The 288,358-nt window shown below is 38.2% G+C and overlaps 2 protein-coding genes across 18 annotated transcripts; both read left to right on the top strand.

Annotated features, from left to right (window-relative positions):
- Positions 1-60,237: 60,237 nt before the first annotated feature.
- NRG1 (neuregulin 1) lies at positions 60,238-284,886 on the top strand (the record flags this gene model as incomplete). Of its 17 annotated transcripts, none has more annotated exons than XM_082444624.1 (13): positions 60,239-60,863; positions 110,788-110,965; positions 119,298-119,419; positions 130,275-130,325; positions 132,647-132,697; positions 239,035-239,164; positions 251,577-251,635; positions 262,995-263,097; positions 264,587-264,713; positions 267,081-267,211; positions 268,011-268,217; positions 270,423-270,564; positions 270,965-271,090. In XM_082444624.1, the coding sequence occupies exons 1-12, from the start codon at positions 60,767-60,769 to the stop codon at positions 270,541-270,543; spliced, it is 1,377 nt and encodes a 458-aa protein (XP_082300750.1). In that variant the 5' UTR covers positions 60,239-60,766. The 17 variants fall into 17 exon arrangements, with proteins under 17 accessions (XP_082300755.1, XP_082300750.1, XP_082300749.1 ...); XM_082444623.1 differs by lacking the exon at positions 251,577-251,635 and adding an exon at positions 250,924-250,991; XM_082444632.1 differs by lacking the exon at positions 270,423-270,564 and adding an exon at positions 258,281-258,304 and having other exon boundaries at positions 60,240-60,863; positions 270,965-284,886.
- LOC309651736 (uncharacterized protein) lies at positions 132,717-162,318 on the top strand. Its single transcript, XM_082444722.1, has one exon. It carries the CDS (start codon positions 162,121-162,123, stop codon positions 162,307-162,309), a length of 189 nt encoding a protein of 62 aa, XP_082300848.1. The 5' UTR covers positions 132,717-162,120; the 3' UTR covers positions 162,310-162,318.
- Positions 284,887-288,358: the final 3,472 nt, after the last annotated feature.

The raw sequence follows: 288,358 nt of genomic DNA, 5'->3' as shown, positions 1-288,358 counted from the left end.
ACTCAAGTAATTACTCAAGTAATTAGGTAGATGGCAATTACTCAAGTCAGATCTCTGGGAGTTATTCCTCTTTCCCTCACCATCTGCCTGCCCTTACATCTAATCCATCCACATATCCCATAATTTCTAATTCCAAAAATCCCCAGAATCCTTCCAGTTTTTTCTATCTTTACTTCTTCTCCTTAGCCCAAACCATGATAACCTCTTGCCTAGTTTCACAATGGTTTTCAAACTCATCTTTTTGATGTTACATTTGCCCCTTCCAATGACTCCTCCATAGAACAGCCAGAATGATTTCTTTAAAACATGAATGAAATTCCTCTACTCTCTTACTTAAAGTCTCCAATGGCTTTTCCCTCCTTTTATAATAAAATCTAAACTCCTTATCCTGCCCGTATTTGGTCTTGTTCCCCATCACCCACCCTCTTGTCTGCTGTATTCCAACATCACTGGCCTTTGTTGCTGTTCCTCTGTTACACCTTAGGGTCTTTGCACTTGTTATTTTCTATAGCTAGAACGCTTTCCCCTCAGATCTGCAGAAGGGGACGTCTGTCATCAGATCTCAGATTACATATCACACCCTTAGGGAGGGCTTCTCTGACCTCAGTCTCCGCTTGCTATCAGTCCTTGACCTTCAGAGCACCTCAGTTAATTTTATGCAGAGTGTTTGTCACTGCTCTTACTGATTTGTCTTCTGTCTGTCTCCTGCCCCTTCTCTTAATGGTGCTAAAAAACCCCTTGAAATAGAAGGTAAACTCCGTGAAAGAAGGACTTCACCTGCTTGTTCATGGCAGTAATTCCAGCCCTGGCAAGAGTGCTTGACACATAGATGGGACCCAATAAACATATAGAGTGAACAAATGAAAAGCCTCAGAAAACATGATCTCAAATGAATCAGACCATGTATTTCACTTCTTGCACATGGTGATTAGTAACAGTTTGGAGACTGTTTATCTGTATACAGCTGTCTCACTCCTTACGGAGCTGATGAACAAACAGGCTATGTCTTCACAGATGAAAGTAACTAAACATTTAACTTGAAGTGAGCTGTGGGTCATCAGCTGGTCTAGGCTGTGAGCATGACGAACTAACTGCAGATGATCTGTTGAAACACTTTCTGGGATGGAGTTTTAAGTACCTGTCGAAGTTTACAATTTGAGAGCAAACGTTAAGTGAACCTGAATGCCTTTCAACCTGGAACATTTGATGCTTGAAAAAGTCACCTCGATTTCACTTTTTGCTGGCTGGATCGACTCATCTTTTAGTTTTAGGGTCTGATTCATCAGTTTCTCTAAATCCATTTATAAACTCAATCAGCATTTTGCTCTGCCAGCCTGTGAATAAAAGGGGGGTAACTGCAGGCTTGGGGAAAAAAAACCCTGTTTTTCACTGATTCTGCTTTTAAATAATTTTCAAGAGCATACTACAATAAAAAGTAAGAGGTATTCTCAGTTCTTCATCTGAATACAGAATATAGTATACTGTCCTCCTATTTTCTTTTTGTGTCTTTTGTCTCCACTTTAAGAATTCTCCAAGATATAAAGAAAAGCCAATGATTCTATTCACATAGGCAAAACACACCCCAGCATGAAACCTCTGTTTAGATGTTAGCAGATGATATATCTTATCAGACTGTAAATTTTCATCGAGCTAAAAAGGAAAAAAGAATATATATGTGTGTGTGTGTGTGTGTGTGTGTGTGTGTGTGTGTGTATACACGAGTGATGCAAGAATTGCTGAATTTTGAATACAGGGCTTTGTGATTAATCCTTATGAGCTCAATGATGCTTTTCTTATTTTTCCTTTCTCATTAAAATAGAACTTTCTCAAAATGCGGGCTCTGATGGGTAGATAATGGAAAAATATCACGGATGACACCCTATGAAGCTCTTATCCTTCAAGTTGACTCGGCTTGTCTCCTGTTTTAATAGTGCTAAAAACCCTTTTTCTAAAAAATTCCTTTTAAAAGAAAGTTTAGGTATAAACAAGAAACTTCCATATTATGGAAAACGGATCTGCAAAAAAAAAAACATGTCTTTTGATCTAATTTCAACCACAGTCCACAGAGGGAACAAAACAAGTGCTTTCTAAAACAGCCTAATATGCTAGGATAGCCACTTGTCTATAAGCAAAGAGCTTCGTGTGTGTTGTATTCGACAGAAGAGCTTAGAGATGCTATCCTCCAACTATTTACCTTTCTCTGTATCTAACTTCAAGTAGCAATCACCCAGAATGCCTCCTGTGCCCTTTTAACGTTGTCATTTAACCAGTTATTTTTGAATTGCCTAATCTCCCCAACTACCAGAGAAGTTGAATAAAATAGCCACAGACCTCCAATAACTAAGTAAAATCACACTTCACCTGTCTGGGCTTCTATTTCTTCTTTATAAAATAAGAGGCTTGTACTTGAAAATGTTTAAATGCTAAATTCCCCAAAATCTAGTAAAGGAAGTGAAGCTGTGTGTATCTTGCACCCTGTTTCCTTGATGTGGGTATTTTAAACATTTTCTTTCACTTGCTTATTTTGGAGAATGCAATTTTCAGTTGTGTTCCATCATTAAATTCTGAAGTCAGGATTCTGGAGCCCTGACATATATTCATGAAAATTAAATTTCACTACCACCTCTAAAAAGGAAGCCCCAACCTGAAGTTCTTTTAACTTGAAATTGACCGGCCTTGATGGTACATTATGAATAGGGAAAATGGTATCAATACTTAGAATTCCTTACATTCAAGTAAAGTTTGGTGTTTTCAAATTACTTGCACATACATTCCCTAATTTAAACTTGTTTTGGCCTAATGATGTAGCCAGAGCAGGACTATTTTATAGATTAGGGAATTGAAGTATCTGGCTCATAGACTGGGGCTTCATTCGGTTAAGAATCCCAGTTCATTGCTTTTTTATGCAGCCCTGGAATGACCCCCAATCTAAACATCATCTAAAGTGATGATAAAAAAGAAAAACTGTGTTCTTGTCAGAAAACACAGTTTCTGAACACAGAAATGTTAATGCTGCTGTGACCTGTGCTTCCAATAGAATCTGGGACACAGTTTCAGTTTTCATTTAGACAATGTTTGAGATGTCCTTTTTGAAGAGGTTCTGTCACTAACTGGTTGCATTACTTATACAAGCCATTAAATCCGTCCAAGCCTTAGTTTTTATTAAATATTGTCCATGAACCAGAACTTGCTGACATCTAGGGCATTTCCAGCTGTAAAATTTTAGAATCCTGAGGTTCTTCCATGTTTAGTTCTTGTTTTCTTTTTATCAAACCATCTCATCCCAGGTAAAGTGGTCCCCTAAACAAGGAAAAGCCTGCCGTCACTGGCAAAGTCCTGCATCATTGCAAAGGATGTTCACCTGGACTACCAGCAGCCTCTCTGCAATTGGTTACATGGTCTTACAGGCCAGTTCTTGCTGTCGTATCTGCCGTCATTATCTTAAACCTACTGCTTCCTTTTTTTTTTTTTTTTTTTGAGAGAGGCCTCAGGCCCATGTGGTAGCTGCAGGATTCAGGCTGATGGGCACGACTTGAATGCTCCTTTGACCAAATTTACCTCTTTAAGGAAGAAAGTTGTTGGGCGCATACCTGGCCTGTTGCTGACAGTCAACTTTCCCAAACTGGTGAGCAGGCCAGTTAAGGCAGGATTTGTTTTTGTTTAATGTAATTTGTTTCTGAGAGAATATGGCTACAACAAAGACAATAATTTAAAACTATATATAACAGTGAGCTTTTTTGCCATATGTATTATGATTTTTCAAAATGTTTATACCCCCTAATCTAGCAATTATTACTCTGGAAAGCTACTCTAAGAATATTATCTTTTCGTACAAAGCATTTTCTGAATAGGGGTCTTTGGGGCACTATTATTTACGGACATAAAAAGATGGAGGCAATGCCCAACATTATGGAAATGGTTATATAAAATATAGCCTATACTCTCCTTTGATATTATGCAGTCATGGAATCACGGTGGGGGAATACTTCTGATAAAGTATTAAGATAACGAGGCACAATATAAAAAGAATAAAGAAAAAAGAAAAAAATATAAAAGTGTGTCAGCAAAACAAATAAATACGAGGAACTGATAACAATAGTAATTAGGGTGATGGGCCTTCAGGTAATTTTTTTTAACTTTTTATTTTATATTGGAGTATAGTTGATTAACAATGTTGTGTTAGTTTCAAGTGTACAGCAAAGTGATTCAGTTATACGTATACATGTATCTATTCCTTTGCAGATTTCATTCCCATTTAGGTTATTACAGAATATTGAGCAGAGTTCCCTGTGCTACACAGTAGGTCTATTTTAAACATAGCAGTGTGTACATGTCAATCCCAAACTACTACTTTTCTCTATACTTCTATATATTCCAAATTTTCTCTGATGATACTGTCGCTTCAATTAAAAAAAGAAAAAAATCCAATGGCTGGATGATCCCTTGGTAGCATCGAAAACTACATCTGAATATATACCTGAGTTCTGATTCCAACATAGACACTGGTCATGTTACACAAAGAAATAATCTAAATACTCGGCTTCCATTTCTTCAAAAGTAAAGTGAAACAGTTAAACTGGATTGTTCCTCGGATCTCTTCCAACTCTAAATTGGTTTTTTTTAAAAATATATTTATTTATTCATTTTTGGGTGTGTTGGGTCTTCGTTTCTGTGCGAGGGCTTTCTCTAGTTGCGGCGAGCGGGGGCCACTCTTCATCGCGGTGCGCGGGCCTCTCACTATCGCGGCCTCTCTTGTTGCGGAGCACAGGCTCCAGACGTGCAGGCTCAGTAGTTGTGGCTCACGGGCCTAGTTGCTCCGCGGCATGTGGGATCTTCCCAGACCAGGGCTCGAACCCGTGTCCCCTGCATTGGCAGGCAGATTCTCAACCACTGCGCCACCAGCGAAGCCCCTCTAAATTGTGATGTTATAATTCTTCGCAAGAGCATTGGACAATGAGGTCTAAAGACCTACAGAAAGGCATCCTTACGTCACCAGTGTGTTTTCCCTTCCATTTCCTTGTGGAATCTAGTTTGCTGTGGGATGGTTGAGGATATGGATAGTTTTACCTGGTCAGTGTGTTTAAGGGCCTTGCAACTCTTTCTTCCCAGAAACGTTTTCTTCCCAACACGTTTCTCTCTTTAAATCAAAAGTGTTTGATCTGAAGCAATAACTAATAATAGATAGGAAAACTAAATAATGAATAACAAAAGCACACACGCAACCCCTCAGGATTTCATCTCCAGGCCCTTCAACTCCCATCCTCTTCATTGTTTTTTAACTTAGCACAATTTTAACCTTGCCTCACATAAAGACACAAATCTTTCAGATATAAAATTTACAAGGACATGCTGTATCTTTTTAGAATGAATTCAATATAAAGACAAAAGAATGGAGAAGTGAAGCTTGAGCATTTAACATATCCAGAGGAAGTGAATATGCCCATGTGGTTCTGTATTTTATTTTTTATTTTATTTTATTTTGTTTTATCTTAATTTTATTTTACTGTATTTTATTTTTTGGTGTTTGCTTGGAATTTCAACAGCTATTTGGCAAAAGGATTAGGAAGAAAACGTGTCCTCTTTTACAGCCTCCTTCTTAGTCCTAGAGCCCAAATCACGTGTGCTGTAGACCAGAGCTGTTGCCCTGAATCTGCTAGTGTGCGTCTCTTATCATTTGTCCTTGACTGAACCCTACAATAAGTGCTAAGCAAAATCCAGTGCATACTCAAGTCCAACACACAGCCGCTGCAGAAGACTCTTTCTTCCCTTGAGTGGGAAGTTTTTTCAAAGAGCTCAATTCATAGAAATCATTTATTCATTGAAAAAGCATTCATGGAGTTCCCAATAGGGGCCATGTATTGTGCTAAGGTGGATATGAAGATAAGCCAAATCTAGATCCTTCCATTAAAGAGTACACAGTGTAGGGGAGAACTACACACTCCGTACGAATAATGATAAAGTCACAAGTGAGTAAAGGCCACAGGAAAGATACAGTTAGAGGGTTATGGAAGCCAGAAACAGTGTGGTGTGAAAGGTCAATGGCATTGGAAAGGGGCCCCAAGATTTTATGGTCTGGCTTCCCCCACCCCAGCTCTTCATAGAGGGCAGCCTTTCAGGACTGCTAACCATCTCCCTTCTCTGCTTGAAACAGTCTAATGCACAGTACCTCTTAGGTACTTTGACAATCCCAGTGATAAACATCTGGACCCAGCACAGAAGCCTCCTCCAGGAAGTTGTGTCGTCGGCGTCCACCTACAAGCAAGCAATAAACACAACCCGTTAAATAGTATGTCATGCTCTGGGGAGTGCCTCCTAATCCCTTGGTCCTTTTTCTCTTTATTGTCTCGTGGGTTGCATCACACTTAGCCAACCATTAGAGCACAAGAAATGACCTGCCTGCAAAGGGGCCGGTGGGGGGACGCTCACTCTTAGAGACAGAAAGTTACAGGGACACAAGATAATTAGAGAGTCCAGCTTTGCCTCCATTTAAGGGATAAATCTTGTTCTTCTTCCTCGCTTTTGTCTGTTTGTAACCTGAGGTCAGCTGTCGTTAATTCTTTTAGTTGGTTCTTGAGAAAACCCTTTCAGTCTATACTTCCAGGCCCCAAATCTTGACTCCGACTTAAAAAAAATCCCTGCAAACAGTTACTTGAACCCCCTTAACTTATAGCTGCATTCTCAATGTTTCATCACCCAGAAATTAACCTTCCTACAATTTTGCCCTGAGTATCCAGGTTAGCTTAACTTTTCACAGCTGCTGTTAGCATTTTTCTGAATAACTTAAATCTCTCTTACTTCCTTAAAAAATATGTATATATATATATGTGTGTGTGTGTGTGTGTATACACACACACACACACACACACACACACATATATACTCATTCATTCATTCTAGGGAAAGTTCTTTTTATGTACTTTTCCAACCACTTGCAGTCACATCAGAAAAATAATTTTTCTGTTCTCCATCTATTATTCTATTCATGCTGCTGTCCCTGAGCTGTCACTAGTTACCATCTCCATATATACAGATTTGAGCTTTAGTTTTCAGCAGTGAAATTCTTTCAGAAACTTACTCTTGGCTCCAACATGTACACCACAAAACAGAATTGCCTCCTTTGCCTCGTGACCTTTAGTCCATTTACATTCTGTTTTCTTCTTTATAGCCATGTCAGAGTCTAGCTGTTTGCTCTGTCTACCTATCTAAAAATAGTTCTCACCACCCTTTGGAAAGATCTACTAGCTGTGGTAACTGGGAATGGGTCTGTTGATTTTTAATAAGCAGGATCTTAAAGAGACAAAGTATAGTTTTAATTATTTTAGAATTCTTGCTTTGTTTATTGATGCACTATGTAACTTTTCACCATGTTGCTGCTAATCTTTTTTTTTTTTTAATTGCGTTAATCTTTTAGGACCCTTTTGCAACTCAAGTATCTCCCTGCTCTCACTGGGTCTTCTTTACAGAATTCACCAAAACTGGGAGCTATTTATGCCTATATACATACAAGCAGCTAGTTCCCTTCAGGACTTGTCAATTTCCATGCAAGCACTAATTCTGGTTCATTTGACTCAGATCGATGGACTTATCTTTGTTTCTATCCAGTTATCTTTTTCAGCATCAATTGGATTCTTTATCTCTGTGGCTTAGTAGATGGAAGGACACACTGACCTGACCGGCTGCTTTCTTTTATTTCAGAAAATCCATTTTCTAATCACTTTTCCTCGGATCCAAGTGGGTCTGTGTTTTTCCCTACATTTTGTAATTTATCACATTTACATTTTTGGTGGATTGTTTTGTAATCGACTTTTCTGATAAGAGGGTTGTGGTTATAGATCAGTCACCATCAATCATGATACCAAGCCAGTGAGAAGTACCCTTCTTTCTAGATTTCGTTTAGATGTGGTTATTTTACATACAACGGATGATCCACGTAGAACCTACTTGGATTTAGTAAGAAACAAACAAAAACATTTGGAAACAAAGGCTTATACGTATTTTTCTTAATGAAAAAAATCATAAGACAAGATTCTCTACTTAGAAACTACCCCTGTTAAATATTTAATGTTTATAATAATATTTTAAAATCAAAGAACAAAAAAGATTTTGTTGCTTAAAGTCTTTTCTTGAGTCAACTTACCTTCTTAGCTCCAAAAACCCCAAATAAGGTAAAAAAAGGTTATTGAAGTTGTAATTCTAACTTCTAGACAGTTATTTGACTCTTCTCTAGCCCACTTTAGGGCTGATGCTCAAAACAGTTGGAGACTAGATATGGAAGGAAAGATAGCAATGAGAACGGGGGTAAATTGGTAGTAAGTGTCCACGAACACCTGTGGACGGTCACCACTCCCTGTATTTCAACAGGGGAAAGAGGGAGCGGAGTACTCAGTCTCTCCCCTTATGGGCGCATGGCTGAACTTGCCTGGGCAGTTTGCCTTCAGATACCTCCACTGCTTTAAAAAGCCCCTGGTAATTTCCACATGACTTATCAAGGGATAAATTGCGGTGCGGAGAGCGAGGAGTAGGAGGTTACTTGCAAATTTCCTGACCCTGAGGAAGGTCCTTTAGTTCCCCTCATACCAATCCTTAATGAAATATATTTAGTACACATTCATCTTTTTTAAATGCACAGTTTTCTGTTGCTGAAATAGTATAAAGGACATCAGAATGGTTGGAAGATACTGTTCTTTGAAGTCCTATTTCTGTGACCTTGAGTAAGTCTTGACTTTTCTGATCCTAGGTCTCTTCACCTTTAGGATGGGGTAATAATACCTACTCTGTAGGCTCAAATGGAATATCTGTAGGTACGTTTTGTACTTTGCAATATGCATCTTAGTAGTATTTTTGTTGTTTGTTTCGTTTCGGTCCTCCCCTTCCTGGCCCCCCCCCCCCCCAATAACACTGTAAAGAAATGCTGAGCTGAATGGGAGGGGGCGGGAGCCATCTGGTGAGGATCGAAGGCTATGTCCTTATTTATTTAATGAACCTCCCCTGACAATTCTGTTACGGCTCAATTTCTCCTTGGATTTCTGATAATGTCCCCTCTCTTCATTTTGACTTTCTGCTATTTGAAAGATCCAAGTTTATTAATAACAAATGGATGAAGGCGTTTAGGCTACAGGGTGAAGTAGAAAGAATGAAGTCTTTAAAGATGAGTTTGAATCCACTTTGACCTTAAGTTATAAAATACCTGAGCCTCTTCTTTCAAATCGAGTGGCTAAATGGATTAGAGATAACATCTGTACATATGAATACTAGTACAGAGAAGAGGCTGGATGAATGGGTGCTACTACCCAGCTGCCTGAATAATACTATCATTATTTGAAAAAAAGAGTATTTTCTGCATACAGGATACTCACTGAATTTGATTTACCTTAATGCACAGTGAGGGGATTTAGAACTGGAATGGTCTTCAGAGATAGTCTATTTACTAAGTGACATCTAATCTAGCCCCTTCATTTTATTTAATTTAATTTATTTTTTTATTGAAGTATAGTTGATTTACAATGTTTCAGGTGTACAGCAAAGTGATTCAGTTGTGTGTGTGTGTGTAAATATATCTATCTATCTATATATATCTATATATTCTTTTTCAGATTCTTTTCCATTACAGTTTATTACAAGATATTGAATATAGTTCCCCGTGCTATAATAAATCCTTGTTTATCTATTTTATATATGGTAGTGTGCATCTGTTAATCCCGTACTCCCAATTTATCCCTCCCCCCACTTCCCCTTTGGTAACCTTGAGCTTGTTTTCTATGTTTGTTAGCCCTTCCTTTTATAGATGAGGACGCTAAAACCCTGGAAGCAAAAGGTCATCCTTTTCCTTTAAAAGAGATAAGTAATCCCACATCTTAGACTAGAACTCCAAAGTCGTAATCAGGGCTCTTTCCACTGTAACATACTATTTAATGTAATGCTCCATCTTTCCTTTTCTAGTTCGGTCCCAGATTCTAGACCAACCCGATTTGCTCAACCCCTCAACCTCCACGTAGCTGACCACTGAGAAACCTGGTCCATTTCTGTATGGTTGCCTCAGGCTTACAGCATCCTGACCTCCCCTCCTTACATGTTCTCTCTTGGCATCCTGACCCCTGCACACAATCCTATTGAGATGCCTTTTCATTTAATATTTTTCTTACTTACTTACCAAATGTATTTATGGTAAAATATTCCTGCACATTTGTGACAGAAGACAGCACCCAAATGTTTTAATGAACACAGACATATTCTCCCATCCTTGTAAATAAAAGAATAAAGTGAAATTAAAATTTCATGTAGCCTAGTTATCTTGAGTATCATACAGTTATTCTAACAATGTTGCCCATGTCTCAAAGCATTCTGGGAACTCCTTGGAATCTCTGGATTGAGGAATGACTATGGTAAGAAGAATTTTTCTGGAAGTTGAGAAGACTGATTATATTTGAAGACATATTCCAGGAATCTCAGCTTCACACTCTCTCCTGTGAGGTTTCTATTCTATAGGCGCAAAGATTCCCCCAAAAGTATCCCCCTCCCTATAGGATGCTGATGATCCCACTTCCGGTTCTGCCCAGGAACTGCTCTCAGTGTTATTCCTGTTTCTATGGCTGCAGTTATATGTTATGGAACAGGTGTGATGGGACAGGCATGATACCTGGTGCTCTACTGATGTGGTCTCAGTTGATTTTTGTGACGATTATTGGTTTCTTCACGCAAAGCACACAGAATCACTCTCTACTATTATAGAGTATTAGTGACAAGAAGACTTATAGATAATAATGTTTCTTCCCCTAGAAATCCATCATCTTTAAGATTTTGGAACTAATTTTCCCTGCCTGCTTCCTAGACCTTACTCACCACCTTGTCAAAAAGCCCCAAGAGTCAGCAGCTTCTGCCCTGCCTCCTTCCATCATTCCAAAGGCCCCTGGGTACCACTGCTTGAGCCTTCCTTAGAAAGTCCCTTCTGATACCCTCCTTCCATCTTTTCACTTTGAGATCAGTCCTGTCTTAAGAATAGATACACTTCTAACTTAAGAAGTGGGGTAGAGGGGCAAAAATATGAAGCTTAGATGTTAAATAAATCTACATTCAAATTTTGGCTCTGTCACTCGCAAGTGACGTGACCTTAGGCAAATTAAATTATTTGAAAATAATAGTCATTAATATCACAGAACACTTATTGACCCTTATAGATCAGGCATTGAGTTAGGTACTTTAAGTGGTTTGTCTCAGTTAATTCAGCACACTGAGTTTTTATTTCTATTCTAAAAAATGAGGCCAAATATGTCTATCTCATTGAGGAGTAGTAAAAATTAAACAGGTAGCATCAAAATCCTGCAGGGTGGAAAGAGTATTAAGTGTCTGAGTGAGTGGATGTGAGGGAAATGGAAACTGACCTAAAAACATATGTGACAGGGAATTCCCTGGTAGTCCAGTGGTTAGGACTTGGCGCTTTCACCATCGGGGCCTGGGTTCAATCCCTGGTTGGGGAACTAAGATCCCACAAGCCGCGTGGCATGGCCAAAAAATTAAAAAAACTTTTTTAATTAAAAAAAATTTTAAAAAAAAGTATGTGACAGAAATTGTGAAAAAGGGAAAGTCTGTTAGAGAAGATATCTATATCTGTATGATCGAGGACAAATGGAGGAAAAGAAGGACCAATTACCTGAAGAATAAGGGCAAGGTATGTATAGAATCCTAGGGTTAGATCTAATAGGTAGAGCAGAAGGTCATATGTGAAAGAGACAATTCACTCTGCAGGGGTCCTACCCTGCTGATACTATCTCCTTTCACAAGCTAGCAGTTAATTAATTTATTTTTCTCCTTTATGTGCTCACAGGCATTAAGGATACAATTGATCCTATAGGATTATAGAAAAGTTTCATTCAGGAAGGTTAAACAGGAAGTTTCTTTCTGACTTAAATGAAATCAACCATGATGACAGTGGAGAAAGACAAGCATAAACTTTTATGGGTGGGCACCAAGCAATTTCATTTTCAGAAGGTTGATAAGACATTTCCTTGTTCACTTTGATTCAAGAAACTGTATGTTCTGTAGGACTGACTCCTTTTGGTAACACATGAGAATCACCAATGCTTAGAGCATTTTCTGCTCTTGATAGTAACTCCCCTCATTTCCTTCATTCCTTATCTAAGACCTGCTGTAAATATTGACAATTATGTTGCTGGAAAGAATAACACAGGACAGCTTTTCTTAAGCTCCAAACTGAATTTCGTGGTTAATTGATTGGCCAGCTGGCCCTGCCGTCACTTGACTTCTACGAGAGCCGGCAAGATTGATGGTTTCAACAGCCTTTCATGGTGCACTGAAGCATTCAGATCTATCTTTTGTTATTGGGGAAACACTAAGTTCTTATGTAGCACATTATTTAGATGGACTCAGTGGCTGATGAGTTGGGAGGCCAGCAAATGCCCAACTGCAAGACAATGTCTGTAGATCAAAGGAGCCGAAGAGACAGAGAGTTCATAAAATGTGAATACGATTCCAGGGGGAGGATTGATGATTATGGAAGCAGAAAGCCAATCAAGTTAAATATTCATTCTAGCAACAAGTCCCATCGGCTCACTGGGACCCATCCCTCTAGGAAGTTTCCTCAGCTTTTCAAGGTCTACACAAGGAAAGAACAAAGCCCTCAAGGATGCTCTCATTCCGGAAAGCCGGCTGCAAGATGGCGTGAATCAGAGGTCAGCACCCACCACTGAGAGTTCATCCCATCCGACCCCGTAAAGAATGCAGCTCAAACTGTGGTTCAGCAGGAGTGGTTTAGCGTCATCAACACCAATGAGCCCCAGTGAATGAGACAATTTGGAAATTATTGTGTCACTTCCTCAGAAACTTTTTCTTGCCTGAGAAATAAAACAAAACGGAAACTCATGCCTTCAGTGTTCTGTTTCAGTCTTCATCTATTAATGTCACGACTCAGGTGATAGAAGGGTATGGTAACAAGTAAGACATTGTGATAGGGTGTCTTGTTTCAAGAGTATACCCATCATGCCATTAAAAAACATGAAATATATTTTAAAATAAACTGCCCAGTTTTTGCCACCTACCTCTCTCAACTGCCATTTCAAAATATCAACTTTTAATGACTTTTAAGAATAGGTAAGGTGGGATGGTGGTAGAGGAAGAAAGGATGTTAAAAAAAAAAAAAAAACTAAATCCAAAAATTAGGGCTAAGTGATAAGAAATATTAATTTAGTGTCTCCTCCCCATAATAATTACATGTGTTCTTTGGTCTCTCACAAAATATAGTTTAACTGCCTGTATAGTTTAGTGAATCAAATGTCTCAGTTTGGCTATTGGTTTGAATCTTGGAAAAGATGCTACTAGAGGTAACTTAATTCCACTGTCTTGCTTTTTGCTTAGCTTGCTGAGTTATCTTTACTAAGGACACAGTCCATATACAAGAGACACATTGGAGATTTGGGAAAACACAACCGATAATAAATCTGTATATACTGCTCTTTCTCTGCAGCAATCAAGAAGTTGAAATTGCCTGATCTTTTCAAGTGAATGTTGCCACTTTGACCCAGGCAAAGGAGAAATAAAACAACAATACCAACCAGCCGCTTCAAGCATCCTTCTGCCACATAATATCTCAGCAGTAGGCTTTACTAATGGTGTTTATGAGCTGCCTGGCTGGGATTAGCCCTGAGGCAAGGAGGTATTTGCCCAGTGGGCATCTTCTATGTGGAAGCCTTTTTGCAGCCTGGGGGCCCTTTTAGGTGGCTCTCAGCAGGAGCATTCTCTGCAGGCCAAGGCCTTTTGCACCGAGTTAACTGTGTTCAGTTATTGCTTTAAGATCCATGCTGCATTCAGAATGTTTTAGGACACCAATATAATGCCATAAAAATTACTACTAGGACAGGCCTATGCTAAGAGGTCATGTTGGCTATTTTTTAGGTTTTATTTACTTATTTATTTGATGTCATTAATGGAGAGCAAACAACCCAAATACACTTTTCAAAGTGTCATCGAGATCATTGTATCCTAAAATCAAACGGCACTGTAAGTGCAGTAAAGCACAGAGTAACAATCATCAACCATCAGCGATGAGATGAGAATGGAAGTAGATTATGTACAGGTATAGAAGACAGGTGTATAAACCACATTAGTGGTTGATGGCTGAATACAGGCAAAGCAGAAGGTAATTGAAAGCCAAGGGTTGGACCATCCAAGTTGTCCTTTGGCCTTAAAATAATCCAAATTCTTTCTGAATTCAAGTTAAAGGAAATCAGTAACGCTCAATATACTTTAGGTTTCATCTGATGCCCACAACTGAAACTACCTCTTTTGGGGTGTGTGTATTTACCTCAGCAAAGACTATAATTGAATCTGGAAATTATTTCCAGTGCTATCTGTTCAGACCTGTTATTTCAACTCCCTGAAAACTGTTGTACTGAGTTCTACCGGGGAGACTTCTCATGATGGCATCTGTTTACTAAGAAGGAGCTGTGCCCACCTGCTCTAGGGTACTGAAATGAAGTGTAAATCTACACCTAATTCATATAAAACGTAATTTCAAAGAAAATAAAATTAAGGGATAGATCCTCTCAGGGTCCCAGGGAATTTCGGTCAGATTCCCCGTCCCTGTAACTCATGGGGGAAATGAATTCATTAAACTCAATAGACTGAACCCAATTTATTTATCAAATTCAAAGGAAAGGAGAGAGTAGCGCAAAGGGGCTTGATGCAGATGAGTAGCACACTTGAAGGTCTAGAGGGTCATTGACCTTTCAGTTCTTTATATAATTTTTTTCCTAATTATTATTTGTTTTCTGGTAAAGAAAATCTGACTTTATATATATCTTCTTTGAGGTCAGGCAAGGACACATAAGGATCTGTCTAACGTAAGGTCTTTCTGCTGAGCTTAGGGAGGAGATGCAAAAGGCTAAGAAGGAATTTAAGGAGCTCACTATCTGAATCATTGAACAGATGCTCATTAGGTACCCAATATATGGAGGATATATATGGAGGAAGCAGAACACACAGTCCCAGCCTTTGAGGTGACCAAGTGAGATGGCAGAAACAATTAGTAAGAACACAAGGCAATATAGCTGGAGCTGCCATTAGGTAGCACGTATCAAACGAGTGATCAAGAAAACAAGTGTGATGTCAAAAAAGTGAACCATTATCGTGGTCTCTAGATGGTACACTGAGCCCTGGTTCTTGTTGAGATTGCACAGTGGTCAAATGTCTGGAGCCTGGAGTCACGCTGCATGGACTCAAAGCTCAGCTCTACCGCAAGGAGCTACATGACCTCAAGCAAGTTACTTAACCTTTCCCTGCTTTAACTTTTCATCTCTAACAGAGCTGATAGTAGTCTGGCATAGTTGCTGTAAGGATTAAATAAGTTAAGAAAGTGCTTAGAACCATGTCTGGTGAAGGAGCTGGAACTTCCGGTTGCCTTGAAGTATGGGTTCTTAGGATAGGGAGGGGGAGGCACCACACTTTATCAAGTGACAGGTGTTGGTCTAGGTGGGAACACAGGGATGGAGAAATGCCTGGCTGGTCTGGGGGGTGCAGTAAAAAGACCTCTTAACGGGGCCTGGACGTTCCTGCGAGAGTGAGATTCATGGGGATCAGACTATTAGCCCTGAACACTAAGACAACAAGTTTCTTTTTTCTTCTATAAGACAATTGTCTACCCCTGTCTTCCTTTTAAGACAAACAAATAATGGTGCTTTATGAGTGACAGAAGACAATTGTGTATAACTGTGAGCAGAATTAAGCACCTGTAATCCGATAAAACTCAACAAAATTAACTTACCATATAATGATTTGCCTAATCAGTGGTGTGCTGGTAACCAGCTCTCCAGAAAAAAAAAAAAACTTTATTTATATAAATACGCTTATCATGGTCAGTTGAAACTACCAAAGTGATGTCACTGAGCAGGGAGTTGGAAAGAGACTCACACAGTTGGCTCTTGTGGGCAGGTGAGAGCAGGTGTGAGCAGGTGTGAGCACTGCATTACACTTGGTCTCTACAAGCACAGAATGAGCTCCCTGAAAGCAGCAATTTATTCTGTCTCCTCTTCTATATCCCCACACATAGATACATATAGGTATGTAGGTATACATAAATGGATCTGAAAAATGATGGTAATTGGCATTGCCTTTCTAGAGCCAACTAAACACTGCATTTGCTTTCTTTCTCTTTATTCTCTAGTATCTATAAATAGTATCAACGTTTGAGTTTACTCTTCACACATCATTGATATGTGCTAAAAATCAAAACCTTGCGTGTCCTCCAAAGCAGATCTCTGCTGAGACCTCTGTGCCCTGAGGGCCCTGCTTCCCTGAATCAGCTGGACCTGATCTCCTCCATTGTTCTGGTGTGTTTAGGAAGGGATGGCTCCAGTGCTGGGGGTTGCTCTGAATAAGCCCAGTCCCTTCGACTTCCGTACTTGAGGAGCTGGTCCACGGGAGGAAATGTGTGGAGCAGGGAAAAGGAATAAGCCCAGTGGGCTCAAGGTCCCACTCAACACTCCAGCCTTCTCTGGAGTGTTGAGTCAGGAGGGGGGAACGGTGTGGGAAGAGGGAGGGAAGAGCTGGGCAGAATAACCTGCAGACAGATGGGCTGAGCTAAAGCCCCAGAGACATTCCCCTTCTCAATCAGGAGTTCTCTAAGCCAAGTTGGTGTTAGGGAACAACCCTGGCTTTAAAACTCATTTACACCAAAGTGCAAAATGGCTAATTTGAGAGAAGTCTTTGATCCATGGGGAGAGGGTGTTAGGCTGTCCAAGTGTCTTCCCACAGTTTCCTACGTCGCATATGATACACACGCAATTCGTGTTTGGATGACACTGAGTTAGCATGATCTAAGGGAGCCTGTAACTGTATAAGAATGCATGTGTGTGTGTGCGCATGTGTGTGCGTGTGTGTGCGTGTGTGCGTGTGTGTGTTGACTGGTGAAAGGCTAAAGAGAGCATTTTCTCCCAGATCTTCCAGTTCTTGTAGTTCACTGTCTCGTTACTCATCCACACATCTCTGACTAAATCCTACATTTCTCAAGGTACAGCCTGGCTGGAAGTGCCTTTTACTCATGGGAATACCAGTCTATTATCTGAAATATGGAAGATGTTTCAGGAAGAGCCCCCCAGGAATTCACTACTCCCCTTGCCTTCCAAGAGACACTCACATAATAAACCGGAAGAATCATAGTGCTTGGAAGGATTTCAAGTAACCTGACCCCTGCCACCATCTTCAACCTCTTCTCTCACCATGGATGTCGTGTTCCCAGTCTCCTCTTGGTCATGACTCTGGCCTCAGAACAAGTGACTCTTCCTAGTTCCCATGCTCAGTTCATGCCACAGGTGCTTATGTCTTAGACTCCCATCCTCCACCTTATAACCCTTTCCTAGAATGTCCTTCTCTCCATCGCCCACCTTATAACGATCTTATGTTGAGCTCTTTGAAGGCAGGAGCAGGGACTCTGTTTAGTCTTTTTTGTGTCCCCACTTACGTGCGGGCAGGAAGGACTGAAGGTTAGGCCTCTCTTTCTCAGGTAGGGCTACTGCTGTCCCATCAATTTCCTTTCACTGCTGAGAAGGGGAGAAACAGGTAGGAAGGGACCTCCAGAAACAACTTCATCCCTTTCACTATCTTTGTCACTGCCTCAAATGTCCACTGACCATAAGAAAGCTTGGGCAGAACCACAGAGCTTCAAGAGAAGCCATTTGAGGATTTGATTCAGGTGGTAAATAGAACACAAACGGTGTCCCAAGGGGACTACCTGGCTTCTATGAAATACACAGTGGGAATGAGAAAAAATGGAGTGAAGAAACTATGTTGGGCTACTACCGTGCCCAGGTGGGAAGTATTAACCATCCGCAATGTGTTGCTGTCATTGGGCAGGAGAAGAAATAGACAGTGGCAAAATACATTTGGAATTAGCACAATTTAGGGACAGACTTACGTGGAGAAAACAAGAGAGAAGAGAGTCAATATTGACAGAGGTTTCAAGAGCAGATCACTGATAACATTAATGAAAATAGGGAAGTTAAGATGGGTTTGGTGACAACATGATGAGTTCAGTTTTAAGGTCAAGGTGACTATTTGAAATCCAAGTTTCTTACCCAGCAGGCAGGGAGTGTGAGATAGAATCTATGCTCTCTCTCTCTCTCTCTCTCTCTCTATATATATATATATATTTATATTTATATATGCCTCATCATAGCATACCTGTGCCTTATATTGTTTTGTCTTTGCCCTGCTAGAGACTTAGGAACTGCCATTTGTCTTTATTTTTGGATATAGAATATTTTTAATTGAAGTATAGTTGATTTACAATGTTTCAGGTGTACAGCAAAGTGATTCAGTTATATATATATATATATATATATATATATATATATATATATACACACACATACATACAGTAGGTCCTTGTTGTTTATCTATTTTATACATAGTATTGTGTATCTGTTAATCCCAAGCTCCTAATTTATGTCCCCCCTTCCCCTTTGGTACCCGTAAGTTTGTTTACTATGTCTGTGAGTCTGTTTCTGTTTTGTAAATAAGTTCATTTGTGTCACTTTTTTAGATTCCACACAGAAGTGATATCATATGATATTTGTCTTTCTCTGTCTGACTTACTTCACTTAGTATGATCATCTCTAGGTCCATCCATATTGCTTATTTGCCTTTTTCTGGTGTGCTAAAACATAATAGGAAATATTCTAATTTTTCTCATTTTCAGAAATCTTTCATTTTTACCCTTTGCCACCTTTGCCTTTAGCCTCAAACTGTAAAAGCAGTTTTTTTTAAGGCACCATAATTTCCTCAAGAGGCTACCAAATTGCCAAAATTTAACAACGCTAGACCGCCTTTCCTTTCTAGATCTAGTAGATAGCAGGTGCCTGATATGCATTCATGAAGAAATGACTAAAAAATTTGGAGTGAATGAAAAAGTCATTTTTTATTAAAAACATTTAGAGTACGTTTTTGTCAAATGAACATAACAGGCAAAGCAAAATCTCATCTTTTAAATTTTGGAGTTTCTACTCTTGCCAGTAATAACATGTAGGACATTATGTGTATGTCCCCAGCCAGCTATTGGATTATACTTTTTTTTTAACTTGGAAAAAAAAAGGAGTAAAAATCAGCTTTGACTGAAAGTTGTGATACTGCCTCAGATCTGCCACTGAAGGCATGGACAAGGTGAGACTGAAGGGGCAACCTTAACCCAGCCTATAGCTCAGTTTCCACTCTACCAGGGTGCCAGGGACACAGAATGTAACTTTTACTCCTTTGACTTCTGATGTTTAGCTGAGAGAGAAGCTGATCTGAAAAGACAGATTTTTGGAGACTGGTATTGTTTTGTACTTGCTGTAAGGCAGGGCTTGATTTCTTCTGGTCCCATCCAATCACCTAATTTCCCTTCCCAAGTTAAGTATTTGATTCTAGGAGTCTTAGTGGATGTCTTTGTGGTCTGCCATTCCAGAGATAAGAGCCAAATGAGGGCTTAGAAATCCCCGAACAAATGAAATGTGTACCATTTCATCCTTGGAATCCTCCCCCCCCACCCCCGCCTCTAGTCCTGTCCCCTGGAGTCCAGACTCTCCTGTGGAGCATTTGGTGCCACTGAACCCTGAAAAGCCAGGCATGCAGCATCTGTCGAGGAGCACAGTCTCGTTTCTGTGGATCAGAAGCATTTCTCTAAACACTAGAGTCTAAAGGATTTTTAAAGGGCTGGGGGAGGTCTACTCAGGAAGCTCGTTACGGATCCCTTTCAACTGGAGTCAGAACTAAGAATACTCAGCAGATGGTTGTAGAGGGAGGTCAATTGCATGCCGCCTTCAGTCATTCCTGACAGATCTATTTTAAAGGCATGAGGTTGTGTAACAGGCTACAAAGGCGGCTCATGATTCTAATTGTTGGGCCCCATTAGAGGGGATCTTTCTAGAGACCCATGGTTTCTTACAGCACCACAGTCTACCCCCAAATGAAAAGTATCCTGCTGGCTAATTAACTTGCAGCACTTTCCTCTCTATTGTGTCCTGATTTTTTTGTTTTAATCCCAGACCCCGTTTCTAGTAGGGCTGATGGAGTCTTCTATTATTTCCCCCAAATATTTTAGGATGAACGGTTTCAATCAGCCACTCTGATTTCATTGCTTTCATCTTACTTTTCACTCTTATAATTGAAGGAAGGTGGAAACGAGATAACAGAGGGACGATTTTTAAAATTCAAGCTCTCTCGTTTCATGTTTCAGTATCGCGAAACTCTGTGATCCTTGGAAGATATATTTTGCCCTATTTTTTAAAGTCCTGTGTCAGAACATACAGTGTGATTAATTTGGATTTCATTTATTTCAACACCCCCTAAGAACATTACTGAAGAATAAAGAATTCAATTTCACGACAAAATCTGTAGCAGTGTCTATTGCCTAGAAGTCCTGCTTGAGCAAGTACATTGCCAAAGCAAAATCAGGGGAATTCATGGAAGACTGGGAATGTGAAAGTAATCTTTCTCTTGGAACTGTAATCATAACATAGGAAACGAAATGCAGGAGCAAATGAGAGGCCATTGAAGAGACAGATCACAATACCTCTGACCCTTTGGGGAGCATCCCAGGGAAATGGCCGAAAGGTCCCATGAGTTTTTCGGTAACGCTCTCTTAACTATGATCTATGGAAGGAGGCAGATATGGAAAGAAAATGGGTGGAGGGGCGGAGCCTCAGATGGCACAGAAATCTGTAGCACCTGGGTGACAATGACACTTCAACGTTGAAAGTAATGGCAGGCACCAGCCCAGGGCCGGGATCACAGGTAGACTTTTTTTAAGGGGCGTTCCAGCCTTCCTCCTGGGGAGGGACCAAGACTGTGTTGACCCTAAGGCTGCAGATAATCAAAGATAGTAACTAATGGAAGGTAAATATTTAAATTAATAGCTCATAAGAGTTCTCCAAATGTCAGTAAAAACCTTTCATTTAACAATAGTTGGCAAATATTATGTCAGTGGAAACTACAGCCAACCTTTGGCTCATCCAAAATGTTGTCATCGCCACCACTTTAATATTTAAATGATTAATGTTTCAAGACTCTTCCAAAAAAACTGTATTTGGAGCCCGATTGAAAGACTTCTCTGCCTCCCTTGATTCTCCTTTGTTAATTTGTGACTTTGGATGTTCTAAATACATTTAAATTGTATGTGCCTCTGGGGAGCGTTCTCAACGTGTAGACCCAGGGCCAGCAGTTTTCAGTATCACCTGGGGAACTTGTTAAAAATGCAAATTCTTGAGGCCCCGCCACAGGCCTACTGAATCAGAAGCTGGGGGGTGTGGGCCAGCTTGTTTTTTTTTAACAAGCCTTCCGGGTGATTCTGCTGTGCACTCAAGTTTGAGAATTGCTGCTCCAAGGGAAGAGCAGGTACTAGGGCGTGATGACTTGAAGGACCCTTCTAGAGGCGGCCTTTGTGGTTCGTGAAGTAGGCAGTCGTTGATCAAGGTTATCTCAGTCCCTGCTAGGTGTGAAGCATCCTGTTGGGATCATTTGTATTAAATTCAGAGCAGAAACATCACTCCTTACACTCATGGCCACACAGAGAAAGATTAGGATGTCGTATCCCAAGGACACCTACGAGCCCCTGAAGAACCGCCAGAGACCGAAACCCTTTGCCTTGAGATATTTTAACACCCCTTTGGCTTACAAGGTTTGTTTAATTATATCATTTATTTACCAAAATTGGCCACTCATCTCCTTGTTTTATTCCCTACGTCCAAAAAGAGAAGCCAAGTATGGAAAGGAAGGAACATCAACCTCAGGCATTCTGTCCTGAGGGAGGAGTGCTTGCCCATCTCGTGCTGATCTCCACCTGCCCGTCACCATTCAACACCGCTGTTGTGACTTCACCCTACTGTCCCCAGTCTTCCATTTTATATCCTTGGCACTTCTTGTTATGCCTGTGCGGATGGCATCAGAAGAATACAAATCAAGGATGAATGTTTACAAATTTTCTGCAGGGACTAAGTTTGTTTCTTCTTCATGCTCAGGGAGGCATTGTTTAATCTTAGTTACTATAGTTCCTAAGTGATTTCTACAGTAGGGGTAACAACAGAGATCTTGGGAAGATAAGGAGGAAAAAAAATCCCTAAAATACTTAGCATAGAGTCTGACCCATACAGGCCACCAGTTATGATCAGTTATTTGATGCCAACACAATAATTTTGGTTACTTTGAAATTTCTCTTTGTTTCTTTCAGATTAGTACCTTTGGAACTAATCATAAGGAACCAATCTGCAAGAAAATCAGTCTTATTTTATTATTGCACAAAGAGGATATAATATACTCAAGGAGATAGTGTTTGAATCTATTATCCTGGTATGCTAGTAAAAAAATCACCATATAAATAAATTTCCTAATCACTCCTATCATGTAGAAGAAGATGTTTTACTCCTTAATTATCATAATAGGAGACTAAGGAACAAGCAGATGAATTTGCTTTTGAGGCCAAGAAGATAGGAGCAGAATATTCTTCTGTGCAAACAAAATAGAAGCTTTTCTTCCCTTCAGTTCAATCAACCCCGTATTATTGGATACATACCATGTGCTAGAGATGGGCTCCCCAGGCAGTCTGGTTTAGACTGGATTCCCCAGGCCCTGGCCATCTGCACAGCTGCTGGAGGGAAAGGCTGTCTCGACTGACTCCAAGAATGTCTCAGGGAATAATATGATGCTCATGGAAATCAGTCCAGAATGCCCGCTTGCACAATGCAAGATCCACCATAACATACCTGGTCTATGGATAATACCTTCCTGGACTTGAGCCATGTCCTCTGGGGTTTATGAGGTCACACGGATACACACAGGGACTGTTTTTGCTTCTGATTATCTGGGATAAGGATGAAGTGGCATTCTCTCTCCTATGCTATAAAACTTTCACCACAGCTTATTTTCTTGAAAAGCTGGAAAACTGGACTCAGTTCTAGATTAGAAGTGTCAAGTCAAATGTGCTTTATAACCAAGAAGAATCAAGATATAATATTATTTTTTAGGTATACATCTACATTTTTGTTTGTCATCCCCGTACTTATTTTACCCACCAGAGAAATTTATCCAGCTGAGACATAAAAACCTGAGTCAGGACATAAAAAAGCAATTTTCTCCCCAAACAGTCTGGGGGACCAGATTGTCTCTATGATTCATCAGGGCCTAGCCCAGTGTTGAGCACATGCTAGAATGTCCAACAGATCCCTGTGGAATTGAGTTATATGGAAGTCAATTACTCGGCCAAGCATTGGATTAAGACGGTGAGTTCCTGATAGACTTACTTCCAGTTGACCTGTATGACATTCGATTTTGCAGCCTTGCATTCACTTTCTTCCCATCCACCAATACTCTTAGAATTTTGCTTCTACTCTTTTTTTTTTTTTTAATTTTTATTGGAGTGTAGTTGACTTACAATGCTGTGTTAGTTTCAGGTGTACAGCAAAGTGAATCAGTTATATATATATTATATATAATATATATATATTATAATATATATATAATATATATATATGACCATTCTTTTTCAGATTCTTTGCCCATATAGGTTATTACAGAATATTGAGTAGAGTTCCCTATGCTATACAGTAGGTCCTTTGCTACTACTTTTCGTTTTATACTTTTTCTTTCTTTCTTTCTTTTTTTTTTTTTTTTATGAGAAAGCACACATCCACGTACAAAATCTCCACCAACACACCCCAGAGCTGAGTTGTAGCGCTTAGCTTGGCCCATGAAACACACCAAAGGCTTGATTGATCTTTCACTATGGACAAACATCCTCAAAGATCTCAGGGCAAATCTTTTATTTTCGAAGAAAATAAACTCTAAAATATGAGGACTTCCATGGTGAAAAGAAAGGGCATGAAACCAAGAAATACTTTAAATGGATCTTACTTTCTGTCCCCATGTTCTCACGTGTGGATTCACCCCTGTATTTTCATTTATTTGCAGCCTTTAGGATGCTTTGTACTCTCACGGTCCTAGTTTCTTACAGCTGTTTGTCCCGGTCTAGGCAGTTGTTACGTGAAACAAGTTTTCATTAAACAAGTTTTTGAGCGTGTGAGGTCAGGAGACAGGAGGGGCGTTAGAGGGTTTAAGTTCACTGGATTTTTAGCCAACAGTGTTAACAAGAAGGGTTGGAAGTGTTTCTCAAAACATATGGTAGCATTAACAACAAAAAAGAGTAGTAATAGTAAGGTGGAGACAGAGTTCTCATTAAAACGGAGCTTTTCCATCCAAGGTAGATCCCAGAGACCTCTGCTTGCTGTTTCATTTAAAAACAAACTCTGCCACAAGTGATTTCCAGTGGCAACATTACCTCTACCCAAATGGAGGTAATTAAGAGTCCTTCTGTGTGTTAAATTAGGTATCTGCAGGGGTGGGGAAGCTTCAGATTTTTATTGTGAGCCAGAGCCTCTTTTCTTGTTAATCATGCTCTAAAACTCTCGTAAGACATCAGACTAGTGACTCTCAACCCATTAGAATAGCTGAACTAAGAAGCTCCATGAAAGGTCCTGAGACCCACAGAGAAGTGAAAACAGGATCTGGATTAGCTCTGCTTAACAGACCACTCACTGGGCAATGCTCCCTCTGACTCCCATTTCCCATCTCAGAAAATAATGAACTCTGAAGGACCGGCCAAGAGCAGCTACCTTTTATACTTATAGCTGAGTTATTTCGTCTTTGCTGAAGTTTAATAAGAGAAGTGATTTTGTGACTTTGGAATGGGGGATTACATCTTCTGAGACACTGGTTGAAAAAGCAAGTGGAATAGAAGGGTCATGCATTTCAAAGAGACACAATTACATCCTTGTAAATGCTTCATTCAAAATTGCAATCTTCCATGTGGTACTTGGCATTCCTCAGCTAGTTTGGTATAGTGGAGCAAATTGTTACTAAAAAACAATCCGTTTCAGACATCCTTATTCTCTGTGGGGAAAATAATTGTTTAATAAATACAAGTAGATCAGCCAGTTTTGCTGTTAACCTTGCTGAAGGTGGAAGGATGAACTCACTGGAAAGAGAATGAAATCCCCACTGTTGGAGGAGTTCCATTTTCAGTTGGATAATTCCAGGTGATGTTGGAATAGATGATCTTGAAGGTCCCTTCTCATCCTGAGATTCTATGGTTGTAAAATCCATCATTGTATTAAAAGAACTTTTAAAGGTGTTTGCAAGGAAATGATAGAATAATGAAAGGGGAAATGCAGAGACGATTATTTTTTTTGGTTGTTGATAAGCAGTCACCTCACTTTGTAATAATTTTTTTAATTGCTTGTTTGTGGCAGATGCCGTGTTGTAATCAAGTGGCTTTTACAATAATAAAACACTTTTCAATTAAATGCACTGTGAAGAATTCAAAGAAGAATAAAAGGGGTTCCTACCCTTTAAAAAAGCTTATTTATAAGCTTCCCTTGTAAAATTAATCTCTTTTTCTGATGATAAAAGTCATATATGTTATTACAGATCATTTTGAAGGTACCAGGGACTATCATGAACCCGTAATTGCTCCCCCTAAAGAAGATCATTCTTAATATTTTTACTATTTTGGTGTATTTCTTCCATATGTATTCAAATTCACATTCACCATAATTTTTCATATTATGCATTCTATTTTAACCTTCTCTTTAAACTTCATAATATAATTGTACCTCAAAACAGAATTGTGTCTCAAAACAGAGCCAAAGTGATACATTTGTTAATATTTTTAAAATCCTGTCTAGATGAACTGGACAAAAAGAAGTACATCTCTGTGCGGGAGGAGATCAGGAGTTACTCTGTTCCCTTGATCGATTATATAGCAATCAGCCATGATATAAAGCCCAAATCACTCAATTGACAAAAAAGAATTTGTTTTAGTGGCCATGTATCAAAGCTAAAATGGAGACAAACAACAAAAAATAAAATAAAAATAAAACTAGAAAAATACAGAATTTATTGAAAATAAGAGCTTAGAAAAGCCAGTATCCCGGTTTACTCAGACTGTTTTTTTTACCCTGGGCAATTTTTGTATAATTCTTTAGCTCTTCTATGTGCCTGTACCTCAAGTCTCATCGTCCTTCGTGGTAAATTTTGTATACTTCCTGTTTCCAAACCTTCAAATATAATATGTGTAAAATTACAAAGTATGTACTTCCGGTCCTGCATATACATAGTTCTTAGCCAGGGGACTGGTTTGCAGATATGTAAAATACTCCTTAGGAGTTGCAAACCTAGACAAAGTCAAAGATAAGAAACAGTACAGAAGAAAATGCAAAATTTCCCATTGCTTCTGTGGTTCTGATTTGTTTCCCTTTGGTTCTTCGCTTCAACACTGAAACCGAGTCAGTGGGTAATACTGATAATTATGGCTGATAGTGACAAGGGGTTCTGTATTTTCACAGCAGCACAGGGAAAAGGCACCTTCACGGGCCAGGGCCAGTCTATCCTTTTCTCAGATTACTTTCTTTGACCTGTCAAATAAGACTTTTTGGTGATCGGCATCTGGCCAGTTATTTCTGAACAGAATCACCTCTCTGCAGTGGTCTGGCTGAATGCAGTAGCTTTATAACAATTTTAAAAGATCCCTCCAGGAGTTTTAGAAAAATATATGATATTAAGCTGGACAAATAGTCCTAGGTAATAGGGGAATGAAATCCTCCACTACAGTTGTTTAGCTTTGTCACAAAAGCCCTGAAGATTTTAGCAAAAATTCCCAGACACAATGTCAAATTTCTTAACAGGTTCCTATTGTTCCAGCTCTTCCCTTAGCGAAGTACAAGATGTTAGAAAAGCAACTGCTTTGTTATTCTGTCTGGGCTGACTTTTATATGATTAGCCCACCATAGATAGCCCACCTTGAACACTTTAGAAATTGCTGAGGAGATTTTCATCTAAGATTAGAAAGGATGTGTATGTGGCGAGGTGGTTGACCAAAGTACATGGGCTCAACTAGGGTTTGTCCCTCATTTGAATTCTTCTCAGTCTATTTTTATGTTTGATCATGCATATTAGGACCCACTTGCATTATTATTATTATTATTTTAATTCTCAAGTTAAATTCAATAAGCTTGGGAAAGAATCAGCAAGCCTAGAATCTTTCCTCTCCATGCTAAAAACTAAGTACTATGTAGTACTTGACTAGTAATACATGCTGACATCTCATTTGATTCTCACTGTAATTTTGTAACATAGGTAAAGCAGATACAAATTCTTATTCCCCGTTTATGCAAAAGAAATAAGTTCAGAGACTTTTAGGAAGTTTCCCAGAATCACACAGCTATTGAGTCAGAATTAAGAATGGAATCTTGGTTCCATGTCTTGTGCTTCAAATGCCATGTTTTCACAACCAGAAACCCAGATATGATTTTTAATATTTCGAATTGATTTGTGAGTCTTATCATAAGGAATTTAACAGAAATATCTAAAATCTAAAATAACATTAAAATATTGGAGAATCAAAATTGAATGTAATTATGGTTTCTTAACTATAGGTTACCATATTGCTACTAGTGTTTTGCAGGTTTGGAGACCATAAAGATCCAAGTCCAGGCAGCTTCTAGTAAAAAACAGTTGACCTTGATTCACATCAAGCTCTGGTTCACATCACAAGCTATACACATAGCTGACCAGCGAACTAATAGATGTACATTATTAATCCGGGGATGGAGGGTCATGCAAAGGGCAGTTGGAGAGGAGAAAAATTTTCCTCTACCCTCTTAGGTTCAGTTTATGGGGGCCTGCATATTAAAATAACAAAAGAGATTAACAGGAGAAAAGGCACACAGTTTTTATTAATATTTATGTGCATAGGAGCTCACAGAAAAGAAAAACTCAAAAAAGTGGTTAGACTTGGGGCTTATAGACCCTTCTTAACAAAGGAGAGAGCATTTGGACCGCAAAGGATGATAAATCATGGGGAAGTGGCTGGGTAACATATGGGGGAAACTAACAGAAGATAAGGGCTATTTTGGGTAATATCCATTTATGCAAGCTCATCTTGGTATTGGCTCTCCATCTTTGATGATAAGAGTCACTTTTTCTTTCTGGTATAAGGGCAGTGGGGTTTGGTGATAGGAAGCACCTTCTTCAAAGGGAAACTTACACCCTACTTTCAGGTAGATAAGGGGAGGGCAGAGGATTCTTCCCACATCTGTTGATTCCCAATTATGCTCAGCTCAAAAGAATCCTTATGTCAAATCGGCATATTTTGGGGTGGCATATGGGCATACCTTGGAGATATTGTGGGTTCAGTTCCAGACCTATCACCATAAAGCTAGTCACACAAAGTTTTTGGTTTCCAAGTGCACGTAAAAGTTAAGTTTACACTATACTGCAGTCTATTAAGTGTGCAGTAGCATTACGCCAAAAAAAAAAAATACCTACCTTCATTTAAAAATATGTTATTGCTAAAAAATGCCAAAACAATCACAACAGTAACATCTAAGATCACTGATCACAGATCACCATAGCAAATACAATTAACAATGAAAGTTGGAAGCACTGAGAATTACCAAAATGTGACAGAGAGACACAAAGTGAGCAAATGCTGTTGGGAAAATGGCACCAATAGACTTGCTTCGTGCACAGTTGCCACAAACCTTCAATTTGTTAAAAAAAAAAAAAAAATTCAGTATCTGCGAAGTGCAATAAAGCAAAGCACAATAAAACAAGGTATCTCTATTCTGATCCTCTTCAGGGTGAACTTGGCTCCTTTAGTGCAACTCATCTCAGTTATACTAGACCGATAGTTTCTCTTCTAATATGAAGCTCAGCATGGTCCTTCTGCTTCATTATTTTCTGTAGGATGCCAAATCAGAAGCATCAAGAAAGGCAGGGTGCACTTCCAGACTTACAGACTAAAATGGTAGATGGAGGCCAGTCTGCGAACACCATTGGAATGTTAGTTGCATTTTGTTGACTACAGAGATCTGACAGAGGCATTTAAGTTGGGAAATGTTCTGATCTACTTTGTTCTTGGTGGCTGTGAAAATGATAAACCAGAATGGGGAGCATTTGTTGGCAAAGAAAACAGTTAAGTTTATGTTGCAATAGTCTAGTCAAAGAGTAATACACTTGCAGTGGGAATACACAACATTTTTGGAAGGTAATTTGCTAGTATTTAATAATCCTTTGGAAATCTTTGCCCAAGGGTTCGAAGATATACGTAGAATCACGTTCAATGCGGTAGCAACAAGTATGTCCATGCAGAGATCGATTAAACTATGATATAGCTGAACAAAATAATACTTTTCAACCTTTAAAAATAATATTAGAGATATATAACCTACTCTGAAAAAATGTCCACAGTATAAGGGTTTTTTTAAAGTTAAAAAACAATGTATATAATATGAACTTATATTTGTGAAAACAAACTTTTCTATTCGGCTATGTAAATATGGAAAATTTATACACCAGAATAGGAGCAGTTGTCATTCTGATATGTAGAATTATTGAGAGACTTTCACCATCTATTTTTTATGCTTGTTGATAGTTTGAATTCTTTCTATTATTCATATATTACTTTTTAATCTAAAAAATACTAAAGACTTTAAAACAGAGATGCCTGGATTAAGGCAGTGGCAGCAGAATAGAGTGAGAGGACTTTGGAAGCCACCACCAAATTAAATTGGAGTTGATTTGGTGTTTGAGGGATATAAGAGATTAAGGGAGAGGAGAGAGAGTTGAAGGTGACCCCAGCATTTTTAGCTTGGTAGATTGATTGTGTGATGATTCTATTAATGGAAGTAGAGAAAAGAGAAGACAGGAAAGTTTCATTGAGCAGATGAGCTTTTGAGCCTCATTTTGGATATGTTTGAGGGTCCTGGAAATGCATCTATACACTTGCCTTGAACCATTCTACTGCCCATCTTCTTAGCAAGTCATTACTATTTAGGAAGTCTTGGCAGGTTGATATGTGTCTATGGGTAGGGAGAGTTAATATCTTTAGAGATTAACATTTTTATCTGCGTTGATCCTTTTACTTTCCTTTCATTCAGACCCTGAACTTATTGCTGGAGGGAAGGAATGCAGCATGGCCTTCGAGATTCTATTTTTGGTTTAACTTCCCACTCAAGCTTGGTCCCAGAAGCGAGAGAAGATTCCTAATTGCTGGGAAAAACTGTCCTGGCCAAAACAGGTGAAAGAACATGACTATCATAGACCTTTAAAAAAAGAGATTCTAATAAGATGAAGGGAAAGAGAAAAAAAGAGAAATGTTTACAGGTACCTGGGGAGAGGAAATGAAAAATCTATCCTCCACTTCTTGGGTGACTCTGCTAAGAAAACAGCAAGGCACCCAAGTTTCTAAGGTCCTAATTAATAGGGACCTTCACCTTGGCAGGAAGGGGGGAGGGGGAGGGGTGTGGAGGCACACAGGTGCAGGAAGAGCGACCCCAGAAAAAAATGGCTGTGTTTCTGTTGAGGCAGATGGCTTCATCCGTAAACACAACAAAGCTTCAAGTTTTTACCCAAAAGCATCAAGGGCCACCATACCCTAAGGGCCACGCAAGCCGAGACATGGTCTCTTCTCGGCACTCAAGGAGGATGGATGACCCCAGGACCAAGGGCTCTCCTCCGCTCTGCTCCTGTTCCATCCACCCAGTACCCTGGAAAAAAATATCCCTGGGTAGAGGATCCTGAGAGGACTGAGGTTACTTTTCTCACCAGTCCCAGAGATGATGGATTTAAAATCAACTTTGAGAAAATGAGAGTATATTTGTTTTTAATTTTTGAGTTATGGACTGAGATTTCTACCCTCTAGACCAGATAAGGTGGAAACTGTTCCAATTCACAGAGCAATGAGACATATGTGTTCAAACAATTATGAAAAGACATACAACAGACTTGTGTCGACAAATACATCAGTAGGCAAACTTATATGACCCTACCTCAGCATTCTTGTCTCTCATCAAGACACACACGTGCGCATGCACACGCGCACACACACACACACACACACACACACACACACACACATAATTCTGTGGGACATAGAGACTCCTGAGAAACATGTATATTATGAGGGGGTAGGAGCTGCTTATAGCTCTCAAATACCACAGAAGGCCTCTTCTTTCTTTAACACTACAGAAGTATTACACTTTTTCTTATTATTTTCTCAGATCATCCCAGACACTTCTGATCTGTTTCACAGCCCTGATTATGCACAGGTATTTCATACTTAGTGTGAAAGGAGCAACCATAGTTAGATTATTTTAATCCTCTTAGATTAATTGGCTCTAAGAACCTTTCCCAAGTGTGTCCAAACTAGTGTTTGTCAGTGGAGTTGCATGGCTTATGTCTGAGTCAGTCCAATGTACTCATTAATCAGAACAGTAAGGACCCTTAAATGAGGCAAGATTCTACAAACATGAAACAGGCTCTGTACAGGCAAAGGTGTGCTTTAAAGAAATTTCAGAGCGGATGAGAAGTAATTGGGGAGCCTTAGGTTAGGAGCAGGGAGCTGTGACCTTGGATGGAGAGCACAGCCTGAGGATGCTGTGATGTTATGGCCTCTGGGAAGCCAGATTTAACGGATGAAGCCAGGACCAGTAGGGTGGGAGTAGGGTAGAAGCTCCTGTCTTGTGCTGGACATTGTGATGCTTTCTTCACTGCCCAGCACACGCCAAGTGGGTGGCAGCGACATGAGTAGCAGTCATTCCACGCCACAGGTTCTTAGCTCCTCAGCTGGCCTTCCTCATAATTCTGGAATAAGGAGAAGTAAGAAGTGGGAGAGAAAGCACTGCGTTATGAGGGAGGATGGAGAGTGGAGATACTTCTAGAGGAATTGAAATTTAGATGGAAAGATATTTCTATTTGATACTAATACAAATACATATTTAGTCAATATATTTTGAATTACCTTCAAAATTCATTGAATAAATTTTATTTGAATGACTTCAGAAATTATATCTACTTATCAAAAGGTTTTGATGTAGGACTTAAATTTAGCCAGTTTGCCATACTAGTAATCACTTACTAAACTAAACTTGACATTGAGGTAACAGAATGATGTAATGTAGACTTATATCATAGCTTTATGATTCCATGAATTTCTTTCAATAGCTGTTATTTTTTTTTTATAGCTTTTTGTTGCTACTGGTGGTGGTAGTAGGTTTTTTCCCCCAGTTTTATTGAGGTAGAATTGACAGATAAACTTTTTCTTGTGTTTTATAGTTTTCGATTACTTCTTACCTTATACTTTTGTTTGCATTTCAAAAGGACCTGGTAATAATAGCTGACATTTATCGAGCATCCACTTAATGCCAGATATTCTTCTGAGTACATTTATCTTATTTATCCCCTACAGCAACCTTATGTGGGAAGTGCTTTTGTTAGTGCCTTTTATTGATGATGTGAATGAAGCACAGAGAAGCTAGTTAACTTGTTCAAGACCACACAGCTAGTAAGTGGCAGAATGAGATTTGAAGCCGGGCAGGTTGACTTCAGCACTTACAGTCTTCAACACAATACTGTATTGCCTCCCGTGTACCATGGATGCTTTTGGAAGAGAGATTATTAGGATGCTTTAGAGGGAGGATTTTCCATTTTTCTTTTTTTTATAGTCATATGCTGTTTGCATTTGTTTATAATAAGCATGCATTTATTTTGTAACTTGAAAAGAACAAAAAGAAATAGAAAAACTGGTTTAAAAAGATAGTGTTGGGGTATCTATTTTGGTCTAGATTCTTTTCCTTTTATTTCTTTTAGTTTTAAAATAATTCAAATGAAGATAGATATATGTGAAAACTTGGGACGGTAAAATTGTGACCTTTCTGTAAAAAACAGAGAGGTATGTATAAGGCCATTTTAATGACATGAGGTTAATGTCAGGTCATGGTCAACTATTTTGTATAATAGTTTATTTTAGCTAATTCTTTGTATTGGCTGGTTTACTGAACCTGCTTTATGTATTTACATATAAGATATACATTTAAATCTTTTTAGTGGTTTCCTTTTATTTGTGCTTCTCGACATGTTTAAGCAAGTGGTATCTTTCCATATAAGGGGCAAAAGGATTGGAGGCTGTGAGGCAGGCTGACAAAGAGGAAATATATCCTGTCTGAGCAAGCAAGAAAAAGAGAAAGGAGAGTGAAAAATTCTTGAAACATTTAGCTCTTCAGAAAGAAACAAAAATGCGGCCATCATTTCTCCACAGCAGTTGATTTGTCACTTTAAATAAAAGTTCTAGAAACATAGCTAGACTAGAAATACCTCCCTGGGGCTCAGTCTTTATGTGTCTAATGGGGTAGCAGGTCAATGGAATCAATTACATGATTGATCAATTACATGATTGATCAGTTCCCTTCCGGTTACACCACCCTTTAAATCTCTAAGGTTTGGTCTATGGATATGCATGTCCAGCCAGAAGCAACATCGGGTACAGAAAAGTTTGTATCTTTTCTGAGGATAAAATTAGCAGCTTTTTAATGCATGTCAGTGAAAATTGGGGTCAGGAAACAAAACTTTGTGATTGGGGAAATAGTCCAGTTAATCTCTGACAGTACAAAGTTGTGGTATTCCAAATCAGATGATATATTTAGATGGACTAGGGAACTCTTGGTTATGCTATTTTCCTATTTCAACTCAAATAACAGTTCTGCATAGCAATGGGACTGGGAAGAACCAGCTAGGGTGTCAAATGCTCTAGAAGTATTTTCATATTCCTCAGGACCCGTTGATTACCCGAAGATGTTGTTGTACTGATTAGCAATACTAATTGAAAAATTTTCGAACAAGTCCATAACCTACATACATTTTCCAGCTGCGTACTGTAGATCCCAGGGATTGGCAAAGCTGAATCAGAATATCTCTTTGCCAAGACTTGTCTGCAAATTCTTAACCTTTTTTTGTTTGCCAGGAACAAAGAAAAATTGTTGTAAACTTAGCTGCTGTTGTAACATATGAACAGTCTTTTCTGAAAATGCAAATTAGACAAATAAGAATCATTACATCATCTACTGCACGCAGTTACATTTGGTTTCTGCTATTGTGTGCATATATTACTTTCATACCTTACTTGATATATTTTATAGTGCTTTACCATTTTCAAAGCACTTGCATATGTGAATATCATTTGATCTTTTCTGAGATCCAATGTTTCTAATAGACTTCATGTTCAAAAACATTGGATACTTAAATTTATATGGTGCATATATCATACAACAAATGTTTTCATCATTGTTGTATGGAAAATTTTATTATATCCCCAAATATGGGTTACACAAATTTGGCAAAGTAAGCCATTGTCAGTTTTTATTGGCACATGAGCTGGATTTTCAAATACTACCAAATAGATGCATGTGGGTATTTTTTTAATGTAAAAGCATCATTCAATGGTTGCTTACCCCAATATGTAGGAAAAAGCCAAGTATTTGGGGTCAGGTGGTGGATGACTGCTGAAGATTTGATTAGGCTTAAAAATTTGATACACTGAAAATTTTATTGTTAACGTGTAAGTGACTAATAAGCCCATTGCTTTAAATAAAACTGTATTTTTGGTTGTTCAGTTTTTATGATTGTTCAGGAGAGAGTTATCAGTTATCATTAGTTGTGACTAGAGAATCAGTCGAGAACAGCAATTCGTGGTTTTGTTTGGTGAGCAACTACTATACCCCGGTGATACGTGACATATTGTCCACTGGATTGGAAGGAGACTCTACTGATGTTCTGTGGCAATAGGAATATATTTGAACAATTTTCTGTAAGTAAAAATGGGTAATGTTTGGTCAGACTAAGATCAGGAAATCTGGCTGAAACCTGTGTTGTTCCCCCATCTGCCTGCTCCCCCCTATTTGAGGCGAGTCGAGGTCTGCCTGTGTGGTTACCCTTAGCAGCTGGAGTCTGCGGTGACGTCATTGTTCTTCCGCCATATTGCCGTCTTGTCTTTTGCTTGAATGCACCAACCCCCCTTGCTGTTTTCTGTCTGGCGTCCTTTTCCCCCTACTCTTCACTTAGGAAGGTGCTGCTTATCTTTTAGGTCTCCATTTAAGCTCACTTCGTTGAAAAACCCTTCCTTTGTAATAAAGACTAAGTTTACCCGTCCTGTTAAACACTCTTACCTCATCCAGAATATAACTTCCAAGTTGTGCATGTGGGGTAAGGCTAGAAGAGGGAGATTTTGTATTCAAGGTCACATTTGAGAGGGAAGGGGACTAAGTGTAAGAAGCTTCAGCAGAAGAAAACAAAGAATGTGTTTAGATAGATTTCTCAAAGGCATTTATTATTTATTTATGGCAAAAATTGCATTAACAAGCATTGTGTTCCTAATGTGTGGATATTAACATATCAAACTGTGTGAAATATATGAGATTAAGGATATAGCTTTTTTAAAGCTCGAGATTTATTTGGGGAGATAACTACAGAGAGATGTTCTATATAGACTCATATTGGCTATAATATAATGATGTGCTAGGCCATGTGACATGTATAGGGCTGGCTTATATGGGGCCATTGGAGAGCTGAGACAAGATTTCTTTAACTTGTAGTACTTTCCCACAATATTCAGTTGGGTTGATGCAGTATACTTACTAAATTGTCTATAAGATAGCTAAACTAGAAATGTATTAAAATATTACCTTATAAACACAAATTGTTTTACATGTTCTCTAGCAAAGAACAAATCCAAGACAGAGAAACAGGGGAAGAAAACAAAAAATATCTGGAAATGGGACTCAGGACAGGGGAACACTGTGTTGTAAAAAAGGCCTGGATGTCAAAATATAAGGAAAAGATGAAAAGGGAATAGAAGGAAGAGTCTTTTACCATGAAGATTCAGAGAGGAAAAAATTCACAGGCAGAAGTTTCATAGGAAGGCAAGAAGGTGTGAAAAAGTGCTTCCATTTGTTAAAAGAAGAATGTCTGATTTAGCGTAAGGAAATTTTTAAAAAAGAAGAAAAGTCAGCTCTAAAGACATGAATAGGATTCGATGGCCGTAGTAACTTTGCACATAATTAAAAATCTGGTTGACGTCACTGAGAATTTAGTTATTTTCAGGAGCATTAACTACTACTCCTGAATACAATGTACATTACTAAGTCATAAATAAGTTTCGTATGAGCCATTTTAAAATTTGGCATTTTAACTAATGAATAATATTATAAAATTAAGCTGTAATTACAATAGCAATTGTTGTTTTCTCCCTAGATGAGATTTTTTGAGACTTGGAAATTTTTTTCCGGATATGAGATAGACCTACACTAAAAGACCCTTGAATATTGCCATATAATCTGGCTATTATTGCAAAGCTAAAGTTAATTTAGTTTTGAGAATTACTTAGCTCCTGGAGATAACTGGATTGTTTCAAAATCTTGTAAAGGAAAGCAGGAGCTGTCTGTTTTTAAAACCTGGTGTAGCTTTGTAATTAGAACCAGTTTGTGTGATGGATACTTTTACCTTAAACATTAAAACTCACTAACTCATAAAATGTATACCGTCATCCCTTGGTATCTGAGGGGATCGATTCCAGGACCCACTCCACCACCCCCTACCCAAATTCACGGATGCTCAAGTCTCTTATATAAAAGGGTGAAGTATTTGCATATAACCTATGCACATGCCCCTGTGTACTTTAAATCATCTCTAGATTACTTATAATACCTAAAGCAATGTAAATGCTATGTAAATAGTTGCAGCGCATGGCAAATTTAAGTTTTGCTTTTTGGAACTTTCTGGAATTTTTTTTCCCCCGTATATTCTCAATTCATGGTTGGTTGAATCCCCAGATGCAGAACCCTTCTGGATAGGGAGGGCCGACTGTATGTCTGCTGGATGACTCTTGCCACCAATTAAAGGTTGAGATTTCATTAAGCTAAATGTATCGTTTATAAATTTTTTTTTGAGGAGGGAGGCATTACCTTGTAGAAGCAAATGGTTTCAGGTAATATTTATGAAAATATTATAATAATGGAACTTCATGTGGGATTTGAAACGTTTCAGATTTGGATAGAGATTTCCACTGAGGAAGCCTAAGAAAAACTAAAAATACTGTGGCTCACGCACTGTGTTATTGCATTTACTACATTCTAAATTATCTGATGATGTAAAGGACACCTAGAGCATTCTTTCAGATAACACAGGAGTCTTCCAAGATCAAATCAAAACCAAGCCAAGCAGAACAGTTTTACTCAAAGAGATTTGAAATCTGTGATAGATAAGCTTGAATTTTTTTGTGACCTTGTTTCATCAAAGTGACTTTGTCAGTTCCCCCAAACCTATATTTCCTTGTTTGTGGAACCGGGATTTCTTGTGTGTTGGAGACACAGAAGCAAAGTACAAATGGGGTAGACTTTTACCTACATTTCTCGCATTTTCACAAGTGTTCTTCTTATTCAGTGTTTGCCGTGCACATGTGTATAGCCCACAGGTACACACAATTCTTCAGTCTTCAGGAGTTATAGTCTAAAGAATAAAAATGGAAGCAATGTAATAGAGTGTATAATAGAAGGGGCTAGAACTCAGCCACTCCGCATAGGTGTGAACTTGGCTAACTTACTTAGGTCAAGATCTTCACTTGTAAACTGGAGATAACGGTAGTTATATTATAGGGTTGTTGTGAAATTAAAATGGGATAATGTATATAAACCTCTCACTACAGTGCCAGCAATACAGTAAGGACCAATAAATAGTATTTATTCTTTTTACTCTTTTATATAATATTAAGTCCTATGGATATTTATTGAAAATGTAATTATAGGCTATATCTGTATGGCAGTAAAGGCAAATGGACATAGACTACCCTTTGGGTTTGTTGTTAATTTGTCTTTATAACCCTAAAATTAAAAAAATTAGGAAAATCTAAATGATTGGTTGATTTTGGCATCAGATAGATTTATTATATTCTGCTTTTTCGGTGCTTAGTTTCCCAATATTTAATTTTGTAAATGCAGAAGTTAAGGCACTGAGATTGGAAATCCTTATTCCTCATTATGGAACAAGCCCATGATAGAACAATAACAGTGCAAATCAAACCAAGTTGACTATTTCTTCATTGCCCCCATGGAAAGCAATCAATACAGAGGGAACTTTAATGTGTTTACCTAACAAAATAAATTGGGAAAATAAAAATCAAAGACAGAGAAGACATATTAATATTCACTTTCATGAGAAAAATAATCAAAGAGTAAGTTTAAAACTTGTTTAACATTAGGAGTCAATGACCTCAAACAAAGTCAGGTAGTGAAGAGAAAGATGATAGCTTCAAAGATGTAAATTGAGTGAAAACGTTTTAGGAGGATGAGAGCTTTGGCTATTCCTAAAGCAAAAGAAGTGGATTCACTCTATAGCTTTCTCAAGAAGGTGTGGAATGAAATGGCTCCTTTCACCCTCTCAGTTGAAAGTGATGCTGGGTGTGCCCAATTCGTTTTAGTTAGAAAAATTCCTTTAGTTTACCTCCAGCTTCCTCCTTCTCTAGGTAAATACAAGACATATTAATAAATATATGACATTGATATTTTTTAATCAATTTTCATATCAATTGTCATTGATATGACTGCTATTTTTTAAATGGATAACCAACAAGGACCTACTGTGTAGCACAGGGAACTCTGCTCAATACTACGTAACAACCTAAATGGGAAAAGAATTTGAAAAAGAATAGATACGTGTACATGTATCACTGAATCACTTTGCTGTACACCTGAAACTAACAGAACATTGTTAATCAACTATACTCCGATATAAAATAAAAATTAAAAAAAATAGATAAATACATGACAGACAGTTGGAAAGAGGTTTCCTGAAGTAAGTGACAGGTGAGTATAGTGCTTGCTCGAATTATGTTCAGAAGAAGAAGATGAGAACACACACTACAGGATCATGTTTTATCGACAAACCCAGAGGTCCCTGTCTCTTGTGAATATTTCCCATGTGACTTGGGCTTACTCCACGTCAGCGAGAGTCTGTGAAGTCACCCCAAGGAAGCAGAAGTGTGTCCAGCTGTGCTGGACCTCAGCCACTAACAAGATCACCAGAGGGTCATGCTACCTTGCCTGGTGTCCTGCACTGAGAACCACTCTTCAGTGCCCTTTCGTTTATTTAAAGAGAACATTTCATGGGCACTCCTTATGGACGGAGCACTTGCTGTGTATCTCCACATATGCTGCTCATCTAATCACGATTTTAATTTCTCTCTTTATAACCCCACTCCCACCCCAGCCATGGTTCCTCAAGCCTCCAGTATCGTTCCTACGTTACTCACTTTCCACAAATGACTGTATCTCATTCTTGGCTGGAAAGACTGAAGGTGCCTCACCTTTCCTCATCTTCAGCAGTGACCATGTTCTCACTGCCATGGATTTTCTCTACGGAACCACTTATCCTTGCTCATGTTTTTGTGTCAGGAGGAAAAGTTAGCACCTCCTCTTTATAAGGCTAAAGTTGCCACCCTGCACCCCATCCCTTCACTTCTGTCCTCCGTTGGGACCTTGGGATCCATTGAGATGTACCATTTCTCTTCTGCATCTTCTATTTTTCCCTTTCTTGTCTCCTTCCCTTCCATTGGACTTACAAACATCCTTAGGTTTTCCTTATTCTTAAAAACAAATGAACTCAGAAGCCTTCCTTCAAACCTGATACTCCCTTGAGTTGCCACCCAATTTGTCTATTTTCATTGTTAAATTTCTCAAAGAAGTTCCCTGCATCAGAATTCTCAACACATGGTTTGAGGACCTCTAGGAGTCCTGACACTCTTCAAGAAGTCCCCTCTGTAACCTATCCATTTGATGCTAGATTTTCTACATATACTTCAACCAAAAACAAATATTGCAACAGACTGAATGCAGAAGCAGATAGGAGAATCCGGCTGTCTTCTATTAAGCCAGACATTAAAGGGATTTACAAAACTGTAAACGAAAGCTCTCTTCTCACTAAAATTATTTTTATTTGGGAAAATGTGGTTATATTTTCATAAAATGATGTTATTTATGTTAACATATAATGGAGCCAGCATTGTTACTTCTAAATGAATTAATAAATTTGAAAATGTCTTCCTTCGTTTTAAATTTCTAGTAGGCTGGTACTATCTATCTAGTAGGCTGATACTATCTATCTTTCTAGTAGGCTGGTCATAGCTACTGGTAGATATGACCCACAAAATCAAAAGCTCTCTGGGGGTCCTGAATACTTTTAAGAGTGAAAGGAGTTTTGAGATAAAAAAGGCTTGAGAACAGGAGATCTATATTCATGTTTCCTTTTCTTCATCATTCTCCCCTCTTTCTTTTATCTCGGCCCCATGGTACCCTACATCAGACTTTTCAAAGTTTTTTCTGTATTAAAGAATTTTCCCCGGTTTTTTATTCTTCCTTGTTTCTCAGCAATGATTAACATTGCTTACCTCCCTTTTCTTAAAATTCTTTCTTCTATGACAGCAAACTCCTCTGATTGTCTCCTTACCTTCCTGATTACCCCTCTTTCTCTCTCTTGGGTCCTATTCCCTGGGATTTTTTTCGTCTAAGTTGTCTCTACATGCTTGTTCTTAAAGATACTTTTCCTCTCATTTTTCTAGATCTGAAGTCTTTCTCATGGTATGATACAAAAGGCATTCCAGTTGCCAGCTGAAGTCCTGTATCTCAGTGTCCAAGGGTCTAAAACCAAATTCAGCAGCTTCTATTATGGAAGCTCAGTTCTCTTAGTTACCCAATCTTTAAACTCCAGAGTAATTTTTTACTCCTTCTCCCATCATGTCACACGCATGTGTTCCATTTATTCTGTGTTTCTCCCATCGATTCCCAGACAATGCATGTTTGGAAGCTTATGATTACAAACCTGGGCTAGTAACTGTCTTCCGCTTCTACCCATATAGAATTTCACTTGCACATTCCATCAGAATTACCATTAAAATCATGGGTTTTCAACTTCTATTTTTAACCAGGAAACGTTTTTTCCACCAAAAAATTTAATCCTAATATTTAGCTGTAGTTGGGCTGTACAGGTGGATTTATCACAGAAAACTTGAGTGAAGAACTGTTTGAAGTTTCTTCTAGGCTATGGAGTTGTCTGCTACTCAAGGTATTGGAGTAGACCTGTGTATCTAAATGCTTCTTACTCATACTTTCATTCATTCAGCCCTTCTGTTTTCAGTACCACACTGCCCCCCTTTCGCCCTAACTTCCTGTGTACCTGATGCTTCCTGTTCCAGAGCCTTTCTATAGTTCTTTAGCATGGACCCATTTTCCTTTCATTGGTTTTCTCCTTTATAGGAACAGCTTTTGTGGCTTTACTAAGTTAGTTATTACAAATCCATCAGCTTCCCATCTTACAAAATTTGGATATATCTTATCTACTTACTTTTATCTCTTCTAGCTTTTCTTTCCTTTCCTTGTGGGTTAATACCCATTTTATTCTTTTCCTTACCCTCACCTTAGTGGCATTTCAAAAAGTGTATTAGTTATCTATTGCTTTGTAACAAATTACTACATATTTAGCAGATTAAAATAACACACATTAATTATCTCAGAATTTCTGTAGGTCAGGATTGCTCTGGCATGGCTTCGCTGGGTCTACTTCAGAGTCAAGGCTACAATCAAGGTGCTTGCCAGGGCTGGGGTCTCATGGAAAGGCTCAAAGGCATCCTCTTCTATGCTTGGCTAATCATTGGAAGTTTCAGTTTCTTATGAGCTGTTGAACTGAGAGCCTCCGCTCCTTAGTGACTGTTGGCCAGAAGTCACCCTCAGTCCCTTGCCACATGGTCCTCTCCATATGGCAGCATGCTTCATCAAAGCCAGCAATGGAGAGAGTTGGCTAGCAAGATGGAAATCACTAATTTATGTAACCTAATCACAGAAGTGACATCTTATCATTTTTGCCACATTCTATTGGATAAAAGCACTCACTCAAGGTAAGTGTATTACAGGAGGGTGTAAATACCAGGAGGTAGATTGAGGGCTGTCTTAGAGTTTGCCTGGCATGGCATGCATAGGTGATGAACACGTGGGTCCAAGTCCCCATTACTAACTGGAAGTCCAACAAAACTGTTCCTGTCAAGGTCAACCGTGACCTCCACCTTGCAAAATCCAGTGAACTGTCCTGAGAGTCCATCATCCCCAAATAACCAGCAGCAATTGACCTAGTCTCTTCTTAAAGTAATTTATTCCCTTGAATTTGGGGATACCTCACCTCTCTGGTTTTTCCCCTCGATTCCTTGTCTTTATATCTCAGATTCCTCTTCTTGCTTTCTCTTTTCTTCCTGATCTCTGAATGTCGGAAAGCTACAGGACTTCATTTGCAATCCTCTACTCCTGTAATTACACACTCTACCAAAGAAATCCTGTCTTGTGACTTTATTTTTGTTTTTTAATTTTTATTTATTTATTTAGACTGCTCTGGGTCTTCGTTGCAGTGTGTGGGCTTGTCTAGTTGTGGCGCACATGGACTTAGTTACAGCATGTGGGATCTTAGTTTTCCGACCAGGGATCGAACCCTGGCCCCCTGCATTGGGAGCCCAGAGTCTTAACCACTGGACCACCAGGGCAGTCCCTGTCTCATGACTTTAAATTCCATCTATGTATTGATAACTCTCAAATTTATATATTTAGCTCCAACCTTTCCTGTGAGCTCCAGGAAGTACCCAATTGGGACCTGCACTTGGACTTACAGACATCTGAAATTTAACAACTTAATGCAGAATTCTTGATTTTTTTTTTTGTTTTTGTCTCCCCTCCCCACCAAATCCCACTCTGTCCCAACTGGTCCCCATTTCAACACGTCACACCCTTTTACCCAGTTGTTCAGGTGAAAGTCTAATAGTCTTTCTTTGTTTCTCTTCTTTTCTTTACACTCACATACAATTCTCACTCAGCAGACCTCGCCAGCTCCGCCTTCAGGAGATATGCATAATCCATTCACTTCCCACCAGTTCTGCTGTCACTCGGTCTTGGTCACCATTGTCTCTCAAGTGGATAGTTATAATTAACTTCTAACTAGTCTTTCTGCTTCCACTCTTTTCCTCCTACAGTCTGTTCTCCATGTAGTAGTCGGAGTGGTCTTTAAAAAGTATAAATCAGATCATGTCATTCTCCTTCACAAAACCCTCTGATGACTTCACACGCACTTAGAGTTCAATTCGAATTTCTTCCCGTGGTCTCCCAGGCCCGTAAGATGGGTCAGCTTCTACCACCCTCCCCTTGTTCATGCTGCTCTAGCCCCACTGGCACATTTGCTCTTCCTCTATCGCATCAAAGCTTATTCCTGCCTTAGGACCCTTATTACTGCTGTGCTTTTCCCTTGGGATGCTTATCCCTCGGATCCCAACATGACTCCCTCCTGAGCACCACTGAAGTCTCTCCTTAACTTTTACCTCTTGAGGGAACCCTTCCCTGACCACTCTGTGTAAAATCGCCAACCCTCTGCTCTGCTCTACCCCCTTTCACTGTTGTGATTTTCACTTGTGACCACTTGAAAGTATTGCCTGTGGTTATACATTTAGTTTAGTTGTTTATTGCCTGAGTATAATGTTTATTGCTTTATGAGTATAGTGCTTCGTTTGACTCACCCCTGTGTCCCTGTAATCCAGAACAAAGCATGGCACGTAGTAGGTATGCAGTTAAGTGTTGACTATGTGAACAAATTGTTAGATAGGATTGCACCTGGGAGATTGCTTTCTCAAGCAAGCAACCTGGAAGTATCCAGTTATTTGTATCCAGTCATTGGCATCCAGTTAATCATATAGTATAACTATATATATGTATATATGTGTGTGTATACATATATTTACATTATATATGACAACATATATACATGTTAAATATATGTTATATATATATAATATATATAATAGAAGTTGGTTTTTTAAAAACTGAATTAGTGATAGCAATGCTACTCGTAGGTTGTCATGTGGTTCCTTTTATCTTTGCTCTTTTTTTTTTTTTAAGACAAATTAAGCCCACTGGATTAACTTTATTTACTATTTATTTATTTATTTTTGGCTGCGTTGGGTCTTCGTTGTGGGCTTTCTCTAGTTGCAGCAAGAAGGGGCTGCTCTTCGTTGTGGTGCCCAGGCTTCTCACTGTGGTGGCTTCTCTTTGTTGCGGAGCACGGGCTCTAGGCGCACGGGCTTCAGTAGTTGTGGTTCGCGGGCTCTAGAGCGCAGGCTCAGTAGTTGTGGTGCACAAGCTTAGTTGCCCCGCCGGCATGTGGGATCTTCCTGGAGCAGGGATAGAACCTGTGTCCCCTGCATTGGCAGGCAGATTCTTAACCAACGCGCCACCAGGGAAGCCCTTTGCTCTTTTTTAGAGTAGTTCTCGCTCCCCCACCAATTGAATAGACAATAGAGAGCTGGAATACACCATGGCTTTAATTCGCCACGTGACTGGTCCCTGTATAACTTTCACTGAAATCTTTCTGGTGGAGAATTGTATGGCTTACTCCAATCCCGGCCTCAGTTTGCAATTTGAATAGAAACATGGGCGACAGACTAGTCCATTAAATAATTGACTGACACTTAAGTGTGACAACTATAACTTTATAGAATAGTCCAGAGCCTATACTTCCAAACACCATTTTCAACAATAAATTAAGATGTTTAATTTCTAGGCTGAAAATGACTTTGATTATCATGTAGTCTTCCAGTCTCTCAATTAGAATTGATGTATATCTCCATTCGTGTCTCCTTCCCCTCAGTTCCATCCCCATTCGACATACGAAGTTTTTTGGTAACCAGATTCACAAATGAGACTGTGCAAAGTTGTCTTAGTAAAAGTTAGGCATTTACTTCTAGTGAGTATTTTTATATCCCCAAACCAAACTACGTATCAATAGCAATTGGGTATTTGGGGCTTAAAAGTTGTATTTGGGAAATGCTATCTGTGATTTAGTGGAAATGAGAAAACCAGGAAAGTACTAACCATGACATTTCAGTGAAAATTCTGAAAAACAAATCTAGAAAAAGGGAGAGAATGAGAGAAAGAAGGAAATTGAGAACACCCTTTCATCTGCTGGAAGTTTTCCTAATTAAGGAGAGTAAAACCCCAGTCACTTATAAGTACTTCCAAGAAAATCACTGTATTCTGTCCATTTTTATGTTCCTTTCTACTTTCTTTTTTCTTTTTTTTTCCTAAAAAGCAATTAAACATTAATTACATTCAGAGGAGAGATTGCTCTGATAATATAGATAAGAAAAGTGAAGCTTCTTACTGTTTCTTTGCCAAAGATTTTCAGCCAATGTTATAAAAGAAGAATCTAAAAAAGGGAAATTATGCAAGTTGAATAAAAAAATCCATTTTCAAATGTTATTGGGGCAGTGTAAAAGGATATTGCATGCTCAAATACCTAAAACTCTTTTAAACTTTTGAAATGGTTTTAGTATTACTAAGGGTATTGCATAGACACAGTCTTAGGTAACTTTTTAAAGTATAGAATTTTGAAATTCTCAACTTTAATTTATGCATCTAAAAGTGATAAAGTGAAAAATAAGACCTACCTCATAGAATTTTTCTGAATGTTAAATGACATAGTGACATATGGAACACTTAGCACAATACCTGGGATACAAGTCAATGCTACATTAGTGATGACCAAAAATAAACAAAGAAAATTCCTTAAACAAAAATACTTTACAACTAGAGTGACTATAATTTATGGACCAATACAAGGATTGTTTGAGAGTGAACAAAGGTGCTATTAGTAATTATACCTGAACCACAGGTATAAATCAAGATGGTCCCAGCCTACTAGAATGTGTGGTTGCTCTATCAGTAATCAATTATCATAGCAAGCAATAAACGTTTTCTTTTTCAGAGATTATATATATATATATATATATATATATATATATATATATATATATACAAAACAAGCAGAGCCTTGATTCAATTGTGTATCAGCAACTCAGCTAAACTTTCAAGAAATAATATTTATTAGGAATATGGTTTAATCAGAGCTTGTGTTTACCAAAGATCATCAAACATTCTTCAAATATGTCCACAAGCTAACTTGGCTTATATCCACTTTTCTTATAAACCAGAAATTTTCCCAAGGTTCTACTATCTGCCTGATTGAAGCTAATACGTGTTTCAAATGTTTTCAAAATGTTCGCTTTTTTCTTTAACTGTCCTTGCAGTTAAGGTGCTGTTATTTGAAAGTGCCTGTGATTTCCTATCAGAAATTAAAATGATGCTTAATGAGAACAAAACACGTTTTCACTTGAAATGCAATTAAACCAACTTGGAGAAAAAGGGTTTTTTCTAAGTAGGATGAAAACAGCTGTATTTATCAAGCTGCTCATAATAGTATTAGAATTTCTCTTTTAGAAACATGTGCTTTAAGATATATCATTTTAAAAAATTATCATCGACATTGTAGATAATGCTATTTTCATTCCAATTTCTCTTCGGTTACAAAGGGAATCTTTATTTTTGTGATTCATGGCGGGCTCACTTGATCATATATTAATAGAAATTTTATGAAGAATTGTCTTTAAAGGCTTGTATGTGGAAGGTCTCCCAACAAAATTTTCATTTCATGACTAGATATGATTTCTTCATGATTATGCTAAAATTTTAATATTTATAATGCCTTAAGAAGTAAATCACTTCTGCATAAATTAAAAAAAAATTTCCCCCAAAAGCAAAAATTGTCGATAATTTCCATAGTCTAGGAAAAACATTTCTCTAAGTTGCTAATTCTTATTTTCATTTTCATTTGTATGTTTTGGTGTTCTGTAGATACAACCTATGTCTTAATTTACTACATGTTGGCATGGCTTGCTGATGTTTTTCTAAAACCTGAAAAAAAAAAAAAAACCTGTTTCTCTTTCCACATAGTAACACTTTTTCTTGATCTTTCATAGTTTAGATCCACAGCGTTGGGAGAAATAACAAATGTTGTCTTGTGTATATATAAATACATGTTTACAAACAACAGAAGAAATACGCAATTTCCTATGATAATTATGCTTGAAGACGTCATTACCCACAATGACAACAAAAAACCATTACTGCTGTTAAGAGCTTGACCTTGAAAGTATACGATTAAACTCTGTTTGGAAATAGCATGTAATCAGGATATGAAACTCTAGAAATTTAAGTAAGATTAACGTGATTTGGATTCGTCATGTAGCTATAAAATACCTCTATATTCTAATTTTAGGCTAGGTCTTCATTGGACAAGTTAAATGTTTTGACGAGATTAATTTAGTCAATTTAGCTTGAATGATTAACTGGTGTTATCTTCCTCCTTTGAAAGAACCAGGGAATCATGTAGAGCTGGCACGATCTCTTTTGAATTAATACTGTTTTATTACCATTGGCATTCTTCACTTAACTCTATCCCAAAATAATTGTCTTAAATATAATACATTTAGCAATTTTAAAGAGAAAAATATTAGGGTTAGGATCTATCAAAATTGAACAGTTAATTAACTGAACACTTTAGAAAATAGGCTCATTCATCACCCATCAAATATTTTCAACATAACAGGTACAAATCACTCAATTCCTTTTGTCAGCCATGTGCCCCTTACCCTGAAACTCTGGAATGAGCTTTACAAACCCATGTGCTCAAAGCGTGGCAAACAGAGCTGCTCTCTGAAGTGAGAACAGGAGGATGATTTCAGTCATTCAGGGTTGAGCATGCAAAAACCATGACTTGAAAAGTTAAAAGGAAAAAAACCCAACTCTTTAGTCCAATGTCAATATGGTAAACCCTAACTGTTAAACTTGTCTGACTTTTTACTATATTCCTCAAAATGTATTTATAGTCTCCTTTAAAGAGGAGTTAGTTTTGGAGGTCCTTTTAAAAAAATTGGGACTTCCCTAGCGGTCCAGTGGTTAAGACTCTGTGCTCCCAGTACAGGGGGCTGGATCTCTGGTCAGGGAACTAAGATCCCGCATGCCACACGGTGCAGCCTAAAAAAAAAAAAAAAGAAAGAAAATTATTAACACAAAATTAGTTACAGCCCTTGGAAGGGACACCTGCAAGTGTGGAGCCATGAAGCTTAAGTTTTACTGGTTTCACATTTTCCACCTTAGTTTGCAGATATTTTCAAGACACAGGGAAGTGTGATTAGAGGCATATAAGTCCAGTTAAATATCAGCTCCATCATCCCATTAAAACACCTAGGGATATTTCATGAATGGCCTTTATTGATGATTTGATACTCTGTCTACAAAAACATTGATGTTTGATTGCATAGACAATTTCATAAATGTCTACAGACCAAACTGGATAGCCCAGATCTCACTTCCAACATTTCCTTCAGCATTGGGGTTCAGTCTGTCAAAATCAGGCTCACTATGGTCTTTCAGAATCCATTCTATGTTGCCTATATAGATAATCTGTGAGCTGAGTTAAAGCATGTTCTATTATTGAGCGTTTTGAGATTGTTCCAGGATTTGAAAGTTTTAGATTACTTTGGTTTCTTGGAATTAGTCAACGCATACCACAACTTTCCTTGAAAAACACATTTGAGCCAAAGTGGCTTTAGGGAAGTGTTTTATGCTTTAATAAGTTTGGGAAAAGGAGATAAATTCATCTAGTCATAGTAACATAGTAAATCTTGTTGAAAGGAACCGCTTTCTAAACGACACAGCTATAATTTCATTCCAGCTGATATTGTGGACTTGAAACATTTCACTCTACTTTTCTGTCTCATAAGGAAGTTTCCATTTGGGTTATTTGTACAGATCAACAGATAAAAACTTATGTACTAGAGCAGAAACAGCTCTGTTAAACGTCTCTCTTATCCATGCCAAAAATTTTGCTTCTTCAGGACCATGGACCTTCCTTAGGAACACATATACATTTCCCTAAAGAATCCTTAGGCTGTGATATATTTTTGAGTTAAATTGTTATTATTTATAGAAAAGTTTTTTATGTCCACCATGGATGCATATCAAAGTTTATATAGCATTCATCTCCATGGCAGGTGCTTTATCTTACTGATTATTTTGGCAGAAAACATATACCAAAAATCTCCCTGTGAGAAATAAAAACAAACCCCTACCCTCCAAACACAGAAAAAAGCCACAATTCTTCAGATCCCCTTTGGACCTGTGGGTGAAGCTTATAAACCTTCTTGGAGTCCATTTAATGCCGTGAGTCTGGCTGAAGCTCAGAGAATGGGTTGGAGACAGGATGGTCTACAAATAGAGGAGCTAGGATTTCTGAGTTGGGTTTGAGCTGCCATCTGTGAAAGTTTCTACATTACTTCCCCATGTGCCTTGTTTTATCCTCTCAAAAAATAAGAGTTTTATCATCTAAGGATGTAAAATATAAAAGCACCTTGGAGGCATCCTGTCCATCATTCAGCCCTTCATTTTACAGACAAGGAAAATTAAGGCTGGGGAAGTTAAGTGACTCCCCAAATCCATGGAGCTAGAAAGTGGCAGAGCGGGGAGAGTCACTGCAGATTCCAGACTTTCTTCCCATTTGTCATTTTCCAGCCCCTTCAATATCTGCTTTCTAAAGCACTGTATAAACTAAGATGTTTTTATAACTGCATTATCTTACTATTGCTCTGTAACAGATCACCCCAATCTTAGCACCCAAAAGCAACACTCATTTATCAGCTCCCAGTTCTGTCGGCCGGAATTCTGGGCAGGGCGTAACTAGGTCCTCTGCTTAGGGTCTTACAAGGCTGAAATCAAGCCATCGACTGGGCTGTGTTCTGAGCTGGAGCTCAGGTCCTTTTCCTGGCTCATCAACACTGTTGGCAGGATTCGGTTCCTTGTGGTTGTAGGACTGAGGTCCCTGTTCTCCTGCTGGCTGTCAGCCAAGGTTGCTTTAAGCTCCTAGAGGCCACCCTCCACTCTTAGGCGTGTGACCCTCTCATTACATGGCAGCTACTTCTTCAAAGTCAGTAGGATGATCTTTCTCTTCAGGAAAGGCTCAGCCCTCCTTTTAAGGACTCGCCTGATTAGGTCAGACCCACCTTCTGGATTAACTCAGAGTCAACAGATTGATAACCTAAGCACAGGAGCCATAACCCGTAATATCCATAGGTCTCCCCCTCCCCATACTCAAGAAGAGGGGATCATACAGGGTGTGTGAACGAGGGGACAGGAATCCTGTGATTAGAATTAGAATTCTACTTATAAAATCTTCTACTAAATATTCTACTCATTCAAATACTAGTTTTCCTTTTTTACCTCCTTTTTCCCTCTGCTGCCTTCCACTGAGCCAGTGAAGAGTCATCCGTCCTACAGAAAACCCAGAAAGGGATGATGAGAGGAGGTGAATTAGGAGCAGTGTGGTGAAAACTTCAAATCCATAAAAATATCTGATTTTCCTTAGTTTTACTTATTCTTTGTAGCTTTAAGTGCCAATGGCCTGGGGTAATTCAGAATTACCTATTCAGTCATTACTGAATGGTAAAAAAATAAAAAAATAAAAAAATAAATCACCTATCCTTTTGACAAAATGCTTCTTTTAGTAAAGTTGGCCTGGACTCAGAGATGTTCGATAGGCGCAACAGCAGCTAGAAGTCAGCGGACAGTTGACGACCAATTGAGGTGCCATTTCTCTAGCGCCTCCTGTAGGCTGGACACGACTCCCGTGAGCTCATCTAATCCTCACCCCAGTGATCTGTTACAATTGGTAGTATAGTCCCCCTCTTACAGATGACGAGCCAGCTGTGAAGCAGCAGAGTCGGAATTCAAAGCTCTGTCCGGTTCATTGGTGCTTTCTTGAAGACAGGCTTCCATCTAAGGTCCAAGGTGGAGACTGTGACCCTCAGAGGCTCTCAGACACTGAAGCAGAGAGTGGGGGATGGTAGATGGGGCTGCAGGGTTACCAGCAGTCTCTGAGATGGAGGCTATTTCAAGCAATCAAAAAATATCAACTACATAAAGGGACACTCCTTCTCCCTTCCAGAGTTATCATTAAAGTTTTCAGAAATCAAGATGAAGGTTCTACATCATAAACTTATTTTTCTTTATAGAGGAATTTACAGATAAGGGATGAGTTGAACTTTATAATACCTCATCATGATGGTTAATGTGTAACAAGTATTGATATTATTATACAAGTTTTTTTTTTTTTTTTAATATGGGCAAGTAAGACATAGAGTAGGTCAACAAGGGGGCTTAAATGGATTTCAGTACACAAAAATGTAGTGGTAGAAACCAGCAAGCCTTGTTCTTGAATCCTGCTAACTGTTAACTCTGGTTGAACAAGTCAGTTAAGATTGGGCTCATACAGCTGCAGAGCTTGGAAAAGTTGTAATTACTTAGCGAAAGTCCCCTTTGCGTTGGAGTAAAAAGTTAAATTTGGAAAGATTTCAAAGCCCTTCAACTGCTACTCAATCACTGTGAAGTTGAATTAAATGTAAATTGGGGATTCTTTGAACACATTTATAGTCTATGCATTTTAATATACATATGTCAGATGTGTACTTTATGGAACTAGAGATGATTCCTGAGGCATCTTCCCTGCAGAGCAGGGAAACAGGCTTGAAAACAAATAATGATAGTAATAAAGGTGCTGAGCTCAAGAGACATATAAGGAAGACATATGTGCAGCAGAAATTGTGAGGGGAGCATCAGGGAAAAATAGAAAAGGGGAGTTTTGAGTTGGGCCCACCTGCTAGGCAGAAAAGGGAAAGAAATTCTAGGGAGAAGGAAAAACAGAGTTAAAGGCATAGAAGTAAGAAAAGATATAGTTCAGTGTGAGCAGAGTACACCAACTACCGGGGGAAGATAGAAGAGAGGTTGAATATTTATGCAGCACTTGAATTGGGAAGGACCTGACTACCCTCTAAGGAGAAGTTGCAACTTTATAGCAACAGGACTCCATAGAAATGTTACATAAAGGATGACAAGATAATAGCTGTACTTTAGAAGATTAACTCCAATAGCCGGAAGGAGGATGGCTGGGTGTGAGAATGGAAGCTGAAGCAGTAAGAGGGGTATTTGAAAAAAGGTCAGTCAAAGAATGACTGAGGACCCGGCTCAGGGGAGAAGCAAAGGAGACAAGTGATGAGGATAAAAGCTGCTTCAGATAAGAGCGCTGGGACTGGGGCATCAAATGGCTGGAATCAGGGGAGGAAAGGAGGATGTGAGGAGAAGAATGAAGGATGACACCTAGTTTCTGATCTTGAACCATGTCTGGTTCTGGGGGTGGGGGGCGGGAGCGGGGAGAAGGATGGGAATGAACAAACTGGTCAGTTTGAGGTAGTGGAAATTGAGACTTGGAGTTTAGAAAAAATTATACACACACACATTTGTGAATTATCCAAATTTGATACAGTGGTAGTGAATGGTATTTTTCTAGGATTATCATGTAGTTAAGAAAAAGAGTTTTAAATATTGGGCCATGAGCCAGCATGATATGATATAGGTAGACAAAAAAAAAAAAAAAAGATTTGGGAAAAAGAGACAGAAAGTTCTGCCACCGAGATATTACTATGAGTTCCAGGAGAAGGCTTCAAGATGATGTGTGTATCAGTGTCCCCAAGCATAAGGACTAAGAAGATGATACTTCATATGACAATAAGGAAGGCACAGGTGAATTCTGAGCAGTTCCATGAGATTGGTGGTGAGTTGGGGGAACAGGTGGATTCCGTGAGCTGATAAAAAAGAACTGAAAGTGTTTGGTCATAAAAGGAAAGGAAGGGTTAAGAGAGGTTTTTTTTTGTTCTGGCTTCTTTGTTAGAACAGGGAAAGATAATGTTCATGGAGAAAATTGGGTAATTGGAGTGACCTGGCATCAGAGATTGTCAGGGCGGATTCAGCAGTAGGACAAGGGAGGGAAAGAATTGGTAATAGTTTAATGAAAGTTTCTCAGGGAAGAGGGAAAAAGTAAATTTTAAAAGAAAACAATGAGTTGAGAAAATATGTATTAAGTTCTTTACCTTGCACTTCTGAGCTAGAAATACTGTATAGTTTTAGTACCCATAATAAACACACACTGATGTAAACCCTAGCACATTGTGGGCTCTCAGGGGTCTACTTATTATTATGAAAATAAAAGTGATAGTGGATTTCCACCTCATTCTGTTAGACGATCTTTTGGAAACCACAACAACTACAACAGGAAAAAAAAAAAAAAAAGATGATGTAATTCCAAAGCAAGATAATTGCCACTTAAGTAAAAGTGACTTTCTCTTCCTACCTACAATACCAGGGCTGGTTTTGGTCGGTCTTGAAGACAGAAGTCCCAGATGGACTGACAGAATTTTTTGTGCCTGAATGTATCTGCTTAACAGGATCTTAAAGAGTTCAGTCTGCTCTAGGACTGAACAAAGACCACTCACAAATACTAATCCAAACATATTTCTTAGACATTCAGTTGAATATCTAGTTTCCAGGATCACCCCCAGAATTTCTCGGGACTCTAAAGAACCCTACATGCTGAGTAAGACCCTAGGCAAGACCAGAGTTTCCTGGACCATTTGAACTAGGTGGTCTCCATCTTGTATTTATGGGAAAGAGCTGGAACAAACACAGTCTTTATGATTAAGCAGAAAAGACAGCATTTTCCATAAGAATGTAATCTTCTGCATGGTTGGTCACCAGTTATTTTTTGGATGGTCATTTAGTTTCTGTCAAGCTATCTAATTATTCTGCTAAATCATCTTTACAAGATGAATTGCTTTCTTGAGTTGTTAATACTTGTGAAATTCTTTTCCCAAATGAATGAGAAGTGAAAGATATAAATTTTTTAACACACACATACACAAAATTTCCCAAACATCTAGTACGTTGAAAGTTGGTCCGTTGCAAAGGAACTAGAATTCTAGGCTGGGGTCCAGGGGTGGAGATGACTGTAACATTCCACTGAGAACTTCACTTTTGGCTCTGAGCTCAAAACTAAAAATCCCTAGTCAAGTCAGATATATGAAGTATTGGGCTCTAACTTGAACAGGAGCTGAAAAAAAAAAAAAAAGGCGGGGAGGGTAGTATTCATAAAGATTTAGTTAGGAAGTTAGAAGGAATTACGTGAGAAAGAAGGAAAAAGAATAATTGTGGTGTTATTACATGCCTAGGCCAGGTACATAACATTGTGGGTCAGGGTTTCATTCCATACAGACCAGTTATCCTGATGACATTGTGAAGTAATTTCCTATACACTATAATCTGTTTTGGAAATGCTTTCTACCAGGTGTCTCTTCTGGGACATACCAAAGCAGAGTTGATCTGTTAAATTATTCGCACTGTTCAAATATTTGAAGTACTAATTCATCACTCCCGACCTTACATTTGTGTTTTAACATCATTATACATTTAGCAGGGGTGAATCTTTTCACAATAATGAATAAAGTGACTCTTGAAAGGAAAGATGTTAACCTTGGAGGATCTTGTGGGATGACTCTTAAAAGACACCGAAGCATCTGCATCTCTCTCTGGGCTGTATATTAGATGTTCACAGAATCTGAACCCGATGCATGTATGGACAAATCCCTTTGTTATATGGGTATGCATGATGGGAAGTGAGGAAAATACTAAGGGAGTTAAATCTAAACTCAAAGATAACTGTAAGGTGGTTACTGGGTGCAACTTGCTAAAATGACTATATATGGACTTACCACTAGTGTGTTAAGTGAAAAATAATCCTATGGGAATAGGAACCTTGTATGATGCCAAGGCTAGAAAGGGGTTTTTAACTCTCTGTTAACAATGCTGTGTTTAAAGGTTTTCATCCATTATCACTTTGTTAGAACAGCCTTGCTAAAACCCAGCTCTCTTATGGGTCTCTCTGACACCTCATACAAATGCAAGGAAGGAAATGGAGCCAATAAATGTAATCTACAGGTGAAATTTGCAGAGGCAATTTTTAAAAAAAAGGTAAGTATTTTCTTGGGATTTTACCATTTCACAGAAGTTATCACCTCACCTCTTAAAGTTTTGAGAAATTATACCTGTTAGTCAAGATTCTTATTCTATATGTCCCTTCTTAGAAAGGCTTATTCAACAGAAATTATCCCCAAATGTCATGCCTGGTACCATAAGCATCATTATCATTTAAAAATTTGACCAAATAAACATAAGCATACACACATATATGTATGTATAGTCTTATATACATATGAAAGCAATTCTAGGTATCCTCCTTTATTCACCAATTAACTAAATGTATGTAATTGGCTATGATGAAACAGGCACAGTGCTAGAGATATAACATAGAACATGAAATAGTCAGTCTTTGCCCTCAAAAAATTTAACGTCCAGTGGGAACCGATCATTGTATAAGAAAAACACTGTAAAAAATCATTTAAAAAATCCTTGTAAAAATAAAAATCACACACACAAAATCATTACAAACTGGAAGAAATGTTCTGAAGGAGGTGTAAAAATGGGATGGGAGATTAAAAAGGTAATGGAAAGCCCTTCTAAGCAACTGAAATTGAGTTGGAGCCTGAGCAGGAAGTGGAATTAGGCCAAGTGTGGTAAATTCATGCAGAGGAAACAGTAAGTGCAAAGGCACTGAGGCTGGAAAGAATGACAAGCATTAGAGGCATGTTGCAAAGAAGCCTTCACGCATGAGGCATAGAGAGGGAGGGTTGAAGCGTGGTGAGATCAGGCTGGAGTTAGGCACAGGCTAGCCCTTCAAGGACACTGGGTATGGTTCTGGGAAGCAAAGGATGGCTGGGTTAAGTCTGCGTTTCAAAAAGACTCCTCTGACTGCTGCAAGTAGCAAAATAATTGGAGGGAGCAAAAGTCCAGGTGCAAAGCTTTACTATGATCAAAGCAAAGATAAGACGAAGGCTTAAATTTGGGTGGTACTTAGTGATGAGAAATAAAAGGAGGCAAGTCAAAATGACAGGATTTGGGGAGGGGTTGGCTGCAGAAAGGAGGTGGCAAAGATGATTGTCAGGGTAGATGATTGGTAATTGATTGATAGAAACGGTAATATCAGAACCAGTCTTTTTATATTCATCCTATTCTATTTAAATTCATTCTACGCAAAACCATTTAGTGCTTACTGCGTGCAAAGTACGGTGCTGAGAATTCTCATGGATAGAGATATGAAAAAAGTGGATAAAAGGATATATGATCTCCACCTTTTATAGATTCGCATTCAAATACAGTGTTTCTCATTTCCAGTAGAGGAAAGAGAAGCAATAACTATACACCCACACACATATGGTGAGTTCATACACTCACAAATACAGATGTATGCACACATGTATATCTACATATGTATATGTGTACACATATATGCATGTATATATACATTTGAGGTATTGGTATCACATATGCATCTTAAGTATGTGTTGCAAGGGGATGAGGAAGATAAAGATAAATAATTAGTGTGGAGGTCAGAAAGAGAAATCAAAAAGCTGCATGAGATTGTATTCTTCTTAAAAGAAATTAAAACGTTTCAAAGACTATTAAGTCTTACATCTCCACCCTACTAGAGAAGAGGTTTATGACACTAGGCCTGTTTTTCAGATAGTGTCCACAAAAAGAAAGTAGGCACTAGTATTCAGCTGTATAATCCATTTTTAATCTATGATGTATCCCTACAATCATGAGAGTAATCTTATCATTAATAATAATGATAAACAATAATAATAATAACAACAATCATTGGTGTGGGATAATGTTTAAAAATCACACAAACAAAGCAGAAAAGCATAAACACAGATTTCATTTCAGTGTCCTTTGAATGTTACCTTTTTAGTATTTTTCTTAGGATTCTAAACTCACCATTTGTTGTCAAACTGACTCTTCACAGCAGACAGAATATGATTAGCTAAGAATTTTGTTAAATATTTTCCAAATGTACCGGAGGACACCATTTCCAGTTTTGCAAGGGTATCTTGTTGGTCAGAAGCCTTTTGTTTAACAAACTCAGCTTGCGTGTTTATTCTAAGAGTCTAACTAAACATACAGGACAATTGCTGATTACTGAATTCTTAAAGCTGCTTTCATCTTATTTTCCTTACACTATAGTCTTTGCTTGTTTCAGTTCATTGCAGCTCTATTTACAATAGCCAGGGCACGGAAGCAACCTAAGTGCCCATCGACAGATAAATGGATAAAGAAGATGTGGCATATATATACAATGGAATATTACTCAGCCATAAAAAGAAACGAAATTGAGTTATTGGTAGTGAGGTGGATGGACCTAGAGTCTGTCATACGGAGTGAAGTAAGTCAGAAAAAGAAAAACAAATACCGTATGCTAACACATATATATGGAATCTAAAAAAAAAAAAAAATAAAGTGTATATTCCTTTTGACTGCCCGTTAATGTCTTCTCTTTATAGTGATAGTATGTGAAAGTAGTATCTAATCTCTGAATTAGTATATAATTGTGCAGATAGTGGAATATGCTTGGAATCACTAGAAGTGAATTTGCCATGAAGCTAAGGAAGCTTCAGGGCCTCTCACTTCCAAGGCTCCCTTTAACAGTCTTGGATCTAAATTTGTATTTTTAAGTTTGTGTTCGTTCCCTTTAAAAAGATCTCCCAAATCTTATGAGCTTCAGGCCCTGGAAAACTTATCTGGCTCTGCTTTTCATTTGTATTGTAATAATTAATTTGTTTTCACGCCTTTCTCATATTATTTTGGCTTCATGAGAATGGGGCAATTTTTTCTCTTTTTTTGTTTCTCTGCTGTCGAGCATTTAGTTCAGTAAATGCTTTGTGAATTAGTGAATAAGTCACGCGCCTTTAGTGATCGTGCTGGAGCTGGCTCTGGTGAGGGAGATTTTCTTTTGTATTCATGCATCTTTATTAACAATGAATTTGTTGCAAAGTTTAAAAAAATAATCTATATAAATTATCTTGTTATTTCATTTTTTAAAAGTTAAAGATATCTATTTGCAGAATTTAAAATGAAATTCCCATTACTGTCAGTATGCATAATATTTTGCAAAAATATAAAAATGTTCATATATTAATGTTCTTTCACTTTTCATTTGTTTTTCTTTTTAAGATTTTCTTGGAGTATTTTCCAAATGGGAATTAATGAGAGAAAGGGTATATTTGGCCAGCTTTGTGGATTCTAAGAGTGTTTCTAAAAGTTAAGCCTAGCCAAAGAAAAGTGTTATGGCACAGGATTGCCTTTATTATACGCTGTCATTTAATATAAGAGCTCCATTTTGTCTTTCTTTATTTCTCAAGTTGCTTATTTATAAATATCCACTCTAGTTTTTAGGAGTTGACATACATAACCTGAGGGCTGATATACCCTGTATGATACAGACTCTAAGAGCTGAACAATACATAACAAATTAATAAAACGATACCATGAAAACATGTCATTGTTTCTAAATTGAGGTTAATATTTTGATTTTCAAGAAAGCAAAGGAAGGTTCCCTCCTTTCTCCATCCCTGTTCTGATAATTTCCGAGGATTTATAAAAATGCAAAACAACAACAACAACAACAACAAATTCATCTGCTACTTCCTGACCATAGAGATGAATAATTTAAGGGCAATTTCAAATTGGGTTTTCCAGCTGGCTTTCTGTTTTATTTGGAAAGATCTGAAACTTTATTTTTTAATTCCAAAATACATTTCTGCTTTCTATCCTTCAGTTCGAAAATAATGATGTATCTGGTAACATGTAGCAATTGTATACTAAGCCCTTACAGGGTCTCATATCCTGGAGAAAAAGTACCCTTTTTGAAAGGGCTCCCCTTTTCTGAGTTTTGCTGTTCTCCTGTTTGTTAAGTAGTGGCCCCACCTGGGAAAGCAGAGTTATTTCAGCCATCATTCAGTTCCAGTTTACATTAGACTCTGTGGAATATTATAGTGCTATTCAGTATTCATAATCTCCCTGATTTTGCTGTTTTTATGGCCCAGTATAATTGATGTGTGGTGTTCGTTGGAAGGTTATCAGAAGATATTTGGACATCAAATTTTTCAAAATAAATGATGGCACTACTGCTAAGATATTTTTTAACGACTTAACCCACCCAATAGAGTTAGGTTCTTATTACAGTACAAATTAAAGGAGAATAAAATCATTCTTAATTTAGGACAGTTTTTAAATAACTGTTTTTGTCCCCTCTCCCTTTCCACATACATAGCAGGAAGGCACCCCAGATTTCACCTTTATTTAAATGGTGGCATTTGGAAAATATACCAAGAAGGCTGTCTGTAGGTAATGGTTCAGTTAGCATTAATCCCAGAGGATGGAAAATCAGGAGCAAATGACTTTTAAAGAGGACTAAGTAAATTTCACATATGGGTGGCTGGTACTCACCTCTTCCAGAACACAACACGTGGGCCTGTCACTGTAAATGAACATTCTGACTTAGCCACAGCTGCCATACCACTATGAGAACGTTTGCTTTACATGATTCTGGATCATTACGCGGTGCTGATTACCCTGGCCTTTCACTGTTGTCCTTCGCAGCAGGGTGCTAACGTTTTCTGGATTTCACTGCTCTTTAGAATTCTCCACCAGAGGGAGGACAAGGGAAGGCGAAGTAGGTTTCACCCGCAGTTCTGAGGGAAGTTTGAATCGGAGAAAGCTAGCACTGACGAATTCAGGACCTCCGGTTCTGTCTCTCCACTTCACCTCCCCGTACTTGCTTTCTCAGCAGAACTGAGTGACTCTAGCTAGTGCAGTAATTTTATTGTCGATCGCTTTCCAACCCGGGTTTTATCAGTTTAGTTACAACTTGAAAAATTAAGTTGTAGTGAGAGATACAGTTTAGGAGACCCCCCTCCCCCTTAGCAGAGGCCAGGTTATTATTATTTCTTTTAGGAAAAGCTGAAGATGAGAAGTCTGACACGTTGGCACGTTGTTAAACACACGAAGGCAGGACACAGACACATCCCAGGAGCAGACCGACGAAGATGGATTTATCTAACCATCTTTACGGTCCTCCGAGCCCTTCCTGTGTATCCACAGCCGCCTTACTCAATCCCCCTTCCACCCAGAGTTTTATCTTTGCCCTACGTGCGTGTGGGGTTTTTCACTAAAGAAAGGACGGAATCCCAAACTCTAATGAGAAAATAGCAGCCGTTCCTCTCCTTCCCACGGGTTCCAGAGCCTTAATTTGGCCGGGCAGGTGTCGGAGCTGCAAAATTTGTCTCCACCATTTTCTCCGCGCTGGAGGGAAGGGACCAGCCCTCCCGGGCGCTGCCTGGCGGGGAAGCGGAGCGAGGAGCGAGGGCCCTGGGTCCGGATCCCTTCCTGGGTCTCGGAATCTCCCCGGGACGCGCGGTCCGGCTCCCGCGGGCGCGGCGGCGGCGGCGGCTGCGCGCGGCTTCCAGCGACCCCTGTCGGGGGTGCCCGGCAGCCGCCCCGCGCACCGCCCCCCGCCCAAGCCGGCTCGGGGAGGGAAAGGGGCTGCGCCCGCGAGCGCCGAGCCCAGGCTCCTCCCGGTGGCGTGTCCGCGCCTCGGGGTGGGGGTGTGGCGGGGACGAGGGAGGGGGCGAGGCCAGGGGAGGGCGAGAAGGAGGCGCCAGCGTCCAACCTGCGGGCGGGAGGTGGTTGGCGGTGGGGCAATTGAAAAAGAGCCGGCGAGGAGTTCCCCCCAACTTGTCGGAACTCCGGACTTGCGCGGAGGGCAGGAGCGGGGTGACGGCGGCTGCTGGGCGACGCGAGCGCTGGCCGGACGGTGACCGCCTCTCCCTCCTCGGGCTGCGAGCGCGCCGGACCGAGGCCGCGACAGGAGCCGACAGCGGCGGGAACCGAGCACTTCCCTGCGCGACAGGAGCCGCCCCGAGAGCGAGCGCGACCGCCAGTCCCAGGTGGCCCGGACCGCACGCCGCGTCCCCGCGCTCCCCGCCGGCGACAGGAGACGCGCCCCGCGCAGCGCGCGCGCCGCAGCCCGGCCGGTGGTTCTACCCGCCCTCGAGGGACAAACTTTTCCCAAAGCCGATCCCAGCCCTTGGACCAAACTTGTCGCGCGTCGCCTCCGCCGGGCGCCGTCCGCGCAGAGCGTGCACTTCTCGGGCGAGATGTCGGAGCGCAAAGAAGGCAGAGGCAAGGGGAAGGGCAAGAAGGACCGAGGCGCCGGGAAGAAGCCCGCGCCCGCGGCGGGCGGCCAGAGCCCAGGTGAGTGCGCCGCGCGGCCGGGGCTCCGCGATCCTCCTCCTCCTTCTCTTTCTCCTCCTCCGATGCCGCCGCCTCGCCCCCGCCTGCCCGCGCCCTGCGCTCCGGGCGCCTGGCCCTGCTCCCGGCCGTCCGCGGGGCCGGGCGGTGCTCGCCCTCCGTGGGGCCGCCCCTCACCTGGTCGTCGAGCCCCACCCGGGTGCCAGCACCCCGCGCTCAGGGTGAGGGCGGAAGCCGGGACCGCGCCTCCGGAGGACCCGGACGCGCCGCGCTCCCTGGCACGGCCTTTGCCCAGCGCCCGAGAGCCGAGCCCAGCCCGGGAGCGGGACCCGGCGTGCAGGAGCGGAGGCCGGGTGCGCGCGTGTCCAGCGCCAGCAGCGCTTTGCACGGGCCCCGCCTGCCCTCTAGCGAGAAAAGCGGGAACGGGTCTCCCCTCGGAGCGCCTGGCTCGGAAGAACGGGGCGCTCTAGAGAGAACGCGAGCGGTCGCGCATCGGTGTTTTGGGCCCCGGGGAGGGAGTGCAGGGTCGCGGTGTGCGCGGACGCTCACCCGGATTCAGCCCTGCGGTATCGGCGCTCAGATCAGCTGAGAGGGATTCCTAGAGGTCAGCGAAGCAGATAAAATCCAGCCCAGTGCCAGGAATCAGGTCTGCCCCAAAAGGGTTCTCAAACTTTCGGTTTTGCAATTCTATTTCTCAGGACCTCTTTGATAAATGTGGTTAATTTATGTTCCCAAGAGATGCCCCAAAGCAAAAGTTCATTTGAACTTTTGAACCCAGTTGCTCACTGGTTATATAATAGAATGAAATGGCAGCTGAGGCTTTCTAGAGACAAGTCTAGTGCTTGATCATCGGAACACGGACGTGAATGACAGTTTCACCTTCTGTTTCCCTAAGAAGGGCTGATGCTTTCGACAGTCTTGGACAGAGGAGGCGCCCCAAATAAATACTTGTTTATGAGTGATTAAGTGAAGAAGATGCTTTAAAAAAAAAATGGAGGGGAGGGGGAAGAATATAAGGGCTTTTTTTCTGCCTCTGCACTTCCCAATTATTAATCGATCCAGATACCTCAAGGCAGTTAGAACATCCCCCAGCACATTTCATAAAGCATTTCTGAAGAATTAATTCAATGGCACTCTGTTATCTTACAGAAGTCTTTGCCCGTTCCTTGCAGGAAGAAAACAAGATTTGCCTAGTTCTCTTACTGGCATCGCTGAGAGCATTTCAGAGCCTGGCTTATTGGCAGAGACCTTAAACAGGTTTTGAGCAAAACAAATTGAACAGAGAGTAATTGTTTGGCCACTGACCATTCCTGTGCGTGCTTCTTCATTACCCCACCTTCATTACCCTTCATTAGCCCTCATGAGGGTGTATTGAAATTTTCCTTACTTTCTCCCTGTTTTGGAGATACCCTATCGCATTTTATTCAACAAGGGCTGAAGTGGGGAGCTGGATTAGCAATCTCCCTAAGTGACATTCTCTACTGTCCTCTCGAAGGTTATCTTGGTAAATGAAAGAGCTCTTAGACCTGACCACAGTGGTAAAGTTGTAAAGAGTTATTTGCGGGGCTCTTTAAGTGTTGTTCTGTCCTGCCCGGGAGTACTCTGCCTTCAGACGTTTCTATGGTCCTCTGGAGGACGTCTGATGAATTAAGGAGGGGACGGTGGCTTGAAGTAGCATCCCTTTCAGGTAACAGGTCTGCACTTTGTCAAGGCTTCAGGGCAGCAACGCCTTACTTAACATAAGACATTTCAGATAAGCACCCGTGGTGGGTGGGAGAGATTTTAAGAGCCAACAGGCATTTCTGTGCCCTACAGATCTCATCTATTAGGTAGGCAGCTGTGTTGGGACTACCTAATATTCTCTCCTGACACAGCGTCCCAGAGCTTCCTTGGTGACTCTCATTATGCTTTCCAGTCCCACCGCTGTGATTCCCTCTGAACCAGATAGATTGGCATCTTTAAGTGACATTCTCTTGACTCTCTTCCCAGAGAATCTGGAGTGAACTTGGCTCTAGGCTGGTTTTAAAGTGTATCTCTCTTTTCCATCAGGTAGTTGTCTTCCTTGGGGAGGAACTTTTTACCCCCCCTCCAGGGCACCTTGTGCTTGTTAAACCCTATAAAGCAGATAAGAACATTTATTCTTCATTTGATTCAAAAACAACGATCAACTTGAAACCTGCTTTAGATAAAAGCACCTGGCGTTAAATAGTATTGCTTTGAAATCACTGTTTCTTTCCTTCTTGTCATTTCCCTTGTAATGCTGTCAGTGTACTTTTCCTTATCTTAGGAGAGAAATAACTGAGAGCCATAATGGTTTGTGAGGGAAACCCACACCTCTTTTTCAAGCTTTTTTGCACTCTGTAGTCCTCAGGCATCCTCAAAGGAATGACCTCTAGATGCCATAACTATAACATCGCCACTTGGCATACCAGCTCAAATTAGGGCTTACAGGACACCCATCTCTTACACAGCTCCTCCATCAGTGCCCTTCAATCCCAGGTTTCACCCCTCTCTTAAAACAGCCACTGAAACTTTCTGTCCTACATGATGCCCGTGCAACAGCCAAGCCTCTTTTTGGAGGTTATAACATTACTTCACGACAGTCAAGGGAGAGATAAGGCTGAGAGAACTCAGCCCCTCAGCCCCGCTGTGTGCTGTATCATATGCGGAGGCATAAACACATCTGTTGGAGGGATAGCTTTAGGGGAAAAAGATTTCTTTAACTTTCATGCGACACGTGTGACTGGTATGTGATACATACGTAGCTATGTTTCGTAGCGTCGCATTTTTATACTGAATATTGAATTGCACACTGTTATGGCTGCAGATGTTCAACGGAATTATCTGTGTCGCAGTAATGACTCTAATAGTTCCCAGGCCCTTGGGGTCATTGATTTTTCTTCTTTGCTCAAAAAAAAAAAAGCAACCTCAGCATAATCCTGGGCTTTGTAACGAGGACCCTTGTACCAAGGGTGCTGTAACTTCCTGCACCTCCTAGATGCTGGATCTCCCATATCCAGACTTTTCACATTGATTCAGCTCAACAAACTTTGTCTATTGAAGCCTGAATTACAAAACCAGAGCTCCCCCCCCCCCCCACCGCGCCCATTTGGTATTTGGCTCTAAGCTTCTTCTCTGAATCTCTGTTTGCTGATGTTTTTCTTTCATTAAAACACTGCAAAGGATTCTCTGCAAAGGATTCTTTTTATTTTATTTTTTCCTTTTAAATGACCTGGAACCCATTCATTATCAAGCCTAGCTCAGTTCTAGAACTACTGGGTCTCCCTTCATCCCTGGCAGAAGGGGCGTTTGTAAGTACAAGTGGTGGAAACATCAAAACACTTAGTATCCCAAACGGGTAGAAGCCGGCCATGTGCTTCCCGGGTGACATCACCCACCTGTTTGTTAACTCAGTGGCTTCCCAGGCTGAAGTGCTTGTCAACATTCTTGGATATGAAGTGCCCCGTCACTACCAGGGCAGCGCCTGTTTACAGAACAGGAGGAATGTCCAGTGATCTGTTTCAAGCTGGTGACTTGTGACCACTTAGATGATGTAATTATTAAAGACATTAAATACTAATTTTAGAATGAAGCGGGTTTATTTTGGAGAATGATTTTGAAGCAGAAAGAGTGGGAGAAACTTGGGATACTGTTCTCATATCTGCAAAATGAGAAAATGATATGATGGAAAAATGGGAAGAAAAGACCATAAAATATGTAAGTCATCAGAAAATATTGAACCAGTATGAGAGCAATGAACACATCACAGGCCAGGCACTAGCATTTGATACTTATTAATAAGGGAGCTACTATTTACTAAATATCCTACCATGTTCCAGGCAGTGTAACAGATGCTTTGTGTGTTTTATCGCCTGTCCTTTAGTACGAAAACGCCTCACTACTACAGGATACCTGGTACTTAGTGCTACAGCCCGATTGCCTGGATTTAAATCCTAGGTCTGCTCCCTACCTGTATAGTCATGGGAAAGTTACTTAATCTCTCCATGCCTGTTTCCTTACTTGTAAAATTGGGATAATAAAATTATTATCATAAAGTTATGCTGAGGCTTAAATGAGATAACAGCAGTAGTAAGTGCCCCAGCAATGTTAGCTCTCTTCAGAAAATGATTTAAGACACAGATCTTCAGTGCCTTTGCTAAGATATTTGACACAGTTTTCCAAATTTACCTTGTACGGTAAAAAATAATCCAGAGCTGGCCTTAGATTAGAGTGAGTATAAATATTAATATCTACTACCTGTAAATAGAGAGAAAAGTGGATAAGTATGTCAAATACCATAACTGCATATAGGTTTTATGAAAACAGTCCTGAATTCAGTCTAAATATTGAAAGTAGAGTGAGGTGCAATATCATTTTATCTCTGGCAGAAAAAGATTGAGGTCTCAAACTTGAGAAGGTTTTGAAACATGAGTCCCTTTCTGGCCACACTGAAGAGTTGATGCTTATGTAGAATGCATGCATAGTCTTCTCTTCTGGGACTAGTACAAATTGAAAAGGAAAATGTGGATCCACATGCCCTTTGTTATCTTTTTATCAAATGTAAGAGTATATTGCCAACAAGGTTCGTAGAATCCAGTGCAGGTGTTTCTAAATATAAACAAAATAATGAATATTAAAAAAAAAATCTACATCTCTCATTATCCCCCACCTCCGCACACACTAGAATGGCTATAGGTAGTGCTTAAAGCTCTGGAAGTGTGATTCTTAGCAAATCAGTGTTTTATTAGCGTTCTCAAAGTGACAAGTTACATTTGACACTAACGGTATTCATCTTATCCTGTTCTGTTAGGATAGACGAAAACAAACCAAGTGTCAGTATTTTGGGTGAGTGATTTCATTTGCTCAGAGAAGCAGAAAAGTGGACTTCTAATATTTTGATCAACCCTCGAGTTCTCCTCTTGACAAACAGAAAATACAGAAACTTAAATCATATAGTATTAGCCTAAAAACTGATTTATCTTCATCAGAGGAAAATAACATCTATTAAAATATGCTGTCAGGTACATAAAATGAAATTTCTTCAAAGCACCAAGTGGTGTTGTGGGTTCATCCTAATCCTACGCATGTTTGCACGCGTGTCCTTTTGTGAGTTTTAACAGATTCTTTAAAAGCGAGCTACCAAAATGCCAATAGATGTCAGTGTTTGTTGCTTTAGAAAAAGTGAGGTGTTAGAAGCAAAAAAAAAAAAAAAAAGCTTAATTTATTCTCAGTTTTGATAAGCATAAAGCTGACTACTTTGAAAAGTTTGACAGTTAGTAAATACCCTATATAACCTTGCTTACTTACATTTTGTGAATGAAAATGTCACATTTTCACATCCCTCTCTTCTAACTATGAAAAAATGCCTCTGCAACTAATTCCCCAAGGAATTCAGAATGCAGGCTGAAATACATTAATCAGTGCATTCCTTTTTTTTTTTTTAATGAAGGAACAATTATTTGAGAATGTTGTTACATACACCTTGGATTTATTTGCATCTGTAAACTATAAATTAAGTACGCCTGTTTCTTAGGTCGCCTTGATTACAATTGCATAAGTGCATTTTTGAGTCCAACTTAAGTAAGATCTGTGGAGTTCTGCCTTTGGAAGGTCAGAATTCTCTTCTTTCTCCGTTTCACTGGTGTCACCTTTTTCTGGCCTCCAGAGGGTGCTGCAGGAGCATCACACTGCTATTCCCCAAAGAACGACTCCTTTTTTCTTTCTAAGTGACTTTGATATTCTGGGCAATCTATGGGGAAGAATAGGATCCCGATTTCATCAGTTACTACCTCAACTGGAGTTTGTTTCCCAGCTAGACCAAAATAGACCAGATCCCCCAAGAACATTCCGAAACGTCATTCTGATGACGACGATGTAGTTGTAAACCTGCAAGGGCACATCTGTGAGATTTACTTTTATTTTATTTTATTTTTAAAATTTTTATTGGAGTATAGTTGATTTACAATGTTGTGTTAGTTTCAGGTGTACAGCAAAGTGAATCAGTTACACATATACATATATCCACTCTTTTGTAGATTCTTTTCCCATATAGATCATTACGGAGTACTGAGTAGAGTTCCCTGTGCTATACAGTAGGTCTTTATTAGTTATCTATTTTATATACAGTAGCGTGTATATGTCAGCCAATAACTTTTCCCCAGAGAACTTAGCATCTTATAAGCATCTTTCAGTCGCCCCTTAGAGCAGTTCCTTTTGCATAAGTTCGGGCAATACCTGCAAAGACATTTAGTCATATTTAAAAGTTCCACTATGGCATTGGAAAATAATACACGAGCACATCAAAATTACACAGAGGATCTTTAGGAACACATGTTTTCATGTCTTCACACCTTATCCTCAACCCCTAGCTAAAATGTTTAAGAACTCTACTTTGATTGAGCTACATGTTTTTGAAAATGAGTTGGAGTGACTAATTCTTTTGGATCACGGGCTAACGTTACAACACCGTCGCAGAGTCACTGTTATTTGCTCACGATTTATTCCACTCTGCACTGGTCATGTTCATTGTGAGTTACTCCCAGTTTGTTACTCCCCTTCTCTTTTTAAAGGGCAATATTGTTCACATTGTTTTGGTCCAAGAAAGGTATTATTGATGGGCAGTAGCCTTTGGTCTGCGACAGTGTCCCAAACCTTCTGTTTCATAGCTTCAGTTGGCAGGCAGCTGGCTCCTCTGGGCAGCTGCTGAATTTTAGTTTCAGTGATGTGAGAGTCAGGGAATGTTTTATAGGTTGAACCATCAGAAATTGTCAATTCTGTAGATGATACACGACTGAATATTGTCAATGTCATATAGTTTAATATTTGGACTCTGTTTAGTAGTTTGACTTTATGCTTTACATGGTATTTTTAAAAATATCGTAGTGACAACTTGGAAAAAAGTCGTAGAAGTTAATTAAGTGAGGTTAAAGTAATGTATAAAAGGAAGCTGGGCTAGGAAGTCATTAAACCAGTGGCATTTTCTCCAATAAATAGGTAATATGATAGCCATATAAAATGAATTCAGCATAAAGGTAGAGTGTCAGGGCAATGGGCATTTTCCCTTGGAGAGAAAAGTAGTACATTTCCATCACAACATATAACTTGGATTTTTATTGAACCTGTTAGCAAACTGTTACGATGCTTTACCTTACCCACCATATTTCTACAGAGATTACAAAGATGTGAGTGAGAAATATTAGTGACTAGTGAACAATCTTGGCTTTGTTTTATGGAATAATATTTTTTTTTAACTTTACTCAGTTTTACAGTACTACAATTCAATTTTTCCAGTAGTTTTTTTTTTTTTTTTAATTTATTAATTTATTTATTTTTGGCTGTGCTGGGTCTTCGTTTCTGTGCGAGGGCTTTCTCTAGTTGCGGCGAGCGGGGGCCACTCTTCATCGCGGTGCGCGGGCCCGTCACTGTCGCGGCCTCTCTTGTTGCGGAGCACAGGCTCCAGACGCGCAGGCTCAGTAGTTGTGGCTCATGGGCCTAGTTGCTCCGCGGCATGTGGGACCTTCCCAGACCAGGGCTCGAACCCGTGTCCCCTGCATTGGCAGGCAGATTCTCAACCACTGTGCCACCAGGGAAGCCCCAGTAGTTTTAATAAGTGTGAATTTTACTGCCATGTGAAAATGTGCTCATTATCAATGGCCTATATTACTTTATAAATAAGGTTAGAACTTAGATAAAGCCAGCTTTTTAAAGTGCATATGTTTCTGTTTGTAACTCATCTGTTTGTTACATATGATCTCACAGTTGTAAAGACAAACTGCATTTTTAAAGGATGTGACAGTCTTCTTAGCTATTCCATAGTAAATATAAAACCAGTATTTAAATGGAAATGTCTAAATTCTAATTTGGAATTTTTTTCAGAACAAATAAATTTTATGCATATACTGAAATGTTCTGAATACTGAATGTCTTATATTTAAGGATTCCAGAATTAAAAGTTAAAATTCCTACACATTTTATAACTTTTTCAAAAAATATATTTCAACCCTAGGTAAAGCAAAGTTTGGATATTCATTATGCATAGAAAAATTTCTCTATTAAAGCCCTAAAGAGAGTTTTTGATCTTAACTGTTTAGTACATCATTTATTGAAAAGTTTTCATTTGTATATATCATAATAGGAAATCGTATTTATGAGTGAACTGATAAGATATGTATCCAAAAGTCAAAGAAAAAAAATGAAGGGGATAGTCAACAGGTATTTAAAGGAAAACTAATGCTCATGATAAGAGAGTTTTCTTTTATAAAGATAAATACATATGTTGCTATTTAGTATTTAGAGATATGTATTTTGTGAATCAAGTGTTCTCTCTATTCTTAAGTTTATCAGGACTTAGAGAAGTCTCTGGTTTTCCCTAAATGTGTCTTTTCTCCCCTTTCCTCATCATATGCCGTGGACTTTCTGTTGTACTGGGAGATAAGAAGGGGAGCAGAAGAGGGTTGGTAACTTGCTCTAGTAGCAGTCGATGTGAAGTAGGCTGCAGGATTCATTTGAGACACAGCACACTATGGTTTTGTGTCTACAGTGTGAACATTTGTATTCTGTTTAACATGATTTAGTATATGAAAAAAAATTTTTGTGGAACTTCCTTTTGCCTCTCTTCCCTTCCAAACTTGGAAAGTTGACTTTTAGTTATGAGCTTATACTATATTAATGGTTACAGATATTTAAATGAAAGGGTTGTTTTGTGTTTGTTTTATATATTCATGTAATATATGAGTATACAGTAGGAAGACTTCTTTGGATGGGGTCCAATGTCATATCCTTTTGTAACCTCAGTTGGGGTTGAGCTGAGACTAAAACGTGCACCTATGCAGTTCAGCGAAACCCAGATGAACGTTCTAAATCCTCATGTTGATGATTCTCTTATCTTCTCTCCAAACCCACTGGAGTGAAGGAAGTATGAAGTATGGATGACATTTTTTTTTTTTTTTTTATTTGTTTGGCTGCGTCGGGTCTTAGTTGTGGTGCACGGGCTTAGTTGCCCTGGGGCATGTGGGATCTTAGTTCCCCGACAAGGAAAGTGGTCCCCTGCATTGGAAGGCGGATTCTTAACCACTGGACCACCAGGGAAGTCCCTGGATGATATTTTGAATCCAAATCTATATATTCCGCAGGAGATAGGATGAAACATAATCCCCCTAAAAAGCACAAACCTGGATTCAAGCCCCCCTGGGTGTGGTCCCACCTCTGACCCCTTTGATCCAGCCATCTCCAAACCAGCAGTATTCTGACTTTCGGCAGCACTCGAGAACTGAGCAGTATTTTGCCTTTTCCCTAAATTATCTGGCCTGTTCGCCTTAAAAATAAAAACCCGTTTTCTGAATGTGACCACTAGAAAGAAAAATTAGCTCTGTTCTTTCCTAACCAGCAGGCCGAATGAGAATTCTTGTATTTGAATATAGTGTGATTCAGAATACATCAGCATGAAAATTTGACCTTGAGCAGCACTGAGTAGAGGTTTCTGGGACACTTGCACGGTGGCCCTGGCTTAATGACGGCTGTGTTCCTCCAGGGTTGAGAGGTGCTGGTTTTAGTTAGACCAGAGCAGGGGTTGAAAGGCAAGGCTCTGGTTCTGTCCTCTGACTGCGTGGTGTGAACTCTTGACAGTGATGACAGCTATGTAAGCCTCAGTTTCTATGTGTGTACACTGTGGGAAATAATATTATGTAATTCATGTGGTTGTTCTAAGGAGTAGTGTCGAGTATTGTGCTGGGTACAGAGTAAGGACTAAATGATCAGTTTTATTGAGTTTAAATATTAACAAAATCTAAGCACTTTTCCAATGTGTGTTCATCTAATGCTATCATCTTCTTGCTATGTATGTATCAATGTCTGAACTTTAAGCCCTCCACAAATAACTATAAATACTGTACATTTTTTCACAGGGTCTTATACACAGAGGTTCTTTGTAAATTATCATGTTGTTGATAATACATATCAAATATTTATCAGGTATACATTCTACGGCTTTGGACTCTTGGTGAGAGTTGGATGTCATATATGTAACACATTCATAAAAAGATCAGCCAGATATTCTTGACCTTGAACTTTGGTCTATAGATAAACTCATTTTTGGAGAATGGAGGAACACGGACAGTGATGTTTTAACAGATTGGTGCAAAAATAGGTTATGTGCACTTGTATTTTTAATGATACACACGCACACACTTCTTTTAAAACATATGCCAGTTAGTTCTTTAGATGTAACTTTCCCATTCCTAATCCCCCATGTCTTGATGGTCAAGGATAATTTTGTTTTACACATAGTGCCTAGTGGAGTACTTTACGTACAAATATTTATAGAACAAATAAGTGAGAATCATTTTTCTATTTATATTTATTGACTATTTTGTTCCCTGAGCTACAAGGATAGATAATTGTAATGATGAATTGATTTAACTGGAGCATATTGTGTTGTGTGTGTGTGTAACTTTATTGTCTGACAAAATTTTCCATTTCTATATTAAGTTGACATTATTTTGTGTATATATATACAAGCCTGCTTTTATATTCTTTTGGTATTTTCTCTTTTCTCTGCCAACAGAGTGACAGTTTCTGTTTTAAGCACAATATTTCATTGTTTGAAATTATGGACTTTTCTACATTTTCCACTTTAAATGGTTTTTAAATAAATAAAAAAGGGGAGCCTGTCTTGAAGCTTGTGAAATGGTAGATTTTTATTAACAGTTATGATCGCAGTAATATTGAAAATTATTGTCATCTATTTCTGAGAGATACACTGAAGACTGGTACATTACCCCCAGGAAGATTAGTTCGAACACAGAAAATAGATAGCGATTATAAGTTGCTTTAGTGAGGTCACCTTGCTGTATACTTGGAATCGTCCCTGGGGGGGTGGGGAGAGGAAACGGCTCATGCGTTATCCATTTTGGGAAAGAGTTATACATATACAGGAATTATGGAAATGAGCTGGTGGATTTGTCAAGAGAAAACCAGTTATTGGAATACTGAGTTGAATAGAAAATGAAATACATAATTTTCCATATATTAAATTGAATAGAAATGGGAGACTTAGGTCTTGAGGGTTGTTTTTTGGTTTTTGTTTTAACATGTTGATTATATTGTATGTTCTCCTTTGCCCTTAACCTGACAGGAAGGAGAAATGTCGATAGAAATAGTTATTTTAAATATTTTGCTATTTGGAAAGCAACATTAGAGTTTTAAACGTTGTGTTCATTATTTATGCCCCATCAAAAAGGACTGGGGTCCCCTTCAGGAAGGCAGGTAAGACAAAGGCCATTATCTTTCCCTGGGATTTAGCAGAAGGTAAGGGACGGTGTAGGGCATATAGTCCCTGAGACCTACAGATTCACTGCCCTCTCAGATTGAATGTAAAAGAGATCCCCTTCGCCAAGAGAGCATCTAAGTTGGACTGTGCAGGGGGAAGAAATGTCACCACTTACAATATGCTACTGATGACAGAATAAATATTCACAAAACATAAAAAGCTCAGTGAAAGCCCTGTATCTGAATTTGGTGACTAAAGTCACACTCTGTAAGGTAAAGACAAGTTTCAGTGCTTCCTTGCGCCTTCCACTGAAGGTAGGCTTACTTCATTCCACCTCTTGAAATCATGATGAAAAGGCAGGATGCAGCCATCTTGCCTTGAGCCCAGCAATCTGGGAATAAAACTCCCTGTAGACAGAAAGGTAGTAGCAACTGTCTTACAGGAATCTGCATCTAGACAGGCATGTCTGGGGAGACTTCAAGGCGCCTACACCTTCTGACAACAGGGATACTAAGAGAGGCAGCCATGGGGCTGAATGCTCTTTTTGTCATTTTAGACATGGGACTTTGTAAAGTTACTGCTGACCTTAACGCAGATACCCTTTTGTGATTTGTTTCTGTGAAACTCATGGGCAGCTGGATGGCACAGCTTTTGAAGAATGCTGTTGCTCTTGAGCAGGATAAGTTGCAACTGTACCAAGAGAACAATGTATTCATCCCCCAGTGGTCTTACCATTCTCACATTCACTCAAAGAGAGGAGTCACCCTTTGGAAGATTCAGTGTTTGGCTAGTATTAGTATGTCAACTCCTTATAAAATATAAAAAAAAAAAAATTCCCTACTTAGAACTTAAAAGAATCTATTTTTTTTATTATGAGTACGGTGGTTCTTTGTTGAAAACTCCCTTGACAAATTAAGGAAATAATAGCCATCCTTTGAATTGTCATGTTTCACAGTACATTCATAACTAAAAGCCTCTTATATAAGTAAGAACTGATGGTTCCATGGACAGAGTCACTCTTATTTCTGGTCACGTGATAAAATAAGAAAGGGGAACTGATTATATATTGATATACATACACAAGGGTCTAAGTACTAAATTTGCACATTGCCTTAATATGTGGTTGTATGCTTTCTATGGGAACAGAGTTTCTTTTCAGTTACTTTCAAAAAGTATTAATAAATAATTATACTTAAAATAGACTACAGCTACCTTTTAAATGGTTGATAGGTTTACTTATAGGATTACTTTTGTGATTACTAATCCTTATAAAATTTCAGGATTTGGTATAAATGTGAAGTCATTAACCTGTAAAGACATCTATAAATGTATGTAAACAAATAGGTAACTTTCTATGTTCTATCACCTTATTTTCTATAAAACAGAAAGTATACTTGGACTATTTTTATCTGACTATTTTTTTAACTTTATTTTATTTATTTATTTTAAATTTATCCTCTTCATTTTTGGTTTGCAGGATAGAGAGCAAAGCAATCTCAGTTTTATTTCGAACATTTTATTTTGTCACTTACATAATTTTAATTCTTAGAGAATAAACCATTGTCCTCACCTAGAGGAAATTTTTTTTTTTAATTTTATTTATTTATTTTTGGCTGTGTAGGGTCTTCGTTTCTGTGCGAGGGCTTTCTCCAGTTGCGGCGAGCGGGGACCACTCTTCATCGCGGTGCGCGGGCCTCTCACTGTCGCGGCCTCTCTCGTTGCAGAGCACAGGCTCCAGACGCGCAGGCTCAGTAATTGTGGCTCACGGGCCCAGTTGCTCCGCGGCATGTGGGATCTTCCCAGATCAGGGCTCGAACCCGTGTCCCCTGCATTGGCAGGCGGATTCCCAACCACTGCGCCACCAGGGAAGCCCCCAGAGGGATTTTTAATTGGCTGATCATATGTGCACATTTTAGCCGTTAATATCTCCAGACTGTGAACCTCTCAAGGTCATGTCTGTCTTATGCATTTTCATATCACCAGGGGCTAGCACAGTGGTGGGAACATAGTTGTTGCTCTTAAGAATTTATTCAGTGATTGAATAAATGAGGGAATATTGCAATTTGCTTAAAACAACGCATTGTGGGAGCTTATGGGGAGCAATTTAATTATTATGTTTCTATCAGTTAATAAGCAAGTATGAGTGCAAACCACCAGTACTAGCAATTCATGGATTTGTTCCTAAACTGATCATATGTGGTTTTCCTGCTTGAAATTTGCACACTTTTTCTTAAAGCTCTCAGGAAGTAATAATCGGTGCTTAATTATTCAGACTAATGAATAGGAATTCGAGGTTTGTTCAATCTATAATTCTTGCTAACCCTAAATTGTTTGTGTTACATTTCTTCTTAAGAACATAGCGGCAGTTAAGAAACTAATCTGATGCAGTTTAAGGAGTTTATATTTGTAAATACTTAGACCATTGCCTGGAACATCGTGTTTGCTATGTTAAGAGTTCGTCATATAAATAAAAAACAACCGTTCCTGGTAAGTAATGAAAATAATCTTAAACGATATTAATATTGCCTAAAAAGTAAGCTCTTAAATACAACTACAGTAGCCCTGGGGGAAAATCATAGAATGTTAGAACTGAAAAGGTTATCTTAGAGGCCATGTCCTTGAATCATATCTTTTCAAATGAGGAAAACACAAGGTCCAGCAAGAATATCCGTCCTAGTACTAGAACCCAGGCATCCAGATTTCAGGGTAGGGATTTGAATTACCATGACGCTACACTTACAGATCTAAGATGGACACTGTATGTGAATTCAACGTTTATAGTACTTTAGGTGTTATTATGCTTCCAAGTAAGAGAGGTGTATTTCTGTGTCATCAAATAGCAGTTTGGGGTCCATCACTGATATGACTTTAATTATTTTGAGGGTTGCAGGAAATTTAAATCAGCTAAACTACTACATCTAATTGTTCCTCGTTATAATATCGTGTGCCCAAGTGGGTTCAATAAATATTAACTAACAAGATGACCAGTAAAGTAAGTAGTCCTAATGTCATAACCTGGAAGACGGGGGTAGTGTGTTTGTGTGTGTGTGTTGTGTGTGTGTGTGTGTGTGAATTCATGTATGGTGTGGGTGTGAGCTGCCTCCGTGCCCTAAAACTTTGTAAGCACCGATACCTTCATGCAAGAGGCTCTAGCAAGAAAGATGTCTGTGGGCTCTCTGGATCCTCTGTAGAAATGATGTATAAGCAAAAAAGAGCTGTGAACACTTGTGCCTTGACAGCTGCTCTGAGGCCACCAAGTCATTTCCCCTTGGATCTGTGAGCCACTGACCAGTCACTGTTCAGAGTGACATTTTATCACTAACAACCTGAATTATCTTTGACCCAGAGACCTAGGGGGTCAAAGGCCTCCTACTCCATTATTAAATTTCCAAAGTGGTAGTGCAATTTGCATTAGGAGATTTATTTATATTTATTTTTTTAGCTTTTGGTGGGGGAGGAGGAGGGAAATAGGAGGAATGACAGATGCAGTTGTTATTTTTTCCTCCCCTAAAGGATTATTATTTAGTCCAGACCTTTATCTGGAGGATTTTGCTAGCATCCTAAAAGAAAGGAGGGTCCCAAGACTCAACACACTGTGGTTTTCGTCTGGGCCTTACACGGTGTCCTAAAGCTTACTGGGAACCATGTCAAACTGGGGCTTCACAGACTGTCATACTGAGTGAAATAAGTCAGACAGAGAAAGAGAAGTATCGTATGATATTGTTTATGTGCGGAATCTAAAAAGAAACGATACAAATGAACTTATTTACAAAACAGAAACAGACTTACTGATTTAGAGAATGAACTTATGGTTACAGGGGTGGGGATGGAGGAAGGGTGAGGAGAGGGATAGTTAGAGTTTGGGATTGACATGTACACACTGCTGTATTCAAGATGGATAACCAACAAGGACCTACTGTGTAACACGGGGAACTCTGCTCAATGCTATGTAACAATCTGGATGGGAAAAGAATTTGAAAAAGAATAGATACATGTATATGTATAACTGAGTCACTTTGCTGGACACCTGAAACTAACACAACATTGTTAATCAACTCTATTCCAATATAAAATAAAAAGTTTTAAAAAAACTGGGCCTTCACAGAAGAATGACCCTCCCCAGGTTGGAGCAGGGGGGGGCTTTGCCTTGAGGACAACACAGATCCTTTGAGGGTGGTAGGAACTTGTAAAGTTGGCTGATTCATATTCAACTGGCCCCATTAATGAGGGCCTTAATTAGTGGCTAGAAAGAGACTGAAAAGTTCATTTGGAGCCCATCCAGGGGGCTGGGAGGGCAGACAGTGCTGATTCCCAGTCAGTCACAGACTGAAAGGCTCTTCCCGGTCATAACTAGGGAAGCACTACAAGCTGGGAGGGCTGGAGAGTGAAAGCCTGGCTTCAGTGTGTGTGTGTGTGTGTGTGTGTGTGTGTTTGTTGTTGTTTGTTTTTTTAATTTTTATTGGAGTATAGTTGATTTACAATGTGTTGTGTATGTGTGTGTGAACCTATAAAACTGTATAATAAGCAGTCATCTCTTGGGATAAAGAGGGAAGCAGGAGCTGCAGTGAAGGAGCCCTGATGTGATGGGGTGGAAAGGGCACTGCTCAGGCGGGCAGAACAGAAAGAAACAGACAGAGAGAGAGAGAGAGAGAGAGAGAGAGAACACACTATGTTCTTATGGTTTTGGCCGTCGTTTAAAATATCTGGGCTTTATATTCTTATCTAATGATTAAGGAGATTTATTTAGATGAAGTGTAAACATTTTAGATGTAAAAGAAAACTATGATTCAAAATCTGCATTGTATTCGTCAGTGGTCTCTGCAAGACCATTCTGTGAAATTTTGTGTAATGCTTTCTTGGTACGTTTCACTCAGAGGCTTTAGTAGTGAGTACCTTTTCAGAAATCTTAGGGTATTCGAGAAATAATAGTCACGTAAGGTCTAGGCAAATAACAAATTGATTGTATGTAGGACATAGTCTGTCTTCTATAGAATAATTTTTGATGGGTGAGCTAGTAATGTGGTTAATTTATCTTGGGAAACACCTAGAAGATCTGTCTCGGTATGTGAATTATTTAGTGAAAATATAGAACATGGTAATAAATGTATTTAAAAATTACTAGTACAGAAGCCTTTTATGTGAAATTCCCAATAGAAACTGGGTGCTGGCTGTGAATTATGATCTCTGATACCCTTAATGTAGCTGTTCCTAAAAAGCATATGATACAGGAGTTATGGGATTTAACCTCTACCAAGGACCAGCAAGTGTGAAGCAGCAAAGAATGCAAACTAGATAGAGTCTTTGAGAAATTCTTAATATATCTGCTTTAAAAATGATACAATTGTTTAATTTTTCTCAGTGTTGTATGTTCTTTAAATTTAATTTTTGTTCTTCTCCATCCTCAACTTTCTATGTAAGACATTTCCTTTTATTTTTTAATATAGGCTCTGTTGATTTTCCAGAAATGATCTCCTGCACGAAATTCCTCAAGAAGTTGTTTTAACTTTGTCGATCATCTTAACAGAAGGATCATAATATTAAGTTAATTTAATATACCATATTTTTTTCTCTGTAGTAACTGAATTGTCATCAAGGATACTTATAAAATTTCCATTATGAAGATTCCCAAATTTATTCTCCTCTTGATAAAGCAAATATTTTATTGGAAAAGCCAGAGACTGCTTTTTAAGTGAAGTGGATTAAGCTGCTGTGATTGTTGCTGTGAATGTGTCCGAGTCATTTTGATTGCCTTTTTAACATGAAAACCACTGGGTTCCACATATAGAAACACAAAATGTTTTTTTTCATTTTATGCATTTCACAATCATAATTAAAGATTTACTGATAAGATATAAAGTGCAAATCAGAGGTCTGAGGAGAAGTATATGAAAGAAAACTTATTTCTCAAAAACTTAATCTAAGAGAAAAAAGAATTGGGTAAGCATCAGGTGGTTCATCTGTGGCCTAGAGATATATTTAAGTGTATCATCCAGAGGTCCATTTATTACCAGGAGAGAATCAATTCCACTTATTCTTCTCTTTCTCTGTGGTACAGCTCCAGGAAGAAATTTTAATTGATTGGTGGGAAGGTTTTAACACAGGCAAAACTTACAAGCCAAGCACCATTATTTCTAGTACAGTGACTTTACCACATTATTGGGTAATAAAGCTAAAAGCTGCCAAATGTTTCAGAATTATTTTCAGAAATTTACTTCCTCCTTATTCCCATTACTTTGAGAAAGAGCTAAGAGAAGGGGCTTAGTCAGCATGCAATTATGGTCATAGATAAAATATACAGTTTGGTCTAAAACTAAGATGCAGTGAGCTCTCATTGTACTTTAATCAATCAAGAACTGTTGAGAAGTTAGTTGTCATTCTAACTGCCACTCCTTTGAAAGTAATCTGCCTTTCTTCTCTGGATGCTTTTAAGATTTTGTCTTTTTTTTTTTCTTTTCTGGTTTCACTATGATGTATTTAGGTGTGGATTCTTTTTTATTTATCCTGCTCAGGATTCACTGGGCTTCTGTACATTTAGTTTATTCTGGGAAATTCACACCCATATCTCTTCAAAGGTTTCCTCTCTCCCATTCTCTTCTCTCCTTCTGAAACTTTAATTAAAAGTATGTTGGACCTTCTCACCCTAATCAGTTCTCTTTACATCTCTTTCGGAGTTCCCATCATTTGTCTAACTCCATTGCTGTATTTCTTCTGATCTGTCTTCCGATTCACTCATGGTTTCTTCTGCTCTGTACAATCGGCTGCTAAGATCATTAAGTTTTTCATTTCAATTCTTTTTTTTCCCTAGCAGCTTTATTTGGCTGACCCCTTTTCACATCTTCTGTGTAGCATTTTATATTCTCCTGGTCCCTGGAGATATTTTCAAGTTTGTTATTTATTTTAGCAGAGCTAGCACACTTGTTTCCTCATTTGTGTATGATGATTCCAGTATATGGTAGTTCTCAATCAAGGCCTGTTTCTTTCCGTGCTTGGTTGTCTCTGATTCTGTGTTAATTCTTGCTCAGGAAAATGATCTGTGGCATTTCTCAAGATGTAAGATGAAAGTGCATGTATGCCTGCCTAGGTCTGTGTTTGTTCCTGCTGGATACCTGGGACCCTACCAAGTTCATGGCCTGAGGTTCCAAGGCCTCTCATTCTGCTTATCTGGGCTTCAAGAGCCTGACTTTAACCTCAGCTTTCCCTTCCTGCTTCCCTCAGAATCAAGACAATGTCCTTAGTTCTCTGGGGTTGGAGGAGAAGTAGGTTTTGTTTTGGTTACATGTGGGGGTAGCTTTTGGGGGGTTCTTTTTTTATCTTTATTAGAGTATAATTGCTTTACAATGGTGTGTTAGTTGCTGCTGTATAGCAAAGTGAATCAGCTAGACGTATATGTATATCCCCATATACTCTCCCTCTAGCGTCTCCCTCCCACCCTCCCTATCCCTCCCCTCTAGGTGGTCACAAAGCATCAGCTGATTTCCCTGTGCTATGCGGCTGCTTCCCACTAGCTATCTTTTTTACATTTCGTAGTGTATATATGTCCATGCCACTCTCTCACTTCATCTCAGATTACCCTTCCCCCTCCCCGTGTCCTCAAATCCATCCTGTACGTCTGCATCTTTATTCCTGTCCTGCTCCTAGGTTCATCAGAACCATTTTTTTCTTTAGATTCCATATATATGTGTTAGCATACGGTATTTGTTTGTCTCTTTCTCACTTACTGCACTCGGTATAACAGACTCTAGGTCCATCCACCTCACTACAAATAACTCAATTTCGTTTCTTTTTATGGATGAGTAATATTCCATTGTATATATGTGACACATCTTCTTTATCCATTCATCTGTCGATGGACACTTAGGTTGCTTCCATGTCCTGGCTATTGTAAATAGTGCTGCAATGAACATTGTGGTACATGACTCTTTTTGAATTATGGTTTTCTCAGGGTATATGCCCAGTAGTGGGATTGCTGGGTCGTATGGTAGTTCTATTTTTAGTTTTTTAAGGAACCTCCATACTGTTCTCCATAGTGGCTGTATCGATTTACATTCCCACCAACAGTGCAAGAGGGTTCCCTTTTCTCCACACCCTCTCCAGCATTTATTGTTTCTAGATTTTTTGTTGATGGCCATTCTGACCCGTGTGAGGTGATACCTCATTGTAGTTTGGATTTGCATTTCTCTAATGATTAGTGATGTTGAGACTCCTTTCATGTGTCTGTTGGCCATCTGTATGTCTTCTTTGGAGAAATGTCTATTTTAGGTCTTCTGCCCATTTTTGGATTGGGTTGTTTGTTTTTTTGATATTGAGCTGCATGAGCTGCTTGTATATTTTGGAGATGAATCCTTTGTCAGTTGCTTTGTTTGCAAATATTTTCTCCCATTCTGAGGGTTGTCTTTTCATCTTGTTTATGGTTTCCTTTGCTGTACAAAAGCTTTTAAGTTTCATTAGGTCCCATTTGTTTATTTTTGTTTTTATTTCCATTTCTCTAGGCGGTGGGTCAGAAAGGATCTTGCTGTCATTTATGTCATAGAGTGTTCTGCCTATGTTTTCCTCTAAGAGTTTTAGAGTGTCTGGCCTTACATTTAGGTCTTTAATCCATTTTGAGTTTACTTTTGTGTATGGTGTTAGGGAGTATTCTAATTTCATTCTTTTGCATATAGCTGTCCAGTTTTCCCAGCACCACTTACTGCAGAGGCTGTCTTCTCTCCATTGTATATTCTTGCCTCCTTTATCAAAGATAAGGTGACCAGATGCATGTGGGTTTATCTCTGGGCTTTCTATTCTGTTCCATTGATCTATATTTCTGTTTTTGTGCCAGTACCATACTGTCTTGATTACTGTAGATTTGTAGTATAGTCTGAAGTCAGGGAGCCTGATTCCTCCAGCTCCGCTTTTCTTTCTCAGGTTTGCTTTGGCTATTGAGGGTCTTTTGTATTTCCATACAAAATGTGAAATTTTTTGTTCTAGTTCTGTGAAAAAGGCCATTGGTAGTTTGATAGGGATTGCATTGAATCTGTAGATTGCTTTGGGTAGTATAGTCATTTTCACAATGCTGATTCTTCCAACCCAAGAACATGGTATATCTCTCCATCTGTTTATATCATCTGTAATTTCGTTCATCAGTGTCATAGTTTTCTACATACAGGTCTTTTGTCTCCTTAGGTAGGTTTATTCCTAGGTATTTAATTCTTTTTGTTGCAGTGGTAAATGGGAGTGTTTCCTTAATTTCTCTTTCAGATTTTTATCATTAATGTATAGGAATGCAAGAGATTTCTGTGCATTAATTTAGTATCCTGCTACTTTACCAAATTCATTGATTAGCTCTAGTAGTTTTCTGGTAGCATCTTTAGGTTTCTCTATGTGTAGTATCATGTCATCTGCAAACAGTGACAGTTTTACTTCTTCTTTTCCCATTTGGATTCCTTTTATTTCTTTTTCTTCTCTGATTGCTGTGGCTAAAACTTCCAAAACTATGTTAACTAATAGTGGTGAGAGTGGGCAACTTTGTCATGTTCCTGATCTTAGTGGAAATGGTTTCATTCAGTTCTTCACCATTGAGAACGATGTTGTCTGTGGGTTTGTCATATATGGCCTTTATTATGTGGAGATAAGTTCCCTCTATGATTTCTTTCCTTCTGCTAACTTTGGGGGTTTTTTTGTTCTTCTTTCTCTAATTGCTTTAGTTGTAAGGATAGGTTGTTTATTTGAGATTTTTCTTGTTTCTTGAGGTAGGATTGTATTGCTATAAAATTCCCTCTTAGAACTGCTTTTGCTACTTCCAATAGGTTTTGGGCCGTCGTGTTTTCATTGCCATTTGTTTCTAGGTATTTTGTGATTTCTTCAGTGATCTCTTGGTTATTTAGTGGCATATTGTTTAGCATCCATGTGTTTGTATTTTTTACAGTTTTTTCCCTGTAATTGATATCTAGTCTCATAGCGTTGTGGTCGGAAAAGATGCTTGATGTGATTTCAATTTTCCTAAATTTACCAAGGCTTGATTTATGACCCAAGATATGATCTATCCTGGAGAATGTTCCATGAGCACTTGAGAAGAACGTGTTTTTGGATGGAATGTCCTATAAATATCACTTAAGTCCATCTTGTTTAATGTATCTTGTTTAAAGCTTGTGTTTCCGTATTTATTTTCATTTTGGTTGATCTGTCCATTGGTGAAAGTGGGGTGTTAAAGTCCCCTTCTATTATTGGGTTACTGTCGATTTCCCCTTTTATGGCTGTTAGCATTTGCCTTATGTATTGAGGTGCTCCTATGTTGGGTGCATAAATATTTACAATTGTTATATCTTCTTCTTGGGTTGATCCCTTAATCATTATATAGTGTCCTTCTTTGTCTCTTGTAATAGTCTGTATTTTAAAGTCTGTTTTGTGTGTTATGAGAATTGCTACTCCAGCTTTCTTTTGATTTCCATTTGCATGGAATATCTTTTTCCATCCCCTCACTTTCAGTCTGTATGTGTCCCTAGGTCTGAAGTGGGTCTCTTGTAGACAGCATATATACGGGTCTTGTTTTTGTATCCATTCAGGCAGTTTATATCTTTTGGTTGGAGCATTTAATCATTTACATTTAAGGTAGTTATCGATATATATGTTCCTATTACCATTTTCTTAATTGTTTTGGGTTTGTTATTGTAGGTCTTTTCCTCCTCTTGTGTTTCCTGCCTAGAGAAGTTCCTTTAACATTTGTTGTAAAGCTGGTTTGGTGGTGCTGAATTCTCTTAGCTTTTGCTTGTCTGTAAAGTTTTAAATTTCTCCGTTGAATCTGAATGAGATCCTTGCTGGGTAGAGCAATCTTGGTTGTAGGTTTTTCCCTTTCATCACTTTAAATATGTCCTGCCACTCCTTCCTGGCTTGCAGAGTTTCTGCTGAAAGATCAGCTGTTAACCTCATGGGGATTCCTGTGTATGTTATTTGTTGCTATTCCCTTGCTGCTTTTAATATTTTTCCTTTGTATTTAATTTTTGATAGTTTGATTAATACGTGTCTTGGCATGTTTCTCCTTGAATTTATCCTGTATGGGACTCTTTGCACTTCCTGGACTTGATTGACTATTTCCTTTCCCATATTAGGGAAGTTTTCAACTCTAATCTCTTTAAATATTTTCTCAGTCCTTTTCTTTTTCTCTTCTTCTTCTGGGACCCCTATAATTCAAATGCTGGTGCATTTAATGTTGTCCCAGAGGTCTCTGAGACTGTCCTCAATTCTTTTCATTCTTTTTTCTTTATTCTGCTCTGTGGTAGTTATTTCCACTATTTTATCTTCCAGGTCACTTATCTGCTCTTCTGCCTCAGTTATTCTGCTATTGATTCCTTCTAGAGAATTTTTAATTTCATCTGTTGTGTTGTTCATCATTGTTTGTTTGCTCTTTAGTTCTTCCAGGTCCTTGTTAAACGTTTCTTGTATTTTCTCCATTCTATTTCCAAGATTTTGGATCATCTTTACTATCATTACTCTGAATTCTTTTGCAGGTAGACTGCCTATTTCCTCTTCATTTGTTTGGTCTGGTGAGCTTTTACCTTGCTCCTTCATCTGCTGTGTATTTCTCTGTCTTCTCATTTTGCTTAACTTACTGTGTTTGGGGTGTCTTTTTTGCAGCCTGCAGATTCATAGTTCCCGTTGTTTTTGGTGTCTGCCCCCAGTGGGTAAGGTTGGTTCAGTAGGTTGTGTAGGCTTCGTGGTGGAGGGGACTGGTGCCTGTGTTCTGGTGCATGAGGCTGGATCTTGTCTTTCTGGTGGGCAGTACTGCGTCCAGTGGTGTGTTTTGGGGTGTTTGTGACCTTATTATGATTTTAGGCAGCCTCTCTGCTAATGGGTGGGGTCGTGTTCCTGTCTTGCTAGTTGTTTGGCATGGGGTGTCCAGCACTGGAGCTTGCTGGCCGTTGGATGGAGCTGGGTCTTAGTGTTGAGACGGAGATCTCTGGGAGAGCTCTCGCCCATTGATATTACATGGGGCCAGGAGGTCTCTGGTGGTCCAGTGTCCTGAACTCGGCTCTGCCATCTTGGAGGCTCAGGCCTGACACCCAGCCGGAGCACCAAGACCCTGTCAGCCACACGGCTTCTGTGGGTTGTCAGCTATCCGGGAGACCCCAGTCATCTGAGTACATCCAAACCAGAAACCAGACTTTTTTCATCCTCTGTGCTTAGTTCAGTTTCACTTGCTCGTAGGGTACCACATATGGACGTGCTGCACCGGGCACTTCAGATGAGAGTTCCTCTGGGGGCTTCTATATGGGAATAGCCCTTTGGAGTCTGGCTTAATATGGAGAGGGTCTACTATAAGATTCCTGACTTTGGGCAGGCCCTGTGCCTTGACTTTTGGTCCCTTCCTTAGGGTAGGCGAATGCCCTTAAAGAAAATGTGGTTGTATTGCCCAGGTATTTCATTTATATTTCTGGGCTCAAGATTTTCCTCACACTTTGTCCTAAAATTTCCCTATTTTGTCACATCCTTTTAAGGTGATGTTCATTGTATTTAACTGAGCATTTTTAGTTGTTTGCAGCAGAGGGTTACTGTGGAAAACTTACCCTCTATTACTAAGTCATTAATCAGTAAGAAGTCGTTAATTAGTAAGAAGCTAAAAATTTTAGGGCAGTATGAATGCCTCACAAGAGATTTGTTGGCCTGAAGAGCCCTCAAGTTAGGAATTTTCAGAAGGTAACATTTAGAGGATGAATTGTCTAGTTTTGTTGACCTTTAGGATCTAAGAAAGGTTATAGCTCGTCAATTTCCAGTTAAGGAGATCTCTAGGAAATGCCTCAAGTGGAGGTAAGGATGACCTTTATGAACCAAAAGGTCAATTGTGAAAACCTCAATGAAGTAAGGAGAAAATGTGGCTCAAGATACAATCAGACAAAGTGTAAATCTCACTGAACGTAATTGCTGTGGTTACTACCGAGTTTACAAGAGAAGGGGCAAGACTTTGCCAATGCATCACGAATCCAGATTAAAAAACATCGTCCAATCGTCTTCAAGAGAAAAACAATGAACAGTTAGCTGACTTGACCAAGGTCTCACAGCCCATCGTATGGTGCCCCTGGATGTCTGTCTACATAGGTGGGCCTGATGCTTCACTTTCTGCCTTGCCTGGGACTTAAAACCTTCATGTGCCCCTCACTTCTTTTTAAATAAACTGTTGTGTTCTGTTACTTTAGGGCTCTGAGGTTGCTGCTGTTTCACTCCAGCAGTGACTGCTTCAGGCCATCACCAGTGAGAGTGCCCTGTAATGTTCTAGAGGCGTGTGTGCAGAGGTAAACCCAGGCATCTCTGCTTTGGAGTGTCCATTGCAGAAATTGTTATTCCACTTGAATTGGCGACATGTGTTCTTGCTGCCGTTGGAGTTCTAGGCAGAGAGGTAGATGTGATGTTTATGGGGGGGGGGGGGAGGGCGGGGGAGAACAGCTGCAGGATGTAGGGAAGTGGCTGGATTCTGGTAATCATATTTGGCAGGTCAAGGGTGAGATTTAGCCTGACGAGATTTGGACTCTACCCTGGGCTAGCAAAGTCCTGTTAAAATCAACTCCAGGTGTTTCCGTTATTCTTACTGCCTAAGTATTATTAGAGCAAAAAAATAATGTGTTCTAGGATATGAAGAGGAGGGAATTGGGCACTAACTGCTTGGGAATCACTGATTTGTAATAGAGCCTGTTCTCTCTTGACAATTGCTCCTGCATGTTTGAAATATACCATAAAGCTCAAGTGCTCGTTTCAATAGTAAACTTTTCTGCAAGTGAGCTGTTATCACTTTTGTCTTCAAGAGGATGCTATCTCAGTGAATCTCTTTGAGAGTTTCATGCTTTGTCCTGCAGGATTTGGACTCTGTGTGGGCACAGCCACAAGTTCCCAGGTTAAATCCGGGATGAAGAAATTTTAAATCATTATGTTTTTTTCAAAAATCTCAGGTATTACCAAATGATGGGTGATAGAAATCTGCTTTAGAAATATGTCCAAGTACTAAATGATAGATATTAGAGCACCATGAGACATTTTCTAAGAGATGCTTCTGACGGTTGAAATGTCGGTTTTGGAACTTCCTAAGTCAGGGTCAAAAAAGATGAGGGGTAACCGGTAGTGCCATTTAAGACAGGTTTTTCTCTACAACTTCTGCTTGTTTTATCTTAGCATAGTGCTGTAGAATTTTCTAGGGTTACTTACCTTCTCTTTTTAACCTCTAATGCCTGGTAAAGTTGGTCGAAGCTCAATCTAGGTATGAACTTCGTATGGGTTAAGAGAAAGCCATTCTTTTTTTTTTTATAAATTTATTTATTTATTTTTAGCTGTGTTGAGTCTTCATTTCTGTGCGAGGGCTTTCTCTAGTTGCGGCGAGCGGGGGCCACTCTTCATCGCGGTGCGCGGGCCTCCCACTGTCGTGGCCTCTCTTGTTGCGGAGCACAGGCTCCAGACGCGCAGGCTCAGTAGTTGTGGCTCACGGGCCCAGTTGCTCTGCGGCATGTGGGATCTTCCCAGACCAGGGCGCAAACCCGTGTCCCCTGCATTGGCAGGCAGATTCTCAACCACTGCGCCACCAGGGAAGCCCGAGAAAGCCATTCTTAATCCATATAGTGGTTAAGAGACATTCTTCACCTTATTCCTGAAGGATAAGTTATATCTTTCTCGGACCCGTAACTTTGGCATGGCGGGGAGTGGCTATAGACGTCTCATGACTGTGTCATCTGTTTCTTTCCTATCCTTGTCCTCCTTCAGTTTCTCCTCATCCCAAACACAGAATTAAGGGCGTACGTACTTCGTTAAGCTTTGTGAGCGTCTCTGGAGAATTTCCTGTTGCGGCAGCCTGCAGTCTTGCAGAGAATTTTTCCTGAGATAAGTTTCTCTCTGGGCAAGACCATGGCTCCAAGTTAAAGTGAAATTGGGCAGTAAGCATCTTGATGGCAGAGAGCTTGTCTTACGCAGCTGTAGTTATTTACAACTGTGCCTTATATATAATTAGAGCTCAGTAAATATCACACATAACCATGGATCAGCAAGTTGAACAGGCCAAATGAATCAGTGAGAGTTGTTCAAAGTGAGCTCCAACTCTTCTTTCTGTGGCGTTCCCTGTGCTTGCCTGTTGACCAAGTCCTACCCGTGATACCTCCGAAATGCCTCTCAAGGAAGACCTCTGCTCTCCACCTTAGTCCTTGCTTGGCTTATCAGTCTGATTTCCTCCTGTGTTTCCTCCGCCTCATCCCCACTTCTCCTTCATTCTCTGTGCTGCTGAGAGACTTACTAGGAGTTGAATTGGACCATGACAGCCCTTTGCTTTAAAGGCCTTCTTAACTTCCTTTATCTACAGATTGAGTTTTCTGTTCCTAAGGTTGGCACTGCCTGCAAGGCCGCTCACATCATGATCTGCCCCCAGGCATTTTCGGACTTCTTTTCTGCCATTCTTTCTCTCCAACCACACCCACTTGTGCTTCAGCCACATGGAGCTCTCTGTTCCCCTGACAGCAGTGTGGGCTCATAGCACTGTGCCTGTGTGATCACGTGCTTGTCTCTGCCTGGCATGTCTTTCTCCCATTCTCCACCTGTCTAGTTCTTCCTTTTCCTTAAAATTCACCATAAATCCCTCCTCTCCAGAGCCTCTCCAGACTCTTTCACACAACTGGCTACATCTTCACCCATGCTTCCATGGTACCATCTCCTGTACGTCTGTTGGGATGCTCTTTGCTTATTATAAGTTTAAAAAAATCTATTCCCCCATTTCTCTCCCGATAAGGAGATCTTTTGATATCCTAGCACAGTGTCAGCGTGCAGAAGGTACCCCATACATGTTGAAAGAATGGAAGTATCTAAGTAATGGTTACTTTGTGGAACCCATGGCTTTTGCCCTAGAAAGTTAACCTTGACCGTTATTTGTGCCATCCATTCATATTCCAGTAATATTCTCAAGTTAAGACCCACATAAAGGTCAGCTGAAAAGCCCCTCTCATTCTGCACAATGCAAGCGTTCTCCTGGTAAGGAAATCTAGGTCAAATAGAATTTTTGGTTTGGCTGTTTGTGTCCAAGTTTTGGTCAAAGGAAAAGCCTTCAAATCTCTTAGGCATCATCCGCCATCCTCTGCTCTGTAGTTTTAGGAAAGTTAGATTAGCTGCCGTTATTTTCTTAGTAACCTTATATATTTTTAATAGCAGGTCTTTCTCATGGGTTGCCGTCAGTTCTGTGTCATCTGTTTCCTTCTTATTCCTCAGGATGTATCAAACCCAGCATGGTCTCTGGACCGACAGCATCAGCAAATTGTCTGGCCTCAACCCAGACCTCCTGAGTCAGAAACCCTGGGAGGAGGCCTGGCAGTCTGTGTGTTAACAAGCCCTTCAGGAGATTTGATTCCGATGCCTACCAAAGTTTGAGAATCGTGCTTATGGAGGACCCTGTGCACTGTAGAAGTTTGCATATCTGAATAAGTCAGAAGAGTTGTCTTAAAATAATATCCATATCTGAGAGACTGCTATGATTATATAGTTTCAAGCAAACTGTCATGTGCAGGTGATGTCTAGTTAGTACAGGGAGTTTTTTTAAAAACCCAAAAGATGATAAACACGCACGTGAGTAATCCATCCAAGAGCCACTTGACACAGAAGCGGAGGTGAAAGTCTTTGACGTAGAAAAAGGAGCCAAGCCTTTCACAGTACCTTACGGAAGTAATAAAATTATGTGTAAAGACCTTGTGTGTAAAGATGTGCTTTAAGTGCGTGTGTGTGTGTGCATATGTGTGGGTGTGTGTGTGCATGTGTGTTTTTCATGGCTCACTTTAGCAATACTGTGGTTAAAGAAAGAGTGAGTATATCTAGGTCAGTATTGCTTCAGTAGAAAACTATAATCTTATTGTTTTACTTTCTGTTTTCCCCTTTAAAAAAGAAAACCTTTTTTGGAAGACCCGTCATATTTGATAGCTGCCAGAAAAATTATATGAAAACAGTTATTACTGCAAGCGAAGCACTTGCCCTTCCTTTTCTCATGTACTCTTTTCTCTACTTTGATATTATAGTTCTCAGGTACAGTTTCTTAAGCATTTCATAGTTCATCAGGAAGGCAAGCTGGTGTCGAATTACTGATTTATTACAGGAAGTTTTTGCATTCATTTATTCAACAGATAAGTATTAATTATATATACCGAATAGTTCCTTGCATTGTGCTAGGTGCTGGGAATAAACAATGAATAGAATAGAAATGATCCTTACCCCAAAGGAGTAAGTACTTTATATTCTAATGATACTATAGAGAACTTTTTAACAAAACTCTTATACACATAAATTCCAAGAAGAGTTAAGTCTTGCTTTAAAAATTTTTGTGTTACCCACTACTTGAACTTCATGAGCTTATCAAAAACAAAACAAAACAAAACAAAACAAAAACTTAAATGGGAATTTCTAAATAAGTATTTTGCTCCACTCTATTATTAAGGTTTTTAAGATGAATAAATCTCAACCAGAATATTTTCAAATATAATATCATTGCGAATTAAATTTTCCAGTTAATTTAAGAATTAATCAGAAATCCCTGGATATCAACCCTTGGTTTGAAAGAAACCTTTCTTTAAGATAAAGTATCACATACGTAACTGAATTATTGATGATTTTGGATCTTTCAGTAATCAGTAAGAAGGTGATTATGCTAATATGAATTATGATTATAAGGTTATCGGTAAAGGACAGGAGTGTAGGTGATTGATAGCAACGTCCATTGAGCTTGCCATACCCAGAAAGTTAATCTTTGAACCAAATCTCTAAGAAGCGCACATCCTTATTACATATGAGAGAAGCGTATAGTTTATCAGTGAACATATGGGTAGTGCATATATAGATGTACACGTGATCTATGCGTGGTTAAGTACTGGAAAAATCTATGGTGGGAAAGTTGGGTCAACTGGATTGAAGGTAGGATGAACTTGCAGTAGCCTTTATGAATATTTTTACAGGCAATAAAATAAAACAAAACAATAAAAATAGTGGTCCTCATTAAAGACACAACAGTGACATGTACATTTGAAACTAGGAATAATGGATGCTGGACTCTATTATTAATTTCTATTTAGCATCCTTTACTCACTAGAACTATTTAGGATGTTGGTTCCTTTGCAGTTTGAGATGTCTATAAATTCATTTTGCTCTGTTGTGAATGACGTGCACACAGGAGATGTTTAGCACCACCCCTCACTGAGGGTCTGGCCCTGTATCCAAGTAATCAGTGCCATCGTGATTTTACAGCACAGGTGCGGAGGTTTTGCTTTTGAGATTCTGTCTTCAGGGTTTGGACTTGCGTCTTCTTCCTGCTTGGGTTCTGCCTCAGTGTTTCCCCACCTTCTCAGTTCAGCCTTCACATACAAGTCTTGGATTCCTTTGCCTTCAACAGGCCAACAGAGTTATTCAAAAGGAATAGGTAGGAATAAATTCCATGGTAATACAACTCACAGTTAGTAAATAATCGCGTATGCGTGATATGTCCATGTTTTAAATTACAAATATATAAATGCCCATAAAAATAAATACTGAGAAAATTCAGTCTCTGAACTATGTCTGATTCCAAAACCCATGTAATTTTTATATGTAGTTCAGTACCAACCCTTTTTCTTTTGTGTTCATCTTTATCTTCTATCTTTCCTATATATTTTTAAAATTAATTTTTATTGGAGTATAGTTGCTTTACAATGTTGTGTAGTTTCTACAGTACAACAAAATGAATCAGCTATACATATACGTATATCCCCTCTTTTTTGGATTTTCTTACCATCTAGGTCACCACGGTGCATTAGAGTTCCCTGTCCTATATTCTTACGTTGCCTGCATTTTTTTTTCTTGTCACTTACACTTGTATAAACTCAAATTTAGAAGCATAGCAAGACATTCAAATGGTTGCCTGCATTTTTAAAATGTGTCTTTCGTCTGACTTCTTACCCAAAGTATTTCATCCCAATCCACTTCTATAATTCTCATTTCCTCCTTTCAAAGAGACAATTGCAACACATGTTAGAAATAATTACAAGGTGTGACACACTTCCCGAGTCTTTCTAAAATCTGTTTTCCTCTATTTCTCAATCTTTGATTTTAAAGTCACTTACCTTTTTCCTGCTAATCCTCGTTACAAAAAGTTAGCATAATTTTGTAAACAATGTAAATGATCTCAGAGCTCTCCCAGGAAGAAACTGGACAGAATGTCATCCAGACAGCATAAGCGAGGTACAGAGTCAAGTCTCTGAGATAAAGTTTAGAGAGCCTCGTACTATTGTTACTGTCCAAATTTGATTCATTAAGCCAAAAGTCCATTCTTTCTAAAATAATAATCCATTGTCACAATCCTGGAATAGTTCCTGCTTAACTACAATGTATTGTTCCAACTTACATTTACATCTTTCCCAGCCATCTTGATTATAGTTGAAAATCATTGACAGCCATTAGGGACATAATGGCATAACCTCTCAAATTGAAACAGAATTGAAGATTTTATAAATTACTAACAAAGTAATATCAGAATTTTCCTCTTTTGGGTAGATGCAGTTTTTCAGATTCTAAGTGGGTGAGATATTTCATGATTATGTCTCTAGTTTTCTATTCTACAGACGTCATTTCCTGTCTCTGATAACTATCCTCATCCAGGGGGCGCTTCTGTGCGTCAGGGTCTGGGTGAATCTGTCTTCCTCTTTTTCTAAGTAGGAAATCATCATCAAATAGAATCATATACACTAAATAACTATATACCAAATAAAGCATTAATTCACAAATTTATAACAGATTTATTTTCTTACTTTGAAGTTGATTTCTCCACCATCCTTTTCTAATCTATATATCCCATCCATAAATTGCAAGCATTTTTTTTTTCCTGAACTAGGTAATGCCAGCACTTACTATAAGCATATCATAGCCTCCTCTGCTTGTCTGGATGGGGAGCTTGTTTCTTTTGTATTCACAGATAGTATTTTGGAAATGCCACTCTGTATACTGAGTTCATTCTTGGACCTCAAAATGTAGATCCCACATGAATTATTCCCATTCTGTAATCTGTCTTTATGGAACCAGCCAATTCTAATTGCTAGATGAAATTCTATAGATACCCTAGGATGACTTACTGTTGCTCTGTAACAGGAGTCCGCAAACATTTCTGTAAAGAGCCAACTTTGCAGTTTAGCATGAAAGCAGACATAGATGATTTACGAACAAATGAGTGTCTGTGTCCCAGTAAAACTTTATTTACAAAAACAGGTGGTGGGCAGGATTTGGCCTGAGGGCTGTATTTTGCCTACCTCTGCTCTATAATATCCCTTGAAAAGTTGTTGTCGTCTCAATATTCTGCCATAAAAACATATATCCTTGCTATTTGTTCTGGCAGTCTTTATTCTGACTTTGTCTTTTTTTTTTAAATTATTTATTTATTTATTTTTGGCTGTGTTGGGTCTTCGTTTCTGTGCGAGGGCTTTCTCTAGTTGTGGCAAGTGGGGGCCACTCTTCATCGCGGTGCGCGGGCCTCTCACTATCGCGGCCTCTCTTGTTGCGGAGCACAGGCTCCGGACGCGCAGGCTCAGTAGTTGTGGCTCACGGGCCCAGCTGCTCTGCGGCACGTGGGATCCTCCCAGACCAGGGCTCGAACCTGTGTCCCCTGCACTGGCAGGCAGATTCTCAACCACTGCGCCACCAGGGAAGCCCCTGACTTTTTCTTAACTGACATTGCTTATGTTCTCCAGCCTGTTCTATCTTTTTACTAGGAACCTGCGTTCTCTCATCAGGCCTTCAAAAGGCCGTTGATCAATTTATTCCAATATAGTTCTAAAAAAAAATCTCAAATTCAGTCGTTGATCTGAGTATCCTTTATTTGAGACAGTTTATGCAACAAGTCCACCATCCACCTCTCCCGCATTTGTTCTCATGATTACTGAACCTTGAATTCTGTTCAGGATGCCAAGCTGTTGTGAGAGAACCAGTTATGCTTCAACCTTAAAGGCATGGAGTTCTGTCCTATTAGGGAAAACCAGATGGCTCAGAAACAGAAGTGAACCAACAAATCTAAGGCCGGATGTAGAATAAAGCTAAATAGCAGATTATAAATCCTTCTCTTTGCTCCCCACCCAGGAATACTCCTTCCAACTACACCTCCTATTCCTTCCCCAGGTTTCACAGCTGACCTTTGTCTCAGTGTCCATACCGGTTGGGTCTACCTCTCTAATGTGGAATTCATAACAGACGCTGCTATCCTTCATGAAGACAGTTCTTTTCTGGTGACATCCCCCTTTCCTAGGATGCAGGTTTTAGTTCAGTTGGTATTTAATTGCCCTTGTGGTTGGCCTACTTCTTCTTTCCCCTCTTTTCTTCTTTTGCGATTGCTTTATAGTTGGCTCATTTCTAGTTCATTGTCTCTGCTTATTGCCTAATTTCTAGTTCAGAATTTCCCTTCCAGGAAGGGCCTGGGATGGGCATGGGAGAAGGAGGAGAGGTGGTAGTAAAGTTGACTGAATTTTTTAGTGGACTGGATATGGGTGTGAATTGAAGAGAAAATGAAATTTTATATTTGTTCAACTGAGTGAATGTTTGTGCCATTTTTTGGGTTTTTTTTGAGATAAGCAACACTAACAAAGGTCTAGATCTCAACCAAGAGATCTAGGCTAGAGATACTAATATCCGCACAGGTATTAATGCTCATGGTCGCCTAGGAGAGACGGATGAGTAAGAAGATTTGGAGGTAGTATCTTGTAAAGATTGAATGGTGACACTAAGGTAGGGCTTGAATTTTCGAATGAAGTTTAAACTAGGTCTGGGAATGCAAAGTTCTTATACCATATTTTATAGTTTTTAACTACCTTTTCTAGATCTAGCCATTCCAATCTGAGGACAGACATATATACTCATCTTAAAGAAAGCACAGGTTTAAAGTTGTTTGTTTCTTTCTCTTACACAGCTTTAAAGACTAGGGAAAAATATTTTTAAGCAACGTCCATATGAACTCTCCAAAATAAATGTGTGCCTGATTAATGCAATATATTTTAAATAAGTTGTTTAAATGTTATGAAATGACTCTGCCCTTACATAGAGAATAGTCTACCTTTCCTAACATATAAAGATGCATGCAGGTGTCTAGTTCAGGAGAAATTTTTTGGAATATCTGATTCTCCCTTTCTCGTTTTCTCTCCTTTTTCGTTTTTTTCAAAAAAAAATTTTTTTTTTACATCCAGCACCTAGCTTACTATTATTTTGGATATGAAGGGTTAGAACTTGAGCCTTGTAAGTAACTAAGCAGATGCCATCCATTAGAGCACTTCCTATAAGAATGTAAAACTTCTCATAATTCACTTTTGTCTCTTTCTGTAAGATTCTGAATTTCTCCAGAAGGGAAATTAAGCCTTATTTCTTTTTAATTTACCTAGGAAAATAAATGTTAAGCATTCCAGAAAAAGATGTCCTTACTGGAAAGACTTAGTGGAGTGGGCATTAACTCTGTAAATGCTGAGCAACTTTTGGAGAGAACTGCTTCCTCAGAGCATTGTCATATTTCTGAAAATACTGTGCCCAGATCACCCATACCAGAATCATCTGAGATGCTTTTCGAAAGAACACGTTCCTGGGCTTTTCTCTGACTCTAGTGTATCAGAGTCTTCTGATGGGGGTCTATGAATATTTCTTATTTGTTTTGATAAACTTGCCCAGGTGACTTGTATGTACACAAGGTTTGAGAACGTCTGGCTGGGTGGAGGACGGTCTGCCAGACCATTGACAGCTCCCTGTCCTACTTACAGATATTTCTGCTGAAACTCCATGTTTGCATTCCTGAAAAAAGTCCTCATTTTACAAAATCGTAAGCTAAAAATAACGGGGCTTCTGGGAAAAGTAGGTCTGGGTGAAGAGAAGTGAAAACGTATGGAACTATAATTGGAGCACTAACAAGAAAGTACAGTTACAACTCCAATGATACTCGTTCTTAACGACTTAGTCGAATCTTTATATCCTTAAACCTTGAGACTGGTACCTATTTTGCAGGCGTTGGTCCTTGAGGGCATTCTCTTCTAGCAAAGATCAGTATTAGCTTCTTTATCAATTTTTTTTAAAGACTGGTACCTGCCATCATTATAGCACTTCTTACAAAAATGGGGAAATACCTTTGTACCTTTTTCATCTGTACCGTCAGCTCTTCCATTTAACTTTACATAATGGAAAATGTAGTGATTCTTGAAGCCACTGAACTAGCTACAACTTGCAATGCACATCTGTAGGATATTAGCTTTTTTTCGTAAGATCTTCATGTCTTACCATGGCTATCTCTTTAATCAGAAGAAAGCTTGTCCCTTAGTGCTTTAAATCAATAATGTGCTGATATCATGCCCCTACTTAGGACCTACTTATTAATACATTAAAACATGCTATAGCAGAACCACTATAGAAATTTTGCTTCCTCTTTATTTTTTGTCACCATTATTATGGTAAAATTCCTAAAGTTTGATTTCTCACAGTTACTTTCTAATGGTTAAATCAAAGAAGTCAACTGCATTGCTGGTGGATTTTTGTCAGAAAGTGTTGATACTAAAGATGATTTAGGAATGGCTTTCATGACCTGTCTAGAAGCTTGATTTAGGCTATGCTCTTATCTGTCAAATTTCTATAGCTGTTAACTTATGTCAGGATGATTTTCCCCCTTTTACAGATAGATCATTGTTCAACAGATTCACTGCACACTTTTGGTCCCATTACACAATATTCCCTTGTGTTATGTAAGATATTTGAGGTATACCAAAGTCATGCAAGAAATAACTTTCTTTAGAAACAGAAATTATGACCTAAAGCTAAGATATATGATTCCCAAGTGGTGGGCTTCTTCAGATATCAACCCAGAAGTGAGTGTAATGTTTAATCTGTAAAGTCTTTGTCTGAAGATTTGTTTTAAATTTTTGTTTATTAAAATCCCTAAATGATGTTTTCCAGAAATCAAGAAAAAAATTACTGCTACTTAAATAGTAAAGTTACTCAAAAAATGATTTATTTTATTTTGTCACCTTAACTGTCAATTTCAAGCACATTTCTACCAATATGTAGGTTTGGGTTCTTGAGAACCTTGGAAAATTTCATAGAAGTCCTTTCTTCTCTTTTTTAGTAGTATGACAGTACTGTTGTCATTGGGATGTTAGTGTTCATAAATCATGTTTAAATATAAAAATTAGGTTGGTGACTCTCTGTTCATAAATTCCTGAAACACAGTGTACAAAAAGGAGGAAAAAAAAAGATCTCCCTGACTCACTTTGGAGTTTACTAGCATTGAAAGATGATCCAACCTCTTGTTTTTATGAACAGGAAGCTGAGTCCCGAGAGAGAGAATGATGGTCTTGGCCACGATTGGCTGGGGTCAGTCTCTGGGGCTGAACTTGGTTCCTGAACTCCTAATGGTTTCCAAGCTCTGTTCCCTGGGGTGTGTGAGTCCTTCAGTGTGGCTCCTCTCTCGGCCCCTGAGCAGGAGGCTATGAAAGGTGAAGTGATGCATAGCTAGTAGTTGTACTCACCCTGATTTATCTATTTTTATACACGAACATCCTATATACCATTTCATGAGATAGAGTTGCACCGTTCTTAATATGGGAAAATCAACAGAATCGATTTCTCTCTGGGGATTGTATTAGTTTCCTGTGGCTGCTATACCTAATTACCGCAAACTTAGAGGCATAAAACAACACACGTTTATTATCTTGAAGTTCTATAGGTTAGAATTCCGAGACAGGTCTCACTGGGCTAAAATCACAGTGTTGGCAGGGCTGCGCTCCCTTCTGGAAGCTCTGGGAGGAAATCTGTTTTCTTGGCATTTCCAGCTTCTAGAGGCTGCCTGCACTCCTTGGCTCAGGGCCCCTTCCCCTGACTTCGAGAGCCAGCAACATTACGTCTCTGACCATTCTTCTACTGACTACGCCAGGGAGAGATTATTTGCTCTTAAGGATTCACGTGACTAGATTGGGTGAACCAGCTGCTACAGCGTCATCTCCCCACATCAAGGCCCTCACCCTGATCCCATCTGCAGAGTCCCTCTTGCCATACAAGGCAACATATTCACAGGTTCTAGGAATTAGGATTGAGACATCTTTGGGAATCATTATTCCATCTGCCAGAGGAATGAATGTGCTTTCACTGGTCTTAGCTCTAAGTGAGCAGTCACTTTTAAAACTTTATGTTAATTTAGAAAGCTTTATAGACTGCTGAAATATATTGAAGGCTTAAGTAAAAATATAATAAGAATTGCTACCAACATTTATTGAGTGCTTGCACTGGGACACATACTGCTCAGTGCTTAAATTGCATGATCTTTTTTAATCCTTTTAACAGCCCTATGAGGTAGGTTCTATTGTAATCTCATTTTAAATTTTAGGAAACTGGGGTCTAGAGAATTTAAAGAATTTTCCCAAGGTTGCACAACTAGTATATGGCAGAGTGGGATTTGAATTTAGGTCTGTCTGACTCAGCCTTTTAACCAGGAAGCTTCACAACTTATATTGAGTTGTATAATGGTAAAAGTGTAACATAGTATAATGAAATATTGAGAATATAATTTATGCAGAGGAAGCCTCCTTAATAGAGTTGTTTTTAATACGAAAAATAATTTGCTGCCATGAATAAAAGCTTTCAAAATGCCATTTTACCAATTGAGCAGTGTTTAACTGATAATATTAGTTGGTTATAAATAAGACTTAGTGATCAATTCTCAGTCTCAATTTAAATAGAAAAGAAAGCTATATTGCATGACTAAGTGGAAAGTATACAGCTACCTCAACAATTTTTTAGTGCTCTTAAGAGTTAAAGATAAAGAATTTATTTTACAAGTCATATAACAGTCTAATTGATTAATAGGCTCTCCCTCTACGCCTGTCCCTACCCCAAGATGTAAGCTCCAAGGAGAGCAGGGATCTTGTTTTTCTTGTTCAAGTCTGTATCTTGAGTACTTAAAACAGTAGTATCCATTCAATAGACACTCAATAATATTTGTTGAAAGAATGGAAATAGAGAAATATCTAAGAGAATAAAGCTGGTTATCTCTATGAAAGAGCCATTATCTCGACACTAGTTGGATTTCAGAAGATCTTTTCAATATGGAATATTCTAAATGTTTGGCTAAGAAAAGACCATGTAATACATTCATATCATACGAGTAGGAAAGGTACATGATAACCCTGCTAAAAGCCAGTGTGTTTTTGCATAAATCTTGTGCATTAGAGAGAAACAAGTGGCTCATTTGATATGGAGTATTTGACTCCCAGACTGACTTTCTTTCTTTATTCATTCTCCTATTCAGCAAGTATTACTGGGCACTGTGCTAGTTACTAGGATAAAAGCTGAATTAAAAGAAAAAAGCCCCTGACTTAAAGGAGCCTTCTGTCTCCTGGGTGAAACAAATGCCTATAAAGATAAAATGCATTGTACTAAATGGAATAATAATGGCTTTATGGGAACACAGAAGAGGGACACTTAACTTACTATCCAAAAAATACATAAATTGGGCTAGTCATCTTGAGTATGTTTTGGGGAAGGGGTAATTTAGATTTACTGGGGAATTGCAAAGATAGGACAGAGTTCCCATATACCCTTCCTCCAGCTCCCTGTTCCCTTGATATATTGATCAAAACTGAAAATTAACATTGGTATAATGCTATTAGCTAAACTATAGACCTTATTCAGATTTTGCCATCTTGAGTATAACCTTTCGTGCTGAAATAAAATCAAGTATGAAGGTGCTTCTTTTCCTTTTTTTTTCTAATGCTACCTGCTTCATGCTTGCAGGGCTTTCCATGCATTGTAGTATTCTATGAATCTAAAATTTCTATGACTTTAGAGACGCATTGTTTTCCTTTCTTGGCCTTCCTTGTATCAGTCGTGAGGCGTGTAGAATGTTTAGTCTATTCCTTTACACTGGCAGAACTTCCCTTTGAACATTTTGGTGACCCTTCTTGATAGTTTCCAGCTGCTTTTTTTTTTTTTTTTTTGTCTTGAGGAGTGACCACAGCTATATGCAGTTTTTTAGCTGTTAATTACGTGATTTGGTGTCATTTGGATTTATATGAGCTAACATTTTTTGACTTTTCAGATGATCTATAGATCATGACAGTCCAGTCGGCACTAAAAATGAAAACAAAAATTTTTTAAAGATGCAAAATGCTTGCACCACCATTTTTAATTAGATCTTTACAGCTTTGTGAAATAGGTAAGGCAGATCTAGTCCCCTCACCCCTTTTTTAAAAAATTTTATTTATTTATTTATTTATTTTTGGCTGTGTTGGGTCTTCGTTTCTGTGCGAGGGCTTTCTCTAGTTGCGGCAAGCGGGGGCCACTCTTCATCGCGGTGCGCGGGCCTTTCATTATTGTGGCCTCTCTTGTTGCGGAGCACAGGCTCCAGACGCGCAGGCTCAGTAGTTGTGGCTCACGGGCCTAGTTTCTCCGCGGCACGTGGGATTTCCCAGACCAGGGCTCGAACCCGTGTCCCCTGCATTGGCAGGCAGATTCTCAGCCACTGCGCCGCCAGGGAAGCCCCCCTCACCCCTTGTTATGGATAAGATTATTGAGGTTCAGAGTGCCTCTTTGGTCCCACAGACCAAACAAGCATTAGATCCTGGGTCTGCAAACTCCTGATTTTTCCTGTTCATAGAGACTATGAAAAGCTATAGGCAGAAGCACAGAATGTTATGTGTGGAGTTTAGCCAGTTAAATTCATGGACTAGAAACCATTAGCAAAGAAGCCAATGAAACTTCTTTCTACATAAAAACAAACAACAGGAGTTATTTCTAGTGGCGTGCCAGTGTCCCTGTGGAGGAAATGAAAGGCAAATGTTGACATGCTAAGTAAGCTTCATTTAGGTTTCTTTTGTGCAGTGTTTGTGAATCTTTGTGCTGAGAAAATTTGATTGCAATTTGAGAACCAGTGGGTTATCTCAGAGTGTACAGGAAACAGCTCACTTGTACTTTCAAGGGATGCTTTAGTGAACTAATTTTTTGTGTCAAATAAGGGAAACTGTGAATTCGAAGTCTTCCTTATTGTGATTGTGTGTGTGTGTGTGTGTTGTCTGAAACCAGACTCCTTTGGCTCTGATCTTATAGTTTGGCTTCCAACGACTGTGCAGGAAAGCGTCACAGCCTTGTAGCTCTGTTAGATAGGTCACAGAATTATATTGCTTTAGATGATCAATGATGTAGCACGGATTTTCTTACTGTAAACAATCTGTTTATTTGACTCTGGTCATTTTCTGCCTCTTCAACAAATTTGTGACGCTGGGAACGCTAAGATAAGAAACTTGCCTTTCTTAGTCTTTCCTGTGGGGTAGCAGTAAAATGATAAGGATTGTTAGTTGTTAGGTTGTCGGCGGACCGGCTTAAAAATGCAAAGAGCTACACAAGCTTTAACGATCCTCCGAAAGTCAAACTTGGGCCCTACTTAAGGAGGGATTGCAAAGCTGGTTATTTAACTATAGTAAGCAAAGCAGAGACAGATTTAACTTTGATCTGGTTGGTGTCAGTGAATTGAGAAGCCTCCCTTCAATCCTGGCATGCACTTTTTGAGTGTCATTCAGTTTAATAAGTTATCTGTGAATAAAATAGAAAAATAAGGAACATGGTTGCCAGAAAAGTTGACCTGCCTAAATAACAAAGAAAGACACTTTTGAGGTCCTGAAAGGAAACACGTTTATTTCATGATTAGCTCTGCTAGAGTGTTTTCTTCTTCACAGGAGAAGTAGGTTTTAAGTGGCTATGTGAAAAGTAGATGATGGGGTACTAATATTGGTATAAATTAGGGCTTTGTTCAACAGCAGTGCTTTACGTTTTATGCAATGCTTAAAAGTTTTCCCACAGCTGTTATTGTTTAAAACTAGTTATAATCAAGTGTTAACTAACTCATCTTAGCTGGGAATTTCATCCAGTACAGAACATCAAAATAAGGTCCTTCTCTCAAAGGAAGAAAGAGAATTTTAGTGACATCAGTTAATTAAATGATTCTAATTCCATTTGAACAAAGAAATAATGGTCATAGACACATATTATTAACACATCAAGGTCACGCTAGTGTCCTAAATTTACTTAAGTCATGAGCACATCAGAAGAGAAGACCCCCATTACCAGAGGAAAATAAATAAATAGAATATCAAACTTTCAGTAACTGGGTATTTCTCCAGGTCTCTCTTTAAGTGACATATTGGAAGTGAATATGGAAGGTATGGATAGCAAATGAAGGGGAAAAATAAACCCTGCTTTCTGACAACAGAAAAGATCGAATTTATAAACTTTTGTCAAATGAAATTTGCCACACGTCAATTAGGTCAAACTGTAATGGATCCGTTTTAACCCTGTGTATTGACGGCCTTAAGTGAAGCTTGCAGAACAGCTTCTTTATGTCCGTAAGTGAGATGTCCTTATAATTGGGAACAGCTGTGCTGACAGCATTAATTAGGCAGGCCTGTTGAACACTTACCTTAAAGCTGCCAGCAACGGTGCCGTGATTGACTCCAGCTTGTCGGCGATCTGCCTTTACACCTGGAAAGAACATCAGTAATCTCTTAAGGCCCTCTTGTTGCCATGTCCTCACGTGGGAGCTATTGCATTTCAGTGAACACTGGAGTGATATACAGTCCACCCCTGTGGCATTTGGTGGATAGCAAGCAATCACACAGTTCAAAAAACAATTTTTTTGTATAATATCAGTTTCAAGTATTCTGTTTTGTTGGTTTTTTTTTTAACATCTTTATTGGAGTATAATTGTTCACAATGGTGTGCTAGCTTCTGATCTATAACAAAGTGAATCAGCTGTACATAGACATATATTTCCCCGTAAGTCATCAAAGTAGCTTAGAAGAGTCAGCCAGTTTCATATCAACTTTCTCTCCCAGACTATTTTTTGCACTTGGAATAGGCAGAAATGATCTGTCCTGCGGTGTATGCCAGGTTTTATCAGGGAAATATGGACGCTATTAACATATCGATAAATTAAATCTTACGTTTGACATATAAACGTATCCAACAGAGCAAATTATTCAGTTGATTGCCTAGGAGGTAAGAGCAGGAGCTCTGGAGTCAGACTTCCAGGGTCCAGATACTGGCGCCGCAATATGCAAGCTGTGTGACTGTGGGAGGTTGCTTTACCTCTCTGTCTCTGTCTTGCTGTCTGTAAATTGGGAATAATGGTAATAATACATATCTCCTGGAATTGTTACAGAACTTAAAAGAGTTAATGAACATGACTTTCTTAGAGCAGTGTCTGGTTCATAGTAAGTACTCAACCAGTGGTAGCTATTATTGGGAGTTTATTGCTGAAAGTACTAAGAGAACCTTATTTTAACTTCATCTCGTAGGTCTTGGGACCACTCTTATAGTAGTTTTATAATTTTATCTTTGACCCTCAACCTATGAAATAACTGGGTCAAGCACTACAGAACTGTATAGAAGAAGAAGATTGCTAACTTCAACAAACATAATATCAATTTTTCAGGCTGAAAAATTCTCTTACCTAGTAAATCTGCGCTCATTTCCCTTGTGGAATTGTACAGTGTTGTAAATCTCTCGCAGACACATGTGGAGAGGTGATCTAGTTGATATAGCTTATTATAAGACACATAAAATTACCATAGTGACTATGAAATGGAGTAATCATTCTAGATCTTTAGTCTGCTATCCTCCTCCCCTTTTGCTTATCTCCACCTCAAACTGTGCAGAATTATCCTCCTGGAGGGAAAAGTCCTGGGTTTAAATCCTGGTCTGCAGCTTGACAGCCTTGTGACCTTGAACAAGCGCCTGGATAACCCCCATATCCTCACCTGTAAAACAGAAAGAATAATTATCCATCTTACAAGAAATACATACAAGGACAAGGGAAGAGGGAATGTGACACAAATGGTAAATCTGGGATATACGTTGATGGTAAATAACTTAATAGTTAAGGGAACAAATTTAGACCTTATAGACTGGGGTCAATCAATGAAGACAATCGATCAACTTTGATTTGAAGGCAAAAGAGATAATATTAATGTGTCTGCTTCTCCTGCTGAAATGGAAGAACAGCCTGGCTTCTGTGGGAGACTCTGAGATAAGGTACATTAAAGGAGATGGGGAGGAATGCAGTTCAAGGACCAGCATCTTAACTGAGGCAGGAATCAAGTAGAGAACACTAACAGTGACGACCAGATAAGAGAGCTAGAGGAGAATATAACAATTGCAAAGTAAAGGCAGTACTGCTTATTGGGCAATTTTCCAGTTAAATTTACATTTCCTCCCTATTAACATCACGTGGCAGAGAGCGTAAGAGTCCTAATTCAGTGGAATGCATAAAAACAAAAAATAACATCACTGGGGCCCTTTGATCTCACATTTAAGAAGTCTTTTGAGAAGGTGGGTGTGGACTTTGGAATAATGTTTGGACTGGGTCTCTTCTTTGTCAGTATCTTCTAGATCCTTCCTTCTACTTATTTTTTCAGCAAACACTTAAGGTCTTACTTTGTGCTAGGTCCCTGAGATACTATATATCTTCCATCTGATACCTTTAGACATTTGGATGTTTGGATATAGTGCCAGTCAAAATGGACACACCACTACCACCACCATCAAAAGCCTAAGCCTCCAAACAGGGACTGTTACCGCCTACTAATAACTGCTCTTACCTCACTTCCTTTGATTGGGGAGGGATAAATTCCTTAAATGGTTCTCTGTTGTACATGTGCCTCTTCAGTGCAGCCTGTTGGGTGTGGTGTTTAGCTGTAGAATGTGATAAGTCATTTTCTATGACCTTAGAATAAGCATAGTTTTTGACTAGCCTGTTTGTGGCTCATACCCTAGAAATGAGCATTTAAAAGAATCCTACTATTCAGCCAACTTGTAGCAGTGAACTGTGGGAAGGGAAACTCTGAGCTTGTCCATGTGTGAAAATCCCCACCAGCGGAGACTGAAATGTTTGGGAAATCAAGGTTAACACTAGTAAGATGCCAACTTTGGCTGTAGAGGTACTACCGTTGTGAATAATAGAAGTAAAATGCTAAATATCACCCCTGGTTTTATTGTTTTCTGTTGTATAATGACACCTTCCATGCAGATGTTAAGAGGATTGTTCAAAATGCTCGTAAAGGTGTTAATTCAGTAATTCACACACATCCTTGTATAAGGAGTTGGACATGGAACTGCTAAAATGGTATTTCTGGGTCCAACTATCTTCACTATACCTTGAAGCCTATTCTCAATGTGTTGACTGGTTTAGTTTGCTGCCAATATTAGGGAGTCAGCTTGAGAATACTTTATAATAAATCCCTGAACTTTATAGTGACTTTCTCACAAGTGGAGGCACCCACATGCTTTATCTCATTCTCCAAATATCCTTGCTGAATACACAGGGACACGTGGTAGTTTCCCATTTAAGCTCACAGGGAACTCTAGTTAACCGGAGTTAGGAACAGTCTATCTGAAGGATGATTCGGCTAGATATAGGGCAGCGTGAGCAGCCCGTCACCACATGTGGCAACAAACAGTGACCTGTGGGATGGTCCTTAACATAACTTAAGATCACACACTGCCCCAGTAGCAATAGTTTTAATCCTAGGTGTATTGGGAAATACCGTTGCCACTAGAACTTGCTGCCTTTTACATGGCTATATTTACAAAATTGAAACCTGATAAGATAAATTTTCCCTTTTATAGTCAAATTTGTGAGTGCAGCCCAGAAGAGACGACCAGATGGCAAAGCCTAAACTTTATCTACTCTCTTCATTGTGACCAAAATCTTCTTGAGAAAGGAGTTTTAGAGACTTTCGTCACTTATTTACCTTTAGCATGACTATAAAAAAGAAAGGACATCCTTCTGCGTTGTTGAGGACTGATTAATGATATTTGTGTGACTTTTATCAACTAACGCAGTTGCCAGTCACCAGTTTTCACTGTGAGATCTGCACGTGTGCGGTATCAGGCTTTTAAATGGATTTATGCAGGAAAGACTTCACTGGTGTCGTAGCTGAAAGCTCACGGTTATTTGATAATATTTTGCAGGTTTCCTGCTTAGTTTGTTCAGAGTGTTGAGGCTCTTCAGATTAACTGCACAGACGCGGAGAGTTATAACATGAGCTAGCTTTGCATTGTCAGCACCTTCAAAGAACAGAAATAATTTATCTAGTGTCCCATGCTATCGGCACGTCTCGGCAGCATACACATGCTAAAATTTGTTTCCTGTTCTTAACAATACAGTACAATATTTGATATAGCAGTACTGAACATATTAAAAAAAAATAAGTGCCCAGGAGACAAGTAAAACAAGAGGATTGCTTAGATGAATGGTTCTTCTTACAAATTTATTTCACCTTTATTACAGATACTTATTCACACATGAAAGTATTGGAATAAATGAGCCTAGTGCCTTCAATTTTTGTGTGGTGAGCATGTAAAATAATTTTTTTGGATTACTGCCACAAGTTTTTCTACATTGTGCAACGTATCAAATAAAAAACGTAGACGTGCAAAAACAGACTTTTTAAGTATACAGGTATACCTACTTGCATTGACTTAGAGTTGGAGGAGTATATATGTGATCTTTTAAAGCCCTTTGAATCACTTAAAGCCTGTAAAAAGGAGTGCCTGTAAAACATGTGGCATTGCTCTGAGCATTTTTGAGTTTCTATTTTTATAGGCTGCTCCTTGTTGCACTTGATTGTCTGTCTCTGTTGATACATTTCTAAGGGTGTGGATATATTCATATTAATGTCAAGCAGGTTTGAAATCGATTTAGGCAAAGACTGCTTAAAACTTGCTCTATCATTAAATTGTTTCAGGGTGTGGAAACGCTACTTCTCCAGAATCACAATGAAAGCAGAATTATGAACTGTGGTGGACCAAATACAATTAAACCATTCCAGAGATGCTCAGACCACTTACTGCATTGGAAGCATTAACTTAGCATTGTGTTTGCCTTCAACCAATTTTTAATTAACAGACTACTTACTCTTAAACAAGAATTGAAAGGCACGTAATTTTTTTTTTACAGTTTTAAAATCCAAGTGAAAAATTTTTGCAGTTTTAAAATCCAAGTACTCACTTTAAAAAATTGCCCCAAGGTTTAGAAACTACCCCTGGTCTTATAAAGTTATACCTGAGTGTTAGAAAGTACTTGGCGGCGTACTTTTTCAGTGGAATAAATGAGATTATTTCATGCGAGTAAACTGTATACGTGAGAAACATACATGCTTCTAAAATGTATTCTAGTAACATATAGTTATTATTTTGTAATCTAATGGAAGAAAATTTATTGAAAATTGTCTCACTATGAATAGAGGAGAGAAAACACACAGACCATACGTGCTCAATATTAGTTTGTGTTTTTATCAAGTCTGTGAAATATCCAGGGCTATTCTGTTAGGATGGTTATATGAGAGGACAAAGAAAAATTTTTGTTGTTGCCCAGTCTATAGGATGCTTGCATTTGGGCTTCACCTGGAGTGAGTGAGGAATTTTTATGGTACTTTTCTAGAAGGTACCACTGACCGCAGAACACCCATGAGCCAACAGTGCAGTCATGTGGCTGGGTTGGTGGGTCACAGATTTGTTTCTCCATTTACGGAGAATTTTGAGTTAACACCTTAAAACAGCTGTTCTCTGAAAAGCTGGGTATCCTCATGTCATAGGTGATTTCCCCTGAAGACATGCAGGGACATTATGACAAGTGGACTTCTAAGGAGGCAAAGTCAGAGTAGCCGGGAGCTCCTGCTCTTGAGACAGTCTTGAGACTGCATGCGCGAGAGAAACTCAGGCTAGTCAATAGAGGTATATCCGAATCCCAAACATCAAGAAATGTTTATACAATAGGGTCACCTTAAAGAGTGGATATTTTAGCTAAGAAAGACCTGGTATCTGAAGGTCTGTGCCTCGTTAAGTCATAGATCATCTCTTAAGGGCAAAAGATGTACTGGTCTTTGCACATGAACCCCCAAAGGAAAGGATGGATGTGTTGATCTGCCAGATGAGTGATTATTTTCCTTCCACCAAAGGACCTAGTGGGGTTGGAGCCCCAAAGTCATGGTTATCAGGTTGAACATATGAGGATTTCAGTGCCATACCACTCACAGAATTTGAATGGAGGATATCATCTTAAGAGCTACATTTGTGAATTATAACACAAATATTCCCAAGAATCTCCATGACTGCAAACTTAGCCAAGACTTTAAAAGTATTTAATGAAATCCTGAGGCTTTTTTTCCATGGCAGAAAGACCAGATGGAAAAGGCAGAAAAACTAAGAGAAACCACGACTCCTTTTTTCCTTCCTTCCTTCCTTCCTTCCTTTCTTTATGCATGTATTTCCTTGTTTGCTGAATCATGTGAAATTTAGTTGTAGACATGATGACATTCCACCCCTAAATACTTCAGCAGATACTGCCTGAGAACAAGGACATTCTTCTGCATGACCACAATGCAATTATCACACTTGAGAAATTCAATTTTGTTACAGTACCTTTATTCAGATTTCCCTGATAGTCCCAATAATGTTCTTTATAACTATTTTCCCCCTAAACCAAGGTCCAATCAATCGCTACACATTGCATTTTTTTGTCAAAGTTTCCTTTAATCTAGGTCAGTTTCACAGTCTTTTATCATTCGTGACATTGGCATTCCTGAAGCCTAGACCAGTTGTTTTTGTAGAATATCCCTCAATTTGAATTTGTCTGATTGTTTCCTCAGATTTGAAATCAAGACTCTTAATAAAGAAATAAGAAATAAATAAATGAAAACAAGAGGGTAAAGGGAAGGAGAGGTGAGAGAAAGGGAGGGGGGAACAGAATAAGAGAAAAGAAAGTAAAAAGAGATGCAAACAAATTGCATGAAGATTTCAAACAGGAAAACAATATCCAGTAGATTTGTATTCAGGCTGTATTGATAAGCAAATGAATGGAGCGGTGAGTGAGGGGACATGGTACTTATTGAGAGTTAAGGACATCTGAAATATTGTGTTTAGAACATTTTACATAGAGACAAGGGAAGAAACCTTGAGAGTTTGGGTTGTGTGCCAAGTTAAACACAAAATTAAGTGAAAACAACAAAAAAATGCAAACTAGTTCTTTTAATCTGTACATTAAAAAAAATGAGGTGGTTTATTTTTCTTAATATATGTAAACCAGTTTTTGGTGCCCTTTAATGCCAGCAGATTTGTTTCTTTAAAACCCTTCACCAGGTTTACAAAATTGAAAATGATCTTAAGGCATTAATAGGAATATACAAATACTATTCCAGATACATGAGAATTTAGTGTTTTTTAAAACCTCCGAAGCAGAGATTCACAGACCATATCTTAAAAGGAAGACTCCTAGAAAAGCTCTTCAGGAAGTAAATCTTATTTTCAAGCTGTCAGAAAAAAAAAAAAAAATAGAGAAAATCATCAGGCATCAAAGGCTAAGAACAGATGAAATACGTTTCCTAACTCGCTGCTGTGTCTCCATATTTGATGCCTGCTTCTCTGCCTCCTCTGCAAATAAGTAAAAAGAGGGACACGTAATTGTAGGAATACTGCAGAGAAGCCACACGTTCAAATAGTTTTTGCTGTACTTTACTGGAAATTATATGCTCATTCCTGACATTTTGGGAGGATTTTCTTGGTAAGGGCAGAGTTGTAGAAAGACAAACCTACCCGGGGTAGGGAAGGTACTCCATTTCCTGTTGGTGTCTAACGTGGCTCTGACTGCTGTCCTTGGAGTCTTGAGGCTATACGCAGTGAATAATTGCTCACTGGATCCAGGAGGTGCAGTCTCCTTTGGTGGGTTTGAGGAATTAACTTCCCATTAAGGCTTGAACTGGGGCAGAAGTAGACTTTGTAGTTGGCTTTTCTAAGACTCAGTGGAAACAGAGATGTTGAGATCTCAGGTTCTGCTGTGTTGATTAGTAAGTGAAATTTTGTGTGCAGAGGAGAATCCATTTGTTACGCTTTTATTTTTTAAACTGTTTTATTACGAAAAAAAATCGGACATACCGTGTAGAAATGTACAAGAAATCCCTGTTTCTACCTATTGCCTAACTTCTACAATGATCAGCTTCTTGGGAAAGATTTTTCATTTTTATGCCTACCCATTCCCCGCTACCATTTCATGTTGAAGTAAATCTCAGATATGATAACATTTTATCCATAAATATTTCAGTAGAGAATAGATATTCTTTGAAGCAGTCTTGCTTAAAGTAGGAATGGTATATGTGTTTAATGTAAAGTGTCCTACAAATTAATGTACAATTTAAGTGCTCCCAGTCTCTGTTGAGAAGGTTTAGAAGGGTGAAGTCCAATCAAACTGATAATTTGACAGGAGGGTGGTGGCCTTCTGGAATGGTCATTCTATGTTTGTGGAACAGTAACTGTAGGTCGTAAAAGAGTGATGTCACCAAAGAATTTCTGTCTTGAAGAAATGAGCATTGTTAAGATTTATGAGTGGTCTTTGTTCTTTGGGCTACTTCTGGTGATTGGATAGTCTGACTCTCCAGAATGTCATAACCATGGACAAGAGATACTTACCTGTCTTTGAAAATAAACTTCCCATTTAAAAAATGGGTATGAGGGCTTCCCTGGTGGCGCAGTGGTTGAGAGTCTGCCTGCCAATGCAGGGGACACGGGTTCGAGCCCCGGTCCGGGAAGATCCCACATGCCACGGAGCAACTGGGCCCGTGAGCCACAACTACTGAGCCTGCGCGTCTGGAGCCTGTGCTCCGCAACAAGAGAGGCCGCGATAGTGAGAGGCCCGTGCACCGCGATGAAGAGTGGTCCCCGCTTGCCACAACTAGAGAAGACCCTCGCACAGAAACGAAGACCCAACACAGACAAAAATAAAATAAATAAATAAATAAAAAAGAACGTGAATAAAAAAAAAAAAAAATTCATTAGGTACGCTACTGCACCTCACTTGTTAAAAAAAAAAAAAAAAAAAAAATGGGTATGATACCTGCTGTACCTATTCACAGAACTGTGATGAAGATAAATTGTGATCTGGGATATGAATGTGCTTTAAAAATAATGGCCCAGTTACATATTCTTTTTTAGCATAAGATTTTGATTCTTTGAAATGACCAGTGTTCAGAATTTTTAATGGTATCAGAATGTAAAGATTGAGGAAATTAGTATCTTGAAAAAAGATATATAGATATATATATATATATATATATATATAAAATATATGTATATATAAATTTTGGGAATTTTTTAAAGAATGATTTTTTATTGAAGTAGAGTTGATGTACAATATTATATGTTACAGGTGTACAATATAGTGATTCACAATTTTGAAGGTTATACTCCATTTATAGTTAATATAAAATATTGGCTATATCCCCTGTGTTGTACAATATATTCTTGTAGCTTATCTTCTACATAATAGTTTGTACCTCTTAATCCCCTACCCTTATATTGTCCCTTTCTGCTTCCCTGTCCCCACTGGTAACCACTGGTTTGTTTTCTATATCTGTGAGTGTGTTTTAAAGAATAATTTCATTATCTAAGTTCTCTTTTCTTTTTCCCCCTGAATATATTTTATATGAGCATTTTATTCTTCTCTAAGTTGAGATACATTTTGGTTGACACCCCCCCCTCCCCTTTTTCTTTTCTCTCTCAGTTAGTAAAGCCTTTGGGAATGGTTTCTTGATCAAGCTTACCAAAATTAGTATGTTTCTCTTGGAAAGATTACCAGGTGATTGGAACTTTTTTTCCTTCTCTTTCCTTTTTTAGCCTTGCCTCCCCGATTGAAAGAGATGAAAAGTCAGGAGTCTGCGGCAGGTTCAAAACTAGTGCTTCGGTGCGAGACCAGTTCTGAATACTCCTCTCTCAAATTCAAATGGTTCAAGAATGGGAATGAATTAAACCGAAAGAACAAACCACAAAACATCAAGATACAAAAAAGGCCAGGGTAAGTATCATGCATATCACAGCAGGGGCAATGCCTAGCAATAGAATGATGTAAAATATAAAAGTTACAAACAGCCTAGCAAATAAGTACACCATCAAAAAACACGATATATAATAAGTGAAAAAATTTTTCATTATATGGTGGCCAGAAATTGTGTCATTATATAGGAAAGAATTTAAAGTTTCTGATTCTTACAACTTCTGGACGAAGAAAGGAAAGGATGGATGTGGAAAGAACTGTAGGGTGTGGGTGGAAATAGAAGGGATGAGGGAAGGTATTATTAATAGCAGCTGTTGTAATACTAAGTAATAGGTGAGATCCTAAAATCCCATTTATAGAGTACCAGTGCCTTGCACAATCAAAATCCTGACTTTGTTATAAAGATCAATAAATACCTAGATTTACGGAAAGAGTTAGAATGTAATCAGTCGCTTTTGAACTATTTTCAAGTAAAAGTTTAGTACATAAAATACCTAATAAGAATGTTTAACTGACAATGCTATTAAACTATATCACCATTAGAGCAGATTAAAACATCCAGTAATCCTGGGTAGCAAGAATCTTAAATTTTCCTGCCCTCCTTGAGGAGATCCATATTTGGGAAGGCTTCATGTGATTCCCTATAACATCTTGGTAGGTATGTTCTATACCTACTCTAAAATGATGCTCTTTTCTTATTCCTACACTCTTCATTTTTATTTTTCTCCTTATTTAAGAAATTTTTCTTCTAATATCAAACTACATTTTGAAATTATAGAAGAGCTAAATATCTTGGATTTTTGCTTGTGAACAGTCCTTTAATCAATGTGACACGTATCATAGTGGCTCCAAGCTCCAAGATTACATTTTCTCTACTTCAGAGGATTCCAGTGAAATCCCAGCTATGATAACAGAAGCAGCAATGAAAGAATCTCTGCCTGGACTTTGATTTTATACGACATCTACCAAAAAGTCACACACTCTTGCATGAGCAAGAGTAAATGAAATGATTACAGTGGAAATTTAATTTAATCTTAAAGTGTTTAATGACTGTAATAACCATAATTAGGGATGTTTTTCTAGTTTCCATGGTTTTAGTAACTACACTGCTTATTCATGTTATTGATTGTGTCAGTACAATCTCTCGATTTGGAAGAAGAATACAGCGTGAAAGCAATATCACTTTCTGTAGCAGGTGACACTTCAAAGATGCAAAAAAATAATGCTGTAAAGTGACAGGGTATTTTTATACATAATCTTATTTGTTTGTTTTTTACAACATTCCCCTAGGTAGTAAGGACAGTTTACTGCACGTGTAACTCTCTAATTTTGCAGATTAAGTAATCAAGGGTCAAAAAAGTGTTGTCTTGCCTTGAGTCACCCAACTAGCTGTGACTAAGCTGGAGCACAAATCTATTTCTTGGATTCCTTAATGCCTCATTCCTTCTTTAAAAATGGAAAGCAGACACGTCAGACACGTTTAATAACATGTGTCCATGTGGGGAGGGGAGGAGATAGAGTGAACGAATTGAAAAAATAAGCATGATTCTTCTAGAGAAGTTTCACAACAGCAAAAAATACTTTTAGATAGCTTTTAGTGTCTGTTTTGTTTTTCATCAATTAGCCAAGTTAGTAAGAAACTCAGTTATCTGCACACACAAGGTGATGTCTCATTCATTTCTATGTGGCTGTCATATAATAGCAAAAATATGTAAGTGCCCATGAATGCTAGGAATGTGGAGAAACGGAAGAATCCTAGGTGTTATCTTTACACTCAGGGGGTCATAAGATTGTAGAGAGATTATCCAGTTCAGCCTTATATAAAACATATGAGTTCCAGCGATCAAGTGCTGAAACCCTGCTAGGGCTGGGGATTGTCAAGATTTTTAAGCAGCCCATCGATTTACAAATAGTGATCTAAAAAATGGATTAGTTATATTGAGGTAAATTCTGCTTTATGGTAAGTCCAGATTGAATTAGGGAGATGAAATATCTGGCACTTCACATCAGACAATAAAACTAAACACTGAATTGTAGGTTACTGATGGCTAAGTGCCATGGGAGTTGGGAAGTGCGGGAGACCCGGAGAGATTCAGGAGTCACTGTGAGGTGGTGGGTTTGACTCTGCTGAAGACAGAGAATCCCTCTGGCTGGGTGGGTGCGGTAGGGTGGGCGGTTATAGAGAAGAGCAGAAACCACAGTCAGTAGCAGGTTCTGTTCATAGGGCAATAAAGAGGCCAGTTGGGTTGGGCCAGTGGGGGAGTGGATGGGAAATTTTGTCCTTTATTGGACAGATGCTGCGTGTCGGCCCTGGGCTAGATGCTGGGTCCACAGAGATGAAGAAGAAGTGCTCTCTGCTCTCAGAGGCTTGGTCTCAAGAGGGGAGGGAAATGTAAGCAGTTGTAATGCTCAGTTGTAAATTCAACGATAGTGATGATCACGGAATGCTGTAGAAAGAAGCTCACACGGGCCGGGGAGAGGACCCAGTCCAGGACTGTGGAGGCTGCCTAGAAAGAGGGGAGGAAGAAGAGAGGGAGGAGAGGATTATCTAGACTGAAGGAACAGAACAAAGCAGCTGCAGACTGCAGGTATTCCAGGGGAGGATGCCTGGAGAGAAGCTAATGAGGTTGGGTAAATAAGAGGACAAAAAGGAACAACCGAAAAAGTGAGTTGCCCGGAATGAATATGGTTGTGAAAGAGAACATGTATAGGTAAAGAGCTAATTCGTTGCATGGCTTGGATGACATATAGAAGTGTCATTGCTATTCAGAAAAGCATTTTCGTATTGGCTTCATAGGCCCAGACATCTAAGAGCACGGTCTACATATTAATAAAATCCCATTATCCCGGAAAGGCCGATATTCAGAAATTACTTCTTTTAAACAATAGCCGTGCTGGAAAGAATTAAGTGGGAACAAGAAAGACTTTTATTCAAGTAATGTGACTGTAAATTACTCTTGGCAAAGCATTGAGCATATTTGATCCTCTGAAAAATTAGATACTTTGTGTAAAGTGGGCAGCTACTGATAAGTGACCAGCTTATTGGGTTTCAGAATTGGGCATTCGGTCATTTCTGAAGTTGTATCTTTAAAAAAAAAATTAGTGCTGTCACCTTTTTTTGAAGGACCAAACTGAATCTAAATTTAATTAACATTTGCAAGATCCTCTATTATTTCAACTTAGAAATATAAGAGAATGAATACTACTGTTATTATACCCATTAAAAAGTTCATATCCCGAGAATGAAGGCCATTAGGTTGCTTCCTGTAGGTATAATGTTAATGAATGGTAACACTTGGACTTGAAATTGATCTGAATCTATGTCTTTTGTCTTTTCGACTCCATGTGTCATGTCTTTTCACAACTACTTGTGATTTTGCTGTAGCATCCAGTAAAATCACGACTTCAGGCAAGGGGAATGTTCAGGCTTAGGGTAAAGTCTTCAATAAAAAACATTCTTGTTTGTCAGCTTCATCTACATTACTCATAATTCTTCATTACGAAGATATTCAAAATGTCAGTGGTTTGCAGTGGTTTCTTGCTTACTTGACTTAACTTTATCTTACTACATTTGCCCTTAGCCAGCAGGCCAAGAAGGGATAAACTTTATCTTAGACTGTGATCACAAGCAGAGGTGAATTTTAGTGTGAGGTTTAGGATTTCCCTGGGATTCTCTTTATTTAAAGTAAAACATTGACCCTCTTCCAGTCCTTCGCCTACGTTTCTTTTTCACATTTTATAATCTCGATTGTTCGTAGCAGCCAGAATTTCCTTTTAATCCCTTAGTGTTATGAAAAGATTTTATACCAATAGGGAATTGCTATTATTTTGTAAAGTCTTATCCCCCTTCGGCCCCTGCTCCTACTAATAAAGGACATTCCTACATGTTCTTCCTATGATGTTGCATTCACGTGCGAGCCTTTGTTTATTTTATTTGGCTAAGCGATGTGTGGGACCAATGAGAAGAAATGGAAACTGCCCTGGTCTTAAGTGTCTGCTTATCCCCTTGTTCTCGTTTCCTTTGCCTGGTGGACCATTTTGATCAAGAAAACTGGTTAAAGAGCTTGGCGTGTGACAGATCATATGTGGGGGTCATCCAGTTGGCCTAATTTGCATACCTGTCCTACATCAGCCTTATTAAAGTCCGACTTCCTGTCGTTTGTGTCTGGCGCACACTTTTGGATGCCCTTAATTTTGTATCAGCTCTTCGTTTCTGTTCTCACATTTTTTTTTTTGGCTGCGCCATACGTCTTGTGGGATCTTAGTTCCCTGACCAGGGGTCGAACCCGGGCCCTCGGCAGTGAAAGCACGAAGTCCTAACCACTGGACCACCAGAGAATTCCCTGTTCTTACACATCTTAATTTGTTTAAAATTGATTCTAATTGATTTGGTCAAGTTAACAAAATTTTTTTAAGAAATTATTTCTCCTGTTTTCAATTGTTTCAGGTTTTTTTGACTCTATAATAGAAAAGGTTTCTACACATCCCCTTCTTTTATTAGTTGAGCCGCTCTGACAGGTCATTTTAACTTTATACGTAGGAAAGTCTCAAATTCTTTGGGTATAAAATGGGAATACGCAGTGCCTGTTTCATAGCGTTTATGTGAGGCATTTTATGCAGTGCCTGGTTCTGTAGAGTTTCACAGTTGCTGCAGCGGCAAGTGACTTCATTCTGGTAGAACCAGATGGCAAGTGACATTCTCTAGTTTGCACTATGAAATCCCTCTCTTTCTTCTTTACCCTTCTCATCATAGGCAATTCAACAGTATCTGAAAGCTGTGTTGAACACACACACACGCAAGTTCATGTGATTCCTTAGAGATCAGAGGAGTGGAATTTTATAAACTGAGGTGATCAGTTCTATATGCATTTAAGTTGCCTTAGCCTGTAAAACATGGTGGAAGAATCAAGTTAAGTAAGAAAAACGAGATAGTAGCTATGGGAGCCTTGACTCTATCTTGTCAGTGAGCATTCATTAGAAGAACACAGTTTGCATTTTGATATAAAAAAAGAAAAAGAAATTAATATTGATAACTGTTTGTATTAATTTATTGCTACATTGTTTTATTTTTTTCTTATTCCAAACCAATGCATGCTTATCATAAAAATCTAAAAATTGCAGGAATGTAGAATGTAATTATAATAATAGCCAACACTTATTTGGAGCTTACCCTATTTCAAGTATTTCTATTACTCTATTTCAAGCTTACTCTATTTTTAAACATGTTACATGAATTAACTGTTTTAAAACTTTTAGAAATGAAAATCCACCAAAACATTCACCCCTCCCAGATCCCCAGGTAACTCATCAAAGAGCAAAAAGTTAATTTTGTGATTGGAAGGGAGTTCATTAATTCTTCCAAGTTAACTTTCTTCTTTTAGGCAAGATATGGTAGCTTACTGAAGATGGTAAAATAAGACTATTATAACCATACTTATTAAAGCCCCAGATTGTTGCAGTGTATAATTTTTAAGAAGGTTTGTCTATTTCTACTCTCTCACTATTTCCCATTCCTGCTCTACGACCCAAGGATTGAAGAATCTCATAGTTAAATGTATCATTAGAGTTCAAAGGGGCCCTTCATGTCCCTGGAGAATTTTGAGTTTCCATTGAACTGCAAAAAAGGTTGCCAACCTTTTTGACATAAACACTTTCTCCCTTCATAATATTTTTAAATATGCATCTCTCATTTAAGCTTTCATTTTAAAACAGGGTTTGTTTTTTCGAAACTAATTGAAACCACTGATCTAATTTAATCTTTCTCTGCCTAGAGATATTCTCGTTAGGAATTGCTTGACAGGTGGCTATCCAGACTTGAATCTTTCCAAAGAGAAAACCTAACGCTTTCACAGGACACCCTATCCATTTTTGGGCGCTCAAAAGGTTCTTCCTTATATATCATCCAAAATGTGCCTTCTTTTTCCTGTAAGACACAATTCTACCTTTAAGAGCTTCACCATTTAAGATCAATTTCTAAAATTAAAAAAAAAAAAAGAAAAAAGAGCTTCACCAAATAATTTCCTTTTCCAGATAACAACGATGAAATGTATTTAAATATATCTTGTTCATAGCTACCTGCCAGTGGAACCTCTGTTTCTTTAATAGAATCTTCTCTAGTGATAAGATTTCTAGGCCCTATTCAATTCTGATCACCCTCTTCTAAACTCCTCTAGCTATTGATATTTTTTTAATCAAATACCACTCTGAAACATAATGCAATACTCTAGATGTGATTCAGCCTGTGAGCGGTGTATTGAGACTTTTATCCAATTTGATTTGTGCTCTTTTAATATTAATTTGGCCAAACAGTGCATACATTTCTTTTTTCTTCTTTTTTAAATAGTTGTTTAAAATGGGGTAATGTTAAACGTGTAGCTAATTGAAATCCTTTTTTCTGTATATATTGTTGTCAAGGCTCATCCCTCCCAGCCTGTATTTCTGCTACTGATTTTTGAACCTGAATGTATTTGTTATGTTTATCTTGATTAAATTGATTCTTGGTCTTGGCCCATTGATGCTCAGTCCTAGAATTCCCAAGGGTGTCTCTACAGAAAGGCTTCCTTAGTCACTTGTCATGCCTGCCTTAGAAGTTCACTGTAACTATTTGCATAAAATGACTAAGAGGTAGGTTGTAAAGAACTCTAAGTTTGTTTAATGCAACACTTATTTCAGCATAGAAAATTACATTTTTTTTCCTTGTTCTCTTTCTCTTTCTGTTTTTAAGCATAACATTTATTTACATTCCTTGGAATAGTATTCCAGTAAACACTGCCCAGGTCTTTTAGGAGAATTTTGATTTTAAGAACTATCCTTCTAAGATTAACTGTAAATTAATGTTAACTGTAAGTTTGATTACCGTGTTTCTTTAAGAAGATTCTCATGAGAGAGGTACTCAAGGCTGGCAGAATTTAGAAAAAAGAAAAAGAGAGCAGCTCCAGGTACATGATCATGAAAGGCTTGATGAAGGAACTGGCTCATGAGGTGGTCCTTAAAGATCAGCTAATATCTGGATGGGTAGAAATATGGGGCCCCCATTCTAGGAAAAAGAAATAATAAGCAAAAGTACCAACATGGAAGGCAGGTAGAGGTGGTTCAATTCAGTAGACTGGAGGAGAAGAGTAGAAATTAAATTTTGAACAATTGGTCCAACTTGATTAATAATGTTATCTGACAAGAAGACCAGAAAATTCACTTAAAAATTAGGAAGGTGTAGCTTACGGGAGGTTTGCATATAATTCTGGGTTGCTGTCTTTGCTTCCTGCGTTTTCTCCCTGATGTCCTCCTCTCAAGAGCCCAGGCAGTCAGTACCAGGCTCCTGTATACAAGGACACTGTATTTTTTTTTTTTTTTAATGTTTTACTGGAGTACAATTGCTTTACAATGTTGTGTTAGTTTCTGCTGTACAACGAGGTGAATCAGCTGTATGTATACATATATCCCTTCCCTGTTGGACGTCCCTCCCGCCTCATCCCACGCATCTAGGTCATCACAGAGCACAGAGCTGAGCTCCCTGTGCTATACAGCAGGTTCCCACTAGCTATCAAAAGGCTTTAATAAATGCTGTGCCAATCCCAATAGGCCCGAGTTTTTAAATCATAGAGACTGCTTAAATTATAGGCTATGTGCAATAGTAAAGCATATAGACAGATGCAAATCACAGTGCGGCCCACGTGCAAAGAGTGCCAAATATTGATTTAATATGTAGTTTTATAAAAGTGTGTGCTGTTGTTGCATGAATATTTATTTCAATATTAAGAACCATTTGTGTGGTACTGTGCTCCCAGCAATGAGACTCTTTTTAAAGAATGACAAATTCCCTTTCTTTTGGAAGTGATAAATCCTCTCCATTCAAAATTAACATAATTCCTGATGTCACTCTGCTGGGAAAAGAAGTGCAGAGCATTTTAATCTAGTCTAGCCTTCATTAAGTATCTGTCCTTACCAGATTTATAAGAAATGGCTTTACACTTTTTTATCTTCCTTAACCCTAGTGGCTGGTGACATTGAGATACAGAGAGGAAAGAAAATTTATCGTTTGGGTGAAAAAAAATTCTGAGGCATAAGGTAGTTAGTGGCGGTGCTAGAGAAATAAAAAGAAAAATTAGAAAAGAATTGGTTTAAATTGCTGAGCTGGGTGATAAAATTAAGACTATGTCCAGGGTATAATTTAAATGAGATGTATCTCACTTTTGGTAAAATCACACATCTGTGTACTAGTCAGTTGTGTTTTAACATGGTGTGTGTAGGGTGGGAAGGGGGAGTTTGAGAACTCTGAAACTACAGAGGCTTTCTTTTGATGGTCATTGTATTTCTGTGCAATATACTTACAACCGCTTTGGTCCTGGTCTTACAGGAAGTCAGAACTTCGCATTAACAAAGCATCACTGGCTGATTCTGGAGAATATATGTGCAAAGTGATCAGCAAATTAGGAAACGACAGTGCTTCTGCCAATATCACCATTGTGGATGCAAATGGTAAGAGACACCTACTATGTGCTATTTCTCAGTCTCTGAGAGGAGCCATCAAGGTATGTGGTAAGACTTGTAATACATCGGTGTGTTAAATCTCATTGTGAACAAACAAAAATCGTGGAGGGAAAACCATGCATTTCAAGTATCTTACGGGTCCTCCATAACGCTCTTCACTCATGACATGAAATAGACCTGAAATATACATAGATTTGTTTAAAAAGGATTTGAATAGCCTCATGAATAGCAGAGACAGGATGGTTTGCTAAAAGAAAGAGATTATACCTCCACTTTAAGTTAGTCAGGGAGAGCAGGTAAGTTTTTTGCTCTATCAAACCAGAATATGTGTATACATATAATTTATGTACAGAATACGTATGTATATACAGAATATATGTATATTGTATATATTTACATACATATGTGTATTATGTATGTATATATGTTCAGTGTGTGTGTGTGTGTGTGTGCATGTGTGTATAAACAGAATACAATCCTGACGTAGTCCTGGCAGTTTTTATGTTCTTATATACATCTGGCTCTAGGTAGTAGAAAGTTAGGCCTATCAGGTTGTTTTAGGCCTGTTAATTCGGAAATTAAGGGAGTCTTAGAGGCAAAGCCTTTTTTACTATGTATAGGCTTCAGCTTCTGTTTCTCTGAGGGCAGTGTCAGGGGATGTTTGTTAAACAAATGAATGACTTGGAGGCACAAGGTGCCCCTATCTTCCGACCACCTCTCTGAGTTATCTGAGGAAGGGCAAAGCCCCACAGCTGGTGGCTCTCTGTTCCTGATCCCCTAGCGCTGCACAACTTGATGGAGTCGTCTGTAGAAGCTGATGATGAGCTAGCAGTGAGCATCTAAATCTCTTGAAACAATAAAACGCTGCTTCAGAACCCTTGGTGCTGTTTTGAATTACGGCACTGAACAGCTGCCTTCACAAGCCCTGTCATCTGTTATAAAAGGAAGCCTAACTGCACTGCTTCTAGGCAGGTGCTGAGAAAGAATGTCCACTGCAAAGGCCTGATCTCTTAAAGCGATAAGATAAAATTGCGAAACCAGCAAGGGAAGAGTAAAAGTAACCTTAGGGGTTAACTCCTTAGGAGACTGATGTTGTTTATATCAGTTGACGTAACAGGATAAGGAGAAGGGAGTGAGATACTAATATGGAACAGGGTTGGGAAAATCCAGGTTAATTCCTAAGTCTTCTGTGGACTTCCCAATGAACTGCTCTATTGCAGTATAATCAAACTTCATTACTTTCATTTTAAATACCTCCCTCCACAGAGAATAAAGGACAACAGTGAAAAGTGGATTCCCTTACTACTGTTAGGCGTCGTGTTTATCATTTACCATTTAAAATTTATAAGAGTAAACATAACATCGCTTTACTTTTTTTTTTTTAAACATCTTTATTGGAGTATAATTGCTTAACAATGGTGTGTTAGTTTCTGCTTTATAACAAAGTGAATCAGCTATACATATACATATGTTCCCATATCTCTTCCCTCTTGCATCTCCCTCCCTCCCACCCTCCCTATCCCACCCCTCTAGGTGGTCACAAAGCACCAAGCTGATCTCCCTGTGCTATGCGGCTGCTTCCCACTAGCTATCTATTTTACATTTGGTAGTGTATATATGTCCATGCCACTCTCTCACCCTGTCACATCTCACCCCTCCCCCTCCCCATATCCTCAAGTCCATTCTCTAGTAGGTCTGTGTCTTTATTCCCATCTTGGCACTAGGTTCTTCATGACCTTTTTTTTTCTTCCTTAGGTTCCATATATATGTGTTAGCATACTGTATTTGTTTTTCTCTTTCTGACTTACTTCACTCTGTATGACAGACTCTAACGCTTTACTTTTTAATTAGCACAGGTTAAGCAATAGAGTTTTGCTCGTGTTATTTTTCCCCACTTGGAATTTTATGGGATGCAACTTGAAACACAAATTTAAAATTTCAGTGGTTTATTCTTTTCTTTCTATTATACCATGTTTAATAGCTTGTTCTCAGTTTGTCAGTTGCTTGTTTGGTTCAATCTGTGTCCTCGTGGTAAAGGCTATCGAATTATGATTTGGACAAAATTAGATTTGTGTAGTTATGCATACTGTAAAGTCCCAGGAAAATAGAATTAAATAATTAATGAATAGAATTAATAGAATTTTAAAATTAATTTCAGGGTGCTGAAGTTTTGATAATATGGCTTTTCACATTTCTTTCATAGGAGAGACATCCAACTTATTTTTCCATATTAATTCATTCAAGAATTGGTCTTGAATTTGAATGTAGTATTGACCAATTATAAAGTGTAGAGAAATGAAGGTAGGGGTGTTTTGGATAATGAATCTTTTTTACCTGACAAGAATAAAGAGAAGTTCACGGAGTATTGTAAGGAAGTCATTCTTAAACAACCAACTAAAATTCCTTAAGGACCGGGTTCCTATTGGCTTATTGAAAGCATCTGAAGGAGGAGAACAAAGAATGTCAATTACAGTATAAGGTGGTTGTTTTTATTTTCTTCTTAGAATGTTAGGACTAGTTCATCCTTATCCAACCCTCTCATTGTACTTAAAAAGAAATGGAGACTTAGGATGTGTCTTAAATTATTTAATTCCCGGTCCAGTATAGTTTACTCTATACCAGACTCTGTGTTTGTGAACGTTTAAGGTAGATTCCTTGGTTTGTGAAGAACGAAAACTGAAAAACCGGTGTGAGGCATCAAGAGAGGGGGATTCCATTGGGAAGAACTAGAACTCCATTATAACTGCGACTCAAGGAGAAAATGGTACCCAGGGTGTATCTATGAGTTTAAACACCAGGAATTTATGGCTTTTCTCTCAAGTCTCTCCTTCATGTGCCTCAGATATGTTCTTGAATCTTCTGTTTCTTAGATTTTCTAACCTCTCCTGCTTTCAAATATGCTTCTTTATAATTCCAAACTTTGACCTGCTTATGATTCCATTTGGCCATATTCTTCTTCATGGCTCCTTTGAAGGCATCCTTTCAGTTTTGACTCCTACTGTGTGATTGTTTCCTCAGTTCCTAAATCAAATTCCCCATAGGAAGAATCTGACTGGCAGAGCTGACTATGCCGGACCACATCAAAAGATCCAGAGAGCTTACAAATCATCGATGTATTCTAATCAGGTCCCCACCGTGGGCTCACCCAGGATAGTGAAGCCAGAAACGTGGCTGCCTAGAAACGCCCTCTCTTTTCAGAGGAAGCGGGTCAGATGTGCAGGTCGGCAGAGCCTGTACTCATCAGGCACCAGGATAGACAAGGCCAGTGCATTCTGTATACTGGGAGACTCTCTTTTCTTCCTACACCTCAAGGGCTTAGTTGTAGTGCCACCAGAGGAAAATATGGAATCATTCTGATGTTCACCTTCTTCTACTGTCATCTATGAATTTGCTATATTCAGATCAAGACTGGTTATCCCAGAAGTCTCAGCTCAGGTCCTGAGCTCTTGGGGACTCAAATTCACCACCTTCGTATTGTCACATCCCTGTCCCTCAAGATTCTGGGAAGAGGTTGCACAGAAATATGCTCTCAGAGAGAAAGAACGCTCTACTCTGGTTATAAACTGCCACACGGCCAAACTGTCTCTTCTTTTCTTTTTTTCCAAACATCTTTATTGGGGTATAATTGCTTTACAATGTTGTGTTAGTTTCTGCTATATAACAAAGTGAGTCAGCTATACGTATACATATATCCCCTCCCTCTAGCGTCTCCCTCCCACCCTCCCTATCCCACCCCTCTAGGTGGTCACAAAGCACGAGCTGATCTCCCTGTGCCATGCGGCTGCTTCCCACTAGCTATCTACTTTACATTTGGTAGTGTATATATGTCCATGCCACTCTCTCACTTCATCCCAGCTTACCCTTCCCCCTCCCCGTGTCCTCAAATCCATTCTCTACATCTGCATCTTTATTCCTGTCCTGCCCCTAGGTTCTTCAGAACCACTTTTTTTTTTTTAGATTCCATATATATGTGTTAGCATACGGTATTTGTTTTTCTCTTTCTGACTTACTTCACTCTGTGTGACAGACTTTAGGTCCATCCACCTCACTACAAATAACTCAATTTCATTTCTTTTTATGGCTGAGTAATATTCCATTGTATATATGTACCACATCTGCTTTATCCATTCATCTGTTGATGGACACTTAGGTTGCTTCCATGTCCTGGCTATTGTAAATAGTGCTGCAATGAACATTGTGGTACATGACTCTTTTTGAATTATGGTTTTCTCAGTGTACATGCCCAGTAGTGGGATTGCTGGGTCGTATGGTAGTTCTATTTTTAGTTTTTTAAGGAACCTCCATACTGTTCTCCATAGTGGCTGTATCAATTTACATTCCCACCAACAGTGCAAGAGGGTTCCCTTTCCCTCCACACCCTCTGCAGCATTTATTGTTTGTAGATTTTTTGATGATGGCCATTCTGACCGGTGTGAGGTGATACCTCATTGTAGTTTTGATTTGCATTTCTCTAATGATTAGTGATGTTGAGCATCCTTTCATGTGTTTGTTGGCAATTTGTATATCTTCTTTGGAGAAATGTCTATTAAGGTCTTCTGCCCATTTTTGGATTGGGTTGTTTGTTTTTGTGATATTGAGCTGCATGAGCTGCTTGTATATTTTGGAGATTAATCCTTTGTCAGTTGCTTCGTTTGCAAATACTTTCTCCCATTCTGAGGGTTGTCTTTTTGACTTGTTTATGGTTTCCTTTGCTGTGCAAAAGCTTTTAAGTTTTTTTTTGTTTCTATTTCCATTTCTCTAGGAGGTGGGTCAAAAAGGATCTTGCTGTGATTTATGTCATAGAGTGTTCTCCCTATATTTTCCTTTAAGATTTTTATAGTGTCTGGCCTTATATTTAGGTCTTTAATCCATTTTGAGTTTACTTTTGTGTATGGTGTTAGGGAGTGTTCTAATTTCATTCTTTTGCATGTAGCTGTCCAGTTTTCCCAGCACCACTTATTGAAGAGGCTGTCTTTTCTCCATTGTATATTCTTGCCTCCTTTATCAAAGATAAGGTGACCATATGTGCATGGGTTTATCTCTGGGCTTTCTATCCTGTTCCATTGATCTATATTTCTGCTATATAACAAAGTGAGTCAGCTATACTTATATAGCTGACTGTCTTGATTACTGTAACTTTGTATTATAGTTTGAAGTCAGGGAGCCTGATTCCTCCAGCTCTCTGTTTTTCTTTCTCAAGATTGCTTTGGCTATTTGGGGTCTTTTGTGTTTCCAGACAAATTGTGAAATTTTTTGTTCTAGTTCTGTGAAAAATGCCATTGGTAATTTGATAGGGATTGCATTGAATCTGTAGATTGCTTTGGGTAGTATAGTCATTTTCACAATATCGATTCTTCCAGTCCAAGAACATGATATATCTCTCCATCTGTTTATATCATCTTTAATTTCTTTCATCAGTATCTTATAGTTTTCTGCATACAGGTTTTTTGTCTCCTTAGGTAGGTTTATCCCTAGGTATTTTATTCTTTTTGTTGCAATGGTAAATGGGAGTGTTTCCTTAATTTCTCTTTCAGATATTTCATTATTAGTGTATAGGAATGCAAGAGATTTCTGTGCACTAATTTAGTATCCTGCTACTTTACCAAATTCATTGATTAGCTCTAACAGTTTTCTGGTAGCATCTTTAGGATTCTCTATGTATATTATCATGTCATCTGCAAACAGTGACAGTTTTACTTCTTCTTTTCCAATTTGGATTCCTCTTATTTCTTTTTCTTCTCTGATTGCTGTGGCTAAAACTTCCAAAACTATGTTCAATAATAGTGTTGAGAGTGGGCAAGCTTGTCTTGTTCCTGATCTTAGTGGAAATGGTTTCAGTTTTTCACCATTGAGAATGATGTTGGCTGTGGGTTTGTCATATATGGCTTTTATTATGTTGAGGTAAGTTCCCTCTGGAGGGTTTTTATCATAAATTGGTGTTGAATTTCGTCAGAAGCTTTTTCTGCCTCTATTGAGATGATCATATGGTTTTTCTCCTTCAATTTGTTAATATGGTGTATCACATTGATTGATTTGCGTATGTTGAAGAATCCTTGCATTCCTGGGATAAACCCCACTTGATCATGCTTGTAATGTGCTGATCCTTGTAATGTGCTGTTGGATTCTGTTTGCTAGTATTTTGTTGATGATTTTTGCATCTATGTTCATTAGTGATATTGGCCTGTAGTTTTCTTTTTTTGTGACATCTTTGTCTGGTTTTGGTATCAGGGTGATAAACCGTCTCTTCTTAAATGTGTATTTACCGTTGACTTGGGCTGAGAGAGTAGACTTCTCAAGAATCCCCCCACCCCCACTATGGGGGAGGAGTGTCCTAGAAAAAAAAAGACTTAAAAATAAGAACACGTTGCCAAAATATTATATTATGTAGAACTCCCCTTGAGATTTTAATTATATTATCTATGAAATATTAGTCATTTTGTTTATTTTGTGTTGGGCCTAACTCATTTCTCCGATAAGTATGTAACTATAGTTTGATAATTTCTATATAGGTTGCCTGGATGAAAGATCCTGGTATGTGGCTGTGAGCTAATTATCCTAATTTCATTCTATGCAAAGGATTTCTTGTGATTTACTTAAATTCTCACACAGGTGCCTTCTTGGCACTTAGACGTTTATACTTTAGGACAAGATTTTAGGAGGGATGGCAAGAGTTAGAAGGAAAAATGCATGGGAGACTGTGTTTTCTTTTCTCCTTAGGAAAAAAAGAAAAATTTAGCAAGGTGAGCTTGCTGTTTGACACTACTTTTAATCCCATTATGACAGCCAGAGAACTATTAGAATAAAATTAACACAGATCATAAAAATCTTCCATGTAATCTTATAAACTTCCTGCAATGAAATCCATTGTTTAGATCTGCTTAGATTAACAACTAGATATAAATGAAATAATATGAAAAAACTGTGAATTTCCCCTTGAATCATTATATGCTTGTGTGAAACAATGACCATATTTCCAATATCTTCAAGCATTTAGGAAAGAATGTACATATAGCTAATTGTTTTGTTAAGCATTTTAGAAATTTATATGTTTTCAGTCATTTCCAATGCCTTTTAATCCCTACCTTATATGGAAAAAAGAACCTGTCATACAGTAGACAGATATAAACCTATGCAGTCTGCTAATGACTTCTGGGACTATGTAAGTCTACCAAAGTCCAATTGAGTTTTCGTGCAAAACAGGATCTCACAGGCAATCATCATTACGTGATGGATTACAGGTGGATTCCTTTCATGAATTCAAATATAGTAGTTTAAAAGGCCACATACACCATGTTCACACAGATCATACACTGTATGTTGATTTTAATTTGTATCTTATTTGGCTTGGTCTTTATAGAGGAAACCTTAATTTAGTCATTAATTCTTAGCTAAGAAGCTCTATAAAAACTCCTGGGCAGCAGATTAGGGAAGAGAATAATAGACGTAACTGGTTTTCAAATTAATTAAGTACTGCTGTCTTTTAAAAGATTAATACAGCAGAATATACAACTAATCAATCATATCTTCTACTAGGTTTTCTTGTTTTAATCAGGAGAAAAATCATTTGAGTGAGATCCAAGATCCCATAGGAGCAATTGGGCTGCTAGCAATAAAATATCTGTTTCATTTTAGGTGAGCAGAAAAAAATATTTCCACAAAATTTGATTAATATATCAATTGGCCCTTTAAAAAATTAGCTCATGTGGGTAACCCACATTGACAGTGTTGTTAGAAATGCCATGATATTGGTGATCAACCTATAGTTATACTAAGAAGCACATAAAATATGTTTTATAGTTTGTATAGCGGTCTCCATGTATGTTGCATTATGTAGGATTGCCATGAAGTGTAATAAGGAAGAGTAATATGAGTGGAAAAGAGCTGTCTTTTCAGTGCATGGTATCCATCCTGCCTCTACACCATTTGTTAATTTCAAAATTTCTCAGTTGCTTAAGACTAAGCTCTGATTATGAGCAAGATCTTATTCAGATGCTCAAAGTCATTTTTACCAGTGCTAATAAGTATGCCCATCTTAAATCTTAAAAAAAATGACTTGATCACAATTTTTGAAGACACAATAATGACCTGTGATTTTAGAATAATAAAGAGTCACATAATTGGATATTTAAATTCACACAGACATATGTATGCTTGTACTTGTTTATGTGTATTTTGCTAAATAGTTATGTTTAGTATATTGTGCTCATGATGAAATCTCAAACAAGCCATGCATACATAATAATTAGAAAAATTCCTTTCCAGAAGGTGTTATTTTTCAGGCGCTGCCACTTTTTCTTGAGAACAGATCCAGTTTATTAAAAAAGCACTCGAACATTACAAATAAACTAATGTTCCATATGTTTCCTTGCCTACTCAGCATAAATTGCTCAGCTGTATTCAATTCTTGATGATTCTAAATCCCTATTAATTTGCAGTAATGGAGGGGGTGTCCTTTATAAATTTAACAAATTTAATATACCAAATTACTAAGGGGAAAGATGTGTTGCTTAAATAAACATCAAGGAGATTTCAGGACTTGATAATTTTTTTAAAATCTGTAATTGTAACAAAATTAATTTCAATCACCCTTTTAACAAAAGGTTGTTTTCTCAATCTATGAATTCTATCCAAAACACATAAAAATGTTTGCTGAGTGGTTTTAATCAAAAAGATTAACTTTTCTTATTAGCAAGATTCTTTTCGTATAGAAGTATACAAGTTCTGAGCTTGTATTACCCCCAAGATAATTCAAAAGTTTTTTATTTGAACCATAATCATTAAAGATATTTTTAAGGTCTCCAGGATAAACTCGAATTTTAGAAAGGGAGGTTATTTTAAGTTGTCTACATGTAGATACATTTTTGTACTAACCTCCTGTTCTGGTATTTTTATGTATCATTCAATGAAACAAGGAAATGTTATGGTTAACCTTTCTTCCCATTGAGATCTTTTATGCTGGAGATAGAATAGCTCTGATTCTGGGGTTTTAGTTTTGTTTATTTTTTGGAAGGTCACAGGGGGCTACTTAGTTTGTCAAAAATAAATGTGAAAAGAGTCTTGATACTCATACCAGGATGGGGATTTTTGCCCAGTTCTTATGACCCTGAGCTTCTTACTTCAGTCTGGCTGTTGTGTCATTGATGAGTGCCGTGAACAGAATGAGAAAGCATCTCTCCCAATGTGGGTACTTGCTTGGAAACTTGGATCTTCTTCTAGCTACTCATAGAGAAAGACAAATGCTGTGAATCTTTGATAGAAATGTTTCTATCTGTTTAAATTTTCCCCGAAGAAAAACCGTATCATTTTCTACAGCCCATAAGAAGAAAGCTAGTTGTAGCCACTTCAGACACAGGTACGCCATAGCACCAACTCAGAATATCCTCTTTAATGCCTGCTGCTTGTGAAAGTCCCAAGGACATCATACACCCTCACGTGCTGATTCTTTTCACTGTATCCCATTTTTAGTGGGTGTAAGAGCCGATGTAGGCGACTGGTGGCTTGATAATAATCTTGCACCTTGAATCGTTTGTCTTCCTAATGCTTCATTAGAGAGGACCGTCCATATTTAAATTGCATGAGAAAAAACACAAACTGGTCTTACTAAAGATATATTTCTGATGTTTATATATACTCATATTTAACTTGATGCTTATTCTTAAATATCCTGCTGAATCTCACATGCCATTTTTTTTCCAATTCCACTAAACCATTTACCCCTAGAGCCTCTCAGCTTGAAGAAATATTGCCACTTAAATTAATTCATCTTACCTACTAGACTAGTTCTATCATGGAAGCCCTAAGTGGTCATAACTATATTTAAAGATGATTATACTGATCATGAACATTTCCAACTCCATGATTAACAGGCTATTAATTCCAACATAAAATGATAATATATGACATACTTAGGATTTTAGTAGGATCTAGTAACTTTCGTAATATATATATCACAACAGATTCAACTTCTGTTTTTGTCCTGGTTAATAAATAGTAAATCATTTGACAATAATTATACACACAGTGAAAGCTGAATAATATCCACCATTGCATCTCTACGTCCAATAAACCTATGCCTCACAGAAAACATTAGATTCTAACGAACTGAAGCCCGTTTTGGAAGGACTGGATGAATACAGAATTAGACAATGTATTCATCCTTTATTCCCTCATAAAGGCAGTAAGAAGACAAGTCAAAGTTTGAACAGTACCGTCACAATTCCCATGATAATGGTGCATCCAGAAGTGTACAGGTTAATTCTGCATTTCCTTGAGTTGGGAGCTGCCTACTTGCTCTGTGCCCTGCTCTGAGTAGCTGAAATGATAAGACACCCATCTTGATTACCACTGGCAATTTTATGTAGCGTTTGATACCAGAACTTGATGTTTTTCATCAATCCCAACTAGAAACATGACTTGCTTTTGGTTTGGACAGAAATGTAATTCTCCAAAGATCTAATATTTAAAAATTTTGACCACAGTTTTGATCTTCCAGCTTTGATTTTTCTTGGTTTTGCCGTTTCTGTCTTCCTTTCTGAAGAGGAGCCCCCAGACTCTTTGCTATATATTCTTCTTCACTGACCCCAGTGGGGGCAGGGAATTCTTCCTAATTATTCTGTCACAGCCCATCTCACGCTGTTTGCCCAAGAAAGAAGAACTACTTATCTGGATAGTCTTTTTTTTTTGCGTTTCTCACTCTCTGTATGGATGAGGCCTGGGCTTTCATCATCCCCTTGCAGTACTTTCTTCCTTTACACACATTTTTTATTTGAAGGAAGGCTGTGGAACTGGCTCCCAGCCTCCTGACTGTACATCATAATGTCCTATCACCTTTTCTTTTTTGCAGAGATCATCACTGGCATGCCAGCCTCAACTGAGACAGCGTATGTGTCTTCAGGTAAGGAAAATGAGCTCGTCAAGTTTTACTAACCAGAACGACAGGCATCACAGCTGGCTGTTCCTTCTACTAATCAGAACCCCTTCTGCATCCACATTTCAGCTGCTCTTGTTTTCTGCTCCAGTATTTTTCTCCGGCTCAGTCTGCCTTTTTGGATGTTACTTAAAGGAGTCCAGTTCTTGCTGTGTGTCTGAACTTGGACCCAAGAGGCATGCATGAGGAAAAGAAACCTAGATACAACTTAAGGACGTTAGACCAGGAAAAGAGGCATCTGGGTTGTAACTTCAGTTTTTGTATCTTTCTAGGTGCTTCTCTTAGCTGTCTCTGCCTTCATTCATCCATCAGAGTTTATTCCTGGATAATGTATCAGTGTCTGACCTCTGACCTTTGGGCTCTTAATGATCAGTTGTGGGTCACTAAACTTGAACAAAAACACTGTTATAGGCCTGACTTTTTAAAATGCTGTTGCTTTTTTTGTTTGTTTTTTGGGTTCTTTTTGGTTTGTTTTCGTTTGTTTGTCACTTGCCTACAATATTTGCTGATAGCAGTTGTGGTCTGAGCATATATTCGCTACTTAAAACCCAACTCTACTAAACACATGTATAACCCTAATTCGTTGATTTCTCCACTAGCTGTGAATGTAATTCATCTACTGTGAATTTAAGTTTTTTTCTTACTTTTTCTTAACCTCTGCAGTTCTATAGTTAACAGAACCTTAGAATATTTAAAAATAAACATTTAATTGAGAACAAGTTTTTGGAGACCTAGATTCAGAACTCACTTCAGAGGTTTGATGATAACTTGTTTTTCGCATGATACTTCACAGTTTACAAAGATTTTTACGTCTCATTTGATAATCACAACAGATTTGTGAAACAAGGCAGTATTTTTCTTCATTTTACAAATCAGAAAACTGAAGCAGTAGAAATGTTGAGTCATGTATCTCAGCAAGTGGGAGAGCAGATACTTCAAGCTCAGTATTCTTTTCATTACCCCATAGTTAATGCTTTGGCTTCATTGATTTTTTTTTTTTCATTATGGCCTCTACCTTGTTGAAGCTCTTGGAAGCCATGTGATCTAACACAGCCATTTTCTAGCTTACCTTCCCCAGTTTAGCCTCTTCCCTTCAAAGCCATTGTACAAAATCATAAAAGCTAACTTTCTCTATGTCCTAGACCTCTTTGGCCGTATTGAGGGCATATTTATTTGTCATTACTAAGATGTAAGTATGTGTGTTGTAAGGTGGAATGATCCTGGAGTTTAAGAGAATCTTACTTTTCTGAGTAATAGAAAGAGAAAAAAAGAGAGAGAAGGGAGAGAGGGAGAGAAAAAGAAAAAAAAAAAATTTGTAGAGTTTCTGAATTTCCTCACCTTTCACTCTGGCATTTCTTTAATGTAAGGACTTCATTATCCGAACCCAGTAGATGCTGTTACAAACCTGAGCTTTTAAATTCATGGAATGCTTGCCTTGGGAATTTGGAGTGACTGTAACTATTACTTTCTGATATGACTTGAATCTTTATAACTTTCTGGTTGCTGAATTTCTGGTTGCAAAGAATCCTTTTTTGATACTGAGTTGTTCTTATTTCTTATTCATAAAAACCCTTAGGTCCCATGCTTTTTTTCTGCATGAGGTATGTTTTATGCTCTGCTTTACTTAAGTACTGGTTTTCCTTCCTTTATCCTTGCTACCTAAGAGAGTCATGCTACTGTACATCCCCAATGACTGTATTATGAATTTATTTAGCACGTTTTATTCAATCCTGAAGTAATTGCTCTAGTGGACCTTGCATGGACTTTAGTCAGCACCATGTTTGGCCAAGATGTTTATGCAGAGCAGTTCGCCTGAAAATATTGTCATTCTTCTTCTTCTTCTTTTTTTTTTTCCCCCTCTAAGCATGAAAGTTGCCTTTCATTCTCTCTTTGAAAATGGGGATTGTTTTCTTTGGTTTCATGTTTCTTAAAATCAAGACCAACCTAAGAGAAGGAATTATCTGTCTCACCTGGAGTGTGGATCTGTTCAGAGTAGTGGTTTTAGGAAATTGGAACAACAGTTGGTGTGTTGGGGGTATCTTTGCAGATGGACCAGCCCCTTTTGCATCTCTTTCTAAAGTCTTTGGGTCTGGCCTACAGAAACATTCCTTTGTGGTCTTTGAATATTGCATATATCTTCCTTTGACTTTGAGATGCTTTCAGCTTTTCTGTTGCACCATTTTCTAGGCCTCTTTTTCTAGATGATACCCAAGCCTGGCAAAATTTCTAATTTAAGAATCCAAGTGGCATGACTCAATAAAGCTTCATTCCACTTTTATGTTTTATAGAGTCTCCCATTAGAATATCAGTATCAACAGAAGGAGCAAATACTTCTTCATGTAAGTATATTTATATATTCTGTTCACTAGTTTTTAACCCAAGACAGTTATCTGCTTCCAGAGATTATGTTCATGTCTCTCCCCTGCCCTTATTGAGGGATGGGGTATCAAGTTTGGGAACAGAATGGTATTTGCTGTTTGGAATAGAAATGACCTCCTGCTACGGATGGGGTCGGCCAGATATCCCCTCCCCCTGGAATACATATGGATATTAAAAGATACCACATATATAGTAGTTTTAGGATAATGTAATGTCTTCAAATATTGGAAAATAGCCACGTAGCCTCTGAGGCCTAGTTCTGGGTGAGCAATAGAGAACATTGTGGGTTGTTTTTTGTTTCTTTTCTTTTCTTTTTTTTTTTTTAAGTGTGTCTTGATGCCTTCAGCAACTGCCTAAGGCATGATACCCAGCTGTTTGGGGCCTCTGTTCCAAAGCACCTCAGTTCTCATATAAAGTCTGCTGTGATGGAGTAAGGAAACTATACATAGATGCCCTCAATTCAAATTCTATAGCAAGTGACTAATTATGAAAATGTTTGAAAGCAAGTCCCTAGGCAAGATCTCAGATTAGTTTTCCTGTGTTTAATGTGAAATGTGCTTTGCGTTTATGGAGGTATACAACTGTTAGCTTGATTGGTGCTTTGTGCCGTGTCAGGGGAACTTAAGAAGTTAGCAAGGACTAGTAAAAATAGTTTTGATACTGATAAATTGTGAAGAGCGTAGAATTAAATTTTGATATGCAACAGAGGAATTTATCAGACCTTGAAAATAAAACTTATAACTCCAGTCTTTCTCTCCCTGATTTTAGCTCTTTATTTAAAGCTCATTCTCAGTTTGATAAGCTCTTCAGTACATAGATATTCCCAATTATTCTGTTCCAGCCTGGAGAGTGTGTTTAATGAACAATATCCTTTGGCTATCAGCATGGTAGAAAATACTTGAAAAGAAAGTATTTACTTTTGGCAACTTCAGTAGTTTTCCCAGTCTGTTTAAATATCCAGTTTGGTTCTAAGACCATTCCCTTTGGGTTGGTGGTACCCAGGCTGTAACGAAACAAAGTACACGTATTTTTTATTGCATGAAGGTTGATGTTTTGGCTATACTTTAGCCAGATAAAGCATCGTTTAACTGCCCTGATGGCAACAATCTAGTAAGATCAACAGGAAATGAAATGCTAGGACTAGATTGGCTTCCCCTAAGGACACTCATTACATACTCCAAAATGATAATCCCTTCTGGGGAGTTTGGATATTTGTTATTTAATTCTACTTACAAAAAGATTAGTATAATTATGTAGATTTTAGCTAACCAGCACTGAGGAATCATGATGAGCTTTGTGTTCTATTTTTGAGTGTTTATTATATAAAAGCAAATACTAGGGTTTTCTTTCTGGCCTTTTGTCTGGGAATAATTTCTCCCCTGCATGATTCATTGAAGAAAGTTATTGAAACTCTTGTAATTGGAACCCTTCATGCTATCATTAATGGGGCAATGGAGGCGATCCTTAAGCATATCCGAGTAGTTTGGGAATGGAAGAAATACTTAGGGAACTGAAATGAATCTCTCAGTTTACATTTCTATTCACTGCAATACTACTGTTGAGAGAGAAATAATTTTGAAATCTGCCTCTGATCTCTAACTCTCAGCAGAATTAGTTCCTTATATTTGGTAAAGATTTAAAAGTAAGAACGAAGACTTTGTGTACCTTTATGTTAAAATATTTCAGTGTACCATACGTCACTCCCCACTCATGGTGAGCTCTCAGTAAATACTGCTGAATTGATTAATGAATACTTTTTATTTTTTCTCTACGGTTGAATTCTATTTGTGATAACTTAAGAGCACAGCTTTGTTTTGTCCCAGAAGTAAGTAAACACGTAATAAAAGAGACACAACTTCTATAATTCCTGTGCCAAATCATAACTGGAGGAGGAAGAAAAATTCAGGAAATAAGCGATCATCCCCTTGTACACCACTGAAAGATTCATGCCCTCCCTTTCCCAGTGATCCAGGAGATGAAATTTAATCATGTCCCTGAAAGAGTGATATACTTCATGCATGGAGTGTGCGTGTCATTAATTTTGATAAGTTCACTCACAAATGACTACAAGAGACTTGAAAAACGTTTTTCTCCACCAACTCATAGTATAGGGTACAGTACAATATTTGCTTCCATTTATAAAGCTTTGGTTTATTTATTTACCCTGTTTTCCATGGAAATAAGATATTTAAATAGACTCTATGATTTGGCCAGGTTTTTTTTTTTAATTAATTTTATTGGAGTATAGTTGCTCTACAATGTTGTGTTAGTATGAATACATTTTTTAATCTCATGAAAATATACTCTGTACTTTGGAAATATAAACCAATAGTGGCAGGATCCTAAGGCTAGTCTTGGTGAGAACAGTGAGAGCAGCATGAGGTACTCAGCTCATCCAAAGGCTGCATTCAGGGGAATTCTGCACTGGAGCAGAGTTGTGACGGAAACACAGCTTAGTAAAGGCTGAAGCTGAAACTTGAGGAACCGGCAATCGCAATAAACTGGACTTAAAAATTCAAAATATATAAAAGAGTCAGAGGCCTTGAATAAGTTCACACGGGTCAGAAATAATCAGCCCTGAAGAGGTTTCTTTTCACTGTGTTTCAGCCAGAAAGGAGACGTGTAAATCCCCGTATGTGAAAAGCAACCTGTGCTATTACAATGTAATCATGTCTGTGTGGCCTCCATTCTTTGAACTGTTGACATTGGTGTTTTTTGTAAAGTAAATTTTGAAAACCCTTTCTGAAGTAGTATGGATTCAGCAAACCTGTTGTGTATTAGAATGATTTGGTGTGCTTTGGGGGTCGGTGTTAAAAAAGGGTGAGAGAGCCTTATTACTTTTCAGTTCTTTCGGTACAAATGTGCACACCTTTATAGGGAAACGTCCCCTTAATTGCCAGTGCTGGTTGTGAGAACATCTCACCTCTGGGTAAATCTTGGGAGGGTTTATCAGTGGTAGTTCATGTTCATGGCCCTGCTCAGAACCTTGTCTGTTATGCCAGCTGTCTTCTGCGGTATCCTTCCCTGATCACTGCAGCCCTTCAAGTTCTCCTTTTCTCCTCTGTAACTCATATTGGAGTAGAAAAAAAACGAAAAGAAGAAAATTAAAATTGCCTACCTACCTATCCAAAATACTATTGCTAGTATTTTAGTATATTTTCTTCAAATCAGTATTCTTCCTTCTGGCTTTTTACTTCTCCACCTTCTATCTATTTAATGTACCATAAGTGTTTTTCCCATGTCATGAAATGCTAGTCAGAAATTTTGAAAAATATTTTTCTAATCTAAAATTTTTTTAATAAATCACTGTAACGATTCAGAAATCATTCTTGACTGGAGAGTTTAAGAGATTTATGTTTCATCTACAAACGCTGTATCATTTTTGCCCTCTTTCTATTTATTTTTCCTAGCATTTTATAAATATTGGTGAAATAGCAAAGTTACTAATCCTTCCCTTTGTAAGGCAAATTTTAACTACTTCCTTTTTGAATTTGGGAATTTGCATTACACTTTCACTCTTTTTAGAGTTGTTAATTTATAAATTTTTTTAAAGTTTCTTATAATAATCTCCTGGTAAAGATTAGCATTATTTTCCTTTATTTTATTTTACTCTTTTGTAAATGAGGCATCTGTGACTTAAAACACATAAATAATTTGCTAAATGAGTGTCCTATTACACGTAAGTGACAGGTTGTAGAAAAGAACTTGAAATTTATAAAACAGTCAGTAGGACTGTCTTGTTCCTCCTTTACACAGCATCAGCAAAAAAGTAAATGGATTGTTTAGAACAAACAAACCTTAATGATTTCTGTCTGAATTGCCAGCTGCTGGTGACCCCATTTTGCAGACAATTTTGTCAAATGCTATAAAAAATACAATTGTTTTACCAACCACTTTACTGAATTAAGCCCCATCCATTCCAATTTAATATAAAAATGAGAGAAACAAAAATGGGAAGTCTAATGAATAGTAATAGGAAAGAAAATGAAGAGAAGTTTCTGGAAAACAGTCTTAAATAATTGAAATATATGTTTCAAATAATAATAGTAGTAACAGCAAATCTTTATTGAAGGCTCACTTTGTGCCAGGCACTGCGCAAGGTGATTTACATGAATGCTGATTCATGGTTCCCATAAAACCGTCTTCCATTTTTCAGATGATGAAACTGATGTATTTTGTCTAAAGTCCCACAAGCAGGATTCAAACCCAGGCAGTACGCTAGCCTGCCGTAATGCATGAGGTTTTGTTGCCTCAAAACAAAAAAAGCCTTTAATATGAAAAGGAATGAGATGCTGTGAATGGGCGGAAAAGTAGTCTCTGATACAAAGTGGATTGGGTGTATGTGTGGCAGATTAAGGTCAATGCATTGCTTTGAACCAGCTGAGCCCATATAATCTTTATGTTACCCATCAAAGCGTGACAGGTGGTGAGGGGGAATGAAAAGAACACAGACGTCAGATGGACTCATGTCCTTAAGTCTAAATACTAGTGCTGTTAATTACTGTGTATTCTTAGGCAATTTATTTAATGTCCTTAAGACTCAGTTTCTGTCTGTATAACCTTGTTTATCTCAAACTATATTGAGAAGCCTAATATGAGAAAATGAATGTGAATCATTTAGCACAGGCTTGCTTTAGATGGTCTCCTCTATAGACGGAAGAGAGCCAGTACCTGAAAAATGCGTGTGTCTTTGAAGAAAATGGAAATCAAGGGAGTCCTACCATTTTATTTGAACAACATAAGAAAATATCCTTATTGTTGGAGGAGGAAAGGAGTTGATGATTTTCAGTCTAAATGGTGGTGCTGAAAGTTGTATGCCAAGAAATCACTGTCTTTTCCAAAATATTATATATTCTCAGCTAAGACTGCATTTGAAAGGAACTTATCAAGAAGTCCTTTTTGAAATTTCTGAATGAAATGAACAATTCAGTCTTTAATTTGACACCTAAAAGAGCTAGCTGAAGGAAAAAAATGTCTTTTGTCTGCAGAGACATTTGTTATAATCAGATACAACATGTTGCCTTGGGAATAGCGCTGTGCTATGTATTGATTAGATTGGACCAGATCTGCTGGTCCACTGGTGAAGTTCAGAGTTACGGTTCTTACTTCCATCCTCAGCTGTAACTGACTGACCTAGTCTAAATGTAGACAGAACTGCCCAGACCTTTCCTAAATGACTTTCAACTAGAAAAATGGCATTCCTATTTCAGATCTTTATTGGTGGCAAAATATGAACTCTATCCTGTCACCGTTAGACAGCTACTTCTAACTGAATGCAAATTGTGTTTCCAGATTTCTATAAACATGGTCTTTTCAAGGGTGTGGTGGCTCTGTCTCTTGTGGAGAATGACAAACAAATTGCCATGCATCCTATAGCAATAAAAGAAAAATTTTAAGTGGAGATTGCCCAACTGGTATTATTTCCATTTTCCTGATTGCCTAGAGAGTTAGTTACAGATTTTTAGGACAATACACTGACTTGGAGCAAGAGTAGGGGCTTGTGTGTCACAGTCATTCGTATTCTCACCTTCATGCTTAGTTCACTCATTTTGTATGTGAATGTGTCTTACATTTTCCCTTACAGTACTCCCTGCAACTGTAATATAATTCTTCAGTTCTGCCTTTCTAAAGGCATTCAGTGTCTGTCATTGCATTCCACTACTTGATAAGAGAAAACTTTTGATCAAGCTTATAACTAAATCATCCTTAACCTTTTGTATTCAGTTGAAATTAACCTTTTCCAAAAGTATTCTCTTGACCCAAACAAATATGTGTGTGTGCTATGTATATATAAATAACTGATATTTGTATCCTACTGTATATTTTACAAGGTATATTTTCATATATTGAGTCATTTATTCACACAATAATTCTGTGACCTAGATTTCATCCCATTTGTCAGTTGAGGGATGTGAGACTCAGAAATTTCTGACATGTCCAAATTCAAAAACTACATACATAGATGGTAGAACAGAAATTTAAGCCTGAATCTTCTGATTTCAATCATATTTTTTTTTAATTACAAAGTCTTACAGGATCCATGCAACTAGCTTGAGCTTCCTTTTTTTTTTTTTTTTTTTTTTTAGTGGTTTAAATTTTTTAAAATTTTTATTGGGGTATAGTTGATTTACAATGTCATGTTAGTTTCAGGTGTACAGCAAAGTGAATCTGTTATACATATACATATATCCACTCTTTTTTAGACTTTTTTCCCATACAGGCCATTACAGAGTATTGAGTAGTATTGACTGCTATACAGTAGGTCCTTATTAGCTATCTATTTTATATATAGTAGTGTGTATATGTCAATCCCAATCTTCCAATTTATCCCTCCCCCCCCTTACCCCTTGGTAACCATAAGTTTATTTTCTACATCTGTAACTCTATTTCCATTTTGTAGATGAGTTCATTTGTACCGTTTTTTTAGATTCCACATATAAGCAATATCATATGATGTTTGTCTTTCTCTTCCTGACTTACTTCACTCAGTATGACAATCTCTAGGTCCATCCATGCAGCTTGAGCTTCTTAAAAAAAAAAGAAAGAAAGAAGAGGGCTTCTTTAAAAAAAAAAAAAAGGCATCAAAGTGGAGTCCAGGTATATAATCACGTTTATACCAGTTATCTCAAAGTCAGCTTTTAAGTGAAATAATATACTCTCCACAGTCTACAAGGTGTAATGAAATGGACAGGAGAACTCTTAGTTAATAGCAACACAATTCAAAGGTTTAATACTATAAAAGGAGCAGAAAACGGTCTAGAATCATTTCAGTGACTTGCTCTTTGGCTTTGTTAGTTTGAGAATTTATCTATTTAAAAACATGCTATTTACAGAGGTGGGAATAATCTTAGAGTCATTGTGTTAATAGGCATCAGATCTTCAACAAACAGGGAAATCTTCCTCAGTGATAGTTGATGTTTGGGGTAGAGGCATGACCTTATTCCAAGCTGATTACTATTTAACCTATTACATAATAGTGTAAATCCTAGATATTATTTGTATGATAGCTAAACTCAGTAGTAGAAAATTATCAGCCCTAGAGCAGTTATTTCTCTGTATTTTATTCTTTTGGGGGCTTTTTACTGGAATATTCCCTTTAACATTAAAAATCATCTTCCATCTTTTTGTATATCAGCTGCGAGAGGGAAGGACTTCTTTATTTTTCTTGTTTTTAGAGAAGTATTAAAACTACAGTAAGTGTTTTTAATCATTAGGAATAGAGCAGTGAGGTGGATTATATATACAAAATATAAAAATTTTTTAAATTTTTGAAGAGATTAGAGACAGAGAGACATGTACAAAGAAAGCATCTAGGAAAACAGAGCCAGCAGGATTTTGGTAAATTTACTTACCAAAATAAATGATGAACTTGGTGGATTTCTTCATTCTTCATTTTTTTTTCAAGTTATCTAGGGATCTGAGAAATAGGAAGATGGGAATAGAGGCCCATCTATTATGAAAAGACCCTGGATACTATAGGAACCAGGCCCCCCTCGCCCCTCAAAAGGAAGGAATAAGGTAGAGGAACAACATGGTAAAGCAATAAAATAAGAACTATGGATGGTGATTCAATTAGGAGTTTCTCAACTGCAGGTGATAGAAATTCAACTCCAAAGAGCTTAAATATGAAGGGAGTATATTGGCTCATAAAACTGGCCCAGTTTGATCCAGAAGCTCACATGATATAATACGATGATTTCTTAGTCTTTATGGTTTGCTTCTCTACAAATGCTAGCTTTGTTCTTAGTGGGTTTCCTCTGTCTGATAGGGGGATAGCTGCTGGTATTTTGAAGCCTGTATCCCCTTGGCTCATAATCTAAAAAGAAGAGAAAGTCCACTCCTTATCCAAACAGCAAATTTTTAGGAAGAATCTGATTGGCTCTGCTTGCATCATGTGCTTACCCCTAAAATAATTTTGTATCCAGGGAGAGTAATGACTCCAGCTGGGCAGGGGCTGGGACAGATCTCCACCGCTGTGTGTGCTTGGGTCAGTGAGGCAGCTGGGCTCAGCCCCATGGGAAGTGCATGGTGCGGGTTCATTACAGAGAGGAGGGTTCTGCACCTAAACAGGGGGAAAGGGCTAGACAGGCAAAACCAACACAGTCCTCTAGAGCTGATGAGCAGACAGCTTTAAAAGAATCAGGAAGTAGGGCTCACAGAGAATTTTAAAGGAAAGTTACAAATAGATGTCATTGAAAAGTGTTTAATTGGACAGACAAAATTCAAGCAAATTTACCATTGTAAAGAAAATAATGAGTTAGAAAACTGAAGACAATCGAAATATCATTTTTAAAAGACTCTTTGTTAGTACCTGAGCTCACTATCATCATTCTTAGGAATGCCCTCTTTTAATCCAGGAACTTTTTAGGCTCTTCTGAAGAAAGTAGAAAAGAGTAGAAAAATGGGTTACAGTTTTACAATTAGAATGCATGGGAAGCATTTTCAAATTGGTAAAATGTTCTGACTTTGGAGTTAAAAGTCAAAAAGTAGTTGATTCAGGGCTTCCCTGGTGGCACAGTGGTTAAGAATCCACCTGCCAAGGCAGGGGACACGGGTTCGAGCCCTGGTCCGGGAAGATCCCACATGCCGCGGAGCAACTAAGCCCGTGTGCCTAGAGCCTGTGCTCCGCAACAAGAGAAGCCACCTCAGTGAGAAGCCCGCGCACCGCAATGAAGAGTAGCCCCCACTCGCCACAACTAGAGAAAGCCTGCGCGCAGCAACAAAGACCCAATGCAGCCAAAAATAAATAAATAAAATAAATTTATTTAAAAAAAAAAGTACTTGATCCAGACTTTTTTTTAAATCCATGATTAAGTAGATTTTGAAAAATTGCTAGTTTCTTTCATCAAAGCAGTTGCATGTTGATTAGGGTTTTTGGATTTTTTTTTTCCAGTAAGAAAAGGAAAAGAAGCATGCTTAGTCCATTCCATTTAATATTGCATAGAAAACTCAGCAGGTCTTGTGAAAAGTGTGAGCTTACACTGATTGAGGCTGTATCAACCTCATAGATGTCACCACTAAAACCTAGAGGAAATAATGTCTCCAGTAGTTCATCTGTGAGCATCTGCCACTATTCTCTGTCCTGTTCTTATTATCAACTCCTCTAGCACACAAGGTGCTTGTATACTTAATTCATTTCTTTAATAAAGGTGCTGTGTATACATAGGTCAACTAATCATCAAAGAAATGCTGGAATGGCACTTTCCATTTTATCTCTCGATCTATCAGAGGTCAACAAAATCTTAAAAACCAATGATATGGGCCAGTGTGGGTCATAGCCTAAAGCTGTGCTCATCTTCATTCAAGGTCCTAACTATCTCTTATTTCGGAGACTGGGTGTTTACGTCGGGTTAGTTAATCAAATGTGAGCTATCATGGTGTTTTTTGCTCAGGTATTCCAGAGCCTCTTCTTCAGTGAGTATCAAGACGTGACAAGACGTGACAAGAAAAGAGGGAGAAAGAGAGAAAGAAAGAAAGAGGGAGAGACAGACTGGCTTTGTTAAAGATTGCAGGAACTTTTATTTGTAATGATAAAATATGTTATCAGTCTTTCTTTTAATTTTTAAAAGGAATTTTGGGCTATTAATCTCTCCGTTTCAATTGTAAGAATAGTCAAATACATATAGGGATAAGCCAAGTGTCAACTAACATCAAACAGCAAGTGAGTGATAAATTTAGGATGAAAATTTGGTGGCCCTGTTTCTGCTATTTGATTCTTAGGTCACTGAGGACTTACCCTCTCTTTAATTAGAACAAACAAATAGTTAATAACCCAGGTCGTACTGTGTTCCAGCATAATGCTAGGAATTGTGATGTGTATTTCTTGGAGGGGGAGGTGGTTGGGGGAGGTGAATAGAGAATAGTCCTTGGGCTGAAGGAGTTTGCAGTAAAGTTGAAAAGGTTAATTGTGGTTAATTATGCTCTTTGTGTGTGACGACACATAATCATAACATAAAGTAGAATTTGGGGGTCAGACTTTTAAATCAAGTTATTTTAAAAATAATATTGCTTAAGATAGAGTATGTTTATCCATTCTGTGGTATGTGATTTAAAATAAAATATTATTTGGGTAATGATTGGTTTTACTGTTGTCTTTTTTTTAAAGTAGCCAATTGTTGTTTCTGCATTATATTTAAAGCTTGGTCGTTTTACCAAGAAATCAGAATCCTGACATTTATCCCATTTTTAAAAATGATGAGAATCTATAATTTACCATTAAAAGTAGAAGACTAAGGTTAAGAGGCATCAGAAATTACATGATACTATGTAGGGTTTTGAAAATAGTTTGGGGAATTTTTAAAGAATTTAGAAATTTAACTGGATATTTTAGAGGAGTGTTACCACAGTGTGATAAATTGAATTACTGTTGATTATCAGAAACTTTTCCATGTTACATGGATGGACTTACAAGATACGTTTATATATTCGAGGAGATATTTTTTATTAGGTAACCTGGAAATTTATATGGAAAGGTTGCAACTTCTTGAAGAATTTTATTTTCGTTAGGTAAAATCTGTTTTTTTATTTTTATTTTCTAAAGGTCGTTTAATTGGCCCAAAGGTGGGAGAAGTGGTAAACTTGAAAATGTATGTCTAGTTATATATATATATATATATATTTTTTTTTTAACTTTTGGGTTTATTTAATTATTTTATTTATTTATTTATGGCTGTGTTGGATCTTCGTTTCTGTGCGAGGGCTTTCTCTAGTTGTGGCAAGTGGGGGCCACTCTTCATCGCGGTGTGCGGGCCTCTCATTATCGTGGCCTCTCTTGTTGCGGAGCACAGGCTCCAGACGCGCAGGCTCAGTAGTTGTGGCTCATGGGCCTAGTTGCTCCGCGGCATGTGGGATCTTCCCAGACCAGGGCTCGAACCCGTGTCCCCTGCATGGGCAGGCAGATTCTCAACCACTGCGCCACCAGGGAAGCCCCTGTCTAGTTATATTATAATTGAGTGATAAATATAGTAAATGAAAATAGTAAAGTAAATTAATCAATTAAAATTATTAAATTTTGGAAAGCAAAATTATCCTTTACAATGATTCCTCTCTCAATTTTCTTAAAATTCATTGCTTGAGAACAGTGACTAATTGACAAGAAGCTTCTGCGTCATTTGATCAAGTTTTTAACTACAAATTCCCCATATAGGAATGAAGATATGTTAAGAGAAAAATCTGCAGGAGATAAGATATTAAATGTTATTTTATAATGTTCTATACAATTGTTGTCCTGCATTTGAACTCAGAGATCTGTTTCGTCAACCTATAGAAATACGTGCCATTCATAATAAGATAACTATGAGAACAGATCATGATTATTTATAATTCTCAGTCTACAGAACTATAAGAAGGAAGTTGCTGTAATTTTTTTTTTTAAATGCTGTAAAATCTAACATGTCCCCCCTCTAATAAAATGTGCTAGGAGCAGCCCACCTTATCAGACAGGGTATCTTTATGATAAAATGTGATATGAAGGGAATATGTCTGAGAAAAAATTAAGTGGCCATAACAGATATTTTACAAAGTTTGTACATTTCCCTTTAGTTGACCCAGATGGATTTTTTCCTCTTCCTTCCTCGTAGAAGCTTCTTAATTTCATGTCTCTAATGCTCCAGAGCAGAAATACATCTTTGTTTAGACTTTCGTCAAGTTATCTGTGAAAAAATAAACCATACAAAGAGTCCCTGGGTGTGTTTTAGAATGAACAGATCATGGGGGCAGGAGAATTACCTTGTATGTGCAAATGAGGCTGTGTGAAAGCAAGATAAGCTTTAGGAAGGAAATAGGTGACTCAAGCACATATAGGCGGTTTATTCGAACCTTTAAAAATGTTTTTACATTGCAGGTAAAGGGAACTGAGATTTAAAACTGTTAAGCTTAGTGCAAAAATAGAAATGAAACATCACATCCACTACATATATACACACAGAAACTAGTATTATGGTAAAATTTTCTGCTTGTTTTTTTTTTTTTTCAAGTTTCTAGAATGTTGGCTGTGACCTTTTGGGTAAAAAGTGCATTCAGAAGTAAGTCTAATAGAGGCTTCTGGTGGAGAGAGTCTTCACGAAGAATAGGGTCAGCTATAGTCTCAATAATTTTAAGAATGTCATACTCTCCCACCTTTTTAGAAGAAGTGAAGACTTGGGTATATTTTAGTAAAAGGATGCTCTGAAATTGTAAAAAAAAAAAAAAAGTCTTTGTCTAATCAAAGAATAAAAGCAAACTCTATGATTTGTTATACCCAGATGTTAGATTATCTTCCAAGGCCCAGCCGTACTCTCTTGGTGATTTCCTAGCTCTTCAAATAACAAACTTGCCACTTAACAATTGTCACAGGTATGTACATCACTTCCCAAACCAGAATATAAGGTCTTGAAGGAAGGAATTTTGGTTTGTGTTTCCATTCCCATAACACACCAATATGCTGGTTCCCAGGAAGTCTTTATTAAACGGATATGAACATTAATAGTGAGATGATTTTTTTTTAGTTAGATTATCGTGATTTCTAAAAGTTGTGCATATGTGTAATTATAGGAAACCCACCTAAACCTTCAATCATGAAAAATGTATTTAAATATTTAAAAATCAAAGTTGAAAAAATTCACATTGGCTTAAATCATATTTATTAGAGCTTTTAACATTTTGAGAAGCATTTCACACTCCATACACTTCTACTTTAAATTTATTTCTGGATTTTATATCTTGAAGGTTTCTTCATTTTATGATAAATACTTGTTTACATGTTGATGTGTAAGACTGTGTTTCACCTTAGATGGGATTATTGCGAATTATATGAAAATCTACATAGTAACAGGTTGGTCGCTGTTCTCCCTGTGGTGCTGAAGTCACCTGTTTGGGAGTAAGGGAATGCCGTGGCACTAATAAGGTTGATTTTTCTTTTATTATCATTAAAAAAAGTAATAATGAAGTGTAACAATGTCTTTTAACGGGTACCTACCATGTGTCAGGTACTTTCACCTGAGAATAGATATTATTTGTCCCATTAGATAGATGAGGTAACTGAGAGGCTCAGACAATTCAGTATTTGTCAAGGCTATATAACAAGTTCCACGCCAGCTTCTCTGACCCCATGTCCTGTGTTCTTTATACACACTGATAGTAGAGGGAGAGGGGGAAAGAAAAACCTTCAGAGAGTTCCTCTTGTGACCTCTGTCATACGTCTCTAAGGCCATGTGATCATTGCAACTACTTTTACCACTTGGCTACTTTTATCGCTTGGACCAAATCAGTTCTATGAATCAAGGTTCCTGAGCAAGGTACAGAAATATGTATGCCCATTTACCACGATAAAAGGCGTTAAAACTAGAGAGTTTTTGGTAACAAATTATATTTGTTAGGTACTTGGATAATTTAGAAGGAATACCATGAGCCTCCCCTCCTGCACGTAAACAGGTATATGTGTTAAATATTAAATATCTGAAACTCAGTTTATTCAAGAAAAGAATAAGCATAAATATGTGATACGTAGCCTCAACTACTTCATCCTTGATTTTGATGGTAAGTTTCAGATCAATTTTGAGATGCAGAATAAAAACCATAGCTTTTTGTTTAAACGGCAGATTGACATGGAAGGTTATTTGCTTTTAAAGTTCCTGCAGTAAGTTTAGTGTGTGTGTGTGTTTAGATTGACTTATTTTGTCAGTTTTTAGGGTTCCCCCCCCCACCCAGGCAAGATGGCATTCTCAACCCCTGCTGCTGTTAACATTTAAAAGCCTTTTGTTGCACTGTGGTATAAATTCTAAGTTGCTGACCACGATTAAAGAGAAAATGAAACTTGAATGGCACTATCTCAAAATCTACTTAAAGTCATGACAGGTATCTCTGAAGCAATATATCAGTTTTGAACACATGAAGAATAAGAAATTATGGCTTTTTTTGTGGCAGGTTTCTTTTTCTTTGAAATCAAAGGGGAAAAAAATACTGATTTGTCCAGAATCACTGAAACAGTGATTATGGATTGATAAACAGGGCGGACAGTACAAATACAGAATTAATTCTACCTGAACTTGAAATCTGATACTGTGCACCATACCTATTTTATAGCAATTGTAATTTTCTCATTTGTATACAGATACTATAGTAACATTAATAAAAAACAATGTATAACTAATTAAAAAGCAAGCACTCAAGAAAGATAAAATTCGTTGTGTCTTACGAAAGACACAAAGAATTAATTAGGATTATTCTTTCTGCATTGACTGCAAAAGCTTGGTGATCTGAATTGTGCTTCAGCGGTGAGCTCAGGACTCCCTCCAACCCCCAAGGCTCTTCTTTAACATTTGTTATTACTTAGCTATTTTATTTGGCAGGGATCCCTTCAATCCCATTTTCTAATGCACTGGCAAGCTTCCTGTTGCCAATAGCTTAGAGCCTACTACTGCTAGGGTAAGCGGCATAGCCGAACTTTCTAGGCTGTGCATCCTTATAAATAATGCATTTGGTTTCCTGTAACTACATGAACCCTTAGACTTTGGTAAGCATGTCTCTGTTAGTCAGGGTAAAAGAGTTGGGAGATGAACAATTGTGGAAATATTTGCAGGCAGTTACTCACTAATTAGAACCTGACTCCATCATAGATGCATTAATCACTGGGTTAAATGCTAAAGGAATGCTTATGATATTTATAGTAGACATAAACAAGATATATAAAAAATATCTTTGCTGACTAAACTGCATGCTTAATTTACCATGAAAAGTGCTTGTAATGTTAATCTAGGACCTTTCGAAACTCCATCACCCGTAATTAGGTCTAATTTGCTCCTCATTTTAAGAACCTTGCACAGAATTCACTGACTTTCTGGGTGTGTGCACACTTGTCCTTAAGAGCAATAAGGAGATGAGATGTTGGTTAAAGATAATACCTGATGCTCCAGGTATCTTGACGGTGTAACACTTTGTTGGATTAGAAATGAAGAAGGGGAAATGCTATGTTAATATGTTAAAAGCAAAGTAAGAAAATATACATCATACTTTTAACTTTCACGTGTTACTTATAGAATTAAAAATTAATGTTTTATTTGTGAGCATAAGGGATATTAGCACTTAAACAAGGGACACCATTTTTAAAAAGTGAAAACTGTTTCAGCAATGTTCTTTCAAATGCACCTTCAATGTGAATATAAAGTAAGAAAGTTCCACCCCAATATATATCCTTTTCTTCATTGGATATACAGTACCATTATTGGAAATTCACCGAATGACAGTGTTCAGCATTAAAATTATGTTGTAAGGCTAAAAAATTCAAATTGATTTAGATGTTGAATAAGTGGATTGCTCTGTATATTTTCATCAGAATTAATTGAAAAAAGGAAAAATCATGTTTCTAATTTGATAAAGGATATTAATTCTGATCATTTTATTGTTGGTTTCTTTAATTACCATCAATTCACATTTGAACAGCTCATATATTTATGAGGATGATAACATAACTTAAATAGTAAAGCTTATTTGGTCATCTTTAGTCTTGCCACGTCAGTGATTTTGCAGAGCCCAGGTAGTTACCAGAACTAATGTTAGTCAAAATGTTTAATACTTCTTTCTTTCAATCACGTTGACCTTGTTTATTGATTAAACTAGCTTCTACAAGCAACCAAATATTGAATCAAATCTTCAGATCTGTATCTGTATGTATGTAATATAATTTTTTCTTTTTGATGTTTATATTTTGAAATGTCAGAATTTCTATGCATTTAAAATGTTTCCTTAATAATTCAGGAAATTTGGGTAACTAAATTTAAAACTGTGCATTGGCATCACCAGTAAATAAGAAGTCTTCATCAAAAAGATAATAAAATGTATTAATATTTTATTTTTTTAATTTTAGTCCACCCGCCAAAAACAGTCAAGCAAAAAACTTTTTAAAGAACTGTAAAAAAAAATCAACCCACCATCAGATTTCTACTATAGCCCAGTCTGTTTTGATGGGTGTTTTGTTTTGATGGTTTCTGAGAATGGAAATAGATGGATTAGGTTTTTCTGCCTCCAATTGTCCGGTACTTCTAAAGGCCTCTTGCCTGGACATGGTCCCTTCTGGAAATGAATTTCTGCGTTCTTCTTCCATCACTCGTCAAAACAAAACGCTCTCAGAAGTAAATGTTTTCATAACTGGATCCTAAGTGAAGGACAATCTGAGAAAGTTAGACATGCATATACAACAAACAGTATTTCTTGCTGGGCTCTCTCTCTTTTTTTTAAATCACTCCACAATGTGTCTACCACACAAATAGAATCTATTCTAAGACTATGGACTCTCACTTCTGCAGTATTTGCATTCGTGCCAGAGTGGGATTAGGAAAATGAAATCCCTTATGTAACACCTTGGAAGCAGGAGCCACTGCAGCCTCCTTCCTTCTTTCTTTCTCAGCCTTATGCAGGGCCTGGCGCATATTAGGCACTTAGGAAACAATTAGTGAATGAATGAATGAAGTTCTCAAAGGCAGCAGGGATAAGATCAACCTAGCACGGATCTGGAAGAACTGAGAAAAGGCACACATTTTTAAAAATATGTGGGAAATCTATGGCAGAAGAGTCATTAAAGACCAAACTTTCCCTTTTCACTTTAATATGGATAATTTTGAACTTGCTGTAAACACACAATGCTTCCCAATACTGATTTAATTTCTTCCAAGTAATACTTGAAAGAGAGAAATGAAACTTTCCTGCTGATCTCTGGGTTTATGGCATGTCTTCTTCCCTCATCTTGTTCATATTAGAAGCGGTATACAATAGAGGGGCATTACAGTGTGTAGTAGGTTAAAGTTCTTTGATTCATGGACTTACCGGCAACATTATTTGAATGGGTTGGTTTCATCATGGCCAGAGTTAAGCCACACAGCATAACTAAGCACCTGATATTGCAAATTAAATTCTGGCATCAGAAAAAGGTACACTGATTTGAGAAGTAAATCTGTCCAAAGTGGAGATTGTGATATGTGTGTGAACTTAACCTTCTCATTATCATATTTATTCGTGTTCTTTTCTCTTCCTCCTCTCGCCCCACTTCAGTCTTGTTTGGGTCCAGGTCCTGTAGAGCTCAACAGAAAAATCATTTCTTATGTTATCAGTGACACTTTTTTAAATTCATTTTTTATTGAAGTATAGTTGAAGTATAATATTATATAAGTTACAGGTGTACGATATAGTGATTCACAATTTTTAAAGGTTATACTCCATTTATCGTTATTATAAAATATTGGCTATATCCCCTGTGTTGTACAATATATCCTTGTAGCTTTTTTTTGTTTTTTTTGGCTGCACCACGAGGCTTGTGGGATCTTAGTTCCCTGACCAGGGATTGAAGCCCCGGCAGTGAAAGTGTGATGTCTTAACCACTGGACCACCAGGGAATTCCCCTTGTAGCTTATTTTATATCTAATAGTTTGTACCTCTTAGTCCCCTACCCCTGTATTGCCCCTCCCCCCTTCCCTCTCCCCACTGGTAACCACTAGTTTGTTCTCTATATCTGTGAGTCTGCTTCATTTTTGTTATAGTCACTAGTTTGTTGTATTTTTTAGATTCCATGTATAAGTCATATCATACGGTATCTGTCTTTATCTGTCTGACTTATTTCACTTAGCATAATACCCTCCAATGACTTTTTTTAAGTCTTCTTCCATTGGTTGCACTTTCAAAATATAAGTCTCAAGAGGAGGAGTAAGGATCCTGATAGTGAGAATTATAAATAAGGAAGAACTGATGTGTATCTAATACTTGCCGCGATGTCTGACCTGCTTCTGTTTTTTACAGTCAACCTTCTCATCTGTTTTCCAAGGTGACTAAGACCTTACCGCGCTCAAAATTTGAATCATGCCTTCTCTCTCGGCAGATAACCTCACTTGCTACTTCAGAGGAAAGAGAGATTATGGGGTGGAACTTCTTTTACCTTCTTGCAAATCTATAAGCCTCAGCACAAGGCCAGGGACATAAGCGGCCACTTAGTAAACGTTATTTTGGATGGATGGGTGGATGGATATGTAGATAAATTAACATATACTGTGGGGCTTTAGAAATGTAAGTTACTTTCGTTACGTAAAATACCACGACTTTAAAATCTGCAGTCTGCTTTTGAGAAGCAGGTTATCCTGAGGTTTTCCATTTTTTACTTGCCAGAGTGTGAAAAGAAGTTAGTTTAAATGCTGAGCAGCAAATGTCCTAATCACTTGCTGTATGTTGGCTGAATTACAGTAATATCATTTCATTTTGAGTTGGACAACTCAAGCATTTAGCCCTGATTTTTTGACAGCATACATATCACTAAAATAATTATTTTTGTACCCATTCAACACATTTTTTTCCCAGCCAGAGGTTATTTTGAACCCTTCTGTCTCCATGAGTACAGTTAGCTCTGAGCCTAAGATGCCTAAGATGTTTTGCCTTCTCTTGCACTTTTTTTTTTTTTTTTCATTTCAGAGCTCTCTCTCTGCTGTTCTTTTGTATCACCAAATGCTTAGGTACCTTAAAAAACGCTTAAGTAGTAGTACTTGTCTCAACAGATTCTTTGGTATTAAGGTATATGAGTGGTTAACAATAATTTAACTTTTGATATGCCCATACGCAACTTGGAGTCTTTTTGTGGGTAAAGGGAAGACTGAGAGGGATGCAGTTGGACATGGGTACTTTTTGGATGCCTTTGACATCAGTCAGTGATAGACTATGGCAAACATTTGGAAGGACGTGGTGATAGAAGAAAAGATGGGGCTAAATCCAGGTATTTAACCTGGGGTTAAGGAGACAACCTGAGGATGGATTATTTGTCTGACCTCTAGTGACAGAGTCCTGGCAAAGCCTCAGGAAAGAATTTTTGAGAAACACTTCAAAAGATTTATGTTTCATTTGAGAAGCCTGTCTAAAAGCCCTTTGAACCACTTAAGTTAAGCTTTCCCTTCTTACGGACGGTATGTGGGGACAGAAATAAGCGTATGGTTGAAACTCTCTGCATTGCAGTGAGATGTAAAAGAAGTACTTTTCCTGCTAGGTTAAATTGCTGTGCATGCCTCTTGCTGTCAGTGACATGATTTAGTTAAATACATATGCTTTTAGAGGGGCTTTGTACTGCATCATAAATATTTAATAGTTTTATAAAATATGTGTATGCATAACTGGGTGGGAAATACAGCAGTGGAGAAACTCAACTTCCACATCAGAGCCTTTGGCCTTACAGTGTCCACTGACCAGTTGATCTTTGAAAAAGATATGTTCAGGATGGGAGTGTCGTTAACAATAAAAGGATTCTTTTTTTTTTTTTTTTTTCTCAACAAACTGAAGCTTACTGTCCAACCTTTCTGATTTTGTCAGTAGAATGAACTGTACAATTTCCCTATTCATGTTATTCATAGATGTTCCAGTCCCTAGTGAGTGACGTATCACATTAAAAAAAAGAAAAATCCCTTCTCAATAAATGAATGGTCTGGGAGGTGGGGTCAGGAAAACCTCTTAGATTTTCTGCAGCAGCTAATGGTTTGTCGCATAAAGATACTCCATTGTCATTAGATAATGATTCAAATTATGGTGAATCTTATATTCTTGATATAATTTTGGAATTCATCTTAAAGTAAGTGTGGCGGGGGAAGGTGGGTGGGGAGGCGTCGTGCAGTGGAGGAAGGAGGATAATTGAGTGCAGGTTACCGAATGTGGAATTGGTAGATTATTTGGTTTGGCATCGGCTTAGGAGTTTTTATAATAAAACATACTACATATATGGTAGTCAGAAACAGCCATGAAAAAGTCTTTTTAAACTTTTTCTAGCATTTCATTATGAAATTTTGAAACATCCAGAAAAGTTGAATGACTTGTAAACAATGTATGCCCAATCTCTAGATCTTACAGTGTTAACAGTCGCCATATTTGCTTTATCAAATATGTATCCATTTATCTATCAATCAGCTTTTTATTTTTGATGCAATTTCAGGTAAGTTGCATATGTGAATGCATCTTGTCTCCACATATTCCAGCATGTGTGATGTATATGTCTTAAAATAATATATAGGTGACGGATTATGTCAACAAATAGAATATAGGTTTCTCTGGAATAAGTCTTCATATTTGGACCTGGGATTTTCTAGTCATCGTATTTCAGAGTATAACTCAGTCATCAGAAGCCTTCCTTTTCCTGTTCCTGACAATCACTCCTTCCCGTGTCCCAGACTTCTAATTCTCCAGATGAAAAGAGGATGTGAGCCTGGCTCACCAATTCTCAGATATTGACAACATTGGATATTGTATGTGTTTGAATCATTCATCGCAGTAATACTGGACTGATCCCTATTTTGGAGTGACAGTCTTCTTTCCTGGATAAGCTCCCTTCCATTCACTAAAGTTTCTTTATTCTATACCTTCTTTTTTTAAATTTAATTTTTCTTTTATGTTGGAGTATAGTTGATTTATAGTGCTGTGTTAGTTTCAGGTGTACAGCAAAGTGGTTCAGTTATACACATACATATATCCATTCTTTTTCAGATTCTTTTCCCCTATAGGTTATTATGGAATATTGACTAGAGTTCCCTGTGCTATACAGTAGGTCCTTGTTGATTATCCGTTTTATATATAGTAGCTTGTGTATGTTAATCCCAAACTCCCTCCCCCCCTTTCCTCTTTGGTAACCATAAGTTGGTTTTCCACATCTGTAAGTCTATCTCTGTTTTGTAAATAAGTTCATTTGTATCATCTTTTTAGACTCCATGTATAAGTGATGTCGTATATTTGTCTTTCTCTGTCTGACTTACTTCACTTAGTATGATAATCTCTAGGTTCTTTATTCTGTACCTTCTCATGTAAGCGATTAGAGCCCACATTCTGTGTGTCCCCTTAATGATGAAATGCTGTTGAAGGTGTCTAAATATGAATATTCGTTTCTTAATAACCTCCAGAAAAAGGGTCTGAATATTCAGTAGAGTTGTGACCAAAAGTGGTCATGGGAGCATTATATAGATTAAACTTTCAAGTAGAAACAGTTGCAGTAAAAGGTCAAAGTGAGATGTTTCTACAGAGATAACCCATGTCAGTAATGATGGAAAATCTAAACCATCCATTCTCTGGCAGTAACTCAAGGATATTCTACATGGTTAGTACATAACTAAAGAGCTTCCCTTTGTAGAAATGAGTTGAAAGAGGAGGAGCAATAGCCCTGAATTCCAGTCTTGACTTTGAAATTAATTTTGCTGCTCTAGGCAGATTATTTTTATCTTCGGAGACTTTTTTTTTTTCTTTCTTTTTGTATAAGATAAAATTCATGGGTAAGGGCTGTTCCAGCTCCAATAGTCAATGAAAAATTGAAAACTAACTATTCTTGAGATTACAGTTCATCTTTGCATTAAGCCTACATCCTTTCACTCCACATAATTTCAGAGATAGAGAGAAAAGAAACAAGTCATTCTTAAACAAATCTGACTCTAGCAATATATGGTACGATTTATGATAGAAAGTTCTGAATGGGAGGTCAAATCATAAGACATTTTTGTCTTATGACTTTCAAATTCATAGTTTTAAAGTAATAAAAATTGCAACAATGCAGAAAGAGTTCCCAGCCCTTGGACTGAGAAATAACAGAAAAATATAGAGCTGGCATTTGATTTTAAATGGGATACTTCCACTTGTATGAGTATCGTAAGGCTTATGACCTTACAACAGAATCACGGGTTAGACGGCTCACTGGAATGCCAAATCAGTTCTAGAAACTGCATATATTTTTATCACTCCCTTTTTTCCCTTTGGTGGAGCTTTACGTTGTTCTTTTGATCAGCAACAAGGAGAGAACTGTGTAGACTCTAAAGAAAATGTATATTGTTAAAATGTTTCCTCTGGCTGAAGTCTTTTCAGATTTACGAATTTGGATTGTATTTGAAAGTAGAACAATTCAGATCATTCCTTTCCGCAAGCTTCCTTTATTTCAGGTAAATTGTGAGGGCTTATTTTATACGTGGCTTTATGTGACATTTCAGAATCTCTTGAGTAGATGGTACTCTCTTATGAGTAATTCATAACTGCCTTCACATGTGGACTACCTCACGCTCAACAGTTTCTACCTGAAACAGAAGATTTAAAAAACAAATTTCTAGGGCATCTGTAAGAGTGAGGTGCTCTACACTACATTTTTTGATTCATCTGGGGACCAGTTTATAGAGTCAGCTGACCAGCAACTGAGCTATAAACAAATAGCTAGTGCCTAAGTATAAATCAAGTTCAAAAACTTCCATGTTTTGAAACTTTACTGAATTTGTATTAAATTAGCATTGATTATCAGAGGTATTTCTTCCTTATGTTTAATTTCTCTTACTGCACCAAAGTACAGCCTTTATGATTTTCTTTAAATAAGTTTATACATGTACATGCACTTAAAAACACAGATGATCCCTTGTATTTTTGTGACATTTGCCACAGTATTTAAGAATAAAACAAACAAACAGAAATTATCTCTTAGCTGTGCTGCTTTGTGCTGTGAACCTATAGTAGTGAATATTAATGAAACAGAGCAAAGATATTTGTTCAAGTCAACTGAGTCCACATATATTGCTCTATTAAACATTATGAATGACCGTCCATCCATATAACCTCAGAGTAGTCACTACAAAGATGATTTTCCTTCTTTCCATCTTACACAGCATAATTTAATAGTATTTGCATTTATTCACACAAATAAAACTCTGCATGGCATATCCATGTCTTTAAGATATTTTTTCCGTAGTTTATACATCCCTCTTTAGTAGAGTTTCCATATTGATGCATTAACTCAATAATACTTAACTGAGTGCCTTCTGTGTGCCAGGCATGTTCTAGGTAGTAGGGATATAGTGATGCAAACAGACACAAGTGCTTGCCCTTATGGAATTTACATTCTGGTGATGAGTTTATCACACCTTTCAAAACAAAGCACACTGTGTTGAGAATACAGATAGTTCAAATGACTGCCACTCTCTCCCCAGTTTTTGCTCATATTTCTGGTATATTCTAAATACGGGAATGGAATGTTGTTGAGCAATGAGAAATAATATTTTGAGTACATAAAATGAGCTAGAGTTATAAGCCTTTGCTCATTTTCTCATAAAACTTCTTTTGAATTGAAACTCTCAATGACACATCAATTTATTATATCTTTGTGCTTTTGAGTTCCTTGGGATGCAGTGTTGCATCATCAGCACCAATTTAGAGTTCTTAGTTAATTAATAATTGTCGGAGATTCAATGCTACATGACCTACTAAGATTTTGCAGAAGAAAGGGCAACCTATACATGACAAAGTCTCATTATTTTAGTGCAATCCACTAGTAAAAGTGGTCAGATAGACTATGTTTTCCTTTTAACAGTAAATGTTGGGGAAGCTGAAACCATGATGAGTGTGCAGTGTAATTTTTTTTTATTGAGTTGGAATTCACATAACATAAAATTGACCGTTTTACTGTGAACAATTCATTGGCATTTATCACAATGATGTGCAACCACCATCTCCATCTAGTTTCAAACATGTTCAGGGTCATTGTAAAAGAAAGGTGATGTGTAAAACTAAAAACAAAATCAACCATTTGTATATAACTAGTGATTTTACTTATGGGCAGTGAGAAAATAATAGGTTCTTTCAAAGTAAACACATTATAACCATCAGATTTAATAAAAACATCTTTCTATATAAAATTCTCACATCCTCATCTTTGACATCATTTACTGTCTCTTGAGCTGTAGCTGAAGATCAAAGGATCTAAACTTATAAAGAACAAAATGTGCCAGAGTAAATTGATCATCTTGTTACAAAATGAGGACACAGACCCAGAGTCAATAACAAATATTAGACACAGCTTCTCACAAAATAATTCTTACAATTAAGTCAAATTGTCTTTTCTGAGATAATTTTCACTGGGTAAGAATAAAGTAGAATCAGAGACTTGACTCATCCTCCAAGTGGGCAGAAAAGTACCTGCCCTGTAAGGTGAGCTGAGTTTCATCTCACCTGTTTAGCATTATGAATAATGTAGAAGAACATCAAAGAGCACGTGGACCTGGTTTGCCCTCCGAGAACTTTTCTGTTTGGTTGAAGAGAGAATTACAGGAAAAACAGTTAAATGCTGGGTGATTCCCAACTCTCCATCCACTGAAATGATCTGTGGTAGTTGAGAGTTTAGCATAGTTGGGGTAACAGCGTTTCCCTAAATGAAGATAAATTCATAAAAGGCGTAGTATTTGGGAACAGTCATAAAAATTTGATAAGCACGTATCTGAACTGGACATTAAAAGATTTGAAAAAACAGAGGGGCGTATAGAGGGTATTTTGAATAGATAGATGGACATGAAAAAAGTCTGCCAATTTATTAGAGGTGCCGTAATCTGTGTAATTCAATCGCAATTAAAAATAAAACCGAACAAAATGTATGCATTGAACGGATAGCACAGCTCTAGTTTGGGACAGCCAGATACCAATAGACCTCCTGGCCTTCAAAGAAATTACATCCCTCAGTCCTATATACATAACATAGTTAAATAATAACACCTCGGAAGTTGTGCGCCAATAAAAGTAGCGTTAAGGAATGCTGTGTCTGTGACCTGGGAGCGCGGGAGGGCTCCATGGAGGAGCTGAGATGTGAGATGGGGAAGATTTCCAGATGGTTGGGGGGAGGATAGCGGATCCATTTGAGTACTTGGTCCTCTTATAAGAAGCAGCAAGTTTTAGGGATCCTTTTAGGCCCTGAAGCTTTCCTGTGAAAATCATGATTTCATAATTCATTAGCAAATGAATAAATCATTACAACTTATACATAGTCATCTTCAAAGATTGGAATCCAAAAATGTAATCACTGCTGTCGTCATGGTTTTAGATACCACAAAGTAAATTCTACTTTTTCAGCCATAAACTTAAGGAGCAAGGGTAAGCTTTTTCAGAGATAAATGTTTTCAGAGTGAAATAGCCAACACACCAAAAACAAAATGCAAAAGAGAAAATACGTTTACATAATATGGTCATCCTCTTTTCATCTTCTTTTATCTCCTGGAGTTACGCTAAATATTTCTGATAGTAAAATAAATAAAATGAATGCAGAAGCTGTCGCCTAGCTTGACTTGAAGTAGCAGAGGAATTTGAGTATTTTTTTCCTGGATGATAAAATAGGATTGCTTCCTTCACTGAAGCTGGCTTAGGAGGAAGCTGGAATATTGTGTATCAGAAACAACGTGTGTTCTGACTTTGTTCTGTCGAATTCCATTCTACGTTACTGAGTCTCCTCTTGAGCCAGGTTGACTTACTAACACTTACTTCCTTACTGCCGTGGTGGATTAACGGTGGTTGCAGATTCTTTGGCACTCTCTCCAGCAAGATTTATTTCCCCCGTCCTTGAATCTCAGCTGGCACTGTGACTGCTTAGCCAACAGGATGCGGTGGAAAGAGCCTGTGCCACTTCCAGAGTCAGTCTTAAGGAGGACTGTCAGCTTGCGCTTCCTCTCTCTTGGGCTGCACCCTCTCAGAACCCAGCTGCCATGCTGTGGGAAGCCCAGGCCACATGGAGAAGCCACATGTTGGTGCACCATCCAACAGCCCCTGCTGTCTTCCCAGCTGACATGTGGCATTAGCTGCCAGTCATGTGCGTGAATCTTGCATGTTTCAGCTCAGTTACACCTCAACGGATGGCAGCCCCAGCTGCCATCTAATGGAGCTGAAGAACCACTCAGCTGAACCCAGTAAACTGCAGGCTAGTGAGATATAACACAGTGGTTGTTGTTTTAAGCTATTTCAGGGCAATTTGTTTCATAGCAATATGTAACTGAAATAGCTTTCCAAGGAAAATCCCGGAACTGGGACTGTGGAAGAGCTCATTCAATTTAAACTATAAATAGATCATATTTTTTAAAAACCTATGCTTAATTCTTGTAACTTCTGAAAATCACTAGGCAGAATTTTAGAAGCCTCTTGTTTTGGAAACTAGGCACCTTTAAGTTCGTTTACCAACTACATGAAGGTAAAATTAAAATGCCTATTTCATTGTTACACTTTCTGGTTCACTTGTTTTTCCCGTTGAAGTAATAGATAAGCAATATGTAATGAGATACCTTCTTTTGATTAAAAACGAGAAACAGTATTTTTCAGCAGAAAGAGCATGAGTCAGACTTTTGTTCCAATCTTGGTTCTGTTGCTTAAGAGCTGTATGTCCATGGTTAAGTTATCTAAGCTGCCTGAGTCCATTTTTTAAAAATTATTTTCAAGATAATATGTACTATACAGGATTAGCGAAGGTCAGAAATCATGTATGCTGAGAACCTAGCAGAGTGCCTGGCACAGTGGTGGAGCTCAATAAAAGTAGCTTTTGTTGTTATGAAGGAGATGGTAATGTGGCTTTAAAAAGTCGTAGAAATCTGTCTCTTGTTCATTTTTTAAAGGGACATGGAAATGTGGGTGTTCCTGAGCTTTATTGGAGATGAAGCCTAAAGGGTTAAAGTGAGGTGTCCTTGCAGTTCTTCCTACAAACATGCATGTTTTATTGGAAGAAATTCTGATCCCTAATCCTATTCACACTACCCTGTTCTCACTTCTTTATTGCTATAGAGATTTGGTAAAGGGATAAAGGCAACTTCTGACTCGTAGTCTCAAGGGTAGAACTAATGGAAAATTCCTTTTATTCTTTACCTCCTGTCCTACTCCCTTTCCTCTATTAGGTTTACCTTCCAGTTGGATGGGAAACAACTTTAGAGGTTGCTGGCTCCCTGCAAGCTGATCTTAGCTCCAAGAAGCCACAGTGTTCATAGGCTACATCTCCAGGGAGGACACATACACATCCCACAGTCTGACTTGTGTAGTCCCGGGGAAAAAACAGCTGTGGCAGCCGGCAGGATTCTGCCTCCGAAGTTCTGTCCTAGCCTTTACATAATCTGTTCTTTTCCTTTGGAAGTGTTGGTCACCTTTAATAGGACAACTAGAGCAGTGCCCAGTAATTTCTTTGTCTGCTGAGTACGTCTGTTCTTAATGATCGAGGTGAGGTGAGTAGTTGTTATTGGTGCAAGTGAAGGACCCCTCTTCTTAACTATGGGTAACTGTTCTCAGTGTCTTCTCTCACCTGCCTGATGGGGCTACCTGAACCACATTTTGGTCTTTGAAATCTAGGTGACCTTGGCTGTGGGTGAAACGCCAGTATATTATACTTGAGTGAAATATTGGTTTGGGGCAGAATTGAGGAGTTAAGTACCACAAATTTAACCTGGGTGATATCTAAAGGAATTATAAATTATTCTAATTTAGCACACATATTTACTTGCCTATATTGATTTTGAGAATTTACATGAATATTGATAATTAAAATCTTAACACCTCTCAGTTGGAATACTGTAAATGCCTCCATATAGATTTTCTGTGATGTGAAATTTCATGTCCATTGCTAGAATCTTTAAGAAAAATCTCTCTGCTTTAAAATCAAATAGTTAAAGCTAGAAAGTAGGCATATGAATTATTTTAAAGTACCAGTTACTGGTATATAAGTGCAAGTTATACAGAGATGAACTTAAGGATAATTCATTTTGCCCATAAGTTTGTCAGAGTCATAATTACAATTATGCAAACTGGTTCAGGCTTTTGTCATTGTTGTTAGTGATAGTACTGCAAACACATTTTAAGATATTACTACCCTTTAAATCACTTATAATTACGGGCTAATTTAGTTTTGAAAGAAATGATAACATTATCTCATGCCCACTCAGAGCTTAAAAATATTTCAAAGCAGTGGAGATTGTGCTATACAAAACATAATGTGCTTAAAGCAGATTCTCTCAGGATTTAAGCTCTAAATTTTATTGCTTCTGGGGCTCACATGTTGGTTATGTAGTATGGATTTAGAGACAGTTTTTAAGACTCCTATTGACATATGTGAGCAAAATGGTTCCTTGGAAACCATTCAGGTGTCCAGTCACAGTAAAGTGTGGATTAAAGATTCAGATGCGTATCGCGTGTGCTGACACGCAACGAACTGGAGGGTCAGGGCAGCCTGGACTGCATTAAAGCACAGTGCATTTCTTCCCGTCTTTTAACCACTGCTGTTTTAAAAGGAAAAAGAAAAAAGTCAGCATCGAAACTATCTGTAAGGTAAAGCTACTGAGACTTAACCCCAAAGGCATGCTCTTATAGAAAACTCTTCTTAATCCTTGCAGCGCGGTTATAGCTGAAGACATGTGGTATATATTACAGTGCCCAGGGAATTCAACCTCCAACAGTGTAGAGTCACAATGAAGGCTAATTTCAGGATGAAGTGGGAGCCTTTGCTTCCTCTGTAGCTCTGTTACTTACCGGCATTTCTTGTTTGCTGGACATTAGTCCAGGACCGCTGTGAGTGGGACAGGGCAATGGAAATTTAAAGGGGACCAGAGTGGGGACATATGAACCTCTCTCCCCTCCCCTGGCACCCCGTCCTCCAACATACACTCAGCACTTCGCGCTTGGGCATCACCAAGTCTACCACAATCGTTGCAAAAAGGGCTGAAGGCAGAACTGTCCATGGTTAGAAAAAAAAAATGTTCTCGCTGTTGGTTGAAAAATCAGGTAATAACAGTCCTCTTGGTGTACAAAACTTATTAGAGGGCTGGGGAAGGAATGCTATCTCTCAGCAGCAGGCAGGAAGAAATTGCTGTTGAAAAGCTTACCTCTCTAGGGAGGAATCAGATATCAGACTTTGCCAAGCCTCAGGTCCAACCCATAAGGTCCCACCTACATCCCTCCCTCCCCCCCCTCCCGCGCCCCATCCCAGCTTTGTTAGATTGCTAGCATCGATTGCTGGCTTTTTCTGACCCAACAGTGGGTGCAGGAAAGAGAGCCAGCAAGACTTAGAGCAAGCAAGGTTGGGGTGGAAGACTGGGGCAGCTTCGGTAGGGAGAAAAAAAAAAAAAAGAGAAGGAGGCGAACGAGGTTGGGGGCCATGGGGACTAAGCTTAACTGGTGCCTGCCAGCTTCTCTTTGATTTGATGGCCTTTATTCCTTCTAATTGGATAAAATAGGAAGTCACTGGCAGTCCCGCGTTGCTGGGTGTACTGATTTTACTCAGACCAGCCAGCAGCCCCGGAGTGCGGATGGAGGGAGGCGGGTGGGAGAGGAGGGAGGAAAAAGAGAGAGAAAGGGAGAAAGGGAGAGAGAGAGAACGCTTTTGGAGGAGGAGGGGAGAGGCAGGGAGAGAGACGGCGAAGAAGGGAAGAGCCGCGAAGGAAGAAAGTGAATGAGCGCTCGGGAAGGACAAAGAGGAGTTGGTTGCCGGGTGAGGGGTGGAGGCAGGGCGGGGAGCGCAGTTACCGCCCCTCCTGGCCGCGCTCTCGCCTTCAGATCCCTCTGCGATGAGACGTTTGCCGTGATGCTCGGAGGGCAGGCACCTGCTGCTCTGTAATGATTCAGCCCCTTTCAGCCGTCGCGGTAACACAACAGGATGCTGTTGCTACTGTCACTGCTGCCTCTCCTGCCGCCGCCGCTGCTGCCGCCGCCGCCGCCGCCGCCGGTCCTGCTTTTGCTTTTACTTCTCCTGCATGACAGTTGTTTTCTCCATCTGAGCAGACCCCAGTTTCAGATGCTCGAGGTGAGAAACATGCCTTTCAGTTTGGGCTACTGGTTTACTTAATTGACCAACAGATCAGCTCGGTTTCCCTTTTGGCCTCTGTCCTTCTTGACCAGCCGGGATGCTTTGGAGAAGCATTTAAAAGAACTGCAAAAGTGCTCCAGAAACAGCAGTAAAGAATTACAATATACTTTAATTTGGTAGTTGCTAGAGGCTTTCTTTTCTTCTTCGCCTGCTTTCCTCCTGAACTCCTCTTGCTTTTGGTAATGGCTTTGGACTTGGACGGCTTATCGATTTCCCCCTGTAAGATGCTGTATCATTTGCTTGGGGGATGGTAATGGACGGTGCGGGAGGCCAGGCCTTCTGGAGGTGAGCCGATGGAGATTTATTCCCCAGACATGTCCGAGGTCGCTGTTGAGAGGTCCTCCAGCCCCTCCACTCAGCTGAGTGCAGACCCATCTCTGGATGGGCTTCCGGCCGCAGAAGACATGCCGGAGACCCAGACCGAAGATGGGAGGTCCCCGAGACTCGTGGGCCTGGCGGTTCCCTGCTGTGTCTGCCTGGAAGCTGAGCGCCTGAGAGGTTGCCTCAACTCAGAGAAAATCTGTATCATCCCCATTCTGGCTTGCCTGGTCAGCCTCTGCCTCTGCATCGCCGGCCTCAAGTGGGTGTTTGTGGACAAGATTTTTGAGTATGACTCTCCCACTCACCTTGACCCCGGAGGGTTAGGCCAGGACCCTATTATTTCTCTGGATCCAACTGCTGCCTCAGCTGTGTGGGTATCGTCTGAGGCATACACCTCACCTGTCTCTAGGGCTCACTCTGAAACTGAGGTTCAAGTTACAGTGCGAGTTGACAATGCCGCTGTGTCCTCTGAGCCTTCAGCGGTACCCACCCCGAAGAACCGTATTTTCGCTTTTTCTTTCCTGCCGTCCACTGCTCCATCCTTCCCTTCACCCACTCGGAGCCCTGAGGTGAGAACACCCAAGGCAGCCACTCAGCCACAAGCAACAGAAACTAATCTCCAGACTGCTCCTAAACTCTGTAAGTAGAGACAGACGGATGGTGCTGTGTAAAGGAGGGGGGTGGGCTTGAGGTCCTCAGAAGTGTTCTCTAGCGTGTGTAGCTGTGTCCTTGTCTTCTTGGATTTTCATGGCACGGTTTGGTTTAAGTGTATCACGTGACTGCGATGCTCCCGGGTGGCGTGGAGAGATGAATGAAAAGACCTTGTCAACTGCTGGTTAGAACTGATGCTCTAGCAGCAGCTCCCTCTACCTGGATTGTTAAATCTGGGTGGGGGGGGGGACCCAAAACTTCAGCGTCTGGGAGCCACGCTTGAATTTCAGTTACATTCCACTGATTTCTAACACTTTTTAAGATTAAAACATCAGACCATCTATATATATATATAAATATATATATAAACATGACTTCTGTACAGCAGTATGATCCTGTGCCTTTTTGTTTTCCCATATAAACTTCCGATCACCTCTCCTCACCTTTCTGTTACCCTCTGCCTCCCAGCCAGCCCAAGCTGCCTGTTCTCTTTCTCCATCTCTTCTTCCTGTTCCCTAAACCACTTCTCCTGACGTTTGTATTTTAATTGGTTCTTCCTGATACCGCATGAAATCGTTAGACGTTTATAGCGCTCACCTCTCAGCAGCGTCAGACGGTTGCTGTCATGCTCAGATTGTAGTTTGAGTTGCTGAGCCCTCATTACGGGGCAGTTTTATTTTATTCAGGACGTGGTACAAATCTGCATGAAAGGATTTTCCCAAATAAGGTTTTTTAAATTTTATTGAAGTATAGTTGATTTACAATGTTGTGTTAATTTCTTCTGTACAACTAAGTGACTCGGTTATACATATACATATATATATATTCTTTTTCATATTCTTTTCCATTATGGTTTGTCCAATTAGTTTTGTTTTCTGTAATCAAATGTTTCAGTAGCTTCCTTGACAGTCATTAAAAAGTACAAGATCCATTAGTAAGGTACATCGTTTTTTTTTTTTTTAGATGTGTCATTTTTGTCCATCACCTGAGTAAAGAGAGGCCACGCTCTTAAAACAATACAGAGCAATATACTGCTGTTTGTTCTGGGTCATTGCAATGCTTTAAAATGGAAAAGTTGTCAAGGATGAAACCATGACTAGTCAGATTGTTCTAAACGTCATTATAGAAGAGGAGTTTTCTATAGCTTTTTTTTTTAATGTTTCTAATTTATTTTTGTTTCTCTATCTTCTATCACTTTTCACCATTGAGACTATTTACTTAGAAAAAAGTAAAGGATCAGAGAATTTGGTTCTGAATAACGTGTGCAAAATCTCTTAGAGTTAAAGGAGAGTTGAGGGTAAAGATTCAGTGATGAAATACCCCTGTTGGTTCCCTCTAGATGGTAATGAAGAATACAAACATCTTTTTTCAGATACATTCAGTATGAAGGAGAGCCATGTGTTCTAGAAATGCAGAAAAACTTGATTTGTGCTTGTGATTCAAGCTCATTTCATACACACGAGTTTCAGTGGCAAAGATTTAAAGAAAAAAAACAGGCTTGTTTTTCAGGTGTAGTTAGGGAAGAACCTCCTTTCTGCAGACACTGCTTTGTATCTTTATCAAATCCCTGAAGTGTCATTAAAGGTCTGACAGCCATCACTGTATTCACCGCCTCTTCCCACCTGGCAAAGTGACCGGGAAATAATACCCAGATGAAATGACAGGCTATAAAAAGCAAGTACAGATCTTGCAAAGAGAAGCACAATTCACCATGAAGGCAAGGTTACTTCTTTGTCTTTATCATTTTCAACTTAAGTCTTTAATTAAAATGTGCCTGAATAGGTTTAGCTGTCCAGAAAAAGAAAGAGGACCCTATGATGAAAAACTCTTCAACGAAATCCTGTGATTTTGTCATCAGAGGAAAACAAGCAAACAAAGAAACCTCCAGCACAGTTTCCTGATCTAGGACCATGTTAAAAAGTATGTTGTGATGTTCTGAGAAATTCTTTTTTAAGGTAAATTCTTCTGCTAAGTGTTTTAATAGATTATACATTCCATGCAGTTTCTTTTCTTTTTTCCAAGACAGGACATTGATTTTTCTGGCATTTCTATTGAGTGGAAAAGATTTACTGCTGCCTAAAAGCATCACAGTGGCCGGTTCTGGCCAGATGCACAGCTGCAGCATTCTCAGTGTGTTGGAGATAAGCCTCCAAAAGCTGTCTGGGAGGCAGTTTTCTCCTGAAAAGTTAGGGCTAGACAGTTGGTTAACACTTTACTGCCTATAGGGTTTGCTGTGTGGAACACTCTGGGTTAATTTTTTGAACTAGTGCCTGAAAACAACAAAAACACGAATATCCTAAAAATTGTGCATCTGTATTCCTTTTATTTTGGAAAGGGATTTGGTCCAGGGAGCTTTGTTTTCAAACACTCATAAGTGGTTGCTTTTGTTGGTTAAGAAGCTTGTAACCATTAACGAAAGGAAAGCAAAAAAAAAAAAAAAAAAGCTTGGAATTAGGTTGTCATTTTGCAATCTGTTTCACTTTTTGCTCTTCCATTGAGAAACTGTCGCTTAGTCACAGAAGAACCGGGTCTTTTCTTTCATCATCCTGCGTGGTTTTGACATGCATGAAGCTGTCACGGCTTATATTTTTTTAAAAAGGCATTGTCATATCTGAACCATGCTCTTCCGTGGTCTCAGGACTTGATTCTCCGTTTCTATCTGGCTCAGCATATTTAGCGTATTATGCACAGAGCTATAGCCTTCAAGGTCATAGTCTGTTGAGGGCTAATTGATTCTTCTTTATCCTGGAGCCTGCGAGAGTGGAAGAGAGACAATCCTAGTAATTGTGTCTGCTGTGTTATTTCCCAAACCAATCTACCTATTAGCACATTAGGGTTTTATTCCATAAATACTAGAATTACCCTCTCCCTCAGTGACTCTTCTAAAATCCAGACACTCTTTGTCTTTATTATAATAAAAGGCAAAATATCACCTTTTAAATTGCCTAGAGGTATAGGCTATGTCAGCCATTCGAAAATGGGTATGTCTTTCATAAGGCAATGTAACTGCATGTTCTCACCATATTAATCTATGCATACATGTAGACATTAAGAAATCTAATACAGGGCTATAATTTAATATATAGACTATATATAAAATATGAAAAAATTAAAATATGTGTATGTAATTCTAAAATTTTTCTGTGTGGTTAGTGGTTTCCCACTATGATCATTATATTGCCATGTGACTAGTTAAGTTTTTAGTTTTCATCAAGTCACTTAATACTGGAACCATTCATTTGTTTTCTTTGCCTGGGCTTTAAGATTTTTCTTACCCTCTGTTTATATGGAAAGATCTGACTCTGGGAGATTGCAAACTTAGATGACTATAAAAAGAACTGATTAATTGAATTGTAACCAGGAAACTAGGGTACCATCTTGAAAGAAAATGTATTTTTGGATGGGGCAACCTGCTTGACAACAGACTCTTGGTTATTAGAATGTATTAATATTTTCATCTTAGGCCAAATTTGTTTTGCTTTGTCTTAAATCTTTGTACTGTTGGGTTTCATGGCAAACCATTGTTACCAGAGTGACAAGATGAAGTACTGCCATATGCAAAATTCAACGCGATTAATTGAATATACCATAGGATTTCTTCCCTTCCATTGAAAAGTGGCATTCATTTTAAGTCCAGTAGATTTTTCTACGTCTTTGCAATTGTACTTATAGTATTTCAGAATGGTGATTCCAAATAACTTTTCTCTGCTTTAACCATATTTATTGAGAGCCTAAGATGTTAAATACTGGAAAAAGCTGAAAGCTCCTCAATTTGAACCAAGTAATTTTATAAATTTACTGATGAGAAAAGCCAGACTCTGAACAACTTAGTAAAATTAAGTCTTTTACTAAAATTCACAAGACTCTGAAAGACTTAGGGAAATCCAAAAGAGTAGAAAACAGAGTAATGTCCTATCTCTCAGAATTTAATCCTAAACAGTTTTCTTCTATCATTTTTCCCCTGTTCTAGAGAGTTAGAGCTGAAGACTAACTCTGGTAGTTTAAGTGGCATCTGCCTGGTAGTTAAGGGAAGTACTTCAAGTGTGACAACTGGTCACGTGTGTATGGTTCACTTAAAAAATTGAAATTAAATTTTCTTCTGATTTTTTTCTTTTGCTCTCACTAAATTTTCTGCAGTTATGGCCTTTTTCTTTTTTATTTCATCACACATCCAATGTTCCGCTTGCTTTTGAAAACAGTTTAGGTTTTCTAGGGTAATCTCTTTCTTGACAGGCAGCAGCTGGCTCTACAGCTCACCTCTTTCCTGAATATCCCACTTTGATTATTTCTCCTTATTCCTTCCTCTCCCTTCCCACCCTCCCAATTATACCTTGACTCTTTCTTATTTTCCTAATTATGCCTGGGTGGCTTTATATGTCAAAATTCCATTGCATTCTAAGATATCAACGCATCTTCACCTGCCTTTTCTTTCCTATAGAACTTCATTGCATTTTAGTACCAAACAGTATTTACACATATTACAAAAACACATACCAAAAAATGTCTCCATCCGGTAAACAGTACACTGGTTTGTCACTGGTACCATCGATTCAAACTTTCGTCCCTTTTCATTATCTCTCCTTCTTTTCCATTATATAAACATATAAATATACATATCAGCATTTCTGCATTCCCAGAAAATCATTCTGTCCCAGGCCACACACCTCTGTTCTGTCTTCCTTCCCTTTTAATAATACCTCATCGTATCCTTTTAAAACATGAAGGAAGAGATAATTTGTAGATTGAGAAAGGCATAAAAAAGTTATGACTTATCTAATGTTGAGCTAGAAGGCCCTGAGAACTAGAACTAGAACTCTTGTCCACCGAATCTATTGAACTTTCTATCAGCCATAAACTATACCATGCCTGCTTTTATGCTCATGTTTGCATTTTTATTATTGTTGTTATGTCCATGTTTCAGTTTTCTTTTATTGTTTACTCTTTTTCTTCATTCAGCGAATACATATCAAATACCTACTATATGCCAGGCACTGTTCTAGATTGGTTATATCACAATAAAAACCAGTGAAAGTCCTTGCCCTCATAGAGCTGTTGTTCTAGTGGATTTTAAGAATCAATTTGCACAACTCAAGTTATTTCTTTACTTTCCTACACAAATACTCTCTGAATTCAGTGTTTCTTCCCCTTACCTTCATTTTATTCACCTTTTGACTGCCATTCCTGTTCCTCCCATAGTATTCCTCTTCTCTATCTGTGGCATACTGAACACGTACCCAACAATGTCCTTTATCTTAAAGCGACACCCGTCCCATCTCTGCTACCAACAAGCTGGGTGACTTTGGCTGATTCCTCTTTGGCCTCTATGACACTATTTAACCAAACCATTGAAGTGGTTGGGAAGATAATATCTGTTTAGGAACACTCTCTTAAAATGGAAAATAGATCCATAATTCTGCCATGTAAAGACTGTAAGATTACTTTCAGATTCTAGCAAGTTGATAGCTGTAAATATTTTTTTTCAATCATACTTTCTGTGTATTGTTATGGCTTACAGAACAAGGGCATTAACATAATCCTGAGGATTTTTAGTTTCATTGTCCAGAGAAAGGCTACAATCTGTCATTAAGTTATCTAGTTCTCAAATTGAAAAGAAACTTGGGTTCATATATCGTTCACACGAGTAGGAGTGAAATAAGATCGATCTTCATCATCTCAAACCTTGTTGCCATCTTTACTGCAGTGAATTGAACCCACTGTTGTGTGTGTGTGTATATGCATTCAAAGGTTATTTCTGAATAATATAATTGATATTCTGTAATCATACAATTTTATATGCTGAACATTTGGAGAGATTATCTGAGTGACTTCCTGAGGGAGGAAACTCAGATCTGGAAAAGTGAAGTGACTTGCCCAAGGACACTACAGCTACTTAGTGTCAGTGCTGAGACTAAAAACTGAAATAATCCTTTTCTTCTCTATACCCTGCTTTTCTTTTCCAAGTTGTTTTTAGCCTTTACGTTCAAATAGTATGTATTGCCTTAATTTAAATGATTGTGATCTCCTGTTTATTATTTAAATCCTAACTAGTAAAACTTTCATCACTCCACTATAGATGTCTTCTTTAGAGAAGAGAGTTTTACCCCTCTGATTTTGATCAGCGTAGGACGCCCTTCTGGAGTGGAGGTTGGCCATCCCTTTCCCAACAACGTAGTATATGGGAGAATTTTTTAACAATTAAAGTTACCCCCGACTGAAGTGTGCTACTTATTTGGAAAGAATTTAGTTTCTTCTTAATGGAAGTATTCAATCAGTGACATTGTTGGGGAACATTCATGCTCCAAGCAGATTACTGAGTAGTTTACCGCTGATATCTCTTACAGCTTTGATTTCTGTCTTGCCCTAGGGCATTAGCTTTCCAGTTGGGCAGACCAGAATTTTTTTTAATTTTTATTTTATATTGGAATGGGGCTGATTAATAATGTTGTGTTAGTTTCAGGTGTACAGCAAAGTGATTCAGTTTTACATATACATGTATCTCTTCTTTTTCAAATTCTTTTCCCATTTAGGTTATTACAGAATATTGAGCAGAGTTCCCTGTGCTATAAGTAGATCCTTGTTTGTTATCTCTCTTAAATATAGCAGTGTGTACATGTCAATCCCAAACTCCCAGTCTATCCCTCCCCCACCCCTTTCCCCCTGGCAACCATAAATTTGTTCTTTAAGTCTGTGAGGGGCAGACTGGAATTTTCATCTTACCTGCCATTCTTCATAGCCTTGAGCAAGTTAGATCATCCCTCTGAATCTGTTTTCTCATTTATTCATGAGAATAGCAGTATGCATCTCTTGAGGCTGTTTGGGGGATTGAATGAGTTATGGGAAAACACCAAGTCCTAAACCTAAAATATAGTAAATATGAAACCAGTACCAATTTTCTCTCTCATTCTACTTTGACACCCTTCTTCACTTTATTCTTTTCCTCCTTTGATCTTGATGGAGTAGTTTTGTAACAAAATCTGGAGAGTAAGTTTGGGAGTTTGCGAAAGCTTATGCAAAACTTAGAAGATAAGAGTTGAAGAAGCATCATGGTGCAGTGGAAATTGTATTGGAAACTTGACATCAAATCCCAGTTCTACCATTTATAAGCTGTATGACCTTGAACAAATCACTTCACCACGTGAGATTTAGTTTTTACATCAGAACAAATGGGAATGTTAATCCCTAAAACATTCATGAGATTGTGTTAAGGGCTACGTAAGTTACTCTATGTGGAAAAAAATTCCTGATATTAGAACAGGGCTTAAGAAGTATTAACTTTCTTCTTCCTCTTTCTAGCACCATTCATATAAACAGTATTCACATATGTTAACATTCCTAGGAATAAATTGTAGGGAGTCTTAACAAGTGGATTAATTTGTTATGTCTTAAGAGTGATACAGAACTTTACTAATTTCCTAAACCGTAGTATCATTAAAAAGAGTGATTTTTCCCCATAAAAAATTGGTTAGGATACATAGATTATTACTCTTTGGGTAATGTCCAAAAATCACGGTGTGAGGGGCTTTCTTACAGAGAGAATGATAAGGAGTTACTTGTAAGAGAGAAAAAGACAGGTAGTAACTAAAATTGTGTTTGTCATGAAAGTACCTTCTATGGGAAGGTTAGGGTAGTAAAAAAGAATCCATACAGTTTAGGTGTAGTGCATGGAAAGAGCTGAGCCGAAAAGATCGTGAATCCTTCTTTATCTGAATGGAAATGCTGTTCACCTAACGTTTTACGTTGTCCCAAACTGGAATTTCTGGACCCCAAAAGATAGGAATTAAGCTGTTCTCAGAATTTCACAAAATGCATAAAAATAATAATTTACATAGAATAATTTTACACGAGCCAAATCAAACATAGATGTTATTTTAATTTGGTTAAAAATACAATATATATATATGAATTCTACAAATAATATATGTATGTTTAGCTTATACATATACTATCCTAAATAAAAGGTGAAATGATTTAATAATTACTTAACTAAAATTGGGTAAATAAAGTCACAAAGTATAGAGGAAAGGCTTGTTTATCAATAAGTTTGAAAACAAAAATAAAAACAAAACTCTAGCCCTATATCTACAAACATGTATAGTAATCAGTAATAATATATGTGTTTTCATTTATTCTTTACTGTAGAACTAGAAATATGTGAAAACTTTTATGCTTTGGTCATCTTGATTCTTATTTATTCAAGTATGATAGATTTGCTGCAGAAATTGGGCTCTGAATCAATATTGGAGCAATGAGGCCACCACTTCTAAGGGGAAAATATTTGACAACACACTAGGGCAGATTTTACCGGGGTATAGGCTTTTCTGACAGTGCAGTGGAAAAAAGCTGATAGACCCAATAAAATTAGATGAATTATAATGGAAAGCTTCCTAAGGTAAAGCATTTTTAATTTTTCATCAAGAATATAGTGTGACAAGACGAGACTTGATTTACTATAACTTTCAGTGATATGCACTTGAGTGTTTAATTGCCTTTCTTGAGGTACTGCTATCTCAGCCGAAGGGGAAATTTATGAGCTCTATTTTAAGCAAAAGTTAGTACAGAATTTAATACTCATGTAATTCTCTACTTTAAAAAAAGTGTCTTCCAAATTCATTTTATTAAAAACTCATAATTTAAAATTAAACCAAATGTCCATATATTCATGTGCATTTGAAGATGAGAGCAACGTGGAGGACAAAGATGGTGGCCACAAAGGAAACATAATTAACAGGCAAACAAATGACACCAGAAGTTTCAAGTCTTAACTTTGCTACCTACGTTGGTGTCCGATGTTGATATAATTTTATTTCTCTAGTTTTCCTCTCTTCTCCGTCCCCTCATTTCTTACGTCCTTGCCATCCCACAGTTAACTTTTCTCTTCACTCTCCCCACCATTCCTTCTTCTCTAGTGATCTTGCTGCGTGTCTTCCTCAATCCTCCCACCCTCCTCTGAAGCCAGGGTCTCAGAGCATCAGAGGATATGGAGCAGATGCTCTAGACCTGTGGTTTCTCCCTAGATGGGGTGGGGGAGGGAGAGTGAATGAGACCTGAACCACAGACTTGACCACGAATAGCCCGATGACTTTCATTGTTGCCTCTTCCTTTGCTAAGTAACAGGAAGTATTTGTTTTATGAAATATGTTGGTGTCATGCAATAAAATCTCCATAAATAAATGGAATGATCTAAAGACAGTGGAATTGAACTCTTGTTAGCATTTGTTTGTAATCCCTTGGTGAAGCTTCCTGGGTCATAATTGCTTGCTCTTCTGGGAGCAAAAGGAATCAGTAACCATTGATCGGTGCATGATGCTAAGTATTGCCTACAAAGCAAATCTTAAGAGTGATTAGTGGCAGCATTGAGTGTTACAGCTCTGATCTTTCCTTGCTATAATCCTTAGAACAAGCTGGATTTTTACAGTTTTCCCATCAGACAACTCTTAGGATTTTTCAAAGAGAAGAGAAAAAACAATGTCATGTCATCTGTGAAGACTTGGGTTTACATAGGGAAAATATATATATATATAAAATAATTACTTCAGTCTTTTTATCTTTCTACTTCAATGACAGCAAGGAGATATCTAGCTTAACCCCTGCCTAGGAAGTTCAGTTTCATATGCCTGTGATCCTCTAATTATAGTTCATCTGCACTCTGGAACCTCAGGTACACGTAGCCTATGACCTACATTTTACTAATCAGTAAACTATTTATAAAAACACTGGGATCAATATAGTAAGTCTTTGGCCTCTCAAAATCCTTGGAAATTAGTTGTTCTAGATTGCTGAGTTTTCTAAATAGCTGATGCTTTGTCACCTTGAAACTTTAATTTTATCCATTTTGGATCACAATCTTTTGATAATCTATGCTACTTGTTAATGGGATTTATCAAATATAGAATCTTCATAATGGTGAGTCCAGTGATGTCTTGAGGACGTAGTGGGTTAGGTTATAACTTTCTTGAAAACTGAGCTCATTAGGACATACTGAGTTATATTGGGAGTTCTAACCCCAGACCGATAAATATTTTAAATGTACTGGGTTATTACATAATTGCAATTAGAATTTCAGAGCTTTAAGGCATCATGGAGCGGATTTAAACCAAATCTTTTCTTTTAGCCCAGAGAAAAATTATATAAACTATCTGTGCCTTAATTTCCTCGTCTGTGAAGTGGTGGCAATAATTATACCTCCCTCTTGAGGTTGTTATGAGGATCAAATAAAGTAATGTATATAAAGCATTTGGAGTCGTCCCTGGTACATAAGCATTAAGTAATCGTGAGCTACCATTATGCAGTTTTTTTTTAATTAAGCTGCATTTCCTTGAATTCTAAATTTGATACCTTGCTATTGCTATAATGGGCTTGAAGAAAGGGACAGGAATTCCAAGGGACATATTGACAAAGACGTGGATATACTACCATTTTCATTTGGTTTGCTCATGTGGCTTTTCCTCTGTGTGATGTGTGTTACCGTCTTATCTGCGTTGTTCTCAGGAATTAGAAGGAGAGCTGAGAAGGATGATCATCACTCCGCCTGTCAGCCAGAAATAGAGCTACATGGTTTAGATGGGTTGGGAGAGAAAGCCCTCCTCGCTGGCAAAATGCCATCTATTCACATTGCTGTGGACAAGCGTATGGGTGCATACTTTAAATTTACTGCTGTGACTTCTTACTCTGCCATAAAATAGTGTGCAGGTCCACGAGAAGACAATGAAATTCTCTTCGTTGTTGGAGAGCAATTGCAGAAGCTTCCAATTCTATCATTTTAGCAAGGCAGAAATCTACTCATTATCCAGATGTAGTCAATAAATTAATGTGATGATTGGAGCTGTCCATGATGAGATAACAGTGATTTGGAAGTATCTGAATTTTAGGAAACAGGATTGCAGGAGAACCATTGACATTTTAAAGATGTAAGAGCTCTTACAGATAAGCTGATCAAAATATTTTACTTTACTCCTGAGGAAACCAAGATACAGAAATGTGAAATGATTGGCTTACATATTTTCATAGTTAGTAAGAAACAGAGACAGATCTAAAAAATGGGGATGCCACCTCACTGTGCTTTTTTTCCAAAAGCTATGCTACTTTACATAAATCAGTTAAATTTTTAGGGTTGGAAAAACTTCATTTTTTCCATTTTTCCATATTCTTTATTGAGTGACTCAGTAGGTTTTGTTCTAGGAGTTCACCTCTAAAGGAAGAAAACAGACAAAAGGGTAATAAGTAAGTCAATCATGTACTAGTTTAGAAGGTGGCAAGTTATATGGAGCAAATAGCCAGTGTAAGGTGGTCAAAGTTCTCTGGGAGAAGCACGGTGATTTTAAATAGAATGATTAAAGTAGGCTGCCTCGGGCAGGAATAAAGACACAGACATAGAGAATGGACTTGAGGACCCGGGGTGGGGGAAGGTAAGCTGGGACGAAGTGAGAGAGTGGCATGGACATATATACACTACCAAATGTAAAACAGATAGCTAGTGGGAAGCAGCCGCATAGCACAGGGAGATCAGCTCGGTGCTTTGTGACCACCTAGAGGGGTGGGATAGCTAGGGTGGGAGGGAGGGAGACACAAGAGGGAAGAGATGTGGGGATATATGTATATGTATAGCTGATTCACTTTGTTATAAAGCAGAAACTAACACAACGTTGTAAAGCAATTATACCCCAATAAAGATGTTAAAAAAATAAAAAGTAGGCTGCCTCAAGAAGGGAACAGTGAATAAAGACTTGAATGAGGGTACCTAGTTCAATTTAGGGATAAAGGAAACAAGGTGGGCATTGAAAGATATATACAATTCTGATGGGTATAGGTATATTTCAGATTAAAGGAGGGTCAAGAGTGAAATGGGCATGTAGGCATATAGTAGGCCAGTTTGATCGGTATGAAGGGGTTGGTTGATAGCTAGTGGTTATGAAGCACGCACTGTGTGCTCCATGTTTCACATGTATTATCCAATCTTCACAAAAAAGCACAAGCTGGGTACTGTTATTGTCTTCTGGAATAAACTGATGGCACAGAATAAACTAATGGTCCAGACATTAAAATAATAATAAGAATGATGATGATGATGATCTAAATAGTGCAAGAGAGAGTGGGAAGAAAACCATAAGTATAAGAGAGACTATGAAGAAAGAATTCTTCAGGACTAATTGAATATGGGGAAGGAAGGAAGGAAATGATTTTGCACGCATGAGTGATTTAGAGGTTGTTAAATTAATGAGTTTCTGAATGACAAGGTCATATATTTATTCATCTTGTATTTATTGTGTCCTGCTAAGTCTTTGCATATTTATACATTTACAGAGTGAGTAGATTTATGGTAGGAAGTGACTTATGCTCCAAACTCCAGGAAGTATTCGTTGTTTCTTCCTGAAGGGGCCACTCAGTTAAATAATATTAATTGTTCTTCCCTTGATATTCCATAAAGATTAAAATGGATAAAATACAGAACTGAAAGACATTTTTACTTTATCCTATATTGACATTATTCATTGTTGCTTGTTAATCAAAATTCTTTTGGGATATATATCCTCTTTAATAAGTGCCAGTAATTTTTGTACTGAGGTTTATTTTGATTTGGAAATTGCATATGGAATTACGTATTGGATTTATAGTCAGCCCATTCTACTATAAATCTCTGTGTAGTATCCCCACAGCATACTACCTAGCCTTACAAATCCTTTTATGTTAGTGATGCTATGTGTGAATTCTCAGCTTGTAATTGTACTGTTATTACAAAAAGCACATAGGAAATACTATTCCTCCAAAATCATTATTAATATTTTTCTCTCTTTTCATGGAATATTCAAATAAGGCTAAATATTCATTAAAGTTCACAAGTTAGTTCATTCAGTTTGTTCAAAATATGAGCTCTGAAGTACCGTAGTTAATGTAAGATTTCGACAGATTTCGACAGCCTATTAATAATAACATTCTGAATTTGTAGCTCCTTCATCCATGTAATTTTAGTGGTATATGCGCTATGTTCCAGGGAAAGGAATATTTCAAGGTTAAGGAGGCAGTCAACATGTTGGTACATTTATTCAATTTTTCAAAGCTGGTAAATGGAAAGAGGCAATATAATTTCTACTAGCACTGTTCAAAAACAAGCCATTGATACTGGAGGTGTATCAAACATAGCATGACTGTAGATGTAGGCAGTTAATACAAACATTTCCTTATTTAATTGTTTATTTAAAGTAGTGATTGTTAAGTTAGTAAAAATAGCAAATAATTTTTAGAATCAGGATTTTAAAAGTATAATGAAAATACCTCCATTGATTTAAACAATGTATTAAAAGAAAAAGCTTGAGCAAGAAGTTGCGTATCGTATTTTAATGTGATTAGAATATTTAATATTTTCTGTTCAAAGGTGCATTCTCATTTGAATTAAAACTCATTCAGTGATGCAAAAATTCCAATTTCTATTCCTTCTTGTCTGCTGTCTGATCTTGATCTTGTGTTTCTTAAAAGGGAACTTATTTTGTTAACAGTTCTTTGACTTTGCACCAAAATTTCTTAGGGTCCCAAGCAGTAAAGAGAAAGCTGAATTTCTCCATGTTAGCTTGGAAATTAGGATTTAGTTCTACCTACTTCCCTTTTCTGCATATTGAATGCGTAAACCCTATAAACTTATAGGACTCTTTGGCAGAGAGACTTTAAAATCACGTGTTCAGATGAATGTGAGGCAGAAATCTGAGACTGACTGTTTTTTAGCATTTCAAAGTCTGCCCTCTTGTGCCCTGCTTCCAGGAGAAGGAATGGAAATCACCATAACTCCAAGTGAAAAACCCCTCTAGGAACACTACACGAAAGGTTCAATTTAGATTCATTGACTTCCCTCTTTGGTTTTCAGACTTGTAAATAGAAGCAACATTTTCATATTTTTCAAGGGAAAAAATTGAGAACCTGGTTCCCTGTTCCTATTATATCAATTTCAATCTGCCTTGAAACTGACAATGCACGAAAAGCTCTGGAAATATCACCCAAATTCTAGGTGGTTTTTCCTCAGTCTAGTTTTGTCCATCTAGGGTGTGAAGATCAAAATAATGGTATCATTTTTTTATGAAGTTAGTCAAATTTTTGAAAAGTAGAATTTCCTAGGGAAGCATAGTGATAAATATAATTTCCTTATATATTAAAATTACCCCTGCTTCTACTAGTACTGTGAATTTGTGGAGATGGAGTAAGTGCTTGCTAGAAAGATGTTTTTCACCAGGGCAAAGACAGAATTCACGTGTTTCTTCCTCTCGCCCTGTTGGATCATTTATAAGGTCTTCTCTCAAACTTAATCATTAAAACTGGCTGACTGATTTTGATGACTGACACACCCAGAGTATTTCAAACAAGTTATCAGTTCCGAAATGCATTTGCCTCTTTGAGTTTTTTATAAACGAGGTCTTCTGACATTTTCCCACACATTGTAACCAGGTTCAGCTGCCTGCCGCTCATAAACCAATAACTCCAGAGCCAAGTGTCAGTAAAAAAGAAAGGTGCTTTAATCAGAAAAGCTGCAACCTGGGGAGAAGGTGGACTCGTGTCCAGAGACCAACTCTGAAGATTCTGCTCAGCCATGACATTTTTTAAAGGGAAAAAGCGGGGAGAAGAATCTCAGTGACTCATCAAGGCTTGAGGTTGGATTCTGCATCATTCTCCATTGAGTGCAGACTGGCTGACGCTCTTCAGATGTTATCTTGCCTGCTGTGATCTGCCTGCAGGATTGCTTAGGGGGGCTTTAGGGGGTGGAGAGCTAGTCATTTTTAACTGCTTAATTCTTCATTCTTCTTTTTATCTAGGAAAAGAATCAACAGGTTAGACAAGGCATGGTGTGCTTTCAGGAGAGCACAGGTCAGGAGTTAGTTTCAATTGCTTGGTGATCTCAGTCCCATAATTAGGTTCTTTTAAGGTTCGAGGAGAACAGAAATGGGCAAACAGGAAAGGGGCAAAAGAGCCGCTTTCAACATGATGTTGCTGCTGAGAGGGAGGAGGGGAGACCATGCTGCTTCTTTAAAATGTGTGGTCTTGGTTAAAGGTCCACATTCCCCCTGCCTCAGCTGTTTAATCCCTGCGAAGAGTCCCAGCCAGGATTTCCTGGTGAGATGTATTGTGCTTTGTGATGTCAACAGAGTACTCTGTTGCTGAGCTCATGAAAATCATCCTGTTTACATCACTAATGGCTCTCGATCAGAAAAATATGAGTGTAGGTGATTTTCAAGAGTGTTAGGTGTCGGGCTGTGTTGGTTTTGGCTGTGTGCCAGCTAAGAAAGATTGTGGAATGAGTCTTCTTGATGGTGAGATTCCTGGATTACCAATGTCACCACAGAGCTGTTTCACCTGGTATATTGGGACTGCTGCCTCCTCTATGCATGCCAGAGCCAGAGTATAATCCCAGATCACGCTCGGGCATCATTAATTATACCAAGCGTTACTCTCATATTTAGTTGGGTTTTTTTTTTTTTAACTTTCCAGAGCAAAACACTAGTTTTCTCTTTAAATTCTGTACTATAAGATTCCTGTTGTTTTGAGGAAATAGGAGGTGTCTTGTCTGTAAGTACTGCTGACTCTGACAAACCTACAACTTTCATTTAGAAGTAGAAAAAGGAGAAAGACGTGTTAGTGTCCAGAGCCTTTATTTTTATAATCGGTATGGATCCAACTTCTGCTACCAACAATAAGCCCTTTTTTTCCCCTTTCATTTAATAACAGTTTTCTTTGGGTTATGCAGAATAGAGGTTTTTCCTTAACATTCCTTGATAAAGGATATTCCCTTTAATATAAGAAAGTAAAATATCCAAAGTTTGCAAGGCAGGGTGTACTGCTGGTGTATATGGAAACAGTTTTGACAACTGAATCCGTTCTAGGAATGACTTGCTTAAGCCTCAAAATATCTCTGCTGTCATACTGCTTATTTTACATTATTCTAGATGTTCATTATCTATTTCTCATTCATAATGAGAATGAGATTGATAAAGGGCCAATATGAAAATTTATAGGGAAAAAAGGCAGAAAGTGAAAGAATAAGGCATGCATACCACATGATGTTTTTGCCAACTGTATTGATTTGGACACTTTCATAACGTCTCAGATGTGTTGAATCTTTGGCAAGCATCTTTTGGCATTTCCTTTTTACCAAGGTCCACTCCAGACCTCCCACCCCATGCCCCCCAGGCCCAAATGGAAATAACAAAAGAGTTCTATAGATAAGCAAATCCCACATTTTATAAATACAGAAAACTTTTCCTATGGATGCCAGAAGAGGAAAATAACTAAGAATGCTAAAAGCTACATTCATTTTGAATCGTTCAGGATGTTTAAAATCCGATGGCAAACTGTCCAGAAAGCAGTGGATCAGATGAGTCAAGTCATATTGGAGTCTGGCATGTAGTTAAGGAGCTTTTCTTTGCTGTGTCCTGACATTTGAGTTAATAGAGTGGTTTCTAAAGTGGATTTCTTTAACATATTGTAGTTCATCTTACATTTGGTTAAAAAATATTTCATTAGTTACTTTGGAGAAATGGCTGAAGTTGGTCTTATGGGGTCAGGGCTTTCAAAATCCATAGTTCTGGCTCATGGCATGTGCTAACACGGTGAAGTTTGATTTTTCCTAGCCAGGTTGAACCCTAAACCTGCCATTTAGAAATATTGTTTATTGCTTTTGTTATTCTTTTTTTTTGTTGTTGTTGTTATTCTTATATTCATTAGAGAGGATTGGAAAAGTGAAAATTGCAAAAATAAAAAAAAAAGAAAGAAAAGAAAAGAAAATGACATGTAATACGTTCCAATGTTTCTTATTCTTATCCCATGGAGTTATGTGCATTTACCAAATTAATGTCTAGCTATATATTCAATTTCATATCTTGCTTTTACAAATTTAATATTCTATTTTGAGCATTTTTATGTCATTAAATTTTCAAACACCTGGACTTTTTACCTTTGATGTATTACAGAACCAAGTATACCTATTGATTCAGAAGGATTTTCTGTTTTAATTAAGACACTTTTGAAGCTCTTCTTTTGCCTTGCTATACTAATCATGCCAGGGGACTCCAGCACAAACTTGAGCTGTTTGGCCATTTGATCAAGTACAGGTATACTTAGGGTTTGAGGCGAGGGGATTTTTTTAAAAATTTTATTTATTTATTTATTTTATTTTTGGCTGTGTTGGGTCTTCGTTTCTGTGCGAGGGCTTTCTCCAGTTGCGGCGAGCGGGGGCCACTCTTCATCGCGGTGCGCGGGCCTCTCACTATCGCGGCCTCTCTTGTTGCGGAGCACAGGCTCCAGACGCGCAGGCTCAGGGATTGTGGCTCACGGGCCTAGTTGCTCCGCGGCATGAGGGATCTTCCCAGACCAGGGCTCGAACCCGTGTCCCCTGCATTGGCAGGCAGATTCTCAACCGCTGCGCCACCAGCGAAGCCCAAGGCGAGGGGATTTTGAGGTTGAACTGTGTGTCACTCTCAGGACCAAGAAGAGAGGAAGGGTTGGAAGCTGCAAATTCACTCAGTTTTGAGTCACCAAAAAGTCCTTCCAAGCACAATCCACAACTCTCCCTTACCCTTCTTCGGCTGGCTCCTCAGCTGTCTCCTACATAGGCTCCTAAGAGAATGGCTGTAAGGACTCTTAGTGATATTTGGGGGATTATTCCATTCTTATCTGCCGCCCCGTCCCCATTTCCACCCTCCCGCTCCCATCAAAACTTGGCATCTCTGCAAACAGGAAACATATCAAGGTATTAGAAGCTGTAAATGTGATGCGTGCAGAAAGAGTGAAAAATCAATGAGTTTAGAAAAGTTAAAATTCTTTGGGTAGCATCTTAAAAATATTGAAGTGCTTTGCTGTGTGTTACCTCGTATCAGGTAGAGGGGGTTCAGAGAGCATTTGTGGAGGGAGTGAGGCCTGACTGAAGCTGTTCTACCCTGTAGGGTGGAGCCGCCATCCCCCCAGGGGTTCTGTGTTTTGCTTAAAATCATCCATTTCCCGGTGGGAAGAGGGCAGCCCCGGCCCTCCTTCTGTTACCCCTGAGAACCCGGAGAGCTATGGGCAGAAACTAGTGATGAGAATAACTTAGGACACTTTTGTGATTTAATTGTTACTCCTTCTCTCCTGAACACTGCTCATGGGTTTGTTTTTCTGCTGCTTTATTCTTAAGCAGATTAAAAAGAAAAATCATCCTTGAATATTTCTAGTTTAACTCTTTTGACTAGCGGATGTTGGGAGAGAGCTCAGTGACAAAGGCCAGTGGTGATTTTGCTTTCCTTTACCTCTTCCTTTGTTCATCTTCATAGCGTTATGATGAATTCCGTTTCAGGATTCCTTCTGCTTTTTAGCACAATTGACGTGTTGGGCCTTATCCGGAAATGCAAAGGCTGATTTGATTAGAGGCTTCTTTGTTCCAGGTATCTTGCATCAGAGAGCCTTTATGACAAATGAGAGAGGCAGATTAGGAGTTTCCTGGAGATAATTTGTGGTCTACACTATAGGGAAAACCTTGCCTTAATTAATTAAAGCTCAGACGGAATATACGAAATACAGTCATCTTCATAATCAACAAGATGATTTTCATCTTAAAATGCTTAATAAATGTTAAGCAGCATATGTACACACACACACACACACAGATATATATGCACACATGTATACACATATACACACACACTACCAATTTCTTGATATCTTTTTCTTGTTTTGATCAAATGCAAAGAAAATCCTAAAAGTAGAAACTAATAGTGTCAATATTTCATGGATTCCTAAAGAGTGAGTGTTTTAGAAGATGGACTCCCTGAAATCTTTCTATGAATAAAGTACTTTTATTTAAACAACAATTTGGTTAGTTAATTCAATAAAAAGCAAACTAATTGACATAAACATATTTATGTGATTAGAAAGTCATCATATACACTTGAAGTGGAAAGAAAAGGTATCAGTTTCCACGTTACTTTTCCAAACTTCCTTTTGGCACCAAATTGATAGAGGTAGCTTGTCATTTTCTTTCTGCATTAACTTCTCCTCTGATTGCCTTGAAACTAGAACCATTTTTTCTGACCCCTGTTCCAATGTGTGATTTTCATCCACTTTATTTTTTATTGTCAAGCATTTTTTATTCACTACTTCTCACCTCTTCTTTTTCTTCATATTGATCTCATCACTTTTCTGTCTTTTCTGTAATGCCTTCATCACGAGACTATCCCACATGAAAAATATCAGAGACCCTGGAACCCCCAAATTCTAGATTAGACAAATTAGTCTACATTTAATGTTACTGTTTATAACAGCAACACTCTGTCAATAAATTCAATGTCTACCATCCATTTGTTAAATGGAGATTAATTTACCTGGGTACATAGTGGATGGCGTAGTATATTTTTTTTAATTAAAAACAAAAGTTTGTTTCCCTTATACAGTATGTTGCATCCGAAGAGCAAAACAAATCTTGCAATATTGACCTATAGCACCACTCTTCTGCTACCCTCATTAACATAATAACAATAATAACAACTACGGTTATGATTATTATGTTCTTTGAAGTAATAAGCCCAGAGAACTTAATGAAATGGGCTGGCAAAGTATCCAAGTACTAACCCTAACCCATCCCTCCCCTTCTTCTTAGGTTGTGGATGCAAAAACTCCTTTTTCCTTTTTTAACTAGCCGCATGTGATAAAGTAATTATTTGCTTTATAAAACGAGAATGTGCAAATTATTTTCATGGAACTGAAAAGTTAAAATTGAATTGTGAGGGCTTCCCTGGTGGTGCAGTGGTTAAGAATACGCCTGCTAATGCAGGGGACATGGGTTCGAGCCCTGGTCCGGGAAGATCCCACATGCCGCGGAAGCAACTAAGCCCGCGTGCCACAACTACTGAGCCCACGTGCCACAACTACTGAAGCCCGCGTGCCTAGAGCCCGCGCAGCAAGAGAAGCCACTGCAATGAGAAGCCCGCGCACCGCAACGAAGAGTAGCCCCCACTCGCCGCAACTAGAGAAAGCCCGTACGCAGCAACGAAGACCCAACGCAGCCAAAAATAAATAAATAAAATAGATAAATTTATAAAAAATAAAGAAAGAAAATTGAATTGTGTTTCAGAACAAGCATCCATTTTGGGCATAGTATTTACACGCACAATTCAAGCAAACAGCAAAACCAAAAACATCTTTTAAAGGGCTTAGTGTCAGACAGACACTACAAAGCAAATTATTTTAAAGCAGCCAGATGATCTCAGCAACTGAGCAGATAACCGCCTGTCTTGTCAATGTGATCTGATCATGTATCATACTATGTAAAGTAAAATCTCTTTGAAAGTTTCATAAAGTTTTCATTTAAATTGATTCTTAGAATAATAGATGTGGCACGAGTATAAGAAGGCGTAGATGATAGGGTTTATCTATCAGTTTATCAGGTAAGACACCTCTGAGTTCAGTAATAATAGAATCTGATAGTCTGAAGCCTTCTCGTTCTTCTGTTGTTGAGTAGATTAAGCGATATTTGTGCAATGCATGATAGCACGTAACAAGTAATTTAAAAATGGTTATGTTTTACAAATCACTGTCTTCCACTGTTTATACTTCTAGCATTTCCTTTGATGGGTTAGAAGAATAAATAGCAAGTTGTAACCTTAAATTATGGCTCTTTGACAGTGGAAAATGTATTGAGAAAAAAAAAAACCTATTCAGTCCTGTATTTTCTCCCACATGATCCATCCCTATCTAGAGATGGTAAGCCAGACACCTTCAGAAAAAGAATCTACTCTTGGCTGACTGCTACACTGAATTGGCGACTGTCTTGCTCTCTGATAATCCTTCACATCCCTCCACATCGTTTTTTAAGGGCCCGTGACTTGGGCAGTGAACTGAAAGTGTTCTTTTTCAGAATTGAGGTTATTTGACATGGTACCACCAAGACGCTTCAGCTGAATGCTCTTTGCTGCCACAAGGGCACAAATGAAACTTCTCTCTGATACATGTAAGGTTCCATGTGTGGATAGAAAAATGCTGTAACGTGCCTTTTCTGAGGCTGAAATTTACTGTATCATCATAAAAATTGAAGAAAGCAATCTTCATTGCTTTTAATATATTTTAGTCATGGGTGACTCCAACTTTGTGCTAATACACAGAACAAAAGGTATTTCTGTGGAAGCATATAACATTTTCCTCTATTTCTAACCCTGTACAAGCATCTTAGAACTAAATATAATTTTGTATGCGTTTCTGTCTTAGCAATGCAGTTCAGTTTTATTTTTTAACTACTGTTTTGACATCTAAGGGATTATCAGTGCTGTCAACTTTTATTTTATGAAACAAACCTGAAATCATCCAAAGTCCAAGACGTGTAGAAACTAAAAGGTAGTGTTTAATAAATCAAAGAAAGCATAATTGAAGCTCATTAATCTTGCTAAAAAGATTTAGCAAGATTAAGATTTAGCAATTCATGAAAAATTTCACCACAATCTCTCCTCACTATGAGCATGGATTTCCTTTCAATTTTTGCCCCATTTTAAAAGTCTTTTGAGGAAATTAATTGGCAAAGAGTGACGGCAATGATTATAAATGTATTGCTTGAATAAATACTTCTCCAGGAACTTGGCACGTGGCAACTGAGAAAAGTTTGGGATAATTTCATTCCGACCCCAGGAAACTGCTTGGATAAGTTCTCTGATGATCTTTCTAGAGTGACTGATACAAAAGTAAAGCATTAAATATCCAGTGGACCCAGGCAAAGTAGAAATTCCCTAATGTAATACTGGATATATGCCTTTTGTATTCATAACAAATATCATTTTTAAAGTGGTAATAATTTTACTTTTATTTCTTAGAATTACAGAAATCACAAATGGTATCATTTAGTATAAACCGTCCCTCTCCCTGGAGCATTTTAAAGGTGATGAAACCAAGGCTCAGAGATGCTGAGTAGTGGATGCCGTTCATCCCACTAAGAGATTGTGACATGTTTCGATTGAGCCCAAGTCTGCTTCCGAATCTAGTGCGGTATCTACTACACTAAGGTACTTCTCAATCACATCTGTGGGCCAAACGTACAGAGCAGTTGGATTTTGTGTTATATGAGATGTCACTGCAAAAATGTAAGAGTGACAGTTTCCCCTTGGGGTACATTCCGTGCTTTGCACTAGTTCACAAAAAATGCAATGAAGAGAGAATGGCTTTCGTAGTACTGCCTTGAAGACTATACAACAGCCCGTGTTATTCTATTACTGGCAGTAAGAAGAGCAGGACCACATCCACCTGTGTTCTGGTTGAAATTTACTCTCTCGTGTTCTTCTGTCACCCACCAGACTAAGCTATATATTTGTCTTGAGAATTTTTAATTCGTAGTGTTTCTTTGTTTTGTTTTGTTTTGCACTAACAAGGGACACTTCCTCCCTAGTATGTATCTAGTTATTTGCACAAGAATTCCTTTGTTTTAATCAAAAAAAACTTACACATTAATTAAGAACAACTTTTGTGGATGTTCTCAGACCTTGTTCAAGCCTCGGTCAATCCCATCTTTCATAGGCTTCCCTTTTTGTTTAGAAAATACTTATTGCCCAGATGTGAATGAAGGTGGTTTACCTGTAGTTTACAGACAAAAACATCTTGGTTGTATTCAGAGAGATCTAAAGTAAAATACTTAAATCCAATTCAGGCTGTCTGAATTTTATCATTTCTGCTTAGCTGTAACACATTTAGTCCATCTTTTATTGAGCAACAGCTATATTCCACAACTATTTTAAGTGCTTCAGAGGAGAGACCAGAGAGAAGGATTCACCTGCTTGGTGTGGGTATGTGGGGTTATTGGGGAGAGTAGGAAACATGTTACAGTAAAGGCAATTACAATGAAGCTTTAAATGAGGGCAGGTATAGACTAAAATATGGTAGTTTGTTAATTATTTGATAAACATAATCTCTTTTGTTTGTAAAATACTCAAGGGTTACTTTATTATGTTCATTTGGACTTCATTGAACTTACTAAAAAGAAATTTCTAGTCATTCTCTATTTAATTGACTACAAATCAAGAGGCTCAGTAATACTTGCATACTTTGCTAACTCTTCACTAACTTACTTGGGTTATATAACTGAGAGCATGACAATAATAGTAATTAATCATGTTGATAATAATAATAGCAGTGATCGTTATTTTAATGGCCATAATAGATGAGTGATGCTGTGAAGGTCAATATTGCAGTAGAGCCAAGCCCATCTGTCTCATTCTGGTGTTTAAATGACCACCTAATATTATCTAAAAGGAACTGCTTAAAGGGGGTGCTTGGGTGGAGGATGATGGGTGGAGATAGGGAGTGAGATATAGACAAAGAATAATGTAAATGTCACCTGGGGTCTAAGATGACTGTCAGCACTGGGGATTTTGGCTATTGGTCCTACAGCCTCCATTTGGTAGACTTTTTTTTTTATTGGTCTTGTTTGAAATGTCTAGTGTAGACTTTCTTACTGAGTTCAATTGAAGGTTCTTCAAAGAAGTTCTCATTTCTAGCATTCCATGGTGGTCAGCTTTAATGAGTGCTGAGAATTGCTCTCATTATATACTAGGCTTTTGAAATACCCTCCTGTCTCAATCAGTTGCTTCACCTTCTTCAAAGCAATTAACATAAGAATAAAGGAGGTTAAATTAGACTTCCAGGCTTTGGTGAAATTAATTAATATCACTTCACCAGTGGGGACAAGAAGTAGATAAGCATTTTCATTACTTTACTTGCAAGAGATTATCACATGTGCAGCAAACAGACTAGTGCAAAGTTATACATGCTGAATATCTTTTCAGCCTATATATTGCAAGAGATATGTCATTAATTTTAATTTCTCAAGATTAAAAAGTTTCAATTCATCGGTGAATTGAGCTGGGTACAAGTTGGCTATTAAATACTGACAACCGCTTGAGTAGGATGAAAACTGAAAAATATTTTTTCGTGGCATAGAAAAGGAAAAGTAAATATTTATACTCCATTAGATACTAAGCTATCAGTTCTAGACAAATGATGAGTGGTTTATATTTTCATGCTTATTTTTACTCATAAAAGATGAAATATCTTGTAGCCATCATAGTTTTCATAATTCCAGAGCTATAAATGCCAGCAATTTAAATGTATTGATGAATAGTTTAGTAAATTCTTAACAATATATAATATATATTTATTTTCTAGATAATAACATTAGATAGTTCTAATGTTATAAATGAAATGTAACTTTTCAAAATTGTGGCCATTTTCCTTTTATTTACTCTGTAACCCAGTAATCATCGTAGCATGATAACTTTAGTTTTCTTTCTCAAAAGAATTAAACATTTAGCTCTCTCAAAAACACTGTCGCTTTAATTTTTACCCTAATACACTGACAAATTAAATGGATTCCTCTCCTGCCACTGTAGCATAATACAAATTTACTGTACATTACAAAATACCACACTACTGTTTGAGATTAATTTGACTATAGGGGCACTTGTTACCAAAATGATCCGATATTTATTTTTTTAAGTTGACTAGTCAAGTCAGTCAAAACGTTTTTAATTCAACGTGTAGAGAATAAGGACTAAGTTGCAGGCCTAATCTATTTCTCCGGTCTCACATACTCACTTCCTTTAAAGCAAAATAGTAAGTTCAGATGTTCTTGAGTGAACACATACTCATTTTGATCAGAATGAAAGGGTTTTTTGCTAATGAATTTCTGAGTATGTTTACTACTGTGAGCTAAACATCCTAACAAAGTTATTACCTTGTTCCTTTCTAATCTCTTAGAGATAAAGAAAATTTGATGGCTTTCAAAATAGTCAAAATGTCATATTATTTTAGACATTGAGGATGTCATTTTGTAAACTAACCTATGACATTTTACCTTTTTGTTAATCTTTCAGTTTTACCTTCGATTACATTTAACTATGAATTAAGGTAATGAATTGAATTGGGTATAGTGTCTAACATAATTGCCATGTCCTTCGTAAAAGTTATTGTTTTTGGGTCTGATGGTTGGTTGACTAGAAATCCTCTCCAGTTTCACATTTTCAAGATGAATACACTTTGAGCAGAATGGTAAATCCACTACTTAAGCCATATTAACTATTAACATAGACCTAGGGTGACCATTTGCCCCTGTTTGCCGAGGCCTGCAGGAGTTCCCAGCCCAGGGGACTTTCAGTTTTAAAACCAGGACTGAAGGAGCACAGGGGTTGCTAGATTTTCAGCACTAAAACCAGGAAAGTCCCGGGCAAGAGGTAGGAGTGGGTGACCCCACCAAGCTCACTGCACAAAGTAATTCCAGTGAATCCAGTTTGCGAGCCATCATCTGATTTGCCCCTACCAGGACATGATTTCTATGAACTTGTAGATTTAGCTACTGACAACTAAGGTAAAGGATTTTGCTTAGTGAAGGAGACAGATAGTATAGATTCCCTTGATGATATTAACATGACAACAGCAAAGGACACCACTTAGTAATCACAGGACGGAATCTTTTTGAGATTTAGCCAAAGATGACTTTCTCTGAAACATTTCTTGATATCCTTCCCTCAGGCAGAATTTACCTTTCCTTCCTTTTTACACCCAATGTGCCCTCTACCAAAGTTTATTATAGTGCTAGTGAACTTCACTATTTATTTGTCTCCCTCTTCTAGACTGTGAGCTTCTTGAGGAGAATAGAAGCCTTCTTTTATTTATCTTTGTACCCCAAGTATCTAGTGCGTATAATGAATGAATGAATTACCGATATATTTTCTACTCTTCAAAATAATACAATAAAATACATGGTTTTTATTATCCCTATTTTACTGATGAGGAACTCAAAGATCCAAGATGTTATGTAACAAGCATCAGAACACAGTGTTAATAAATGATGAAGCTAAAGACGGAAAATCAGATCTGTCTGATTGCAAAGCCCATTCTCTTCTCATTACTCTGTGTTAAGTAGCTCTGGCCACCATCACTACTTGGAAGACCCGCCTCCTTTCAGGCAGGTTAGTAGGAATCAGCAGTACAGATGAAGATCATGTTAGTCTGGTCATGGATACTGATTAAGGTTTTCCGGTAATCTGCATAATAGATTTTATAGATAATTACTGTAGAAAAGAAGTGACTAAATGTAAAATATAATCAGTGCTGGTATGTTTAAACAGAGAACTCAAAATGCATGCTACAGTCAGGCAAATAAAAGATTCTGTATCTGTTCTCCTGTGTTACCAATAAACCTTTTTTTAATTGAAATATAGTTGATTTACAATATTGTGTTAGTTTCAGGTGTATAGCAAAGTGATTCAGTTATATATATATATATTTTTTCATATTATTTCCCATTATAGGTTATTACAAGCTATTGAATATAGTTCCCCATGCTATGTAGTAAATCCTTGTGCTTATCTATTTTATGTGTAGTAGTTTGTATCTGTTAATCTCATACGCCTAATTTATCCCTCCCGCCTCCCTTTCTCCTTTGGTAACTGTAAGTTTGTTTCCTATGTCTATGAGTCTGTTTCTGTTTTGTAGATGTAGATTCATTTGTATTATTTTTTAGATTCCACATGTAAGGGATATCACATAGTATTTGTCTTTGTCTGACTTACTTCACTTAGTATGATTATCTCTAGTTCCATCCATATTGCTGCAAATGGTGATCTTTCATTCTTTCTTATGGCTGAGTAATATTCCATCGTGTATATATATATATATATATATATATATATATATATATATATATATAATCACATCTTCTTAAACGAATCATCTGTTGATGGGCACTTGGGTTGCTTCCATGTCTTGGCTATTATAAAGAGTGCTGCTATGAACACTGGGGTGCATATATGTTTTCAAAGTCGAGTTTTCATCTTTTCTGGATACGTGCCCAGGATGGGGATTGCTGGATCCTATGGTTGCTCTACTTTTAGTTTGTTAATGAACCTCTATACTATTCTAATAAATATTTTTTTAGACACAGTGAACCAGCTGTACCTTAACAGACCTTTTATTAACCCTAACTCACTGCATCCTCGCCCTTCTCCTGCATCTTCTCCTACATATTGCATCACATCTTTTTACTTATTAACTGGGAACTGAAGATAACAAAATATGTCAATATTATAAAGTACATTAAGACAACATAGACCTGCATGAAGAATATATTTATACTAACACCTTTTCTTTTACACAGTGATGAACTAATAATGAAACCAAACCAAACAATAAAAGACTTTCCTGGCTGCTCGGAAAACATTCGTATACAAACTTTCATAATAATTAGCTCTTGGTATAAGGTCACCATAGAAATGTGGCGATTCAGACAAATTCACAACATGCACAGGAAACTATCTGAAAAATAAACATGCATACGACTTCAGTTTCTATGACATGAAAACAAACAATGACCCATTCATTAAGGTTCATTATGCAGATGTGGTAGGAACTTTAAAGACATCACAAAATATTTGCCAGGAATTAAATGTTTAATGTTTCAGATCCTCAGTGCAAAATGAGATAGACCATATAAACGTGTACACAGAGTAAATGCATTCTTTGAATACCTATATAGTGAGGACTTACTATGTGCAAGGCACTGCATTTCAGGAATGTGTTAATGGAAATTGTGTTCAAATAAAATTAAATTTGTTAGTATGCTTATTTGTTATACGTTACATTTTGAAAGAAAATGATTATAGGTGAAACGTGTTGTCAGTGACAAGATCACTGCAAAGTATTTCCTTTTAAAATAATCAAAATTAATGTAACTCCTTTTTGGACGTAATAAGGTGATTTGGAATCTTGGGAAATGATGCTATTTTTATTCTACTAAGAAGCCCATTCATGTGCATCAAGCAACATTGATAAATATTTAGATTTTTCAACACTGTACCTGAAATATCTGATTTTCAGCACTTTAACTTAGGTATCTATGTCTTACTCATTTGCAGATTAGGCAAGTTATCTGTCTTCACGTGAACGTCAATAATACACGAACTTGCGAGCTATTGATGAGTGTAATCTGTTTTACTTAGTCAAATTATATAATAAGCCTGGAAGAAACCCAAGCTAGCATCCTGTTTAGCCCCTGCTGTTAGACTAGTAAATATAAATAGACAATTCTCTATATTCATATAAAAATGGGTCTAAAAGTTGAACATACAAAAGTCACACAGTAGACTTATACCCCCCAAAGTAAACTTCTAAAAGCCACAATTTGCATCTCACTATTTAAAGCTACATTCTATCATATACTTCCATAATGTGTATGCATTTTTTAGTTTTGCTCTTCTTCTTCAAAACTAAATGTACTGTAAGCTCCCTTAAGTCCTATCTACATTCATTTAATATATGTGTAGTAAATTTGCAGTTTCACACACAAAAATGCACAGTGAGTGTAAAATAGTCAAATTGTGAGAGCGTCAAGGATTACCTGAACCTAAACCTTGTATAACGATGGAACTTTTGACTTTTAAAATATTTCAAGATAGTTCTTCCAGTTTCATATAATAAATCTTGAATACTTATTTATTTGGGTATCAAGCCAATTCTAAGAGTTTGACATTTGTCATCTGATTGAATCCTTTTAATCACCCTTTGAGTGAGGTTCTATTACTAACCTGTTAGTCTTTTAAATGAGGAAATAGATTGACCCAGGCTGGTAAGTAGTAAGTAGATCCCAACTAGTCTTCTTCCAAAGCCCCTCTGCTTAACCACTGTTAGAGAAAAATTCAAAGAAATATAATAAAATTTAGACTTAATGGCTTGAGAGGGACTTCATATGTCTTAAGAGAGACAGTACACAGAACTTTGTAGTTCTTTGTAGTTCAGTGTTCAACATAGTTCAGTAGTTCAGAATTTCCCAGTTCAGTGTGGACAGATGAAGAGTCAGAGAAAATGAGTGCTACACACACAGTAATGTATCTGGTAAAACAAATCAAGGGAGACCTCGAGTGAACAGTCAAATTTTAAACAGGAAAAATTGGTGGAGTGGAAAAAGCATTCCAAGGATCAGAGATAGAAAAATCTGCAGTTCTTCATATAACAGGAATATACATAATTTCAAGAAAAGAACCCATGTGCGGATAGGGAGGAAGATAAAATTGGAATCGAAGTCCTTCCTGTAAAGGACTTGAAATGCTGAGTTGACGAATCGGAACTTAGTTGGTAAGTATTGGAGACTCTGCGATGCTATGTTTAGCAGGGGAGTTTGGAGCATTTAGCCTATTAAGATGAACTAGACAGGCTGTGTAAGTATTATGTACTTGGAGAATATAAATTTTAAATATATTTTCCCCGAAAGGAAGTGTTTACCCTAAAACTTGAGTACTGTACTTTATTCTACCAGATAGAAGAACTGTATATTTCAGTAATCTCCCATTCAAATGGACAGTTGACTGTTCTTTTCATTTCCTAATAACTGTTCATATGCTTGCAAGTAGTTATTCATTCTCCACTATCTCTTTTGATGGAAAAAACATCCAGTGCATTGACATCAGAAGAACTTAACTTTTTATCTTTTAAATAATTTATTTCTATGCACCTCTATTTTTTTTCCCCAATCTTACTAAATAAAGAACTAAAATAGGATACAGTCCATTCATGTGAACTGGATTCATTACGTCCCAGTCAGTGACTGGAAGCATTTGATAATGTGCCAAAATATCTTGAGTTCTTCTCTGTCTCATTTCCCACTGTTTGACTTGCAGTGGTGACATAGTTGAGAGAAATTCAGAGTAGGGAGAGCCATGGTCAGATGGCTGTTCTGAAAAAGTCAGTTGTAGGCATGGCCATGGTTTTGAGTGTCCTGCTGGTTTTCCTGCCAATTCAAAACATGTGTTTTTAAAAAAATTTTAAAAATTGGGCAATCATACTTCCCTATCATGTCAATGTAACCAAAAGATGTGTTTCTTCCATGCTTGGATGGGTCATGCCCTAGTTACCATGTCTGGAGATTAATAGCAGCCATAATGCTATTATTTTCAGTAATAGCAGCAATACCTAATTTAAGCCCACTCTGACAGCCAATAGGTTTCTCTCTCATTAGTATCTGGGCCATCATTTTACTTGTCTCCACTTCTTAAAAAATCTTTTCTAAGAGTAACACTTTTTGGTTTCCAGTTGAATTTCAACTCATCTGAACCGATCACATCCATTAATTTGTTGAACATCTTGAATCTTTTGCCCTCATTATAGCCTTTGCCTGTTTAATTTATAAGTATAATCATACACAGGTACCCTGACCCCAGTGAGTCCAATGAGTGAAAGTCAGGCATACTTGTAGCAATTAACTGACTTTTTTTTTTCATTTTTTTTTTTTTTTACTTTTCACCTATTATTCTCTTACTGTATAAGTGACTAGTAGTATGGTACTCTGTGTGGTTATTCTTCCTTATTGTATATGATATTTTCATATATGATTATGAAATTATATATGATATTATTGTACTTTCCGTCCAAGGTCATAGACATGAGCATATTCTAGTGTACTTGGGAAAAGAATTAATTCGTAAGGTGAAAAAATGCCACTTTCTTTTATAACACTTCTGTGATATATTGACCATCACGCTTGCAGAAAAAAAACATTGTAAGCCAGTGTGATTCATATTATTTAGGATCATACTTGTAAAGTAGTCTTGGTCTGAGAATAGGTAAGAAACATAAGTTTTGCACCAGTCGAGAATTGTTTTGTTATTAAAAATACAGCCTGTAGAGATTACTTACTCTGGAACTGAATTATCAGGTATTGCTTGTTAACATTCTGTTTCTGACATTTTTATTACTGGCAGAGAAACCTGACTTCAGCTTTGGATACAGTGGAAATGCTATCAGTCTATACCCACTGATTAATTAACTGCCAGGCGTTGGCTGGATAAAGAAATACTTCCTTGGGAATATCCACATGCTCTTTGCTATTACAAGAATCACAAGGGAAGAGCCACAGAGATTTTTAGCTGAACTTCCTGCGATTAGACCAGAAAACTGCTGTCTGCAGGAATTAAATGACCTCCTCAGAGCCACAGAGCTTGTTAGAGGCAGAACTGACATTGGACTCAGCTGTTCTGTCTCCCAAATCCAGTGTTGCTTTCATTCCAATTCTTCTCATGTTCTCTAGCAAACCTTGAGTCCTGAAGTTAGGCAAGTAGTCAGTATTTAATGCAGAACACTACTTTGAGGACCCGAATTAAAATCACAACCAAACGCAGAATATCCTCACTAAGTAGCAATTTTGTGACTGAAGAATTTCAGACAATGAATTCCCTGGAACACACCTTAATAAGTATGCTACAGAAAAATAGTGAAGGGAGGATCATTCCATGGGCAAAATTTGGCAATTATTTCCCTTCCCTGGAGATTCACAAAGCACTTGATCATATACAAGAATGAGAATTCCTGAATTAAAATAACCTACTGACTTTTTAAGTCCAATGTTTCTCAAGACATTTGCCAATGATGTTTACTTTGTCCCCCAAACACCTATTTACTTTTAGAGTTGGGTTCTTTTTGAAATATTAAACTAAACACAAATGAATAAACCAAAAGGAGAATCCCAAAATAGGAGTCTTGTAAATTTCTTCCTGCATCCGTATTTCTAGTAATATAATGGGCGCAATCATACCTGTTCTTCCTTGATCATGTTAAAAATTATAGTCATTGGCCATTAGTTTTATTTCAGTTCCTCTTAGAATAAGGTGTTTTTTTCTTAAGTTTCAGCAAAGTAAAAGTTGTAGAATTAGAATTAGAATTAGAATTTGGGGTTTTAACATATAGTTTCATGAGACTTGTGGTTTTCAATATGACATGACTAAAAAGATTTTATGATGCTTAAAAGATGTAGTCAGTTTATTAAAACTTAGGCATGAGTAAGATAACTTTGTAACATACCATTAGTTGTATAATACCTGCGTCTGACGCTCCCTTTTCCTTTTCACAATATATTGGTTTCTTTCTAGAAGTCAAATCTCAAATGCTCTAGAGCTATACGGAAGATTATTCTGCCACCTGGAATATCTCTGATGTTGTCATGGAGAAGGCAGCTGGTGCTGTCTCCCAAGTGTATACTGGTTTTTATTTTCCCATATAAAAAATAATAGAATAATAAGTAGTTATGGGAAGGCTTATGGAAATGAAAACTGTTGTAAATCTGTAATTGACATAAAATTTATGTAGGAAATGTTATTGCTCTCCTGGAAGCAACTGTGCTTTGTCATAACTTAGTTTAGAATAAAAAATATGTACCTTCTCTAAACTGATTTATAGAGCACATACTTTGACAAATATCTAGGAAATTCATAGGTAAGTTTCGGAACCAAAAAAAAAAAATAAACAATGTGAACTATACTTTTAGCTTAATTAATACTTAACCTTTTATTTTTATAATAATAATTTATTATTCCAACCAGTTCGAGCAGGCAATTTAATTGATTAAACCCTCTAGCTATTGTTTATGTAGAACAAGAATTCTGACTTTATAAAATTCGCTTTAAATTTTTGGATCGGCTCCATCAAGAAACATACTGTTGTGAAGGGCAGACACATTTGAGAACCTCACCATTTCTGCATGTATGACCAGAAGCCAACAGAGTCTATTGCCATGTTTATTTACTCTCTGTTCTACTGTGTTATGTCAGTTGACAGTATTCAGGCTTATGTGGATGTAAATTGCCATAAAGCGAGGAAACACAGGCTATTGGGCTGTCAGGGCGGCTCAGCTCAGAACAGCGCAGTTTAAGAAAAGCGTCTGCAGAAAGATTCAGTATCAAGTCTTTGGAAATTGACTCTAAATGCAAATTGGCCTCAACTCCGCAGTGTCTGGAACAAAAGTGATGGCAAGGGAGGAGGCACCAAACAAGCCGAACGCACTTTTAGGCGTAACTGATTTCATGAAGACAAAAATAGGGTCCCGTTTGTTCATTCATAATAGATATTCAGATTCGACACTCTGCCATCCCCCTGTTTTATTGGAGCCCGCAATGTTCCCAGGAGAAGGGTTCCCTCATTCTGATTCTTTTGAATGTTTGCCCTCCTTCCTACACGGGGAAGTCTTCCAACCCTCCCCACTTTGTAGGGTTAGGAGGAAAAGCTGCCTCTGACACCGCTCTCTTCTGTTACCTCTGTACCTTTATGCTGATGAAAGGCTGTTATGTTTTACTTCCGTTTGAAACTTGCTCGTGTTTCTTGCTGACTCATCGTGCCCTGTAGCCGGGAACCTGGTCTAAATTCCTTCCTGTTACAAAACTTCAGGCTCTTCTAATTTGCTTCATGAATAAAAATGAATTCTAGAATCCCTAGCTCAGAGGGACAAGGGAACAAACCAGAAGGCACATACCATTTTTTTTTTTTTTATCATGCCTATACTCAGACCTCCTTAAATGTTGCCCACATATAAGGAGTTATTTTATTTAAGAGAGAAATACACAGGAAAAAAACTTTTCATCACCACAATTTTTGCTTCTGCTCTGACTCATCAAAATAGGATGATTTTCTTTTTGCTTTCTCAAGAGGTATTCCACTTTTAAAAAGAGTAGTAGGAAAGAAAGTGATTTTAGCAGGGGTTTACTTTTTATATTGATAAATGACTTAACATTTTGATGGAACTGAGGTGTCCTCATCTTCTGTGCATATTTTTCTGCTTTCCCTCTTCCTATATTTTTCTATCATTAAGAAAGCAATGAGAGGTATTATTTGGGGAAGTAATCCTAAAACACCATTTTTTGATAATTTCTTCAAATGTGCAGGGGGAGAACCTAACTAATTCTCAAATTCATACAGCCGTCTTTAGTCAATACTTAATACTGATTTTTCTCTTGACAGTATATCAATTTGAACACTGTATTGTGAGATATCTACTAAACTAGCTGTGAGAGCAGAGAGATAATTAGGTAGGTGGTAAAGTTTTTTTGATAGTTTTGACTCTATTGACCTTTGCAGAAAAAACATACCCATACCCTAGTTCTAGGCAAATCCAGCTGACAATTAAATGCATTTTTTTCTAAAGTTAATTTTTGACTTTGAGATCATTGTAGTTCCACATATGGTTGTAAGAAATAATACAGAGAGATCCCAGATACTTTTTACCCAGTGTCCTCCAGTGGTAACATCCTTTTGAACTATAGTACAATATCACAAGCAGGATAGTGACATTGCTTCAATCAAGATTCAGAACATTCCTATCACCAAAGGAACGTGGCTATAAAAGAGAATTTAAATAGATTTTGAGGACTAGCTCATCTCGAAACTCTTTAATACTCAGTATTCTTTCGTCTGGACAAACTAACAATGCAATTTATAGGAAAAATGATATGACTTGGGGTCAGTGACCCTGAATTCACTTCTCAGCTCTGTCACTATAACTGGTTTCATCACATTTGGGGAGTCATAGCCTCATTGTGCTTTAATTTATTATTTTGTAGGGACTTGGTCTAAATCAGTGATTCTCAACTAGAATGAAAGTAAGGGATGTCTCCTCCTCTTATGGAGACTTGTCAGGATCTTGGGTTGGCAGGGTTTTCCAGACACAGCCCCACACCTTTCCCTCCATCCCTCCACTTCCTCCTCTGTCTCCCCCTCCACCTCCATCATATGCAGATGCTGATTTATGTTTGCCCCTAGACTTCCAGGATTTCAACTCCCTCATCCTCCATGGAGAATTACTTATGAAATTGAATATGTTACAATTAAATAAGGTACTAGTGGGCTGTAGATATACAGTTGACCAACAACTAATCTCAAGCATCTCTGAGCTATTATTTTGTCTTTAAAATAATGATTTTTTTAAAAAAATCTACAAAGAACACTGAAAAGCTTTCCACTTTACAGCATCCAGCTCGTGACTCATAGGAGTGGAGGAAAATGTGCTCAACCTGTGAGCCAAGTTCAGAGGGGTGTCTGTGGAAGATCACCTCTAAGAATAAGTGAGAGAAAGGGGATCTGAGGAAATGTAGTTCTTACCAGGGAATTTCCAACTGAAATTTAATCACTCAGATTGAGAACCTAAAGCAAATGAGCCCCTCATCAGGAGAATTTGACCCTGTCTGATGCCTGTTTTTCAAACACATTTTAGTATTTATAGTTTATTTTTTTTTAATTTTAGAAATAGGGAACTTTCTCTATAACTTTGATGTCCTATCTCCAAAACAGATTAATTGTAAACTTATAGCATAAAAAGAAAGATACAGTGTGTTTTTATCATTATAATGGCTGGGTTAAATATTTCTTTCCAGGATTCAACCTAGCTTACTAAACCTCCTTAGTTTTACACTTTGGGTTGGTCCTCTCTCCCTGAGTGTGGCAGATACAAGTTACCAATATGGCTCCTTTCTATTTCTTTCCTTAAGAAGCCAAAACATATGGATAAAAGAGAGAAGAAAAACCCCTAGGGTTTCAAACTATACCTAACTCATATTGGAATGTTGAAATAAAGAAATGAGTCTGAACTCAGAACTAAGGAGACAAGGAAAAGAAAAGGAAATAAAGTTTTTCTGTATCCCATTAGGGATGGTACGTTACAGAAAAATTAAGGAATGCCAGAAACAATAACATACTCTCCAAAATGACAGCTCAATGAGATTTTTAGACCCACATTAGAATAAACCAAGTCAGGGAGGTGAAGCCAGGAATGGTGAGGAGAGAAAAGTATTGGCCTGTGTGTCAGCCTTCAGGTTTAGGATAACTCAAAAGATATAAAAAATCTGTATTTAGATACAGGATTGTTCGTGGCACCCTTGATTGCAACTTAAGAGCTATCCAGAGCTAAGGGAAGGTGCCGTAAACCTGGACACCTGCTTTCAAGTAAGATCCTCTAATTCTAGAAGGCAAGTGACACAGCCGTCCTCAGAGGTAAAATGCACAGAGGGAGGTCTAAGTGGGGGGGAGGCCCGGAGACTGGAAGGGCAGACCAGCTCTGGCTTGAGAGCGTCCAGTGATGACAAGGGGGAGGTGGAGGAAGGTGTACTCAATCTATGGGCAGCTTCAGAGTGGTGCATAAGGCAGACCATTTGGTTTCAATGACCCAGTGATACCACAGAGGACAGGAAGTGTAGAAGTTACCACCGAAGTAAGGAACTGATTTGTATTAACCCATTGTCGGCATCCGGATGCAAGAACCTGTGTGGTGCCAGCGGCTAAATCCTTCATATTCTCAATCCCGAATGAGTGCCAGATTCAGGAGAGTTGGGGATTATTGGTATTTCTTTTAAACATCCTGATCTATATAGAGATATATCAACCACATTCAACCATCTTCAGCATACGACTCTATAGTAATAAAATAGAAAAGATAGTATGGGTCATCAGCAGGGAGACGAGAAGCTACGAAGAACTGGTAAAATCTAAAATGTACCATCATTGATCTTTATTGTACTGGAGAAAAAAACAAGCCAGCTCTTGGCTCAGGAGGGAGACACAGTATCTATTTTCCAAGGCTGTTCCCTACACAGCACAGTGGAGGAGGTAAACAGGAGCAGAAAGGCAGGTATTACCTCTGGTCGCAAGAAGCAAAGAAATGCAAGAGACCCATAAAGGATTATCTCCCAAGAGTTAATAAGTGTATTATTATTATAGTTACTAAATACATTTTAAAACTATAAAAATAAATGTATTATCACGACCAACATTTCATTAAAGGCTGAAACAAGATTGTTCTGGTATCATCTGGGAGAATTTTAGACGAGCTTTTCTTATTTCAGATTGATAATGGATGGATGGATGGATAGATGGATGGATGGATGGTTGGATGGATGCTAAAGGATTATGTGCACTGAAGGAAAATGTAACAGAGCACCATCCTAGAAAGTCACTTGAAGTTATTCTGAAAGGAGAAAAGAACAAAGGAAAAACCGGAAACCACATATGGGATTAGCAAAGCTGAGCATGAGCCTGAACTCATTGGGAGGAGGAAGAGCTATTAAGGTAGCTTGTCAAACTAGACAGATGATCCTTTACCAGTGGAAACCGAGCAGCTCAGAACCATTAGCCAAGACTGTAATCCTCTCAGGCTGGGACCTGGCTCAGTGCCTGGAGAGACGATCAGGGTCCACCTAGGAGCAGTTATTTCTTCTTACATGACGATCATGAGAACATCACTGAGTCCAAACCACAAACTTTTCTTGTGAAAAATGGAGCAAATGGTTCAAGAGCATCCTAGCTGTAGCCAGCCTGCAGCTCCTGAGTACACAGAAGCCCCTTTTACAACAGTTGTAATTGTGCTGGACTTTTATTATCACACTGTGTGAAGGAAAGACTTTATTTTAAAAAGAATTCATTACAGGTATTTTGGGGAGGAGGAGAGCTGGTGTCATTGCTTTTAGAAATGGTGTTTTTTGCCACCACTATCCCTGAATCATCGTGATCAGAGACAATATAGGGATGTATTTAAGGGCACAGACTGAACACACACTGCCTGGGTTCGATTCTTAGCTCGACTTGCTTATTAGCTATGTGGCGTAGACAATTTACTTAATATTTCAGTTTCTTCATCCGTAAAATAGGGATAAAAATAGCACTTACATCACAGAGCTGTTAAGTTCAAATGAGCTATTATATGTAAAGCACTTTGACAGTGTCTGGCACATAGCAAGTACCACCACCCTAAACGCGTCTTTCCCAGTCTTCATCACTTCCTTCTGTTATCCTCCGGGCTTCGTGTGGGTACGCATGTGCAGTAAAGTATCCACAGGTCTGGGGTAAAGATTGATACAAGGTGGTTTATGTAGCTGCAGCACCGGAAGAGGAGAAATGGGCTTCCCTAACACCCTGACCAGTTCTTACAAAGAAAATGGGAATTCGCTTTGAATGTTACATAGGAAGGGAAATCCTGAAAGGGCAGAACAAGGCTACCGATATTTTTTTTATTGAAGTATAGTTGATTTACAATATTGTTAGTTTCAGGTGTACAGTAAAGTCATTTGGTTTTATCTAAAAGACATATAAAACATATACTATTCCACATATAAGTGATATCATATGATATTTGTCTTTCTCTGTCTTACTTCACCTTAGTATGATAATCTCTAGGTCCATCCATGTTGCTGCAAATAATATTTTTAATGAAAGAAAAAGAAGAGTGAATTGACTAAAATACATAGAAAATTAAAGCTAGAGCTAAGATATGTGGTCCTTCAGTGCTCATTATAATTTTCAAATACCTTGTGGGTTTTTCCACCTGTGCCACTCACGCCACCTGGAATGCTTGCTCCATAACTAGTCTCCTTGAATTGGCATTATACCCATCTTTCAAAGCATAGAAGAAACTGCCTTTATTCCCAGCTACAAGGATTTACCAAAAGCTTCTTTTTATAAAGGTCCTTTTAAAATTTGCCTTACTTTTCTTATTAGACTGTAAACTCTCTAAGACAGAAATCCTGTTATCATTACCGCTTATGATTTTTAACCTTCACCTGTCTGCCTCCCCTCTGCCCAGTCCCGACCCCTTGTTTGGTATATAAACAAAATATATTTGTTGAGTTATGATCGAATCCCAAATCTACATATGCAAGGAGTTTCCCTCCCTGGTAAAACTCTCAGAAAATCATTTTCCAAGCCCCAGGAGACCAGTGAAATAATAGTGACAGCTTTTCCACAATTATTTAAATTCCATATTAAGTTATTAAAACAATTGCTGCTTTAGGTTGTTAATTACTAAAGAGAAGTAAATATTCTCTTCTCTGTTAGATCAGTCTGGTTCTCTGTGAATTCTTGTTCCTGTTTTTATGATACTCCTGAACCCACAGCTTGTTGCTGGTTCATTTATTAAGCTTTTGAAATGTTGAATTACTCTGCATCCCATTTGTTCTTGTATTGTCTAGGCTCTAGCTGGCCTCCTAGGGTCGTCACACCATAATCTTAAACACAACATGTGCCTTGTGGTCCAGATGTTTTCCAAGAGGGATGCTGCAGCCAAGAAAAGCAAGATAGTATCTTGAATACCCAAAGGGATTGATATGACTGAAAAGGCCAGCATACAGCCAACTGTGTAGTTGTCCAAGAAACAGTGAGCCTATTCTTTGTACAGTTGGAGTTTTTGTGATCAAATAGTAGAATTCGAAAATATTTTTATGATAAGCTCTTTCGTGTCACAGATTCTCATAATATCTGCTTTTCTAGAATGGACCCGGCGTTTAGCAGTTCGTAGATAAAACTAGGATTATAGCAACAGCAAGAGAAACAAAAAAAAAAAAGGAAGCATTCATGGACTGAATGTGTATTGTTGCTGCATAAGCGTGACATGATAAAAATCACCTTTCCTAATATTTGCAACTAGCACAAAGAATGAAGAAAGATTGGTTCTAGAACTATAGACTGTTGCAACTGTGAATAAGCTGCTTTTCTTGTTAGTTCTGTTTTTTCCATGACAAAGTTTGCCTTTTGAATTTTTGCAATGAGCAGGAGTGCCTGCAATTGTGGGTTTTTTTTTAAAGCTAAGTTATATCTTTTTGTGGTGAGGGCACCCTTTGGATTACCTACCTATTAATAAGAAACAATGTGGTAACATTACATCTGTATTTTCATTTCATTGTCTTATGAAATGGTTCATATCTTTTTCATAACTATTAATGTAGTTCATGGTCATGAGTAGCACACCTTAAAGAAGTGCGGGATTTCCTGTACGTGTCATGATAATGCCCTAGTCAAATTGAGTCCTACCTCTTGCCTCTGAAAATGTTTTGGCTTCCGTTCTAATCTTAATAACTTGAATTGTATCATTTGTCTGGCCTGACCCAGGAAAGGGGAACCAATGGGAAGCTGATTTAGTTCTGGGGTCTATCTAGGACTGTAGGTCTCTCTTAGGAAAAGTGGTCTGAGATGTCCATGCCCTTTCCTGAGCCTAACTTGTGTATATCCTCAACTTCAAGATCCTGGATGTAGCATGACCTTGAATGAGTAGGTCTCCAATAGAGCTAGCTACTCAATGCCGGTTTAGATCCCATTGCTTTTCAAAAATGTGTTAAAGTATCTGAATCCTTGTTTTCGGCAAATGAAATCCTATGGTTTTGCTTTAAAACGATAAAATCAGATTTCCTCTTGTTGAAGTAGTGATGGGACCCCAGGAACCCATAATTCCATTGGCCCCACGTGCACGTCCCTTCTGCAGCAGCCCTTGCGGTAACGTTAATGGCCCCTCAACTCGCCCATCAACGTGTGAAGACATCAGCTCTACTCCAGCCACGCTGGACCTCCTTTATTTTCCAGTTCAATGTGGCCAGGCCATCCTGACCACGTGTGCAGTGAGGGCAGCACAGATCCAGAGGTCACAGTTTGCCAGGTGCCTCCTGCTCCCTTCCCAGGAGCACGTGGGATGCTGTGTGGGCACTCAGGACACTGCAGGGCGCTCAACCCAACAACCCAGCCCTGTTCAGTTTTCTCCGGCCTCTAAAACTCCGAGTCAGTAATAATCTGCAAAGACTCAGGGCCCCAAAGGATCAAAATCACCACCTGTAGGTCTCCTGGTGAAGATAAAACTCCACAGGCACAGAAAGAAAGCAAGAGAGGTACACACATGGCCTTTTTTTGCCTTTTGGACATCAACAGTAACCTTGAGCAGATGACCCTTTATCAGGGATCTTGATACTTAGGCTGGGGTGGCCATCACAAAAGAAGGAGGAATTTGAGGTTATTTTATTTTTTCTTAGATTCCTAGTAGGAGTATCTGACTACTATTTGAAAGATAGCCTTCCGAATGTTATGTGGAAATCTAGGGATTTTTGTCATTCTCTCTCTCCCTCTCTCCCCCTTCCCCCCTCCTTCCCTCCCTTTTTCCCTACCTCCTTCCCTCCCCTTCATGTGTGTTAGCCATTTATTGAGCATAAACCCCTTTATTTCCCAAGCAAAGGTCAATCATAAACTTTGTTTTCACACAAGTTGAAAGGTGAAATGCAAATTATCTTCATGCCCCTGCTCAGCCCTGTATTCCACATCATTTCCCTCTATTGATAATATCCCCCAAAATATACCTATTGGCCCAAGACTTCATTTCTCCACCTTGCACTAGACACGCTGTTAAGAAACACAGAAACTGAGTATTGTCTGAGGAAAAGAGAATTTTAATTGCAACCACCAATTTTTTTATATACTAGTGAATAAAGATATTTATTGTGACATGTCGAGCAATTCTTAAAAAGTGTTTATGTACTCTGGTTGAACTGATTAAAACTTTGGGAAAAGGTAGCTTTTAAGTAAGAAGATTATGCAAAAGTTAAATGTAGGAATAAGAGCAAAGAAGTTGTGGGAATTGTTGGTGTGATTCACTGGTAAAATTTGTATTTTTTCCTGCTAATTAGCAAATTTCTTGCATTCAAGTTTGGTGTGAAAGTTTGGTGTGATAACTTTAGTGGCATCCTTTTAGCTTTTTATATTAATAGTTGAGCTGCTTTCTGCCTTGATAATTAAAAGCAAATTAGTTGTATCGTGTTTTCCCTGAAGAAAAAACTGATACTGAGTTTATCACATCATCGTCATCTCCATAGCTAGCAGCAAAACACCTTAATTGATCATCCACTGTAAACACAGTACTCTTCTAATCCAAGACAAGCAAATAAATCAACCTTTGAGGTTTATTTCCTATTCTTCCTACTTTATTTCCATAAATTAATTAACCTCCAGAGCCCAATTCTAATATGCATAGGATACTTGGCATACTATGAATACTTTAAGTATTTTCCAAATTCAATCAGGTAGTTGTTTTTTTTTTTTTTTTTTAAGTGCAGCACTACCTATTACATACATCCACTATGAGAATCTAGCACAGTTGGCCACTGGCAACAGACACAATGATTTATCCTGTGCAGCTATTTTCTAGCCTCTTGGATGCCAGCCAGTTGACTAATGGATCATGAGCGAGTTGGTTTCATTCAGCCTGTTAGCAAAGTCAATTTGTCCAGCAGCGCACGATTTTCTGTCATGTAGGGTCTTTGCCTGGCACGACTGTGACAAGCAGAGTCTCACTGTTTCTTCATTTCTAAATTCCAACTGGGCTTTGGCCCCAGAAAGCTGGTCCAGGGAATCGAAGTCCCCTCAAAGGGAAGAAAGATGGTGTAACGAAAGCTTCCCGGAAAAATTAGTCAGACTCTGCAATTCACCAGTATTCCAAAGTGGGTCACAAAAATATCCATGTATTAATAAGTTGGCTTAATATTTGCATGTACAATGAACAACAGCGTTTGCCTTTTGACTCCTTCAGGCCCAAGTCCTCTAAGTTGCAGAAAAGTAATGAACGCAGGGTCTACCTGGAAGGGACTGAATAGCATTTGCTGATAAACGTTGAGTCACACAGTCTTGTGTTGAACAGTCAGTGTGGCTCCTCGTAAGAAATTCTGCCCAGTGCATGTGACGAGGGACCAAGACTGAGCAGGAGGAGAGAGAAACACTCCTTCTTTACTCCCTCCCCTCCAAGATGGTCATGTATGGAATTTGCCTTTCAGGGGTCATTCCACTGACATCCAAGTCCAGTTAGGTATCTGGAGGGGAGACATCATCATACGTGTCAGGGTTTTAAAATACAAGCAAATCATCACGGTCCTTATGGAGGAGACACCTATCACCCAATGCTTTTGCTGGTAGCTGCCTTGACTGCTTGTGAACAACCAGGAAATCATTTTTTTTTTCTTAAGGAGGATATTGGGGTGGGGCCTGTTTGCACATACCCATGACCTTGGAAGAGATTTCATTATGCAAAAAGCTACATTATGCAAAAAGAGGATTGTTTTAGCTAATGGCTCCAAGGACAGCCTAATTTGTCTTCTCTACAGGTCACTCATTTTTAAGTGGATATTTAAGTTTTCAAAGAATTCACACTCTTTAAGTGGCCCTGGCATCAGGAGTATAAGACAGAAGCGGCATGCTCTTCCTTTTTACCCAGCCTTCCCTACCTATTTCAGAAATCATTAGATGAAGGCGCTAAGTCTAAATATAACTACAAAATGTTGATTCCCCTTGGAGAAACTGTGGTTTCATGTATCGACTACTTTGTTCATTTTCTTCTCTTTGATCCAGTAAAATCAAAATCTTGGAAACCATTGTGGAATAGGGAGAGGTGTTTCTGTGGATAAGAAAAGTTTTTGTTCCATTACTCCTACATTACACTTGTTACAAGTATGTAAAAGACAGCGGAAGCCACATAGACTTCTACTTTCATTTGTAAGAACAAGGGCAGACCCCTTTTCTCTTTGATTCATTTTTGAACGTGATGCATCCCTTATGCTGGTCTGTTTTCCCCTTGCCTTTTGTTTCCTCCTGTCTGGATGGAGAAGCAGGTTTTGGCTTAATTTCAGCTGTGCTTTCTTAGCCACTATGCATCGAGCACATTCTACCAGGTAGAGTCGAGTGTATTCTTTTCACTAAGGCTAGAGGGTCATAACTTAATCTTCTATTCTGCCTTTCACCCCTAGAATCTATCGGGTTAAAACTCACATTTAAAAAATACATGTCGTAGATTATATCCAACACTTGTTAGTATCAATTATTATCATAATTTTAAGTCCTAGAATGCAGATGTTCATCCTCAGACTTTGCCAATATTCATATGTCTGTTTTCTTCCCATAGATGAGTGTTCCAATTTCAGTGTGTTTTCTTTTCAAGAGTCTTCACTATGTAACTATTCTGACATTTCAGAGATTGCAGTATTCCTAATATTTAGTCTCATGAGGTGCTTCAGTGTTTAAAGTACTCTTTTTATTGGGGTTGTTTTTTTTTTTTTCTTGCTGACCCATCATTGCACTAGATCAGTTCCTTATTTTTCTTTTGAGCATGACTAATGGTAATAAAGTCTGAGCCCTGGTCTCATATTCCATATTTTAATTGTATAAAGCAACTCTGAAAACCCACACTGAGAAGATCCTGAGCCTAAATGAAATTAGGTCATGTCTCAAAGAAATCATCCTGCGAATCAAGCAAAATGTGTGGGTGTGTGCACATGTGAGCAAGAGAGACAGAGTGAGAGAGAGAGAGAGGGAAAGAGAAGAGAGAGGGTATTCTAGCACACAGCCCATGATGCTAATAATATTTCTTCAGATGGCTCCTATTCAGTGTTCTTGTAGTAAGATGGAAGGAGCTTTGCAGTGTACGTAGTATTCTTGTTACAGATTAGGACCCTACAGCCTGGAGAGAATACGGTATTTGCCTGAAATTCCACAGCAATGGTCAAGTGGAGCTAGAACCCGTCTCCCAAGATGCTCCTAATCCCATCCTCTTCACTTTAAGCCCGCTCAGCATGAGACCTGGAATACTGCCTAGCAGTCACCTGCTTAACTACTTATGATACAAAAAGAGAGGGCAGGTGAAGTCTTAGCCCTACTGGTCCATCTTGAGATTGTGAAATTCACCAGCGAGGATGGGAACTCAAGAGCTGCTAAACAAAACTGGAGAATATCAGGGTATCTCTATCATAGTTTATGGGGAAATACAAACATGACTCAAAAGCAAAATAATGGTAAATAGAGACACCACAGAGCAGTCGGGGAAGAATTAGCTACAGCAAATGTTCACTGGGGGATTGAAACACAGAATTGTGGAAATCACAAATTGTTCGAGACCCAGTTTGAAGTTGGGTGACTACATAGTCGCTGTGATATTGGGTGGTGGTGCTCTGCAGGGCTTGTGTGGGTCTCCAGATTCATGAAATGCCACATGATCGGAAGTACCACTCCTTTTTGCTACTATTACCAAATAACATCTATTAAAAATCAGATGCTTACAAATGAGACTACTTAAATATTTGGAGGAAGCAAGATATTATCTATCCCATTATTATCAAAGTATAATATCCAAATACGGCTGTGATCAAACAACTCAAAACAGTCCAAGAGTGAAGCAAAGGAATGTCCTCAGTATTTTAAGCCAGTGTCTGGAGGCTAAAAATCAGACTGACTCGTCAATGAGAGTGACCACAAAATTAGATGATTTTTGACCCCAAAAATGCATTGGCCTCCTTTCCAAGAGTATTTGCCAGTTTTCCATTTCTCTGTTTCCCCTCTTCACCTCCAGCCCCAGGAGGAAATGAAGATGGTTTTTTCAGTTGTTTTGTTTGAAAGAGAACTTTATGTCACTGAAGTATAATGTGAAGGAAACTGTTCCCATCAAAACCAACAGTCTCAGGGAGACAGGGAAAAGGAAAAGACCACTCCTGTCTTAGAAAAGCTTTCCCAGGAGTTGGGTCGTATTGGATAATGTCATGATCCTCCTTATTTTCAAAGTTCCTTAATTACCTTAGAGAGGCAAAAAATATATAAGTGGTGGAAATCTACATTTCTTTTTCCTTAGTGAAAAAAAGGTATAGTGCTCTTCAATTGAAAGCCCTCCTCAATTTCTCAAGTTGCTTTCCATCAACATTTAACTCCATCCACAGCCATCTCTGGGCAAATAACAGTCTTGAAAATTATCATCATCTCAGAAATATTGATTATGTTAAGCGGCTCAAATGTTTTCCTGCTTTTACCTATTCCTGTCTTTTAAAACTTTTTTCACAGGTTCTCATAATTCTTTTCCAAGAACCTTAAACGCAATGTAATCAATCTTTAATGACTGTTTCATATGTCTGAGTCGTATACTTGATGCCAGTTAAGAGAGGGAAAGTTCTATCAACTGTAGGATAGCGTGGACGTTGCCTGCAATTCCATCTGGAGAACCGACTTTATTGTTGCATTAAACTTTAGAGCTGAAAGACCAAGTTCTTCATAGATGTGGATTGAAGTAGTATCATGTGGGCTGAGCTTGAGTCAGTCTATTCTGTTGAAAAATTACTATGGCACACCAGAGGAGACAGTCCTGGACTAGTCCTCAGTCTGAACTTGCCGTGCCTATAATTTTCATCATGATAATTCAGAGAAACTCTGAATTTAATTATTAAACGTTTCCTACTTTATACCCAGATTTAACCATTCATTTTTGACTTGAACAAATCAGAAGACTGCTTTGTGCTAATAAGCAGTACCTAATAAGCAGCTAATAAGTACCTCTTTGTTCTATAGATAAGAACTTGAAAAAGCTTTCTTATTGGCTGATAGGATGACGTTGAACTACCCTCAACTGTCAAGACTCTTTCCTGGGGCTGACATTGTCCTCAGAATAAATGCACACTGCAGTAGAATTTCAGCCGGTTACATGACTCACCAAAAGAGAGAGCTGATTACATTTAGAGCTGAAAAGCCAACCTATATATGTGTGTGTTGGAACTGGTTGGTATATAGCAATAGGAGACCAATCAAAAGACACGGCAATCAATTTAAAACTGTGTTACCAAAAATAAATTGCAGAAGCTGATAAGATTTTCATAAATCAGGGGAGTATGGCACTGTTGCTTTTTATAACATCTGAATTATAGCTTAGGCTTATTACGAGTTAGGAAAGCAAATTTCAGTGCTGTCAGTGATACCTCGGTATAATATGGCACAATCTGTTAGACATCAATGTGTTGAAAAGATAACAGCGATTTTCAATGAGTAAATGCATAAGTAAAGGAGATAGAATAAAAGTGCTTTTTTATATAGCATTCAAGGGACAGCTGGAAAATGAAAGACGGGTAGAAGGAGGGTCACATCAAGAAATACATACTGGTGATTCAACTGTAAGAAAAGTTCATTACAGGAGCGTTATGAGGGCAGACAGGATATTCTAGCTCTCCGGGGGCTGTGTAGGATGTGCCCACATTCGAGCAAGGGCGTTGTAAACATAAGCACAGCTTTTAGGTGGTACGGTAGCAGTATACCTGTCTCTGATTGCACTAGAGAGAAAACCCAGATGGTAAAAAGTCTTAGGAATAAGGGGCCCATAAAAGAGCCCTGAGCATCTATAACAAGGGATAATGACAAAATAAAGAGCTAGGAGGAGGTCAGCTGGAGACCCAGGTAAGGAAGGAGAACACACACACCCTACCCCACCCGCCTCAGTTTAATTCAGGACGGCCTTTGCATCCTCTGTGGCTTATTCCACTTTCCCAAGGCTAGTTGCAGAGAATTTCTATTCTGTCCTTTTTGGACCAAATATATCATGGAGGTGAGATGATAAAACTTACTTGGGTTTGACTTTTCATATAATATTAAAATCTTAAGTCTAGGAGGGATTTCTGGAGGGCATTGAGTCTAACCACTACATAGAACTTCACCTAGATAGACCAAGGAAACACCTTACCTACCTCATCCATTCTCAAATAAGGCATAAACCTTCCCGGAAGAAATTCCACAACTGCCATTATAAATGCTTCCAGTGATAAGAACCCTAAAGCCAGCTCACCCATTGTTACGTTGCCAAGTACGTTTAACTATCTTAAATAAATGATATATGTTCTGTCTATTTCATCCCTGTGACTTTGTATTTGGGTTCCCACTTCGTATGAGTGCATGTGTCCCAGGGTCAATTCGTTTTGAGGCTATGTGTGAGTAATTTTGCATAGATAAAGGCACCATGCAAGTGAAACTCTGCCTTTAATTAATTAATCATTAAAAATGAAACTTGTCTACTTCCTCCTATTCTGTAGCTGACAGTGATTGAGGAGCCTGGTGGGCCCATGGTGGCACCAAAATGGAATCAGTAAATTAGAGCAGTTGTCAGACCCAGATTCTGATTAAACAGCTTGCCTGGGTTAGTGATTAATACAGTTGTAAAGAATAAAATCTGCTTTCCTAGAGAAGTCAGAAGAAAACCTTTCGGACCTAGATATTATCATACTAAGTGAAGTAGGTCAGATGGAGAAAGACAGTATCATATGATATCACTTATATGTGGAATCTAAAAAAATGATACTAATGAACTTATTTACAAAACAGAAATAGACTCAAAGACATAGAAAACAAACTTATGGTTACCAAAGGGTGAAAGGTGGGGAGGGATAAATTAGTAGTTTGGGATTAACAGATACATACTACTATATATAAAATAGATAAATGACAAGGACCTACTGTGTAGCACAGGGAACTATATTCAGTGTCTTGTAATAACCTATAAGGGAAAAGAATATATATATATATGTAACTGAATCACTTTGCTATACACCAGAAACTAACACAACATTGTAAATCAACTATACTTAAATTAAAAAATTAAAAAGGAGAGCCTTAAATGTAATAGAGTTATGTGACAGTTGTCTGATTGTGTGAACCATCTTTGAACTTAGTCAAATGTAGACGTAATTTAATATTGGGACTTGGAAAAAGAATGGAAAGATGGCTTCAAATGTAAGAAAACAAAATTTTTTGGCTTCTTTTGTTGTTTTTTTTGTTTTATGTCACCACATAAATGAGATTATTACAGCTTTTGAGATTATTCTTTTAGAATTATTTGCCTTTTGTTGTCTTGAGCCATCTTTTCTCTGGAAACATGCTCATATTACTAGTGGCTCAAATTTTACTGTAATGTCAGTGTGGAAATCTTTATTTGGTAATATAGGGGTTTCGTTATCAACAAGACAAAGACGTATTTAAGAAAATATTCAAATGTGCATATCTCCTGTTTAAGAGTTTAATAGTTCAAGGTATCAGAAAAGATTTTTTGCCAAAACTTCATTGTGATATGTCACAATACTATAAGATTCACCCTTTTAAAGTGTACAACCCATTGCTTTTAGTATATTCACAAAGTTGTGCAACCCATAACCACTAACCTCAGAACATTTTCATCACTGCAAAACAAATCGCAATGTAGTTACTTCCCGTTTCCTCTTCCTCTCGCCCCTCAGCTAATCAGGATATTTTTGAAGCAGGTGTTCTCACTGGAGCTCCACATCTGCCTTTTGTGTTTGTAGCTAGCAAAAAATTTATTAATTCAACGCAATTGATTCCAAATATGTATTGGTATATATCATCTATTAGATTGTTTTCCATTTCATTTTTAAAGAAGTGAGATAATGAACAATGGAATATTTTAATATGTATAACTGATGAAATAATTTAGCCATAACTCACAATTGACAAACAGAAAATCAAATTGTCTAGGTAGGTTAAATGTAAATTCTCTTCAAGAGACAAAGTAATTACCTTTCCACGTATGTACAAACTATTATACAAATTGCGTAACTATGTAAATAGAATTTAGATCAGAAGTACCTCTAAGAAATCTGCAGTCCTGTTTTTTTATTCAACAAATGCTTCCTTTTCACCACAAATACAATAAATCCTCCTTTTGTTCACCCCCGCTGATTGGTACGTTGGGTTAATCCTGCACATCGGCTAAAAGAATTGAGTTAATGTTCCATCTCATCTTTGGAACCTGGGTGCACACCTAATACCAAAAATGGAAAACAATGTTTGAATTCTTTTTCTTACTGTAAGAATAAAAGTAAGTTATAACCAAAAAAAAAAAAAAAAAATCAGTGAGAAATGGATATTTAAGGAAAACATGTTGCACATTGATCAGAGACTGCCCACGTGTAAAAAAATGACTCCAGGACATCAGTCTCAATTATTTCTCTCAGGAAGCTCGTGGGAAAACGTTTGTGCTTCTGAAAAGCATGTCAGTCTAAGTTCATATGTGCCTAATGGTCATCCGTGAAATCATATGTGTATAGAAAATCAAGTGAACCTGCTTGAAACAGCCTGTGTTTGGTCATTTGTTTTGGTAGAGATGAGTTTTCAGAGGAGAATGGATTTCTGGATATTATGGACGTTGGTAATGTTTTCAGTATTATTGTGAATTTTCATTTGCAAAACAGTCAGCTCTTGGAACTTGAGGGATGGAGGAATCAAGAAAAGGAGGTGAATGATAAGATTGCCGAGGCTATTTTAATTGGTCTTACGGTCCTATTTTTGTTTTTTTCTTATGCTTTCCTCTCCCCAATGGTTGGATTTTTCAACAGTAAGGCAAGCGAGCATAAATATTAACACCTGTACCTTAAAAGTGTCAAATTTGTTTGAGGGTGATGTTGATTTACTTGAAATGAATCAATAATTTAACTGGGTAGCATTTAATTATATTTGTTCTCTGTTTACAGAGATATTTTTACATTTGGATTTCTTTAGGAATGGTGTTTATCTCGGTCAAAGGATGAGGGGGGTTCAGAGATGAAACTGTAGAAGCATTCCCACCTCTCTAACCTTGTTGTCTGCCCCTGAAGCCTCACAGGAGTTTGAGCCAATTAGAGCCTGAATACAAACAATGCTGATCAGAGACAGGATTGCACTGACCCCTTTGGAGTCTTCAAATTTTCTGTTTTCCTCCATTGTCCTATACTGGGGCTGAATACTCTCATAAATACTGCTAGAGAGGAAACATCTTTTCATCTGTTTTGTTTCCCAAATGAGCTGAGAAACGCTTTGATCTCTTTGGTCCCATGATAGTGTAGAACTGTCCTGATGATGATTTTTTAAATTTTTATTATTTTCACAAATATTTGACCTCGGCTATAATGCCATACTTAAAACTTACATGCAAAGCAATACAAGTATTCGGATGCCTTAGGCATTTCTAGTGAGATCTGAGACATCAAATCGAAAGTCAGAAAATCAATAACAGGATCAAATTAGTCTTTTTTTCCCCTAATAGTAATAGGCCATTTAAAAAAAAAATTCTGTCCGTGAAGGTACATGCAAAGCTAACTTCTTGGTTTAGTGTTCTTAATTGGACACATGATACCAGTCTCTAAAAGAGTGGGGGGAGCATGTAGTAGAAGAAATCTCTGAATTTTTCATCAGCTAGATATCATTTGTGTATATTTGAAGTAGCATTAGTACTTGGAATAAGAAAAAGAATTTTTCCTACCGCATAAACACATATAAACACATCTTATGTCTTATATAGAATTGACTATTGTATTTCTCTTTAACTTCTACCTATTTTTCTTCTTCTAAAATAGTTTCTATCAGGACTTTGGAGATTGATAGGGACTCTTTTCAGTAAGAGGCCATTCTGATTGCAATTTTTTGTGTCTTTTTTTGATAAATTGATGGGTAAGGAAAATGTAATTTATTTTCTTCTGGTCAGTCCACTCACAGGAAGGAAAATATAGAAACGAAAATCTGTTCTTATACACAGGCTTCTATTAAAAAAAATAATAACAAAGCAAGCTATTTAAAAGATCTGGAACCAACACAGGAATATTTTGCCAAGAATTTGGAGTAAAAGTATTCACACAACTTAAAGTTTATGCTCTGGTCTTTAACTGGGGGACTTTTAAGACAATTGATGACTAAATACCTACTGTTTTCATTGAGCTAGTGATAGAACAGATTCAACCACTGGCAAAGCCAAGTCTTCTACAGGGACACGCTAGCCCTGTACAGTAGTGACTCCCGATAAAGATGGTCTTACCATCACCGTCCCTCTGACTCCTTTGCATGTGCTGATTGCCGTATACTGATTAATTTAAGATACCATCAGCGAAAATGGAATATGCTGAACAAGCACTTTTAAGCTAATGGCTCTTTATAGACCAGAGCTGTGGCCCTTGAGTAACAAAGAATGATCCCGAGGAAATGAGTTAATTTAACAAATTGCCAGTTGCCCACCAGCCATCTTAACAGAGGAATGATATATGCAAGGTGGGCTAAAAAGAAGGTTTTCCTTAACTTTTTCTTCCCTCTTCTCCATCTCTCTGGGGAGGCACTACAGGTGGCAGGGAGGGGGTACATATTAAAATAGAAAGTGTGACAGGCTGGTGCATTTTTACGGCAATTTGTTGAGCTGGATTGAATGAATTTAGAATTGAATCTTCAAAATGATTATTTCTTTTTTTAAGGGTCTGTTTATAATCTGGATATTTTCCTTTGGGGAGTGGCAATACTTTCAGGCTGAAGTCTCCTAAGGCTGACTAAATTGTATAAACAGCTTTGCAGAAGACACAAGGAAGGAGGTTTTGTGTGATGGAGTAGAAGATGAATCTCCATGCCACATAGACAAAGTTAGAAACAAGTCCTCACCTATTTTATGATGAGACAACAGCGTAATAAACAAGCAAACCAAAGGAGGAGTTCAAAATCTGTATTAAAAGGCAAGGTCTGGTTTCCCAAAGCTCAGACCAGTTTATGACTTGAGAAAAATGCATAAATGCTGCTTGTGTTTTTGTACAATGATTATTTCATGCTTTATTTTGCCACTACTGTCTTGAAATTAGTGGAGCAGGTTCAACTATTTCTGCTTGAAAAATACCACTAAAATACAGCGTTCTTCAAGTCAGAGCGCAAACAAGCTCCTATTTATCATTTACAGGAAGGTTTTATTGGTGCATTTAGTCACCCAGACCCCCTCACTCATCTGCTGATGGCCAGTAAAAGCTATAGGAAGTCTCATCAATGAAATTACTAATCTGTGGGGATGGAGATGCAGTTAATGCCTGTCATTCTAGATTTGTGATCATTGAGATGTGCTTTTTTTATGACCACTGAAAATATTGGCTTGACTTAATAAAATGTAGTTGTTTCTAGTGTTAAATATATTTTGAAATTCTGAACACTAACATGTTCTTTGGTAGCCAAGTGATGTTTTTTAATTTTAATAAAGTATAACTTTTAAGAATAGCAATCAGCATGTGATAAATGACACCATATCTTAACTGGCTTCTGCCGTCCTTGACAAAAACTGCTAAAATGGCACAATTTTTGCTTTAGAGATTTATAGAAATAGAAAATATGTGAGGAAATATGTGAGGGGCGTTAGGTCTTTTTCCACTTTGAGAGGGGATCGCCTTTTGATCTACTCTTTCTTTCCTGTCCCAATATGCACCAGTTACAAGTTGAGGAATTAGAATTAGGATGCTTGAAATTAAGATTAAGATGTAGCACTTTGTGATCTGTAAAAATCATGTCAGATCTTGCTTAAATATGAAAATTGTTGAGTTTAACCCAAACCACCAGCATCACTGATATATTGTGTATTCCCCTTTTTAAAATCACAGAACCTCTAGGAGGGAGGGGCAATATAGGGGTAGGGGAGTAAAAGGTACAAACTATTAGGTCTAAAATAAACTACAAGGATATATTGTACAGCACAGGGAATATAGCCAATATTTTATAACTATAGATGGAGTATAACCTTTAAAAATTGTGAATCACTATGTTGTACACCTGTAACTTATATAATATTGCACATCAACTATACTTCAATTTAAAAAAGAAGCAAAAAAAAAGTTAGGGCACTTGGATAAGTGCAGTGTCAGAAATAACAATATAGTAGTATAGTTCTAATCTCTGTGCCAGTTTGATAAAACCAGTTACAGGACCGAATGAAAAAAATACAGCCTCGTGGTTCATTTTTATGACTGTGTGTGTGCGTGTGTGTGTGTGTGTGTGTGTGTGTGTGTGTGTGTGTGTGTGTGTGTGTGACTGTACATTTTCTTAGCAAAGGAAACACTTAAAATGTCATGTAATGTTAGAGTTGCCTGGTAAATTATGGGACACCCAGTTACATTTGAATTTCTGAAAAACAAGGCATAATTTGTTAAAGTATGTTCCAAATATTTCATGGCACATACTTACACTAAAAAGCATCCATTATTTATAGGAAATTCAAATTGAATTGGGTATCCTGCATTTTTATTTGCTAAATCTGGCCGTCTTGCTTTCAGGCAGGGCATGACAGCTTAGTGAATCTTGATCTAGGAAGGGAACTGTACTTCCTGTCCTAGAGAAGGAAACTGCCTTTGATAGATTATGTTTTAACTTTTAAGCAGCAAGGACTATTGATTAGGACATGGCAGAAGGAGTCTCATCCCTTCTTGTGTAACCCGTACTGCTGGGAGGCTGGGGCCAAACAGAGGAGCCAGCATTTCAGATTTTCCTTTCCTGGGGGCTGGGGCTCAGTCAGACAGATGGTTTTATAAAGCAGTCGGGGGTGGAAGGAGCCAGAGGACCAGGGAAAATGATAAGAGAGTGTGGTCCAATCCAGGAATACCAAGTTTATCATTAAACACAAAAGGTTTAGTCCTAGGCTGTAAATTAGAGAAAAGAATGAGATTCTTTCAGGAGCCCAAACATTCAGGGATGGGCAGTGGACAGTATGGGAGAAGTTTGCCCAACTTTAGACCGCAGGGATGGAGTAGACACCCATGGATGTAAAGGATGTAAATGGAGTCAAGAGGAATTGCCTTGCAGAGAGATGATCTAGCAGAATGAGATAAACTGGACTCGTAAAAATGATCCAAACCGAGGTTTAGACAACTTCACGGATACTAAATCTGTCTCTGAGGACTGACTGTGAGCTGATAGCAGCGTAATGAGACTAAAGGTTTTGTGACTGTCAGGGAGAAGCCCATCTTGGATGAAAACTTTGCTGAAGATTTTCAAATGTTAACTCTGTTCATAAGGAGAGCCTATGTCGGCATAGACGTATTTGAATATTTTATATCTTCTCTCATTTATCTTTCTACTACTAGATAAATGGGACTTGTAAGGATCTGGTAGGCAAACAAGAAAAAAAATACGTATATATAGTTTTCTTATTTGATCTGAAACACTGCGTGGTGTCCTACAGAGCAAGTCAAACGGGATCATTTTGGCCTTGTGCCTGGGAAAGGACTTCTATGTGTATGATGGACAATTCACTTTGGGGGTTGTGAGTATGTATAAGGGTGTGTGTGTGTGTATATGTGTGTGTGATTTCCCAAGATTATAGAATTATAAAATAACAATAATTTAAGGAAAAGAGGACTGGCATTTTCACTTAGGAATGTTAGCCTTTAATTATGACAAACACTGCAAATCCTCAAAAAGATTTTAAAAATTCCTTTGTAGTAGTCCTAAATTGAAGTCCTAAGGAAGGGATTGGTGATTTTCTTAAAGAATTTTAAGTTTTTTCAAATAATATTTCCCCAGATAATTCATCTCACTTGTGTAACTTGATTCAGTTGGTCAGTAAAACTCGTAGTCAAAATTAGTCCTGTGGAATAGGATTTCAACAGAAAGAAAGCTTTAGAAATGAATCTTTTTGTTTCTTTGTAGATAAATGCTATTTAATTATTATTGAAGTAAATATAATTTCAATTATTTAGTAAGTTTACAAAGTCCTATTGTGAAACCAGTTTTTTGTTTCTTTTGTTCCAATGTTATCTGAATATTCTGGAAAAATTAAAAGCAATCCATATAAAGAGAAAACAATACGTTTTAAGGAAAAGTGCATTTTGTGCTTGGGTGCAATGCTTATTCATCACTTGATAAATGGTACTTCTAATTCACTTAATTAGAGTAATTCATAACCAATTATTAGATGCAGCAGACTTGCCATTCCATTTCTATAAAATAAGCATGCATTGTTATATTTATATTGATTAGTAGTAGTAACAAAATATTACCTAAAATTAGTAATAATAATGTCATAAGGTAAGAAAATTGTGCAGACTTAAGAGCTAGATTCTCTTTCGAATCTTGTCATACTCTTGAGAGAAGGACAGTAGGAACATAAGGCACTAAGGCAAAATGCTTCCTCAAAATTGTTTTCAGAGCATTTCAGAAGAGAGGGAAAAAATCAGACAGAGATTATTTCAATCAAATTTAATGCAAAGTAAAGTACCTTTTTTCAGGCAATAACATTTCTATTTCATGGCCAATAATATCTAGAATTATGTGAGTGGATTTCCATTCTAAACGTTAAGGTGATTCAACTTTGAGGTTTCTATTAAAAATTATATTTAGAAAAAGCTTTAAGTACAGCCCCTGGTGTTTTGAAGCTGTGTATTTCAAAACAAACACATAAATAAAAATATGTCTAAGAGGTCCATGGTATTTGTGTTTCCTTTTAGAAGGAATGTGATTTTTGTTAAAATAAGTTGTTGCTGTAGCTGCCTTTCAGAAAATTGGGTTTCTATATTAAATAATGCTTAAAAATAAGGATATATAAAACTATCAAGTATTTTTCTTCTCTCAATAAAAAGGAAAAAGCTGGAGACCCTCTTCTTCCCCACCCCCTCCCCGTCACTAGCCTTCTTCTATAGGTACAAAGTGCTTTTTTAATCTATGGGGCACTTTTTAAATAAGATTTTCTTTCATTATCATAGGTAACCTGTGAAACATAGTGACAGTATTTGTAATAAAATCCTAAAGGTTCAATCACCCTAATTATACTTACGTATACTTACATACCACAAAAAAGACAAATAAACCTCCTAAACAAGTTTTCATTTCCTAGTTTATATTATTTTATCTAATCATGATCCTGCAATAGTTTTGGAGACATTCTTAAATGTTCCTATGTTTGCTTCAAATATAGTGAACACAGATTATTGAAAAAGGCCTCTGAAACAAAGCAAGTAAAAATAATGAATAGAAGGGAATAGCTTTTTCTCTTATCTCTGATGGAATCATAATATGGAGTATCCTGAATCAGAGAAGAAGTCAAAGCTCTTTTAGAGTCTGACCTCACATGAAGAATTCTTAACTGGAGATGCAGGGAATAACTATGAATTGGCCTCAGAGGAAGGGGTCCATGAACCTGCAAAATTGTTTGCTAGTTCTTTGTTTGCACGTGTAAACAAAAATCCCCAGATTCTGAAAGGAGTCAGTGGCCCTCAAAATCATAAGAACCACCATTTTAAATACTCAAAATAGTTGAATGGTGCCTTGGAGAGTCCAGGGACTTTGTCTTCAGAGATCTGAGTTTGAATCTTAACTGCCATTTTCCATCTGTAGGATGCTGGCAAACTCCTTAATCTCTCTGAGACATCGTTTGCTTTCCTATAAATTGGGGAAGTAATACAGAACTTACAGGCTATTGGGAGAACTTTGTGAGGTCATATGTATTTTTCACTGGCTCATTGAAGTCACTCAATAATTATCTCCTTTCCCTCAGAATCTTTGCTCAGAGATGATAGAAATAGTTACCAAAGCACCTATGTGTTAAAATGAGGTTTTCTTTGTTGTCTGTCACCATGCATGGCTATATCTCATACCGTGCAGCAGAGTCAGTTCTGCAAGGCAGTTTTCAGCTATGAATTTTTATAATGGAAAGCAACCTCATTAACTGCAATCTGGCCCAGGGTGACATTTGACATTTATACGGTTATTTTTTTAAGTAAAGTAATTTAAATGATTGGCTTTTCTTTTTATTAGGGAAAAAAAAAACCATAGGAATGTTGACTGTTCACTCTGTCGAAGCTCCCTTTCTGCCTTCAGAGCTTTTCTCAAGGACGTTAAACACTTTTCCTAATTACTTTGTATTGATTTCTTGACATTTCTGCTTAACATTGACTGCTTATTTTTAGGAAAGAAAGGCTTCTAAGCTAAAAATGTTAATGGTGCATTTGAAAGTACAAAGTTCAATATTTTAGTCATGTCTCTTACGAGCACTTATAGCTTGAAAAACTATATAATGGTTTTACTGTGTGCCTAAACTGTCTTATGTTGCTGCAGAAATAAATATACAATCTTTAACTTACTTTGAGCAAATCTATGATTTACCCTGCAATATTTCAAGTTTTTAATAAGTAAAGATAAGACATGACAGAGTCAATTGAATAAAAACTTAGTAAAATAGCTACTGTATTACCGAATAGAGAAGAGGTTGATGAAAATTAAGCAACTTAACTTGGTATTATACATTTTTGTTCCAGCTTTGCAGGCATTTGCCACTAGCGAACACTTTAATTATGTCTGCCACTCTCTGATATATAGCATTCGTTTTGTTAGGGATGAACATGGCAATCAATTCTGATTAGATGATCCTTACATGAAACCTAACCAGAAAAAAACGGTCTTACGTTAGCTTTCTGGAAAGTACATTTTTTGTAATAGTTGCTCATTTAAATTACTTGGTAGTCAGGATTTGACTTTCAGTTAGGGGTGCTACCACAGGACCCATTTTTAAAACCTTCTTGTGGGTGATTTATATGTTATATGAAAATGAAGTTAGAGGAAAAATTACCAGTCAACAAAATGAGCCTAATTTCAAATGTCACTGGAGATAATTTTCATTTTATGTAATTTATCTGCATTTCTTACAAATACACCTATTTTTTTCTTCACTCCTTATCTCTTTGTTGAGTAGTCAGCTTTTAAAGGATCTAGTGGTATTAATATTGCATTGAGGTCAATCAGATGTTTTATGCAAATATTAAATGTTGCTCAGGCATCATAACTAAATTTAGCATTTCATTTGGAATAGTTCTGCTGCCATACTCCCCAAAGAGGTCTATAACTCAGTGTATTTATATTTGTATGTGCATTTATAATATGTACATGCATAAGTTCTCTTATTTTAGCTTCAGAAAGAAATAAATGAGGTGGTTTTTTCTAACTTGGAGATTATTAAAAAATGAAAATGAAATTATTTTCCAAAAAAATTTTAAAAAGAAAAATGAGGATAATTTGAATGGAGGTTAGATAGAACCCATTACAACACTGTGACACTGGATGGTCATATCAGATTTTTGATAATTTTCCCAATTTAGACTAAACTATTCAAGATTGGTTTAGTTTTCTGGTTCTTAGGAAGGTTTAACGGAAAAGATAACCATTTTATTCTGAAACAGACAATAGAATACTAGATAACACGGACTGAGCATTTTCGCTGAATTAAGACTAAAATAACATTGATGTGACTAACATTGGTCTCCTGTCTTCTGCTAAGAATGCATAATCTAAAAGTAATGTTTTGAGTCTCATTTCCTGACATACAGTTTACAAACGTAGGGAAAATATTCAGAAAGTGATACTTTCTGGAAGGTGGAAGAATATGGCTTCTCTAGCAGTCTGTGGAAAGGATGTCATTGTTTTGTTATTTTATTCATTTTTAACTACAAGTTCACATATGTAGTTCTGGATTGAAAGAACCATGAGACGGAATGCTTTAGTGGATATATTATGGGCCTTGCAGTCAACCTGCCTTGGAATTTCTCTCTACTTTATTTATTACACTGAGAACACAGGCCTGCAATTCTTCTCTTTCAACCTCTTCACCTGTGAAAAGGATAAAATGTTACCTACTCTTAGGGTTATTGTGATGACTATGGGGCTAGAATATCTGGCACACTGTAGATATTTAATGAATATGCACCTTCTTGTTCTTTGCTAAGAATTGTATTGCCTTTACCATACAGATAACTTTTGAGTTTCTTTAGCATTTATTTCTCCTCCCCCCAAAAAAGGAAACCCCTACTGGGCTAGGTGAATATGATTTCTACTTCAAATGACAAGATTACTGTAGAAAAAGATAAAGTTTTATGATATCAAGAGGAAGATGCTTAAAGTAAAAATATAATATCCAGAGAATTCTTCCATCTTTGCGATCATAAAATGTCTTCTCTTTCTGCTGCTTATTTCTTTTGTGCTTTTCCCTTATCTACCTTGAAGATTACCTTAAAGCCAGAAGATGGTAAATAGCATGCCCAGTAGAAATGGTAGTTATGAGCATACTTACTGAGCTCTTTGGTGTTTAACTCTTAGCTTCATTGGGATATAATTTGTGATGGGTCATATTCTAGAAATATGACTATTAATAATGGGTAGATGTATTTCTTCTATTAATGAGAAAGGCAACAGAAAGGTTGTATTCCCAGAAAGATGACACTACTTTTTAAGATTTCACACTTAAGTTGGATACTGGGCAGGAGAATTCACCTGAGTAACTAGTGAGCTGGGCATGGCCCTTTTCCTTGTACTTTTCTCTTTGAGCCCGTAATGAATCTGATGGTTTCGTTTCTGACATTTTGTAGAAACCATTTCCCAAGCAGTACTTTGTAGACTTCAACTCTACCATGTGAAAGAATCAAGACATTCTTTCTGACATTCATGCCTCTGGGACAGAAAAGGGCAGTTTCTATCACAGGTAATGATGAAAATCCAATTTAATTTTTTATAACCTTTTTTTCTTTTTCAATTTAACTTCCCTTTTGGATGATATATTTAGTGGGACTTGCCTACAAAGAGTCTAGGAACCTTTGCAGAATGATAACCAGACATATTTGTTCTTATCTTTTTTTTTTTTCTTTTTTTGACAAAAAGAGTTGAGAGTAGGGAACGAGAGAAGTGTGATGGAGGAATTCAGCATTCTCTTCCTAGTTAGCAACTGCCTGTTCTTCAACTTTTGAATACTTTTTAAGGTACTTGCTTCTTATTTTAATTTATGCCTGGGGAATTGGGAATGCTACGCATAGCAAGTTCTATGTTTGGAATCAGTACAGATCCCTGTCTACCTCCCTAAAATGATTACTTCTCTCATCCACCTTAGAACATGTCATTTTTACCTTATTAAGTCATCAGGTTTAGCTGAGCAATGAGGGTGTGATCTCTTTGTTATTTATTATTATAAATGCTCCTGATCATTTTCAGGGTACTTATGGCTAAGACTTCAGTGCCACCCTGGTATTTCTTGTCATGAGTTATGATAGTGGTGGATTCCATCCGTCTGGACCTCTGCTCCCATGGTACTCTGATCTAAGAACAGTTGGAACTTTGTTCTGACCTCATGCTATGACTAGTCACAGAGTTTCTTATAAAACAGAGGAAGCATTTTAATAAATCAGGTATATTTCGTATCTCTAGAGTTGGATCATTCATGACTTCTCTCACAGGGTTTGTCAGATGGTCAGCAGTGTCATCTAGAGCCTGGAGCGCTGTTCCCACAAGTCAGAAGACCAGGACGCAATTCCTAGTTCAGTCACCTTCTCTCTTTTGACCTGTGCATATATACTTGGGTTGCCTGTCTCTAGAATGTGATTCCAGCGACATAGATCACATTGCCCATTTAATAGATTCCATTTTGTTAGACTTCTTCAACTTCTGTTAAGTTTTCTTGTTGCCATGTTGCTACTATTAGAGTTCTGCATAGGAAACCCCAACTTCATGTCAGGATTTGAAGCTAGACTTCACCATAAATTGCAATTTTCCAGCCTCTCAGCCCAAGGAATATGGTGCATTCAACAGGAAAGAACAAACCGAGGGAAGTAACCACCTTTCACTTGAGCATCAAAAATCCTACCAGTTGCAGTAAACCCTCCTGTGACTAAGTTTATTCCCTGAAGGATGTTACATCCTTCTTTATATCACAAAACTGGCATCCCAGACGTTTCTAATTGAATTGAACTTCAGATTCACCGTTGGGTCCCGAGAAGTGCTAAGTTTTCCTAGAAGCAAAATCCTTCCTGTTCTCTCTCCTTCTCTACCATCCACCATCAGACTACTTTTTTGTTTACTTTCTCTCTGACATTCGTGGGTAAGGTTTTTTTTTGTTTTAAAAATATGCATGGCCGACATTTTCTGTGGTTATTACTGTGGATTTGCCAATGCCTAGTTCTGACTTTAGAAGAAATATTTTGACACTATGCATTCACTTACAACTTCCATCTGTTCATCCGTGTGTTCTGCTTGCTCACCTTTGAGCAACTAAAATGTGTTATTTACAACGAAAATAATTCACAGATGAAATGGTCTTCAAATCCTGAAAACAAACAAACAAACAAAAAATGAAAACAGACAAAATCACTAGGTGGATATTTGGAGGATTGAATTTGGCAAAGGATAAAACTGAATTTGAAATACTTTAAAGGATAATCATGTATTTTAGTAATATTGGTAAATAATGAATTCGTTTTTATTCAGTCTGCTTAAAATTACATTTGGCTTTATGATGGACTAATGTCAACTGATTAGACAAAAAGCCACAAGAAGTCTAGAAAGCAAAAATGGGGGGGAATCATGGGATATCTTGGGCCCTTATAAAGGCCCAAGAGGGAAAGAGCTTTGATTCCAGGAGTGATGAGATTGCGTTAAGGACAAAATAGCCTCCATCCTTATTTACCAATGAATCCTTCAGTTCCTGTCACTTTTTTTTCTACAAAACCAATCTAAGACTATAAAGCAGGCTTTAAGCCAATGGGTAACAGAGTGCAGTTTGGTTTTCTAAGGAAGGAAAGCTGTAGTCACAGACGCGCACGTGCACACACACATACGCACACACATGCACACGCACACACACGCGCGTGCGCACACACACAGAGTGCTCTGGCAAGCAGAGAGTTAGCTTCCCCAGCATGCACTTCAGGCCTCATCTAGTGGCTGTGATGGATCCATGTAACCACTTGACAGGTTCTGATAACCTTTTCATGGAAAACAGTGTGAAGGGGCAGTGAAGGATTACTGAGTTCTAACAACATCTGTCTTCTAATTAAGATCCTTTTTTCATTATCACCATTTAATTCCAGGAACTTGGGTGGCGTCTGTAGAACTATGACTCACTTCCCTGAGTTCTTCAGACTTTGAGAAAAATTTAAGCGCTCTAGTTTTGGGTATAGAACATTAGGCATTAAGGTGCAGGGAGAAGCGAGTTTCTCAACAGAAAAGATCACCCATCTGGAACTGATCTCTATGAAGACATTTACATCCCTGGGATTGAGTATCCAACACACCAGAAAGGTGTGTAATCAAGAAAAAATCTCTGACTCTTTCGACAAAAGCATTCTATATTTCACTATTCTTCAGAAGTAAGGCGTTCTTAAGGGAAAAGCCATGAATCAAACAGGTCTTTTCAAAGAATAGGGTCCAAGGTCTGGTTTCTTCTTATTAATAAGATCTCCATTGCCTAGGAAGCCTTGTTTCTGCTAAGAAATATAACCAGAACTTGCCTGTCGTCTGTGAACTCTCCCGTAGTGGGGTTCAGAATTATAACACTGCCTGTGTCTCCCCATTATGGTAGTCGCTGGATTCAGTAGTTACTGAACTGGAGAATTCTCACTAGGTGTTGGCAATGCCTACGTGAGCAGAAGACCAATGCAGATTCCTTCTAGATTTACTATTTGGTCTTGCAAAGTGTTTGACTTCTTAAAAGCTTTTGCATAAATGACAGATCTCAACTGAAGACATTTGGCTCCTCTGCAGGAACTCTATGGGAATTAAACTGGCAAAGTGGACCTGGCCAAGAATTGGGTTCTGCCTGCTTTGAATTTGGGGTGGCTTTGTAGAGCCATGGTTCCCTTACAGCTGATGTGCTCACACAGCCCCACTTCCCTGCTTTACACTGTTTCCCTCATCCGTGTGTGACTATGAAGCACCTTAGTAATGGATGGAAAGAACAAAGATCTGTATTAAACACAGACTTGTACTGTCTACAGAAATGGTTTATATTTGAAAGGGGGGAAGACCTCAGCCATTCTGAATTATTATAGCTTCAGGAGATGGAAGTGTTTTATTAGTCCATATACACAGATAGATATATCAACGCCAGGAAAAAAAAACTAATAAATTACAACTAAGATTCTACGTATGGACCTTCTTAATATTCCCTGTTTCTGGCAGTGCAGGGAAATAGCCAGGCAGCTCAGATAAGACCTTGACCTCTACTCTACCTTTCTTTCATGACGTACTTCAGCGTGCCCTTTTTGGTTTACCTGTAAGCAGGATGATGATTTCCATTGAGTTTTTCCAGCAAGCGAATGGTGTAGATATATAAAACAGCTAGACCAAATGATGACAGTAACACACTGAACACATGGCTCCAGTTTTTTAAAAAATATTGTGTACTTTGGAAAAAGAGTTCAAAGTGTGCACCTGTCTGTTTCCTTTTTTACTGAACAACAAGCTTTAACGGCAACAGTAGAAAAACAGGTGTCTGTTCAGCTTGAGTGTCGGGGCCCAGAAATTGAAAACAAAACACCACAAAAACCCCAAGGCTTGAAGGAAAGCTTCTTTAGGGATAATGTAGTCAAGGTTAATTTATAATTTTGGCCCAGTTCCTGTAAAGGCTCAGGATTTGACTGTCACATTTTCTGCCCCCATCCCCATCCCCACGTCTAACCTAAAAAGAATATGTTCTTTAGAAAAACAAGACCTGTGATGAACTAAGTATTATGAGACCAGCTGGTCCTCTGGGGGGCAGGGCAAAAAGTTTTCTTGAGATGAAGCATTTAAAGTTATGTGTGTTTTCCAAATGAACCTATCTATGAAACAGAAACAGAATCACAGACATAGAGAACAGACTGGTGGTTGCCAAGGGGGAGGGGGTTTGGGGGAGGGATGGAGTGGGAGTTTGGGGTTAGCAGATGTAAGCTTTTATATATAGAATGGAGAAACAACAGGGTCCTACTGTATAGCACAGAGAACTGTATTCAGTACCCTATGATAAACCATAATGGAAAAGAATATAAAAAAAGAATGTATATATGTATAACTGAATCACTTTGCTGTACAGCAGAAACTAACACAGCATTGTAAATCAACTATACTTCAATTAAAAAAATACTAAAGAAAACTAAATAAGTAAATAAAGTTATTTGTGTTTTTGAAACCTTGTTTTATTCCTGTTCAGATTGGCCATGTGTAAACGGCAATAGCGGTATTGAAAAAAGTTAGGTTTCCGTGTGTTATTTGGTGACATAGAATTTGTGCTAGGACCCTAAAAACTGCAGATACACATTTTATGACACATCCTCTTACAGAGAGGGATGTTTTGCTATTCTGATCACAAACCTGGGAACAAGGAACTCCAGGGAGTTCTGGGAAAATACGCGCACTGAAATTAGCCAAGTGTTAGAGAGCAAGATTCTTATGTTCTGAACATACTTTTACGGCTTCATTCCTTTATACGCAGCAACCTTTGGCCTCAGTGAGGAAAATGCTGAACTTATGGAACCAGAGCTTGGCTCTTTATGTCTACAGCCATCACACAAACACAGAATTGCTGTAACTTGGCTAAATGGTGTGTAACAATGGACTGTCTGGGGTTTTAGAGCTGCAAAGGTGCCTTTCTAAGGAATATTCTTCAGGCTTGTTGTGTTACAGATCCACTGATCAAAGAGGCCTGGCTCCAACCTGGAACCCTTGGAAGATGGCGTGTGTGTTGTCCGGACCCCATTTTTTTTCTATGCTTCTGTAGAGGTGCCTTTATGCACGACACTGAAAATATAGATTACTTAAAATGATTTGTCGGGAATCATTTCCTGTCAGGGAGATGCTTTCATAACTTTCAGGAATATCACTACCTTGATCATCTGTGTAACTTAGAATTTCAGGCCAACTATGATACTGTCTGCTCGTCATGGGTTCCTTTATATCAACAGGCATGGTATACTTAAATTAGGAAAACGTGAGTCATGTATTTGTGGCTATAAGACTTGACATTTTAATTTTACCAATGACTATTGAGTATTGAGAATGGGCCACAGTTCCTCCGTCTAATAATATCATGGGTATTTCCTAGATTGTGTGAAGAATAAAGAGAAAACGTGTGTTAGGCAGTTTGAATGCCTTAGAAAGAGGTGCAATACAAGGTGTGAAATACAAACCCCAGCATTTGGTTCTTGCTTAATTTTAATGTATATGAATACAAAGTACTGTTAATTCTTCAGTATGGTGCTGATTCCTCTCCCATCATTACTGTGCTAGTTTGAGCAATCTTCCCTTCTCATCTAGACCTTTGTATCAGCTTCTTCACTGGTCTCCTCATCTCCGTTTTTCTCCCTTTCCAAAGGCTATAGAATAGGCCATTAATTTTATTAATCACGGCCATAAGCAAAAACCCAACTCTCTCCATGACCTACAGATTAAATATTAATTCCAGCCAGGTTGCCAAGGGCTTCTTTAATATGGATGTATTATTATTTTATAGCCTCATTAACTTCACCTCCCTATTTATGATCCATCTCCCAAACTGAACTACACCTTTCACTGAACATGACATTCATTTTTCTACCTCCACAAATTCATTTGCTTTTCCCTTTAATATAATGCCTTCTTCTACCCCAAGCACAGACCCAGTTCCCCTTCTTAATATATTACCCTTTGAAAGTATCTCCTATTCTGCGTATTTATTGTTAGGTTCACACCTAGCTGACCTAATTGATTTATAGTTCCTATTGCTGTTGCGAATATAATCCTTTTATTTTATTAGTTTTTCTTGCTAGGTATTACTGGTATCCAATCATATCATCTTCTAATTTTATCTCCTCATTTCCTACAGTTGTACCACAATTTGTTATTCCTGTCTTGTTGCATTGGCTAGAACTTTCAGAGCAGTGTTAAATAGTAGCACCGGTAGTCACCATTCTTGGCTTGTTCTTGATATTAAGGAAACCACCCCTCCAGGAGTTTCAGGGTTAAGTATGATTTAGATTGGTGGCTAATGGTCAGCATCTTTAGGTTGCACAGAGTATCATTCTAATTCCACTTTATAAAAACATGTTTTGAAAAGGTTGAAATTGATATTTTTGCATTTTTAAGTTTTAAATGTATATAAGCATATATTAAAACATGTACATATATATGTATAAATTTAAACATGCATATTGAACATATGAAAGTACCAAGAATGATATAACAAATTTCCATGGAGCCATCATCCAGTTCAGCAGTTATCAGTTTTGTTTTATCCTGATTTCACTCACTTCCCTTCCCTCTTACTATTTTAAAGTAAATCCCAGACATCTTATTATTCAGTGTATAGATATTTCAACATGTATCTCTGAAAGATAAGGGCTATTTTTAAACATAACCATAATGCATTTGACACATATACCAAATTTTTTTAACATCTTTATTGGAGTATAATTGCTTTACAATATTGTGTTAGTTTCTGCTGTACAACAAAGTGAATCAGCTATACGTATACATACACCCCCATATCCCCTCCCTCTTGCGTCTCCCTCCCACCCTCCCCATCCCATCCCTCTAGGTGGTCACAAAGCACTGAGCTAATCTCCCTGTGCTATGCGGCTGCTTCCCAATAGCTATCTATTTTACATTTAATAGTGTATATATGTCAATGCTATTCTCTCACTTCGTCCCAGCTTACCCTTCCCTCTCCCCTTGTCCTCAAGTCCATTCTCTATGTCTGCGTCTTTATTCCTGTCCTGACCCTAGGTTCATCAGAACCATTTTTTTTTTTTTTTTTTTAGATTCCATATATATGTGTTAGCATACGGTATTTGTTTGTCTCTTTCTGACTTACTGCACTCGCTATGACAGACTCTAGGTCCATCCACCTCACTACAAATAACTCAATTTCGTTTCTTTTTATGGATGAGTAATATTCCATTATATATATGTGCCACATCTTCTTTATCAATTCATCTGTCGATGGACACTGAGGTTGATTCCGTGTCCTGGCTATTGTAAATAGTGCTGCAGTGAACATTGTGGTACCTGACTCTTTTTGAATTATGGTTTTCTCAGGGTATATGCCCAGTAGTGGGATTGCTGGGTCGTATGGTAGTTCTATTTTTAGTTTTTTAAGGAACCTCCATAGTGTTCTCCACAGTGGCTGTATCAATTTACATTCCCACCAACAGTGCAAGAGTGCTTTTCTCCACACCCTCTCCAGCATTTATTGTTTGTAGATTTTTTGATGATGGCCATTCTGACCGGTGTGAGGTGATACTTCACTGTAGTTTTGATTTGCATTTCTCCAGTGATTAGTGATGTTGAGCATCTTTTCATGTGTTTGTTGGCAATCTGTATATCTTCTTTGGAGAAATGTCTATTTAGGTCTTCTGCCCATTTTTGGATTGAGTTGTTTGTTTTTTTGATATTGAGCTGCATGAGCTGCTTGTAAATTCTGGAGATTAATCCTTTGTCAGTTGCTTCATTTGCAAATATTTTCTCCCATTCTGAGGGTTGTCTTTTCGTCTTGTTTATGGTTTCCTTTGCTGTGCAAAAGCTTTTAAGTTTCATTAGGTCCCATTTGTTTATTTTTGTTTTTATTTCCATTTATCTAGGAGGTGAGTCAAAAAGGATCTTGCTGTGATTTGTGTCATAGAGTGCTCTGCCTATGTTTTCCTCTAAGAGTTTGATAGTGTCTGGCCTTACATTTAGGTCTTAAATCCATTTTGAGTTTATTTTTGTGTATGGTGTTAGGGGGTGTTCTAGTTTCATTCTTTTACATGTAGCTGTCCAGTTTTCCCAGCACCACTTATTGAAGAGGCTGTCTTCTCTCCATTGTATATTCTTGCCTCCTTTATCAAAGATAAGGTGACCATATGTGCATTGGTTTGTCTCTGGGCTTTCTATCCTGTTCCATTGATCTATATTTCTGTTTTTGTGTGAGTACCATATTGTCTTGATTACTGTAGCTTTGTAGTATAATCTGAAGTCAGGGAGCCTGATTCCTCCAGCTCTGTTTTTCTTTCTCAAGATTGCTTTGGCTATTCGGGGTCTTTTATGTTTCCAGACAAATTGTGAGATTTTTTGTTCTAGTTCTGTGAAAAAATGCCATTGGTAGTTTGATAGGGATTGCATTGAATCAGTAGATTGCTTTGGGTAGTATATGACACATATACCAATTAATGATAACCCTTTGTAATCAGTGATCAGATTTCCTCTTACATCAGGATCCAAATAAGTTTCACTCATTGCAATTGGTTTAATGTCTCTTTTTAGTGTCTATATTTTAGGTTTTTCTTTTCTCTCACCCTTTGGTCTGTCTCTAGCTCTAGCTCTCTTTGTCTTTTTATCTCCTTTTAATTTTTTTTTAAGAAATCAGGTTATTTTCACTGTATGGTTCTCCATAGATTGGGCTTTGCTGCTTGCATCCCATGGTGTTCTTTTATATGTTCCTCTGACCTGTGTTCTTCCTGTAAATTAGTAGCTGTATCTGAATGCTTGATTAAATTCAGATTTGATTTTTGGGGGTAAGAATACTTTGTAGATAGTTTTAGAGAAATTGATTTTCAATCTCATCAGTGTTGATTCTCTATTTATTGAAATGACCATATGGCTTTTATTTTTGATATGCCGTGATTTTTTTTTAATTTGATGAATAAAATAATGAATTTGCCTCATAGTTTCTGTCTTTTGACCTTTCGTCTACTTTCATTTCTAAGTGTATTTTGGTTGATGAATAAATTAACCTATGTCATTAAATGTCACATGGTAATTTCAGCAGCTCGCCAAGTAACTGAATCCTTGATCAGTTCCCTTTGTTTTGATGTGTTCTGTTTGATGCTCCAAACTTTTGACTAATTTGGAAAATGACAGGTTAACATTTTCTACATTGACATGACCTTCTCCCAACCAAACTGATACTGGTAAAATATGCAGAATACAGTAAAGAATGTGCCCCTTCTACCTTTAGCCTGATGAGATCTATAAATATATCAAATTAAGCCAGTCAACTGACTGCTAATATTTGCTTTGTAGGCTAGATGGATCTTACTCCTTTAGAATAGGTGTTGATGGGAAAAGATTCAAGGAACAGCTTGAAAGTTCGTTGACTTCTGGCTATGGAAATTTTATACTCAGATAAAACTGTCAGTGATTAGTAGAAAATATATAGCAGAACTGTATTTCTGGAGCTGGCTTCTTAGCTAAGAGAAGATTATTGGCTTTGTAAGGAAGAAGATGTAGCTTTCTTGTAACCACCCGGCCAGCCATCCACTGTGGGAGGAGACTCCTTCTTCTTTAGAAAAGCTAAGACATCCTAGAAGGCATTTATGCCATTGACATGTTGCTCTAAGAAGTAGTAGACTAGAATGATTACACTGTGTCATGAGTGAAATGTGCTGTCAGAAAAAAAGAAAAAAAAAAAAAAGCCACTTCTGTGTTTGAAAAATAACCTTTGTTGACAATTTTTATTTTTCTAAGGAGAACACTATCTAATGACACCAAAGCATTTGCTCAGCAACTGCTGGGAACTTAGGATCTGCTTTCTGTTTAGCTACAAATGAGCTCAGTGTTACAACAAAAATTAGAATTTTGTTTTATGAGGAGAAACACCCAAGGGTCACTTTTCATTCTGCTGAAGAAGAAGAAAAAATATTAGGGTCTGCCCTGAGAGCTTGTAAGGGAGGGAGGGATCTAAAGGCAATCCTATTAACCTACTTCAGCCCCACTGTACATGTCAGAAAACGGAAAACTAGCATGTCCAAATTCACTTATGTGACCTTGGGCAGCCTGTACACTTTTGTGAATTTTTAGCTGGAGGTATTTGATGAAAGACTACAGAACTGTTCTTTTAAGATGACCTGTGTCTTTTTTTTCAATATGGGATAAATTATACAATATGTGAAGATTCTTTTCGGTCCACCATTCTATGTGTGTTATGATGCCAAAGCTCAAGTTCACTACTTAAACCAGTTAAGCTCCATCAGCCCTTGGTGTCGGCTTATTCTTTGGACAGACTCTCACCTTGTAGGTAATCTACCATATTACCAAGTCCTGAGGTCCATGAATTGAGATGCCCTAATTCTACTTTAGAAAGTTCTGGATCCATTTCTGGTCTCATGATGGTTCTTCCCTGGCTTCCCTGTTTGTTTCTATAGCAGAGTTCAGTAGAGGAGAGGCCAAGGAGATGGGCTCTGGGAACCTCCAAGTCAGGATGGGTTTCTTTGATCGTCTCCTATCATTTTTTTCTCAAGTACCTATTTGCTATTCAGCAACGTATTGAATTACTACTTGCAAAAAAATGCCAACCCAGAATGGTGATGCTTTAGTGGTTCTGAGTCTGGCTCTGGATTTTCCTTTGGAGAACTAATGCCTCCCCCGTCCATCCGTTGGCATCTATAGAAGCTGCATTAGGTGGCACGGCTTTTTCCTGCTCAGCTTCTGAGCCAGAGCGTCATTTTCAGGAACCACATAAGCATTTCTTCCCAGCAGAAGTTCAAAGTGCTCTGGTACATAATTGCTGAGGAGCTATATTCTGAGCAAGAATAATAATTTCAGATTTTTTTTTTAAACTGGGAGATCAAAGAGTAAGAATGCATGCAGATTTCTAAATACATAGCCATGGAAGATATCACAGGTAAGGACTTTTTTAAAAAACCTACAACTTTGTAGCGATTGACAGTTTCATGTTAGAATATAAAAATTGTTAATATTTGTATATGTTATTGAGAAAACTGCAGAGAGTGATTTAATCTTCTGCAAGTAAATCGTTAAGAATTGTCCTAAAAACTCCTAGTCAGGGCTCATTCGCTCAGGGAAGATAGGAGCTAATGATTGCTTCTTGGGGTAAACACTATACACTCATACTAATTCCTGCTAATTGTCAAAGAAGAAGAGACTGGCTTCTTATCAGTAGTTTGCATTTGTGTAATGGCCCGGGTCTGTTAGTGCTGTCTACTTCACTGATAAAGAAAACACCACTTAACACAAGCAAGAAAGGGAACCATCCTTTCCAGCATTACTTTCTTTTTAGCCTGTCTCTGAGCAGAAAAAGGCTGGCATTCTATAGGAAATACTGTGTGATTCCATGGGAAAATATTGAGTAATGAGCAGAGAACACTTAATTACTCCTCAAAGTTTTATTCTGTGTATTTACTAAAGTGTGCAATAGTACGTGATTTCCAAAATGTTGAGTTATAAACAAAGTTTATACTATGGCCCATATTCTATGGACATCATACTATTTTTAAATATTTTAGAGTTTTTAAACTGTTACAATAACACACAAGATTATAACTACAATGAATTCATGTAACTTGGAAACTCGGTCAGAAATATTAGAGAATTACACCTGAAACTTACATGATATTGTAAATCAACTATACTTCAATAAAAAAAATTTTTTTAAGAAATATTGGAGAATTGTGTGGATCTGGAAAGTTGAAAATAATTACACATTTAAGATAGCTTCTTTTTCTTTTAACTCAGATTGTTCTTCAGTTTTATTTTGTAAGCCAATAGAATGGGTATAAATTATTGACAGTGGTTTTGAAAAAGTTTTGAAAAAGTAAATTATTGATATTTACTTGATGCTTTGCAATCATTCAGTGGTTACCCCTCCAAATCAGACCATCTCTTCACATTTTGTAGAAGAATAATTTGCTAAGAAACAACATTCGAGGCTTGATTATATGTACTTACAGTGTCTGGACAGAAATGTTTTTGCTTCTCTTTGTTCCATATTTACGCCGTTAGTAATGGAAACATATCCTCTATTTGTGTGCAGTTTTGCAACTGACAAAGTGTTTTATCAAACTTTGCAGCAACCCTGCGATACCTCATTTTTACAGCTGAGTATACTGAGGCAGGTAGTTGGACCAGAGTCCCACCGCTAGTAATTGGCAAAATTGTGCCTTGGCCCCCTGATTCTTTTCAGCTAACTCCAGGGTCATTTCACTACATTTCATCTATAAAGATCTCCTTTTAGGGAGAATTGTTTACAGTCTTACAATTTTCAACCCCAGTAACTTTAGTTGTTATTATTATGCCTCGCATATAATAGGCGGTCATTAAAGAACTGTGAAAGGAAGGAAAAAAGAAGGGAGGGAGGGAAGGAGGGTGGGAGGGAGGAGAAGGGTTAGGGAAGGGAGGGGAGGCTAGAAAGGAAGGAATCCTATTTCCTGGTGCAGAATTTGGGGAATCTTTAAATGGTAATCTTAGTGTCCAAATCCTTGGCTAAGTCAGAGGACTGTTCAGACTTCCCCAGAATGGTCCCTAGTCCTGATCTATGCTACCAAGACAAACGGGGTGGAGAGTAAAACACTCGGAAGAAATTCTCTGGTAACAAGTTAACTGCTGTACTTATACTTTCTTCCTTATACTTTTGTAATTGGTAACATCCCAAGGAAAGCGTGTTTGGGATAAAACGTTCATATAAATGACAAACGTAAAAGTAATGAAGTCACACTTATCAGTGTTCCTAATTGCTGTCCAGTTAGCACTTACTAGAAGTTGACAGACTCCAAGATTATGACAAACTAATTACAAAGCCGAGGGAAGCAGTGTTTATTAAGGACTGAATGAGCGAGATCTATGTCACCTACTTCCAGGAACAGCTATGAAGGTCATCTTTTATATATCAAAAGCACATTCTGTTGGCAAAACTGTTAGCTTTACCCCTGATAAACTCCTGCCAGCTCCCCCAGAAAGAATGCTGTTTCCACAGTTTGGTTTGAGAACTGCTTTGTCTGTTTCATTAATTTCTGGCAGAATTACCAAACGGAAACTGACTTAGCAATACAGCGTATATAGGCCAAAGAGAAAGGATATCACTGCAAAATTTATAGATCTGCTTAGGGCTGACTGCACTGCAGTCAACTAAGGAGAATATAAGGAAACTTGGCAAAAATCTGAAAGGTGCATATATCACTATCCAGATCCCAGGTTCTTCTGACAATTACAACTTATTCCTGTGTTTGGCTGTTGGTTCAGAACAGCTGTACCCAGTTGGTCCACACTTTGTGTCACCTGGGAGTTACCTGCTGCTTTGCAATTCCATGATCATTTTTGTTCTCGCTGCTACTGAAGGATAAAAGCGCTAAGCAGGATAGTCCATGACACGTAAGAGAGTTGCTACTTCATTTTCTCCAAGAATTATTTTATTATCAACTATCCCATTCCTAGTGTCGTCATGATCTAAGAATTTTTCAAATGAATGTGTCATAACTCAGAGCTGCAGGATAATTCAAAGGATAATCATGTCAAGAAAAATACTTTTAAAGGACTGAAAAAAAGGGATTGTTTCTAGTTTTAACCCACATTTCTTAATCCTACTTATTTGATAACGCAAGATCAGAAAATCCAAGGAATAGGTATGATGTTTCTGTCTCTTGTTTCTGTCACAGCTAATTTTCATTGTAAGTTTGCAATTAATATGGAGGGTCTGCTTTGGTGAGGAGGGGGTTGATTTTGTTGTTTTTAATAAAAGCCTCAGCATTTGTTCTGAAAGAGCCTGCTGCAGTGTTTGCTGCCCAGTTTGGATGAGGGGTAATTCTTACCAGCCTGTCAGGGATTCAGGGACCACTGGGGTCTGCTTGAGGCTCAGAGCTCCTTTGCAGGAATGATGGTGACAGAACACTGCAGGTGGTCCCCTTGGCAAAAATACTCTGCCCAATTTGTCATCCCATAGATCCTTGTCAGCAGTTGAAACTCCTAAGCACAAAACCTTTAACATTTAAGACAAACTCCCTCCTAATATTTTTTTAAAAGCAGTTGCCATGGATTAAAATATCCATAGCACCTAAGTAAACAGTTTTTCACATGAAGATATAATATTATGTTAAAATCTATGCTAAGTCATGTGTAGAAATTGTGTATACTATGATTTTATAGACCAAAGGATGCAAGTTATGTTTCCCCTCTTCCTGATAAAGATGGTAAAAGTGTAGCTGCTGGCAGAGGGTAAAATCACCTCTCTCCTCACTCTCCTTGGTTCTTTTGGTTGGGTTTGTAGACCTGAGCTGGACATCTGGAAATGCATTCTGAAAAGGACTTTGTGTTGGAATAATTTGAAAATTGACCCAGTTCTTAATTACCCATAGTAATGATTCAAGGAAAGCATGCCTCTTTGAAATCTTCAGATTTCTGTTATCAAATTTTACATCCGATTGATAGATACCAAAATTAAGATTCTTCCCTACTTGTTCAGTAATCATACCTGCTATTATTCATCAGATGCCAGTTTTGTGCCAATTCCTTTTATCTCTATAAGAGTCCTGTAAGAGTGCCCTTACCCTGTTTTCTAAATGGGAAAATTGACCATCTGGATGGTTAGGTGACTTGCTCAAGGACACAAAGCTAGTAGGAGATGGGATTTGAACCAGATCTGTCTCCAAAGGGCAAATCATTTTGACTGTCCTTTGCTGTTCTTCCTGAAAGCCATGGTGAGAACAGAGAAATGGTCCCAAACATGCCTTAGACAGGAGAATAAGAGACAAGAAAGGCCTCGAGTCATTTAGAAACTGAATAATCAGATGCTGAGTATTTCAATCAGGTAGAGTAAAAATCAAGCAGAGTTAGGGTCACAATTAGGTTAAATGTCAAAGCAAAATGTGCGCTTGTGAAGGAAACGAAAAAGAAAGGCAGGAGAAAATGGAAAAATACGACAGGTCAAATAAAATAAGCAAGGGCATCTGAGTTTCACATGCAAATCGTAAAATAGAAATTGATAAGGAAGACAAAGAATTAAACGTCACTAAGAATGAGTCAGATAATCGACGAGAAAAACTTATGTCTGAAGATGGACTCTCCCTACCCCGGGAGAGTAAATAAAATCTTCATTGGCTGGACACATTGGTTTTACATTTCATCCTGATAATGTCAGTGATAAACATTATGTTGTAAGTTAGACTGTTTGGGGTTGAGACTGAGCAGTGTTTAAGGTGCTCCCAATACTGTAAGTGGGGAGAAGTTCTGAGACTAAACGCTCTTACAGTCTCAGGACTTTGGCTTCATTTAATCCCTGCACCTAATGGTGGAGCAATCAGTGTCAGCCTGACTTTCCAATAACTGTGAAGTTTGAAGGCAAGTGAATAATCAGATTTATCACATGAAGATGTTGCAAACCAAAATTAAAACTTGTTTCTACTCCTACTTCAGAATGGATGAATTTTGCAGTGCTTTATTCTACATTTGCAGCAATGTTAGACTGTCTTTGCATTTCTTCAAAAGTGTGATGGCAATCAGACATTCAATAATAATTCTTCTGAGTAGAAATTAGAATAGAATGGAAATTTTGAACAGAATGCCCCCTGATCTATACATTAATACATACTCAATTAATAATATTTTTTTCATTAGGAACAAATAAGCCACCTTGTATTTTTCTTTGCTATACATTATGTCTAAAAAATATCAAGTCCATACACATATAACACATAATTTCAAAATAAAATAATTTTATCAATGAGTTGCCATTAAAAATTGATATCTACATTCAGCTGCACTGATATGAATTTATGTCATTATTTTTGAGCCTTCCTGGAATATGTATTTTTCTTAATGACAATAGATGTTCTCTTTTCCAACTTCCTTAGAAGATAAAGTATTAGTTATAAGAAATGTTGAACCTGTTGCCTATTTAATTATAATTAAATTAATTAACTATAATTACCCTTTTATAATTTTATTATATTTAATTACACCCAGAAAGTACTTAACGTCTTTGCTGTTGTTTATTAAGCCTGAAAGTTTAGTGGAGTACGCCGTATCTTATATGAACTCTTCCTTTTAAGAGAATTTAAGATTAAAGGCTGCTTAGAAGAGGGAAAGATGGGTATAAACCTTTCCCCTTCTTTATCTTTTATCCAGCCACATCTACATCTACCACTGGGACAAGCCATCTTGTCAAGTGTGCAGAGAAGGAGAAAACTTTCTGTGTGAATGGAGGCGAGTGCTTCATGGTGAAAGACCTTTCAAACCCCTCAAGATACTTGTGCAAGTAAGAAAAGAAATCCTCTGTGTGGCTTATGTCCATGACTGCTTCTTTTAGATGATTCCATGTCTCATGATATATTGTTGCTGCTTTTTCCAATTTCGTTGCATCCTTTGAATAATGCTGTTTTATTTTTAAAGTGTTGTGAAAAGTTCATACCATTTATCATCTTCTCTGTTATATCCAGAATGGTATTTTGCTTTTTTCAAGGTGGGATTTTTTTTTTTTTTTTTGCCTTCATATTTATAAAGTTGCTTTCCTCGTGGTTTTCCTCATTGTTACCTAAGAGAGATGTGCAAATATCGTAGAGGTCTGGAACTTTGGATACCTACGTCTGCATCCAATGTATGGATGAAGCTGTAAGATGATGTTCCTTTTTACCCCAGTGGTCACCTGCAAAACGAATAGAACAACTAAAAGAAGCAGAAGGGCAGAAGATTCTTTACTGACACGTCTGTTACACTTGGCATTAGCTTATTCTTTTATAACTCCTTTTTAAAAATGGAATTTAGGTCGATTTCACTAATGAAAAACCAGCAACTTGCATTTGTTTGGAAATGCATTTAGTGTGTGTAGCATCATCGCATGGAGAAGGCAGAGTGTTCTTTCATGTACTACAGTTATTTATAGATGTATTTAGAATGGCACTCTCTCCAATGACCTGAAGGAGTTAGTGAACCATTAAGAAGTATCACAGTTATTCTCTCTCAACAGACAGAATTAAACAAAGATGTTGTCAGTAAGGTTACATTAAATATTTAAGCCTTGCAGTTAAAATTAGTAGGTCTCATTAAAAAGTACGTGTTTATTGTGCCATGCATTTTTAGTCTACGCTTGATATTTAGGCTCTGTGTGGTCCATGGACTCAAATAATTTGATGTGGTAAAAGATATTTAAATATGCGGTGAAAAATACACATTTATTTTGCAGTTGACTAAGAGCTGTTCTAAAGTAGCAGTGCTTGTCCTAAATGAGAAAAAAAAACATATCATCATAACAATCATCTCCGGCTCCAGAATATTACTAGCTTGTGACCCAAATGTTGACAAAGAAGAACAAGTTTGTCAGAGAGACAGTTGAGCTAATAGAAAGAGCAATTAGCAAAATGAGAAAAAAGGCACAAGAAATCATTAAGAAGGCCAACTCCCTTTTACATCATATAAATAGTATGCAAATATTTAAGTCCCTTTTCTAAGAAAGCCTTCATTGTTTGTAAGTAATAAAATGCATCTTAAAGGACATGTATTTTAAAATCATAACACCAAACAGAAATGCCATTTTGGTAGAAATGTTTTGCTGTTGCCTGTGCTGACCTAGACACGGGCTATGTGTAGAATGTCTCGTGGGACCTCAGGGCTGTAAGCAAGTACCTCCCAGATCTGCTTTTTTGCCCTCAAAAATCTCTCCTTTGAATAGAGTAGAAGCAGAGAAGACAAGTTTTGCTGGTTGTGTAGCCGATTTTATCAATGAAAACAGACAACTTATAAAAGTAGCTATAGTCTTTCATTTATTTTATTATTATTATTTTATTTTATTATTACTTTTATTATCCTTATAGTATCTTATGCTTTTAGACTTTATTACTTTTGTAGTGAATAAAAGACTAGGAATCACAAGAGTAAAATTCTAATTTCAATTACTAAATATCCCTTTCATAGTTATAGGTTAATAGTTATAAGCCAAGGTAAAGTTAATAAGTAAGAATCTTTTCAAAACTTTAAAGCAAGATAAAAATGAAAGAGTATATAGAAAAAAAAATCATTTCTTTCAGGTCTGAAGGATTTTATGACTCTCAGTGTTTATTGTTTTAAAATTAAAGATCCACTTTTTGATCACCAGTATATTCAACTCAACATACCTATAGCAAAGAATTAAAATGGGTCAGTTTTAGACTTTGGTTCTGCCAACTTGCTGTGAATACAGCCCAAACATTCCTCCCTCCCCATATTTATCATGGTGAATGGGGATGACCAAATTTTTTTTTTAACTTTTTATTTTATATTGAAGTAGAGCCGATTAACAATGTTGTGATAGTTTCAGGTGCACGGCAAAGTGACTCAGCCATACATGTACATGTATCCATTCTCCCCCAAACTCCCCTCCCATCCAGGCGGCCACATAAACATTGAGCAGAGTTCCCTGTGCTCTACAGTAGGTCCTTGTTGGTTATCCTTTTTAAATATAGCAGTGTGTACGTGGGGGATGACCACATTTTATAGTTTCCTGTAAGATTTTCTCTATGAAAATAGAAAATACCAGAAGCTGAGAATTATAATCTGTAAAATATGAGGTGCATTTATTATATATGGGTAATCCTGTTATTCTGTCCTAGTCATAGACATACAACCTAATTATGTTTTAATAAATCACTTGGAAAAAACACTTAAAATTATAGTTCCTTAAATGCTTCTCCTTTTTATACAATTGTACCCAGATTATCTATGTTTCCTCTTTTTTACTTCTTTAGAAAAGCATCTGAGACCACTCTATTTTAATTATAATAATGAAACATGATCATTTTTCACCATAGCCTTTGCAAAGATTTACAAGCTGAGTGAGTATATATGATAGTTTCTGAATACCTCTTAGGAACCAGTGCAGTTATTTTCCACGTGTTAATTTCAGCTCTTCTGTGGCCCTCCCACGTCCTATACAAAAAGTGCTATTGCCTAAGTGCTGTTCATTTGTTCCATTTTAGTATTGTGCCAACAACTGGAATTTTTTTCACCCACACAGCTTTTCATTAAATTCTAAGCCCAATCCAGAAAGAAATACTTGTTATATATTTTTCTAATCTTAAAGTGAAACGTTGTCTTCCTCCAACAGTTATTAAAGCAGCAACCCACGAATGAATATTCTGTTTCCCCCAAGCTAATCGTCTTCTAGTTCTCAGCAAATTGGCATTATAATTTTATTGTATCTTTTTTTTTTGGTAATATAATCTTTCAGAAAAGCGTTAAAGCTTATTACGAGATCTTGTTGGAAAGAAAATCTTTGACATCTATGATATTTGATCAGTTTTATCCCCCTTTTGCACCATGTCTTTACTGATGCATCAGAGCAAGCCAGTACATTGATGGAAGAATTGGAATATGTTCACTATCCAAAATATGTCATGCCTTTTTTGTTAAATTTGTCGAATTATTTTTTAATCCCTGTATTAAAAACATGTATAACATTACAAATAGTTTAGTCAGAAGTGAAACCAAGGCACATCATACACCATGTCTTACGATATTATATTGTTCACTGGACAATAGAAACAGAAAACACGGAAGTGTTGCATGGGCTCATCATGGTCCTGTGTATGAAGCCAGTTCATAGTTTCCACGTGGTCCATCTGTCTAGGGCAAAACGTTTCTGAAGCATGTGCCACATCATTCAAAATCAGCTTTATCCCTGGCTAAAGACATGACTCAGAAACACCACAAGCACGCGAGTTTCCAAGTAGTCTCTCTGGTCATCTCATCCGCTGTTGTCTTTTTGGGAGTTGAAGTCGAAGACTTTACAGCAAAGCTCTTTTGTCTCTCTGTTTAGAACAAGGTGTTCCAAATGGATTAACCATATAACAGTTAAACACTTCTCCGAGGAGAGGTTTGCTGGTTACTTGGACTTCTCCTCTGGGAACTGTGCGGGAATTTCTGTGGTGTTTCTCATCTTTTATATTTCTCTTCTCTCTATAGTAATTTAAAATTTATCCTGGGGGAAAAAAAAAAAAACAGTTACTATTCCAGATTGCATAAAAACCAGAAAAGAATCATTCCGTCTTTTACCCTCTGGTACCCCATGTAGTCACATGGTTCAAAGAAACAGGACAATTTGAACATGACATTGTCCAGATGTTCCTCTTTGTTTTGTCCCCTTGTTCTTGTATATCTGCTCTTCTGAACAGCTTTACTTAGAGAACTCTTTTGGAAGATGTTGATGTGATTTTTTTTTAATCTAAAAATGATTTTATACCAGACCGTATTTATAAACCCATGATGCTGTCCTATGGGCAGGTGTGGCTTCCCCATGTGGGGATTAGAGTTTTAAGCACCAATTTTGGTGAATAGTCTGAGCTCTTTCACTTCAACTCTCTGGACAGTATATTTATAACATAGAGTTAATATGTTCTCCAAACTTCTTCCCAGGGAGTCAGTGAAATTAAATGAATTCATTTCTGCTAAAGCACTTCTAACTCTGGGGAAGCAAGATTTCTTTTTCCTTATAATAAAAAATAAATGGTAGAATTACATTCTCTCTGTAGACATTGGAAAAATATATACACCTGTCTTAACAGACTGTGTTATCATATTTAATTCCCAATTCTTCATTTTATTTAACACTAGCAGTTTTTATTTGATTTGTTGGGGCCACCAGCTAGCTTTATAACTTTCCATTTGACATTCATTTAATCATGTACTATCTCTGATCATTAACTTCCTTATATGTAAAAACAAAAAACAGAAACAAAAAGCAAACAAAACATAGGAAGATGGGAGGTGCCTTTAAACATGAACTTATGATTTTGTCTATTTTTTATGAAACCATGTAGTATATATAAAGGCCTATATTGTATTACACATTATTATCGAGATAGTTATGAAAAATATATAGCTAGAGGAGATAAAATCGCAACAAATTTGTTATAATAAATTAAACTCTGTGAATGAAATATTAATTAACATTTGTTTATAGAACAGCTACCTCTATGCCAGGCATTTTTAAAAACACAGAGAAAACATGAAGCATGGTCGCTGGTCCCTGGGAACTTAGTCTATTTACGGAAATGGAGTAACTAAAATAGTACATCAGTTAAAGTGACTATATCCCAAGTGGTACAGTGCTGATTGTTATGGGAATGAGAATTTTAAGAAGGAAACGACTGGAATTAGTTGAAGACTTTATAAACATTGTCATCATTTATGGAGTTTTTTCCATATACCAGGCAGACACTGAGGCTGCAGTAATCATGAGACCCAGTGACATGCATAACTAGACGAGCAGCTCCATTCTGGGAAGTAAAACAAAACAAAAAAACTAAGTTAGACAGGAGAGTCAGTTTCTGAGCTCTGCAAGCCAGGCAGAGGACTTTGGACATTGTGATAGCTAATCGGGCGTCATAGTAACTTCTGGAGCAGGAGAGTGATACCATAAACATAGCAAGTGCTTAGGGAAGAGAGACTTCCATACAGGCTAGAGACATCTGGGGACCGGGTAAGATGAGGAGAGAAAGTCAAGACACTAGCTAAGGTTAAAGTTTTATAAAATCCTGGCATAGCAATGATGAGGAGGATGACGATATTTATAACATATTAGTAGCTGAATTAACATAATTAAACAAGGGAGTGATGGTTCAGATTCAAGTTGTGTCCTGTGGCCTCATCACCATGGCTGTAGAAGGAGAAGTTTGTAATAGAGCAAAGGGATGTATTTTGGGTTAAACCTGGAGTCCAGCCAGCTCTGGGAGCGTTCGTCCTTCACAGTGGGCGTGACACTTACCTTCTGTAACATTTGACAGGGGGAGAAACCTTTGTGAGTGGGCAGGACTCTTGTGGCTTAGGTGTAGATAGTCAGCTCTTCACATGGCCACGTGTTCTATTTCTTCTGTGTCCTCTTGTATCTAGACTCCTGCTATGTACTTCCTAGGTATTTATTAACTCATTTTTGACTTTCATGAAGACAGAGGGAAGCAAATCCTTTTGTTCTTATAGAAACCAGTTTGGCTGCAGTTTGGCGTAAAATCAGGTACACTAAGTGTTCCTAAGAGCTTGGTTCCTTTTTTTCTCCTGAAATCATTTAGGCAGCCACATATATTTATTGATCTCCTTCTAAGAGGCAAGTTCTATGCTTGTGCTCGGTATGAAGTGGTGAGCAAAATCACGTGGTCTCTGCCCTCATGGAGTCTGTAGGCTCTTGTGAGTTGCAGATGTATTTCAAGTAATTAATTTAATTATAAATGATTGGTGTGCTGAGTGCTATGAAGAGAATTTAGGGAGCTAAGGGAATGTACCGTGGGGGACCGCAGCCAGCCAGAGGCAGAGACTCCGTCAGGGAAAAAAGTATATGCAGCCCTCGCCTTGAGAAGCATATAGTCTACTTAAAATAAAATGCACCATTTTGAAATATTTCTATTGAATGATTTAAGTCAAAAGTGAATATTTAGATGTTTCATCATAAAATGAGGCTGGAGTAGATGGAACTATAAAGTTCGGAGTCGCTAAGCTGTGTGATGAGACAGGGAAGGGCATCCTCCAGGGAGGAAAACCAAACCACAAATTAGCCGAGTCCATAAGTCATTGTGTCACAAGGACACGTAGATGCGTGGGACATAGATTGAGCCCGTATCCGATGAAATTGTTTGACCCCAAAGTAAAGGATACATCAGTTAGAGTAAACAGTGGCAAGGATTTTCATCTACAGATGAGCATTTCAGAACAAGCTGTACAAACAGAGCTTTGGGAAGGGCACCAGGGTTCAAACAAGGAGAGGTTAATTCATAAACACTGGCACCCTCATTAGTGGGATTGTATGTCTTAGATGTTGAAAAACAACATTGGCGAGCCAGGATAACTTAGATTTTTTTTTTTTCCCCCCTCAGTATTTACCCATGAGTCCACTGTGGCCACTCTATGGATACTGTTATCTCAAGAATTGAGAACTAGCCCCCAGATCTTAATAAAAAAGAAATGGAATGATCCATACTGGCTAAACAGTGATGGGGAGGCATAAGGCTGGATCTGAAGGAAATGTTATTGAAGGAATATATTATATTTCATATTGTCTTTAATGGTACTGAAGAAGGCATTCCCTTGAGGAAATAAATGTCTTTTGCAGATGATACCATAAAGAACACTAAAACACAAATTAGAAAAGCATATACAAACCTCAAGAAATTTCACTTCATGGTGGACAACAGAACGAAGTTCATCTTGGAGAAATGCAGACTCATAGTAACAATCCATTTGGGAAAGAATAATCTACAACACAGATACTCAGCCAGTGAGTGGGCGAGTTCTAGCCAGAATCCTGAGTGAAGGGGTGAGAAAAGTCAGCCCTTGCAATATGATACTGTAGAAAAACAAACTAGCACTGTTTGACCTGGTGTGTCCACTGCCAGCTCTGGTTTACGGAGTAAGAGCAAAAGTCCTTAACGTCTAACACTTAAACACACCGATAATCCTCAATATGTATCTGTTGGCATTTCCATTACTTGATATTTGTAAACATGGACATCAAAGAAATTGTTTCAGCTGTTGTACAATATGAAGGAAATACCCCAACTAGTACAGAGGTAGAGTGAATAGAAAATAGGGGCTCTTCTTTTTTGGAAGATAATTATCTAAAAAATTGTCTGAATATTTCATGGTAGAGACAAAATAGAGACAAAATATCATATGTAAACCTGTTTCCCTTCTCCTGCCTGATCAAGGGAGGACCTAATGAAAATTAATGAAAGCAAGAAATAAAGAAAGGAAGAGAAAGGATGTCTAAGGATGGTTCATAAATTGACCATAAATTTAAAAAACCACAAAACCATTTGTAATGGCTTATAAAATTAGCAAACCCTAAATAACCAGAAGTTTCTTGGAGTTCCGGAAATATCTTTGACTATGTCTAGTGTCTCCACCAAAAAAAATGAGAAATATTTTATTTAATTAGAATGTAAAAAATACACCAAGCACTAAATTGCTTCACAAAATTACATGAGTTGATGATCGATTACATAGTAAGCATATCAGGATTGTCACCATGTATTAAGGTTATTATTAAGAACAGTTTTTATTGTACTGATGCTGTGCAGAAGTCTTGGTTACTAGACTGTAATGGCTTTATTGAGTCGTAGGTAAGATGGTATTTCAGTAACAGGATTTAAATTTGAGGTAATAGACTTATCGTTAAAGAGTTAGAGTCTTTTCCAAATTCCAGACACAATTTTAAAGGTTTCTATTTAAGGGAGGGAGTCTGTAAGGAGGATACTGTGGGAGCTCCTATAAAAAATTATTTGGAAGTATACAGAGGAGAGAGTCGGTCACAAACTATAAAAATAAAAGCCGGTTATTGAGCTGTATGTACCTGGCAAATCAATTGACTGTGAGAGTCTCCTTAATACAGTCCTTTACTGGACACTGCAGTCTGATCCTCAACCAGGTTCAGTTTAACTAACATTTTAAAGTTTAACATCTCATCTTATGAGAGTCCTTCATGAGCCAGGCTAAACATTAGAGCTATAAAATGATCGGAATGTGGTCAGCGTCCTCACAAAGAGGTAATCACGAGACAGATAGGTAAGAACAGTGGAAGAGATCGGGGCAGCGTGCAATGTGAGAGCCAAATAAGGAATCCTTCTCCCAGGGTGTGGATGTGTGCAGGTGAGGATATGGCACTCAGGGAAGAGTTGATGCTAGTTGGAGGAGATGATGCTTCAGTTCAGACAAAACTGTCTATGAGTTTTCATCTCACGAGGAACAAGTATAGAACAAAGATAGTTTATCATGCTAAGAGCAAATACTAAAATTTTTTTAAAAATATTTCCATCTTCTAATCTGATCAGTAAAACAAATGGTATATATAGTTTTGGAGCTACAATAGGGGCTCAGTTCTTATTCAAACAGATTCTTCTAAGACATACAATTCTTGGAAGGTGCTCAGACTCGTGCCAAAGAATATTGTTCAAAATCAGATTAAATTTACCGTACTCTTATCTCCGAAGAAAGCGATAGATTGGGTGCTTAAAGTACAATGCTAATAAAGAAATATGTCAGCAGCCAGTCTCCCTATTCTTTTAGAAGTAATTCCATAGAATTTAATCAGAGCCTATATATAGATCAGGTGCATTTCCATTTGCATATGCTTCCTCTACCCAGTCAATGCAGTCTGCAGTTTGCTTATGCAGAAACTGTTTCCACGTCCTTCCATCTGATTTGGTAACAATTCTAGACGTCCACAAAAGTTACATAATGATTATAGCCGCTGAACCCTTGAATTGCTTAGGAATAGGTATTTGAAATTTATTTTGCCTCCAGATTGTCTTAAAAATCCATTCTATCAGAAATTTATTTTTTAAGTTCTTGAGTCCTCCCTGACTGGTAATACATTCAGAAGAAATGATGTCTGGGTTTTTGCACTGTGAGTCCATGTGTGAGGGTGACTCCCAGAACCTTCGTGGTAAGAGAAACGTTTGATAATCACTTAGTTAAATCCTTTCATTTTATCCCTGAGGACAGCTGAGGCCCAATGAAGCCAAATGGGCTTCTCACATCCAAGCAGCAAGATTCTGTGATGCCGGATTAGAGGGCCTCTTGGAGGTCAGGATCCCTAACATCCTAAACTTTAATGTACAAACAGATCTCTTAGGGATCTTGTTAAAATATAGATTCTTATTCAGTAGTTATGGATGGGGGCCTGAGAGTCTACGTGTCTACTAACAACATTCCAGGAGATGCTGGTGCTATTGGTCCTTGGACCCCACTTTGAATAATAATAAGGCTTTTACGCTAAGAAAATCCATCTAAGTGAAGGTAAACAGTAGCGAAAGGAGAGTTCTGGTTCGGATATAGCTGATAATTCCAAAAAGGATTGGCATACCTTAAGCAGATCTAGTGTTACTGCACCAAATAGTCTATTGATATATCATCTTATGATAGAGATAAACCACCATTTCATAATGCTAGTTTCCTAGGAAACATCATCTCAGGAGTTCGTACGAATTAGAAAATTGATTGGGTAAGATTTTTGATCCCCTTCATCTAGTTGTCCTGTGCCCAGTGATCTCAAAAGTGTCATCCTAGATGCATAAATGGCAATCTTCTAATAAATGCGTTTCTTCTCTTAAGGGACTCATGATTTCTCAGCTATTTGTTAATTTCATGATCCTTAAATAATACGTGCATTTCTTACCTCTGATGGTTCTCTCTCCCTCTCTCTCTTCTCACACACACACATATCATATTCACATATCTTATACCATGTTCTTTGTATGAAACAAGTGGATTATTGTGTGATCAAATTAAGAATTTAAATTTTTAAGATGAAATGGTCATTATAGAATATATTCTTAGTTCTGAAATTACCTACTTAATTATAGTGTATGTCTATATGGATTTATATAGTCCTGGTTCAGAAACAAATATACAAATAAAAACCCCGTGTACTTCAGAAATTTTTATGTCAAATAAGTTATATGGAAAACAAGTTTCCATATATTTTTCTTAAATTACCTGCGAAGACACTCTTATTGAAGCATGTAGAATGACATCTTCATGAGAAATGACCCAACCTCACAGGTTATAGTTCTTATTTCTGTATTTCTGTAGGCAGATCTTCCTCTACTCATTGAAGCAAAAATATTATAAACGAAAATAACGTTCATTTAAAAAAAATATATTTTGAAGAATTGAAAAAACTATATCAATACAAGATGTTTGTTGTTAAGCTTATTGATATTATTGTTAATGATCATAATTATACTTTGTTTACCCAAGTACTTATAGGGCTGAAAATCTGGAACTGCTAGTATTTATTCTTACAAGTCATTCTTCATGAAATAGGTGAAGTAGATGTACCAAATCACTTGAGAACATTTTTTGGCACTGAATTTGGCTTTAAGGGAAATGAAAAAAAATCAACCTTATATTAGCAAAAATGAATCATTTTATTCACATCTCTTTGATGCCAAAAAGATGGTGTTTATTTTTATTTACTCTGGAGAAGAAAGGGTTGTAAGTAAATCATGAGGTGTGTGCATGACGGTTATGGCCTAGATGAACTATTAATAATAATCATGGCTATGGGTGTGGAGCACCTATAAGAGGTATATTTGCGTCCTGGAACTTTTTGATGACCCTATTTATTAGAGTATGATACTGGGTAAAATGAATCCATTCTGAAATGCTTTAGTTACTGGAGTGACAGCAACAAAAAGAGCAATTGTAAAGGACTTCCATATTTAGGCACAGCCCCATCACAAGCCTTTAAGAACAGTATTCTACCAGGATTCTGGAATTTTGATAGGCAAATGTATACGAGTGAGTAAAATGTAAATTTTACACAGTTTCAAAACAATTTACCCTAAATGCAAAATGACATTTATTAAATACCTCAGTAGAGGAATAACTGTTTAAATTTTAGAAGTGTATTTGTCTTTGACTTGGGATAATTGGATGAAGTGAAATTTGTACTAATAAAAATCTGCCTCTTTCTTTCACCATTAAAAATAAGACCTAATTTGTAATATCTTTAAGACAAAAAGGGATATAGTTTTTCTTGTCAGTAATCACTAGAGTGTGAAAGTGCTTGACTTCTATTGTAGTTTGTTGATTTCACTTACAAAGATACCTATGAAATGAAGTACAAAATTGTGTCTACAAAAGAAAAAGCTCAGAATCATTTAAACAATAAAAGATGGTGGGTGGAACCTTATAAGCTCTTACCAAAACCAGTGTTTTAACATAGTGAGTCAGTTGATCAGTGACAACTTCAGAAATGCCCAAGGGAAAATAACTTAGCTGCCCAGAACTTGCCACTTCTTTTCAACTTTTCAACCTCACTCTAGTTAAATTTCAGTTAACTGATTTTATGAAGACTGAAGCAAACAACAGAAATATATACCCCATAGTTTTCATGGGACATGGTTTTCTAAATGTTTTGTCTTCTCCTTTCTTTTATGTTGTTCAGCTACCAGGTCATTTGTAGGAGTCTCCATACTCCATAGGAGGAAAATTGCCAGTCTGAAAGTTCAGTGTCTTTAGCGTTCGATTGCTTATTACATTTTTACCCTCTAGGTGCCAACCTGGATTCACTGGAGCAAGATGTACTGAGAATGTGCCCATGAAAGTCCAAACCCAAGAAAGTATGTTAAAATAATCTGAAATTTGCTTTCTCCCCCAAACTACAGCAACAATCACTACCACTTGGTGGTTTTACAACTCAGTTGTGACTGATTCCTTTTGTTCTAATTATGGTTTAACCACTCAGGGCATAAACCCATTCAGTGTGACCTTGTTTAACTGTGTCTCAACACAGACCCCAGAGGTCATCAATTTTATAAAAGAATGACCCATCAGGATGGTCAGTGATGCTGGCGATCGTGGCGGGCCAGCCAACCAGAACTCCTTTCCTTCCAACATTTTGGACCAATGCTGTCAAATAGAAAACCTAGTTAAAGAAAACATCCGCTTTCACTTCAAGTGACTCCCTTTGAGAGAACGCAGTCACTTAAAATGCTGGGATCTTTCTGTCATTTTTGTCCAAATTTTTAACCCTTTTGGGGAAATGCCAGAGTCTAAAAGCCATGATTAGGACAAAGACTCAGTTCCTGAGGGTGAACTCACCAAGTTCAATCAAATGTCACTGAAGGAGCTTCTTTCTAGCATATATTCACCTCTTCTCTTTTTCTCTGTTTTTTCTACCATTGTTTTTTTGTTTCTTCTCTCAGGTGCCCAAATGAGTTTACTGGTGATCGCTGCCAAAACTACGTAATGGCCAGCTTCTACAGTACGTCCACTCCCTTTCTGTCTCTGCCTGAATAGGAGCATGCTCAGTCGGTGCTGCTTTCTTGTTGCTGCATCTTCCCTCAGATTTCACCTAGAGCTAGATGTGTTTTACCAGGTCTAACATTGACTGCCTCTGCCTGTCGCATGAGAACATTAACAAAAGCAATTGTATTACTTCCTCTGTTCACGCCTAGTTGGCTCTGAGACACTCATAGGTGTGTGAGACTCCGATGTTTCTGAAATTGATCTTGAATAATGTGATACAAAATGATAGTCTATATCACACAGTGCAATGATAATAAAGGCATTTAAAAGTCTCACTTTTATTGATAAAATAAAATCATTCCACTGGACAGTCCATCTTCTTTATAAAATGACCCCATCCTGAAAAGGATGTTTGCTAAGTTGTAACCAGTACACACTTGAAATGATGGTAAGTTCATTTCGGTTCAGAATGTGTTATTTCTAACAAATAAACAGAATAAAAAGAGTGCAGATGTTTCTCTTCATTAACCAAACAGTTTGCATTTAAGTTTAAAAAAAGCACTGGGTAGGAAAATTAAAAACAAGCAAACATTTTACAGCAAAGGAGATAGCCAGGCTTCTATTGACCTTCTTTAGGAAAAAAGTGATTCGGGTCTAAATGACTTTTAGATGAATTGTTAAATCATTTATTTATGTTATTCTAGTTTCAATAATAATTTTAGGAAAATTGTTTTTTAAAAGTATTTATTAGTTACTTTGAAATATCACAGTTCACTGCTAGATATATATTTTTTAATGAGAACTGGGAAATTTTGATCGATTTCTGTGGCTTCATGAAGTCTTGGACATCATTCCTAAAAGACCCAATTCACATTGTATATAATTGCACGGATAACTAAACTATGTATTTCTCCTGCTTTTGTGAACGAGGACTATAGCTTTTAATTCTGGAGCTTTCAAAGCATTATATTTTAAATGGATTCCATATAGTTATCCATTTAGATCAAAGGTTGACAAATTTTTTTCTGTAAAGGATCCGATAGTACATACTTTTGTGTTTGCAGACCATACCATCAGTGTCATAACCACAGAAAACTTGGCCACTGTAGCACAAAAGCAGTCATAAACAGTGCATGAACTCATAAGCATGGCTGTGTACTATTGAAACTTTATTTACAAAAGCATCGTAATGGATTTGTCAACCTCTGATTCAGATCGCCAATTTCTCAGCCCAAGAAATATTTCACATAGCGTATTAGGGTATAAATTCATGTAACACAAGAAACGGTGATAGCAATTGGTCATTTGGGGGCTCTAAAAGAATGAGATTTGACTCTTACTTGTATACATGCAAAGAATAAGATTCTGTTCCTTATGTTAACAGACATGGAAGAATAAAGAAATTTCATATGCATTATGGGGCAATTAGGGCCATACTATTCAAACTTTTTTTTTTTTTTTTTTAGTGAGGTGGTACTTATTATGTACTTACAAAGGCTACAGATCAAAAATTATGTTACAGAACATTTTATGTTGTGAAAAATTGGTAAATTGGCATTGCTAAATTTTCAAACACGGTCTCTCCTTTATTCAGAATCTTTAAATAAAATGCCTTTAGTGGACAGAATTGTTCTCTCTACAGCTGTAGAATATTGTTACAAAGGTAGATAAGATGGAAAGTAAAAACAGAAGGTAAAAGTAGAATTTTACTTAATATAGTAATTTCCTTTTAGAAATGTGTTTGTATTCAAATGACATAGATTTAGCAAATCCATGTGACTGTGTAAATTCAGTACAATTATATTTTAGAATTTAATGAAAATTCTGAACATGTGCATTATACTTAAATTTTTGGAATACCATTGTGCACTGACAGCAATGTTGAAGTACCAGATAGAGAAAAGCATTAAAAAATGAAGATATTCCCCCCAAATGATAATGCAGTGAGATCTGAGGGTAATAAGCTGAGAAAATGTTCTCAGCTTCTCTTTTAGACCATTTCCTCTTTCATAAGATATAATTTTAAAATAGCTACTGTGTATTTAATCTGAGTGTGATTCCTTGAATAAATTCTTTAGTAAGCTTTCAGTGGCACTTTTGGAAGATGTCCAGGAAAGCAGCATTCATATTTAACCTGATTTAACAAAGATTGATAGGAAGCACATTTATAAACAAAATCTGTAGTGACTGTGCATCAGCGCTGCCTCATGTCTGGAAAAGCAAGAGCTTCCAATCAGAAACTGCTTTCCAAAATTGTCTTGCCCAGAGTTAATTTTCTAACTTCCATGTCTTAAATTCTCAATTTTTATTTCTGCAAACCTTCACATAGAAGGCAGGAAAATAAATATTTGCTGCTCTGAGAACTTTATGTTCAAGTAACAATGAAGGCTACACAAAAACTAAAAAGTGTTGCCACCATGGTAATGTTTAAAATGTATTTATTTGTTTGTGTTCATAAAGTTTGAAATGCATAACATACATTTTAAAAGAAAAGATATTCCCCAGCTTCAAAGAGAAACATTGTTCAACTTACCAAACCACATTTTCAGTTGAAGAATCACATTCTAAAAGAATGTACAATTTTTTAAATGCTTATTAACACGTAACTTACATCATTAGGATTTAATACAGTTTGTCTGGTCAGGGTGTCCTATGGGACATTTATTGATTTATAAAAACTGATTTAAAATATAAAAGAAAGGAACACATGTATATTTTATAGAGCGTTCTTGAAGGAAGCCGTTTTCCTTGAAATAAAACATATTTATAATACTTTATAGGAAAATATTGTCAAGGTTAGTCAGCTTCAATTTTCACCCTTCTTGACACAGAATTCCTACTTGAAAGGATTGTGTTCATCATTGTGTGTGTGTGTGTGTGTGTGTGAGAGAGAGAGTGCGTGTCTCTGTGTGTATATATATATATAGACAATCGATAATCAATTTATAGACGTTATAGAAAAAAAAGCACTCACAGCTTCAGTAGTTACAGGCAGTATGGAGCAAATAAGTCATGTATAAACTAACATTTAATAGGAAGTAATTATAGAATAGCCCAAATTATAGACTATTTTAAAAGAGTACAATTTTAGAACTTGTAGGCATATTCTCAGAATGAGTAAACTTAGCCTTAAAAGTATTTTTGAACCATAGGTTACTAGTGCCTAAATTATTTGTGTTGACTTTTCTAAATGTTTTAAAAACTCTCTGAAGTTATTAATTTCTTTATCAAACATGTGTATCTTGCTGAAAGTAGAATAAAGACACACTCAACCTATGACAAAATTATCATTAACTCCAGCTGAGCGTTAGTGAGATTTCACTGTGTGTGTTTTTGTGAATGTATCAATACTTGCTCATGGCATATGGAAACTTGGAAGGAAGGAGAGAGTTTCCTATTACATTTCGAAGGGCTCAGTGGCAATATGGGTTGGTATATGTGGAAAAAAAAAATCTACATTTGTAAAGGTAAGTCGAAAATTAGAAGTCAGACGCTAAATTGCTCCCATTTCGAAATGACATTGACAGGACCCCTCTAGAAACCTCAGAGGGGCAGAAAGTCAAGAGGACACATACCTCTTTGAGATTATTTGCATAAGGAGACCCAAGATGTTAAGGAATAAAATCCTGAATGTCTTCAAATTTAACAGAAATTATAATTGCATGTATGGACAATTCCAATTTTTAAATAAGTTGTTTTCTTGTTCTTTTCTCTAATGCAATTGAAAATTTCAATTAACCTACAGGTTAATCAGTTTTCTTCAAACTATTATAAAATCCTAAAACAAAGGATTAGCGAGTCAATATTTAATAGTTTCTGAAGACTCTTAGATTTCAATTAATTTTTTATATTGCTTACTGCACAGCAGGAAATCACATGTAGAAAAGGAAACTAAATTGTTTACAGTAACCTTCGTGTTTTTGAATTACTAATTTAATTTGAAAAATGGAGTGGCTAGGCAGAAGTTCAATAGGAAACATATGATATGTAATAAGCCTAAGCCAACATTAGATTAAATAGAAAAGATAGAAAGTAATGACCTCTTCAGAAAATGAAAAGTGTTTGTGTATCCTACTTTTCTTGACTCACAATGAAAGAAATGTAGCCACCAATAGTAAAAATAAATTAGAGTAGTATTTGCTACGGGACTAGTGTGACTGATGCATGCTTCCTCTGCTTGTTTCCTTGTTAGGGCTTATAGCCAGAAGAGATTCCAATTTTAAGTACCAATTTCCCTTTGAATTATTGAAATTGGAGCTGCTTGATATGAATGACTTCCCATGAAATGAAATTAGAGTTAGGCTCACAGACTTACCTATAAAACTGGAAATGCAGTAATATGTATGCATGAGCATGCTACTAATTTCATTGAAGACTTAACCAAGCTTTCTACGCAACTAATATAGATAATTAGCAGTGTTCACGTAGGCATGGAATCATGATTCTCTTCTCTGGAAAGAGTTTCTGTAGTTATCTCTTGATTTTAACCCTTAAATTATTACTGACGTAGGAGGAAAAGGCAAGAGATGGAGAGGGTTCTAGGGAGAAAAACTGAGTCACTTTCTCATGGAAATGTGTAAGGAAATTTATTATCAGTTCTTCGGAAAATGAATTTTGGTATCTTGATGTTCCGAAGTTTATATGGAGGAAACAAATGGGGGGAAAAATGTCAATTTGTCAAATTGAATGTTGCACAGAGGCAAGAGAAATTCATTTGGATTGGAAAAAGTTGTTAATTTGGCTGTGAACATTGTGCAACCAAAGTAACCCTACATCCTCTGGCTTTGAATTTATGAAAAATGTAGGTGATTTGCCTGAGTACCCTGGACTCAAGGCAAAGGGAACTCTCTGTTATATAAAGTGCCTCTTTATCATTGTTACTAGATGCACTATCTATATATCTATATCATCTATAGATATAGATATAGATTTTTTAAATCTAGGAAACTTCATTTCCTTAAGAGGTGGCAAGTTTTTTAAAAACTCTAAATTCTTGATATATCCCAGGAGCTATCAGAGTTTTGAGGGCCGTGAAATTAATCAGAAGTAAACCTACATCCATGCAGTAAGTGGCCCAAAGTAAATCAGATATGTCTGTTCCCCAAGCTGTTGCACCCCTCTGCTGTTGGCCGACATACTTCATGTCTCCATTATGCCACAGGGTCACCCTGTGAGGCATGTATCAATATCATAAGCATTTTGTCAACAAGAAATTAACTTGTCCAAAGTCACTGAACAGGTAAATGGCAGAGAAAGGACCTGAAACGAGGACGACTCCAAACATATTTACCTTCTTTCCCTTCTCTATATGAGGAGCTTTGCTCATGTCCAAACCGATGCTTCTGTAAGAGAAATACCCCCTCTAGCGCATGTTTTCAAACTTAACAGATGCCTTGTCATATTTTGGGGGCTGTCCTGGTATCTCTCTAATCAGTGACCAAGGGAAGAAATATAGACCACAGAACCCCTCTGTTTTCATCCTGCCCCTCCTTCCCACCTGCCTCTCCACCACCCACGCGCAAATAAGGAAATCCTGAAGGGCCGCACATGATGAAATTTGGTTAACAACTTTTTGTTTCGAGAATGGAATGTGTCATTTGCAGAGGTTTTTTGGTTTTTTTCTGTTTGTTTGTTTTGGTTTTTTGGCCCCATTTCGTCACTTGAGCCTGTGCAGGTTCTGCTGGCCCTGCAATCCCGGTCCCTCCTCAGTCAGGTCTGCCAGGACTGTGGGCTGTGAGCACACGACTCTGAGTCCCTTTCCCTGGGCAGCCCTGCAGTTTCCCTGGGTGCCTGTGCCCTTCAGCTGTCATCTGGGCATTGGAGCTAAGCACTGGGAAGTGATCATCTAATTGGCTCTTCGTGATCTGAGGAAGCAGTAAATTAAACTTAACTAAAGAACCCAGGAATTGCATCCTCCCCCCGCCTCTTTTTCTTTTGTTTGTTTGTTTTTAACCAATTGAAAAAGTGAGGCATTCAGAGCTGTCCTATGCCACACAGGAATTATATGGAAAACTGGAAGCAGGCTCCAGTGCCCCAGTGCCCCGCCTGGCTTTTTGAGCAGAAATGTTTGCTCCTTGTCATGTAAGTGGTGGAGAGAATAGAAGGTTTGGAGAAAAGGAAATAGTTTAAAAAACAAAATAACTAAAGCAACAAGAAATATTAGAGCATAGCGATATAAATCCATTGTGATGAAATTTTCTAACCAAATTACTTGGCTTCATCTCCTAGCTCTGCCACTGTGTGTCTTTGGGCAAAACAATTTCACCTCCCCGGAACTTCAAGTCTGCCTTTTGAAAAGAGAAGAATGAAATAATGCCAAATGCCGTCTCTGATGATAAATACAGTATTCTATTCCCAAATAATGAAATAGCATAGAGGAGAGTTCAGCCATACAACTTCTCCCTCAGTAAGGTCTTTTAAGGGTTAATAAAGACACAGTGTGCTGGTATTTGCGCACATCTTAAAAGAGAAGTTCCCTCTGTGGACTCATGGGGGCGTACATGAGCACTGCTTCCTTAACCATCCGCCGTTTGTCTGTTCAATGTGCACGCACAGAGCCATAATAGTCGTGTGTAATGTGTTTTGGAGTGCAGTGTATTGCTCTTTTCTGAAACTTTTTCCCTTTCTTTCTTTTTTTTTTGTCAACTTTCTGCATTGGCAGAGCATCTTGGGATTGAATTTATGGGTATGGACCAATCATCATTCCTTTTAGCCTGCAGAATTTAGAGCCTATGAGCTGAAACCCTTTTTTTTTTTTCTCCCTGTCTACTCTTCCCTTTCAGTTCCTAACTAATTTCCTTTCTCTTTAGAAGGGATCATACAGCTATAACAGTGATTTCTTTGCTTTCGATCTATGGTTAGTTTACCAACATGGTACTGAGTGCAGCAGCTTTTAGATTCCCAGCTTTCACTTAGAGTTTAAAACCACCTTACCTGCTGCAAATTCACATATATCCCACGTTCTTTGACTCACTGGTTGATCTGGCCATGCTGTTATTTCCGAGCTGGGGTACGTTGGAGTGGTTTATAAGGCTGTAGGAAGAACCAAACCAGAAGCCTGAGAACAGAAGAAGCTTTACATACATCAGTGTAAGAACACTCCACATTTTAGGCTGATGGGAGCTTGACATACAATGTAAAAATCATCTATTAATATAGTAACATAGCTCTTACTCTGCAACATAATATTATATGCATAGACTTGGATTACTCTGGTTTTCTGGAGATTCAAGCACTGCTCTAGTCAATTTCATTATCTCATGAGCAAGGAAATAGAAAACAGAATGAAATAGCCTTGTGCTATTTTAGTTGGAAATTCTAGCACTAACAGAATTAAACTTGAGTCACTATATCCCAACAAGTAATCAAATAGACATTTTCACACTGCAAATGTAAAATATCTCCTATGAGCATGTGGATTGGGGGCATACTTCTTTGGAAAGCCTTCACCCTAAAGAGTTGGGAGAAAAGGCCAGTCTTGGGAGGAAGGGGAAGCCATTCTATTCTTCCAGAGGCTCCACAGTGCAGGCCCCAGGAACGTAAACGTCGGTCAATAAAGCGATGTCCTGATTAAAGGAATATCTGGTCCCCAACCAGCTGGTGTCAGTGACATCATGCGGTGAGAGCATCTTATAGCTGTTGCTTTCATTTCAATGACAACATCACAGTCTACACCTAATCTACTTCCCATAATTTGTGGAAAATCAGGTTGTTACAAGCTCTATTCGTTCCAGGGATAGAAACTCAATTACTTGCTCATTGCCCCCAAAAATATTCCAAGAGAAAACTATTCATTTGATTGGAATAGCCCCACATTCATGTGAGTGGTCCTTTGCACATCAGAGAACATCACCCAAGAGTAAGGAACACAAGAGGTCCCACCAACATCCCGCAGGGGGCAGGTGGTCTACACGAGGGGAGTTATCTATTCAGGTTACTTTCCTCGGGATAAAAATTATCCCACTTCTAAAAAGGCTTATTGGCCTTACCTGAAAGGAAGAAAAAATACCACCATCACCTCCCCTCTTCTCCCTAACAGCATCTTTCCTGCTTTATCACTTTAGGGTATAATTATTAAATTTAATATTTCTCTTCCCAAACGATGAAGTAGGGTGATGGATATTTCAGATGTATAACCTCCCTCAGTAAGATCTGAAGGGTTAGTAAAGGCACACTGATGTGGTACCCACACCAGGGGTTACCTTGGTAACCTTAAGGTTTGACCTCTTAAGGGCAAACCTTCCAGAGGTTCCAAAGTCCCCAGCCAGCCAGAACATTCCATCCTTAAGGAAAATCAGACTTTAAAGGTCAATTAAAATTGAGACAGCCAAGGCTTCTGTCTCTTGGCCTAGCCAGATCAGTCTGAAAAACATGCTTGATCTGGTTCATTCAACGCATCCAGCCAAACCGTAAAGACTCAGAAGTGTTTCAACTCATTAAGGCAGATCCGCCAGCGAGCCTGATGGATTCTTTTTTTCAACGCTGCCTCTAATCTGTTCTTGTCCTATTGACCCTGTCACACTAGGAAAAAAAATAAGGGGGGGAAAGGGTTTTTTAAAAAAACTCATTGTTTATATTATTGTTCATCAAGTATTTCTCTTTGAACACATTTGTTTTGTGAGGGTCACCTGATGTAGTAAACCATTGGAAAATCAGAAACTTAGATGAAAAACATTTAATGCAAACACGCTGATGTGAATACAGAATCCTAATCCACATCTGTGTTCTAGGGGCCTTGGTTTTAATTAGTTCATTTAGCACTTTTCTTTTGCCCTTTGGCCTTTACTGGGCTGCCTTTCTATTTCCATGATTGATTTTCCCGGAAAAACTGTGTCTTCTGACCTAACCTAGGAAGAATGGGCAAGTCATCATATACGATTTGTTCACAAACCCAAATCAGTCTATTTTATAATTAACAACCACCAAAAAACTTGCCAAAGAGTCCGTGAGAGGCACGATGCCTTTCCCCCTTTGGCCCTTGGCTAGGTCCTCTTTTTGCAGTTTGCAGAAGCAATTTCCCAGGTTCTTCTAAAGGTAGAATGGGAAGATGGCAATGCTACCAAGTGCTTGCCATTTGAAAAGAAGAAAAAAATAGAGTAAGCGGAAGAGGTATAGTAGGGTCTTCATTTTCTAGGCGATGATACTTTTACACTTCTGGTGTGTAACCAGTTCATCACAACCAAAGGATCCCTGCTCTGTGTCCTGCATCCCTGGAGAAGGACCAGTGCGGCGATGCCTTTGCTGCTTAGACTTGAGTGCTGAAAACTGATCCGGGTGCCCGGTCCAGGCGGAGCCTCCAGTGGCATCAGCTCACAGATTAACACCTTATGAAATTGAATTCCCTGTCCTGTGGCTATGTGGGAGGGGAGGTAGGAGGCAGCAGACACTCGCAATTAACATACAAGCATCCACGTGCCACGTCCCCATTTGACTTCTGCGGCACAAAACTACGTGACACCGCTCTATGTCTCCTGGTCCGTTGTCGCCCCGCAATGCACCAGCTGCTTTGCTTTCTAATTGTGGCTTCCACGTGACCGCCAGTCTAGGTTAGGAGTTATGCTGTATGGAATAACCCTTCCAAATCTGCATCCACCTTTCTTCCCACCCCAGCACTTCCTCCCTCTGGTTTTCTTTTATGTATTTATTTTTCCTCCCTTAGTACCAGGCATGCTGTGCCAGGGACTTCAGATCGCTCCTTCACTTCTTAACCTTGTTTTCCCTCCTACCTGGCTTCCTCCCTCTCTCCGTCATTCTGTCAGCCCGTCTGTCCTCTCAGTTTGTTTCTTTTCCACTTCCAACACTTTTGGTTTGTTTTTGTATAATCTCTGCAGCATTCTGGTCTCTTTTACCCACTGACTTCTTTCTCCTCCTCCTGTTAATAATCAGTGCTCTTATTAATTTGATTTGACAATGTTCCTGACCTGTTAACTGGAATTTGATTACCATGGGCTTGGCTTGTAGGAAATGTTTTGTTTAATGATAAAGTCTACTGTATCATAGAAATTACATTGCACTTTTTCATTTCAAGAAGACTTCCAGAGACTTGCCCTCTCTCAGTAGAGAAAACAAGTATGGTTGCTTAGACAGAGAATGTAAACTGAAAATGTTCCATAAGGCCCCATGTTGATGTCCAGATAAGAGACCTTCATCGGTAAAATATTCCCCAGTTCTTGACCAGCTTGTTAATCAGAAGAGCAAATAGAGCTCACGCTGCTTATTATGCCTCAGTTGAGTTCTCTTTCTCATTGAACTCGTGAATATCTCCCAATTATACATGCGATTGGACTGGTTGGAAGCTTAGCTCCTAAGAGGGTCAAGTTCACCATTAAATCAGCCAATCTTGTTAAGAACCTGACCTACCATAGTGTAAGCAAGTTATCCCCACAAAACCCGATTTGCAGATAGAAAGCCTTCCATGAAGCAGAAACTGGTTGCATTGGGGGTACAGCAGTACCTTCACCTGAAAGTTCTAAGCCTCCCATCTCCTTAGTGCAACCGACAGTAACTAATTTGCCGGGTTGGTCAATGCAGGAGAGTACAACCTATTTCAAATCATGCATCATTTGTGCCAGTGGTTTTGTAGTGCCATAAATTAGGATCTCTGAGTACAACTGGTGAAGTAATAATAATAATTGTTCCTCAAAGGACAAATCTTCATCATGGCCCAGGACGGGACGATCCCACCCATCGTATTGGGGTTTCTCTGATACAGTGCCCTGCTACTCCGTGTCATGTTGCTTATGTTCCCATTTTACTGGTAAATCACAGGGATCCTGCATCAGTTTCGTTGCTAACTACAAGTCAAGCTCATGTTTGCAAATGTCTTTGATTTTCTTTTTTTTTTTTTTAAGTTAGAAGTGGCTCTTCGTAAAGACCACAGGAATAGGAAATAGCTGGGAAATCCAAAGAGGCTCAGGGTGAGGGAGGGGAGGGGGCTGGGAGGGTGGGAAGAAGAGAAGAAGGAGGAGGAGGAGGGTCCCGGTGGTGCCAATGCCAGCTCCTTTTACTGGTGTTGATTCCTGTTGTCTTTGCAAGAGATTTTTCCAAAAATAAAATCTACCGTTTTAACCAAATCATTATTTTATAATTAATGTTTATGATTTGCCAGTTTAGTACATCTCTATCTATAACTTATCATTAAAGTACTTGAATTATATCATTTTTTAAATTACAAATGGCCCCCAACGGGCTTTGCCATTTTATGCTCAAAACGTAGTGCAGCGTGTGCTGCACCTTAAGTACGTCTGCAAGAGGAATGAACTGTCCCGTGTGTATTGTCTTGTGAACATGGACAATACAGCATGCCAGCCGTTCAGTTGTTAAGTCCTGGCGAGGGTCCGGGGCCTTTGGTGACGTCTGCTCTCATCCCCTTCCAGAAGCGGAGGAACTCTACCAGAAGCGAGTGCTTACCGTCACCGGCATCTGCATCGCGCTGCTCGTGGTCGGCATCATGTGTGTGGTGGCCTACTGCAAAACCAAGTAAACGTCCCCGTCACCTCCTGTCTCCTTAGCGCACAGACAGCCTGGCCGGCAAGGGCTGGGCAGAAACCCGCTCCGCAGCCTGGTCTTGAAAAAAGGGGGCAGGCGCCACAGAGGGATTGTCTCCTTATTTTTTTTTCTCCTGAATAATCCATTTTGAGGACCTTTCCTAATCACGTACATTAGGAAGCTTTGCCTATTTGTGTGAAAGTGTTCAGAAGACTTCTGATAATTGACCACAGTCCCACGACCGAAGAAAGGGTGGGAGGGAAGGGTTGCGCAGGGACACACGCGGGTGTCTGTGGCTAAGGAGCGCGTCATCTCACTGCTGAGGACATGTCCAGCCGTACTCAGACTTAGGGGATAAAGGGAGCATTAGGTGCTGTTTGAAGTGCAGGGGGTTTTTAAAACATGATCGTGATTCATTTTCAATTCCATCTAATTAGGTTACCGGTTCCAATGCTCCCAAAGTGAGAGATGTACAAAAGGAATCTCACAGGAGGAGCAAAACTTGCTTTGAAAGAATAAAAGAGAAACATGAAAACAGATCTGTGTTCGCTTTGTTGGTCCTTTAAGCTGGGTTCATGTTAACAAATACAATTACCGTTTGACATGAATTCTTTTCATTTTTCTTTCATACAAAGAACTACTTCAAGGCTGAGATAATGTTATTAACAGTTTGGTTTTATTTTGTCACTTCATCATATAAAATCTTGAGCCAAAATTAGTCATGGGACTAATATTACGATCCAAGTTGAGGAACAAAGACAATATGCTCTTATGGCATAAAAGTAAGGGCATGGATGGCATTTTCTTAATGTCCCAGGATTTATTTAGTATGTTGCCAGAATTGAGCAAGGGATAGAGATAAATAAGCCTTCACGGAATCCACCTTATGAGTCTTATTATATTCAGTCTGAATATGTGAATATTCATTCCCTAGATACAGAAGAAAGTGGTAATAGAGTAGGATCATATTATAATTGTGCCAAAATCTACTGGCAAAATAAGTACATATCTTCACTCACGTACAGTTCTATACATACACACACTATGTGTGATGCACAGATGCAACACTAACTGCATTTTCTTGAAAGACACACAGACAGGCAAAACTATAAATGAAATCAGCCTTGTCAGTTGCATAGCATGAATTGTTACCTAAGACAAATGACCATCCGTAAGACTTAGGCAAAGATGGATTGATTAGGAAAGTTGGGGTATTAGCCACCTCTCAACTTGACTTGTCTTCTTTTTTTTTCTTATCTCTCGGCAGTCCGGTTCAATTTCTGTAAGAATCCCATGCAGCTTCTTAAATCTACTTGCTAAGACTAGGTGATTCCCCTCCTGAGATGAAGTGGCACTCCCTCCCACCTCCTCCCTCCCGACCAATCCACTGCCTTGAGTTGTGTATTGGTAGAAGAAAGAATTGACTGTACTGAAAAATGTAAATAATAGAAGAAATAAATGCTCCTTTTTTCCTATCCAGGAAGCAACGGAAAAAGCTTCATGACCGGCTTCGGCAGAGTCTTCGCTCTGAACGAAACAACATGGTGAACATAGCCAACGGGCCCCATCACCCCAATCCACCCCCCGAGAACGTGCAGCTGGTGAATGTATGTTGACTCTGGCCAGTGGAAAAGCTCAGCATCTCTCCTCTGTTCAGGCACCTTGAAGTTTATTTTCTAAAGCTCTTAGGCTCTTAGCTGCCGCCATTAATCACCAGGGCTTCCAGGAATCCAAGGTTTCGCCAAGAGAAAATAACGGGAACATTTTTTTAAGTGGATTTGGTGACTGTAAAACCAGCACATTTCCTCTTATAAAGTGTTCATTAAGGGATTGGAATAATCATGTTGGGTTTGTTCTGTAGGGAAACCATAACCAGAAGAAAGAACAGAAAAAAAAAGAAATAGAAAAATAATAAAATTCATGATACAAGAATCAGAAGGAAATGTTTTATTTTTTTTATACTTTGGAAATGAAGACTGCTTCAGTCTATAACTGATTAGCCCTGATAACTGAACTAAAGGCTCTAGAGTCATTTATTTTTTTATTAGACTCATTTGTCCGGTGCCTGATGATTTACTGATTCTGATTAACAAAGGGAAACATTAGGGCATGAAAAGGTCAAGGCCATTACCAAACTTGCTTCTCAGTAGCCAAACTAGAAGAATTTAATACTTTCCAACTCTTTCCACATGATGCCAAACCGTCCAGAGGAAATATATCCTTCATCATTTGAAGATATATTTTTTAAATTTATGGAGCATTCAGCTTTTAAATATAATGAAGTCATCAAATATTAGATTCTGAGAGTCTTTACATAGCTTTTTTTACAGATAAGGGCCAGGGCAGAGCTGGACTCAGCTTTCCTGGCTTCTGGAGTTTTACTCTTCCTACTCCGCCGTCATTCTTCTTGTTTTCTTCATTCCCCTCTGATGTTTGGCTTTTTATAGGCAAAGCTGGAAGATTATATTGCAGTACCATTTTCTATCCTATAGTCGAAGATGGGTTTTGTGTGGAGCAAATATATCAAAGACCCAAGTTCAGGGTTGCTGGAGGTTCAACCACCAGCAAGTCTTGTAGGAAAGACCTACAGGAGACTGTTAGGTGCTGATAAATTAACATATTTGCTGCTTTCCTCCCCCTACCAGTATGTTCATTGGAATGTTCTGCACAGTTGCTAAATTCATTCACTACAGACACACCTATAATCTGTCACTTTATATAATACATAGGAGGCAGAATGACTGCCTGGATTCCAGTTATGGCTCAAGCTATGTTACTGTGAGCTTTAACTTTTCTAAACCCTGTTTCTTCATCATAAAAATAATACCTACCTCAAAAAGTTCTTGCGGGCATTAAAAAGATAATCCATATAAAACACTTAGCCCAGTGACATCTAGTGAGTGTTGTATAATTTTTAAACATTATTTTCATTAGATTCACTGAGCTTACATTGCCTTCCAAGGAGCAAGAGTCATTTGGTACGCAGACTAAAAATAGATCGTTACATATGACAATGCCATCTTTTCCTTAAAGCAAAGATCCACATGGAATAACCTTTCCATGGTTAAGAGAACCAGCTATAATTTCAAGCATAATTCAAGTTGCACTTTTTTTTTTGGTTTCCATGAATATATCAGGTTCTTTTAGAGCCCATAATTCATCAGATTATAAACTGCCCTATTTCATCTAAGACTACTCCTCTCCGTGTCTTTACCTGTTATTTAACTCAATTTGGTGTAAATACTAACAGTGTTTAAAAGACAATTTAAAGATGTCCCTCTCTCACTAATAAAAGGCGGTAATAGCTACTGTGATTTGGTGGTGAAAATAAAGTAGAATCTACTTACACTAAAGATAAGGCCCTCTATTATATGGTTTGTCAAGGTGTGTAACCTTGACAACTGTTGTTAAGTCTTTCAAATCTCTCAGTAGCCCTGTTAGTCTTACCACTGACAACTTAAAAATTTCAACGATATCATTAGGGCACCAATGGGCACTGAGAAATTAAAAGAGAAAGGTAGATTCAAAACAGTCTTTTTTCATTCTTCTAGTGACTTGAAATTTGAAACAAGACAAACCATCTCTGTTCTTTTGTTTCACTCAAATATCTGTTCGTCGTTTTTGATTTGCAACAACTATTACAAAAATAAGTATTGGGCAGACTTTTGTATTGAATGCCAGTCATGTTATCAATTGGAAATGAAAGAGAAGAAATAGGCCTGTTTCTGATAAAATGTAGTTGTGATTGTAGGACCTACATCGCATGCGTATCCAAAGAGCAATCCATCAACTCCATTTACCTAATTTAAAGACCACAGTAGCTGGGATAGGTTTTGTCATCTGGCCACTGGAAAAATAGAATTTATTATGAAACATGTGTATCAGAAGAAGAGATTTTTCCGTGTGTGTGCATGTGACATTGTTAGCATTTTGACTTCCCCAAATCTTCAAGTTGTGTCTCTTTGTTTATCCAGCAATACGTATCTAAAAATGTCATCTCCAGCGAGCATATTGTCGAGAGAGAGGCGGAGACGTCTTTTTCCACCAGTCACTACACTTCCACAGTTCATCACTCCACTACTGTCACCCAGACTCCCAGTCACAGGTATGAGAATAAAAAAACCGCGTGGCATTTCTCTAAGAACGAATCTTTACACATCGTCTTTTGCTCTCACTGCCTACAAAAGGGATAGGAGGTACTAATGAGGCAGTGAGGTACAGTAGAATGTATGGCTTGGGACAAAAACAGACTTTGGACATCAAACTGGCTCTGCCACTTAATTGCTGTTTGAATTTGAGCCTCAATTTTTCCGTTACCAGAATAAGGGGAAATAATACCTACCTTATAGGATCGTTGCTCCTTATTTTAGAGATCGTCTTTTCTCATGCCTGACCATTCACAGAATTACTACGCTGGGAAGAGTTTGTCTTAGATGCCATATAATACTTAGAAGTTGACTTCTTCCAGTGGTTGGATTGCCCTGGGATATGCACATGAGAACTGGCTAAATAGCTGAAACCTAAACTCTCAAATGCTCTGGTGATATCTGAATGCGTGCTACCAAGGGCAGCACTAGACTTCCAAATGGAGCCCATAAGACAAGTGTTTCCTTAATCTAAGACACTCAAGAACAGAGAGACTCTAAGAATACTTAGTACAAAATGGCATTTGGTAAATGTGTGAGCACATGAAAGAAGTGTATCCTTGCAAAGCCAGTCTAAATCAAGATTCTGTCTGTAGCAAGCATCTTTATAAACAATTCTATTCTGAGACAAGTAATATCGTAGTGAACTACTGATGCACCAGTCATTCGCAAGACTTGTCAGATCACTTCCTTTCATTTCCATGTGTGCCTATAATTAAAAATCTCTGTCTCTCGTTGCCTCTCACATTTCCTCTGTAGCTGGAGCAACGGACACACTGAAAGCATCATTTCAGAAAGCCACTCTGTCATCGTGATGTCCTCCGTAGAAAACAGTAGGCACAGCAGCCCTACTGGGGGCCCAAGAGGACGTCTTAATGGCTTGGGAGGCCCTCGCGAGTGTAACAGCTTCCTGAGGCATGCCAGAGAAACCCCTGACTCCTACCGAGATTCTCCTCATAGTGAAAGGTAAAACCGAAGGGCAAAGCTACTACAGAGGACAGAGCGCCCCAGTAAGAGAATCCCCGTGAGCACCTGCGGTCCCACCTAAGGAACCCACTCTAATGAGAATAAGGGGCAGCAGTTGCCTGGTCTAGGAGCGCTCCTAGTTGATGAAGCCATCTTTGGGTTTGACTGAACTCACTGCTTCCGAGCTTCTCGCATCCTCCCCGTGGCTGACAGGCAACAGACTCCTAAAGAGCTGGAATGATTCGATGTGGAAGGGGCAGCAAACTTGGAGTTCCTAGCTCTGACCTTAGGCTCAGACCCTCAGGGTGGGGCTGTTGGGGGGGGGGGGGAGAAATGTCTCAGTTTCCTCAATTGTAACTTGAGAGCAGAATGCTGGCCTCAGTGATTGATCAGGACCCTTCTAGAATTCGAAGTGGCCAGTTATCCAAACTCTGCTCGAGCTGGCCTCCTGGTCTCACGTGCTAACTCTTTCTTACCTTCCAGCCTCACTTAAATCAAATCAAGGGCTGTGTCATTGCTGACGGTTGTAGGGACGGCTTGCATCCCTCCAGATAGTATCCCTTTATGGCGTTCCAACGAGGGATGACTCAATACATCTCTCGTATGCTGCGCCTCGCTGTCTTCGCGGGAGGTTTTCAAGGCAGATGTTGCCTTTGACGTGGCCCTTATTCCAGAATGTGTTGGCTTTCTTCTGGGGCTATAGGGTTGAGTCGGGGGGCAGTCACAACAAAGGTAAAATAAAGATCAGAGCGAAGTAAGCTGAAAGAGATGCTTAATAAGAATACTGAATTCATAGATTCTCCTGATCCATTTTCACCTAAACTGGGGGAGAAAGTTATACCCAACCAGCGTTCCTAGCCCATCAGTAAGCTGTTACTTATTTGTTTTCAAATCCAGCGGGGTTTTGTCTGTTGGTTTGTTGGTTTGTTGACTTTATTGTCTTCTCAGTCTAATCTCTGACCACTTGCTAAAAGGTTTACATCATGCCGAAGCGATACTTACTTGGTTTTCATGGGTGGAGATAATTTTGATACACCCTTCCACTCATGCACTGGGAAGTACTTACCTCAAAGGAGACTGGTTTGGAGCCTGCAGGTCATGTAGAGCCTGCTGATTACTTTTTTCAAAAGCCTTTACCCCCAAATGGTATTTCAGAGTTTTATGGAATTAGTGGTTGCTCTGTAACTCATCTATGAAAAAGTAGACATGGTCCAAAACTGGCTTAAAACATTAGTCTTAAATTCATGTAATTATATCTTTATGTATTAAGTCTGTCCTAATTCAGTCCTTTTAGAAACCTGAAAAAGAGTTTAGGGATAAATTCTGTCTTCATCACTACATGTGATATTTGTCTTTAAAGGTTGACATTTCCCTGCTTCCTTTCATACCCCAGATATTATCTAGGACTGCAAAATATACCTGAACCTAGGCATCATGGAGAGAAAAGATGAGTCACTTTTATGGGTTGATTGGATTTGAATTAGCATTTCTCAGAGCGCTTAATTTAAGTATCCCCGAAACAAAAAGTCTGGAGACTTGATCCCCAAATATTTCCATCTCTAGACACCTTCCCGTTTTAGACACAGCCAGATCTCACTTCCATATGACTCAGAATCATGGCTGATAAGCACAAGAGTTAATAGGTTTCTTGTTTCTGTTAGCTAGAGTTCAGAAGATGGTGTCCTGTGTCATCACAGGTCATGTCAAGTTAGACTCTGCAAATGCCAATGTGCAGAAAAGAGTCCTTTAGTGCTATGCATTGATGACATTTTTATCCAAGCTGAGAAATGTGACTCTAAATAAGCCACATCTTTCTCAGTGCCACGTCAGGTCTTCTTGTTCTGGGGGAAGAAAGCACAATATGGTAAAAACAATGCACTCGATGTCTTGACAACTAGATTCACTGAGCATTATCAGACGTAACTTGACATAAGGCGACACGGTACAGCCAAGTCTTGAGCAGTCACAAAAGATAAGCCAGAGACGCATACAGCGGTGGGTTTTGGAAGAGAGGTAGACCTGAGATCGGACATAAGTATGAAGCCAAAAATAAGTTACCTTTGAATGTCATGGTCACTGGGGTGGAGAGTTGCAAATTGAATGTTAAGAAGTAACATTTCATGGAAAAGTTTAAAAAAGCACACAAATGTGTTACACTGTTATCAGGAATAAATCTAAGTTACTATGCTCTTTTTTTTTCATAAGACATAACCTTATAGCTGAGCTAAGGAGAAACAAGGCCCACAGATCCAAATGCATGCAGAGCCAGCTTTCCGAAACTCATCTTAGAGCTTCTTCCATTCCCCATTTGGGCTTCATTCTCTAAGACCCCTTGGCCTTTGGGAAGGTATAGTATTTAAGTAATACTTCTTTCCCTTCCAAATCCCTGAGCCTCGGTCCTTATAAACTGAGAGGTTTCCAGGACCCGGCGCCCTCTTGTCTTAACTCACGTGCTTTTATTAAAATTCATGATGAGATCGAAAACCTCAAACGCTTTGATGAGCTAGGCAATTTAGCTGATCTTTGCATGCACTCCTGTGAAGAGACTCTTGGCTACCTAATTTGAGATTCCAAGGGTGCTGAATGTCCTAGTGTAAAAACCGAGAAGTGTACGATGAATAGAAATTCTCTGAGGATGCTATCTGATGATAATATTGTGAACTGTGCCCCCTGACCCCCCCACCCCCACCCCTGCTCTACGGCTCTCATTCCAACACACTTATACGGGGTATTCTGTGCTCACACAGGTTTGTATCTGCAATGACCACCCCGGCTCGTATGTCACCTGTAGATTTCCACACGCCAAGCTCCCCCAAATCGCCCCCTTCGGAAATGTCTCCACCCGTGTCCAGCACGACGGTGTCGATGCCCTCCATGGCAGTCAGTCCCTTCGTGGAAGAAGAGAGACCCCTGCTTCTTGTGACACCACCATGGCTGCGGGAGAAGGATGACCGCCACACTCAGCAATTCAACTCCTTCCACTGCAACCCCGCGCACGAGAGCAACAGCCCGCCCCCTAGCCCCTTGAGGATAGTGGAGGACGAGGAGTACGAAACGACGCAGGAGTATGAACTGGCTCAAGAGCCGGTTAAGAAACTCACCAACAGCCGGCGGGCCAAAAGAACCAAGCCCAATGGTCACATTGCCCACAGGTTGGAAACGGACAGTAACACAAGCGCTGAGTGCAGTAACTCAGAGAGTGAAACAGAGGATGAAAAAGTAGGAGAAGATACACCTTTCCTGGGCGTACAGAACCCCCTGGCAGCCGATCTTGAGGCAGCCGCTGCCTTCCACCTGGCTGCCAGCAGGACTAACCCAGCGGGCCGCTTCTCTCCGCAGGAAGAATTGCAGGCCACGCTGTCCGGTGTAATCGCTAACCAAGACCCTATTGCTGTATAAAACCGAAATAAACCCATAGATTTCACCTGTAAAACTTTATTTTATATAATAAAGTATTCCACCTTAAATTAAACAATTTATTTTATTTTAGCAGTTCTGCAAATAGAAAACAGGAAAAAAAAATCTTTTATAAATTAAATATATGTATGTACAAATGTGTTCTGTGCCATATGTAGCAATTTTTTACAGTATTTCCAAACGAGAAAGATATCAATGGTGCCTTTATGTTATGTTATGTCGAGAGCAAGTTTTGTACTGTTCCTGTGATTGCTTTTTCACAGGATTTCAGCAAACCCTCTCCCACCCCCGCATATTCCGTTTTCGCTGGCTTCTTGTGCATTGCATTATGATGTTGACTGGGTGTATGATTTACAGGATTTGCAACTGTCCCTCTGTTTGCTTCAAGTAGTACTCAATCAGTACGTCTTGTAATGGCACATCCATCCAAATACTCCCCTTCTGTATGAAATGTTCTTTTGCTTTCAGTATATGAAATGAGTTGTGTCTACTACTCTGCCAGCCAAAGGTTTGCTTCACTGGGCTCTGAGATAATAGTAGATCCAGCAGCATGCTACTATTAATTACAGCAGGAAACTGCATTAAGTCATGTTAAATATTAGGAAGAAAGTAATATTGTGATTTTTTTTTTCAAAAACTGTATGATTTATCAGAAGACAGCTTGCTTGACAAAAGGAGCTACCATTTACTTTATTTGGATTGATTTTTTTTCTCGACCAAAAAAAAGCAAGTTTTCGGGATAGCAAAGAAAATGGGTTCTGGCTACCGATCAGGGTAAAATCCAACCGCTAAGTCGAGGACTCGGTTTCACTTTCTCTCTCTGGGGGAATGATACAGCGGCTCATCTAGCTGAAGAGCAAACCATGGCTGAAAAAGGTGCAATCGTTCCTGACTTGTGTTTTTCACTGATTTTGGAGCTAGTGACCGGTTGTGTCTTCTTGGCTCAAGGACAGACATGTTATGGCACAAAAACCCCAGCTTCAACAGCACACTCAGCAATTTGTCTGAAATACTTCTAGAGTGAAATGTGCCTGCTGTATATACTGGTGACGTCATCGTAGGGAAATTCTTCTTAGATTGTCTAGAGGAGTGAATATATAGAAGACACGGGGGATAGCAGCTGTGTGACTTGGTTAGTAATTTTTAAGTTTTTTTGACCATTCCTTTGTCCTCATTATTTTTCTCTTGTTTTTCAATGTTGCCTTGATTAAGTCATAACTATGCATGAACATTTTTGTCAGGAATGGCCAGTGTGCATGTGGTTTGTGATTAGTAAGAACCTCCTACGAGTGATGATTCATCAGGAAATGGCAATAGTCTTGGAAAGATTGCACCTTTCCTTGCAGAAATGACTCCCATCTGTGTGCTAACCTCTCTGTTTACAGCTGTATCACCCATTTTCCCCCTTTCTTACTTTTTGCTTTACTGTCACAAAAACAGGAGTAAGATGGGTCTACACTTTGCACGTTCACTCGGGATTGCCAATCCAAGGAAAGCCTATAGGTAGAAACATTTGAAATAACTGCTAATCCAGGAAAATAAGAGAATTAAAAAAAAAAAAAATCGCAGCCCCATTTCTGTCCAATTGGGCTGGAGCTTTACTTAGGTTCCAAGTGGCCTCCTAGGAGCCATGGAACAAAATGGGGGACAGGTTAGCAGGGGGCTCAAAATACCAGACATGAAGTTCAAAATACCAAACATGAAGTCTTCTTGTTTGCAGGTGAACTGAATCTATTTCTTCACCAAATCTCTATGTTAAAATTAAAGGGAAGAAGTGACATGCAAGGAGGTCTTAGAAGAAAAATGCAGGCTGAGCATGAGTCATGTCGTTAAGCTCCTAAGTGCTTCTACAATCCACAGAGACACCTGTCTACAGGTCCTTGAAGTTACTCTTAGTATTTGGTATCCCAAGCATCCTTCATGGTTCCATGCCACTTGCTCTGGGCTCAGCAGTGTCCTCATGTGCTTGTTCACCCCTCCTAAGGAGCCCCTGACAACTCTCCAGGTTGCACTGATTTCCCAATTCTGTAGAATCAGTAAGCTCATGGCAGGGGAGAGAAAGCAGTCAACGTGAAGAGGTTCTCTAAATTACTCTAATATTGCATTTGAAGACCTTGACTCATTCTTAGACTATTTCAATAAAAAAAAATTCCTACTGTAATTAAAACCCTAAGATTTCTGTTTCAAATTCTTCAGGCATCGGAGTCCCATTCTGGAGAATTTCAGGAATAAATAAAATCTTCTGTTGAGAGCAATGAACAACATTTTCCTCAGTATGAAAAATCGCTGTAAATTTTCAGGTTGCAAAAATAGATGAAAATTGAGAGGAAATTTTCTTTCCAACTTGGTTCTGGTCACGCACCGAGGTGGCATATCAGTTGGGACAGGCTTTCTGTCCATAGAACGAGAGGTTCCCTTGATAGGAAAGGTCAGCTGACTCCTCGGGGCTACCTGCTGTGGCCCCCAGATTTGGGTTCACAGGGGCATCTCCAGGATGTTTAAATGCCACCATCCCTGTTTATAAACTCAGGAGTGCAGTGGCAATCCAAAGGAGTGTGAACCTACGTTCCCCGCATACGGGAAACTTTCGTGGGTCTTCAGGTAGCAGAAATTGCCCAGAAGTTTCACGGTGACTTTGTTTCCTGGGTCTGAAATCATATCCCGCTGAGGAATATGGAGTGGAGCATAGTATATGAAAAACTCCTTTTTCTCACTCCAGATTCCTTTACTATCCTACACTCCCTCCTTGCCTGGTAGGACTTTTGTATTTGAGAGTACCTGGACAGTCTCGTGCTTTCTACAAAATGGCACTCTGCCTGGGTATTTATGAATGTGTCCCAAAGAGCAACATGCCGTATCTTCCTTATTTAAGTGTGACTGTCTTGATATAGTTAGAGTTTATCCAGGGTCATTTGCTCAGTAACTTTTTTTTTTTTTTTTTTGGCCTGGCGTTGAAAGGTGCACGGCTCACATTGGTGAAAATAAGGAAGACCTAGTTTTATCTTTTAGTCCTGGCTGCTTCCTACCAGCCACAAAGAAAGATTTCTATCTACAAAGACCCATGAAACACTGCAGAGAGATGCAGTCAAAAGGAAATGGCCACATATCACAAGTTCTGTTATATATTCTTTTGTAAATACACATTGTACATTACTTGGATGTTTCCCTAAATCATTTACTGTCTTTATGAGTTCATGTCAGTTTTTTTTTTACTCTCTCAACTTACTATGTAACATTGTAAATAACATAATGTCCTTTATTATTTATATTTAAACATCTAACATAGAGTTGTTTTCATATAAGTTTAAGATAAATGTCAAAAATATATGTTTTTTTGGTTTTTCTTTGCTTTAAAATTATGTATCTTTTCCTTTTTCTTTTTGTTTTTAAAGAATAATTTATTGTTCAGGAGAAAGAATGTATATGTAATTGAAACTATTTGAAGAATGCACATTTGAAGGCCGTGAGGTACTGATAAACTAAAGAATTTATTATCCAACATACTAAGCAATAAGTAATTGTGATTTATTTTAAAAGTTTTGTTCATTTTCCATGGAAGACAATACTGCAATAAAAATGCTACTCTGTGGAGATCTGGGAGTGTGGGTCCACAGACAAATTGTCCAGTCTGTTGGACCAGCACCTTGCCTTTTACTGTGACGGTTTTGCTAATTTAGGACTGTGTTTGATGGATCCCATGATCATCTTGTCTGTCCGTTGCTTTTGCCCCCCTGCCTATTCTTGAATCATCTTCTGCCTGTCGAGTCTGCCTACTACTGTGTACCTTGTTGAAGGCGTCACAACCAAGCAATATGACACACTCTTTCCCCCTGTTCCCCCAGCCCCTACACACAAGAACATGTCAGAGAGGATATCATGATCGACTGGATCCCGATTGTTACCATGTTCTGTACAGACAGCAAGTAACTTCTTCAGACTCATGGCAATGTCAGTGTGGAAACCCATTCAGTCATGAAAGGGAAACTTGTTACTGTGATCCAGAGAATCTGGTGGCCACCACGGCCTAAAGGCAGCCAGTCAGAACCGGGCCCTGCTAAGCTCTCCTAGAGCTTTAGTAGACGTATTTTCTCCATCAGGTCCATGATTTATCGATTCACAGTTTTAAGAGAAAATAAGCCTTCCTTGGGTTCTTTCCTCCTCATTCTATCAGTAAATCAAACTCATTGTCCATTCTACTGCTCAGGGAAGGGCCTATGCATGAGAAATTTCCCACATTCTAAGACTGAGTCATAGAAATGAGGATATTCCTTTTCTTCTTGAAATTAGTCTAAACAAAACAAAAGCCATATTTTAGCAACTAGATACTTGCATGGGTGGTACTTTTTGTATATTTCAAGCCTCTTCCTCATTACTCCAAACAGGATCAGGACTTCTGAAGTGTATGGAGTCGAGGTTAGCAATCCTTTGAGATGACCATCGGCTTCCTTCAGAGTTTGAGGGTACCCTGAGTCTTCCCACCTCCAAATCTGTGTGCAATTCCTATTACCTAGTGATAGATCCATTAGCATCATTTCCAAAGCAATCTGGATGTCTAGGAGATTCAAAGAGGGGACTTTGTGCTAGTTGTTTCTGTTTGTATAACCGAATTTCCAAAACTATTCAGAATCCTCAGATTTGTGTCAATGTTGATTTACACACAAACACACACATACAAATTCTTCACACACTATCCTGAAGTCATGACATTCACTCACCTGTCCAATCCACCCAACCAGCCATTCAGCAAATCGAGGAGTGCACAGAATATTTAAAAATTAAAGATGAAGACACTTCCCTGTGTCTTCAACTTACAGCTGAGGCTTTGTCCATCCCCCGAACTGAAAACCACAAGCAGCTGTCTCAGTAATTTCGGTTAAAATCGAGTCCGTAAGACATACTGATATTGGAGGTAGAACCATGTGGGGTAGAGGGTGGTGTGGAGAGGAGCAAAGAGGCACACGTAGCCACATTCAATATCTGGATAATCATTACAATCCTCTGTTTACTTCACTCATGTACTCTTGCATGTCAAACCCAGGCTGGCTCTGCAGACTAGCAAACAATCTGTCTTTGCAACCTAATGTCTTCCCCATCATTAGATTTCTTGGCTCTCTGTCCTTATGATAAATGACAAAGGGACTTGAGGTCAGATTTGGGGTGAAGTGAGGCAATTCTGAAATCTAGATATTTGAGATGCTGGAAGGAGTGGAAATTTTTGATGATCTCATGTAGCATCGCTTTGCACTCTTCTCTTTGACTTGTTCTTTCTATAATGGATGGGTAAAATAAATCGATGGAAACTCTTACTCCAAAAGATTAATTTGGCAGGAAATAGAAATGCTTTAAGTTTACAAAAGAGCCATCCTGCTGCTACAGGAAGGTGCAGTATTCCTAACCTTTAAGGCTGTTGTTGTACATAGTAGTCAAACCCACTCCTGCATGTACCTTTGGGTCCCTACTGCTCTCCTGGGATGGCATTTGTTAGACCTCTCCAGTGAGCCGTTGACTTTGAACTTCAGTGAGCTCCAAAACATCACCCACCAGGGGGATAGGAAAAGGCATTTGTTACCTGGAGGAAACCTGTCATGACCCACCTAATCCTTTTAAAAACAGGAGAGGGAGACCAGTAATTCCTAAAGAGGAAACAGAGACTAGGGTAATAGTTCCACCCTGGATCTTTCTCTAACCCTCCCCCTTCAAATGAACTTTTAGGGACAGAATTTGATGGAAGAAACAACACTTCCCCCACCTCACAACATGCCAAAGAAGCTAGAGAATTATTACCTTTGTAGACATAAACATCTTTAATAGCTTATGTATCTGTTTGTTCATATGCAGAGAGATAAACTTAAATATAATAACATTTTATAAAATTGTATGACTTAAAACATCCTGTATTTCTTTTTTAGTCTCTTAATATACTGTGGGATGTTGGTAGGCTAAATCGTGAGGAAAACTTAGGCTCAGGAAGGCTAAGAATTTTTCCTGAAGCTACACATCCAGTCAGTTGCGGAGGTGATACTTGTACCCAGGTTTTCTGATTGTATTCCTCCTCTGCCCCCCCCACCCCGAGCCAAGCACAAACAACTCTTTCATTTTCAGCTCTTCACCACATGGACAGTACAAGTTCCATGCAAAACCAAGTTTCTATTTGAAAGAATATGAGCCCTTGTGGCGTGGCATAAAGTTACTCTGGAATCCAATTTGCTTGGCTGAGTGACTCTACGCCCCTTTCCCTAAACATAGCTTTCCAAGGAAATGAAGTGTAGCCAGGGGGATAAATTCACAATTTCAATATGTAGGTAGCATCCTACAGTGCAAAGAGGAGGGGCTTTGCTGTCAAAGCTCTGTCCCCGCCACTTAGCGACTTTGAATTTGGACAATTTCCTCCTCCAAGCTTATTTCCTGATCTCTAACATGGGAATTCAAGTGACTTTACAAAGCTGTGCTATAGTGAGGATTACATCTGAACACACAGAAGGAAGCCAGAAAATGTCTAGCTCATAGTGAGTATTCAAATGCTACCTTCCATTTTCTCCTTCCCCTCCGGTTCTTTATTTTGGAAACTAAATATTTTAGTCCCAAATGACACACTCTATATTGCACAAACTGATCAGATAAACATTTTTTTCATATCTTCAATCTAGTGCCAGTAGGCAAATCCCTTTTTAATAACAACTGTATGTTGAGCAGCATAATTATTAAAAAAGTTATAAAGTTGTAGCTTAAATAAGTTCTTTATTTTATGTATTTGCTTCTTATGTAGCCACACTGTTTCCCATAAAGTCTCTGATTTTTTAATGGCTTATTGCATTAATGTTTCATTAAAATTTCACGGAAATTTACTGAAACATAACTCTTTGTAGAGTTTTCGTAATACTGTCTTCAAACTTCATGGCAAACATCTGATAAAACAAACACAAAAGGATCTTAAGTTGATAGCATACCCATGCACACCCGTCTGCCTTAGCTTGCACCCAGGATGTTCAAACCAAATCATTAGAGTACATCCAGGATGTCTATTTCCTTAAAAAACTATAATCCAGGCAAAGGTCTACAGAGTGACAAAATTAGAGGCGTCAGATCCCAGACTAAGTCCTACACGTAAGAAACCACATTATTTGTGGGTGGTTCTCACCCACTTCCATTATCTATCCCATAATTTTTCACGCTCTATTCCCTCCTTATGCATGTATAACAGGATGATTTTTCTCATCGTGAGTATGAAGCAATGAATAATTTAGAGACTTCAGCTTTTTGGATTCCATTCTTTAAAACTGCATCCTACATCAAGGATGGTGGGTGACTTGGTCTTACCATACCCATCATCAGACTTGTGGTACAGTTAATACGGTTATACTGTTAAAGGCAAGAGTCTAATATCACTGCCCATATATTATCCTTCATTTAAATAAAAATGTATTTCATTGAAAATAATCCTGACTCCCTCCAAAAATAATACATGAAGAAGTTTTCTTATATCTTTAAGGAAATAATCTAGACGTAAACTTTGTATCCTGTTCATTATTTGTTATCATCAGGAGTTAAGCAGACACTTGTTTTCGATTCCACAACTTTCATTAGGGGATTCCTTCTTGCCTGACCTTGAGCCCTTCTCTTGAAGTGAGGGGCTTAGACTGCTTCCCCAGGATTTGGGGGCTTCAAGCTAGGGTCGTTTTCTAGAGCCCCTGCAGTTTCCCACAGTTGAGCCTAAAGTGAACTTTCCATCTTCTTTGGAGGAAATCTTCATTGGTGTGTACTTTAGCAGCTAATAAGGTAACAAAACAGACAATTTCCCCTTGGGTCCTAGACTCTCTACTATGAAGAATCGGGAAGAGAGAAAATGCTATGGGTGAGAGCCACTTGTTCTGAGCTCCTCAATTCCCAGTAACCAGGTTCCTGCCCATTATAAGATAATTCTACTCTTGTACGAGAATCTTCCTGCAAAGATACCATCCTCCCTTCTGAACAATCTTTTTTTCTTTTCAAATAAAGACCTCCCTCAGTAACTCATTAGTTTATAGACCATCTCTGATCTCTCTGACTTCAAATTCTGAAGTCATAGGACCATGTATCTTCACACTTTGATCAAAAATTTAATCAGAAATTATGGGGTTTAGGATTTACAGTAATTTTATTAACCTAGGAAATCTACCTTGATTTGTTGTAGGCACTGCAGAAAATTTTAGGGCAGAGCCAGAGGGTATCACATTTACTTGACCAAAAACTCTTTCACAACGTGAAATGATGACTCCGCTCATTTTGAGTTCTGCTCTGTTTGTCTGAGGAGTTAAATCTCCAGCCAGGAGTGTGAGGGGAAGCATTGGATCCTTCCTATTAAGCTGTTAATGCAGAGCTCATGAGATTTAGGGTTCCACTCAGGGTCAAAATCATGTCAGTTATCGAGCAAAGGAACAACTAAGGGAAAATATCCCCTCTCCTGGCTAAGAGAGCCCCATGTCACCCATGCAACAAGCCAGAACCTGAGCAATATTCTAGATTTCTCCCTCCACATCTAATTGGTGACAATGGTGATTGTACCACTGACACGTCACACACATCCCTCCCTTCCTTCAGAACCCCGCTGCTTGCATCCTTGGTCCTGCCCTCATCATGGGACCCTGTTAGCCTCCTGACTGATCTGCTTCCTTCAGCTCCTCTGGGGCACCCTTCACCTCCTGCTAGAAGGTTCTAACTTGCCAACCCTGTCGTGCCATTCTCCTGGTTCTAACCCTTCCATGGCTCCTTGTGAAGCTTAACTCAGCCTGACATAAGATGCTCTTCCCAGGCTGGCTTCTGCCAAACTCTTCCAGCTCATTTCCCACTCTCACACTTCACTCCATCTTATGATTTTTTATTTTCCAAATACACCCCATCAGTGTTTATCAAACTCTAGTCATTGGTATACCGACTTCATGATGATTACCATATTCATGTACCACCTGTATTACTTTTTGCATATTGTTTTTATTTCAATTGATTGCATTTCTAACTAAAATAAAATCATTTCCAACGAAACTCGGTATCAATGCTGTGAATGGAAAACTGCTATCAGTTGCCATAATTAAAACTGTAAAAATAAATATAATAAAAATCAAACAGAATCATTAAGCTCTGAGAAGACACTGTTGCCTGTATCTGAGCTGAAAGCCTGTTCTCTGTTGGACACAAAGGGAAATCACCAAGTGTCAGAGAAATGGGAAATAGATTCAGAAACAAGGAAAGATTTATTCCTTGAATTAAGCAAAATTGAGAGGCAGTTGACAGGGAGTTACTTCCACTGTTTTATTCAATATTATTTAATGCTAGATTCTAAAATCATTTTGGATGCAACGTTCAATCACCCACATATTTATACAACCGCACAGTGTTATGCTTGTTATATATCCTGGCCCTTGTGCAGACCATCTGGTTTTACAGGAACCCCCTTCTCCACTCACCCTTCTGACAAACTTCGTTCACCCTTTCTCTGGGTAGAGAGACTGTCCTTTTCTGGAAATGCACCCAGGACAATTTTCCTCCTTTCCCAGATAAGTGCTTCTCCTTCGCTGTCTTAATGTGAGCTGTGTTTTCTTCTACAAAGAACTTTCCACCTAGCTTACAACTTCTAGTTAACTGAATTTCCTTCCTCAGTGGACCATGTACTCTTTGAAAGCAGAGACACTGTCCTATATGTGTATATCCAGCACCTAACACAGTGCCTGGAACACGGTAGATGCTGGGTGTCTAGAAAATGTATCACGGGCAACGAGAGACACGGGATGTTGACATGGGTTGGCAAGCATGTGAGGAATCTAGACGATCACAGGCATTTTGAAAAGCCAAAATCAAGAAAAGAGTGGCCCGTAAGTCATTAAAACAAAATCAGAAACTTATGAGAGTGGAACCAAGCTCGCTAAATCATGGTCAGAAGACCAGAGGTCAAAGGCTAAGAGATGGAAGTTCCACGGCTTGACTAGATTTTGTAGCAAATGCTACATATGCCTTGTGATTTTAGTTTTGGCTCCCTCTCCACCCAAGAACCCTGGCTTAAAATTAACCCTTTATTCTCCCTTCTTCCCTCCCACTTCTTTGCAAGGTCCTGAAAATAAAGTCTTTTAATCGGGTATTGTTCAACTAGGTCAGTCTTATAAAGATGACTTCCACATTAATCACTGCATTAAAACCAACCTAAGTCCCCCATCCTTTGAAACAGTACCAAGGGAGCCTGGCACATAACAAGATTTCAAAAAGAATTTTGAATGTACAGGTTGAGTACAACATATGAAATCAACAGACTATGTAAGTCAGTGGAATATATAATTTGTCATCTGGATAGAATGAATATTTGGAAGACCAAGTGTTTAATGATATTTTCTACACGATTCCATTTTACAGTTAGGTCTAGTATAACTAGCTGCAAGGGAGAGGAAGGGCGCCCACCTTCTACTATACAAGACTTCTTTTCCCAATAGTTTACCTAGTCTAGAAGTATAGTCTTCTTCATCAATTTTAAAAAATCTATCAAATTGTCTATTTAAAACTAAAGGTATTTTGTTGTTTTTAGTCTGGTGAGTCTAAGGCTGACCCCAAATTTAGTTACCCAAAGATTAAAAGAATATAACCATGTAGTTATTTAAGCTTTACTGAATAAAAAAGCCCAATAACCTGGCTGCCTGCTGGTCAATGTAAATCTAGTCAACTTTAAACTTTTGGGGAAGGACAGTTGGATTGGAAATATTTACAGAGACTTTTGAAAATTTCAGTGCAGTGGGGTATCATTGGCATTGAGGTGATCACAGCTGCAACCCTGCCGAACTCTGTGTTTGTCAGATTTGTCAGATCTAGTGATGCCTGATGGTGCCAGCACTGTGTATAGCACCCAGGACAGCTGATACCACATTGCTCCTGACATCTTAAATTCCCCACCTAAAATGCACCAGGTTGACAAGCATATATTTAAATATGAATAACATGGGAGCTTGTACATGGCTAAATCTCTGAGGTCAAAATATCCTTTCTCCAAGACAAAGTCAGTGGTTTATTTTTCTTATAAAATCAAGGTCCAAGAGGTTCAGAATGAACCACTTAGATGAATTACAACTCCTCCCTTTAGATACACAACTTATGTCAAAAGATTGGGCTTGCTTATAAACACCTAGCCCATAAGATGAAGACCAGAAAAAGGAACTGGCATATTCAGCTGTCATCAGGCCACACTGTTACTCAGATTTTAAAGCCTTGGAAGTAAATTCGAAGAGTAGAAACCTTCTACTCTTTCTTGCCCATACTCATTTATCCACATTCCATTTTGGAAGCTGAGACATACTGTGTAGCTTTCCCCAGCATCCGTACAAGAATAATACAGTATAAAGAATCCGAGCTCTGAAACCAATGAGATCTGGGTTTGAGTCCTTCCTCTTTCACTTGAGCAGTTTGGGCAAGTCAGCATCTCTGAGTCTCAGATTCATTGTGTGGATAAAACGAGATAATCATTACATGTGTAAGCTGCATCATGGTGCTTTGCCACATAGTAGGTATTCAATAAATATTACCTCTTCTTTGGTGGCAAATTTCTTGTGCAGGAAAGTTAGCTTGTCTGGCAGTGAGAAGAAGACGGAGAGTGTTCCCAAACTTAGCAACCCGGCCAGCTTTGGATGGTCCTGCCCTGCCTGTGGAGAACTCCCCGGGGAAGTTAGGTGAGGATGTGTGTTGTCAGAAGACTGGATTCCAGGCTCTGCTGCCCAGATGGAGTCCCCTCTTTTGCTCACCCAGCTACAGCAAAACACAGGGAGACACACTGACTCAGAACTGAGTTAGCCTCGTAGAGCAGATGTTTCCTTTTCCCTGAGAAGAAAACAATTTTACAAATTCAGAAATGGAAATGATCATTCTCGCCAACCAATTATCAGGAGCGCATTTGGATTTCAAGGTCATTGTGTATGGGGTACTCCTCCTTCCCATGCCTCGTATTTTGGCTTCACTCCCTCTCTGGTTTTGAGGCTCAGTATCCCGGCACACATTGTAAACAATCACGAATTCCATTTTAGGATTTTTGTCTCCTGGTGATGTGCTGCAGTCCCCATTTTTGGGAAAATGATGCTTGGCAAACGAGTCAAGGTTTCACAGAATATGAAGGTTATGCACTTTTTTCTCCTGCCTATGGCTTAATTTAATTAGATCCCCTGTAATAGCTCAGCAGCAGAATCACTCTGCCGAATGGGCTCCAATTTGCCCATGGACAACCTTAAGAGCAGAGCACATATGAGATATACTGGATGACTCATCAGCTGATGGAAAATGCAGTGAAACCTTTTCTTTTTCAACGGGATCAGACAAGGTGACTGGGAAAGCTTCCCTGGGAGTAGACACCTGGTAACTCCACATCTACAGAATCATTTTAAAATATGCTTACAGTGAAGTAATCAGCAAAACAACCGTCTGAACTTGAAATTATTCTGTGGCCGCTGGACCTTGAAGACACTGATGGAGGAGTTAAATCCAGCCGTCTGGGACTTTGATCAGCTATGTCTGCCCCCCACAGAGCAGCGAGGACCTTTTAGCAGGAAGCTTCTCTAGGGCATGAGGCCCAAGCAGAGAAGTCAGGAGACCAAGATGCTCTTTCTTATTCTGGCAGATGCTGAGTTACCTCATGCTTTTGCAAGATTTCCAATGTGCACAGACTCTGATGATGATTACCCTTACTGGGGACAGGAAGCTACACAGATATTGCTTTTCAAACATGGGAAAAAAAAAACCCTGATGCCCTGAAGTTGCAGGCTATTTTGGCAGCTATGTTCAGGCTGGATAGAAAGGCATCCCTGTGGGAGCATAGCTTTCCTCTGGTTCCATTTCACTTGTTGTCTTCAGACGGAGAAGATGGAGAGATGACAGATTGGGTGGAGGATGTGTGATGGAGATTTTCTGTTAAGATGGAAATGAGGAAGGCTTTAGACAAGTGACAGATGACTTCCCGAGAGGCTACATGGAACTAGTCATCCCACTTATGAACAGGGTTGCAACTTAAGACACAGTGCCAGAGATGACCTAGGACACAAGACTTACTGATGTGGTCAGTTGCCACACTGCCTGCCCATTAGTTGTGTGAATAACAGTCTCCAACACTGTCCTGTAACTCCTTCCAGAATGGATGCTCGAAGCAGATGCAGTCAAACCTTCTTCATGGACACAAAGCCCATTATTTCATGCAGCAAACATTTACTGAGTATATGGAATCTGCATGGTGCTGGGCTAAGAGCTGGTGATGTAAAGAAGAATAAAATAAATCTCATTTGGACAGGTCTCATCTTTCCGAGAGAGCACGTCTAGTTCTGGGGACTAATGCATGAACAAATGCAATGTGACTGGTTGCATTGTGGAGGTTGTGCTTTAATGAAAAAAACATGGGACTTGGATCTTCCATCATATGTTTACTGCTAAGTCTGCCACATAGGTGCTATGTGAATTCTGGCCTATTACTAAACCTCTTGGACCTTAGTTTATTTACCTATAAAAGTTGAATAGTCTTAAAAGGATATTATTAGGGTTACTAATATATATATATATATATATATATATATATATATATATATATATATATATATATATATATATATATATATATATATATATATATATATATATATATATATCTCCAAATTATCACCTGGCACAGAGCAGCTACTCAGTAATGGTTTAATTGGAAATTCAAAAGTGCTGTGACAATGACATCGCAAAGTGCTATGAGGGCACAGAAAAGACAGCTACTCTCAGAGTTATCACTTAGCCAGGTTTTAGAAGAGTTGTTTCTCACCCAACAAAGAGTTGGGTAAAGATGACCCAACAAAGAGTTGGGTAAAAGATGACCAATTAATTTTCATGAGAAAATACCCAGAGAAGTGAAAGAGCAGGGTCTACTCGAGTTGGCACAGAGAGTGCAAATGGTAGGTGGCATTGCAGGCAGGTTCAAATGCAAGGCTGTGGACTAAATTTTGGGATAAGGTCATTGTGTCGGCCCTGGAGGCAAGAAGGAGGCTGACTGGTTCAGGAATGGGATTTACAGAGTTAATTCTGGAGAGCGGGGCACTAGGGCAATGAAGTGAAGAGAGAGGGGGTATTTAGGAGGTGAAGGTCATGTTGTAGGTGAATGATGGTGATCAGCACCTCATCTGGATTGGTGGCAAGGAAGATGGAGCCCAGGAGATGGAGTGGAGGGGAATCTATGAGGTCAAGAGAAATAGACCAAGTGGACGTGGGGTGTGAGATGGGAGAGGATCCAAGGATGTCACTGAGCTTGGGCTGTGGAAAGGTTGCCAACATCTGCTCCACGAAGTTCGATGGAACATCCTTCGTGAGCTTATAGGAGTCCGAGGGGCAGGGGCTGGAACCAGTCCGACACCCTATGCATCAGTGCAGTCCGATCCTGGTTGTGGCTACGGGCTCTGAGTGCTGTGCTGTGCCAGCATTTGCATGGATATCCTCACTTAATCTTCCCAACAGTCCTCTGAGGCAGGTACTACCATTCTCATACTACAGATGAGACAACGGAGGCTCCGCTCTGTGAAGAATCTTGCCTAATGTCGTACAGCCAGCAAACGTTGGAGCTGGGAATCAACCAAGATTTTTTTGGTGCCAACCCCCTTGCCCTTAACCACTTGCCTCTGTCTGTTCCTCTTCTGGGGATGATTACCCCACAGGATTCATACTGGAAAGCCACTTAAGAGGATCACCCTCTCTAAATGAAAGTCTCTCTCCACAGTAATAGAGTCTTTTCCTGGGTTCAATATGGGAGAGAAAATTCTGACTGAAGCTAGTCTGTCTCCCTCTTTCAAGTTATTTATTATAGAAGCAACATTTGACTAAGTCAGGCAGGAAACTCACGCCATCCCTCATATCTTTATACATTCAGTCAATCATCTCTCACTCACCCACCACCTGTTGGTAGCAGCCTACCGATGTTCTCTCTTGCGCCGTGCCAGGCACTGTGTCAGCCGTCTGAAGATGTCTGGGATGCTTTTGGAAATCTCTCTTGCTGCTCTTCTTTACTGTACCACCTTCCATAGAAAAAGTGTTACCCCTTTGGCATTCTGACAGCTCACAGAGGAATCAATGTGCCTCTCTTATTTCTAGAATTGCTAAAAATGCTGCAGGTCATTTTTAACCTAACATTTGAGGAACTAAATTGGGTTCTCCCCATCAGTCTTCCAGAAAATTAAGGTTCTGATAAATGGAATATTACCTGCCATATCAGTAAACAAAGGATGTCACAGCCATCAGCCAGTGGTGAGCTGGTGAGCCCTGAGGGAACTCAGGAAGGAAAGAATATCTGCCATCTAGCAGACATCAGACTGCAGCCACTCCCCACGGTGAGCCCTGAGGAAACTCAGGATGTGAAAACACAGGATACTGGCCGCAGATAGCTGAGGTGCATATCAAAGGAATGACTTCAGCAAGCCCAGGCTCTTGCATCTTCCCATACATAGAAAAGCGCTAAATTCCTTAACTTGACATATCTGGTTTTCTTTAATTAGCAACAATATTTTGACATTCAGATTACCTGCCCTTTGTTGCAAAACTTCTATATAGACTGGCACCACCCCCTCCCCTCCTCCAAGCAGTTCTCTCAGAGTTGCTTGAGATGCTGCCTCCAGCGCTTGAAGTCCCACTGAATACAACAGAACTCTCAACTTTTAGGTTGTGAATAATTTTTTAGTCCACAGTTTTAACCTCAATTTAGTCTTCACGGAGAGTGACCAATCTTCCCTGTCAGGGGGGGCTACGTTGGCCTCCCAGTGGGTTGAGATGTCTCAGCTCTGACTTGCATCTATGGAACATGGGGGTCTGCAGAATTAGTGCTGCTCTACCATCTTGGTCACCCAGGTTGTCATCCCTGCTTTGAAAATGAGACATCCATGCCTGTTTTGAAAATTAAGGAATCTGGTCTCAGCATGACTGTGGCAATGGAAAGCAGTTGGGTGGCCATCAGAATACAGTCACTACTACAGCTCATAGGTAAGCCTGACCACCATGAATCAAAAATCCCAGACCTCAGGGTCTAGGATCACAGGGGCAGTTGGATACTGCTTCTCTATAAATCAGTGCAACTTCTTCTAGAAAGACTGGGACACGGCTTTTTCTTTGGTTTTCAGATTATTCACTGCAGCACACACCACATATTAAAACTTACATTTATGGTGGACCTCCAACTAGTTATGAGCTCTTAGATGTTAGGGATTATGCTGGATTCACCTTTAGCCCTAATGCTAACGCTTAGCACAGCACCTGGAACTTCGAAAGTCTTTAATAAATATTGTTCAGAGCCACTACTTTAGGCATAACTGTCGACAGGGACAATCATAAAGCCCTACGAAAGAAAGTAATTTAATTCACTCAAGAGTCTTCTGTGCGCTCCTCTTACGCAAGATGAATGGCAAAAGAATGTGTGGGTTGGTGCGGGAGAGGGAAGGTGGATGGTTTTATAAATGAAGAGGGATTATAATATTGTAATGTTGTTCTTTTATTATGGATCTAATATACCCTAAAAGAAAAAACAATCTCACTAAAGCAAGAGTAGAAAGAAGAATCTGTGGTCTCTTCAATTAATGTAATGGGGATCTCAATTTAGCTCAAAGAGAGAGTCAGTCATGCCTGGGCTTGTCTATTGAATTGGTGAGAGCAGCTGCCGGGAGCCTGTTTGCATATGGATTGAGGGTCCTCTTGGGACGGTTCTCATTCTGAAGGAAGAA

The sequence above is a fragment of the Balaenoptera physalus genome (assembly GCF_965194825.1).
Source record: "Balaenoptera physalus genome assembly, chromosome: 21".
NCBI classification, from domain to species: domain Eukaryota; kingdom Metazoa; phylum Chordata; class Mammalia; order Artiodactyla; family Balaenopteridae; genus Balaenoptera; species Balaenoptera physalus.
This window is presented reverse-complemented; position numbering and strand designations above follow the sequence as displayed.

Bases quoted from the DNA above. Each gene is read 5' to 3' on its own strand.
- LOC309651736 (XM_082444722.1), top strand. From the start codon at position 162,121: ATGCTGTTGCTACTGTCACTGCTGCCTCTCCTGCCGCCGCCGCTGCTG.